The sequence below is a fragment of the Myodes glareolus genome, chromosome 10 (assembly GCF_982192425.1).
Source record: "Myodes glareolus chromosome 10, mMyoGla1.1, whole genome shotgun sequence".
Classification (NCBI taxonomy): domain Eukaryota; kingdom Metazoa; phylum Chordata; class Mammalia; order Rodentia; family Cricetidae; genus Myodes; species Myodes glareolus.
In genome coordinates this window covers 57,388,363-57,674,408 of record NC_142035.1, presented here as the reverse complement: position 1 = coordinate 57,674,408, position 286,046 = coordinate 57,388,363, and the positions used below count along the sequence as shown (strand labels likewise).

Here is a 286,046-nt window from a genome sequence, read left to right as displayed (position 1 = left end):
TCTGCATGCGTTTTGGTTGGGTCCCTGCAGCTGGGGTCACAGATGATCATGAGTCACCGTGTGAGTGCTGGGAAATCTAACCCGAGTTCTTTGCAAAAGCAACCCATGCTCTCAACCGCTGAGCTGTCTCTCCAGCTCCGTCTCAGGGTTTATACACCAGTGTCAACGTACACATTCTTGTAACCCTTGATGTCTTTAAACTTATTGCTCCTCAGATTAGCTTGGATCTGCCTTTGGCCGCTCTTGAAAGGCACCGTCTTCAGAGTGATGCTGGCTTTGTGGTGGGGTTTGAGGACTCCGATGCTGCAACAGAGAACAGAGAATGATGTCAGGAAACCCTTTCCTCCTGGCTTCTCGCACTCTGCTCTCCCACATCCTGAGGCCACCCAGGGGCAGCAGGATGCAATCGGAGGGAAGCCTGGGTGCTCCTGCACTTACAGAACCCTCTGCTGCTTCTTAAAGAGACCGCTTCCTTCCAAGGTCAGCACACAGTCCTCGACTGGCTCTGAGAGTGGGTTTGAAAAGACCACCTGGACGGTGAGTGGCTGATTCACGGAGGCTACTCCTAGCACCTAAACAGAGACCCGGGACCGGGAAAGAGGCAGTTAGTCATCACCCGCCAGTTCATCGAATGTTAATGTGCAGCGCTGTTTCATCTTGTAGGGTCTCAGAATACATCATCGCCAAATATGCCACTCTGGCCTCGGGATAATTTTGAGTTGAAGCAATAAGAAGAAACACGAAATGCTTTCTGATTTCTATCCTAAAGGCATACATTTACAAAGGTGTCTCCCTTTTCCTCCCTTTTACCAGGAAGGTCAAAGTTTATCACTGAGACATTGGTCTCTGTGCTGGTTGGGTTTTTGTCAATTTGATAAAAACTAGAATTTTCTGGGAAGAGGGAACATGAATTGAGGAGTTGCTTTTATCATATTGGCCTGTGGGCAAGTCTGTGGTGGCATTTTCTTGGTCGATGTGGGAGGGCTTAGCTCACCGTGAGAGGTACCATTCTTAGGCAGGTCCTCCTGTTGTATAAGAAAGCAAGATGAACAAGCCACGGGTGACAAGCCAGTAAGCAACACCCCTTCTTGGTTCCTGATTCTATGTGAGTTCCTTCCCTGAGTTCCCTCAATGACCAGTACACCCTTTCGTCCCCAGATTGGTGTTGGCCAGTGTCTGACTCCAGCAACAGAGAAGCACACGAGAGGAGTCCCTCATCAGCCCGGAGATAGCACTGAGGAATCTCTATGACACGATTGTCCCAAATGCCCTTCTTGCCCTGGGTTCCCATACATTTGCCTTCTCATAATCTGCTACCCCTAGAAACTCAAGGCCCCTCCCATCTCTTCTTGCTTCTCTCAAAATGTATTGCTCCTTTGCAAAGATGCTGGTTACGTCTGCTGGAGACTTTGAAGTGCTGTCAAGAGGGCCTCATAGCCTCTCTTGGTGGGGATCCAGGAGATGGTTAGACCCTGGGGATGGCCTTGCAAAAAAAACAACCCCGGATACTTTTCCGCTCAGAAAGGCCACAGGACGCCAGAGACCCTGTCATCTACTTTCCTCTTTCAACACTTCAGACAGCAGAAGCTCAGTGGATTTGCTCAAGAACACACAGCCAGAAAATATCAAATCAAACCTGATCTGGCCCTGAGGTGGACTCTTCCCTTCACTGAGCCACTGGCATCTGGACTGCTGTTGTGTTTGCCCCTGGAAGGTCAACACAGGAAGCAGCGCAAGAAAGGCTCCCTGAGTCTATGGCCTGAACTCAAGGATCCACACTGTAGTAGTTTAACTGTAATTGGCCCCAATAAGATCATAAGGAGAGGCATTGTTAGGAGGTGCGGCTTTGCTGGAGGAGGTGTGGCCTTGTTGGAGGAAGCGTGTCACTGTGGAGACGGGCTTTGTGGTCTCATATGTATTCAAATCATACCCAATGAGAGAGACCACTTTTTGTTGCCTGAGCAAGATGCAGAAATCTCTGCTACCTCTCCAGTACCGTGTCTGCCTGCTTGCTGCCGTGTCCTACCATGATGATGATGGACTATGATGGACTGAACCTCTAAACTGTAAGCCACTCAGTTAAATGTGGTCCTTTATAAGAGTTGCCATAGTCATGGTTTCCACAGCAGTAGAAACCTAACTAAGACACACACAAAAGGCCTCTAATAGTACCAGGAAATGAAGACACCCCCCCCCAATAAGCTGCTCCCTTCTGGGGGTACCAGAATGAGTAAAGAAGGGACATCCTCCCAAACAGGCCTGGCTGCCCCAAGACCATTTTAAGGGCCCCTTTTTGCCTACATTAATCATGATGCGTGGGAAAGTCAGGGTGATGATCTTGTTCACCAGGATTTTCTCAGGACTGCTTTTCTCTTCACCCAGGGCGCTGATGCGGATTAGCTTGTCCGTTGACAGATACTGGCTGTACTGAGAGTAGAGGATTTTGCAAGGGTAGGTCTTTTCTAGGGAGAGAAGACAAGAAGGAGGAAGTGAGGATGGCTGAGAAAGCCAGCGGGGCCACAGTTGGATCTGATGATTCTTCTATGGAGAAGAAGGAGTCAGGGTACAACCAGTTTTGCTGAAGCAGAAACTAACCTTTCAGATGGGAAAACTGTAGTTAAGAAAGGCAGTATAAACTGGGCGGTGGGGGTGCACACCTTTAATTCCAGCACTCGCGAGGCAGAAGCAAGTGGATCTCTGAGAGTTTGAGAACAGTCTGGTCTACAAAGGGAGTTCCAGGACTTCCAGAGCTACAAAGAGAAACCCTGTCTTGAAACCACCTCCCAACCAAAGCCAATATAGGTTGCCCAGAATCATTCCTAGGTCCAAAGTCTAGATGACTCCAAAGCTCAGGGTTTCACCAACAGGTGGGCTGCTTTCCTCAGGGGTCAGCAGGAGGAAGGAAGAAGGGAGAGAGAAGAAGGAAAAGAGGGGAGAGAAAGGGCTGCAGGAGAACTATGCATGTACCTTCTTCAGGGAACAGTGTAATAAATGCGACATCCTGCCAGAATGGGGCTAGGGGGCTGCCATCGTGCAACAGAGACTGGGCACTCAAATTGAGTTTGAGATCCTTGAACTGAGTTGACAGGTTGACAGCCAACAGGACAAAGTTTATGTCTTGGCCCATGTTGGGTGGGTCAAGCAGCTCAAACTTCAGAGAGACCTGGATGACATCGCTGGGTCGAAGGGAAGGTGTATCCAGGCTCCTAGAACTAGCTTGCCTTCGTGGCGCAGAGCTGAAGGAATTTGAGTCTCCTTGATGGGGTCCTGGAGCCCTTTCAGTCTTTAGCTTCTGTAGAGCCTTTAGGAACACCTGTCTCTCTTGAAGGGAACCTGGAAGGACAGATAGATACAGTATCAGCATGATCAGGCTGACCCAGGAGGTAAGCCTTAGCTGAACATTCTACCCTCAGCCCCTCCACCAACAAAACTACAAGATGCAAAATCAATGGAGTACAACCGCCTGTAGCTCCAGCTCTGAGGGATCGAATGCTTTCTTCTGGCCTTTAAGAGTACCCACCCACACATGCACATACATACATATAAATAAACATAAAACAAATCTTTACAAAATTAATTGCCTTGCGATATGCTAACAGTGAATTATCAGAACAGAAATTAAGAAAGCAACCTGAATTTATTTAGCCTTTTAAGAAATACTTAAGAATAAATTTAATCAAAGAAGTGAAAGATCTCTATTATAAATTATGAAATATTGATGAAAGAAATTGAAGATAGAAAAAAGTGGGAAGATATCTCATGCTATGGGCTAGAAGAACAGTATTGTTAAAAAGCCTATACTAAGAACCCTTCAGAGACTGTGGAGTTTGACAAGATTCACTCAGAAGTCATGGGAATGACCATCAACAACACTAGGACCATCCTAATGTCCTCTGATCGTGTGGCTCTTACATTTAATGACATGAAGAACATGCAAGAGGCCTTCAAAGGGACCAAGAATGGCACCATCTGCCTTATCCCTTAATGGCCATCTTTTTGTCTAATGGGAAGAAAGCAGTCCTTCGTGATGAAGAACCGTGAGTTCAAGCAGCCAGTGTTCCATGGAGACTTCAATAAGAAAACAGCGATGAAGCAGAAGGTGGCTGGAAGGCTCTCCTTCCTATATGTTGACTTTTATAGTGTGGCATGCCATTGAGTTTGGAGAGTAGATACTCAGGTGGCATCTTAAGTCTCCAGAGGTGAAGACCCCAAATGGAGCCTATGGGTACTCTAACATGCCCAGCAGGGCCCATGCCTTCCCCCATACTGGTAGTCAATGGACTGTACCCCAGCTATCTACCACTTTTACTTGAGTTATGTTTAGTCTCCTCCACGATGGATGGGGTCCTGGATGCCTAAAACCTGTTACCACCCTAACCTGGGCCCATGGTATCTCCAATCTGAGGCTCCAACATTCCCTTTGCTCCTGTAGTTGAGGCCAAGGTCACAGAAATAGCTGTTAGTGCCTATTACAACTCAGGCAACCCATAATGGCTACATGAACATGAACAGCCTCCACCACCACCCTACTACCCTGCAGAAGACAAGAATACCCAGTACACCCTGTCCAGCTCCCTGCCTCCTACTCCCATGATCTTTCCTGGGTTTTCCATGGGTCTGCACCTGGGACTCAGGGAGTCCAGGGAGAGCCATGTCCTCCCCCAGTTCTGATTATAAACAGTTACCTCTGATGTGCTTGCTCATGGAAGGGCAGGCTCCAGGCTCCTGGCCTCTGAGAGGCACCTCCCAGCTGCCCAAGCTAGCTCAGCCCATGGTCCTGAGTACTCCCCTTCCCCATCCCAGTCCCTTGGTCTGGTAGATTTGTACTGTACCTCGTGGGCTCATTAGACTAGTCACATGTCCAGGGCCCAGTCAGGCCATATCGCCATTCACCCCTGCTGTGTGTGGCCCTGGAAGGCCACTGTGGCCTCTCATACTTACCCAGATACCCTTGTTCTTCCTTGTTCCTTCCTTAGCCCAGCTTTGGGAGTTATACCCTGAGATACCAGGAATTGGTGGCATCAGAGGAAAAGCTGTTATGGCTGTGAGTCCTGCTAATTTCTGAAAATCATTTTCCCTCTCCACTCTCTTTTATAAGCACCTTCTCCTAAAGCGCAGCAGAATGTATATCTGCCCTACCAGGCCCTATGGTCAATGGTGTGTAACTATAACCTGTCACCTACCCCACCCCTGGATGCTTCATGCTCCTGGATGCATCAAGATTCACCATTGTTTGTTCCTGTATGTATAGAATTCCCTATTCATTTGAAAAAAAATCCAGTTAATGTAGTAATGTAAAATAAACCCTGTTTGTACTTGGATTTGTTTGCTGCAACCGTGAAATAGTAAAAATGAAGTAAATGGTCAACAATGTCCATATAACCCAGAACGATTTATGTAGTCAATGGAATTCCTATCAAAGCACTCCTTTAATCCCAGCACTCAGGAGGCAAAGGCAGGTAGATCTCTGTGAGTTCAAGGCCAGCCTGGTCTACAGAGCGAGTTCCAATACAGGTCCTAAAGATACAGAAAAATCCTGTCTTGACAAACAAAACGAGAGAGAGAGAGAAAGAGAGAGAGAGAGAGAGAGAGAGAGAGAGAGAGAGAGAGACCAAACAAACAAAAAAAAACCCAAAAGCAAAGTAAAAGGTATCACACTCCCTGGCTTCAGCAGTGAAGCCCCCGATTCTGGTCCTCAGGGATGGATAGCTTTGCTTGACTTCCCAGAAGTTAATCTGGCAGGTGTCTGTTCCAGGAGTTCACACCTGATAACATGGTCTCTCCTTTGGCCTTACTGGCTTGGACAAGAAGCCCCTGAGAGGGCTATGGCCTCGGCAACACCCTCTGGTCCTGCTGGTCCCATGTGTGAGTATGAGGGTGAACACGGGTCTTCGAAAGTGCGGAAGCTGGCTGGTGATCTGGCCTGACTCCTAAACACTCAACCGAACACAATTAACTAAACGATAAGTTAAATGAACGAAATCTGCCAATAGTTTACTAAGTTGATCGCCATCTTCGGTAGGAGGCTGAGCTCTGAGAAGCTGGGAGAACTCATACTCTGTTGTCAGATGTCTATACATGGCTGACTAGTAGATAAGAACACACTGGAGGGAGGTCTCTGGCCTGTGGGACATGAAGTGATGGTGGATAGAAGTAAGGCAACGGGAACGGCCTGACAGGATCCTTGTAACTGAATGACTAAGGAGGCAAACTTGGGTCTTGCCCTGCATCATGGCCTCTGACTCCCCGGGCTATGGCAGGGGATGGTACCCTGAACTCAGGCTCTCATGAAGGCTGCCCGACTGTACCTTCTTCATACTTGTAGCTCTCTGTGACGTCATCCCGCTCATCGCTCTGGATGCTCTTAGTACTGATAAAGTTCCCAACAGTGGCTGTGTCCCGGTGAAGCTTCTGCTCCTTCCCTCCATAGACAAGCCAAGACATGCAGTCAGCATTCACCATAGAAAATGCAAACGGCGTGTCATAGTTTAGGTCCACTTCTCCCTCTTTGATGGCTTTGACAGAAGCAGGGCCGCAGCAGTAGAGACCTGAAGAAAAATGGGGAGGAAGGTTCTGGTAGATAGTATGTGGTGGACAAGACAGGGGCTGGGGCAGGTCTGTGAGGGTGGGTCCTGACTCCTGTCTAGAGAGCCTCACCATTGCTGGTTTCCTGCGGTGTCGCATCTAGCACTTGCCAGCCTCCGTATCCAGGAGGCAGGTCTTTCCGTACCATCCAGCACTCATTCCACACGTGGAAATTCCTAAGGAAAAGCCGGGGGAGTCGGTGTTAAATACACCTATGACGGGACTATCCTGCCTGTTTCCTTTCTAGACTGACAAGGATAAGCAGGTGAACTGGTTACAGAAAGACAGACTCACAGGACTTAAGTGTCTTTGGGGGAGGAAGGACAGATCTTCCTCTTGTGAACCTTTATTTGTTTGCAGAGCATCTCTCTGCTGACTGTGTGAACAGTGAAGGCTTCCAGTTTACTAAAGTTACGATTCCTCTAGATCTCTCACAGGGTGCCTCGTGGATCCCTTCCTCTGTCTCTGTCTCTGTCTCTGTCTCTGTCTCTGTCTCTCACTCACTCTCTCTCTCTCCCTGTGTGTGTGTGTGTGTGTGTGTGTCCCACAGAGGCAGCCCTAGTCTTTGCCATGTCCACAAGTGATATGTCAGACTTCTGTGGTCAGACCCTTAGGCTATTAGAAGAAGGAGGACAAGGGGGACCTCCACTCCCATCTAACAGCATTGATGATATGAGGATTCTAACCCCTTCGTTGTTTTCTGTTCTGCTATCTCAGCTCTGGGAAGCAGGAGGATGTGGGGGCATAGGCTGAGCACAGTCCTGCCCTATTTCCTGCCTGTGCTTTTGGCTCAGATCTGTGGCTCAAGAAATAGGCTGAGAGGTTGTCTCTCACCAGACGGTATCCTTCTTCATATTCTCCAAAATCCTGCCTGTGTTATCATAATACTCATCGATGATCAGGTTCCCATCCGTGTCATGGCCGGAGTCAAAGTTGGTGATCACACGGGTGGGGATCCCCAGGCACCTCATCACTGCAGAAAGACAGAGAAAGCACCAGCGTGCTGGAGATCCTGGATCTAGAGAGAGCATCCATTTGGGATCTGCAGGACCAGACAGGGACTGTCTGGGACGCTGCGCTGAAGGCAGTTCCCTCTCTCTTCCCATGTCCTGAGTTCATGGGATGACTGTTGCAAAGGTTATGTTAGGCTGATCTGACAGGCTTTGCTGGAGCCGAGAGAGAGTCTAGCGAGTTGTCCTATCTGCTGTTTGTGCCTGCAGGGTGGGGCAGCCACACCTCTCTGTTGGCAAGTCTTGGAGACCTGACTCAGCCTCACTCCTGGCCTGGCCTCAAGTCTCCCACCTTCAGACAAAAGTTTCTTCCTGTCGTGAGGATTATTGCTGAGACCATCGGATTGTCAGGCAAAGGTTTGTGCGCTTGGAATTCCCTTTATTCTTGGCGCTATTATGTCAGAAAGCTCTCTAAGAAAAGGAGGACAACTTGTGACACAAGCTTGGAAAAGCGAGTGTGTCCCTGGTAAGAAGAATTCCTGGAAAGAGGTAGAATGTTGTCTTTATTCCCCAGGGGTGTCCGTTTCCTTGGCCAGCCTACTTCTTTTCTTGTTTTCTGCTGCAGCCCTCATTCTGTGCTCTTTCAAGTGAGGAACCCCTCACCCCAGCTCCCAGCTCATCACTAATTACTCCGAGGATAGCTGCCCCCTGGTGCCCAGCGGTGTTGACCTGCCTAGCTCAAGACTAATAATTGCTAGTATCCAGCAGTAAGGCTCTGGGCTGCCTGTTTCAGTGCCTCTGTTCTCAAGAGAGCTCTGGTTAGGATCTGCTATTATTATTATTTCCATTCTGATGACAGAGACGAAGAAGGATGAGTAACCTCGACCAGAAGTCACACAGCTCGCCAGACACAGGCTCTCACTCCAACTGTGGCTTCCCTGCCACACTTGAGCTCAGTTCCAAGCCTCCCCATTGGTAGCATGCTCAGCTCAAACAATCAAGTGTTCCGCACATCTCCCCATGCTGTTTTATATCTGCCGCGTTTCTATATTCTATGTCTAGTGGTGCCTATTCTCTGAAATTTAGTGGACTTCCAGTATTTTTCCTATTATAAATAATAGTGATGGATATATTTGCAGATCAATCCCTTCTTATTCCTTGGGACTGACTCTAAGAAGCCAAATGACTGAGTGAAAAAAACGAAATATTTTTAAAATCTGAATATGTAATTTAAAAATAGTTTTAGTTTACATTTTCTTTCTTTAGACAGGATCTCATCACATAGCCCAGGCTAGCTTTGAGTTTATGGATATGTGTCACCAACCCCAACCCTCTTTTTATTATTTTTTTTTAAAAAAACAAACTATCTTTTTTCATTTTACATACCAATACCAATTTCCACTTTCTCCCCAACCCCAATGTTCTTAATGTTTTGTGGTACTGAGGATTGAACTCAAGGTCTCGCTTTTGTTAGGTGAGTATTTTATTACGGAGCTACAGTCAGGCTTGTTTTAAATCTTGAGGCAGTGTCTTGTTAAGTTACTCAAGTTGACCTTGAACTCACTCTTTAGTTCAGGCAAGCCTTGAACCTGTGATCTCCCTGCTTCAGTCTCTGAAGTACCTGAGATTACAGGTCTGAGTCGGCAGTCCTGGCTAGGCTCCTTAGTAGTTTGATACACGCCTCTCTAGGTCAGGGAAGGGGTACACCTCTGGAGGTGACCTTGTTTGGGGAGGAGAGAAGCCCAAAAGGAAGTCTTGAATTCTCCCTTGAGTAGCATATCTGAACACAGCCAAAATAAACTAGGGCAGCAGTGGGCAGTCCCAATAAGTGTGTAGAAGGCGGGGGGTTACACAGGACACCTTCAGAGAAGAACATGAGATAGAAATGTGGCAAGAATGGAGCTCTGTGTGGGCACACTTATGCTAAAAGTGTGGTCAGGAAGGCGGATGCCACTCACAGCAGCAAGAGAGCATGCCAAGGCAGGGCAGCAGGCAGGGAGCAGAAAGCAGCCTACTCCCTTTTCTGCTCTGACCAGGGCCCCTCAATGTGTCAATGCTGGCGCCAGCTCCTGATAGCTGTGGCCTGATAGGCCTTTTCCCACCCTAACCCATGGTTCGTAATTGTTTATTTATGAGTCTGCCTTCCTAAGGGCAAAGAGTATGTTACTCATCTTTACTATTGCACAGCCATTAATAATACAGGGCAAGGCCTAACGTGCGGATACTTGCTGCATGGATGGATGGATGGGTGGATGGGTGGGTGGATGGATGGATGAATGGATGGATGGATGGATAGGTGGATGGATGGATGGGTGGATGGGTGGATGGATGGGTGGATGGGTGAATGGGTGGGTGGGTGGGTGGATGATGCCTGTGCTAATGATTTCTGACTTCAGCACACATTGTCATAATGGCTGTGTATACCCTGGCACCAAACTCGCCAGGCTCTAGAGCACAGTGGTGGACTTATACTGATCTACTCTCGCTTGACTTATCAGGACCTGTGAGAGGACTGAGAAGGGCTACGTTATCGCAGCGGGACAGAATGAAGCCAGAGAGGGACGCGAAAAGTTTCTCTTCCTCTCCTTGAGTTAAATACCAAATGTTTGTAAAGGCTTAGCACACATACTGTTGTCATCTAAGAAAGGCTCACACTACAGTCTGGATCTCTTATTGCCTACAGATTTTAGTTTAGACTCTTTAGGCTGGTCTTAGGCTTACAGGTTTCTGTCACCAAATCCAATCACGCCGGAGACAAACCCAGGGCTGTCCTCCTCCTGGACAAAGACTTCTTCCTCTTCTTCCTGTGGGTTAGGGATTGAACCTGGGGCTTTACCCATACTACACAAGTGTTCTACCACTAAGCTTCGGAGCTGCCTTCTTTTTTCTTTTCTTTTGGTTGGGGTAGGGAAGTTGTTTTTTGAAGCACAATCTCACTTTATAACCCAGGCTAGCCTTTCGCCTCTAGATATTCTCCTGCTTCAGCCTCCTAACTGCTGATTATAGCTGGGAGCCACTATGCTGGCAAGAAGGGTTGTGTACATGGAGCATGGCACGCAAGGCGACACACCTGAAGCTGGAGAGGTGAAATCAGGAAGAGGAGTCGGGTCAGGACTCGGGCTCATGGTTCTCTAATCCCTTCCTTGCTCTAACTGCGAGCTCCACCCTTGCTACTTCACCGGGCATTCCAGCCACCTGTGATCTCAGTGTACCTGCACCTTTGAAGTTTCTCTGACTGCTCTAGGTCACGTTAGCCTCCTACTTAAGCTGGCAACACAATTCCAATCACCTACACATTTTAGCACTAGATTAAGCGCTCTGTAATTTGACATCTCTATCTTATCTTGTTGGCCAGATTACAAATAACCTCAAAGTGAGGCTTCCATCAGATACTTCTCTTGTATTTCTTCATTCCTAGCACCGGGAAGAAAACAGACTCATTTTCTTCCTGTTAAATAAATTGCCTTCAGCTTGTGAACAAGTTGTCTACTGACTATCAGTTTTGGCACCTCTCAATCTGACATGACATTCGGGTGACTCCTTCAGTGACATATTTGTGGGGATTGAATCTCATGGAAGAGAGACCTTTGTGGGCATTTTGTGTGCATATGCACACATGTCTTCATACTCAGACCATGGCAATTGGGCAAAGACAGAGTTTCAGTTAGGAAGGGATTTCAGAGTTCCCAAAGTATATTACAGCACACTCCGTGCCTGATGCTGAGAGCTATGATCAACGCTTCTATGCAGTCAAAGTGATTACATTTAAATGTGATGACCTCTGCCACCTTTTCATTTCTGTCTGGATGCTTTCAGTTTTCAAATGATAAAAATATGACTCCCAGCTCCCCCTCTCATATAGTCAGCTGTCCTTTATAAACACCATGATGGCAACGCTTTGACCTTTCAGATAACAGTATCATAAGGTCATCATTCAATATTCTCTTCCACCGATGTATGTTTGTTTCCTCATTTATGCTAGATTTTTGGGTAACATTTTTGTTATTTTGTTGCTTTGCTTGGGTTTTTGTTTGTTTCATTGTTTGCTTTGTTGTCACCGAGTCTGTCCTCTGACTGGCTACCAACTCCTGGGCTCAAGTGATCCTTCTGAGCAATCGAGACTACAGTGTGCTTAACTCTTTAAGGTATCTGTTACACGTATAGGCATGTAATCCATTTTTTATGTTAATACTATAGCCTTCTAGCTTTATATTAGGATCACGTCCTACCTAAATGACATTTTTTTTATTTTCTTATTTACTTATTTGAGTGTGTGGCATACATCTGTATGTGTGTAGGTTTATGTGTTCATGTGTTAGCATATACACGTCTGTACATGTGTGGAGGCTAGAAAGGGTGACAAGTGTCCCCTTCTGTCACTCTCTGCCTATTCTGAGGCAGGGTATCTCCCTGAACCCTGGGATCATGTTTTCTCGGCAAGACTGGAAAGTAGCGAGCCGCAGTGACCCTTCTCTCTTAATCTTGCTCAATTCCAGGACACATCCGGGTTCTAATGTGGGCACTGGAAGGCACGCTCTAGTCCTCAGGGATGTACAGGAAGTATTTTTAACGATGGCACCATCTCTCCAGCTTCCCACATAATTTTTTTTTCAAACTTAAATTTTAAAAAAGTTTATGTGTACCATTGTTTACTTGCATGTATGTATGTATGTTCAGCATGTGTGTGCCTGGTCCCCAAGGGGGCTAGAAGGATACTCTGGATCCCCTGGAACTGGAGTTACAATTGATTATGGTTTGACATGTTGGGTTAAGAATGAAACCCTGCAAGAGCAGCAGGTGCTCTTAAACCTGAGCCAGCCCCCACTTTTATTTTTTGATAAGAAGACGGGCAATTTCAAACTAAATCATGGTCATTGAGATCCATCTGCTGTTCAAGAAATACAGGTGGACACTATTTATGGGAAAACAGAACACGAACTCAAGGGTATCACCTTCTAAGACTGAGAACAGAGAACGGAAGTTACATCACATCGATTATGTGTTCGGCACAAATAGTAGCCCATGTAAAAGGATGGTGTTGAGTAATTCCCATGGATCCAAGGCTACTCCATTTGGTTCCTTGAGGAAAATCTTAAATGGTGAAAGAGACACCTTCACAGTGAGCACCCTTGTGTCTGTCCCCTCTGTCCTCACAGACATCAGTCATCTGGACCAACAGAGAAAGGACAGGAACTCTGGCTCCTGCTGTGAGTGTAGAAAATGAGAAGTCTGCTTGCAAAGGAGCTGCCTCTTCTCACCCCACAGCCGTAGCTCGGGCAGAATGCCTGCCTAGCATGCACATAGCTATAGATTTGATGACCAGCACCAGAAAAGGAACAGCCCCTCAACAAACATGGTTAATATGACACTTTACTTCTTTACATCTAACTTCTGATGACAAAGCAAGGAACAGAGGCATGAGAAGACCAACAGGACAATGAAGCCCTCGGCTGGATACAAAGGTAGGACAGTGTCCTTCATTCAAAAGGCCACATATTCAAAAACAAATCTTCTCTAGATTAAATGAGACAGAAAAGACACTATAACGAGGCCTAACATAGCTCCATATTAGATTCCAGTTTGTGCAAAACAAGGACCGGAAAAATGTATTCCTACCCCTGCCACCTCATAGTAGCGAAGGGCAACCCGCCCTGGCCAGGTATCAACAATGATAAACAGCACCGGTGACATGGTCCCTGGTGGATGTGATGACGCGGTACTCTACCTTCACTGGTGACATGGTCCCTAGTGGATGCGTGGTACTCTACCCACTGGTGACATGGTCCCCTGGTGGATGTGATGATGTGGTACTCTACCTTCACTGATGACATGGTCCCTGGTGGATGTGATGATTTGGTACTCTACCCTTTCAGTCTTCCCGCCCCGAATATAATAATTTAACTCAATCATAAAAATAATCAGATCATCTCAACTGAGACACATCCTACAGGCAGCTTCCGGACCATAGGAGAGGGAGGAGGGACCCAAGCAGGGGGCCTCCAGCAGCCTCTCTGAGTTCAAGAGGTGAGACTGCAGTTCACGGAGGAGAGGGGGGCTAGAACTCATAGAGTAGCATAGGACAGAAGAAGGAAAGAGCTGAAGAGAGCTCTCTCAAGTTCTGCAGAGGTGTCAGTTCAGTATGGGAACAAAGTTCCAGAAGACCAGAAGAAGCGACAAAATAGAAGCCTCACGTTACACAGGGTGTTTAGGAGCATGCTCAGAAGGGTGGCAAAGCAGCATGAGCTAAAACTAAAGACCTAAAGACTGTTTGGGACCCATCAAAACAAAGCTAAAAAAAAACCTCCAAAAGCTCAAATTAATATGCAAAACCTTATTGGCGTACCACAGCAAAGACCTTTATTGAATAAAACAACGTTCAGTTGAACACCAAAGTTCAATGGCCAGGGTCAATTCAAAAACTACGAAGCAAACAGAAAGAAAGAGAAAACGTGAACACAATGAAGGGAAACAGAAGTAGAAGAAAAGGCCCACTGGTATTTCTAAAGGAAAATACAACACGTGACACAAAAACCACATTGAATAAAAGTTGTACATGGATGGGGGCTGGGAAGATAGGCTCAGTGGTTAAGAACACTTGCTGCTCTTGCATAGGATCTGGTTCAGTTCCCAGTACCCATATGGTGGTTCACAACCATCATAACTCCAGTTCCAAGGAAGCTGACACCCTTTAGACTTCTGCAGGCACTAGGCATGCACATGGTGCACAAGCACACATGCAGGCAACACACATATAAAATAAAATCTAAAATGTTTTAAGAAACAAATGCATATGGATAATAATACACCTTTTGTGAGAGCATTTCCCACTCCAGTGCTATATGTCAAACACATTGGTGTTTTGTGAGTAGGTACATGTCAAACACATTGGTGTTTTGTGGGTAGGTACATGTCAAACACATTGGTGTGTTGTGGGTAGGTACACGTCAAACACATTGGTGTTTTGTGGGTAGGTACATGTCAAACACATTGGTGTGTTGTGGGTAGGTACACGCCAAACACATTGGTTTTGAGGGTAGGTACTCGATGGAAGTGAGTTAATGGATAAAAGAAGAGAAGTAACAGGTGGTTTTTAGGTGGAAGCAGATCAATTTTGATAATACTGCAAAGTTAGGGTTGTGATCAATTGTAACCGTAAATATTTCAAGAAAGAGAGGAAGCGTAAAGTGGGGGAGAGTGATGGAGAGGATATGGAACTGATGATTGTGAAAAAGGTGGAGAGATCTTTAAACCAAACTCAGCCAAACCACTGGAGCCTAAGAAACAAAGCTTAGAACAGTATCCCAACCATGACAGCTAGTGCTGGTGTAAAGCTATGTGCTAGACTTCTTTCCAAATAGATGTCATATGTTAACCAAGAACCCTATGAAGGAACATTCCATAAATCTCCACGCTCATAAATCAATGGAAAATAACAGTATATAAACGTTCCAGCCAGGGCATTGTGCAAGTTTGGACTGAGATCCAAGGAAAGGTTGGGGAAAAACAAAGCATGAGACCCTTGGATGAGGCTCCTTCTTGGAGACTTAGAACTCAGCAGAAAGAATGAGAAGCAAGTTGTATTGAAATTAACGATGAGATACTTCATAGAGATCCGTGCACGATTAAGTTAGAACACATCTTTAAAAGCTTTAAATAGAAGACACTACTACAAATCTTCTCAAGGTGGAATCCAGTCAATGAGTGACATACAAGCGGGGTTGCTGTGGTTGGAGTGGGGAGGACCCAGCCCAAATGTCTCCCATCAGTTCCTGACTCAGCTTCTCAATGAGGCTACCAAGGCTTAAGGCTCCATTTTCTATAGGAAGGGATGAACTCTACAGACCAGTTCCACATCAGTGCCTTTCTGCCCGTGCCACTGCTGCCCCGTTTACCCCAAGTTCATATGGGTATGGGAAAAGGCAGGGCAGGCTTATTTCCAGGGTGCTTGGATTTTTCTCAAGGTATAGCTCAGAGACTACAGAGCACCTTTTGTCAAATGTACAGTTCACAAGTTAGTGCTATTTGGACAAGTTGTGCAAAACTCTAAGTGATTTAACTCTGGAATATTTCATTGTCACCGCAGAAAGAAAGCCTGCTTTAGCTAAGCACGGTGGCATCTATGTAATCCTAGAACTTGGGAGGCTGAGGGAGGAGGAGCTCAAGGAATGCCTGGGCTATAGAGTGAGTCTCAAAAAACAATAGCATCACAAAACAAAACATGTCTACCCACTAGCAGGCATAGTATGGATACACGTAACCACATGGCTTCTGGGGAACCCCACTGTCCCTTCTGGTCCCTTACTACAGTGCAAAGCATCCAGGCTACTTTCCAGACCTCACTCAAGGGCTGAGGGTTCCAATCTTTTCTAGAATAGAGGCCTAAAGAGTGAGAATCCAATGCCCTAGAGCTCTCTAGAGGCTGGCCCTGAGCTCAGAAGGGAGAGCCAGGAACTTCTCTTTAATTACCAAGTAACTACCTACAAATGGATGCCAAAGAAAACTCCCTGTACACTATATATATTTAGCTTTGAGGAAAACAAAGCCTCCTTTTGTAAACTTTCTACAGGCAATTAAAGTCATCACGTTTGACAGTCAAAAAGACAACCCTGGGCCAGAGGGCTGTAGATGGGAGAGTGCACTCTTCTTTGGTTGTGCTGTCAATCAAGCTAAGGCTTCAAACATGCTACACTAAGATTCTACCAAGGAGCTACATCACCAGCTTAAAAATGAATTTTTAGGCCTGGCATAGTGGGGCACATGTTTAATCTCAACACTTGAGAGGCAGAGACAGGCATATCTCCTTGAGTCTGAGGCCAGCCTGGTATCCATAGCAAGTTCCAAGACAGCCTGCGCCACATAAAGGCACCCTATCTCAATCAAAACAAAAGAAAGTTTTGTTTTCTCATTCACAAGTCGTGTGGTCACAAGCTGCCGTGATGTCTGCTTCACAGGCGGTGGGGAGAACTAGAAACATTGAAGGATGTCCAGTGTTGAGTGGGAAGCACAAAGGCTGCTGGGCAGAGAGCTGATGCTAGCCATGCTCCTGGGCAGGGAAGCCTACAGTGAGATCATGGCCTGCAGTGCCTACACACTGGAGGGTGAACCAAGCTTGGACATTCCACTTCATTTGGCAGATGGAAAAGATGAAAAAAAAAATCATAAGTCATTTAGGAGATCAACCGAGACACTCTGAGCTAATACTGAACACTCTCTAGCTAGTCATTGTTCGTGGTGGACTTACATGGTCCTTTCAGTAACCCTTGGCAGATAAAGAACTGTGTGTGTTTTGGGGCACATGGACAGAACTGGAAATAAACTAGTTCCAGAAAGACAAATACCGTATACTTTCTCTTCTAGGTGGAGCTTAGCACAGACACTCACATGCGGACGTGCATACAAGCACACACACATGTAAACCCACCAACACACAGCAGGAAAACAGAAGGGTGACTGTCTGGGAAGGGGAAGGGGCAGCAGGAAGGAAGGACAGGGGCGGTAAGGAGCGTCACTATAGTTAAGTACATGGTATACTCCGCACTTCAAATATGCACAAGTCAGAAACTAAGATGAACAGAATAAATATCACCGGTCAATGGAAAGAATAGATGCATGGATTAAACATGAAGCCTTTCTGGAACTCGCATGTAATAATTTGCATAATTTCTTAGAGAATGTCTTATTATCTAATTTCTAAAATAGCATCAATGGAGCATAAACTTAGGTGTCAGATACCACTAATTTCTGCACCACATATCTGGGTAAACTGAGACTTGCCGCAGGTTACTCAGAGAGTTGATAGCAGTGTTAGTACTTATATTCACAGTTCGATTATATATATACATACACATATATATATATATATATATTACATATGTGAATATATATTCAATAATATATTTCAATTTCTGTGTTCCCAGTTACTTCCAGTCAGTCACAAAACAAAATTTTTAAATGGAAACTGCAGAAATAAACCTTTCTTTTTGAAGGTTTGAAATCCTGTATTGTTTTGAGCATATGACGGGATCTCAGCTGTCCTGCCCACAACATGAACCATCCCTCCGTCCAGAGTGTCCATGCTCTACACTACCTGCCTGTCAGTCACTTCTGGGTTACCAGATCACCTGCTGTGCTACCGCAGTGCTAGGTCCAAGCAGCCCACATTTTATTTAATAATTGCCCAAAGTTCAAGAGGAAGAGTGCTGGAAATTTTATGATAGTATAATATTCTAACCATCCAGAGTTATTTTAGTTATCATTATCAATGTCTTCCTGTGCCTAATTAATAAACTAAACTTCACCATAGGTAAATATTTATAAAAACCACACAGTATATAAGGATGGCTTTGGTACTAGCAGAGTTTCGGGCACCTTTGGGGGTCTTGGGCTGTAATCCCTGTGGATAAGGGGACTGCAGAAACCCCAAGGAGTCTGCTTCCAGAGTCTGCATGCTTCCCTGTTACTCTCCTTTGCCAAGGTTTTAACACAGTGCCTGGCACAAAGGAAATGCCCGTTATCATTATAACAGCCATGGGATAATAATGGTATAATTGTTTAAGATGTGAGTGGTAGCTGTGTTGGCATAATTAGTTTGGCTCAACCTTTATCTTTCATTTTGGTGAGGAACAAAAGTGACTGGGTCTTTTCCATCTTTGTAGCCAAGAGACTAGGTGGAACATGGCACCTAGCACAGAAGGACTCCACTGTGTGTTGTTGAGGGAACAGTCTCTTCAGACTGCACATGTACTAATGTATGACAAGGTGGCCCTTTGGGGGAAAGCTAATTCGGCTATAGCTGGAGAGGGCCACATTTGGTCATTGCCTAACTCTTTGTTTCAAGGTCACTGAAGGGCCACGATTCTTACGAACATTTTAATTACCCTGCTGTCATTGCTTAACCTCCACCCGCTGTCTCCACCTCTTCCATCACCCACTCCAGACAGCCTCTCCCAAAGCCAGCTCTCTCCCTCTACACGCGAACTCAGTTTTTCCACACTGGAGGGCTCCCCCTTTATCTCACACAAGATCTGTTCTGCCCTTTCATCGTGTGTGTGTGTGTGTTGGGGGTGGCAGACTCATTCTATCTGTAGTCCAGGCTAGCCTAGAAATACAGCCTTATACAGCCCAGGCTGAACTTGAATACACAGTAATCCTCCTGCCTCATTCTAAGTGATGGGATTGGAGTTTTAAGTCACCCTGCCCAGTTTTCTGCCTTGTCTTGTGTCTGCCTTCTGGATGATTCAGATCCCCCACGTCACCCTAATTTCCTCATCTTTTAGCACCAAAGCTGTTGAATTAGTTATGTCGTATCACTGGGCCATCAAAGCATCCAACTGAAGATCAAGATGTGAAGCAGCAGAAGGAGGCAGGCACTAAGAAAGGGCTTCAGCAGCAGCCACACTAAAAGTACTGTCACACTCTGTCAGTGTTGACAGAGATCTCCTCATGCCCTTGGACTGAGGCCTGGTGCTGCATTCATCGGCCTCTCTGGCCATAGCGTGCATGCCTGTCCCAGGAAATGTCTACACAGAAAACCTAAACCTTCCATAAATACCAAGTTACTGGCAACTCTGGTCTCCCTGCATCCTACTGGAGTCCTGTGAGTAAAAGCCTGACTTGGCCTAGCTCCCTAGTTGGCAGGAATGATGACTAACTCAGGGACATGGGCATGCATAACAAGAGGCTGAGGGTGGGCAGAGCGAGGGTGGGGATCAAGAGCAAGAGAGCGGCCATGGGCAAGGCGGAGGCCTCTGCTCACCATCCTCACCTTCCTTTCTTTCTTCCTTTCTTCCTTCCTTCCTTCCTTCCTTCCTTCCTTCCTTCCTTCCTTCCTTCCTTTCTTTCTTTCTTTCTTTCTTTCTTTCTTTCTTTCTTTCTTGTCTTTTTGAGACAGTGCCTCTGATTAACAGCCCTAGCTCTAGCTATCCTGGAACTTGCTTTGTAGACCAGGATGGCCTTGAACTCACAGAGATCCATTTGCTTCTGTCTCTCAAGTGTTGGGATGAAAGGTGTGTGCCACCACCTCCCAGCCCAGATGTTACTTCTAAAATTTCCTTCCCATCTATTTCTACTTTGCCCTCTTGCCACATACAAGACAATGCCCTTCTATCTTCCTTCTTCACCTCATTCTTCTAGGTTTCTCTTCTGTCACTGGGATCTCTAGTTCCTATCTAAAAAATGACCTTCTATTTCTTTCCCATTCCCTAACTCCCTGTTCCAAGTCAGACCCCTAATTCCCTCTGAGCTTGTAGCAACACCAAAATCAAGGTCATTCACTTGGGTTGCCTTGTTGCTCCAGCCCTAAAGGTCAGGGGCTCATTTTTGTTTGTGTGCATATCTTCATTAAGCCAGAAATGACCCAATTTGTTTTTTGTGCTATTTAATCATTTAGTGTTTCTTCTCAAGTCTCTCTTGGACCTGGACGGTTGGTCATTCTCATTCTTGTGGAAACATGCTGTTAGGCTGCGTGAGCTCAGAGGGCAGGGTGATAAGTTTTGTTGTGTGTGATTTCTACTTCAGAACCAGTGTCTCACCAGACTGGTGAGGTCAGTGACGAGATCTTTCTGCAGGAAACAACTGTCTTCCAAATGCGCTTGATGGGAACTGTGAGACTAAGATAGAAATGGTCCCGAGAGCTCTGACATGGCCGCTCTAGCGGCCCCTAGGGTCTATGTCGTCTCTTACCTGTGCACATGACGGCGGCAAAGACCCAGCACTGCCCGTAGCGCACTGGTTGGCAGCCCATGGCATGCCACTGCTTGAGGATGGCCACGCTGCCCGTCCACTCTGCAGGGTTGACACCGTCCACGTAATTTTCACTCCAGTTACCGTTGAGCACCCCATTGTCATCATTGCTGTTTATCTGAAGAGAAGCCGTGTACGGAAGCATTAGAAACACGTGTCCCTCCCTGGGACGTGATGTGGGGGTGCTGACGGGAAGGACCGCCAGGCTGAGACTTATATCAATTCATCATTCCATTTCAATCTCTGTGAAGCACAGGAGCTTGTCTCTGAGCAGAGTAAGAACACATTGGAAATCCAGAAGCAATGAGATCATTCTCAAACTCAGTGACGTTCAGCTTTCCCCCCAAAACAAAACATGTAATTTGGATTAATAGAGGCAATGGCCCGCACCAGCTATTTCAGGGTTTAGTTGAGATAGCTCATTTCCCATAACCTGCTCTCAGTCTCATTCAAAATGGTTTTGTTCGCAGAGAGTTCCTGCTCCTGAACTCCTCATTTTCTCCTATTGCAGGGACACCTTACCATGGCGCACACAACTCTGCTGATGTAGACAGGGCTTCCCCGCAGAGCACAGTCTGTGGATGGGTCGATCTGGAAGTTCAGAGACTTCTCGAGCAGCTCCAAGCAAATGTCTATGACATTCTCTTCAAACTGCAGGGTGTAAGGGAAAGGAAGCAACACATACTTGGTGTGTGTGGACAAATAAAGAAATATACAGCCTATACCACTCAGCTTCCAGCACAGTGTGCATACAGAATACTATCCATTTGCAAGGTAGTTGTCAATCAAAACAGCCTCCCAGGAAGGGGCATGGTTTCAAAGCTGTGGTATCACAACCCACTTGGCACATATGTCCTGCAAGCCAAATATCTCACTATTCATTTGAAGTATTTGTTCAACTGAGTCATTTGTTGCAACTGAGTCCCATTCCCCCCTCCCCACCAATGAATTTGCCTCATTGGAAAGTCTATTTCTGCCTCCTTCTCTTTCATCTCCACAATCCTGAGGCCTCTAAGATATTCTTAATAAAGCCATGTTTCCTTTCCTTGCACAATTACATAATGACCCAACTTATCAGTGGCAGCATGAAACTCAAAGCTGTGGGACTCTGGACTGACCAATCACGTGTGAGTTCTGGAACACTTTCCCCCACCGTGGGTGTGTCCCCTCTGGTTGTCAAACTTGGTTATACAGTGGGCTTGAGGCCTGTCTTTCCTGCCTGAGTGTATGATCTGCTAATCCAGTTCTCTTTATAACACTTGACCCTGGCATGGAGCTTGGGACATAGAAGAGACTCCACATCTCTCTGTCAAATGAATATAATGAACCCACTTATCCTCCTCGAACAATTGTCAATAGGTAGAATTAGGCTTCCCTGGCCTACTTGATTTAAGGAAGTCACTTTCTAGTTTACAATGTTCAAAGGGCCCTATAGCTTAAAGAATCAAGGCCAAAGTCTCCTTGAGATGCCCTTCAAATCCCTCTCAGATCTGGCTCTATTGTATTGCTGTTTCTTCTGAGATTAAAACCTTAATCTTCCATCACGAAGGGAAGCTTGCTATGACACGGGATGTTAAATGGGAAGAGAAGCTTAGGAGGTAAACAACTCAAATGTTTCAGGAAGTCCCTGAAACTGAGCAGATTCATTTGTCCCTCCCTCCCCAAGTCTATATAAGCAATAAGGACCATATGGAGTGTCTACCATAGACACTCTTCTACCAGTTGAACTGTCTAGAAAAAGACAGATTAGTTAAACTGCCCGGAAGAGGTTCACACCAAAAAAGCTACCTGAAAAGACTCTAACCTGTCCAGCTACTTGCAGGCTGTGCAGCAAGCTCCAGCTTTCCAGGTTTTGTGAGCTGTCACCCATACTGGGGTGGACTTTTGGTGATACTGTGGTCTTTTAGTCATGTCTGCTTCTATAAGTAATTCATCACTCATAAGGAACCCAACAAAACTCTTTGGTCTCCTGAGTTAGACTCTGGTGGTATCTTTGGTTCTCCATCTGAGATGAGTAGACAGATACTTGTTCTCATCTCCCCGTCAACACTGTCATACAATGGGACCCTCCATGGAATTCCCTGTAGTCTCTGCAATGATGGAAGCTTCCTGGCCTGTCCACCTTTGTGCATGCCTGCCCTTGGCCTTCACTTGACTAACGCAGCTCAAGCACAGCACCTTATCTTCTAGGAAGCTTTGGGATTTCTTGCCAAACCAGGAGCCTTCCTCCGGGTTCCCAGAACTCTCTGCCCTGTCTCTCAGTCTCACAACCCAGCTGTATGATAAGCAACTGTTTATGTGTCCCTCGGGGACAGTGCTCCCTTTCTTTCCTTATCCCTAATGCTCACCTCTGCCCACTACTGAACAGAGAGTCATATGTGCTTACTGAAGGAGAGAACCAGAAAGAGAGGGAGTCAGAGCCTGCAGAACAGCAACACCTCACTTCTGCTTCTCAGTGATGACAACACCCATAAATACTCACACTGAGTGAGGAGTTGGGACCAGTTGAGATTGCTCTATTTTCTCTGGGCTGCAGCTACCTTGGCTGTGAGTGAGCCTAACAGGTCATGTGCATTTGGAGTTCTATTTGGATAAGACCTGGTGAGGAGCTTTTATGCAAGTGATCCAGGGCTCCCCGAGGACCCCCATATTGTCCTGGCTGTCGTCTCTTCTGAGTGGCTGATCTTCTTCCTCCCCCAGTGCTCCTAACACTGAGCTCATTCTAGAGAAGCTTCTCCCCCAACCCCACTCCTAATCTTGAACTTCCAGGAGCACCCTCTGGGGCTAAACTTTGACCAAGAGGTAGGTTTTCAGAAAAACAACAGTTTTCATGCATTGCAACGAGTTTAGATGTTTTACATACAAAGTCATTAGGCGATGTGAAGAAAACAAGGGGAAATCAAGCTGGTAGCAGTACTTACAGATAACCTTCCTGTTCTGGGTGTCCATTTTCTGAATTTTTTTTGCCAAGGTTTTGTAATTCTATTTATTTATTTATTTATTTATTTATTTATTTATTTATTTATTTATTTGGTTTGGCTGTTTTTCAGCCAGGATCTCCTATAGCCTAGTGTATGTAGCCAAGGATGACCCCACACTTTTGATACTTCTGCCTCTGCCTTTTGAGTTCTGAGATTATAGGGGCATCCCACAATGCCCTGTTTATGTGGCACTGGGAATCAAACTCAGAGCTTTGTACACGTCAAGTAAATATTCTACCAACTGAGATGTAATCTCAGTTTTATTTCCTGAAAGGTTTTTCTTTGTATTCCAGGCTGACTTCAAACTTCAAACCCTCTTTCCTCAGCTTCTCAATCATTGGTTCAACAGGCATGTGCCATCACACCCACCTTTGCAAAGCATTTTTCAAACAACTATATATTGCTTATAAAGAAAAAGCCTGTTGTCAAAACAAACAAGCAAATAAAAATGCATTGGCATGGAGTCAGGAAAGACACATCGTTGTTTCTAGGAGAAATGTTCAGGGGCTCATACATTCTGTGTATGTGTCAGCATGACAGATCTGATGTCAACGTTCAGCACCAGGGGTTGTCAGGATGAAGTGAGAGAGTAAGGTGAGACCTCACTGCAAACTCAGCTTAAAGTGCAAAATGTCAGGTGCAAATATTTCCACTGTGAGTGTGCACCCTCCCCCCCATCCTCAGTCAAATCTGTAGCTGGGCTGCCTTTAGCTGCCCTTTCTCTTAAATCCCATTCAAGTCAGATGTGACCAGCAGAGAACACTCCCTCCTCCTTCCCATGGCTGCTTCCCTAGCAACCCAAGATGATTCGCACACATGCTCTTTAGGTAGCATCAGCAGTTTTGGCTTCCCTTTCCATATGAGTTTGGGGTTCGTATGGTCTGGGACTCACCTGCCCATAGTTCCAGGGACATGGGCGGATCCAGCTCTTGCTCCCTTGGTAGATGAAGCCGTAATCGTTCATAACATACTCTTGTCTCTGGGGCTCACTTTCCAAGTAGACTGCATCCCCTGGGAGTCAAAGTGAGAGGAAACAAAACAGAAGTCACCCTGGCCATTCCTAGCCCCACAGTTCTGTGGAGTCTGAGGTCTGGAGAGAGTACCTAGATTCGTTCTGAAGCGCACCGAGTCTTGGGACACCACACTCTCAAAATCGCTCAATATGAACATGACATAAAAGAATATATATTTACCTATGGTGAGTATTTGTTATTATAAAGTTACCCAGGTACTTGGGCCCATGTTAAAGTTGAGGAAATGAGCTCAGAGTGGAAGCTGCTTTGCAAGCCAAGTTTAATTACAGTTCTAAAACTTGCATACAGAGTCGAGCAATTCCATAGTCGGAGCTTTCTGCTTCACCCAACTAGTCTAGCTGCAAAAGAGCAAATCGGAGTGTGAGGATGGCAGTGACCTTATCATCCTTGCTCTCGGGATCTCAGCTAGGCTTTTCAGTGGTGCATAAAGTTCCAGCTGTAAACTGCTCATCTGAGCGCTGTGTTCGTGGTGGAGATGACCAACGAGCCATTTGAGGGGGCTGGCTTACAGCTCAGGGTGTCTCCAGCAGAGAGTTTGGTACAGTGTTAACGTAAGGTGGCAGACTGTATGGATGTACGTGGATCTCTACATGGGACATGAAAGTTCAAACACACTGTAAAGTGATGAGTAAAGCATGAACTAACGTCTGTTAATAACAGATTGTATATGAGTAGAGGATTCTGAAGCTTTTCCTATAGTGACTGCTCATGCAGGGTCTCATCCGGTAGCTAAGTCTGTATGGAACTCACTATGTGGTCCAGGCTGGCCTCAGACTCACAGTGATCCTCTTGCTTCTGCCTCCCAAGTACTGGCACAGGTGTGTATTTCAGAGAGAAATGTAAATTGGAGACGGGTGTGTATAATCACGCTCAGATATAAGCCATAGAACCAACGACATGTAGCTATATACAAATGTGTGCATATTCAAGCATAAGGTACCTCTGTAACAGAACACAGAGAAGTAGTAAGGTTTCCACTGAGAAAATGGAACTTGGCGATTGGCAGCTCTTATGCCGTCTAGCACTTCCTTCCCTCCCTGCCCCTCCTTCTCTTCCCCCTCTACTACTCACTTTTTCACTTTTATCATTTGCTTCTTTCCTCAAATACTGAAAACTGTGCATTTATTACTTTTTTAATTAAAAATGTCCAGCCTAACTTAAAAGCAGATCACAAAGGTAGATGTTAATGACGGTTAAACTTATTGAAAGTTCTCTATTTAAGTCCAGACATAAGTTTAAATTTTTAAATAAGTAAATAAACACCAAGGTCTCTCCACCTTGGTTGTTGGCGGTCAGGTACTAAATTCAAGGGGTTCAGGGACTTGTGATGGCCAGGGATCAGGGGTTGGAAACCTTTGAGCCGGGACTCTGGTGGCACTGGCAGAAGTAAAGGAGCCTGAGTGGGTGCCCGCCTCACCTGGGCACCAGGGGTTGAAGAGCAGGATGAACTCCCCGAGCTGGTAGGCCCTGACAGGACCCTGGTAGGAGTCAATGCGAATTTTCAGGAGGTATCGACCCACGGCTGCCATGGGAGGAGCGCACAGGCTTACGTCCAGGGAGGAGGCTCTATTGGCCTCCAGGGAAGCAATCCAGGGGCTTGGGCCACCACTGCCTGAGAGGCTAAACACTGCCCGTGTCCCTTTGGTCAGGTCTGGCAAGGGTCCTAGGAGAGAAGAATAAGTAAGGCTCCTTATGGTGGTCTTCCATTCCTCTAAGATCCTGTTCAATGAGCATGCATGCACACACACATGCTCCACTTCATACACACACACATACATACATACACACACATGTACCACACACACGCTCCACATCACACACACACATGTACCACACAATACACACATGCCCCATTTCACATGCACATACACATTATACACACACGTACCACACAATATACACATGTTCTACTTCACACACACCTACTCACACATGCAGTACACACACATGCTCCCCTTCACCCTTCACATATATACACACACACACACACACACACACACACACACACATGCTCCATGTTAAACAAACACATATTCTTCTTCACATGTACATACATACATATATACACACATGTACCACACGCATACTCCACTTCACACATACGTACACACACATGTACCATGCACACAATGCTCCACTTCACATGTACACACACACACACACACACACGCTGCACTTTACACATAACACATATACACATGTTTATACCACACACATTACACCCTGTACATACACATGCACGCGCACACACACACACACACACACACACACACACACATCCTGTGGGCCAATTCCTCACCAGTTTCGGTCACAAAGGTGATAGTGTCCATGCCTGGTTGGAAGCCCCGGTTCTTAAAGTATAGGGTGATGCTGAAGGCCTGGCCACGGCGGACAACAAGGCGGTCAACACTGATCTCCTCTGTGCGGTGGCGCACGTTGTTCCGGGAGCTCTGGAGGTCTGTGAGGGCCACCTCTAGCCCTGTAAAGGGGCAGCCTGAGACAGACAAAAGCCAGGGTTGTAAAGCCTAGTCCAGATTTGTTCATCGCTTACCAGCTGTGTAAACTCAAGGACGTAGTTTGGCGATTGCACTTGAGTTTCCGTGTTGGTTGAATGGAGTCTGTAACACGATAAGTATGGTTTAAGAATTAGATGAGATACTACATACCCACATTCCTCTTTCCTTCCTCCCCTATTTCCTCCCCCCTCTATCACCTCCTTCCCTGCACTCTTCTGGAGATACATGGCTTTTCTGACTGGCTTCTTGTGAAGACCTCTCCAGGTTGGATGCTCCCTTTAGCCTAGCCTGCCTTCATATACATTCTGATCCTCACTTTATTTGGATTATTTTTGGTTTTGTTTTGTTTTTTCAGTCTTTTGAGACAGAGTTTCTCTGTGTAGCCCTGGCTGTCCTAAAACTCATTCTGTAGACCAGGGTGGCCTTGAACTCACAGAGATCCACCTGCTTCTGTCTCCCACGTGCTGGGATTAAAGGTGTACGCCACCAGTGCCCAGCTTGATCCCCACTTTCCAGGATTAAAGTTAACAGCCTCACTTGTCCTTGTGCCAACGTGCAGAGCTGAGGGCAAGCTCCTGGTTGCCTGCCCCTGGCACAGCCGCCCCACCTTTCAGCAATTTGCTGCCTCTCTGCCACCACCTATGCCGTGCATCCAGTGTCCTGGATACTTGGATACTCAAAGTTGGGAAGGACACCTCCAGCCTTCAGGATCTTCTGCTCAAACACAAGCTCACTGTTCTCTAGTATGCCTCTCCCAGAAGGGCTGTATCTGGCTTCTTGTTTGACCATGACCTTGCCATGGTCCCCAGCAACCTGGGGGTAGTTTACAACACTTAAGTTACAGCAGGCTCACCCTCCTCTTCTTCAACCTGTGTCAGTTCATATGTAACCAAGTCCTTTCAGCCATTCTTTTACAGTTTCACCCAGGTTCTCTCTCTCTCTTTCTCTCTCTCTCTCATTTTGTTTTTGTTTTTCGAGATATGGTTTCTCTATAGCTTTGGAGCTACAGAGAACTTGCTCTATAGAACATGCTGACCTCAGACTCACAGAGGACCACCTGTCTCTGCCTCCCAAGTGCTGGGATTAAAGGCGTGTGCCACCACAGCCTGGCTGATTGTTCCCTTCTAAGTGCCTATAATTTTCTACTCTCCTTGTCTCACCCTTCATGACTATAACAGGCTCTGATAATTCTCCTGCCTCTACCATCTCTCCCCTTAACACACCATCTACCTTCCCGCAACACGGTTTGATCACACCATCTCCTTTTGCTTTAAATGTTCTAAGACAGTCTATAGTCTATGATACTTGGTATGCAGAACAGTCATTTGCTGACATATGGCCCTCCAATGTTCTAAGACAGTCTACAGTCTATGGTACTTGGTATGCAGAACAGTTGTTTGCCGACACATGGCCCTCCCTATGCAGCGTTAACTTCTGAGAGCATTCTCATTTCCCACCAACCCCGGCGTCATTCTTTACTCCAGGCAGTCCATCTGCAGATTTGGTTTCTGCTAGAGTCTCAATTCAGAACACTCCTGTCATGGTTTTCCAACTTGACACAAACCTAGACATACCTGGGAAGAGGAAATCCTAATTGAGGAGTTGCCTCCATCACATTGGCCTGTGAACATGTCTGTGGGGGCATTTTCTTGACTGATGATTGAGGTGGAAGGGCCCAGTCCACCATGGATGGTACCATCTCTTGGCAGATGGTCCTAGGTGGTATAAAAAAGTAGGCTGAGCAAGCCAGGGGAAGTCAGGTGGCAAGTAGACTCCTCATGGCCTCTGCTTCAGTTCCAGGCTCCAGGGTCTTGCCTTGACTTTCCTCAGAGATGGACTATAATTCGCTAAGTCAAATAAAACCCTGTCCTCCCCTTAATTGCTTTTGGTCCATGATTTATCAGAGCAACAGAGAACAAATTAGATTATCTCGCATTACTTAGCCAAAGCCTACCTGTTGTGGGATATTTCTACACTGTGTGGAAACGTATTGTTGTGATTGGCGTAACAAAATCTGAATGGCTGATAGCTAGGCAGGAGGTATAGGTGGGACTTCTGGGCAGAGGGAATTCTGGGAAGAAGATGGCAGGGTCGCCAGCCAGATGTAGAAATGAGGTAATGTGCCATGTGACAAAAATGTAGATTAAAATAAATGGCTTAAGCTATAAGAGCTAGTGGGACAAGCCTAAACGAAGGCCAAGCTTTCATAGTTAACAATAAGTCTCCGTGTCGTTATCTGGGAGCTGGTGGTACAGGGAAAAACTTGCTACACTACACCTACCCGTCCCCCGAGACCGCCCTCCTTCATGAAACCAGCCCCAGCTGGCCACCCTTCTTCCCATCTCCTGCTGCCCTACAGCCTTGAACTGAATCACTCTTAATCCTAACTGCTCACACTGACCAGTTAATGCTTGTGTCCTTCCTGCTCACACGCTCATCTGTGTCAATGCATTCATTCCCCTGGGGTCCTACTCTCCACCTCAGCATAGGAACGCAGGCATCCTTTGTTATGTCTTGTTGTGTCTCTTTCTGTAGCTCAGGCTGCCTGCAGACTCTTGAGCCTCCTCACTCAGTCCCTGGAGTTCTGGGATGCAAGGCATGTACCACCACACCCAGCTCTTCGCTACTTTTTTGTCTACGTTCCAACACTCGATGTAAGTTGAGAAGGTCGGAAACCTACCTGCTTTATTTTGGCCGGGCTTTGATTAAAAAAATAAATTAACCAAATCATTTGGCACAGTCTAACACCCTTTCATGTTAAAAAAAAATTCAACAGACTAAGGAGTCCCTTATCATGATAAATGCTGTCTGTAAAACTCCACAGCTAATCCTATTTAATAGTGAAACACTGGATGCTTCCCTATTAAGATAAGGAGCAAAATAAAGATGTGTGTTCTTGCCCGCTCTTGTCTCGCTAAAGGCAGAGTGTACTGGAAGATCTAGCCAGGGCCATCGGGCAAGGCAAAGAGATCAAAGCCATTCAGACTGGAAATAAGTAAAGTCATCTTTAGTCACACATGACATAAGAATAATAACACTCTCAAATTAGAATTAACAACCACAAAAAGATATCAGGATGGATGCGATACCAATATGCAAATCCAACTGTACTTTCATACACCACAATGAATGTTCTGAGAAAAACGTAAAAGTAAATCCATTTATAGCAGCAAGAGACCAAAGTAATTAATAATGCATTCACAACAGAATTAAAAACTCTTACCACAAAATATCATTTAAAGAAATTCAGTTAAATAATGGAAACTGTCCCGTATTCATGGGTTAGAAGATGGTATCATTCCAATGACAATTAACAATAGAACCATTTTAATGGCTCCAGATTCAACACAATATTGACCAAAAGCCGAACTGCGCACGTCATTTGGTGCATCTACAATGCATCTCCTACCTAAATCTCAGGAAAAATGAAAAAGAGAAGAGATTGTAAGAGCCAGCGGACCAGGATGGCTTGTAAATGTGACAGAGAAGCTGCAGCCTTGAAACCTCAACATTCAGTTGCCTAAACCACAGTTGACAGGATAGTGTAGATGGGAGAAATTCCACAAAGGTCTATCCTGAGATGAACATGTACAGGCAATCAGTGGCTAGAGAGAAAGAGAGAGAGAGAGACAGAGAGAGACAGAGACAGAGACAGAGACACAGAGAGACAGACAGAGAGAGAGACAGAGAGACAGAGAAAATCAATTTTCCTTTTTTTCTTTTTGTTTTTTCAAGGCAGGGTTTCTCTGGGTATTTTTGGCTATCCTGGGACTTGCTTTGTAGACCAGGTTGGCCTTGAACTCACAGAGATCCTCCTGCCCCTTGCTCCCAAGTGCAGGGATTAAAGGCGTGAGTCATCACTGCCTGATGAATATCAATTTTCTTTAGAGATGAGTTTCCCAATTGCTCAACCAATGCCAAGTGGTCAACCCTAAATACATGTATATACAAGCAACACTAAATGGATTCAGAAGGTTTTATACATGCTTATGTGTAAGTACGTGACAATAGCAATTAAAGAAGAAGTCATAGATTTGAGAGGGATGAGGGGCATGGAAGGAATTGAAGAGGGATAAAATTCTCAAAAAATTTTAACCAAAATTTTTAAGCACAACTGCCATTTTGTAGAAATTGACAAGTGGATTTTTTAAAATTATTTATTTCTTTATTATGTATACAATATTCTGTCTGTATGTCTGCAGGCTAGAAGAGGGCACCAGACATCATTACAGATGGTTGTGAGCCACCATGTGGTTGCTGGGAATTGAACTCAGGACGTTTGGAAGAACAGGCAATGCTCTTAACCACGGAGCCATCTCTCCAGCCCCCTGACAAGTGAATATTAAATTAACAGGGAAGAAGAAAGGATCCGTAGTGATCAAAACAATCTTTTTATTTCTTTTTTGAGGGAAAGGATAACACAGTATCTTTGCTATGTAGCCCAGAACTCACGGCAGTCCTACTGCCTCAGCCTCCAGTGTGTTGAGATTACAGGCATGTTCCATGTTCAGCTCTAAAGCAATCTTAAAACAGAGGGCTTGCACTTCTATTATTTAAGTTTTACTATAAAGCTAGTAATTAAGGCAATTTTGGGGTGGCATTAGCACAGACACAGGTCAGTGGGCTAGACCTGAGAGTCTTAGAAAAGAGGTCCCACATTGTTTACAGAGCAGTGCTAAATTCATTTAGCAGGTTTTATACTTGTGTGTTTAACTGCAATAACATGTCACGAGGCTATGAATTTGAGAGGGATGTAACGACACTAGATGTAAGCTAAGGACAGAGAACTACCTACTTTGTCTTGGTTATGTTTCAATTAAAGAAGAAGGAGGAAGGAGGAGGAGAAGACAAGGAGGAGGAGGAGGAGAAGGGGGAGGAGGATGAGGAAGAGGAGAAGGAGGAGGTGGAGGAGGAGGAAGAGGAGGAAAAGGAGAAGGAGAGGAAGAAGAAGAAGAAGAAGAAGAAGAAGAAGAAGAAGAAGAAGAAGAAGAAGAAGAAGACGACGACGACGACGACGACGACGAAGAAGAAGAAGAAGAAGAAGAAGAAGAAGAAGAAGAAGAAGAAGAAGAAGAAGAAATGTGCCAAATAATTTGTCAAAATCTAATACCCTTGATCTTTGATCAAAATGTCAAGACAATCAAATATAGAAAAATTCTCTTCAAAAAAAATGGTGCTTGGATAAATGGATATATCCACATTTAAAAAATAAAGTATCTGGACTGGAGCAATGGCTCAACAGATAAGAGCACAGGCTGCTCTTGCAGAGGACTCAGGTTCAGTGCCCAGCACCTGCACTGCTGCTCACAACTGCGTGTAAGTCCAGGTCCAGGAGACCTGACACTCTCTTCTGGCTTCTGTGGGCACCAAGCATGCACATGGGACTGCTGTGGAATAATCCTCTTGTTCACCATAAAGATTTGTCACTCAAATTTGTTTAATAGAAAGCTGACTGGCCAGTGGCCAGGCAGGAAGTATAGAGGCAGCCAAACCAAGAATGATATTAGGGGGAGGGCAGAGTCAAGAGTCACCAGCCAGATGCAGAGGGAGCAGGAGATAAACATGCCATGCTAATAAAGGTACCACCACATGGCAAAGTGTAAATAAGGAATATGGGTTAACTTAAAACGTAAGAGTTAGTTAGTAATAAGTCTGAGCTATTGACCAAGCTTTTATAATCAATATAAACTTTGGTGTGGTAATTTGGGAAGCAGCTGCTGGGTATTTGGGAACAGACAGCCAGAACAAGAAACTTCCACTTAAATGGTGCACATATAAATATGCAGGCAAAGTACTGATACATATAAAATGAATACCAAAAAGTTAATAAAAAAGAAAGAAGTTGGTTGCCTACTTCACATGATATGCAAAAATTAACTAAAAATGGATCAAAGATTTGAACATGAGAGCTAAAACTATAAAATGCAGAAAAAAACAGGTACACATTCCTCATCTTGAAATAGTGGTCTCTTAGATATGACAGGAGAAGCAGAATCAGTGGGGAAACTCAAGTAAATTGGGCCTACTCAAAATGGCATTTCTGATTCAAGGACATAATGAAGAATGTAGAAATATAATCCAAAGAATGTGAGGATGTGTTTGTAAATCAAATATCTAATAAGGTATTTGTAACCAAATGGATGGAGGGATGGATTAACCCTACAACACAAAAACAAGGAGCCAAATGAAAAACTGGGTAACCAGAGATACTGAGATGGCTCAGTAGTAGGTAAAGCACTTGTTGCAGAAGTCTGAAAGCCTAAGTTTACTCCCTGGGACCCATGAGGTAGAAGGCAAGAACCAACCCCACAAGGCTGTCCTATGACTCTTACATGCTCATCATGGCAGGTCTCCCACAACATGGGTAACTGATTTGAACAGGTCTCTCTCTAAACAGGACGAGAAAAAGGCAATAAACACATGGAAGGATGCTCAGGTCATCAGGTAAATACACACGAACTGTTTCTTTACACCCATGAGGATGATATAAGAAAACAGACACTAGCAAGTGTTGGTAGGGTGTAGCACTATGGGGCACTCAGACCTTGTTGGTGAGTTTATAAAATGGTTCAGCACTTTGAAGAACACTAGAGGCTCTTAGAATGTTGAACACAGAATTACCATGGGATTCAACTCCTTATGGTACACCACCAAACAGTGAATGTGTATACTCACACCAAGCTTACATGTGGATGCTGATACAACATTATACAGAAATAGCTGAAAAGTCCAAATGGCACAAGTACCTACCAGCTGAAGAACAGGAAAGATGTAGCATGTCAAAATAATGGACTTGTATAAACTGAGCACATCACAACACGAATGGACCTTGAAAAATTCATTAGTAAAAGGAGTCAGATGCAAGAGGGCACATTTTATATGATGCCATTTCTATGAAATGTCTAGAATAGTCAAGTCCATAGAGATTGAAAGTAGATTTGGCATTGCCAGGGACTAGAGAAAGGTGGAATGGAGGCTGAATGCTTCTTCTCCTTCTCCTTCTCCTCCTCCTCTTCCTTGTCTTCTTCATATAGCTACATAGCCCTAGCTGTCTTGGAATTCACTCTGTAGACCAGGCTGGCTTCAAACTCACAGGGAAACTCCTGCCTCTGCTTCCCGAATGCTGGGATTAAGGGTGTGCACCACTGCACCTGGCTCTGACTGCTTGTTTTTGAGGTGATGATAGTGTTTTGGGACTAGATAGTAGTGACACTTTCAAAACTGTATGAACACACCTAACTGTATACTTCAAATGCATGGCCTTTATTATGTTCAATAAATTGCTAGAAACAAATGTGACTCAAATAAATTGTGTAAAGGTATAAACAATAAATATTAATCTTTCTCTTTTGTTTTAAGGAGTCAGACTACAGTCACACAGGATCACAATCATGCAGGTTCGCCTGAAACTCACCAGGCTAGCTTGGAACTCACGTGCCCCATCCTAACTCAGCCTCCCAAGTGGCTAGTATTACAGACACGTGCCACTACACCCATCCCCCTCTTTATCTTCTAAACTTCCTGAGGCTGTTTGTTTACTGTTAACACATCTTTTTCATTAGTGAGCTGTTTATTGTTGCTATTGTTTTTCAGGAAGCATAAGATTAACCAACAGCACACCCAGGTTCATGGACATGTTTGCTATTCGAAGAGTTCTCTATCTTATGCAAAATCACTTGCATTTATTTCAAGTTTTAGATTCTCTCAGCACTTTATCAAGATCATACTATTTGGGGGCTGGAGAGATGGCTTAGTGGTTAAGAGTATTGGCTGCTCTTCCAGGGGTCCTGAGTTCAATTCCCAGCAACCACATGGTGGCTCACAACCATCTGTAATGAGATCTGGCGCCCTCCTCTGGCATGGGGGCATACATGGAGGCAGAATATTGTATAATAAATAAATAAATCTTAAAAAAAAAGATCATACTATTTAACTTTTATCACAACCTTGGATAGATGAAATATCATGTCCTCTACACCAAGGGGGTGAAGAACAGACCTTCTGATAGATGGAGGATTTTGTCTCATGTTAAACTCAGATTTGTGACTCCAATCAGGAGTTCTTTCTCTACCCAACAGCTGCTATCCATTGCTGGCTTTCACTCATGTTCAGAAAGGACATTCCAGTCCTGACACGTGAGAAAGAACTTGACATTTTCCTAATAATAAAAAAAGGAGGGTGGTAGTGGCACTTGCCTTAGGCAGAGGGCAGGCGGATCTCTGTGAGTTCAAGACCAGCCTGGTCTACAGAGCGAGGTTCAGGACAGCCAAGGATACACAGAGAAACCCTGTCTCAAAAAACAAAAAGAAGCAGCACGTCCTTTAGGAGACCAGTTGACTGGGCAGAGAGCATTAACCGGCTCAGGTCTGTGTGTGACTAAGGCTGCTCAACAGGCGGGCCAACACCTGCCTGACAGGAAGCACTTCAGATATATCCTATCCTCTAGAGACACCATGGGTCATGTCAGCATCCTCCTATGACACATGGATGCTTCTGCAACTAAGCGCCATGCTTAGTTTTCCTTTTCATGACCATTTCCTTTTTTGAGATACTGTATTTCGCTTATCTATATTCAAATAGAATGTTCATTTTCAGTTAGAGTGTTTTTTCCTTGAAGTAAGGAGAGAATGAGGGAACTAGCAAGGAGGTGGTTGAAGAACTTAGAAAATAAGTGATTTCAATGTCTGTCCTGGAGAGACATTCCTTCATGAGTAGCCAGAAGCATGCGTAAGAATACTGACTGTAAGATTGCTTGTCTATCTGTAAAAAAAGAAAGTCTTAAGTGTCCATTAGAAGAGGATGAGATGAATAAATCATACACTGTAGAATACCATACAAGATGAAAACTATTGAAGTAGGTCTATACATACTACTGGCCTGGAGAGAGCTCCAAGACATGAAGTGAGTGAAAAAATATTAAGTTGATATTTCTAGATCGATAGTATCTGGATTTATAGCAACACATATTGATCCAATTGGTTATATTCAGCATATATATGAATACTAATGTCTAGACCAAAGACTGGAAACAATGGTTACTCAAGATGAGGTTGGGGTACTTAGAGTTTTATCTGCAATTATAACTTTATTTTACTCCAACTAGATCTTCATTTATTTCCTTTGTAATTAAAAATTATACACATTTTTACATAAAATTTAAAGAAATAGTAAAATACTTATTATATTACTTATAGTAAATAAAGGTGGCAATATCCTGTGTGTAGAGTCAGCTAAATCCCATCCCTTACAGGTGGCGGGTCATCTAATCGTTTCATCTCCAGAGAGGCTCTATATCTAGAGAAGAGAGGATGAAGTCTGCAGAAGATGACCATGATGACATCGGAAGTTAGAGGATGTGAAGATTCAGAGAACTTCAACACTGTAAAGAACCTCCGAGACTGTGGTTCACACCCTTCTGGTTTTCAAGCATGAGAGGCAGAAACTAGAGAAGTAAGTTGGCCAGTGTGAAAAAGTTGGCTGGTGACCGAGGAAAGGAACCCCAGTGCCCTAATCACTTGCTCTGCCCATCCCACACTATTGTGGAGGCAGTCATGGTAGCATGACACCTCCACCCTGCCTCCTGGTCCTCAGGGGACCAATGGCTCCTGAGGGTTCTTGGCTCCCTTCCTAGATCAGCTTTCTACTTGCTCCTTTCTCCCTCTGAGCCCCGCTCCTGCCGTCAGTGTCTCTGGGTCTTCATTGTCCCTGTTTTCTGACCATTCCCTGGATTTCCCTACCTTGGGCCATGGTGGATGCTTCTGGCTCCAGGGCTGCTCCCCCACAGACAGCTGGATGGGCTGGAGATTCAGGAAACAGATCCTGGAGAGCCTGCTTCCCCTTCCATCCCAAGGCTCGACACTGGAGGTGGGGCCAGCCGCTGCACTGCCACCTCTGACAGGGCAGATCGCAACTGGTTCTCTCACTTGCTCTCTGGTTTTTCTTGGCAGTGTTGCTCAGCTGGGAGGAGGTGTGGAGGCTGTGGAACCGTCAGGGCCTTTGTGCTATTGGGCCCTTGATAGCTCTTAGGCAATAGGGCTATGGTAAAGGAGCCAGAAGAAACTGGTGAGCAGATGGGGGCCTCCACAGGGATGAGGGAACTGTGCTTCTGCAGGAAGGACTGTCAGGGTCCTAGACTATCACTCACAACTAGGAGAGCCTCAGTGAGTTCTAGCTCTTGAGACCTCTCTTCCTGGAGTTTGAGTGCAAACAGTACCTATGCTGGATCATCCTTAATATGACTTTTATTTTTTCTGGCCATAGCACTGTTTTAAGTGAGACCTTCCAGGCCTATAGTGACTCTCAAATAAAATTAGCAGATGTGGGGCCGGAGAGAAGGTCCAGAGGTTAAGAACATGAGCTACTCTTCTAAAGGACCTGAGTTTGAGCCCCACCTACAGGGGGGAGCCACAACTGTCTTTAATGCCAGTTTCAGGGAATCCGATGCCCTCTTCTGGCCTCCTGCAGGTACCAGGCATGCACATGGTGCACTGACAAGCATGCAAGCACTCATACACATAAAAACAAAAAGGCAGCCAGGTGGTGGTGGTGCACGCCTTTAATGCCAGCACTCGGGAGGCAGAGGCAGGCAGATTTCTGTGAGTTCAAGGCCAGCCTGGTCTACAAGAGCTAGTTCCAGGGCAGGTTCCAAAGCTAAAGAGAAACCCTATCTCAAGAAACAAAAAAAGAAAGAAAGAAAGAAAGAAAGAAAGAAAGAAAGAAAGAAAGAAAGAAGGAAAGAAAGAAAGAAAGAAAAGAAAAAGGAAAAGGAAAAGAAAGAAAAGAAAAGAAAAGAAAAAGTCAAGATGATAATGTAGCTTCATGGTAGAACAATTGCCCAGCAATACTCAAGGTTCTCCAGAGAGAAAGAGAGACCAGGCTGGGGGAGGGAGGGAGAGGGAGGGAGAAGACTGGAGCCGGATCCCATGTGAAGACCGACTGGGAAACTCACCCACTCTCTTCCCCTGCTGTGAGTCACTTCTTCCTGTATCCCCGATTTCAAGGTCCTCTGGGGAACCCAGCAACTCGTATCTTCTCTCTTGGTTTCAGTACTCTGATAGCTTTCATAGTGCACAGACGCACAAATACAGTTCTCTGGGGCTGGGGGTTGCTTTGCTGCTGTGCTGGGGAATGAGCCCAGGGCCTCGGGCATGCAAAGCCAGCACCCTGCCACCAAGGCACACCCAGAGCCCCAACTCACTAACACATCTGCATTCACCTCCAATCCTCAACTCCATTAACCCATTGACCCTGCAGCTCTGACCTTTCCTACCAGTTCCATCAATCCTCCAGTCTACTGCCTTGTTCCTCACCCACTCTTTGCCTCCCTTCCACCTACTTTCCCTCCCCAAGCTCCCTGACACCCTCTCATCTACTCCCTCTGAAGGCCAGGGACCTTTTCCTGCTCTTATCTTGAGGGTCCTTCTGCAACTCTGAGTGGGCATGCTGGCCCTTCTCTCTTGTTTAATAAATTTCCCTCTCCCTCTCTCCTCCCTCTGACTCTCCCCTGCTCTCCCTCCCCTCTTTCTCCTCTCCCTCTCTCCTCCCTCTGATTCTCCCCTGCTCTCCCTCCCCTCTTTCTCCTCTCCCTCTCTCCTCCCTCTGACTCTCTCCTGCTCTCCCTCCCCTCTTTCTCCTCTCCCTCTGTCCACCCTCTGACTCTCTCCTGCTCTCCCTCCACTCTCCCTCTCTCCTCCCTCTGACTCTCTCCTGTTCTCCCTCTCTCCTCCCTCTGACTCTTCCCTGCTCTCCCTCCCCTCTTTCCCCTCTCCCTCTCCCTCTCTCCTCCCTCTGACTCTCTCCTGCTCTCCCTCCCCTCTTTCTCCTCTCCCTCTCTCCTCCCTCTGACTCTCTCCTGCTCTCTCTTCCCTCTCTCATCTCTCTTCACATCCACCCCATCCAGTCCGTCATTTTCTTCTCAGACCCACACACAGGCTCCCTTCACTCCCATGCTGACACTTTTCAGGGACATCCCGGGGGTTCACCTATTCTCACTCCACTCAGCCCTTCATGGACTTAGGTGATCCCCAGAACTGTGGCCTGCAGGCCCTTGACCAGCTTTTGACACTTTACCACACCCAGTGTGCCCAAATGATTCCTTCTCCCCTCCCTCCCAACTTATCCACCTTTCTCCCTGTGTGTCTGTTCTTGGTGAGTGAGGATACAGCACCCCGGAAATGAAGGTCAAATCGGGTGCATCTCTCCTCTTCTCCTTAACTCATCAGTCCAGTTCAACTCCTGACTAGCACTAAAGCTGGCCCTTCCTCTCTGTCCCTCAGCTCCACCTTCCCTGAAACACCAGCCTGTCTAGAAACAACTCCTAGCCAAATTCCCACCCTCCTTTCTCCAAATTCAGCACTACCAATTTTCAACATATTTTGAAATTATAATTACATTATCTCCTCTCTCTAACTCTTCCCATATATTTCTTTGTCCCAGCTTGCTCTATCCCAAATCCAAGGCCTTTATGTCTTACCATTGATCTTTCTGAAGAGCCAATTCATGCAAATAGTTTCTCCGCTCAGGATCCAACAGTGTATAAAGGCCGAACTTCTCAACATCACCCTAAAAGCCTTTGAGAATCATGTTTCTCTTCCCACCTAGAACCCAGGTACACCAAACCCCTTCAATTCAATGAATTCAATGATGGAGACCGCTCCTTTGCATCTGTGTATGGGTGTTCTCTCTCTCTCTCTCTCTCTCTCCCTCTCTCTCTCTCTCTCTCTCTCTCCCCCCCCCCCGAATGATCTCTTTTTCTGAAGTGTCCTCTGTCTGTCTATTTGTCTCCAGCTTAGAGCATCACCCTGCTAGGAAGCCTTCTGAACATTCTCTACCACACTGGGAGTTAGGCACTTATTCACCTTGTCATCTCTGTTAACCAAAACACTTCTCCATCTCATAATCATAACATGAGTGCCAGTGGTCAATCATGACAGTAGTCAGCAGAAACACTATTACCACCAATACAATCATTTTTTGGTGCTAGATATTATTTTAAATTCTTGTGTGCGTTATCCTTCTTAGTCTCACATCTCTATGAATCAGGAGGTTTTTATTAGATTTATTTATTTGTTGGTTGGTTGATTGATGATTGATTGATTGACTTGAGACAAGGCTCCACTATTTAGCCCTGGATGACCCTTTACTATACAGACCAGGCTGGCCTCAAACTCATAGAGATATTCCTACCTCTGCCTCCCAAGCTGGAACTAAAGACAGTACATGAGCCACTATGTCCAGTCCAAAGATATATCCATTTTATGTGCATGAATGTTTAGCCTATAGGCATATCTGTGTGTCACATGTATGAAGCATCTTTGCAGACCAATAAAGAGTTTCAGATCCCCTGAATCTGGAGTTACAGCCGGTTATGAGCCACCATGTGAGTGCTGGGAACTAAACCTGGGTCCTCTGGGATAGTACCAAGTGATCTTAACTATTACACCACCTCTCAGTCTCCTGTGAATTAGGTGTTCTTGCTGGTCTTATATAACAGATGTGGAAATCAAAACATTTGTTTTCCCAAAACTCCACACAAAGAACTACTAGGCTAGCCTTGGAATTCAGCAGAGCTCCAGAGCTTTGTAACTCTAAATGTTTAATGCCGCATCCAAAACTTGTATTATGTTTTCAGAACTCACCGATTGGTATTAGATAACCAATTGCCATGCTCTTCCCTGGGGAAGACTGTTTCTCCCACCTTCATCATTCCTGAGTCGCTCTTTGTGTAGGACTGAGACCTGTGAGCCTGTGCTCGGCCTCCTCACTCTGCCACGCTTCCCCTCCACTTTGGCTGCCTCTTGTTGTTGCCCTGCTCGGCTGACGTCTTAAAGTAAGTATGTCTGCACAGCTAAGCAGTCCCAGCTAAGCAGTCCCAGGCAGGGCGTGGTCCCATTGTCTCTCCTCCAGGCCTCTCCTGCAGGTTGTTAGAGCTGTGTGAAATCTCTTTCCTCACCGACTGGTGCCAGGAGTCCACCTTTTCTTTCTCCCAGCGTAAGACTCCTGGAGAAAGTCCAATTCCTTGGAACCATTGTTTCAAAAATCTGATAACCAAAGGGAGGGGCACAAGTGCCTTTTCGAATATCTTCATTTCTGATGGACAGTTACAGTCCCTGGAGCAGAGGACAGGGCATCTGCAGGCTACTGGCCATGGTTAGGAGGCACCCTAGGCTGGTGTATGGCTACTGGCCATGGTTAGGGGGCACTCTAGGCTGGTGTATGGCTACTGGCCATGGTTAGGAGGCACTCTAGGCTGGTGTATGGCTACTGGCCATGGTTAGGAGGCACTCTAGGCTGGTGTATGACTACCGGCCATGGCTAGGAGGCACCCTAGGCTGGTGTATGGCTACCGGCCATGGTTAGGAGGCACTCTAGGCTGGTGTATGGCTACTGGCCATGGCTAGGAGGCACCCCTAGGCTGGTGTATGGTTACTGGCCATGGTTAGGAGGCACCCTAGGCTGGTGTATGACTACTGGCCATGGTTAGGAGGCACTCTAGGCTGGTGTATGGCTACTGGCCATGGTTAGGAGGCACTCTAGGCTGGTGTATGGCTACTGGCCATGGTTAGGAGGCACTCTAGGCTAGTGTATGGCTACTGGCCATGGTTAGGAGGCACCCTAGGCTGGCGTATGACTACTGGCCATGGTTAGGAGGCACCCTAGGGTGGCGGACGGTAGTCAGTGGACAGGAGAAGGAGGTGGAAGTGGAGCAGCTCTTCTTCAAGACTCTTCCTTTCCTGCTGCAGAGAGCTGATCCTTTGCTTCTCAATAAATTTTGCTATGTGCCTTTCCAAAAAAGAAAAAAACAACAACTAAAGATAAAAAGAGGGAGGCTGGGGAGGTGGCAATTAAGGAGCACTTGCTGCTCTTCTAGAGTAGCCAGGTTTGGTTCCCAGCACCCACGTGGTGCCTCACGACCCTCTGTAACATCAGTTCCCAGAGAGCTGATGCTCTCTTCTGGCCTCTGCAGGTACTAGGCACGCACATAGTACACAGACGCAATACCCCCTTACACATACAATTTTTAAAAATAAAAGAAGGAAGGAAAGAAAGAAAGAAAGCTAGGAAGCAAGAAAATAAGATAGCAAGGAAGGAAGGAGGGAGGGAGAGAAGGAAGGAAGGAAGAAAGGAACGAAGGAAAGAACGAAGGAAGGAAGGAAGGAAGGAAGAAGGAAGGAAGGAAGGAAGGAAGGAAGGAAGGAAGGAAGGAAGGAAGGAAGGAAGGAAGGAAGAACCACAAGAACACAAAGGCGATTTGGAACCAGAAAACCAAAAGGGACACTTCACTTCTACCTGGACCTTGGTGTCTGAATAAGAGCTGGGCTCTGAGCCCAAGGAGGCGACTTACAGGTTTGGCCTTCTATTGGAATCCTGCAGACCATTAGTCACAGGGTGTGGGGGAAGTATGGGGAGGCAGGGAGGTAGCTGTGATCACAACAGGATGCCCCTTGTTCAGAGAAGCTGGGCAAGACTGATGAACCTCATCTTACTTTCCTATCTGGACCGAAGCAGGGCTGTGACCTCAGGAGAGGGACACTTGAGTAGATTACTCGCCTGTCATGGCCAAGGAATAGGCCAGCTCAAACAGGGTGATACTGGGAAAGCTCCAGACCTTTCTAAGACCCACAGAAATATAGCAGCTGATTCCAGCTCTGCCAGAAATTTCTGGTATGTCCCAAGAAAGTTCTAGTCTCCTTGTCTGTGGCTCCAGGTGTAACACCCTGGTCCCCAGTCTAGAGAGATGGTGCTGAGGGTCCTACAAACACCACAAAGGTCTGCCAGAACCAGAAGATCCAAGTGGAGCTTTCTACCCTCTCCCCAGCCTCCCCTAAGAAATGGAGGCACCAAGAAAGTAAAGGGATGAAGGTGCCTCACACTTAACAAAATGTGACTGAATCCCCTTTCCCATTTGACTTTCACCATGCTCTGTGACTGTCATTGTCACTTCACATCCAGGGCAACTAAGGTCTCTCTGTGGAATCAAGAGCAAGCGCTTCAGTTTATTTGACACATCGCTGCCAGGTATCATGGACCCCGAACCTCTTGATCCAAATGTCTCGAGTATGACACTCTATGCACCTTGTAGGGACAGGAAGAGCAGAGTGCCAACCCCTTGCTCCACTGTCTGGGCATTTCTTTTGCCATTTTTCTCCCACAGAGGTCCTGCCTGGCTTCCTTGGTTGGTCCACTGGGTGCCTGTGAAGTAAGGAGATAACTCTAGAGGCTCTAATCTCGGGGTACACCACACAGTGGGAAGAACCTCACTTGCTGGGATCTAGGGGACGGCCCACCGGAAATGAGCTTTGAGATGACCTAGCTCAGGGGACCAAGAAGACAAAACAAAACCAGAGGGCTTGCAAAAATGATAAACAAACAAACAAAAAGAGAAAAACAACAAAATCTTCAAAACACGCCATGGAGTGTGACTCTGAAAGCCACTTTCTAGGTGAGAAGAAGGAAGTCACCTGAGAGGCAGCCTGTGAAGACAGAAATGACTAACTAGGACACATGGCAGGGTGGACGGAAGGCTGACGATACCGGCGATGCAGTCAGGAGAGGAGCAACCACACCGAGAAGGACATTTGGAAGAGAAGCAACGTAAACATTTCTGAACAGGGCGGGTGACCCTGTCCAGAGGGTAGGAGCCGTCATGAACTCAGTCGTCATGAAATAGTGACAGAAATGCCCAGGGATGCTTCTGGGGACAGGCACAGCTGGCACAAGGGTGGAGCAGGGCATGCAGACTCCTACTCTTGCACCAAGCAGCTGGGTGTGGACGGGACGGGGGAGGCACAGGCCCGGGGGCCAGCCTGAGATAGAAAAATACCACAATGACTAAGGCAAGCAAATTAGCAAAAGAACTGGACGGGGAGGACGTCGGTGAGAGGAAGCCAAGGGAGGGCAGGGCCCGGATTCCTGGATGTTCAGAAATGAAAATATAATAATGCTACATATCTAATGCTACATATCTCCTACTTGGGAGATAAAGAGTGGGGGGGAGAGAGAGACAGAGAGAGAGAGAGAGAGACAGAGACAGAGACAGAGACAGAGACAGAGAAGGAGAGGGAGGGAGAAGATTAGAGAGAGCCAAAAAGGTCTATTGTAAAATGCTAGCAGAGCTCCTCCCCTGAGATGGGGAAGCTGCTTCTTTAGTTTCCTTTCTACTTTTCTGTTCTTTCTACATTGTCAAGGATGAGCATGGGTGACTTTAATAACTACAGTGGGAAATGCAAAATGCCGACTCCCTCTGTCCTAAAAATAAGAAAGATGTAAAGGAAGAGGCCCTGGGGTAGCAAGAAGATGGCCATGTTTGCAGAGGCCTTCTGGCTCAGAAGGGGTTCCCTGCCATGCTGGGAGCTCTCAGGACAGCAACAGGGAAATTCTGCCCAGCAGCTGCTGGTGATTGGCCCTGCGTTTGCTACCTTCTCAGGCTCTCCCCTCACCTCTGCCTCTAGGCTCACTTAAGGACATATAAGTGGAAAGACCTGACATTAGAAAGGATCTTGGCAGACTTAGTTTGTGGATGAAGCCCGTAACAGAAGAAAGAGAAGACGGAAGAGCAGAGAGGACCCCCCTCTCCAGCCACATAGTGGGCAGTCAGGTCAACAGGAACAGTAAGGGGCTTCTTGGTACAGGAGGGAGCTAATGCATCTTTTATTGTTTCTTCCCGCGATGCACCACGGTTCTACAGAGTTTCTTTTGCCCCCACTACAGGGGCTGAACAAAGACAACACCTTGAGAAGTAGAAAGCGGGCTACGCTGGGGATGGGAAAGGGGGCTGAGACTGGTACAGGGGGAGGGGGCATCAGGAAGGCCAGGCTCAGGAGGCTGGAGCTGCAGCAATGAAGATGTCCTTGTAACCTTTGATCTCCTTGACCTCGCTACTGCTGATGAGGACTTGTAGCTGGTGGGGCCCAGCTTTGATGGGGTAGAGCTCCAGCTGAATTTGGATGGTGTGTCCGGCCATCAGAGTCCCAAGGCTGAAAGTCAAAAGCAGCCTGTTGGAGCCTGGATGGGTTGCTTGGATGGGCAACGGGGCAGGGAAACCTGCTTAGTGCGTAGCACCCCCCAGTACCACCAACCTCCCAGCTTTCCTGAGGTTAGGGAAGTAGGGACCAGAAGGTGACATCTGGAAAGAGCCAGCGGTCCCATGGGGCACAGCTCCTCAGAGACCAGCGCCTGAGAAAGATTGGCAAGAGGTCAAAGGTCGCACTACTCACTCCTTTGTTATCTGCCCATTGATGAGGCCGCTTCCCTCCAGAACCATGGTGCAGTTATTCAGAGCCACCATTAGGGGGTTGGTGAGGGTGATGTAGATGTTCAGGGCTTTGCCCACCTCAGCTCTTTCAAATACCTGTGTGGGGAGAAGAGAGAGGTGCCCTAGGCCCCTGGCCTCGCTGCCACATGCCACTCAGTCAGCTCCCCCTGTGACCACCAGGGACTATTTAGATCTTAGGTGACCCTAGTGGTGGAGACAGCGATAAACAGGGCTATCTCAAATAAACACATGGCGGCCTGCTTTAGTTCAGGACACTCTAGTAAGTTGCCACCTATTAGGAATGGGCATAGAGCTTTGCTTCCCACCATCTATTCGAAGATGCTTGCTGGATTTAATTGGAGTACTGGTCCCAAAGAGTTAGCAGTGTTTACCACGGGTTAAGTAGGATCCCAAGCACAATTCCAGTCAGCTATGGTTGATTAGTAGTGCCTAACCCATGCAGAGGACAAGGGAGGAGTGTCGTGTGTGCCACCTGTGTGCCATCGGTGATCTCATTCCACCAAAAAAGAATGATGAAGCCAAGATGCCATGATGGATTCATGACAGTCAGGACCTAACAAGGGGTCTTAGCTCCTAGCCCAGGATCCTTCCCCATCCTGTTGTATCTCATCAGATATCAGCAGGACATACTCATTTTCCACCCATCTGTGCTCAGTGCTTCACTCTTTGTGTCATAGGGCAGCACAGCCCTATCCTGTAGTGGGAGACGGGGATTCTGTCCTTACCCCTGAAGCCTAGGACGCTTCCATCTGGGTAATGGGCATCAGTATTGAACCCAAATGAGCTCTGTCCATCCAGATCACAACTGGGAGAATGTTCTAGCTTGGCCAAAGAATTCAGAGGAGGAAGGGCACACCCTAACTTGGAGCTCAAACAAAAGAACCAAGTCTCCAAAGAGGGTGCCAAAGTCAAATGGGTGAAGATAACTCTGGAACCCAGCACAGTGGCACTAATCACCCACAGGTCTTACAGCCGTGGGGACCATCCACAGCCTCCTTGGCATGTGCTATGTTGTTTTGGGAATCTCTGCTCAGGTAACAAATAGGTTCCTGGCTCAGCACCAAGCTTGTGTCTACACTTGCGACTCTGTTTGCCCCACACAGAAGGCACCCAGGACCACCTGGCCTGACAACCTGAGGGTATGCCCAAGTGAAAACCACAATCGTGCCAGCTGACGTTTGTTCCAATATGGAATCATCCAATCATTGTTCTGCTGGCTAGCATCAGGCATGCTGTTAGCCAGGCTTCCGGGCACAGAGCTGGACTTGGGGTAGGCAGTGGAAAAGTCTTTGGGAGAGGAATGGAAAGGTGGGGAGGAAGGCTTTGGGGAAGAACAACTCAGGTGACAGGAAATGGGGAGGACACGTGCCCTCCTCTGTGGAGCTTCCTTAGTGCTTTTCTTCTGGAAGAGCCATCGAACCTCTCTAGAACTGGGCCTTGAAGTCTGAAATTCATTTCTTGTTCCTATTTCCCATGGCACCCACATCTTATCAGTGGTCACCTTTTGAATTTGACCGTGTGGTCTGTCTTAAATCTGTCTCCTGTACTCAACATCCCAAATCATTGCCTTTTTATCTCGACCTTTGTGAAGAGATCTCCTTACTTAATACAGCTTCACAGTAACATGCCTCATCCGTTCTCGACAGAGTACCTTCCTCAGCGTCCTCTGTAAAATGTGACTTCCGTGAGAAGCCTTCATGCCCCACCCTTCATTTATGGAGAGCACCAGCGCCCACCAGTTGGCTATGCTCAAGAATAAAGCCTCTGACACTGCAGTATGCTGTGCTATTATCATGTATGGCAGGATAAGGTACCCACCCCTCCAAGCCCATGAGGAGAACATCTTAGAGCCTTGGGTCTCCATCTCTGTCCAGACACCTCACCTCAATAGATAAGTGGGGAGGCTCCAGAGAGAAATCTTTCAGGACCAGAATGAACCGCCCTGTCTCTTCAACCTCAGCGATGCCAGACACGTGGATCAGCCTTTCATCTGTCAGCTTGCTCCTGTAATTGCTGTAGGGCAGCAGGAGTGGCCATTGTAGCTCTGAACGTAGGCAAAGACATCATCTTGAGTTCAAGGGATAGGTTATAAAGGAATACTGCACTCAGAGGTCATTGTTGTCTGACATGTTAGGATGGCACCCCAAGCACCACACTGGCATCCAACTGTCCAGCAACAGCATCTTCCCTGGCTGGGAAGACTCTGTGTGTCCTGGAAGAAGATCCTCTGTGATTTGACTAGAGCTGGCCAGCCTGGTTCACAGCCCCCAAACTTTCCTCTCTAAAGGTGCCTTCTCATGCCTGCTACAAACTCACCCTTCTCAAAATCCACACTCAAGTGCACCGCGTGTCTCCAGAAGGGCTCCCGAGTGCTGCCCCCATGCAGCAGGGCCTGTGCACAAAAGTGGACCATCAGTCCAATGGGGCCCCGACTCTGGGCTCTGTCGGGCACCCTCTGGACATGCAGCGTGAGCAGCAGGTCCTGGCCCCACATGGGTGCCCTAGCCAGACGGAGTTGCAGATGCACAGGCTTATCCTTAAAGGCCTCTGACCCTAGGAGATCCAGGAGGGATGAAGAGTCCCTTCTTGGTTCCAGCAATTTCCGGGAAGCCTTAATGAATACAGACCGCTCCTCAGAGGATCCTGGCAGAACAGACCCACACAGAACAAAATGTCAGTGGGGCGGAGCAGAGAGGACCAGTGACGCAGGGCAGAGAGGAGAGGACCGATGGCCTTCCTAGAAAGACAAGTGGCTGCACTCTCAGCTGCAAGTCATAAGCCCTGACCATGTGATACACAGTGAAGAGCCACAGAGGGAGGCATGCAGTATCATGGCTCAGATGGGGCTGGTGCTGCTCAGTGCATAGTCTCTTCGTCTCTCAGTGTTCAGTTCTCTTACGAAACCCAAGGATGATACTGATTTGCCCAGAGCTGCTGAAAAGTTAGGTCATGTAACTTCTGAGTGTAAGATTCAGTGTGGTTCTTTGCTGTCAGTACTGTCATCGTCAGGATTCTCACCAACATATCTCCATTATCACCACCACCACCATCATCATCACCTTCACTATCATCAAATCCAGAGGCTTCCCTGCCTGCATGCTCTCTCCTAAAATACATATTCAAGTCTTTTAGATGGAACTGCATCTCTTTCCCTTAGGAATCTAGGCTCAAAACTCAAACTTGCTCCAGACTGTGGACACCTTTTGAGCACTCACTATGCCCCCAGTGTGTTTTGCACACCAGCTCATTTAACCCTTTGAGGAGAGTTGCCTCATTTCACTGATAAGGAAACAGAGGCAAGGGAAGGTGGCCCAGGCTCACTCACCTACAGCACATCAGAGCCTTGCTTGTCTCTCAGGTGGCCAGAGTCCACCAAAGCTCTCGATAGGAATGCCTGCTTCCTTCCACAGGCCCAGAGCCCTCTCCCTCCTGAGGGTCCATCCATCTCTCCCCTTGTGCTACCCCCAACAGCGATGGACATAGAGGGACAGATGTGTGGCCCTGACAGAGTTAATAGATAAAACGCAGGACCACCATTAAATTCTAATTCAAGATAAGCAAACAATCTTTTTTGTAAATTACTTGCAACATTTGGAGCACACTTACACTAAAAACTATACCCAGTTAATTTGAATTTCAGATAAATAGTGAATTATTTTTATCAGAAGGATGTCACACACCGGGCTGCACAGTGGCTTAGTGAAAAAAGACATCTGCTGTCAAGCTTGACAACATGAATTCAATGTCCCTGTGAGGGAAGGGGAAAGCCAGCTCCTGCAAGTTGTCCTCGGACAGACAGACACACACACACAGACACACTATAGGACATGTTCCTACATACATACATGCATATACATACACACAGCAAATAAATGTAATAGAAAAAACTAAAGATGTCACATGTACCATTTGGGACTTATTTATAATAATGTATTTGTCTGTCTTAATTTATCTGGAATTCAAATTTAATTGAGCATTCTATGTTCTTATTTGCTAAATCTAGACCAATCTATTCCAGTATCAGGTGCCCAGGACCTAAGATTGTCCCCTGGGAGTTTGTCACAAGGGGGAGGTGGTGTTGTGTTAACCTGGGCCATCCAATGGTGACACCCACTCCCTCCCAAATCCATGGCCCAGGCACCTTCTGGGTACTTGTAGGAACTGGTGATGTCCAGGCGCTCATCTGACCCTACCATCTTGGTGCTGATCGCCTTCCCGATGTAATTGGTATTATGGGCCAGGATTTCCTGGACCTGGCCACCCTCAAAAAGCCAAATGACCTCATCAGCATTCACCTCCGCAAACACAAAAGGGGTATCATAGGGCAGGTGGACATCCCCTTCTTTGATGGCTTTCACAGAAGCTGGACCACAGCAGAACAACCCTGTGGACGAAGCAGGAATTACAGGATGAGGGGCTTTAGCAATGACAACCCTGCACACCCAGGCCTTCTCCAGTTTACCAAGCGCAGTGATGTGCACTAATTTGTCTGATCCTCACAGTCACACAGTCACCCCATTAGTGAAGCTGTTGTCAGTGCCACCTCCCTGACTTTACAGAAAGAACAGAGAAACTCATTGCTCCTTCAGGAGACCCCACTGTCAGTGGCGAAGTTATGCCCCAGAGCTGGCACTGTCTAGACTACAGTCCTGGAAAGGGGGGAAGTGGGAAACTGCTGCACCTCTCTGGCTCTGTGGGTGCTCATCCTCATTGGTCCCCCAGAAAGCCTGGCCCCCGCCACATGAGCCCCACACACCACTGCTGGTTTGCTGAGGCGTGGGGTCCAGAACCTGCCAGCCATTGTACCCTGGCGGAAGGTCTTTCCGGATCATCCAGCACTCGTTCCAGACATGGAAGTTCCTGCAGAAGGGAGGAAGTAGGCGGGGCTTGTCTTTCCTGACAGTTTTTCAGGCATCAGACATTAAGGGTTTTATAATTATATTTATAATTCTATTTTCCTCTAATTTGTATTAGAAAGTAATTATAATAAAGAAGCTATCAAGGAGCTGGCCAGAGTGGTACATACATTTAACCCCAGCGCTTCGGAGGCAAAGGAAGGCAGATCTCTGTGAGTTGGAAGCCAGCCTTGTATACATAGAGAATTCCAGGACAGCCAGGACTGCATAGAGAGACCTTGCCTGATTCAGTCTCAGCTATCATGATTTGTTCCATACCTGGGACAGTGCTGAGTTCTTGCAGACAAAAACCTCTTACCAGATTTTGTCTGGTTTCTGAGTTGGCAGCATCTCTGCAGTACGGTCATAGTAGGTGTCAATGGTCAAGTTCCCGTCTGTGTTGTGTGCAGAATGGAAATTGGAAACAACTCGAGTTGGAACGCCTAAGCACCTCATTACTAGAGAGAGGAGATGACTAAGGTCATTTCAAGCAGAATTATTACTTTCCATGCACCGTCTTTAACCTTCAGCAACTTTTTTCAGCAACTCTTTTATTCCCAAAGGACGGCACCCAGAGAAGCTTCTGTCCACCTGCCCAGCAGTGGTATCCATTCACAAAGTGGAAGAAGTCATTTGTGAGCCACTTAAAACAAGAAAACAATAATAGGCTTGTCGTTTCTGGCATTTTTTTTTTCTCCAGGTTAAAAGAAAAGAAACTAAACACTAAAACACTTGAGAATTCCAAAAGCGGGGGCAGGATGTGTGGCCAGTTTCCAAAGAGAAGGTGTGTGACCAGAGGTAAGTGGCTTAACCTCTCTGGGTTAGTCTCCTTGTAAGTAAGGAACTGGATGGTTTTCCATTCTAAAATTCTGATTCTGCCATTCTACCTAAAGACACAAGTTGAGAGAAAGAAGAAAATTAAAGGGCCGGGGATGTAGCTCAGTGGTGGAATGCTTGACCAGCACATACAAGATTCTGAGTTCATTCCTCAGCACGGCAACATATACTAATAACTAAAGAAACAAAGAAACAAGAGAAAGGCCATAGCTAGAGCATTCATTCCCTCGTAGACATCAGAGATTAAAAACTACTTACCATCTTTGATAAACCAGCAGCGCCCTCTTGTGGATCCTCAGGACAGTTTGTAACGCTAAGATTTCACAGGCACATTTACTCAAAATAGACATTATCCCATGCTTACACACACACACACACACACACACACACACAAACTGCCCACAGTCAGGTGTAATCAAGAGCCAGGCGCGTCTTGGGACTAGGTCCTCACCTCTGCTGGTGAGTTCAGAAGAGGTCTCTCCCACCTACTCTTCCTAGCAGGGTCCAGAGTCTACAGAGGCTTCTGGGAAGGTCACAATGTTTTTAAAAGTAAAAAGAATAGGAGTCCTTCTGTCTCGATACACTGAAAATCCTCCAGCAGGGTCACACGTTGGCAGTTAGCTGTCTACTACAGCATTGCACCTAAGCTTTCTACACATCTGCAGGGGACATGGAACTCAGGCCTGGGCTACAAGTGACCAAAAGCAGCTCAGAAGTCACAGCCTACACTCAACAGCCACCATACTCTGTGAAGATGGAAGGGCTTGGAGAAGGGGCCAAGCCATGGATCTAGTCCTTTTCCTGTTCATCCTAGGATCTGAAGGTCCAAGGTGATCTCCATCATGCCCACCTGGCTACCACTAGAGACTTTCCAGGTCAAGGCAGAACAGGGGCTACCGGAGGCCACAGTAGCCACAGCCCCACCTCATAAGGAAGCTGATGAGGTCATTTTGTGTACTCGGATTTAAATCTCTGCACCTGAGAGCCCTGAACATAACGGTAAGACTATGCTTCCCCCTCGATGAGTCAAAAACAGAAGCCTGTTCTCATCCTGTGCCCCAGCCCCTGCTCCAATGGAATCCACCTATTACTTCCACAGACACCTAGTGTGCTGTGTGACTAGACTGCCCAGCAGAAGGAGCACTGTGCATGAGGGAGACAGGGAACACCTCAGTGCCCTAGGTTCTTCAGCTTCCCAGATACTTGGGCCAAGAATTTGGCGATGCATTGTAAACAGTTGAGGATGCATGGCACTGAGTTAAGTACCCGTCCTCCTCAAGGGAGAGCAAGGTAACAAAGCTCCAATTGTAAACCCAGGCTCTTGGGGAGGTCTACGTGTGAAGTCAGGCTACCCCAGACTGTCGACTTCCAGCTTCTGCCTCTTGGTCCACTGCAGCTGGGGGTAAGAAGTGTTCTGCCTTTTGTGGGGACTTCAAGTTGCTCTATCCAAATGGTCACCTTTCTGTCTGTCTGTCTTTCTGTCTCTCGAGACAAGATCTCATCTGGTGCTGGTGAACCTAATTCCCAAGATAGCCAAGGAAATTCCCGACCTACCTGCCTCCACCTCTCAAATTAGAGGTGTGCCCCACCATGCCCAGTTCAGGTGCCCACTATTAACACTCTTCATCAAAGAAACTCTGGGATGACTGCAAAGATCACCTTCTGGAGACTTAAATAGTGTGCAGGTTAAGAACTCATGTGCACACGGCTCTAGTCACAGGCCACTGCAAGCTCTGAGCCCTTCAAGAGCCGCAGTGTACTCTGAGAGTGGGGATTATCATGGCCTGACGTGAAGGGGAAACCAGAGTTAGAGGATAAGACTCACTCACCCGTGCACATAACACAGGCAAAGACCCAGCACTGTCCATATTTCACAGGCTGCCCACCCTTGGCCGACCACTGTCGCAAGATGGCCACACTGCCATTCCATTCCAGAGGGCTGACGCCCTGGGAGTAGTCCTCTCCCCAGTTCCCCTGAAGCACACCACTGTCGTCATTGCTGTTGATCTGCAAAGAGCAGACAGGGAGGTTTCCACAGCATCCTGTAGATGCCCGGGCTGTCCTCGGGCAGGGAAAGTTGTTGCTCTTACCATGGCGCTCACCACCCTGCATACGTACACCACGTTGCCCCTCTGAGCGTGGTCTTTGGACGGGTTCTTCAAAAAGTAGAGGCTCTTGTTCAGGATCTCAAAGCAGATATCAATGATGTCCTCTTCGAACTTATAAGGCATTTGAAGGGAGAAATAAGACAAAAGCAAAAATGTGTGGAGTCCAGAAACTTGGGCATGACAAGCTTTTCAGGGGTGATGTGCTTGCGAGAGGAGGGCAGTGGGGTTCAGCCACAAGACAAGATCCTACAGTGATGGAAATCAAGTCGGAAATGCGTTGGGAATCAGAACTCTTTACAAAACTCAGCTATGTAGTTCTTGACAGAAAATGAAAACGATTTAAGAGAACGGGAGAGAAGGTTTTTGAAATCCCAAATTTAAAATGATAGGACACACAGAAAGAGGAGCATGGAGGCATTTCCCTGTGGTATTTTAATAGGTCCCAAGGACCTAGATCATCGATCTGTTGGACTTGTGGAAACAGGAAAAGACCATATGGATGGATATAGTGCCAGCATTTGAGAGGAGGGAGAAAGTCACAAAGAGTATTGGAGTCAGGGCTAATGTGGCTTTGGAAAAGCCAGGGTAGGCTCGTGAGATTTGCTAACAACATGTGTTTGTGACAAATGTCACCCCTTTGGCTATCAAGTGCACCATTTTTCCTCTGAGTTTCAAAACACATCACAAGTTGCAGGCGATGGGGGATGGGAGAATGTGATCTTCCTCAGCAAAACTCCCAACATCTCCCACCCCTTAGAATAACAGGGAGAGGAGGACTCATGGACCATGATTGGTGGCTGAGAGTGGAGATGCCATCCACAGCCAAAGTCCCCGGACCCCCACCCACTGCACACAGTAACGGAGCTACTCAGTAACTGAATATTTACTAGAGAGCTGCTGTTCTCTTTTTCAGTTGTGATCATGAGTTGCTGTTATTTTTTTTTTTCAGAGAGAATCATTATCCTCTGTGATGTTGTGATGTTCTCAGATTAAATGATACATCTGCTATCTGTAATTTCCTCCCCAAAAGTCCAGTGCTGAGATGGGGAACGGAGGCGCCTATAGCAAGACTGGTTACACCGTTCTGTAAAGGGCCAATAGCAAACATCTCACCCTTGCAGCCCAGAGGCCCTCTCTCAAATCACTTCTGCCATTAAGCATGAAAGCCTTAGACACCAGCTACATAAAGGAGCACATCTGAGTCCCAGTGAGGTGCTATTTGTAGACACTGATGTTTAAACTATCAAAAGTCTCAAAATAGTATTCCTTTAAAATTCTTCCCAACTGTTTCAAAGCATGGAAAGTATCTTTCATGGTGCCTTATACAAAACCAGTACTGTTGCAGCACAGAGGCACGGGGATTTCAAGTTTAAGGCCAGTCTGAGCTCCATAGGAAATTTAAAGACTATCCTGAGAAATCAAGTCAGTGAGAGCCTGCCCTAAAAAACAAAAACAAAAACAAAAAACCCACACCAAAGTGGACTTGGTAGAGGCATGATGACTCAGGGGGAAAGAAGGACTTCCCACAAAATGGGATGACGGGAGTTTAATTCCAGGGTCACTAGGTGGATGGAGGGAAACGACTCCCTGGCTTCTGTATGTGCCACGGCATGCATGCACCAATACATATGCACACACATGAATAAATAAAATTCATTAATTTAATTTGTAAAAATTATAGCACTAGGAGAGAGACTGGAAAGATGGCCCCACAGTTAGGAGTACTGCCTGCTCTACCAGGGAACCTGAGTTTGATTTCCAGCACCCACATGGTAACTCACAACCTCTGTAACTCTGGGAATGTATCACCCTCTTCCGGCTTCCTTGGGCGCTAGGCACACATGTGGTTTACAGACATACATACAGGCAAAGTGCTCATATACACATTTGTTTTCAAGTAAAGTGATAGGAGACATGGGCTGTTGCTTTCAAAGTATAGAAGAATGAAAAGTTTGTCATAAACTAGTCCCTAGTAGGGCTGGTAACTGAACATAGAACGATGTGAGATTCCCCTCGGTATATTGTGAATACGTATTATTACCATTAGTTAGTAAAGAAGCTTCTATGGGCCTCTAACAGCACAGAACAGAGCAAGGTGGGGAATCCCAAGCAGAGATAGAAAAAAGAAGGCAGAGTCAGAGAGACGCCATGTAGCCGCCAAAGGAGACAGACACAGACAGAGCCTTACTGGTAAGCCACAGTCACATGGTGATACACAGATTAATAGAAATGGGTTGATTTAAGATGTAAGAGTTAGTTAATAAGAATCCTGAGCTAATAGGCGGAGCAGGTACAGTATCTGTGCAATTATTTCGGGTCAGGGCAGCTGGGGGGAATGAGCAGCCTCTGTCAACAAAAGGAAGGTATTACAGTTGTGGGGAGACATTCGTCAGGCTCGACTCTTCTGTTTGCTTGTTTGGGGCTTTGTTTATTTGTTTGTTTTCCGAGACAGGGTTTCTCTGTAGCTTTGGAGCCTGCCCTGGAACTAGTTCTTGTAGACCAGGCTGGCCTCGAACTCACAGAGATCCACCTGCCTCTTCCTCCTGAGTGCTGGGATTAAAGCATGAGCCACCACCACCCAGTTTCTACTCTTTTCTTAATGCTTTCAAAAATGTTGAAAAGATAACCATATTTTCTTTGCTTGCCCCTCTCATTGGATAGGGCACCTCACATTGTGCCCTTCGTTGACCAACAGCCCCCAGTGCGCCCATCCCAGGCTCACACGTCCAGGAGGTGGGGTTACCTGACCATAGTTCCAAGGCCTGGAGGTAATGGAATTTTCTTGACCCTTGTAGACAAAGCCATAATCACTCATTACATACTCCTGCAACAGTGTTTCGCTTGGCAGGTAGACATCGTCATCTGAGCGGTAAAGGGTAATGGAGAGAAAAAGGAAAATCACAAAGAGCAAGCAGGAAATTAAAAAACAGCATAAAAGTAACAACGTCTTTCTGGAAACAGGAAGACAGTCAATGGATGACTAGAACAACAGAAATTAAGACTGGACCCTCTTAAAAGCCAGTCACGCGCTTCTCTGGAAGCCAGCAACAAAATCTATGCTATTAAAAATTATAGCTTATGAAAATTTGTGGCAGAATGTCCCAGCGGTCTGGTGCCAGAGAGATAGCAAGCAACCTCCACTAGTCATAAAAGCCCACTGGGTTATACCTGGTCTGGCTCCAGAGTTTTCACACAAACCCTAGGCCTTCCTTTGAGTTACAAACACTTTTTGTTGTTTTTTGTGAATCTTGACTGAGAGTTTCCCATGGATACAAAGCCTATGCAAAACTTGGTTCAGGGGAAACCGTGGTACCGCATGAATCAGGTATGTGCACCTGGCATTGTATTGTCGGAAGCTCCTATCAGGTAGTTTTGAGATATGGAAATCTAGCTGAAGTGTAAATATAGGAAAAATAAAGATGCTGGGAGGTAAAGGGAAGGCTGCAGTTCACCGAGACTGAGCTCCCTGTAGGCACAGAGCCTGAGTTCATTCTCAGTGTAACTCTGAGTCTCCATTTCTCGGACCCACGGGAACCCACACATTCTACGACAAAATATTTGTGACAAATATTACAAGATTATTTTAGACTTTTGGAAAATACAGGAAAAAAATCACTCACACCCACTACTCAGAAATACTGTCTTTTTGCTGTATGCATACGCATAATTAGTTAGAATCAAATTGAATTCCACTTGTTAAATTATCTCACTTATCATCACTAGGATATTTTCATCAGGTCGTTAAAAATTCCTTGTGGGGGTTGTAGAGACGGCTCGGTGGCTGGGAGCCTGGGTTCAATTTTCCAGCACCCAACTGGCAGCTCGCATCAGTAACTCCAATTCCAGGGGATCTGACGCCCTCATACAGACAAACATACAGGCAAACAAACAACCAAGCTACATAAAATAAAAATAACTAAATCATTTTTAAAAATTCTTTGTGGAACCAGGTGTGATGCCGCACACTTTCATCCCAGCACTCGGGAGGCAGAGGCAGGTAGATCTCTATGAGTTTGAAGTCAACCTGGTCCACATAGCAAGTTCTAGGCCAGTAGTGCTCCATAATCAGAACCGATCTCAAAACAACAAAACCAAAACAATACGCTTTATAAAAGTGAATTTTGCAACTGAGTATAGTAGTGAATGCCTATAATCCTAATACTCAGGAGGCTGAGATAGAGGATCATGAATTCAAGACCAGCCTGGACAACACAAGACCCCATCTCACAAAAGGAAAAAAATACATTTAAGACTGGTGAGGAGATTGGGTAGGTAAAGGCACTTACTGCTAAGCCTGGTAACCCAGGCTCTATCCCTGGGACCCACCAGCTGGAAGGAGAGAACCAACCCACAAGATGACCTTTCCATATGTAGGTGAACACACGCACACACACAAGCTGGGAGCGAGTCCTACCTGTACTCCATGGGTTGAAAAGCAAGATGAAATTCCCCAGTGGGTAAGTCACACCAGGACCCTGGTCCTGAGAAATCTCCATCTGCAGTGTGTAGTGGCCAATGACTGCACTGGCGGGGATGAAAATCGAGACTTGAAGAGAGTTACTGTCAGCAGTGAAGTCGGAAGCACTCCAGACATTCCCAGTCCGGGTCTGCGTGAGCAAGAAAGTGGCTCGGGTCCCTAGAAGCTCTGAGGGCTCGGGTCCTGGGTAAGAGAGAAAGAAGATCCCAGGGGAAGGCTCAGAACTCTATGTGATGAGGCTGGAGGCAGGTTGGCTCAGTGTTTAAGCGTGAATACTGCTCTTACAGAGGACTGAAATTTGGGTCCCAGAACTCAAGTAAGGCAGCTCAAAATTACATGTAACTTCAGTTCCAGGGATCTGATGACCACTTCCAGGCTCTCAGTATGTTCTCATGTGCGCGCTCGCATGCGCACACACCCCCCCCACACACACACATTTAAAAGTAATAAAAATAAAGTAAAATAAACGTGGTATATGACTCCCTGTAACCTGCCAGATGCCCTACCTTCTCCCAACATTTACTAAAGCCTTTTGGTTTAAGGCCTTTACTGACATTTAAGCTCTTTGGGCCTCTGATTTTTTTTTTCATTTCCAATCTGTAAAATGAGAGTTTGGTAGTACCAACTTAAAGTCTTCCATAAGAATTAAAAGGAGGCCATGTCTGTGTAGTTTTATGACCATGCCTGTGTACTTATAGGTTGACTGTTGTGGCTAAAAGATCACAGTTAATAGGGAACAATAGTACCGATGTGAGAGTCCTGGGGTCCCAGAGAAGAGGAGAGGGCACCTCAGAGATAGGTGGCAAAAGTCCTTTCCCCAGGAAAACTTTACCTCTCTTTTGAGGGAACCAGAGGAACCCGAAGGCAGAGCCAACTCACCTGTCTCCGCCACAAAGGTGAGGTGGTCCTTCTGGGGTTGGAAGGGTCGGTTGAAAGTCAACTTTAAGCTGAAATCCTGGCCCCGGCGTAGGATGAGCTTGGTCAAACCCATCTCCTGAGTGTGGTGGTCCTTGTTGTTCCTGGGGATCTGCCGTTCCACAGACCGGAGCTCCAAGGCTGCCACTTAGGGAGGGAGGACAGGTCACTGCCCAGCTAAGACTTGGCATCAGTTCTGTGCAACCTGACTGGCGTTAGCCTTTCTGTCTCTCTGCCTTCTAATGTCATGACAACCTCAAAGGGCAACTGAGCAGCTCCTAGCCAGGGATGGGGAAGACTATCAGTCCTAGAGGCATCGGAGCTGGAGGACTGGTGTCCCAGAGAGCAAAACAACCCAGGAATGGAAAAATCACTCATCTATCATCCTGCTGGTCTAGGGAAAAATACATTGGAATTGTGTATGGATGAAGTCAAGCTGTCTGGAGTCTGGCCTCCTGCTCTAAGACAAGTCCCTGATTCCAGGTAGGGGAGTAGGGCTTGGGATTACTCGGGCTTACTTCCTGATTCTCAGTTTTGTTTCAGGTCTAGGCGAAGAAATTGCGGGTATACCCCTAGTGCATGGTATTGTGGGTATACCCCTAGTGTGTGGTTGTGAGGTTCTCCTAGCAAAGTAGACAAGGATATAAAGCTTCTGGAGCAACTCGGCCCAGATCATCACCTTGGCGAGTCGCTTAGAAGACCTTGAACAAGTCATCTAATAGTCCCAGACATTAGTGTGTTCGTCGAAAAAGCAGGGAGACGATCATGTTCCTACTTCATAGGGTTTACATGGGTCTTCAGTAAGGAGACAGGTGTGAGAACCTCTGCACCACCCACACACAGAGACAGCACCTGTCGATTCTCAGTTACTCCGACTAGCAGCAATTATGCATCTCACTTTGAATTTGCTTTGCTGTTCCTGCTGACAATGCTCATATTGCATTTAGCAACAAAAATTCATTGGGTTTCTTCTCTAACAAGTCCAGCCTATTAGTAGGTTGTGAGCAGCTACCCTCTAAGCCAAACAACCGCCGTCCAAGGGCATCCAGTCGCTGACAAAAGGATTACCCCAGGCAGGCTTTGTGGACTGCTTACACACCTGGACCAGTGAGGAAGGTCATGACCCTTATCTGGGTCTCCAGCCGTCCCTTATCACCTGTTGGGCACCTCCACCTCACTACACTCAGCTTCCTGGAAGAGTCACAGGTCTAAGTGAAGGAAGACTGGCGGCAAGGCGCCATTTACGCAGCCAAGAGAGAGGCCCTGCTTGGTAAAGGTTTTCCCAGGTGTGGTCTGTTCAAGGAGGAACACCCGACCCCTGCAATGCCCCTCCTCTGTGCCCTGTAAGGAAGCCCAATAAACTCATTGGTTCCCCAGGGTACACTCTGTCAGGACCCTTCCTGTTTGCCTTTGGGACTTCAGTTTTAGGAGAAGAGGTGGATGTTGCTATGTCTTCCCCTGGGAAGACTTTCGCAGCATAGGTTACGGGGTCAATGTTTAGCTGGAAGCTCCCCTTCGGTCTTCCTCTCTCCCGTTTCAAACAACACCCCCTCTCAGAAAGCCCACCAAGAGGCGGCTCCTCCCCCCGGAGCTGCTCAAGACTGCCCAGGAGACTTAAGCTTTGGTCCACATACCTGCCAAGTGACTTCTCCTCTCATAACCCCCATTCCCCACCCCAGCCCAGCCCTGCTCCCACCCCACCCCAACCCCACACCCAGGTCACCCGAAAGTGCTTCACTTAAATTAGACCTGGTTCTTTACTTTTATTTAGGCTCAATTTGGCTTACTACGTCGTCAGAAGAGAAACCTTTGTGTCAGCGGAGAAACCTAGCATGGGGTTTCAAAGTACCTATCAGTCAACTGTAAGGAAGATGAAAAGGCTTAAGAGACCGTTGATCATCCAGATAAGATCCCAGGGACCTACATACTGGAGAGAGAAAACTGTCTCCCTGAAAGCTGTCCTCTGACCCTGACGTGTGTGCTTAATATTAAAGTGACACACACAAATATAATATGTAATATATTTTAAAAGATAGGTGACCAATAAGAAAAACAAGATAGGGGCTGGAGAGATGGCTTAGTGGTTAAGAGCACTGGCTGTTCTTCCAGAGGTCCTGAGTTCAGTTCCCAGCAACCACACGGTGGCTCACAACCATCTGTAATGAGACCTGGTGCTCTCTTCTGGCCTGCAGGCATACATGCAGGCAGAATACCAAGAATACTGTATACATAATAATAAATTAATTAAAAAAAGAAGAAGAAAAACAGGATAGACAATATCACAAAGCACGGACTACTAGAAAAGCAAGGACAACTTATGTGTAAATGAGTCATAGTGTGAATTATGGGTCATAGTGAAAAGTTTGAAAGCAGCTGGCCTAGATCCTGTTGGAAGCTGACTTTATCTCCTATTTTTGAGGGGCCTGAAATGTTCATACCAAGACCACTGAGTTAGCTGGAAAGGTGCTCCACCCTAACCGTGCCTTCCAGAGGCCTACCTTGAAAGCTCACGTATGTACCCTGAAGAGGAATGAAGGGCATGGGGAGCCTTCACATGTGCTGCACAGGAGAGAGCAGAGCAGAGGTAGACTTTCCTGGCTAATGTCCACTGCTGGAGCACAGCTGGCTCCCTTTCCCCAGGCCAGTTTGGGAAGCAAAGGAGAGGGGGCAGGCTGTTGCCCTGTTGCCGGCTCTCAAGTCCAAGACTGCGTGTGTGAAAAGATACTGTCTCCACCAGACACCTCGGCTTTCTTTTCATTCCACTTAATATAATGACGTGTTGGCTCGCCCAAGAGCTTTTCGTGTCAAGGAGACATGACTTAGAACAAAAGGAAAGGCTTCCAGTGAAGCCAGGAAGGGAAGCTGAGAGAATCGGGAAGAAGCTCAACAATGCAGGAAATCCAGTAGAATCAATTAGGAAAACACGTCAGCACCCACAAGGCCTGACTTGGATGTGTCCCAGTGGCAGTAATGGTGTTAGTAAGAGGAGAGGCGAGCCTCAGACACAAGACGCCTGGCGCTTACTTGATTAACACAATGACAGGGGCATAAAAGGATGAAATTATATCTGGATATATTACCAGCCTTTAAAAAGGGGTGGGAGGAGACATTAAAATAGTTGTCTGCCTAGGAGGAATCCTCAGAGAAACCAAAACCTGAGACATCCTTGCTCTCAGGCGGGGCTCCTTCCCTCCACTTGGGTCTTGAGAATCGCGGTCATGCATGGATTTTCTTTAGCCACTGAAGAGACCCCACCCCATGGTGGCTTGCCTTCACAACACCTTTGTTTTCTACAAAGAACTGAATAGCATCTAGAGTTAGCCCCACAAAAGCAGAGACCTTGGTCACCTCGAACCTGGATCCTTCATGTCCAGAACCAAGGATTTTAGAAAACCATGCTTGTTTTCAGAGAATTCCTACTATGATCCAGTCTATGATCCATGTACAAAATCTTTTATATTCTCACAAATACTCTGTATTGGTGTGTTAGTATTGTTCCTGACACGGAGGAGGGTTCTGGTCAGAACTGGGATTCAAGCCTAAGCAGGCTGGCTCCAGGGTCTGTCCCTTCATCTTCACCATCTCCTGCCTTTCACAGTAGGCAGGTGCTAACTGATGTTTACTGAACGGACAGGGTGTGTGTGTGTGTTCGAACTTCAAGAATGGGGCATCAGAAGGGCAGTCGAGGAGGTCATGGTAGTTCAAAACATAAAAGTGGCTATAAAATTAAGACTATATAAAATTAAGAGCTGGGCAATGGTGGCGCACGCCTTTAATTCCAGCACTAGGGAGGCAGAGGCAGGCGGATCTCTGTGAGTTTCGAGGCCAGCTTGGTCTGCAGAGTGAGTTCCAGGATAGCTAGGGCTATACAGAGAAACCCTGCATCAAAAAAAAAAAAAAGCAAAACAAAACAAAACAAAAAAATCTTACTCAGATCACAATTAAATGCAACCTAAAACAATAATGAGATCCATATTTGATCTACTAAAATATTGAAATAATTAGCAGTACTCTATTTGTTGAAGGCATGTGGAAATAGATTGCCTCATATACAGCAATGGGAATATAAAATCCATACCGACACAGACCTTCAGAGACAGGATCCTTGGAACAAGCTGGCTAGCCAGGCTAGCTGAGTCAGCAAGTCCTGGGGTCAGTGAGAGAGCATGCCTTAACTAGGGGGAGACTGATCAACAAAAACACCCAATGTCACAGGCTAGCCCTTGCCTGTACATTCACAGACGTGAGTGCAAATTTGTGTGTTATGTACACACCCATGCACATACTCACACACACACAATCAAAGAATAAGGAGAAATCATCCTCTAGATGCCAAAAGTAAAATAAAAGGTATTGGCAGTTATAGGAAAGGTTTCATTACTTCAAGTCTTTTGGATTATCAAGCCTTTGTTTTAAACAGACATTTCTTTTCTGTACTGGGGAAGTGTTACTTTGATTAAAGACGGGTTTTTGAACGGGAGTGGCTCATCAAAGCTGTACTTTGAGATTAATTTAGCTGTGACATTTAGCTCAGACCAGAGGGGGAGAAAGCCAAGGGTGGAGAAGGCAGTGACATTTCTGTTGCAATGATCTCAATCAAAGGCTAATGGGAACTTAATTAAATACAGGTGATGGGAAGTACCTGAGAGGGACCAGGCATGTGGACCAGAGACTGGCCTCTATGGGCATGTGGCAACTAATACATATGTGTTGCAATAATATGATTTTCAGGGCTTCCTCAGGCCGCTGCAGGTGTAGGTGAAGATCAGGGCCAGAAGAGGAATCCCTTGCCAAGACGGTGACACTTTATGTGAAGACACCGAAGGTAAGTTACGTGTGGAAGAGCCAGCGAGAGAATTGGCCTCTGCCATCAAATTCCAGCTGAAAGGCAGCCTTTCTTCTGCCTTTGCTGCATTTGTACTGGCTTTCTCTCTTTCCCCACTTCTTTTTCTTCTTCTTCTTCTTCTTCTTCTTATTATTATTATTATTATTATTATTATTAAAATATTATTATATTAATTATTTGAGGACTTTGATGCATACATTGCTCCTTTTCAATTCTTTAATCTTAAAAAAACATGAGAAAGATCACAATCTGCAAAATTTTATGAAATGATTCCTATGTGGTGAGATTGCCAGAATGTTCTGAAGATATTTCAAGTGTGAGAGAATAAAAATTTCGCATAACTCAAAAGCTCAAATCCAAACTCCTCCAAAGTGTGGGTCAAGTTGATTCCCATCTTACCCCCCAGGTGCTCCTCAAAGAACTCTGGCCCTCTCATACTGTGTCCTCCAGATGGACCATGCCCACGTCTAGACAGCCCCAACCCTACCCTAAGCTCTGTGAGTCTCCACCACACCAGTTTCCAAGTGAAATGCAGCGCCCACCTTCCTGAAATCCTTTGCTTTAGAACACAATAGTTGTGTCGTAGCTCTGTGGTTGATAGTTAGTAGGTGTTAGGCCTCCCGGGCATTATCTCCTTTTATCCCTAAACTATCCCGTGAGCTATTATCAACTCCACGTGACAGATAAGTAGACCGAAGATTAGTAAGGTTAAATGACTTCCTCGGTGCTACCTACTTATTGCCATTTAAATGTAGGTTGACTAAGGCACCTAGTTCTTCACCTGGAAGGAGGTCCGAGGGTGAACAATTCCTGTCCTTCCCTTCTGGACAGCCATCTACATTTTTTTGTGCTTTTGTTTTTGGAGTAAAGAAATGGACAAACCTAAGAGGAGTTGCTCTGCTAGAACTGGGGAGGCACTCTCCAGACCAGGCTTCTCTGTAGGACCCAAGGGGGGCAAACAGCAATGAAAAACCACAGCTCCGTTTCCACTCCTTCACGCAAAAGTACCGCAGGGTGCAGAAGCTGGGGCATCAGATGAGACTCAGCTGATAGAGCATCTGCCTTAGTGTGCACAAAGCCCTAGATTCAAATCCTGGCACCACTAGGGTATGGTGGTTTGTACCTGTAATCCTAGCACTTCAGAGGTGTAAGTAATGAGATCAGGAGTTCGAGCTCATCCTTAGACACACTGTAAGTTTGAGGTCAGCCTGAACTAAGACCCTGTCTCAAATGATCAATAAGACAAAAATAAACAGACAAACAAAAGTACAGAAGCCCTCAGGTAGCTTAGTAGGTTGGAACAGGACCAGCCCCAGAACCCACCTGCTTGCTTTGCATATCCTGCAATTCCTTAGACTCAGACCACCTATTTTTCAATTAATCCTTTACTGCCAACTATATTGCCTTCTTGAAATGTTTTTGCTTAATGGTGTCAATGTGACTAATTAATTGTTTACTCCCCAAGCCCAGTAGGTTCAATTGCTGCTATTGAGCAGAAAGCAGTTCCTGGGTTGGCTGCACAGCTTAAACCATTAAGTCTCTTGGCTCATGTATAAAAGTAGCTATAAATATTAAAGAGTCAGCTTGTCACAAGCATACAATGCTAACTAAAACCATAACGAGATTCATCTTCGGCCTATTGAAAATGTTTGAAATAACAATAACCTATTTTGTTCGGAGCATATGGACATGAGAGCCTCATAAAGAGAATGACTTAAAGTCAGCTGATGCCTATCAAAACATAAAGTAGCTATTGCCCTTGCGCCAACATTTATTCTTTTAGAAATTTTGCATATAAAATACTTCTGAGCATCTCTACAAAGTTCCACCAACAGGGGCAGCCACTGCAGCATGATTTGGAAGCATGAGTACTAAAAGATAAAGGGCCATCAGTAAGAGATGGTAACTGATTAACATGTTTATTACATAAACTGTGCCCACATGTCCTACTTGGACTTCCCAAGGCCATTCCAGCTTTGAATCTTAGAGGCCAGATGGTCCACAGCTTCAGGAAACAAAAGTGAGGACTGTCTGATGTGCGCTCCAAGATCCAAACGCAGGAGGAGAAACAGGAGGAAGGAGACAGATGACACAGTGAGCCATCCACTGCCGGCGTGGTCTCCCTGGTCTTCTCTGCATCCCTCCCGCCCAGGCTCCCTCCCTCCCCAGACTTAACACCTCCTAAAAGTTCAAGGGATTGCCAGTACTCACCGGGATGCATCTCCCTGAGGTCAGTCAAGGCCCTTCAAGGGGCCAGCATTAGGGTTCTGGTCCTGAAGCCTCTCTGAGTGTTAAAAGCTCAAAGCCTCTCTGAGTGTTAAGAGCCAGTCCTTCCATCATGGAGTCGGGTGTGGCTGCCACTTCCTCCTCCTCCCATCCCTTCCCTGAAATTTCCCGTTGTTCTAGGTGTCTTCAGCTTAAGGAAAGAAGCCCGGCTTTAAGCCTTTCAAACGCTTGCTGAGGGGTTTGTTTCTGGGGCCTTCTGTAAGCTGTGAAGTGCCAAGTGACATAGAAGGCAAGGCTCCTCCGGTCTCTTCTGTCACACAGGACTTGGGATCACATCCATTCTGCATCCTCTAGACGGGCATCACCCACTAGTGTCGGTGCTGAGACAGGAATGACTGGAAAGTTTAGTGGCTCAAGGAATGTAAGACAGATGGCCACAGCAAGGGATGGTGCAGCCCACAAGGACTCAGACTGAACTTTGCATACTGAAGAAAAACAAAGCATAGTAAGCAGCCAATTGTCCAGTAGATTAAAGTGGAACTCATGACATTTCCAGCGACAGGGAGCGATTGTCTCTGATAATTAACTAATAGAAGTAGAATATAAAAATGATGTCTTTTAGCTGTTTACATAGATATGCCCATTTTAAAAAGATGGAATAGAAGAAATAACCAACGATAGTTACAATCTTCTTTTTTTATATTTCACTGAGCAAAAAATTAAATCTACAGTCAGTACTTAAATGCTTTAGTTAAGAAACGTAGGTCAATGAGATGACTCGGGAGGTAAGAGTTGAGTTTAATCCCCAGGACCCACTGGTGAGAAGATAGAACTCACTCCTGTAGGTCATCCTGTGTCCTCCATGCGCACCAAATAAATAAATCTAAGAAAATTTAAAAACAAGTAAATAAAGGGCCACCAAGATAGCTTAGTAGGTAAAAGCCCCTGCCGGCAAACCTTGCAACCTGAGTTAGATCCCAAGACCCGCACAACATGAAGATAATCAGCTCTCACAAGGTGTCCTCTGACCTCCTCCTCCAATGGCACCCACAGACTTCGCTTCACATGACCACACATCCAATGAATGAGTGAGGAAAAGAAGAGGAAACAATAATTTAAAACCAAGTATGAAAATAGGTAAGAAGGCCATGGCAAGCGTTCTCTATGGGAGGGGGGGGGTGCGCGTATGTGTGTGTGTGCATGTGTAGGTGCGTGCATGCATTTCTGCGTGTGTGCGTGCTTGCATGCACATGCCTGACTGTTTAAAAAAAAGCAAACTCTCCATTAACCACTCCTGGGGAGTAATTTAAATTTATCAAAGAATAAGCATTGTGAGAAAACAAAGACTTCACACATTCACTCATTATTGTCCGAAGTGTATAAGAGGCTAATCTGTGTGACTCACGGAAAAGCTCCACCCCTATTGTAATCAGCCTTCTGGCACATTCCTTGCCTGTTTTAATGTGTAAAGTGTATTGAGAGAATAGCCACAATCAGACATGTTAAAATCATTCACCACCAGCCAGGCAGTGATGGCACACGCCTTTAATCCCAGCACGTGGGAGCCAGAGGCAGGCGGATCTCTGTGAGTTCAAGCCCAGCCTGGTCTACAGAGTGAGTGCCAGGAGAGGCTCCAAAACTACACACAGAAGTCCTGTCTCAAAAAACCAAAAACAAAAACAACGCTCCCTACCAAGTATTTTCTGAGCATCCATAGGCTTTATTTTGTCAAAACTGCTCTACTTTGGCTTAAAAAAATAACTAGTTACTGGTGCCAAAAATATCTTTTTCTTTTACTTTTTCCCTTAGAGGAGGGGTATGAATGGATTCTGAAATTCACTATGTAGCCCAGGCTAGCCTCAAACTTATACTTCCTGTGTCTCAACTTCTAAGTCTTGGGAATTGAGGGATATGCCACTTTAAGATCTCCCAACTGAGGCTGGAGAGGTGGCTCAGTGGTTAAAAGTACTGGCTGCTCTTACTGAAGGTCCTTAGTTCAATTCCCAGCAACCATACGGTGGCTCACAGTCATCTGTAATGAGATTTGGTGCTCTCTTCTGGTCTGCAGACATACATTCTGCCAAAACACTGTATACAGAATAAATTAAAAATAAACAAATCTTTTAAGAGAGAGAGAGAGAGAGAGAGAGAGAGAGAGAGAGAGAGAGATGCTCCCAACTTTAAGAATATTTTCAGCCAGGTGGTGGTGACACATGCTTTAATCCCAACACTTTTGAAGCCGAGGCAGGTGGGTCTCTGTGAGTTCGAAGCCAGCCTGACGTACAGAGTGAGTTCCAGGACTACAAAAAAATATATATTTTGAGGAAAATAGAATTTTTATATATAATTTTGTAATAAAATTCTAAATTCATAGTAAAAATATTGTTGGATGTGTACATGATTGTGTGTGCACACAGTGTGTGTGTGCACCTATGTGGAAGGTCACCTAATCAATGAGTGGATGGTTGCACTCATGGGTTATCTCAGAATGGCTCTCTTCAGTTTAAGTGAGTCTCTGCACCACCTCGGGACTCTGCCTAATGCCCACCAGCAGGAAGACCCTCACCAGGCACAGACCTCAACCCTGCTGGAAATGAAAGCTGAATAAACCTTTCTGTTTTGTAAATTTCTGCAGTTCAGTTACCGCAACAAAAAATGCACTGAGACAAAGAGGAAAAGAGGTTTCTCGGCGTCTAAATTAAAGAAAACACAGCACCATTATCTGGATTGGTTAGAGAATTTCCATTTGTTCTACCCTAGAGGTCCCATTATAAGACCGAATGTCTCAATTTCCACGGTTATAGGACCCGCAGATCCTACAACCCTGGACTCAGCCGGATGCAGATGGGAAAGATGCTGGAGTCCTGGGAGGAGCACCTGGAAGGAGCCCCTGACTGTAGCGTGGCACTGGAACAGGGGTGGAGAGAACCTTGGAGAAGAGACATGGAGTGGGAACAGCCTTCCAGGCCAGAGGTGCAGCGTGAGCAAGGTCAGGAAAGTGCTAACAGCCGGGGCTAGTTTGGAACCCAGCCTAGGAGAGGCCACAGCAAACAACACTCACTTCACTGCACACAGCCAGTGTTTCAGTAGGCAAAGAGAGACAGGTGTCTGAAGCTTGAGAGCCGCATTCTGCAAAGTCAGAGCTACCTTCCCTGCTCTGTTTAGACGGCAGAGCTCTATGCCTGCAGATGGCGAAAGAAATTCAGCTTTTGCCACCTTTAGACTGGGGAAGAGGCCGCCAGCCTGTACTAGCGTCTTCCATGCCTGTCCTCTCTGCCTGGCACTCTAGATAGTCAGTTACACAGGAAAACTACTTTTTAATTAAGTTGGGATCAACTAATTAAATTATGCCCAATAACCATGGCGGTACAGATCCTGTTTTCTGTTTTCAGTGCTAAAGGTTGAACCCTTATGCATGCTGGGTAAGTGTTCTACCACTGAGCCCCAGCCCCAGCCCCTGAAATCCTGTTCTTTAACCTCTCATGTCATAAGAGAGGTTACGTTTGCTTTATCCATTTTCCCCCTAAGACAACATGTGCCGGGGGATGGAGAGGGAGCTCAGTGGTTAAGAGATTTGCTCATCTTGCTAGGGTTGTTCCCAGCACCCCCATGGTGGCTCACAGTCCTCTGTAACTCCAATTCCAGGCTGACCTGATAATACTCTTCTGGCCTCTTTGGGTACTGACTGCATGCACACGGTTCGTTCATATGCATGCCTGGAAAAATAAATACACACAGAAGTAAATAACTCTTTTCTTAAAAATGCCCATTCGATTTTTTTTTTTTTTTAGCTTCCGGATGAAAGGGCCATCTACTACAGAATCGTCACCATGTTGGTAGTGTTCATCTCCGCTAGGTCAAGTAATCCACTAGGCTTTCAACAAAACAAGACATCATGCTCTGTCTTGCACAGATACACAGAAATCCTTCTCTAGCTCCACACCGGAGACCTGTGCTGCGTCTCTTCACTTGAAGGCCCCGCAGTCACTTCCAATCGAACTCGGTCGCTCTGCGCACTAATCCAAATGTATTTATCCCTTACCTCTGAAAATCTTACAGAAGTCCATTAGTTGAGTGGGAACCTACTTTTTGAGGGTGATGTTACCAGAGGAACAGAACAGAAGTTTGTGAGAAAGAGAACCTGGTTCAGCATCTTTCTCTGGCCTGTCTGAGCTAAAGGACTTAGCTGACCTTAAGCGTGTTAGTCTCACCAAGCTTTGTTTTACCATATAAAATGAAGCTGATACCAATGACTTGTTCATGGGGTTGCTTTCAACATCAAGTAATGTCAGAGCCCTGAAGTGTTATCTGGACACTAAGCCCTTCCATTGGGAATAAAGGACAGATTTGGTACTGGAGAAATGACTCGGCGGTTAAGAGCACATACTGAGCTTGGCAGAAGACCCAAGTTCAGTTCCCAGCATCCACATCAGATGGCTCACAACTGCCTGTACCTCGGTTCCAGATCTGATGCCTCTGGCCTCCCCAGCCCCTGAACTTATTGCACATACCCTATTCACATATGTAGTTAAAAAATAAAAATAAATAATAACAGCAAGATGTGTGATCTTCTGCATTGTGAGACTCATATTGTGTTAGATCACACATCAAGAGTTGCTGCTAGCTGCCCTCAAAGACATTCCTATCCAAGGAGAATTTGATGTAGTCCAGAGTGCAGCCTCCTCCTTATTTGTTATTGATTGTTCTCAGGAAATTGACAATATCATATTCAATGTAAACCTGTGCACTACCAGCCCTGCTCCCAACACTGCCCGGCTCCTGTGTCCAGCGTAACCCAGCCCGCAGGCTCTGCCGCCTTGCCTAACCCCAACCGCATCTCTCGCCACATCAATCTGGATTTTATCTCTCATTAGCTTGCTGATCTCTGTTAAGCTTCAAAGTCTGTCCCGAGCCATTCCCTTCCCTGATCATTCTTGTCTTCTTCCAGCTGGTCTAAGATGCCTGCTCCTTACAGATGCACCTCTGGCGCCCAGGTGCCCATATTTCCTTTCTTGGAGCAACACTGTCCTTCCTGCTGGGCTCTGAAGAGTCTCCATTCACACAGTTTGTCTTCCCCTCCGACCTCCAGGCTTCTAGATGTCCATTCAGCTGTTCTCACCCAAGCCAACTGAGCTCTCTACAAAACAAAGCCAGCTTTCTATGCATCTGAATTATAACACTACCCATTTTTCCCACGTAGAACTAGCTAGAATTCAGTTATTCCCCGAGGTTCCGTCTGGGAGTCCCAGAGAGGCCCGCAGTTGCTTACTTTTGTTTGCGGCTCCGTCTTGTTTTCACCACAGCTCAACCCTGCTCTCCAACGATGAGTTAGCTGGTTCCAGTAGGCTGGTTCCCAGCCAAGTCCACGGTCCCGGGAGCTTTACAGTTATATAGACAGGAGAGCAAGCAGGAGGAGCGTTCAAATGAAACCGGCCACACCCTCTACCTAAGATGAACTCCTGTCCCCCTGTAGTTGACTCTTGGGTTCTATTCCAGAAGATTCTTTCCTCATCCAGGCCCGTACCTATCCTGTCTTTGCCTCCCTGGTGTCAGTTTGGACCACCCTAGGTCTTTAAAGCGTGTTTTACTTACAAATACCCAAGAACAACAGCTGTGGTCCATCCGCATTGTCCTCTTTGCTATGGTCTTTTCTACTGGGAGGTTTTAAAGGCATACCCTCTTTGTAGTCAGGTTGGCCTCCAACTCATAAATCAATGAATCCTTTGAATGCTGAGATTGCAGATGTTCACCCTGCTAAGGGTGCTGCTTTGCCCTTTGAAAACGATGGAGGAAAAGTAGGGGAATTTTTCCCAGTTTCTCCATCTAAATCCTAAGATGGAACTCAGTTCCTTCTTTTGCCACCAACAACCGAATGAGCTTGCCTTGACAAGTATCTCCTACTCCCCATGCATTTCGTCCACTGGCTCCGCAAACAGTGCATACCTGTCATGCACCAGGCGCTGTTCCAGGCTCTTCAGATACAAGTAAGCGTGTACGGATACTTCCAGTTAGAGAGGTGTATTTGGGACCGTGGAATGGGAAACGTGGTTTACATGGTATGCCTAGAAATCTGTCTTTGCGACTGCCCTTGGAGAACATCTCAAAGAGAGAGACAACCACAGCCAGAACATTGAAGATGGCTGGTACGCTGAGCAGTGTGCAGCCTCAGAAGAGAGACGACTTACGAGCTGCAATGGGCTATGGAGTCAAGTGCAGCTTGGCGCTCGCACTACTGTGTCCTTATTTGAGACCCCTCTGCTCATATCCCCAGAACTAAATATCGTAAAGATTTTTTAATAGCAGTAGTGACGCCACTGTTCCCAGAGGTTAACCCCTGCTACGCTTGGGAGTTCCCGGAGCAACCCAGTTCCTAACGAGGCCCCAGAAAGCCTTTCATGTATACATTCAACCACTGTTTTTATCAACTCTTCCCAGGGGCTGGACTCTGAAGGAGTCGTCGTAAATACCAGGTGGGATCCCTCTGCTCAGGGAGCTGGCATTCTACCAAGGGAGATGGGTATCTCACAGTTAATTCCCTTCCCACTGAGTAAGTACAGAGTGACTTCAAACTATGTGTTTCAAGGCCCAGTGAACTCTGGGGGTGGAGGACGGAGATAAGATGCCTCTTGGAGCAAATGTTTTGGAAGATGATTGGGGATTCTGAGAATGGGAAGTTGATGCTCGTGTAACCAAGAGAACAGCTGCACAAACAAACCAGGGGACAAAGCCGTAGCCCTGTTAGCGCCTGGGAGAGGAAGGTAGCTGAAGTGACGTAATTTTAGTTTCATTTCAGATTTCATTTTAGTTTTTTTTTTCTAAGAGCAAAGGGAAACCCCTACGGATTTTTAAATACTTTAAAAGATGTATTTATATTATTTTATGTGTGTGTGTTGCCCACTAGGATGAATATACAGCACATACATGCCTGCCCATGGAGGCCAGATGAGGGTGTCTGATGCCCTGGAGCTGGAGTTATAGGTGTTTGTAAGCCATCATGGGGGTCTGGGAACTGAACCAGGGTCCCCTACAAGAGCAGCCGGTGCTCTTAATCTTCAAGCCAACGCTCCAGTCCCAGTCAGCATTTTAAGCAGGATCATAAAGTGAGGTTTGTTTTTAAAATATCTTCCTGGCACTAATGTGGAGGATGGATGGGAAGGCAGGCAATGCGGGGAAGAGATACCCTGGAGATTCCAAAGTAATCCAGGGAGACTTGGACCAGGGCGGCAGCTTTAGAGACATTCTCAGTGAGGGAGTCTAGAAGCATTTGTAAGTAAAATTGTCAAGTCATGGTGATTGGTTGGATGTCTGATTAGGGAGAAGTTTTGAGTCCTGAGGTACCTGGTCCCCTGCTTTGGTTTGTGGAGTTGGAGAGTCAGGTGTTGATTAAGGTCAGGATATGTGATTTAGTCTGAGACATTTAATGGATTGATGAGCCTGGTGCTTAGAGGGAGACTCGGTGAAAGAAACTGGTCATCTCTGGTGTCAGAGGACAGCACCAGGGCATGGGTATGGAGTGAGAAGACTGCCCGGGACAGAGCCTTAATGGAGCAAGTATGTAAGTTATTGATTAGACAATGGGGGCTGAGCAGAGCCACAGACACAGGAGGAAAAGCTGGGCAAGTTAGTCCAAGTCAGAGAAACTAAAGAGTTAGAAAGTCAGAAGAGCATTTCAGGAAGCAGTGATGCTTATTGGCATGAAGTGTTACAAAATAAACAAGTCATAGAATCCGAGATACATCCATGAGCTTGAGGCATGGAGACCGTTGGTACCCTAGTGAAAGAGATTTTGATGGTTTGATAGTGGGACGGAAACGCTAAAGAGAGAATTAAGGACTGCATAGGAAATTAAGACAATGAATTAAGATAAAATTGAGAACTGATTCTTTTTGCCAGACTTTGTTTTCATTCTTAAAAAAGAAATAATCATCAAAGGGGAATTTTTCAGGACATCAAAAGGCAGAGACCATTTGAAAAATAGAGATTTCATAGAGTTCAGAATGATCTGTGATAGCCATACTTTGCATTGTGAATGAGTGTATTTACTAAGTATATAACAAGCCAAGATAAAAGAATAAAACAGCAAGGAAAGAAAACCAGCAGAGGGTCAGATCACACATTTATGTCATCCGGGAGAAATCCACTGGAGAGAACCTTGAGACCAAGACAGTCAGCTGGAGAGTTGATCAACGAAGAGGGTCTTAAAAGGAACATCTTCTTGAGATTGAGTCAAGAGGAAAGAACAGATAATCACAGAAAGGTCGTATCGCCAAATCGGAGCCTACAAACCTAGCAGAAACCTGCTGGGGAAGCCCCGTGATGACAGCCAGCTGGAGTTCCCAATCAAGAGAATCCCAGGCAGAGTGTCCCCTCCAGTGAGACTTCCAAGCAAAAGGACAGATAGTAACAGAGATAACATCATCAAATCAGATCTTACAACATCCGCTAGAAACTGCCCAGGGATGTTGAAGCCGTCAGTTAGAGGTTGGAAGCCATGGATGAACACCTTCTGTGGGTGGATTTCCATCTTCTCTTTCCCACTGTAGGCATTTTTATATCACGGGACAAACAATAGTCCTCCTTCCGGGCAGTTTATCCTCTTGCTGGTCCCAAGGACATGATGGTTTTTACTCGTATCTGTTTTTTTTTCTTCTTCCCTCCCTATCACAGAGTTAGGGGTCCATCCCATCCCCCAGACAAGGGGCCTTGGAGACAGCATGCTTGGGTCTAAATGTTGTTGTCGGAAACCCCAGTTCTAGAGTCAGCTTCTTGGTGAGCTCAAACAACACATGGCAAAAACTAACAGACATTACAAAATGATTTTCTTATCATCCCTTTATTTTCTTCTAAAAACAAATATCCAGTGCTGGCTGTGTAGCTTAGTAAAAGAACAATTGCCTAGCAGATTTGAGGCCCTGGGTTCAATCCCCAGCACTACAAAATCAAAAGAAACCAAAGAACACAAAGATTTAGCCACCGCCTGCCTTTGTTTCAACCTTCTGTGAATGAAATACCTGGGTCTTCCTGCTCGCCTGTCCTTCCTTTCTCGCTTTTTTCCTTCCTTTCTTTCCTTATTTCTCATTCTCTCTTTTCTTCTTTCTTTCCGAATGTCCGTGTCAATATGGGTCTCTTTATAGAAGAAAAGACACTCAGGGTTTTTCACACGAGGTGATTCAGCCAAAGAAAAACTGAAGGTCAAATGGTCTGTAGCCATAGCGCTAGGCCTGAGCACCGTGTCCTTCCTATGGGCAGGTCTTTCAGCGTCTTAAATCTCTAACGTGTGAGAACAAGTCGGCACTATTCTGACAGAACTTTCTCGTTCAAATTCTGAAGTATTCCATTTGTTGGAACAAAAGAAATAGCCTCTGAGAAAATGTGGTGCGGTAGATAAATTTATTGTTGTTTCTTCTATGTTTTCTCCAAAGAAATAGGAAAAAAGAGTTCTTCGCTAGATGATGAAAATCAGGAGGGCTTCAGGCATGTAAAGAATTTAGTTAACCCAATCAACAACTCTTTCAAGTTTAGTTGAAGGAAGGATAGCACCTAAAGAATCCAAAGGAGGGGCTTTCCCTAGTGGCTCATGACGACCTGCTGATAGGAAAAAAATGAGCGAGGAATAATCCACGGACCTCAAACTCCAATGTCCAAAGGAGCAGCCAGGTAACACACACAATAGAGCAGGAGCCTGGGAGCCCAGGCTCAAGGTCAGGGGAGTCCTGGGAGGGGGTGACGCAACTGTTTTGTAATGTGGATTGTGGTGCTAGCCAACAATTATAGAATTATACACCATTCTAGTGAAATTTGCCTGTGAAGAAGGTAAGAAGCGGGGTATCCAGGCCTCCTGAAAGAAGTGCCTCTCGGGGAGGGGTGGAAAACAATTCCTCTGTGTGGTAAGAGGAAAAGTGGTGGGGAGTGCCGGCTGTAGGGCCCGTGGCAGGGCTTTGGGGATTTCTGACTTGATAACTTCTGGTTTAGCGTCAAAGCAGAAGAGCAGGCAGTCTTCTGGCTTCTAGGTCAGAAGTGGAGTGCGGATCCTTGAGGAGAGTGGCGGAAGTTTGATAGAATTACAGAAGAGAATGCACAGATAAATCAGTGCAAGAAAGGCATCAGGATCCTAAGTAGTCGTCTAGGCCCTTCTAAGCTCAGCAATTCTACTGATTGGGAGTAAGTTCAGGTGCATACGACAGAAAACAAAACAGGTGGCAGCGAATATCAAATATATGACCTTCACATACAAGAACTCTGGAAATAAGAGGGGCTGGCATTTGACTATACCAAAGTTCAAAATTTGTTCCTGTTCCAGAACGTTTTCCTATGACTTACATCTCCCAAGGTCTTGTCATGGCTCCAGGTGACCTTGTGACTCCAGGTGGCCTCCCAGATGCTATACCAACAAGAGCCAAATCAACAAAAAGTCAACTGCTGAGCCAATTTTCTTTCAGAAACCCCTCAGCCATCTTCTCCGTTTGTTAAACTTTGTCACATCACACCTACAGAGCAGGGCACCTGGGATACATTCGTAGCCTTTCACTCTTGCAACAATGTAGCCAGCTAGAGAGAAAGATCCTGGAGTTAAAGAAAGCACTAGAGGATGGAGCAGGCGCTGGTCGTCATTACCAGTGTGCTGCCCTGTGCAGTGGGTCTCATCTCAGTATCTGACCTTAGAGAAACCTGAAAGTTAACTCCATCAGGGGCTGAGGGACTCGTTGGCAAGAGCCTTAGAACTAGCGTGAGGGAGAGATTAAAAGCAAACAGATTTAAAAGGAAACCAATTCTAAACTGGATTTGGGAGAAAAGTGGAGGCAGCAGAAAGTGCCAGATAGAGCCAAATCAGGGCCGTCGATTACCTGGACATCTTGATGCAGCAGAAGGAAGTTTCCTGTAGAGAAAACTAAGTGGTGTTTTCTGCAGTGGAGACGACAGTCTGTGATAATCATCCCCACCCCTTCTTTTGAGTTTTGAGTGAGTTTATTGAGTATATAGCAAGAAAAAAATTAAAGAACAAATAGCAAATAGTAGATAGAAACAGCACATGGACAGTAAAAATATCATCAAATCAGGAGTTTACAACACTCAGCAGAGATTACTGGAGGGTCCTGGTTGAGAGATACAACAAAGGTGGCATCTTGGGATATCACACGGAAACCAAATGGAGAAATTGAAGAAATCATCTAGAGTTCCCAACTGAACTTCCTCTCCATTGGCGAGCTTCTCATGGCTGAACTTCTGGCTTCTCTTTCCCACTGCAGACTCTCCTATGTCATGGGTAAGCAGTAATAACCTCTGTTGGAAATGCTTTACAAGCAAGATGTTTTTGAGGACACCGTGTTTTCAACATTAGGCTGTGTTTTAGTTGGGTTTTTTTATTGCTGTGAAGAGACACCATGTCCTCAGCAACTCTTATAAGAAAAGCATTTAATGGAGTGGCTGGCTTACAGTTTCAGAGGTTTAGTCCATTATCATCATGGTGGATCATGGCAGCAGGCAGGCAGATGTGGTGCTAGAGAAGGTTCTGAGAGTAGAGGAGGAGCTTCATCTTGATCCAAAAGCAATAGGAAGTGAACTGAGACACTGGACATAGCTCGAACATATATGAAACCTCAAAGCCCACCTTCACAGTGAGTGATACCCTTCCTTCAACAAGGTGGCACCTACTCCAACAAGGCCACACCTCCTAATAGTGCCACTCCCTTTGGGGGCTGTTTTCTTTCAAACCACCACATATATATTGCAGGTAAGAAAATTTGAGCAACTTGACATTGTGATAAAGGGCAAGAGAACAGACTTCAGACAAAGCTGCTTTAAAAGGCGTCAGGTAATGGCCCTTGGACTCACGTGAACATCAGGGAGTGACAATCACTTACCTTCTTCTTGTTCTCTCCTTCCCACATCCTTCCTTGTCTACGTATCTGTGCCCGTAGGATTTGGAGAAGAGGATGTGGTGTGTCTGACCTTTCGCCTGCCCTCACGACAGCTGTGACCTGACAGTGCACTTTCCTCAGGAATATCCTATGCTCTTCTCTAGGACTCCAGCCTGCTAAATATTCACACATGTTCAGTCTTAGAAAGGAGAGGATATTGGTGGAGCATAAGAGCCCACTCCTGAACTCCCTGCTGTAGGGAGGTGGAGGCAGGAGGATTGAGAATTCAAGGTCAGGATGGACTATATAGGAAGATGATCCTGTTCCCACCTAAGAATCCCCCCCCAAAAAAGTAAAAGAAATTGACACACACACCTATGAACAAACCTTAACCACTAGCATGCAAGATTTGTTGATCAATACTCTCCTGGCCTCTTTAGAAAAACTATTCTCAAATATGTTTTACCTGGCTCCTCAAGGATTCTCAGGGAACTGAACTCATATGCCCATAGCTGTGACCAGCTTGAGGTCACATTTGTTATGCTAACACATAGCATAAAATTTATCTTTTTTTTTTTGGAGACAGGGTTTCTCTGTAGCTTTGGAGCCTGTCCTGATACTCACTCTCTAGATGGGGTTGGCCTCGAACTCACAGAGATCCTCCTGTCTCTGTCTCCCAAGCGCTGGGATTAAAGGTGTGTACCACCACCACCTGGCTAAAATTTATCTTAATAAACCACTAATCTGTTGCCTGTGAATTTATGGTTTTGACACTACAAACAAATGGAATCACATAATATATGCCTTAAAGCTCTAGTCCATCATGAAGGGAAGTCCCATCAGGCCCTCAAGGCGGGACCTAGAGGTAGAAACTGAAGCAGAGGCCATGAAGGACTGCTGCTTACCAGCTTGCTCCCCATGGCTTGCTCAGCATCCTTACTCATATATCCCAGGACCACTTGCCCAGGGGTGGCCCTGCCCACAGGACTGAACTTTCCCACATTAATCATTAATCAAGAAAATACCCTACACACTTGTCTTCCGGCCAACCTGATAGAGACATTTTCTCGAGTGAAGATCCCTCTTCCCACATGAACCTAGCTTGTGTCGAGTTGACAAGAAAAATAAATAAATAAGTCATACCCATTTTTCAAATTAAAAAAAGAAAACTATCCATGGATTGTGTGAGTTCTCTCCAGTCACACAGTAGGGCCCGGACTCTTGAATATATAGTCTTTTTGTCTTGAAGGGTCTTACCCATTCTTCCTGAGAGGTATTGGTTCTCTGATCTCCCTGTATGATATTACTAAAGTAATACCTTCCAGCTCCCTTTGAAGTACCTATAAGTGCAGCTCTCACCTCTTATGAGGGAAGCTTCTCTTTGTAGCAGAGACAAGAGAGATCCACAACTGTTTACAAATGCATAGGATGAGTGACCAGGGGGTCCCCAGGTCCACGTGGGACATCTATAACACATCTAAGGCCCAGGGAGCATCATGGAAATGGGGGGAGGGCTAAAAGACTGAGGACCAGCACTGAGCAATGATCGTGTCTTCTGGACAAAGGATTCTGTTCCCACGAACTTGCAACAATCTGGCTGCCTGCGTGAGATGTGCAAAGAACACACCAGCCCACCTGCCCACATGAGTGAAGGAAAATTCCACAAGGCCACAGCCCTGAAGAAGAGCCTCAGGCAGCCGGTGACTGCTGAGAGAGGGAGAACCAGGATTTTGTTTGTTTGTTGTTTGTTGTGCTGCGATCTCAGTCCTAAGTGGTTATCTCTACAGACGTGCAAATAAGATCGACACTGATGAGACTCAGTGAGTTGTATGTATGAGACAAAAATAAATCAGAAGAAAGAATTACAAAGTCAGAGGGGATGGTTAGCCAAGGGACAGAAGAAGAACTGAACAGGGGCGAGGAGGATAAAAATTATTCAAATATGGTTTATTCATGTATGAAATCCTCAAATTATAAAGAAAATAAAAATTAATAAAACGATGTCTAGGGAAAGAAACACGACTCCCTGGTCATCTTATTGGTTGCCACATATATCCTCTAACTGAAGAAATACAAACGTACACATGGTATTTCTGTGATTTTTGTCTGGGACCAAAGTTCCTTCTGATTCCCTTGGCAGACAAGTAAAATTTCCTTCCCTGACTCCCATCCCACGGCTCCAGGTCCTAAATCCTTGTCACAGGCCCTGAGACTCCACCAGCGTCGGATAATTTCCAGCCTATTGTCTAAAGATGGTTCGGCTCACCTGAGGAATGAACCCAAGCAACTCCCAGAACAACTTTTAAGCCAGAAGAAAAGCATTCAGATTAGGTGATGGGAAGTTTGTTCAGAGCCTGACAAAAAATCAGGTTGAGATCATTATGAGTCAGTTTTCAACATTGTTAATGATTATTCTGGCTGGGGTTTCTGTTGGTCGGAAGAGACTGTGCAAAAATCATTAAGGGAAGGTGTGGCTGTTTGCTGACCTAGGCTAACAAAAGCCCTATCCTAGGCAAGAGGCCAGGGCAGCACTTAAAGATGGCCCCTGCCACTGTTTCAACACTTACCCAGAGCTCCAAGTGAGCGATGGCTTTATCCCTGTCATTTGGAGTGCAGAAAAAGAACTTCACAACTTCTGCAAACAGCTTGGCCTGCTTTTGGTCCTCCCTCTTTCCCTCTGACCCTTCATGCCCCCATAAATAATTACAAATCAATGAGTTAAGTGGAACTTCCATAAAGGAAGAAAGTCAAGAGATTTTAAAAGATTGGCTTTTATTATTTTTAATTATCTGTAGATGTGTGTGGGTGTGTGAGTGTAAGTGAGGCAGGGAACCTTCCTGGAGCTAAGGTTATGACAGTTATGAGCCACATGTTAGGAACGGAACTCTGGAAGAGCAGCACGTGCTTAACCATTGAGCCATCTCTCCAGCCTGAAAGTCCAGATTTGCGTCAGAGGGAAGGGAATGAGAAATCTCATTTCTTTGTAAACAGAATCCTGAAAGGAAACCGGACAGCTGTGGTGGGTGGCATTTATGTGGTGCTAAGAACATCCTGGGACGGTTTCCCGCAATGCTTCAAGCCTGAGTGGTAACCAGGTGCTGGACCCTATTGGCACCATTAAACAAGCTTAAAGCTTCCAAACAGCGGTTTCTCTGCTCCGTCCCAGGCTGGAAATTTACTCAACTCCTCCAAAACTGATGCTGTTGTCTTGAGTTGTAAAACACTTCTCAGAGTTTCACTACTGAGACAGATGTCACTTCTTCTGTGTGGATGGTCACCTCAGCATCTGAAAGCCAGGGCCCGTTCTTCACTTCTGACCTTTAGCAAATGAAGCTATCAGTGTAGGAGAGAAGCCCACGGAGTCTGGATCCTGGTAAAACAATAGAAAATTTCTCATCTGGCATGCCAGGATGAGAATAACGCTCATGCTAACTCATTTCTCAATTCAAAACCTTCAATCTTCATCAGCCCAGTTTCGCTCTCTCTCTGTGTGTGTGTGTGTGTGTGTGTGTGTGTGTGTGTGTGTGTGTAGACGTGTGGAGAGAAGAGACTGGGATCTAGAATCTTTCTTGATTGCTCTCCATTTTATTCCTTGAGGCAGGGTCTCTCAGTTGAACCCTTGTCTGCCTTCTGAGCATTGAAACTGTGAACCATGTTCATATAGCACGTACGTAGGTCTGGAGATCTGAATTCTGGTTCGCATGCTTGGCAGCAAGCACATATATGTACAGAACCATCTACCCATCCAACCCTACTCCATTATTTTTTAAGTTAAGATACAGGCAAGGCACCCAGGGTTACACCAACCCCAAGAAACCCTACAAATTTCTCTCATAGTTCTATACTTAGGTGGCTGTTCTGAACAAAAGAACAATGGTTCTCTCCAATGGCCATGAGACAGACACTGTTATAACAGAAACCAGTGCCTTGATTATTTGATCTTAGTGTAGCATGACATTACGGCTGTATAGAGCAGAAGAAGCAATAAAGGGTTATGCAAGGTTAGTTCTCAAAGTCAACAGAAGTGGGTTTCAGGTTGCTGGATTGAAGGAGTCTGGGCTTTTCAAGGGCAGGGTCGATGCTGCCTGTGTGGCTAGTCTGACCAGCAGCACATTCCAGAGGTGATTTTCCTCAAGTGCCTGCTTGACTCCTTCAGCCTGTGAAGTGTAGCAGCCGCTGCCCTTATAAAAAGACCTAGTGTGTTTGGGCTGAATCCACAACTCAGAAGCTGTTGTGGAATACTAATTTAACGATGTAGAGGTATGTTACATTTGTTTATGTTACATTTAACGATGTAAAGATGTTGCTTTGTCTGTCTGAGGCACCTGATCTAATAAAAAACTGAATGCTCAATAGCCAGGTGGAGGAGGGACATGAAGGGCTGGCGGACAGAGAAGAAGGAGGAGGAATCTAGGGTGGAGAGAGAAGAGAGAAAGAGGGCGAAAGAGAGGGAGATGCCTGGAGCCAGTCAGGCAGCCAACAGCCAGACAGTTACGGAGGAAGCAGGACAAACAGGACAAACAGAATGAAGGACAGGTAAAAAGTCCTGAAGCAAAACATAGATGAAGAGAAACAAGTTAAATTAAGTTATAAAGGGCCGGAGAGATGCCTCAGAGGTTAAAAGCACTAACTGTTCTTCCAGAGGTCCTGCGTTCAATTCCCAGCAACCACATGGTGGCCCACAACCATCTGTAATGAGATCTGGTGCCCTCTTCTGGCCTGCAGCATACATTTAGACAGAACACTGTATACATAATTAATCTTTTTTAAATTAAGTTATAGGAGCTAGTGGTACAAGCATAAGATAAGGCTGAGCATTCATAATTGATAATAGGTCTCCGTGTCATGACTTGGAAGCTGGTTGATGGCCCAAAGAAAGCCTGCTCCACAGGGCTGTCTTGCTATTGGATGATGGCAGTATTCTCAATCCTGAATTTGAATCCTGTCTTTGTAGTTGACCTGTGTTCACAAACAAATGACCTTCTGTGTAAACTTTAGGCACCCACTCCTGCTGTTTTGTTTTTTTCAGACAGGGTTCCTCTGTACAGCTCTAGATGTCCTGGAACTCACTCTGTAGACCAGGCTGGCCTTGAGCTCAGAGATCGACTTACCTCTGCCTCCCAGAGCTGGGATTAAAAGCGTGTGCTACCACCACCTGGCACTTTCCTCCTTTTTAAAGAGGATATGACAACAGTACCACTTTAAAGTGTTGTGAGGGTTACAGGAAATGCCACACAAAAGCACTCGGACAACTTCTAGGTCCAGAGTCAATAAATACAAGTGATTACGATTATCTAAAAATCATGCGTTGGACTAGAGAAATGGCAGCTCAGAGATTCAGAGTGCTTCCTGCTCTTGCAGAGGACCCAAGTTCAGTGCCCAGCACCCGTATCCGGGGGTTCACAAGTGCCAGTGATACCCAGCTCCAGAGGATCTGATACCTTCTTCTAGTCTGTGGGAATCTGCACACATGCATGCACACAGAGACACGCATACACATAAATAAGAAATAAAACTTTTAATTCATTTATATTTTCTTCTCTCATATATTACATCCCAATTAAAGTTTCCCCTCTCTCCTCTCCTTCCAGCCTCCCCCACCCCTACCCCAACTCTCTTTGTCCCCAGATCCATTTCTCTGCTTCCCTTCAGAAAAGAGCAATCCTGCTGGGGACATCAACCTAACATGGCATAACAAAGCTACAATTAGACAAGGCTCATACCTCATGTCAAGGCTGGATGACTCAACTCCATAGATGAAGTGAATCTTTTTTAGACTCACACTGCCCTGGCTTTGCTCTCCCCTGCTTATTTTTGCAGAAGGTGCCCCTGCCGAGGCCTCCAGAGGCTGCTCCTTGGGCCTGTATTTCCCTACCATTGCCCCATTCTGTTGCCAGGTGGTTCACCTTCTGTCCTGAGGCAGTTCCTACCAGTGACCCTCTCAGCCAACACCTCGTTTATTTTGTGGCAGTGAAGAGGCCGTACGTTGCTGACCCTATATTTGAGATGAGGAATAAGAGCAGAGGTGTCTGCTGAGCAACCACAGGCCTCAGTTCTAGCTTCTAGAAATAGAGGAGCTCACAAAGGGCCCCTTCCCATGAAAGCTGACAGCGTATGCTCTGCTTTAGACTCCGGAATCCCCTGGTCATCTGGTAGACCTCTGATACCATGGAGAGAAAGTGTGCTATGATTTTTCTTATCGCACAATAGAGAACTTGAGCTAACAAAAATAATGTGTCTTTCAAAAAAAAATGAAGATTAACTTTACTGTCTCCTGTGTATTGACTTCAAAAGCTCCCATGTCCCATTAAGGGCTATCCCAGCTCTTGGAAATTATATATGTTGTGTTGATGTATTCAGAATATCCCAAGCTAAATTAATGAATATCCCAAGCTAAATTAATTTCGGCAAGGTCATTTTCTCTTATGCCGCCTCTCTTTTCTAACTTTCCGTCAACAGCCATCTCTGTCTCTCATGTGTGTGGGGGGTGGTGGTGGTGCTAAAAGAACAACCTCGGTGTCATTCGTGTCTCAACCACATTTTTGTTTTCTGAGGCAAGGTTTCTCACTGGCCTGGAACTTGCCAAGTAGGCCAAACTGTTTGGCCAGTGGATGCCAAAGGCCCGCCCCTCCCCAGTGCGGGAATGACAAGGGCACACTTCTATACCCAGCTTCTTAGATGTGACTTCTGGAGCCTGAACTCAGACCTCAATGCTGGCAAGGCAAGCACTTCATCCATTGGGCCATCTGCCCAGTGCCAGCATTACCATTTCCTAATCACACATGCTTGACCTGCTCTCAGAGCCTTCCAGCCTCCTTCCCAGCGGTGACGAGTCACCCTCTCCTGTTGATACACCGTGGTCAAGGAGCCTGGTTAAAACCCTGAACTCCATTATCAGACGTACTGAGTTGATGTGTTATTCCTCCCCTTGCAGCCACGTGGTCATGCTTAACCTCCACGCCAGTGCATTTCCTCAGAATAAGGAAAGTACCAGAGTTAAGATTACAAACCAAAAGAACCCTGGCCGGGATGATCAAGTGAGATGGTGTCCAGCATGGGGCTACCACGCACTTAGCAGTCTTGATGGTTTTCTTATTGCAAAGGCCTGGAATATATTCCTGCCTCTGTTCTTCATTGCCACAGTTCAGCTTTCAGCTGTTACTTTTAGCCTGGGTATGTACACTGCTACTCAACATTTTATTCTGTTTTTTGACTCTCCTCATCCTATCCTGCACTGTCCTTCCTAACACACCACGGAAGTCTCCAGATCAGAGTCCACAATGGTTCCCTCCTTACATCTACGGCTTCTAACCTGCATTTTCCATGCTCTTGAGAATTCACCTTGCCCAGCATCTGTCCGAGTGTGGTGTGGTGATGGAGGACACAGGCTCCAGGACTCTGTTTGCTAGCTATGTAACCTTTGTGTCTGTCACTGTATGCCCTTGGTTAGTTCACAAACTCTATCCAGGGTACTTCTTTACTTTCAAGACATTTTCCACTCATTGCTGTCTTCCTAATATGGGTTTTGAGCACGGAGAGAGCTCACACAATCTCACATGCATAGGAGTATTGTTCTCTGGCTCCTATCTGGTCTTGGATATCACATGTCTGGTTTGATCCAATGTCCTGTGTTGGTTTCTGCTGAAGCTTGGGCATCCCATTTTATTCTGTGAACGTTGTGACTGGATCCCTCTTTCTTCCACCAAAGCCTATGATCCCTCTCTGTGTCTTCCCTTAGCCTGATTCTAGGCCTCTTCTGGTCCACATACCTGATATCTCAGTACTTTTGTGATGTTCTCCTTTATTAAGAAACTTATGTTTCCTGCCACATACTGGCTGTGCAGAACTATGGTGCTAGTTCATATCTTTATGCCCTTAGCAGCTTCTATTAGACTCTATCTTGGGCAGGAAAGATGATTCAGTAGATAAAAGGGCTTGCTGCTCAAGCCTGATGATCCGAGTTCAATCCCCACAACTAATACTGGAAGGCAAGAACCAAAGTTGTTTTCTGACTTCCATATACTTGCGGCACATGTGTGTGCACGCACACACACACACACACATCAAATACACACATGCACACACGCAAACACACATATACATCAAATACACACAATAATGACTTTTTTTTGAACCTCTGATTTCTTCTAAAGAAATCATACCATACCAGCTGTTCCTGTTACTTCAAGGTATTGACCTTTGCTAGATTGTGAGCTTCGTGTGTTCTTGTGGGTAGAGACCATACTTCCCCCCACAGACCTAACACAATATTAAACAGTCACTGAGTACTGTATTGACTGAATCCACTTTGGGAACAAAGGACTTGAGAAAGGCTGCAGACTAACCCCACATTGTACTGAATACTGTATTCACACTCTTATACAATTCTCTCATCAGTTTGTAATTCGTGCTATTATTGTGTCCCATTGACAAAGTTAGGAACTGTGAATTAGAGAGATTAAGTAATTTCTCCAAGAATCAAGTAAGAATCCAACCTAGGTCTGTCTGACTCCAAGCCCCAGGATTATAAACTACTCCTTTCGCAGCTACCATTGTCTCAGCTCTCAGTGTGAGGTTTTCAGTTCTTTTCAGTTAGATCTTCAAGCTTCACAAACCAGCTTGGTTCAGGCTGTCAGTGACTACAGCTCATCCATGCTGCTCAAGTTTGTAAATTCCCTTCTCTTCTACCCAGAGTAGCTGTTTTTCATCCCTCACCCATGAATAGACACGGACGCGCAGTTCAACAGTCTGTGGGAGTGGGTTCTCAGCCTTTACCGAGTGAATACCAGGGATCATACAGCCTAGTTCAAGCTGGTGTTGAACTCTCTATCCTCCTGCTTTAGATTCCAGGAGCCTGAACAACAAACAAACAAACAAACAAACAAAAACATAACAACAGCAAAAAAAGAGAACCATTTCTCCAAGAAAGAGGAGACTCACAATCTAAATGATCAGGGCCTCCAGGAAGACTCAGTTGGATAAATGTGCTTGCCCCCAAGTCTGAGGACCCAGATTAGATCTCCAGGGCCCTCACAATTAAAACAAAGAACTGACTCCCACAAGTCGTCCCCTGAGTTCTACACGTGTGCTGTGTCCTGTGTACAAACTTGTATACAGACACACACACACACACATGCATGCACACACACACATGCACGCACACACCACACACATGCACGCACACACACACATGCACACACACACACATGCACACACACACACACACATGCACTCACACACCACACAAACATATATACAGACACATACATACACATGCACACTCTCTTAAAATGAAATGTGGGAAAATGAGAGATTACCACCTGAAAATAAAAAATATAGTGACCATATTCACTCTGTAGTAGAGCTTGACTTTTAAGTTCTGATCTGCCTCTACCTTCACTGCCTACACTGCCGGGCAGATGCATGCCACCACACCTGGGTCTTATGTGGTGCTGAAAATAGAATCCAGGTTTTGTACATGCTAGGCAAGCAATCTACCAACTGATCTACATGCCCAGCCCAAGAGTCTTTTTTGTTATTGTTTTGTTTTGAAATGAAGTCTTCACAGTTTCCCAGACTGATCTCAAGTTTATAATCCTTCTGCCTCAGCCTAGGGTTGTAGCATGTACAACCCTATATATCATGCCCAGATATAATCTCTGCCTTAAACATTACAATTTACTATTAATTCATGACTGATTTTAGATTAACTAAACCACATAACCATTCATGTGATTAAAATTTTAGCACAATTACCGAGTTTTGCTCTAGTAACAAAAATACTGTATTTGTAAATGTAAATTTTATAAACTGGGTTATAGACTCTACTTTTTTTTATTTGGTTTTTAGAGATAGGGTTTCTTTGTGTAGTCTTGGTTGTCCTGGAACTCTCTCTGTAGACCAAGCTGGCCTCACACTCATAGAGATCCACCTGCCTCTGTCTCCTGAGAGCTGGGATCAAAGGCGAGCACCACCATTGCCTAGATGGACTCTATTTTTTTAATTGGGTATTTGAGGGAGAGAAGAAAGGAGTTCCCTCATTTCATTTTTATTATAAACTACGTCTCTAATTTATTCATAAACAAGAAGGGTCATCTTGGCTAGCTTTCTGTGAGGTAGTAGATATAAATCTAAGATTGGGGCTCTGATGGAACCCTAAAAATGTGAATAAGCCAAGAATTGAGAGCGCAGGGGGTTGTATAATATATCAAAACCATTCCTATTACAGTTGATTTCATAGCTTTAATCTTCCGGTTAGGTAGCAAAAGACTTGGCACATAGAAATGAGGACAAGTCTTTCTTCTATTAAACTTACATTGAGTTATATACCAGGTCATGCCCGGTGAAGCACCACAGCATTCTGGGAAGCTCTTGCATGTGTTCATGGGCATCTTTAATTGCACGTTCCTGGTTTCAGATTAGTTTGTGGCCAATTTAACTCATTCCATCTCCAAAGGACATGGGGTAACCGTGGACCATTGTCAAGCAAAGGAGTCTGAGGATCAGCTGGAATCTGTAATCTGCTGAAAATTGGACCCACTCCATAAAGCTAGGAGTGGTAGGTGAGACGGCTCAGAGGGTAAAGGCATTTGCTGCCAAGCCTGATGACCCGTTCTGCCCTTGGAACCCATATGGTAGCAGAGAACCGATTGTTGCAAGTTGTTCTCTGGCTTCCACATCATTGCACTCCCATACACATAGGGGAGTGTACCCACAGGTATACACACACACACACACACACACACACACACAGACAAACAAATAAAGCTAGGAGTGATATCAGGAAGTCTAGACCTGATGCAGGCTAAGGAGGTTGACTTTAAAAGATCTGGGTTTGGGTCTTGGGGAGATGGTGCAGAGGGCAAAGTAGATGAAAACGCTACCTGGCCTGGGAGTGCACAGCTCTAGTCCCCGGGCCCTGACAGTAGGATGGGAGGCGAAGGCAGAAGACTCCCCAGAGGCTCATGGGCTTGCTAGCCTGACATACACAGCAGCAAACAGAAAAGAGACTGTCTCTAACTGGAAAGTGAGGCGATGATTTCCTTGGGTGGCTGCTTTGGGGTCACCTGTGCTCTGTAAGTGAGCCCCATGAACTCACTGATTTCCCCAGGGTGGACTCTTTGGGCTTGGACTTGGACTTACCATTGGAACCTTAGGAGCAGGATGAAAACATTGTTCACATCTCCCTCTGGGAAGCAGTTGTGAAACCGCTAAGGTTTATGCTTGTTTGTCTGTTTGAGACTGGGGTTTCAGTGTGTAACTGCCTTGTCTAGAACTGTCACAGTCCACCCGTCTCAGTCTCCCAACTGCCTGGATTACAGGCCTGTACCATCACACCCACCAAGCTTACTGTAGCCTTGGTGTCAAACTGGACATTACTGGATAATGCCTGTGATTAGGAACCCACCCTAGTAACTAGTTCTCATATCCATCAAATCTCCACAAATACACAAGGAGAACATATACAAGGAGAGATTGGTTACAATTGGGATTTCCTCACGGAATGAGCTTGAGAGTAAGCCCAAGTGCTGCAGGTGCTGGAGGTTGGGTTTGTGACCACAAGATGCACAGATAACAAATGAGAACTTCAGGGTCTGAAAAAGATCACTAAAGAAATACCTGGGCACTGTAGCAGATGCATGGGGACATGGCTGCTCCATCTCCCTAGAGCCACTCAGAAGGATTAAAGCTGCAGAAAGATGAAAGAAAGGCGAACCGACTGGACCAGATCATTCTCCAGTGACGGGGTTCTAAGTGATGGCCAGGAGATAAGAAGATAAAGAAGAGAGGAAAGCTAGGCAGCAGAAAGTCTTGGACAATCTGAAGACTTGCAAGCCTTAGTCAGAAGTACAGCATCTTATACCGTTTCCAGGGGAGAAATGGGACAGAGGCAGCAGGAAATCATACAGTGGGACAAAGTCAGCAGGAAGTTAATCAAGCAATAGTTTCTTTCTTCCTCCCTCCCTTTCTTTCTTTCTTTTGGTTTTTCGAGCCAGGGTTTCTGTAGCTTTGGAGCCTGGCCTGGAACCAGCTCTTGTACAGCAGGCTGGTCTCGAACTCACAGAGATCTGCCTGCCTCTGCCTCCCAAGTGCTGGGTTTCAAGGCGTGCGCCACCGACCAGCTAATCAAGCAATGTTGCACAAAGGGAGCAGGGTATGTCAAGAGCATTATAGACCTAGCACCCAGCAGCCTTGAGACGCATTGACAGATAACCTTAGTCTCTTCAGGTGAAAAAGCCAAGTTCGCAAGGACTTGAAACCCTGACTCCTTGGAGGCCCTGGCCACTAGCCCCAGACTGGCCTTTCCAAGACTGCTCTTAGCCAGGTGGTATTGGCACACACCTTTAATCCCAGCACTCTAGAGGCAAAGGCAGGCAGATCTCTGTGAGTTCGAGGCCAGCCTGGTCTACAAGAGCTAGTTTCAGGACAGGCTCCAAAGCTACACAGAAACCGTCTCGAAAAACCAAAAAACCAAACCCAAAACAAACAAAGAAAAAAACAAACCAAGTCTGCTCTTGGGCAAGGACCCGGCACTAGGTTCCTTTTGTCATTTTGTCAAGGCCTCTGAGAAAATTGGATTGTCCTGGCTCTCAATGGTGGACATTAGTTGGAAACCTCAGAGGGCAGACAAAATGTTGGTTTAGCTTATGAAGAACACATCCAAGAGCAGGTGTGGGCTTTGTTGTTTAGAGCCTCGCAGGTTTTCTTGCCATCCTCACACAGGACCCCTGCTCATCTTCTCTGGATCATTCCAGGTTTAGCACGTGAGCTGCCAAAGCCAGCACCAGAACAGCAGTTCTCAGTCTTCAGCCTGCTCGCATGTCTGTGTACATGTGTGCCTGGTGCCTTTGGAGGCCAGAAGAGGGCGTCAGGGCCCCTGATGGTTGTGAGCCTTCCCATATGGGTGCTGCGAATCAAACCTGGATCCTCAGGAGTTACGTGCTCTTAACTGCTGAGCCATCTCTCCAGTCTCAAACCTTGTTTTCTTATTCTAATATGATACACCGCATATGAGACCCATAGTAAAGGTTCTTTTCTTTCCTTAATAGTTTTTCTGGTTGGGAAGGAAAGATCATGAAAAGAGCAAAGACAGTCACGAAAATGGACTCTCAAAACGATCTCAAAGCTCGATAGCAGAATTTTAAAACAAAATTTTTTTTTAAAAAAAAGAAACAAAGAAACAGAAGTTATTATTCAATTTCCGTTCTCAGTGTGGCCCATCTCACCAGCTGCTGCAGACGGTCAATAATGAAGCTAGCCCAGCGCCCGTGCTTGACCAGAACATACAGAGCGCTGCAACGCAGTCATGGAGCAAATGCTCTGGCAAAATTACTAAGTGTGCTAATTACAAAGAGTTTAGGAGGTAAATAATTTAGCTAAGCATGCTGAAAAAAAATAGGGCTGAAGTTGGAAGGCATGCCAAATCTTATAATTACTTCCAGAAAACACAGGTTGGTTCCCTTGAGGGAACGAGCCCAAGCCCAATTACTCATAATGAGCTGCCTGGCAGTGTTCGGGAGACTAGGCCCTGCCGCACTGCTTTGGTCCTGGCACACACTGGCATCCTCTTGATCTCCCCGTACCTGTTTATACCCACAGTAATGAGATTATAGTGATTGATGACACACCAGCCGGACGAAGTGGGTTCATAGCCAGGGCTCTGGTACTATCTCCTACACAGTTGAGGACAGACACTAATTTCATAACATTCTCCTTTGACTTGCTCCTGAAAGCTGGACGTAGGCCATGGTAAACTTAGCACACCAATCATGCTGCTGTCAACCATCTAGCAGTTGGCCCACTGAGAGCCTTGCCAAATGCAGCCCTGTATTCCAAGACTCATGCCTGGCCATAACCAAAGACATTTCCAGAGAGGTCCATTAGAAAGTCTCATGTTAGTTTAGCATAAAGTTTACGTTAAATTACAACCGTGCTCAGTTTTATACTAACTACCCTTCACAGCCATTTTATGTGCAAAGTCAACAAAACACATTTGGAGAAAAGGGACTCCATGTCACAGAGTTCACTAAGAAGTTAAGCCTAAGTTGGACACTTATAGAATCTCAAGACACTACCATATCCAGGATCACACTAGTCTAACAGTTCTATAAAGACACTACCTCTAGTTATGAAGCTCATGTTACATACATGACAGATTAAGTCTCAAACTTTAAGAAATGTCATTAGTTTCTCCAAAACTCAATAGAAACAGACTTACCCGTCTTTTAAGGCATAACTGAGGGGAGTTTAATGACTGTAGATCATAAGGTACACTACAGTCCCATTATTTAATGGTCTTAGATTGTCACAAGTTGCTAATTGCTACTTGTGGTAGTTTGAATGACAAGACTAATGAATTTGAACACTTGGTCCCCAGACGGTGGGGTGGGGATGGGTGAGGTGGCAGCGGGGATTGCTTTGAGGCCTTAGGGCCTCTCCCTACTTGCAGGTTCTGCTTTGCTCTGTGCTGATGGTAAAGGATGTGCTTTCTCAGCATCCCTGCTTCCAGCCACCACACCGGGATGGACGCTTATCTCCAGAACCAAAAAACCCAAGTAAACCTTCCTTCTGCAAGCTGCCTTGCTCACGGTGTTTCTTCAGTGCAAAAAGAAGCAAAGTAACTAGTACACTGCATTGGGTAGGGCAGCTTGGCTCTGACAAGGAGCCAGCACAGCTCCTAGGCCTGAAGAGGTTAAGGAAAAGGAGCGATTCCTATAACCTGAAGCAATGCAGCATCAGGGCTCTGCCTTCCTGTGCAGGTGACCTGACAGCAGTTATGACCTTGACAGAAAGCACCAGGTCAATGTGCAGGCTGGCAGAGAAAGAGCCACAACCACTGGGCTCACTTCCTGCTCTCCCTCAACCAGAAACTAGAAGAGAGCTAGCTGATGCCGCCTATAATCCTAAACTGCTTGCAGGCTCAGAACAGTCACGGCTGGGACATTCATTACACCGGTACAAAACTGACTAAGGAATTAAATGTCGAGTTTATTAGCACTTACAAAATATTAGCAAAAAAAAAGTGATGAAAAGCACGATTTTTAAGCTGTACTTTTCATTGTTAAAGTCAGTCTTGTGTTCAAACTAAGTCTTTAAACTACAGTGCTCGTTTCAGATTTCACACAAAGCAACTGGTCAATACTGTATTCCTGATCTATATTCAATCTTGTATTCTTACCAAGGATCTGTGTGAAACTTTCTCCAAAATATAATCTAGGCCACAGACCCGGTTTGGGAAATTTTTTACTTAGGCTAAGGGTTGTCGTTGTTGTAAATAGCTAAGATTTGAAAATCGGTAGAAACCCAATAAACGGGACACATGATGCAGAGACCCCTAGGATGCATGGACACTCCTTTAACTGTTTCATTTCTGTACCATCTTATTGTTGGTATTTTCTACATTTTTTTTCTACATGGTTTTCATGTTCTACATTCAAGAGTGAGGTAAGAAAGAAAGGTGTGTGTTGGGGTGTGTGGCAATATTTACAACCATATTTATTCTTGGGTCCTGAACGTATCAGGAGTCAGTCTTTATTGGCCTGTACTTAAGGAAGAAAGGTCTAATGCCACTGTGTGGGGGTTGAAATAAGTGCCAAAGGAAAAGCAGTTCCCTCCCCCTCCCGTCAGCAGGATCTGCTGCTCTTCGGGGAGGAGGACACTGCTGTGGCTGTGCAGCATGACTGGCCAGGGCACAGATGTCGTGTCGAGCTGATACTCAGAGCTCGACCCTGTAGTCAAATCGATAACAGTCACTCCAGGAACGGAGGAGGAATGAATCCAGACCCCTCCAACCAGAAGCAGCTTCCCATGAAATACATGAGCGGTATGAGAGTATCGTGGGGTAATGGGGGGCTGGATATCTATGGATTCCCAGAGGAATCCAGAGGACTTTGGTCTAAGAAAGAGTATAGAGCTCAGTGGTTCTTCAGAAGCCCCAAGACCTCCGGCGATAAGAGCTCCTCCTTGCCAACCGCAGGCACTATGGGAATGCCGACCCTCGGGGGCTGCCCCTTCTACTGGGATTCGGACCCAAGTCATTGTCTCTACATGTAGGAAACGACAGTCACTTAGTACAGGTTCCACCACACTTCGGCCACCATACACAAATAAGTATCTTTGATTCTGATAGTATACTTCCGTTGTTGAATGGCGCCAACATGACAACGTGGAACCTTCTTGCATGGCAGCCTCAGTTAATGTTACAGTCTGACTCTCGGGGCAATTAGCCTCACTTCTGTATAATTCAAGTTGGAGAGCCCCGGAAGCTGGAGTTACTGGGGACAGTCTCCCTCCAAGAACCAGAACCTGAGTATCTGAAAGCCTTGTCATGGTGTGATAAAGGCGTCCATCCCACTGGCCTCCAGTCCCCAAAGTACTTATTTGGCTGCCTTTCCATTCAGAGTCACCGGATCTCCAGAGCAAGTGAAACGTGCTCACTCGGCAGTGTCGCCCCTCTTCTTCTCCAAAGCCTCCTGCACTGAAAATAATGCCAGGGCTCAAGAGGACAGAGGCGTGGCCATATCTCTTCAGGCTGGAGTGCTGGTTGTCACTAGTGACTGGTCTGGCAGAAAGAAAACCTGAAGGCAAAGCAGGATCTACCCAAAAAGATGCCTCCGGGGGTGGCAACACCGGAGTTTCCGATAGCGTGGCTCCCCTAGATGCTGCCAGGATGAAATAGTGGGCACACTTCAGATGCCACTCCTCAAACTCATCAAAGGGCTCGAGCGTCTCGACCCGCCGACGCTCGTCTGCGGGGAGAAGGCGGCGGTAGAACTCGTTCAGGTCCAGGGCGCTGCAGGCAGTCCAGCCAGCTTGAAGGAAGCGCCGTACCTGGGCCTCCACGTCGGGAAAGAGCTCCAGGCCGTGCAGGGGAGAGTGAAGTCGCCGAAAGTGCTGCAGCATGATTTGCCCAAAGGCATCTCGTGGCTTCATCTGTTCATAGATTACGAAAAGGGCGTCGGGGAAACGCTGGGCGGCCCAGGCGATGAGGGCCGCGGCATCGGCGGGCTCCAGGTAGGTGAGCACCGCCTCGGCCAGGAGCAGCGTGGGTGCGGTGGCATCCAGGCCCGCGCAGTCCAGGGCCTCGCCTAACTGCGGGAGCTCACGCAGGTCCGCGCCCAAGATGCGGTAGTCCGAGCTCTCGAAACACAGAGCGGAGGACGAGTCCCCGAGCTGGAAAGGGCCGGTCAGCGAGCATAGCTCAGGGATCTCCCGGATCCTCTCCACCTTGCGCCGACACACGTCCGGGAAGTCCACCTCCCAAATGGCAGCCCGGGCCAGGAGGCCCGCAGCCTTCAGGCGAAAGAACAGAGAGTCAGAGCCTGCACCCAAAGACAGGATCTGCGCTCGGGTCGGGGCCGGGAGCGCGCCAGTGCGCTGGAGGAAGGCGCGCACGCAGTGACGCACGGCGCGCGCGCGCACGTAATAGCCGCGATGGATTAGCGGCGTGCGCCGCACAGGTCCCGGAACCAGCAGCACTGCGAAGGCGTCGCGCACGTATCCGTGTGCGGCCAGCGATCGCTTGCTGAGGGCGCTGCTGTCGTTGGTGCTCTGGACGGTTCCCGCCCGGCGTTCGCGGCTTCGCGGGCCCATGACCTGAAGACGCTCCGCAGTACACACGAAACACTCACCGCGCTGGTGTCGTTCGCTTCCGGGTGCGGTGTGCGTCACTTCCGCGCAGAGCGCGCTTTGCCAAAAACCGCGAGAGACCTTTTGATTTTTTTTTTTTTTTCCGAATCCCGTTTTACCGCGAACGCTGCTTAGTTGACAGCTAGAGTGTGGGGAGCTCGTAACCACTTTTCTACAGACATTTCGGCGCGAAGGGAAAAGGTCCTGTAGGTCCTCGTATTTGAGAACATTTTTAATCGAATCGGGGGCTGACGACCCGACTTCCTGCAAAGGACCGGCACCGCGTATCTTCAGCAGGCAAGAATAGATTGTTCCTTGCGAGAAAGTCATAATTTCTTTCTGGGAGGTAGTGGCGCACACCTGTATTCCCAGCACTCCGAAGGCAGAGGCAGGCGGATCTCTGTGAGTTCGAGGTCAGCCTGGTCTACAGAGCAAGTTCTAGGACAGGCTGTGCAGAGAAACCCTATTACGAGCCCCCCCCCCCAAAAAAATAACAGTTTCTCCTTTACTGAATGTTCTCATTGCAAGGGAGAAGTCATTTAAATCTTAAATTAGGCCAGATGGAAAGTGAAGGAGACCTTTACAGATAATTACCGGTAATTTAGCCCCCTGCACACATACATGCTATTGGCTGTCATGTATTCACAGCTCTATGCTAGGCCTATAGTGAATAAAGTATTCACCCTCTCTTCAGCTATAAAATGACACTCTCCTCCACTTCCAGAATTCTGTGATTCTTATGTGGTGTTGATTGAGTATGTCTGCTGAAAATAGCTGTGAAAGAGATGTAATTATTCCTGGTGGAATGTTGAGTCCTCCATCTCCCTTTTTAAAGAGAACAACTCGGGGGCTGGAGAGATGACTCAGAGGTTAAGAGCACTGGATGTTTTTCCAGAGGTCCTGGGTTCAATTCCCAGCAACCACAGGGTGACTCAAAAACATCTATAGTGGGATCTGGTGCTCTCTTCTGGTGTGCCGACATATAAGCAGACAGAACACGAACATAATGAATAAATAAATCTTTAGAGAGAGAGAGAGAGATACTCAGGTTGGGATTTAAAATGAAATTCCTGCATTGGATGCCTAGGAGTTACCAGTAAGAACGCATTCCCAGAGGCGTGTAGAAACGTTATCATTTATTGATTTTGTGTCTGGCTGGATTAGCAAGGGAGATGAGGATGATCTTAAGGATGGTTGATTCAGAGCAGTGGTGCATAGTAGCTATGAGGAGGAGTTTTTGAGTCCAGCTGATGAAAAAATGTCAAGTTCTGGTGCTCAGGAGCTCTTTAGGGTCCTAGGGGAACAGTTTCTGTGGCAGAATGACTCAGGGAGTGCAAGATCTATTCCTGGAGACATCTAGTCCACCCAGAGGAGAGGAGACAGTGAATTCAAGCCTCCATCTAGAGCCAGGGTCGGGACCCAAATATGGTCCAGGTCAGTCCCAGCCCATTTAAGGAAAGTGTTGGTGCAGCATGATTGTGAAATAGTGTTTCCATATGAAAGCAAATACATAAGTGCTGCATGTGTGTGATAACCTGAAATTACCCAGTAAACACAAAGTTAAAGGCATGTACAAACAAGCAGGTAAGTGACGCCCTGATCTTTGACTAACTCGGAGTTTTAATACTTTTTTTTATGTTTTGTTCATAGCTTTACTAGTCATTTCCCCACTGCAGAAACACCTAAGATTAGCTCTGTGTGTGTGTGTGTGTGTGTGTGTGTGTGTGTGTGTGTGTGTGTGTGTGTGTAGTGGGGTGGGGGAGGGGCGGTCTGTGAAAGGAAAAGCAGTGGTGTTTCTTTGTTTCTGTGTTAACATCTGAAATTATTTGCATTCGTGAATACAGGTGAAATTCAACTCAAAACAACATATAAGCAAGTCTTACTGAAGTACGCGTAAGTAAAACCATCGAAGAAAGGCCAGGACCTCAGAAGTGCTGACTTGATTATGTTGTATCATCCAAGCCAGAGTCAGAGTGAATGAAATCTTTGCCTCCTCCCAAAAGGATGGAGGCAGAAGGACAGCAATATCCACGGAAGACAGATTTTTACGTGGAGTTGCCAAAAGTGGTAAGAATTAACAGCTGATTCTTGTTGCACAACAACTCTTATGTTGTTTTCCACAAAAGAAAAGTAAGTTTTGTGGGTAGAATTTGTAGAAAGGGTATAGCTAAATCAAGTAGTTTACCTGGTGCAAACTACAAACAGCCAGCGCATGGTGTGGGACTAGGAATCTAGTAGATCCCTGGTGTGTTTTTACTGATTACATTCTCTTGTTTTAGGAGCTTCATGCCCACTTGAATGGCTCCATTAGTTCCAGTACCATGAAGAAATTGATAGCCAAGAAGCCACATCTTAAAGTTCATGATCACATGACCATGATTGACAAGGGAAAGAAAAGAACTTTAGAAGAGTAAGTTTGGGGAGATTGTAGGATTTTTTTTTTTGTCTGTCAGTATTTTGAGATTGAAATAGATAAGAATCAGAAGAATCAGATTTTAATACTTAAATAAATAGATATCTGGCTGGGCAGTGATGGTGCATGCCTTTAATCCCAGCATTTAGGAGGCAGAGGCATGTGGACCTCTGAGTTCAAGGTCAGCCTGTTTGTCTACAGAGAAAATTACAGAACAGCCAGGGTTGCATAGAGAAACTCTCTCTTGAAAAACCCAAAATAAAAAAGTAAAAAGACATCTGGCATGGAAAATATAACCTAACATATAACATGTTTCCAACTGTCAGACTACTGATAGTATTTGTAATAATTTATGTTTGTGAAATTATACTATTGATACCAGGTGATGGTGGTGCATTACTTTAATCCCAGCACTTGGGAGGCAGAGGCAGGTGGATTTCTGTGAGTTCAAGGCCAGCCTGGTGTACAGAGCAAGTTCCAGGATAAGCTCCAAAGCTACAGAGAATCCCTGTCTTGAAAAACAAAATACAAACAAAAAATTATATTATATTGAGTTGCTTCTTAGATTTGAAAATAATGGAATGTGGATTTTTCCCTATTTGCTTTTGCTAGAGGATTAGAGAATGGAATTATTTCATACTTTAAAATATAAATAAATAACATCTTATTTTTTGCTATTAAGTTGATTTTCTAGATTATACTTTTGAAAATATTATCCTGTGGTTCTTTGTAAATCTAAATATATACTTACTATTAACCTAAAATTTACTAATTAATTCCACTTAGGGAGTTTTTCTTGAGTAACAAGTTTTCGTTGACTAAAGTGTATTAAAACATTTTGTTCATTTGTAGATGTTTCCAGATGTTCCAAGTTATCCACCAGCTTACTACTAGTGCTGAGGATATTCTGATGGTGAGACATGGAAGGAGTTTAGAATGTTGAATTTTGAAGCAATGAATGTCTCTCATTACATATGACCTTTTGCTTTCATTAGGACCCAATGAAAATGTTTTCTTTTTTCCTTCTCAGTTTCTTTTTCCATTGATTTTTAAATTTTTTGTAATGACAACTCTTTTAAAAATCGTTGTAAGACATTGACCTAAGCTAGCCTGAAGTCTGTTATTGTTAAAGAAATGAGGAAGAGGAAAAGGAAGACGTGGGAAAGAACCAAGATCCGCATCTTCTATTGGGTAGGGAATAATAATGACAGGAAAGCCTGATCCTGCTTCCAAGTATGGCATGTTGTAAGAAACATGGTAGCCGGAGAGATGGCTCAGTGATTAAGAGCACTGGCTGCTCTTCCAGAGGACCCAGGTTTGATTCCCAGCACCTATGCTGTGCCTCACAACCCTCTGTAACTTCACTGACATCTTTTTCTGGCCCCTGTGGCACTGCATACACATGGTGCACAGACATACAAGCAGGAAAAACACTTGTGCACATAAAATAAAAATAAACCTTCAAAAATAGAAATATTCGACCTTAGATGGGATTACACTATTCATTCCTCTCTCTTTGCTTTTGGTTTTTTTTCCCACATAGCCCAGGCTGGCCTCACACATTCTCTATAGTTGAGGCTGCCCTGACACTCCTAACTCCTAGTCTTCCTGTCTCCATTTTCAAGTGTTTTAATTAAATTACTGCCTGGCCCATTAGTTCTAGCCTTTTATTGGCCAACTCTCACATCTTGATTCAACCCATTTCTAATAATCTGTATGTCACCACGAGGTCATGGCTTACCGGAAAAGATTCAGCATGTCTGACTGGGCAGCTCCATGGCAGCTCTCTCTGATCCTGCTTTCTTCCTCCCAGAATTCATTTCTGTCTACCCCACCTACCTATGTTCTGCCCTATCAGGCCAAGCAGTTTATTAATTAACCAATGAAAGCAACACATAGATAGACGGACTTCCTACACCAGACAGTCAGCAGGTAAGCCCTGTGCTAGTGAGAGTCTGCCTCAGAAAACAGGGTGAATGACACCCGAGGAGGATATCTAGGGATGTCCTCTGGCCTCCACACAGATTTGCACATCTACCCAAACACACACTTGAACATGCAGCCACACACACATTCACACAAAGAACATCACCTTTGTCTCCAGTAGAGGCTGGGCTTGCAGCTCATTTGGAGCCCTGCTTGCTTAGTGCCTGTGCATACTTCCCAGCATCCTTCACCAAAAAAGCCAGAAGAGAGAAATGAAATGTAGCTCACCTAAAGTCACACACAGGAAGTGAGAGTAGTGTCTCTTCCAGAGCCCGTATACTTTCCTGTTACCAAAAAAAGCCAGAAGAGAGAAATGAAATATAGCTCACCTAAAGTCACACACAGGAAGTGAGAGTAGTGTCTCTTCCAGAGCCCGTATACTTTCCTGTTCAGGACTTAACTGATTGGACTGTGTTCTGTCTGGAACAAGAATGGGAATAGGTGAGAGAGCCAGCCCCCTAACACAGCTGCTGTTAACATCTGGTTTCTCTATTGGTCTCAGTGGAATAGGGTTAGTTGGCCCTTCCTGGTTGTAGTTCTCAGCCTGCAACGATGAGGCCTTACTTTGTTATAGCAGTGGCAGCAAGTTGGTGTTCTTGGGAGTAGTCCCCAGAGGGTCCAGTGCCAACAATGCTGGAAGCACCAGATTCGTACTCTGGTGAAGCAACAATGTATCTTGTGTTGTCTATGAGTGACATGATTTTGAAGGCTATAGGGTTGCCTCGAGCAGGGCAGTCCCTGTCTGATTTTCTAGCCTATATTGTGAACTTCAACTATCCATTCTATTATTAAAAATTCCTTTTCAGGCAGAGTGGTGGTGGCACCTACCTTTAACCTAGCACTTGGGAGGTAGAGGCAGAACAAGTTTCATGATATCCAGGGCTACACAGAGAAACCCTGTCTTAAAAAGCAAAAAATAAATAACAACAAAAAAATTCTTCTTGACTTTTGTGAGGGCAAAAAAGTGGGTGCAGACATTGTATTGCTATGAATTGACTAAGTGCCATCCTGTTAGGTGTCTGCAGAGCCAGCCAACACTTGTTCTTTTGTTAAGACGCTGTCCTTGCAGGTTCGTATGCACACGGTCAAAGAAGATTAAGATTAGTTTAACAACTGAAGGGCCAACTAGGGCAGATTTGTGGGATCTTCAATCTGGTCCGTTTCCCCATCTAAATTTGGTGTTTCTTAGAATTGCTGGCAGAAAGGAAGGATGTCCCTTCAGTAATTTTTGGATTGTTAGACTTGTACTGTATTAGATAGTTTGACTTTATTTATCACACACTTTCTTTGCCTAAGGGGAATTTTCCCAAGTACCTCAGAGAAAAAGTTGGCCCTGCTAGAATTTGATGAAAAATGCAAGACATTCCTCCATAACTTGCTAAGAACCCTAAGCCATGACCTTAGCTAACATGCAAGTAATGTCTAATTGTTACGTCAGTAGAGCCGTTTATTTCTTTGTCTGTGCATTTCCCAACACCATGCAAACACTGAGTGACTCCAATGACTTTGACTCATTTCTCTTTTGTCTGCCATTATAAACACTAGAAAGTCAAGGAGAAAGAAAGCCAGGCTTGCCAGTAGGCAGACAGAGGCAGGAGAATCAAATGAGTTCAAGGCTAACCTAGACTACCTGTCTCAAAAATTAAAAAAAAAAAAAAGAAAAGAAAAGAAAGGAAAAAGCATGCTAATATGCAGACTTAGTTTTCACATGGGAACAGAGTCATGTGAACTGTTGCTGAACTGACATGATCTGCCTTAGGGATGGACAAAGCAGGCGATCCCTACTACCTGGGAGAGAGATTCCCTACATCCTTTGCCAGTCAAAATTAATAAATGAAATGAAACAGTAGCACTTGGCCCTTGCACTGGGCACCTTCCTCCAGCACTGCCAACACTGTGTGCACTGCTTTTATTATCAGGTCACAAAGGACGTCATTAAGGAGTTTGCAGAAGATGGTGTCAAGTACCTGGAGCTGAGGAGCACGCCCAGAGGGGACGGTGTCACTGGTAGGGCTGAGCTCCTTCTCAGTGGATGTGCTGTCCTGTTGCCATGGGTTCTGATCACACAAGGTTCCTGTTTGCTTCCATCACTCAGCAACAACAAAAACTTTCACTGTGTACATTAGTGATGCTTAATGGCATTTAAAAAAATATACGTGGTGGTGTTGAGTTTCAGGTCCAGTGCCTCACGTTGCAGGCGAGTGACCTACTCCTGAGCCAGAGTGATGCTCGTGGTTCATAAGTTGTTCTTAAACGAAAAGTAGAAAACCCACTTGGTCACTCTTTGATAAAGAAGGGGAAATCGCATTTAGGGTTTTGTTTTTGTTTTCTACAAGAAAAGGACACAGCATGTGAGGAGACAGCTCAGTCGGAAAGTTCTTGTCCTGCAAGCTTGAGGGTCTGAGTTCAAGATCCAGAACCCGTATAAAAGGCTGGGCACAGTGCTCTTCTAACACAGCCCTAGGCAGGTGGAGACAGTTGTTGTAGGAGAAGCGGGCTAGCTTAACCCCCAAAATAATCACACAGAAATTGTATTAATTAAATTAGTGCCTGGCCCATTAGTTCTAGCCTTTTATTGGCCAACTCTCACATCTTGATTCAACCCATTTCTAATAATCTGTATGTCACCATGAGGTCGTGGCTTACCGGAAAAGATTCAGCATGTCTGACTGGGCAGCTCCATGGCAGCTCTGTCTGACCCTGCTTTCTTCCTCCCAGAATTCATTTCTGTCTACCCTGCCTACCTATGTTCTGCCCTATCAGGCCAAGCAGTTTATTAATTAACCAATGAAAGCAACACATAGATAGACGGACCTCCTACACCAGACAGTCAGCAGGTAAGCCCTGTGCTAGTGAGAGTCTGCCTCAGAAAACAGGGTGAATGACACCCGAGGAGGATATCTAGGGATGTCCTCTGGCCTCCACACAGATTTGCACATCTACCCAAACACACACTTGAACATGCAGCCACACACACATTCACACAAAGAACATCACCTTTGTCTCCAGTAGAGGCTGTTCTTGCTCCTGCACTTGGGAAATAATGTCACTAAGTGGTTATAGAATGCCATTTTATGGCACTCACTGAAGTGTCAGGTATTCATTGACTCCTTAGAGAATGGTTAGGAGCAAGTTGTAAAGTGTTCAACCTTCTGGGGACAGAGTTGAGCTGGATGTGGTTTAGTAATTTCATAGAAACTTCCATAAGAGCTGTCTGGCCAGGGATAGCCTCACACCTGTAACACTCTGAAGGCAGAAGTAAGAGAGAATGACTTTCTGCCTGCCCTTGCCTACATGGCCTGACTCTCAGGGACAGAGGGAGGTTGTTTTGTTTTGTAATCAGGAGACATTATATATTATCATTGAGTCCCTCTTGACCTGAAGAGACTTAGGTTATCTTACACCAAAACATGTGTAGCCAGTTAAGAACTATTTGAAACTGTTAAAGTAAATGTCAAAATGGGAAACAGAGATTCTTAATCTCAGTTTTAAATTGTAGAATCAGTTTCAAGTTATACAATGTAGTATGTGCATGCCCATGTGTGGGAATATACACACAAAACATGAATAGGTGGCTTTATCACAGTCTGTAACTCCCGCTCCAGGAGATCTGACCCCCTCTTCTGGCCTCTTTGGGTACCATACACATGTGTGTATATGTGCACACACAAGATAAAATATTTTTTAAAAAATTTCCCTAACGGCTGTGATTCACCCTTAGCCGGGCCCTAGCACAGCACAGCGATGCTGTCTGAAGGATGAAGTAGGTGGTGATGTCGTCACATATGCTGCTCTGCACTCTTTCCAGGAATGACAAAGAAGACTTACGTGGAATCCATACTTGAAGGCATAAAACAGTGCAAACAAGAAAACTTAGATATTGATGTTAGGTAAGAAGATGGTGCATTAATAATACCCTTTTAAAAAGCAGAATATGATGTTTTATTGTCTCATAAAGGTGATGGATTTTTTTTTAAAAAATCAGCTATTATCTATTTTTACCTACAATAGAAAAAATAGATTCAAGAACCCTGTTGCTAAGATGAGAATACAATTCTGAATTTAGTCATCTGGCAGTAAAATTCTAGTATTTTTGCTCAAGTCAAGTATGGCCTCTCATTGCTGCTGTGCTGAGGTGGACTTCCTGTAGCCACCCACACAGTCTCACATGATCTGGCTGTTTGCTCTCTCTCCTGTAGGCTCAGACTGTCCTCAGTGCCTTTCTCTCACTGGCTCTTCTGCCTCCCATCGTGTCCTTACACAGCCACCTTCTCATTATTCAGCTCTCAATTTGTCTGTTGTTCCCTTAGAGCAACCAGTCTGTCCAGCATGTTCCTGGCCCCCAAGTCCCTCCTCACCCACGTTCCTCTTTGGCTTTAGTGTGTATTGTCATAAAGTATACAAGCCCTTTGACTGGAGTGTAAGTTCAGGGAAGCCTGAGTCCTTGTCGTTGATTTACTACTACATCCAGTACTTTGAACAAAGCCAGCTTTTGTGATAGAGTCAAGTAGTCCAGACTGACCTGGAACTTGCTATATAGACAAGGTTGACCTTGAACTCCTGATCTCCTGCCTTTACCTCCCAAGTGCTGGGATTATGGGCGTGCGTCATGATGTCTGGCTTCATCACCTATTTATTCTCGCCAAAAAAATTAAATCTGATTTAATTAAGCTTCTAGACTAGATCCAATTAATCAGTTAATAGAAAATACAGGAGGACATGTTAACATAGGGGGATAGAATCAAGAGAATCCAAACTATGGGAAGCTTTGTAGGACAAACAACAAATAAATCACATAAGAAGAGGTAGGATAGAAATGGGAATGGGAGAGAAGTGAGTAGAAATGGATTAGAAGAGACTTAAGGGCATTGGGAGACGGCTCAGTTGGTAGAGCACTTGTCTAGCAGGTGTGAGGACATGAGTCCAAGTCCCTAGAACCCCATAAAAAGCCAGGTGTCCATGTAATCCTAGAGATGGTGAGACAGGAGGTGAAGACAGGCAGATCCCTGGAAGTTCACAGGCCAGCTAGCTTGGCCTTCATGGTTCCAGGCCAATGGGAGACTCTGTCTCAGACAAAAGGTAGGTGCTTGAGGACCCACACCGATTGCCCTCTGACCCCCAATATCCTGCCTGTATTGGCGTCCCTTACAAATGGTCACACTGCAACACCCAAAGGTATAAACAGAAAGGTGAGATTATTGGAAATTGGAACAGACTAGATACTGATACTACTTAGACATTCATGTCTCGTTCTGTGTATACAATGTCGTGTTTAGACTCGCTGCCTTTCAGAGTAAGCTATATTCCAAGTAGCCAGCCACTTTTTATGGCAATATTTAGAATTGTCTTTTTTATATGCATCATAGTTTTTTTCAAATGTTGACTTTTGGGTTTTGTTTTTTTTTTTCATTTTGTTTGAGACAAGGTCTAGACATGGTCTATTGTGGCCCAGGCTGGCCTCAAACTCCATCCATTCTCAGATATTTTGTGGTTAGAAGTTGCTCTTTACTCTTCTGGTGGCTTTGTACTAAGGACTGTCAATGAAGCGGCGAAGTTCATAAGGAAAAGACACGTGATTATAGGTGACCTTCTCTGGGCTTAGTTGATTTTAGATTGGTGGAATATTTTTGTTTTGGTTTGGTTTTTGGTTTTTTGTTTGTTTGTTTGTTTTGGTTTGGTTTGTTTTATTTTTTGAGACATGTCTCATGCATTCCAGACTGGCCTTAAACTGACTTTGTAGCCCAACATGACCTTCCTGCCTCCACCTTCCAGACACTTTGATCATAGCCACATATACACCCATGTCTGACTTTAACTGTGATCTTCTTGTCATAAGCCCTTTCTGCCAAGTTAGTATCAACTGTGTTTTTCTTATCTTACAGGTATTTGATGGCAATCGACAGAAGAGGTGGCCTAACGGTAGCCAAGGAGACTGTTGAACTTGCTAAAGAGTTCTTCCTGTCCACTGAGGATACAGTTCTTGGCCTTGACCTCAGTGGAGACCCGACTGTAAGTTATTATATTTTATCTCTCAATGCAGAATCAGTCAGTGGGGTGAGGCTTAGTTTGGAGCATCATGCACTAGGGGCCAGCATGTTGGAGCCCACAAGACTCTGCAGTTAATGTGCAGCTGACAGATTCATGCATAAGTGTACAACTTATGGGGCACCCATTTTGCAGAGCTGTGGGAACACTTGTCTTTTGGAAAAGTCACTGTCATATCTGTGGGAATCTGGTGAAGCCATGATTCTTCCCTTCAAAATGGGATTCATTCCCAGAACACCTCAGCAGTGTAACTTCTGCACGGACAATGGATTGACCTTGCTTCATTCCTCCACACCACAGGGCTTTAGAGCGGTAACATTCACTCTTTGTTCTGTCAAATTTACATAGAGTCAATGTCCCAGAATTACCTGCTCACAGACCACATAGTAATTTCTATAATATATACAGGCACTGAATAGGAAGGCAGCCTGCCCCACCTTTGCTAACAAACAAATCTGGGCGTCCCCAAAGCTGGTTATCACAAAAGAGGTTAGATTAGAAGAATGAGTGAATCCAGGATTTGGGGACGTTTAGTAACTAATGGTCTGGGGTGTCAGGTACTTCCCCTTGAATGCTGGCTCTTTCTTGGGTGGTGTCATCTGTTCCAGCGTACAGTTTTGTTAGGTTCTACCTGCCCTTCTTGTGATTTTGATATGCACATTATCAGTATCTTTGCCTTTGGAATTTTCCAACTATGTCTGTAAAAACTAGAAACCTCGTGGAGATCTCCCTTATTCTTCTCCTTCTTTTCTTATTCTTCCTCCCCTCCATCCCCTTTCTTCCCGTCACATGAAAAATAAAGCAGATGCAGATATAATGTGCTTGAGTTAATTTTTTTTACCCTCAGATCCTCGCCTGCCATAGGCATCCAATTTCTGAGCTCTGAGGCTGGTACTCAAGGCTCCCATACCAGCAGACACCTAATGAAGCCCTGTTCTGCCCTATCAGCAGAATGTATAGCATAGCATTTCTTAAGGATTCTTGAAAGAAACACTGTAAAATTACATTATAGATATATAATGTATCTATAAGTAAATATATAAATAAATTATAGATATTATTAGATATGACCACCCTGTCCATTCTTCTAAAGATAGTATACAACTTGTAACAGGTTTTGTTCCCAGAAGTTAATTCCATCATGTATGATGGATAGATAAGAGTGTTAAGAGTGTCACATGTGTGTGGTTGCACGTTAGTGTGCTTGTGTGTGTTGTTGTTGTTTTTAATCATGAAAGCTTCCTAAATCAAATGAGTTCCCCATAATACTAAATATCTGTGTGAAATAAGAATTTTGACCCATCATACCCAACTTGCTTATTGACCTGAGTTCACTGGTACTGGACTCAAGAATAACCTTTCTATGGTGCATTCCCTAAAGGGTCTAGCACATTAAAGGCTCTCTATAAGCAAGAGACTCAAATGAAACCAATCTGCCCTTATTTTATCCCTTATTGGGTTAGAACACCAGATGCCTCAGTTTGCTTGGTATTCTCATGCACCCTTCTTTTATCTTCAAGGTAGGACAAGCAAAAGACTTCTTGGAACCTCTTTTAGAAGCTAAAAGAACAGGTTTGAAGTTGGCATTACATCTTGCAGAGGTAAATAATATTGTCATAGAATGGAGAGGGCAGATTATAATTTAAAAATAAAGTTGTTTGTAAATAACTAATAGAAATAGGCTTATTTTGGGGAAAACATTTTTGTTTTGTTTTCTTTCTTTCTCTCTCTTTCTTACTTTCTCTTTCTTTTTCTCACTCTGTAGACTAGGCTGGATTTGAACTCATAGAGCTCAGCCTGCCTCTGCCTTCTGAGTGCTGGGATTAAAGGGTTATGCCTCTATATTCTGGCTAGTTTTTACTTCTTTATGTTTATACTTCATGAGATTATTATTAGGCGGTAGAAGATTGATAAAGCTGAGAAGGCTTGAGAAAGTTTAAGTAATTCTGATTTTTAAAAACATTGGCATTCACTACTCAGAAGGCAGAATAAAATATCTTAGTTCCTGGCAGAGGCAGAGGGCATTGATCCCCTCTTATCACTTTTCTGAAGATTCCAGATAAGAAAAAGGAAACACAAATGCTGCTGGATTTGCTTCCTGACAGAATCGGGCACGGAACGTTCCTCAACTCCTCCGAGGGAGGCTCCCTGGGTCATATGGATTTTGTGAGGCAGCACCGGATACCTCTGGGTAAGACAGAGTTTCATGTTGCCCAGACAACCCTCTTGCCCTGCTTCCTCCAGGCCCCAGATTGCAGATTTATGTGGGAAAGTACTGTACTAAAATGCAGATATTTGCAAATTAAGTGCATACGTGCTTTCTGGGTCTTATCGAAGTGCTGAAAGTTTTAGCTTTTATTTGAAGTTTCATGATGGCAGGGCTCTCTCTTACTTACTTACTTAGCTTACTCTGGCTGTGTTCATCTTTACTGACTGCTACAATCCCTAGTTCTAGGAACTCAGTCTTTTGTTGCTATTGCTTTGTTTGTTTAAGAAATAAAGGTCATAGGCTGGCTGGACGGTGGTGGATCGCATGCCTTTAGTCCCCAGTGTTCTGGAGGCAGAGGCAGGTGGATCTCTGTAAGTTTGAAGCCAGCCTGATCTACAGAGCAAGTTCCAGGACAGGTTCCAAAGCTACACAGAAAAACCTTGTCTTAGAAAAAAAATAAATAAGCAAGCAAACAAACATAAAAGAAATAAAGGTCATTTCGAATTTTGAAGGTTATTATAATAAAATTAACACATGGGTCCAATGAGATGGTTCACAAGTAGAGATGTGTACTACCAACCATAATGACTTACCTGAGTTCTGTCTGGGTGACTCACAGGGTCCTCCTCTGATTTTCTCTCTCTTTCTCTCTTTCTCTCTCTCTCTCTCTCTCTCTCTCTCCCTCCCTCCCTCCCTCCCTCCCTCCTTCTCTAAACTGATGTTAAAAATAAAATTAATGTTATGCAAATGTGTAACATTTACTTAAAAATTAAGTATTACAGGGCTGGAGAGATAGCTCAGAAGTTAAGAGCACTGGCTATTCTTCCAGAGGTCCTGAGTTTAATTCCCAGTAACCACATGCTGGCTCTCAACCATCTGTAATGAGATCTGGTGCTCTCTTATTGTGTGCAGGCAGAACACTGTATACATAACAAACAAACATTCAAACAAATCTTAAAAAGAAGAAAGAATTACAGCCAGGCTTGGTTGCACAAGCCTATATTCCTACTTTGTGGGAGGCCGAGGCAGTAGGATTACTAGTTTGAGACTAGCCTAGATTACTCAGGAAAACCTGTCTCAAAAATTAGGGAACTGGGATTAGAGAGATTGCTCAGCAGTTAAGAGCAATGGGTGTTCTTCCAAAGGACCTGGGTTCGATACCTAGAAACCATATGGGTGCTCACAACTGTGCCTCACTTCAGTTCCAGTGGATCTGACACTGTCTTCTGGTCTCCCTCCTCAGGCACTAGGCATACTGTAGTTCTTTTTGTTTGTTTGTTTGTTTACTCTTTGGGGGCCCACTACCCAACTCCCAAATAAATAAATGGAGACTTACTCTTACTTAGGAATGCCTGACTTCAGCTTGGCTTGTTTCTAACCATCTTTTCTAACTTAAATTATCCTGATTCTCTAACTACATTTTGCCTCTGGGCTTTTAACCTTACTTTATTCTATATATCTTTCTTTCCTCTTACTCTGTGGCTGGGTTGTGGCTAGGTGACTGGCCCCTAGCATCCTCCTCTCCTCCTTTCCTCACTTGCTGTGGGAGCTCCTTCCGCTCCTTCAACCAATAGCTGCTGAGATACCAGCCCATTGGGGCGTGGTCTCTCTCTCTTTAAAAAAGCAGCGGCTGTCCTCCACTCTCTCTGGCTTCCGGCTCCACTTCCGGCTCCTAGACTCCTTTCCTGTTTGTGCAGAGGGGCTGTTGTCTGGGACGGTAATCTGTAAGTTTTTCCCCTTTGAATAAATAACCATTCTATTAATCATAATTCCAAACTGGTGTGGGATTGTTTGTGACTTATGCCTTCACTCACTCCTCCACACCTTCTTCCCTAGATTTATTTATTTATCCTATTTATTCTCTCTGCCTGTCATCCCCACCTATTTCTCTCTTCTGCCTAGCTATTGGCCATTGAGCCCTTTATTAGACCAATCAGGTGTTTTAGGCAGGCAAAGTAACACAGCTTTTCAGAGTTAAACAAATGCAACATAAAAGAATGTAAAACATCTTATATCATTAAACAAGTATTTCACAGCATAAATGAATGTAAAACATCTTCAACTAATATTTCACAAGTGTACTAGCAGCACATAGACATGCACAGGTAAAACATCCATACACATAAAATAAAAATTTTAAAGCATATTAGAAATCAGGGAAACTGTAAACCTATTTTTATATCCTGATTGACCATTGCACACACGATTGTGAATATGCTGTGACTATTTTATATCCTGACTTACCATTGCACACGCTATTGTGAATATGCTTAGTGACCATTTTTATATCCTGATTGACCGTTGCACACATGATTGTGAATATGCTGTGAGTGACAACTTTGCTGTCATTGTTACACCATTTTCTGAGAGTAGAGCAGTAAAGAAAGAATTTCCTGTGCTGGAGAGATGGCTCAGAGGTTGAGAGCACTGACTACTCTTCCAGAGGACTGGAGTTCAATTCCTAGCAACCACATGGTGGCTCACAACCATCTGTAATGAGATCTGGTGCCCTCTTCTGGCCTGCAAGTATACATGCAAACAGAACACTGTATATGTAATAAATAAAATAAATCTTAAAAAAAAAGAAAGAATTTCCTATATAAACTCATCAGAAGACAGTAAAATCATCCCCAAAAATCAGTTATAGGCCAGGTGTGATGGCACATTCCTTTAATCCCAGCACTGCAGAGGCAGAGGATGGTAGATCTCTGTGAATTCAAGGCCAGCCTGATATACATAGTAAGTTCCAGGCCAAACATAGTGAGACCCTGTGTTCAAATAGCAGCAGCGGATGTGACGCTTTATGAGGGAGTGTGACAGGCTGTGGTCTTTCTCCTGTCACTGTGAAGAGAGCAGTAACTCCTTGCTCGGTACAGCTGCTGTCACAGCAATAACAGGTATCTCTGAACTGCAATCTGTGCGTTTGGATGTAGTGGTGGAAGACAGTGCAGAGGCTTGCCCATGAGACATACTCACTCTCTGCTAAGCTACACCCCAAATGGGAACTACAGTTTCCTATTACACGTAATGAGGAATTACGTGTATTTTGTGGAATAATGAAACTGCTTAAATCAGCAGAGTTTGCAAAGTTTTTTTGAGAGTCTTCCTGATGCTCGCTGAATGAGTTCACTTACTTGCTTTTAATAGAAGGATTTTCCCCTTTCGTCTAGAACTTTGTTTGACCTCAAACATCAAAAGCCAGACAGTTCCATCTTATGACCAGCATCACTTTGGATTCTGGTACAGCATTGCTCATCCTTCTGTGATCTGTGTAAGAAATATTCTATTCTCACTCCTATTCAGTTGCTACATTAAGTCATATGTTTATTATCTTGCTGATTACCTTGAGTTCCTGAAGGAAATGCCCAGTAATGGAGCTTGAGGGGGATGGGGAAGCTGAAAAGGGCTCAGATGATAATGGGTTTGGTTCTCAGAAGCAGTAAAGCAGTATCTGGTGAAGCCTTAATAAAAAAAAAAAAAAAAAAAAAAAAAAGGAGCCTTGTCTACAAAGTGAGTTTCAGGATAGGATAGCCAAGATTGTTACACAGAGAATCCTGTCTCAAAGAGAGAGAGAGAGAGAGAGAGAGAGAGAGAGAGAGAGAGAGAGAGGAAAGAAAAAAAGAAAGAAAAGAAAAAGTGCAGGTGCCCAGCACCCATCTAATAGGCCCTGCTTTATTTGATCTGGAATGAGTCCTGGGCTTAGATATGCTTTAAAAGTTCTTTCTTTGTTTGTAATATGCAGCCAGGGTTAAAGTACTCTGGTCTTTTTAAAAGTATAAACAAGTTTGTTACAGATGAACATTTATAAGTTCCTTTTTAGACTATTGAAAGAAGCATAGGAAAATAGATTCTGAACAAAAAAAGGTTAGTTTTTACAAAGCACTTCTTTATGTTGAACTGTTCTTGTTTATTGGCAGACCGATGACAAGGGTGTTTTTTCGACAAATCTTTCTCAAGAATATCAACTGGCAGCAGAAACATTTAATTTGACCCCATCTCAAGTGTGGGATCTGTCTTATGAATCCATCAGCTACATCTTCGCTTCTGACAACACCAGATCTGAACTGAGAAATCAGTGGAATCACCTGAAGCCCAAAGTGTTCCACTTTTAAGATGGGATGGGGTGAACTACTTCCAACTATATGTGGTAGCCAAGATCTGCCACATCCACTCAGTGAACTGTCCACTACTTCCCTTGAAGCCAGGACCAAGTCTATGTGGGGTCTTGACACCCAGTAAGTGTCAGTAATATCTTAGACTAGAAGCCCTGAGACCTTGCATGCTTCACCTCCATGCTGGATGCTGGAGGACTGGAGGTCATTAACTAAATCCCTCATCCACTGGTAACTTTCTTTTTCAATTAGCATTCTCTTCCTGTTACTGATCATAAAACTTCTGAGATGAAGCTGCTTGTCTTCAGGAAGACCTCTGTGTTTTGTTAGCTGTAATCAGACCCTAGCCACTTCTTCTAACCCTTTCAGGTATTGTTTCTCAGGACAGTTGATGCCAGGCCACATTGCACACCACAGCCATTCGTGTGGGCGCCTTGTTGTCAGGTGACCATGTAGTAAAAAAGCTAGAATCTGGCTTTGCCCTTCTCATAATATCTTTAGAAATATATAAAGGGAATTTAATTACTTCAGTTTAGGAAAAGGAAAGAATTGCTGGCTCAAAGTGAGAAAGACATAAGACTGGAGCTTCACTTTTAAAATCAGCTTCTATTTAGCTTTCATTGTGGAAGCTGCCAGGACTTCCACAGTGCCAGGACTCACTGGAAAGATCTTTCTAGTAATAGTAGCATTGTGGCTTCTAGGGTTCTTAGATCTCCTATAACCTCATGCCCACAGGCATAGGCTAACATAAACACATATATACCATGACCACTTTAGCCAAAGACAAGGGACAACTAAGATTGGCTCTACATGTAAGAAAAAACTTTAACAGATAACAGATGTCCTGGTTAGTTTTTTGTTTGTTTGTTTGTTTGTTAACTTGACACAAGCTAGAGTCATTTGAGAAGAAGAACCCTAAACTGAGAAAATGCTCCCACCAGATTGGCCTAATCAGTGCTTAATCAGTTGGTTGGCTCATCCCACAGAGGCAGGTGGTTCTGGGTGGAATAAGAAAGGAAACTGAGCAAGCGACAAGGAGCAGGCCAGTAGGCAGCACTCTTCCGTTGCTTCAGGATGGACTACAAATTATAAGAAGAAACAAACCCTTTTCTTCCTCACATTGGTTTTGGTCATAGTGTTTTATCACAGCATTAAAAACCATGAAACAGTGCTTGACTTGCTGTCCTTCTTAGAATGCATGTTTTCCCTGATCTCAGAGAAGCCTGATGGCACCCTTAATCCAGTTACTAAGGTTGAGACTTCTGTGTGTCTTTCTTTTGGGTACACAATAGGAGGTACTTAAACTTTCAAGTTCATAGATATGTTTTATAACCTTACATTTCTAAGTATATCCATTTACACAGTTTTTTTTTTTTTTGAGACAGGGTTTCCCTGTGTAACAGTCCTAGCTGTCCTGGAACTAGCTCTTGTAGACCAGGTTGGCCTCAGACTCACCTGCCTCTGCCTCCCAAGTGTTGGGATTAAAGGCATGTGCCACCGCCGCCCTGTTTATACAGATTTTTTAAAAATCCATAAAATGTCACCCTTTTCCCACCAATATATTTTTACTGATTATTTGGGAGTTTCACATACTGTACCTTGATCCCATTAATCTCCCTGTCTTCCTAGGTCCACTCCACCACCTTCAGACCTCCCCCAAAGAAAAGGAAAAAAAAAATACCAAGTTCAATTTGTGTTGCCATGTATTACTCACTGGAGCATGATCAAACTCCAGTGGCCAGCCTCTTAAAGAAAACCGAGCCCTTTCTTACCCAACCTCTGCCAGAAGCCGTCAACTGTGAAGAGCTACACTTCAGAATCCCTATCACAAATTTTATAAAGAGTTTTCTTCAGGGGCTTCCTGTCTAGACTGGTTCTTTTTTGGAATGTGGGGAAAAGAGGTCTCTCATCTCAGCTGTGAGTCTACAGTCATCAATTCCACTGCAAAAGCAGCTTCCTTCCCCTTTAGCCAGGGGCAGCACAGATCATGGGCATCTACAAGGATGCTGGTAGTAACAGACCGCAGAGCACCGTGGCCCCTGGCAGCCAGACGGACTTGGGACATCAACATGGCCTTGGGCAGCACAGACCACGACATTCTCTTTACTGTGCTGGGGAACTGAATACAGGACCTTGCCCGTGCTAGGCAAGCACTTTACCACTGAGCTGTATCTTCACCATCCATGTGGGTATTTTATACCCTTTAAAAATGTTACAGAAGCCTTTAATCCCAGAACTCAGGAGGCAGAGGCAGGCGGATCTCTGTGAGTTCAAGGCCAGCCTGGTCTAGAAGAGCTAGTTCCAGGGCAGACTCCAAAGAACAGCAAAACCCTGTCTCGAAAAACAAACAACAACAACAACAAAAAAAAAGTGTTACAGAATAAAAACTGACACAAAATTAGTGTGTATAATATATTCAATGAGAAAATATGAGAAAGTAGTTAACAGTGTTAAGGCAACATGGTGGGAGCAGGTCATGTCATTTCTACCAATATGCGTTTCTGTGCATGCCTTTTCCACAAAGGCTGATGACGCAAGGGTTAGAGGCCTAAACCTCTTGCTCCCCTTAGTGCTTTCTTAGGCTTACTTTTGCTTCTGTCCACCCTCAGCAATGGCAGACTGGGCAGTATTTGTGAGGTAGTTTGAGATGACCTAGATCTTCCTTTAGTGAAGAGAGTTCACCTGTTCGTTTTATACAGTCTCCTCATTTGGAAGTTGAAGGGTAATTTAAAACCTGACTCATTTTCCTTGCCTAGGTATCTTGATGTGATTGTAATTTATTCCTTTGCCTTCAATGTAAAAATTCAGGCAGGTCACTAATAATAACAACAAGAAGGGGGAAAAACAGAATTTTTTTTCCTACCATGATGGAGTAAGTCACAAAACAAAACAATCCCACGCAAATTCAGAATTAAGATTAATAAAAAGAGTTATTTATTTAAAAGGAAAAACTTACAGATCACCGTCCTAGACAACAGCCTCCTGCAGAACCAGGAAAAGCGTCTGATAGCCAGAAGCGGAATCCGAAGCAAGCAAGAGCGAGAGGGCTGCCTCCGCTTATTTTTAAAGCGAAAGACACCACACCCCAGTGGGCTGGTATCTCAAAGGCCATTGGCTGGTGGAGCAAAAGTAGCTCCTGCAGCACCACCATCCACAATTTAATCAAAAGAATTTATGATTAAGCTAATAATTCTATATAATTTGCATATATAAATGTACACTGAAACACCTGAAGAAACACAGAGCACTTTATAGACATAACTTTTATTAACATGATATCCCTGAGAGCAGATGTGCTGTAAACATTATTCTGCTTTACAGGAAGAGAAACAAAAGGAGTTTAATAGACATACATTTGGAACCATCTGTTTGCTAATACCTTTATGCCTTTTCCATGGTATTATACATAGATTTATACTAAAAATAATAATCCTATTTTCCTTGACATTGCAGCTCACTTACAAATCCTGAGGTCCTAAGGCCTTTTTTTTTTTTTTTTTTAGACAGGGGTTTCTTGTACCCTCCTGCTTGCTTTGGTAGCATAATTAAGATACCATTTTTCCTTAGTTGTATTTTTTTTTCTTTCTTTTTGGTTTTGCGAGACAGGGTTCTGTAGCTTTGTGCCTATCCTGGAACTAGCTCTTGTAGACCAGGCTGGCCTCTGCCTCCTGAGTGCTGGGATAAAAGGCGTGTGCCACCACCACCCAGCTCCTTAATTGTTAATGTTAGTTCTTTGTTTAGAATCCCTTAATACCAGAACCCTAATTAATTACTCATCCTAAGAAATTTTGGAACAGCCTTTTCTCCTCACTACTACCTCAGATCTTAATCTACTCGTGGGTATCTAATAAAAGTGAAAATGTGAAAGTTAGTGATTCCAGGTCTTGGCCATCTTTTCTTCAATAGATGGTAATTTCTGATATTTATCTCTCAAAAGAGCTAGTCTCTTAAAACTCGTTTTTCCCTGAGTAAAGCTGCCATCCCGATGTCAGTAGGCTTAGCACAGTACATCTCAGGGTCTCCCTCCACCACTCCTTCTCCGCTGAGTTGATTCTCTGCCTATGGTACAGCTATATCATACATTCATTAGGTTTTTCCTGCTTCTTTAGTGAACTTTATACCTTTTGTCCTGTGCTTCAATGTTTTTTCACTTTTTACCTACCTAGCACCAATTTTACAACTAGTTTTAAAAGTCTATCTCACTATAACTTACCTAGTTACTCTTCTTCCTTTGAATGCTTACTGTTTCCTGAAAAAATACTTTCCAGATTTTCCTCAGAGCAAGCAAGCTATATTAAAACTTATGTCTAGTATAGTAACACTACTTAGCTTCCTAAATTTCTTTAAAACAGTTGCAGCCTGTCGTGATGATGCATATCTTTAATCCTAGGACTTTGAAGGCTGAGGCAGACAGATCTTTGTGAGTTCAAGACCAGTGTAATCGCCACAGTGAGTTCCAGGTCAGCCAATGCTACCTAGTAAGACCTCTCTTTAAGAAATAATAAATGTTACCAATATATGTTTAGGTTTTCTGTCTATGTATTATCTGTTTTCCAGTATAAAGACAAGGGTAAGGACTGTTTACTTGTATTGTACAGGGCTCATCATAAGTCTATGAGTATGTAGGAATTAATTCAATATCACCTAATTTTGAAAACCCATAATTACTTTTGTGTTCAAGTAGATACTTTCATTTGTATAGCTGAGTGTGTGTAGATTGGTAGCTCCACCATCTTCCCTGTCATTTAGGGTAAAGTATATTTTACCTGTACATGGGGATATGGCAGTGGTTCTGCTCCTTGCAAAATTAGTACTGAGCACCCATAGGCTGCTCTCTCTCTCTCTCTCTCTTTCTCTCTCTCTCTCTCTCTCTCTCTCTCTCTCTCTCTCTCTCTATATATATATATATATATATATATATATAAAATATGTATGTGGAGTGTAGGAAAAATAGATGACTCCTATTAGTAGCTTTAACTGCTTTTTGTGTGACTCACTCTATCTAGTTTGCTCTTTTGGCTTTTAGTCCACAAGGGACAGATAAAATTTAGATGAAGGTGAGGAGGAAAGGAGAGAAAAGGGAAAAATCAAAGAAGATGCTGTATATATAGCATTATTATACCCTTTGTAGAATCTAGAAGAAACTAAGAAATTCAGTGTTTATAGAAGGCTTACATTTTTCCCTAACTTACTGTCTCTCTGTCTCTGTGTGTTACTCAGGATTGAACCCAGGTCCCTGTGCATGCTAAGTGCTCTACTACTACTGAGCTACACCCCCAGCCCAGATTCTTGGGAAAAAAAGAAAAAGACGTTCCTTAAAGATAAATGAAGAGTATACACAGGTTTAAGTGAGCAAGATGGTCCAATTAATGAGTGGTCTCACAGCTCCTTTGAAAAACTGCTGAGATGGGTTTCCAATTGAAGTGCACTAATGACAGGACGAGTGAAAGACATACATGAGACCTACAGGATCTACCACCATATCCTCTCGAGGGAAGACATTATTACCATCATCATTTCAGACCAAATCTACTTTTCATCTTAAAACCACTGACATTTGACTAGGCTAGATTTGGGAAACATAAGGAACAAAGAGGGCAAAAATCCTGAGGAGTGCTTCCTAAGCCAACTGGGCACAAAACAGGAGAGGACTTCAAACAGTACGTTTGCTGAGGCCCTTCCTTGGGGGCTTACTTAGACATGGACTGTGACAGCCCCTTTTCTCGTGTATGGATCTCTCGGTGTTTATTAAGGGCAGAGGTCTTACTGAAGCACTTGCCACAATCATGGCACCCGTAAGGTTTCTCTCCTGTGTGGGTCCTGCGATGTGCACGTAAGTCAGAACTCTTACTAAAGCTCTTACTGCAGTCAGGACACACGTGGGGCCTCTCTCCTGTGTGTATCCTCCTATGTGCACTGAAATGAGAACTGTTATTGAAGCTTTTCCCACACTCTTCACACTGGTATGGCTTTTCTCCTGTGTGGGTTCTCTGGTGAATTATAAGGCTTGAGCTCTGATTGAAGCATTTTCCACATTCCCTGCACTGGTACGGCTTTTCTCCTGTGTGGATTCTCCGGTGGGTGATGAAATTGGAACTGTCACGGAAACCTTTCCCACAGTCCACACATTGATAAGGTTTCTCTCCAGTGTGGATTCTCCGATGTCTGATGAGGCGTGCACTTCGACTGAAGCTTTTCCCACAGTCAGCACATTTATATGGATTCTCTACCTGATGGGATACCTGATACATGAGATGGGAGTTTGGGTCAAATCTTTTGCCGTACCTGAGATATTTGTAGGATCTGTCTCCCAAGCCTGGTCTCCGATAAGTCAGGACTGTACTGATACTCTTCTCTGGGAATGCCAGTTTTCTTTTTTTCTCCCTCTGAGTCTTTTCCTCCTGGCTTTCTGATGAACACTCATTCTTAAAAGCTTTACCTTGATTCACGTGACAGGGAATTTTCCTTTCAGACCTTGCAAGTAATGTCCTATGCAGCTGTACTTCCTCAGAAATATCTCGTTTAAGATTCTGTTCGTTATCAAATCCAGCCTCAAAACCTAATATAAGAACACAATTTGAAAAGTTATTCATTTCCTTAATGTACCACAACAAAGCAAACCTGGGAGAAACTAGTATTACATTAGATGATTACAAATAAGTGGTCAGTAAGTTCCACATTTTGAATTTATGAAAGGTGTGGGGTGGGAGCACAGGGCTTAGCAGGTAATGGTACTGGCTGCTCAACCTGATGAACTGAGTTCAATTCCTGGAACCCACATAGGGGAACGAGAACCAACTCCATGAATTGTCCTCTGATCTCCAAACTTGTACCATGGTGTATGTGCCCCTAAGTAAATAAAGAAAAGTAAACACATGGAGATATTAGAGATGGTTCTGAAGTCAAGGGCATGCACTGCTTTTATAGAGGACCTGAGTTTAGTTCCCAGCACCAGTACCAGGTGGGCTCACAATCACCTGTAACTCCAGCTCTAAGGGAAGCTGATGCCTCTGATCTCCTTGGAAACTGTACTCAGTCAGATGTGCATAGCCAACACATGGACAGACATAATTTTTTAAAGTATTTTAAAATATTTTTAAATTGGGTATGATAGTTTACACCTTTAATACTAATACTTGGGGAGGATGAGACAGACAGATCTCTATGAGTTTAAAGCCAGCCTGGCCTACAAAGCAAATTCCAGGCCAGCCAGGGCTGCATAGTGAGACCCTGTCTCAAATAATAATAATAAAATAGTAAGGCTTCTGCCCAAAAGTTACTATATTAGGATTATTAAAATTCCAGTGTTTTTCTTCCCTATGTAGGACCTATCACATACCTTGCATCTACATAGTCTACACTGGAGCTGGTTGGTCTTTCTGAATACCCAGTACCTACAGAGAAACTCAAAACAGCAAGAAGTCACTGGGTTTTAAAGAGGGCAATTTCTGTGTTTACAGACAGACACTTTCCACACTGTCATTCGGTCACCTCTCGGTCATATTTTGCCAGAGATTAAAGGGTTTAGAAGGAAATGCCCAGGAACATTTCCTGGGAAATTTCTATAACCAGAAATAGTTTTGATGAGTCCCCTCCCCCTCACATTCCAATCTTTGTTAGAAAAAAACAAAGCAAAAATACGAGGAAGAAAATACATGTAGCAGTGTTTAAAGAATAAAGGCTCTCAACAGAGAAAAGCTTCACTAGAAATTCTCTCCAAAACCTAAATGTTGCAAAAACATTGTAATTGAGCCCAACTGGAAAACTTTTTAACATCTTAAAAAGAAAATTCTGGCCTTTAAGTCTAGGCTATGAGAATTTGCACTAAGTCACATTTTCGCATTAACTCTGGATCCTGAATTCCCTGGAATACTGAGTGTAAGTCTATATGTATTCCCTAGAAGCTTATACTTGAAAGTTGGTCCAAAAAGTAAGAGATTTGCTGGATTGACTGCGATCTTAGAGTCTTTAAAATGTGTATTGTGCATCTCCAAGAGGGTTATTTAGTATTTTCCAAACTCAGAAATCAACTTTCTTTGTAAAATATTAATGTTCAATGCAACATCAGAATGCTGATTTAAAAGTCTTATGAAGTGAAAACTATTATTTATTGAATATCTACTATGTGCCTAGCACTGTGGTGGGTGCTTTATATAGTACCTCAGTTACATCAACTTTCGTTTCATTTTCAATATGAATGATTAACCCAGAGCTTGGGGCATGTCCAAGCAAGCACTCTATCATTAAACTACACGCCCAGCCCAAGGTCTTTATGCATAGCAAATTTACGGGGCTAAGTAACTTGCACTAAATCACTTGGCTAATATTGGAGATTGTCATACATACGACTAAATATGTATGAGTCCAAAATTAGAACTCTTGTTCCTACAAGGAGGGAAACCATATTGGAATAATTTTTTTTTCTTATACAGCAGCTAAGATTTTAGTTAGTTCCCACAGAAACCTGCAGATAAAAATTTCTCTGAAGGGGTTGGAGACAGACACATCTCAGTGGTGCTCTTACAGAGAACCTGGGTTTGGTGCCTCCACTGGACAGATCACAACTGCCTGTAACTCCAGTTCCAATAGACACAACACACTCCTCTGGCCTTGAAGGACACTGCACACATGCTACCCGTGCATCCACTCAGGTCCACATATATACACCTAAGATAAAATGTATCTGAGCCAGGCGGTGGCGCACGCCTTTAATCCCAGCACTTGAGAGGCAGAGACAGGTGGAGCTCTGTGAGTTCGAGGCCAGCCTGGTCTAAAAGAGCTAGTACCAGGACAGGCTCAAAGCCACAGCAAAGCCCTGTCTCAAAAAAACCAAAATAAATAAATGTATCTTAAGAAAAGGCTTGTCAGGTTTCTACATAGCCCACCCAGACATGCTAAAACTAGAAGAAAAACATAAGTATAATTTGTAAAAATAAATCTCATTCTGCAGAATATGTGACATGCTACTTGGGAAATGTCCCCATTCCGATTAGCTGCTCTGCAAATTGGAAACCTAGCAGCAAATCTACAAAATTTGGAAGCAAGTGATGTTGTCGTGTGCTGAAGGAAGACACATTAATAATTTGTAGCTTTTCACTGAGCTGTTTTAATAGATAAGAAACATGGGGAAGAAAGATAAGAACTCAGGAAAGCTGGGTATAGAGCTCAGCTCTCCATTCCATGGTTTTTCTCCTAAATTCTATAGCCTCCCTTTTGCTATTTACACCATCAGAACTGAAAGAATCTTAGCCAGGCGTGGGGGCACACATCTGGAATACCACCACTTAGGAAGTAGAGACAGGAGGATCAGGAGTTTAAGAGCATCCTTGGCTCTGCAGTGAGCTCAAGGTCAATCTCAGCTACATGAACCATCTCAAAAAGTAAAAGTAAAGAACCTTACCACTAGGGCTCTGGAATAATACTGGGGCACGGGTTGTAACAGCACCTGGGGGTATTTCAGTATCATCGTCATCATCACCTGAATCTTCCTCCTCTGTGTCCTCGGCTTGCTTCTCAGCTTCAGCCTCACTGGTTCCCTGGAGGTAGCAAGAAGCTGTTTCTTTTTCCTGGTCATCACTAGGTGGGGCAGTAACTCGGGCACTCACCAAAGCATCCATTTCTTCAAAGAAGGGGCAGGTTTCTGGTGCTTGGCCATTCTTGACTTTCTGATAGCTGGTTTTTAGGCTTTTAAACTTGGTCCGACATTGCTCTGGGGTTCTAAGGAAGCCATATTCCCATAATCTTTCAGCAACCGCGTCATATAACTGGCTGTTGCGGTGACAGTTCTGGAGGGCTTTGTAGAACTGAGTCTCACTAAGAATTGCAAGGTAAGTCTTGGTTTCTTCATAGCCCCAGTGCACACCTGCACCAGAAGAGAGTTTTCAGCATCACTTAACCCAGAACTTAGAGCCTTAGCTCTTCAGTCTCACTGCCTGCTTAAAGGAAAACCACTTAAGCTGGAGACATTACCTCAGAGTGTACTAAGCATGCATGAGGCCTGGGGTTTATAAGCAAAGGAGAGAGAGAGGGAGGCCGCCTAAGCTCAGGTTCCTAGATTTAAAAGGTTCATGTTTCCCAAACCTACCCATGCATTGTTTCTATATTCAGGCTCTAAAGCTCTGGGTTAAGGGATGCTGAAATCTCTCCTCTGGTGCAGCTGTGCACTGGGGCTTTGCAGAAACCAAGCCTTTTCCAGATGACTAAGGCAACATTCATTATGCACTGTGATGGTTAATCTTCATCAACTGGGCATGTCTGTGGGGTGTTTCCAGAAAGGGTTAGCTAAGGAAAGACCTATCTTGAATATGGGTGATACCATCCTGTGGGCTGGGGTCCCATGCTGAATTAAAAGGTAGAAAAGCAAACTGAGGACGAGCGTGCATCACTCTTTTGTTTCCTGACTACAGATAGAGCAGCACTAATTACTTCCTGCTCCACTGCCACATTGGGAGCAGCTCCCACCACCACGTCCTTCCCAGCATGATGGACATACTCAAACTATGCCAAAACAGATTCCTCCTTACTTAAGCTGCCATTGTCTGGTATCTTGTCAGTAACAAGAACAACTAGTATAGACTAAAGTATGTGTACAGAGTGCATTTCTTTTTTTCTTTTTAAAGATTTATTTATTTATTATGTATACAACATTCTGCCTCCATGTATGTCTGCAGGCCAGAAGAGGGCACCAGATCTCATTACAGATGGCTGTGAGCCACCATGTAGTTGCTGGGAATTGAACTTAGGACCTCCGGAAGAGCAGCCAGTGCTCTTAACCTCTGAGCCACCTCTCCAGCCCCCCAGAGTGCATTTCTTTTCTCATTTACTAATCTTTCTGAAATTGTAATCCCAAATAGAAAAATCACTCATCAGGAAAAAAAGACCCACAATTGCTGTCAGTCACAATGCATCATCCCTAACTTTTTTCCCCATAACCATTTTCTTCCTACAGGATGATTTAATATTTGATAGTCAAAGTGTAAAGTCCAATGCAAAGCTTCATGGCTTCAGAATCAAAGTAGTCTTGTTAGTTTTGGCATTTTTTTAAATTAACAAGTTTTTCAAATAAAATTTTAAATAATAATAATAAAAAGAATGAATTAAAACTCCAAGGAGCTGCCTCTTTTAGAATCATACTGCTATCAAATTCCTATCTTGGTCTATCTTCATCTGTTACTATCTCCATTAAGCAACCCCAGCAAGGGCAAATCCCTGAGGGGTCTTACAGTCTGTACTTTATCTTTGGGTGGAGTACTGCAGAGGGCAGAGCGAGGCAAGAAGCAGGAGCACATGCTACGCTGCAGCTCTCAGTGCTCTCAGGCAAGAACAGTCTCCTGTCTGAGGTACCCATGGAGACAGGGAAGGTTCCACACAGTCCTCTCCCATCTGAACACTTCCTTCCATTATTTTCTACTTACTGGGAGTAAAGTAGAAAAGATCCAAAGTATGGGAGGAAAAGTGGAGAGGCATGAAAAGATGAGAAGAACAAAGATTATGAAAAGCTTTTGCTTCAGTCATGTTTTATCCACATTTTTTTTTTAAAAAAAATCACTGTTTAAAAAGTAATAAAAATGGCGCTGGAGAGATGGCTCAGTGGTTAAGAGCACTGGCTGTTCTTCCACAGGTCCTGAGTTCAATTCCCAGCAACCACATGATGGCTCACAACCATCTGTGATAAGATCTGGTGCCCTCTTCTGGCCTACAGGCAGAACACTGTAAACATAATAAATAAACCTTTTTTTTTAAAGTAATAAAAACAACAAAGTATCATTTTTTTTTCAGTGAACCTGCTTTATAAACAGGAAAAGTATTTTAATAAAAAAAAATTAACCCCTTTAAAGACAGCTGGATTGTTTGGGTATATTTCTTTGGAAAATCTAAGTCTGAAGTTTGAGATATAGCTCAATGGTATAGTGTTTGCCTAGTATGTGTTTAAGGCCCCAGGTTCAATTTCAGGCACTTAAAAAAAATCTATTCTTTACTATTATCTCATTATTTGCTCACAGAAGAGAAGTACCTCTGCTCCCTATTAAAGTGGCCAAGCGGGCAGGTAACAATGGATAGCTCCACATCCGGTTTCACTGTTCCTTAAACCTAATCCCAAAAGCCCTAGAATAGCTTCTTACCACTCTGGCTTCGGAAGAGAACAGATGCAGGTGGGTTGTCACGGTCCTGGGGGACTGCCTCCAGGTCATCACTGTCAGACCCTGCAGCCACAGCCTCTTCTCCATCCTCAGGCTTCCAAGCCCTCTGTGCCGGCTCCTCAGTCTCAGTCTCCGTGCCTGCCTGGCCAGCATGGGAAGCGGCCTCTTCCAGGCCATTAATGGGCAGTGCAATGACCTGGGCACTCATCAGGGCTTCCATCTCTTCAAAGAAAGGGCAGGTATCAGGTGGATGGCCACTCATGACCTTCCTGTATCTCTTCTGAAGACCTTTGAACTTGGTCCGGCACTGTTCCAGGGTTCGGAGAAAGCCATACTCACGCAGCTTCTCAGCTACAGCCCCATATACTTGGCTGTTCCTATGACAGTTTCGGAGAGCTTCATAAAATTCAGTCTGACTGAGAATTGCAAGGAGTGTTCTAGTCTCTCTGTAGCCCCAGTGCACACCCACCACCTTCTCCTCATCAAAACCCCAGTGATCCTGTTCCACCCAGCTACTTCTCTCTCTCTGGGATAGGAATGGATCAGTATAAACTTGTTTGTCTCCTGTGCTGTGGCCTTTTGGGACATCTTTCTCCTTGGAGCTGAGCTCTGGGATCCATGGCTCTCCTTGATTCAACCTGGAGACCACATCGGGTTTAGGAACTGATCCTGTTTGCAGGGAAGAAACCAAAGTGTCATAGTTTGGACTGATCATAACAACAACAATAAAACTTTCAAATCAGCACCGCCTTTTTCATCGAAGGAATTCTATCTTTGTTTGAAATGGGGTCTCGTATAACCCATGAACTTCTGCTCTTTCTGCCACTGCCTAAGTGCTGGGTTACAAGTGTGCACACCATGCTGAGTTTTATGGAGCACTGGGGTCAAATGAGGTCTTGTGCTCACTGCACTCTAGCAACTGAGTCACATTCGCGGCCTCTAAAAATTATAAAGGAGATGCTTTCAAAAAGTTCAGTGAGTTGAAGAAACCTCAGAGGATGAAAAATAATTTGATTTCTGTTCTAGAGCAGAACAAGAAGAGAAGAAAATATTCTATTGTGTGTTTAGAGCAGGTATTTCCATTCCAAGTTGCTCCCTGGCCTCTACACTGCTTGTGTACAAGTGGTAGCATATCTCTGTTAGTCACTCCTGGCTCCTATTTTGTTCACATGAGTCCTGAGAATTAAATTCAGTGATTTCAAGAGGCTGGGGGTGAGGGTGGACCTGTCTTCAACTTGATTCTGCTTCACACTCAGTCACCAAATTCTAAGTGCTTCCCTCAGTACATCCTGCCCTCCATCCAAGTACAGACCCTTAACCACCACCACCCCCTCCTGCCCCCAGCAGACGCCACAGCGGGCACTGTCCTGCTGAACCTTAACTTTGTGTCTAGAAGTTCATCCATTCTTGTTATCTTCAGAGTGTGGTACTTTTACTCACCTGTGCCTCTCTTCCTCCTGTCCACACTCACCCAGCCTTTGGGAAGCCCCTTGCCAATGCCCCCGGGAGGTGTTCCCTACAGCCCCACTTCAAGGCTACACTGCTAATCCTTTACAGAACAACTAAGCAAGTCCTTAACACTGTTTTCCGACAGTTAAGTGCATATTCATAATTCACTGTTATGTTCTTATAGTGCCAGCTCTTTGATAACAGGCACTTTAACAAAACTTTCATTGTGTGTGCATGATATATGTGGGGTGCGCATGCTATAGTTGCTGGAGGCTAAGGACTTATGGACTTGATTCTACCCAGGTCACCAGACCTGTGCAGCAAGGACCATTATCAGCTGAGTCAGCTCACTGGCCAACAGGTACCTTTTCTTACTGCACTGTATGTACCCTGCAGCACATGGTAGGTGCTTAAATTAAAACCTGATTATTCTGTAGGTCCATATGTTGAGGCTGAGGTATCTGCGATGGGTGGCTAAAGACCATTATCACACTAACCAAGAATGCCATTACTGTCATCTTGGATGACAAGATCAGAATTCAAAACAACTTCAACAAGTTTTAACTAATAAACACAAAATGTAGTTCAAAAGACCACAAAAAAGAAAAGCAAGTTTTAAAAAAATCAAGTAGAAGTAACTGGGTACAAAGGCACTAGAGTCCAAGAACCCCTGGTTACAGGGTGAAGAAAGACCATTATATGGTCATATGTGGGCTGTCCTGGAAGAAGACATTGCAAATTCTGAAGTAACATCCTTACTGTTTTTACATAACAGACCTCCAAGGAATAATGCAGATGTAATTTCATTCTCCACAATTAAGGTATTTAGAGAACTCCCACGTAGAGAATAAGAACTTAGGTCTAAAGAATGGAGACAATTAGAGGAAAAGAGAAACAACTCTAAGAAAAGTATCTTGAGTATAGGAAAGTATACCTAGAAAATAAGCATCTATCACCAAGGCATAAGATTATTCTAACTATAATAGAAACTAGGCAGCTGTTCTCTGGAAGACATCTAAGAATACTCACTGCTAGAGGGTTGAACTACCTGAATTCAGAAGGCCCCACAACCACAGTCGACAGTTTCCACTATTTCAGAACCCCTTTCCCACTCCTGCTTCACAGGTAGAATGGCTCTGTTTTCCCACAAGTCACTCCTCACCGCTCCTTTGGCAAGCTCTGAGAGTCTCCAGGTTCATCTGCTTCTGTGGTCCCGGGGCTGGGCCTTTTGCCTGCTCTCTCTTGGATACACCCCTGGGCTGGGGTTCCACTGACTCCTGAAGAACACCTAAGAACTCCTGTGATGATTTCAGGGGTGTCCTCTTCTCCGAGGAGACCTGAAAACAACCCCCATTCCAGGGGAGATTATTTAGTATCCCCAAAGAGACCATGCTTCTGAGGCAAGAACAGAACGTTAGGGGTGGGGAGATTAGGACAAAGAAGTGTTTATCCATTATCATCAGTTTACAGTGGCTTGAACTCCAGAAAGGTCAAAATAGAAACCCAATTACCAGCTGGGGGAAACAAAAAAAAAAAAAGAAAAGAAAAAGAAAAAAAGAAAGGAAGGAAGGAAGAAAGAAAGAAAGAAATCTTTACATTTCTTCTCTATTAAGAAATTAAACTGAGCGGTAGTGGTGCACGCCTTTAATCCCAGCACTTGAGAGGCAGAGACAGGTGGCTCTCTACGAGTTCGAGGCCAGCCTGGGCTACAAGAGCTAGTTCCAGGATAGGCTCCAAACCTACAGAGAAACCCTGTCTCGAAAAACAAAAAAACAAACAAACAAAAAAAAAACAAAAAAGAAAAAAAGAAAGAGAGAGAAAGGAAGAGAAAAGGAAAGAAACGAGAAAGGAAAAGAAATTAAGAAATTGAAGTGAGCTGGACTTTGGTGGCATACACCTTTATTCCCAGCACTCAGGAGGCAGAAGCAGGCAGATCTCTGTGAGTTCAAAGCCAGCCTGGTCTACAGAAAGAGTTCCAGGCCAGCCAAGGCTGTTCCACCTGTTACACAGAGAAATCCTGTCTAAAAATACAAAAAAAAAAAAAACAACAAAAATTGAAGTGAGAGAGACGCGCACTATAAGAGTGGACAGAGGTATACCCAGCTGGCATCTCCAGACAAGCCCTTCTGAAGAAGTAACCCTTCCAGACGAGAGTAGAAAATCACCAAACCTCTCTCCACCTGGCTGATCTTTTAACTGCCCCTCCCAGCCACACACTTCTGAATTCCCCCTCCTCACCGAATGCCCAGGTCGCCCAGGCTCTCTCTCTAAGCCTTCCACCAGCGTCACGGCCTCCTCTCCGTTCTCCGGACATTGCTTTTGTACCCAGTTCTGGATCTCCCCAGGCAGCACCGTCAGGAACTGCTCCAGCACCAACAGTTCCACAATCTGCTCCTTGGTGCGCACCTCTGGCTTCAGCCACCGACAGCAAAGTTCCCAAAGTTGGCAGAAGGCCTCGCGGGGCCCAGCCACCTCCTGGTAATGGAATCTCCTGAAGCGCTGTCGTAAGCATTCAGAGTTAGTGCCGTTTCCTCGCAGAGTGGGTTTGGCCATCCTTCGCCGCAGAGAGCAGTTTCCTCTTCGCATCTGGGTTCCAGACTTAGTTCACGATCTCCCTATGTCCCTGCAGAAACAGCTGCAGCCGAGTCTCTCTGTAAAAAGGAGTGTCTTCCTATCAGAGGAATATCTCCACAAGTTTAAAGTCTTGCCAGAGTCGGCCTGACTTTCCGTACGCTCCAAGTGGTCTTCGGAGGTAGTGCCATTTCAGGACAGCAAATCAAGAGCCAGGCGAAAATGATCTTTCAAAAGCTGCAGTTCTGGGTGCCGACTAGGGCATTCCTCGGAAGTGGCAAAGAACGGGAAAACCCGTCTACTTTACTCTCAGCCTCACCTAAATCGGCTCGCATTTGGCGCACTTGACTTAGATCAAAGCTGTAGAGTCAACTCGAACCGCACGGGACCCCAGGCGGACGGCAGCAGCAGGGAGACTTTTAGGCTGACAACAAAAGCCTCTGTCCAGCGGGGGGCGGCTAATCTTCCCCGAACCTCCGCGGTCCTCCCGGAAGCCCCAGGCGTCCGCCCCGCCCCCTCGAATGCCAAACTACGAATCTCCAGCCCGAACCAAAGTGAAGTGCGGAATGTTGGGTCTCTCGTTTGCTCCTCCCTGCCGAAATAAGAACTCAGCAAGAGTACGGGAGCGACAGATGGGCAAGCTCCCGCAGTGGGGAAGCTGACTTGGACTTCTACACTCAAGTGGCCTTGGGGAAGGGTCACAGGAGTTGGTGAAGCGAGGCGGTCCAAGAGGAGGCAGTAGTGGGTCTCCCGAGAACGAAGCCGGGGCTGGCCAGTGCTGCGAGCCCGTGGGCTGCGAGCGCTGCTCCACAGCGGCGGCTGTCAGGTTCTGGCCTCTTTGTCTTCTCCCCTCCGGCTGGGTCACTCTGAGAGTCGTGCAGTCAGTCGGTCAAAATGCCACAGACCCTGCCGAGGCGTCCCGAGCACTCCCTCCAGCCCAGCCCTGGCCGCCTCTCTCAGCCTGCCTGTCAGCTTACTAGCGTCCCTCTCCCTGGGCCGGCCTCAACCATTCCGGTCCGGCTAAGACCAGTCGTGCCCGCCAGCAGCCTCAGTAGGGCTCTCAAGCCGGAAGTCCGAGCGAGCCACTCCGGGCTCCCCAGACGCATGCGCGAAGGCACCTCCGGCGCCTCCACCGCGCTCCGTGGCGGGAGCGAGCGGGTGGGCGCCCCCGAGCCGCGCGCACTTCCGGGACACGGTGCGCATCCCGGTGACTGCTCGCGGGCGCGCGGTGGTCTGCGGGGTGTCTGGGCGAGCGAGGGGCTCGGCTGGGTGTGAGTGGGCGCCCGCAGGGGCGCTGAGAGAGAAGGCGGTAAATCCCGGGACTCCGAGGCCTCCCCAGAAATGATTCACGAACTGCTCTTGGCTCTGAGTGGGTACCCAGGGTCCATTTTTACCTGGAACAAGCGGAGTGGCCTGCAGGTACGGAGACCGGGAGAGGCTGGGACGCTGCAGCACAGCGGGTGCCGCAGAGGGGCGGGACCCCGGGGACGCCGGCTGACCGTGCCCACGAGTCGTGAAAAACCGGAGCCATCCCGACATAGCTCCGCCTTTGGCGGGGAAGCCGGCCCTGCGATCCCTGACTCCTGGCTAGGGCACCGCTACGAGTGGCTACAACTGTCCTTTACTGCATGTAAACTTACTGTTAAACCGAACCCCTGAATGTGTATCTGGAATTAGATGATGGTTTATTATTAAAAAGGGAGTAGGGTGCCCCCGTATATTCAAGCTTGCATTGTTTCAGACTGAGTTTTGAGAATAGTGGAAACACACACACAGAGCTCAAGGCACTGTAAACACGCAGTACGTTGTGTTGGGTGAAAAAATGAATATGTGAGGGTATGTCGTTTCCCGCCTTCGGAAATTTTCGTACCAGGTGGAGAACTTGAAAGAGCTTTTCCTATATTCAGAAAAGAGGAATAAGAGGAATGTGTTGATTAGTTCGCTCTGTCTCTTTTCTCTTTTCCTTCTCTTCCTTTCCTTCCTTCTTCCTTCCATCCAACTTGACACAAGCTAGAGTTATCTGAGAAGAGAGAAACTGCTTTGAGAAAATGCCCGTCGTGTTGGCCTGTGGGCAAGCCTGCGTTGCATTTTCTTTCTTTCTTTCTCCTTTCTTCCTTTCTTCCTTTCTTCCTTTCTTCCTTTCTTTTCTCTTCTCTTCTCCTTTCTTTCTTTCTTTCTTTCTTTCTTTTTTCTTTTTTATTAAAAATTTCCACTTCCTCCCCACCTCCCTTTTCCCTCCTCCTTCCCTCCCCCCCTCCCTTTCCAGTCCTTTATCCATAACTGCTGTGGACGCCCAATGCACTGGGGCTGTGGGAGTCCCTCAGCAGGTGGTCTGGGGCGGTTAAGAAAGCCCGCTGTGCTTGCCAGGTGGAGCGAGCCAGTAAACAGCATTTCTCCATGCTCTCTGCTTCAGTTTCTGCTTCGATTTCCCTTCCTGGAGGACTGTTAGCTGAACGAAACTCTTTTGTCACAGCAGTAGAACCTAACTAGGACCGGGAGACTGAGTATAGCGCAGTGTGCATTGTCTCATGGCATCGCACAGCCTTCTAGTGCGGAACCGTAACTCCCAGGGTCACATTCATTAGTTTAGAGTAGTCTTGAACAGAGGTCTGTTTGGCTCCACTCTCGGAACTGTTAGCATATTCTGCTTCCATTAATGATGCCTGGTGCTCTCAATAACCGAGTAACTTAAGTATTGCTTGTCCTGGCTTGTGAATGCATAAATCTGAAGCTTGGATAGCTTTAGCTGACTAGTTGTGTCAGTTCTAGGAATTAAGATGTATATAGTGTTCTGTCTGCACACCAGAAGAGGGCACCAGATCTCATTACTGATGGTTGTGAGCCACCATGTGGTTGCTGGGAATTGAACTCAGGACCTCTGGAAGAGCAACCAGTGTGCTCTTAACCTCTGAGCCATCTCTTCAGCTTTGTTTTTGTTTCGTTTTGTTTTTTGGGATAGAGTTTGTCTGTAGCTTTGGCGTCTGTCCTGGAACTAGCTCTTGTAGACCAGGCTGGCCTTGAACTCCCAGAGAGAGATCCACCTGCCTCTGCCTCCTATGCTGTGGTTAAAGGCGTGCACCACCACCACCCAGCATGGAATTCTTTTTTTAACTAGTATATGTGTGTATGATATGCAAGGGTGGGCATACATGTCACAAAGTGTATGTAGAGGTCAACTTTGTGGAGTCAGTTCTTTCTACCTTTATGTGGGTTCCAGGGATTGATTTAGGTCTTCAGTCTTCAGATTTGTGTAGCAAATACCTGGTCCTCTGAGCCGTCTCATTGGCCCTAAACCTAGACTTTTTCTAAAACTCTGCCAACAAGAAGTATTCAGAGATAATCATTTGGTAACTGTGTAGAAATGTCTTGTTAGTAATAAAAAACAAATATCTGTATTGAGCACTTTCTATGTAATTAACACACGTGCTTTATATGATCTAATTATCACTTTACATATGAAAACTAAGAAATTGAGAGGTACCATAGCTTGCCTAAGCTTTCAAGCAAGACATAATTTGAGAATACAAGCCAAGGGAGTCTCTGTCTACCCCCCCCCCATGTGTATGTAGGTTAGGGGACAACTTGGAAGAATATCCTACTATGTGAATCCTGGAATTCAAACTCAGGTTGTCAGGTGGCAAGCATCATTACACATTGACCCATCTTTCCAGCCCTTAGCATGTGAATTCTTTACTATATGTTACCTATTTGAAGAATAAGCAGTTACATCTGGATAAGGAACTCTACCTTGTAGTGTTTTAACTATATTGTTACCAGAGTTACCAATCCAGTGATAGGGAGTGTTATAGCTAAGTAACCATGATAACTTAAGGAAAGGAAATGGAAGAAAGAATGTGAAGCATTTTTTAAGCCAGCCCTACAGAACCTGGCTGGCGACTGGCTGGCATCGGCTTTTCTTTATGACTGTCCCTCTTCTTGCAGGTTTCCCAGGACTTCCCATTTCTTCACCCCAGTGAAACTAGTGTCCTGAATCGACTCTGCCGGCTTGGCACAGACTACATTCGATTCACGGAGTTCATTGAACAGTACACAGGCCATGTGCAGCAACAGGTGGGATGCTGTGCTCTGGATGTGTGCTTCTACAGGGCAAGGGTGTGAATTCACTCAAACTAGGAATTAGGAATTTCTGGAATACACATGAGTTTATCAGTCATTGGAAATGCTCAAGGGAAAGCAAGATTTCTCATTGCTTTATTCCTGGGTAAGAACAACGAAAATTCTGTCCTATTGATGTGTCCTACACAGATTTTATCTTACATGACATGAGAATTCCCACTTCTCCAGTTCTAAAGGAAGTCCTAATAGTGCTTTTTTTTTTTTAATAACAGCCACACCAAAACCCTTTCTTTTCATTTTGTGATAGATGAAGACTCGTTTCAGTTTCCTGTAATACCATAAGATCAGAACAGAATGGACTGCTTGTAAACCCATCTGCTCATGTCCATGCTAGGAACATTTATCTTTAGGAACTTTAGGATCCTTCAACTAGTGTCTTCTGGCTGGCTACACTGTGCTTTCTAACTCCTGACCCCAAGCTTCTTTAGCACATCTCATGCTGAATTCTGTACTCTTGCCTACCACTCTCAAACCTCGTTACCCAGATCTCTGCCTAGCAAGAGGGGCTGAGCATCCTTCATAGACTCCAGCTAACTTTAACCATTGAGTCCTCATATAAAAGTATAGGAGAAGTTTTATATGAAACTGACCAAATTCCCTAGACCCCTCCCTCCAAATCACTTGCAGACAAGCCCAGCCACACAGTTTGAAGGGTTCCTGGAAGACAGGTCATGTTGTGTATAACGCTTTAGTGAGAGTCTTACAACCCCCAGATTGTCTTTCAGAATCTTTAAGATTTACTTTTAGTCAGCAGTGGTGGAAATGCCTCAAATATTAGCCCTTGGAAGGCAGAGGCAGGTGGATCTCTGTGAGTTAGATTCCCACCGGGTCCAGAGTGAATTCCAGGACAGCCGGAGGTACACACAGAAACCCTGTCTCAAAAAACAGGACAAAAAAAACAAAACAAAACAAAACAAAAAAACCATTCTGTGTGTATGAGTTCTGCTTGCTGCACATATGTGTATCATGTGCATGCCTTAAGCCTGCCCATGCCAGGAGGTATTGGTACCCCAGGAATACGACTTAAACGTAGTTATGAGCTACCATGGGAGGAATCACCTTAAGTCAGAAAGTCAGTAACTCAGAATAGCTTCAGGAAGTCCCTGAAGCTGGATTCACTAGGCCCCTTCCTCTGAAGCAGCCAGAAAGAAGCAGGAATCAGCTGAGCTGCCTAGAAGAGGTTCGGATCAATCAAGCAACCTAGACAGGACAGTCTAACCTGTTAAGCTGCCTATAGGCTGCAGAGTGTGCTCAAGGTTCTCAGCTTTTTGTCACCCATGGTAGTGTAGGGTTTGGTGATACAGCTATCTTTGACATTTCTGCTCCTATGAGTAATCTCTCACTCATATTTCTGTCAATAACCACATGAAACCGATTGGTTAACTAAGTCAGACTTCGGTAGTATCTGTACTTTGTTCTGTCTGTCATAGGTTCCCCATCCGGGGTGAGAGTGTGTGTGTGTGTGTGTGTGTGTGTGTGTGTGTGTGTGTGTGTGTTGCATCTCCTCAGGAAAAGTTGTCATATAACAGATTCTGGGAACCAAACCCTATGGTAAAATCCTTTTCAATACCATGGAGCCAGTCATGTTGGCATTTCTTTACTGCACCCCTTCGCATATATCCATTTCCTCTTGCTAAAACACTGCTTTGATACAGGATTTAAGTAAATACAAGTACTACTAATTAAAGAGTGTCTTCCTCAGGTTCAGGGTCTGAGCTGAAAAGTTGACTTCTCTTTGTTTATTGGCAGGATCACCATCCATCCCAGCAGGGCCAAGGCGGGCTCCATGGAATCTACCTGAGGGCCTTCTGCACAGGGCTGGATTCAGTTTTGCAGCCTTATCGCCAAGCCCTGCTTGACCTGGAACAAGAGGTGAGAAGGAGGTAATATAGAAAACTGTATCTTTGGGGGATTGTAGATAAGAGCACATTCCTGCTCTGAAGTGGCCTTTGATGAGGTCAGGTAGTTAAGAGTGAACAATTTCCTGTGTGACTGAAGGGTACCATATTCAAAGTGGCTCCAGAGTGGATTTTTGAGAGCCCTAGTTTTGGATTATTATCTAAAAAGTAAATCTATAATCTATTAGTTCTTCAGAGCTCAAAATGAACACTGAGCTCATTGTCATATTGTCTTCTGATTTATATAGAGCAAATTAATTCAAGTTATTTTGTGTGGAATTCTGATGACTGTGCTTTTATTACAGTTCCTGGCTGACCCACATCTCTCCATATCACATGTCAATTACTCTTTAGATCAGGTATGCATCGGAATGCTAAAATGCTTTGGAGTCTGTTGCTCTCCCAATTTGTGGAACTATATTAAATGTTTTTTTCCCTGAAGGTATCAGAGCCAAAGAGTGTATTTTGCATGTTTTATTGCTAGATGAGAACTGCTTTAAGAGTGTGGTGTATGTGGCATCTACTTGTCATCTCTGTGCTCAGGAGGAAAGGGCTAACCTGGTGTATAAGTTTTCTTCAGTGAGCTCTGGGCCGGCTAAAAGAAAAACCCAAACAACAAAGAGTTCCACATTTAATTACTTCTTAATGTAATGCGAATATTCTCCCATTAGCATGGATATTGGCAGTGGCACCAGACTCAAAAGTAGAAAGTTTTTTCTGTCCTCCATCTTCCTCTCTGCAGCCAAGCATGATGTCAGATTGCCTTAGGGTACTGGATCTTGATGCTGTCGTATTATCTCGTGTTATCTCGGAAACAGAAGTGTTTCTTCAGTTGATTTTTTTTTTTTTTTAATCTTGTATTTGACTCAAACCCTTAAATTTCTCTACTTTGCAGTTCCAGCTCCTTTTCCCTTCTGTGATGGTTGTAGTGGAACAAATTAAAAGCCAAAAGGTGAGAACTTTTCTGCTGTGATAAGCTCCAAAGGAAAACTAATGATGCTATTTTACAGTCTTTCTTTAGAAGACACTTGTTATTGATATTTTCTTATTTATTCAGTCAGCATTATCCCTCTGCTTATCATATGAAATGTCAGAAATACAAGAACTTAAGACATTATTCTTTCTTTAAACACCTTGTGATTAATAAAGCAGAATATCCAGGTGGTGGTGGCGCATGCCTTTAATCCCAGCGCTTGGGAGGCCAGCCTGGTGTACATAGTGAGTTCCAGGGCTACACAGAGAAACCTTGTCTCAAAAAGCTAATGATAGAAAAGCAGAGTATGTGGATCTGCATAAAAATGTTGCCGAGGTTAGAGAAAAAAACTCTGGATTTTGTGGAGGTGAGAGCTGGCTGCACTAATGGTTTGGAACCACTGGCTTTGGATTAGAACAGGAAATTTATCTAACAAAAGAAAGAAGGTGGTTTCCTGAGTGTAAACAGAGATGACACTTTCGTTTCCTGGCCACCCAGACTTGAATAATCACACAGAAACTATATTAATTACAACACTGTTTGGCCAGTGGCTCACGTGTATTTCTAGCTAGCTCTTACATCTTAGATTAACCCATTTCTATTATTTTATATTTTACCACTAGGCTCGTGGTTTACCAGTAAGGTTCTGACGTCTTTCTCCTTTGGCACCTACGTGGTGTCTCCTTGACTCTGCCTATTCTCTTTATATCTCTGTTCAGATTTCCCACCTGGTTTTATTCTGCTGAGCCATTGGCCAAAACAGCTTTATTTATCAATCAATAAAAGCAACACATATACAGAAGGACATCCCACATTATCTCCCCTTTTCTGTCTAATTAAAAAGGAAGGCTTTAACTTTAACATAGTAAAATTATATATACAGAACAGTTATTAAGCAAGGATTATAGTTAGGATATTTATTCTATTTACATTTGGTAAATTAAGGAAAATATCGTCTATCATCTTTGTGAGTCTAAACTTTTATATCTAATTTATCTTTTACCATAGCTAACAAAAACTATAATTATAGCTATCTAGTCTTCAATTCCATCAAAGACCCCAGAAGGATATAATATTACCTAAGCAAGCAGAATGTATATTGTTAACAACTTCTAAAACTCTAGAATTGACAAAGACATCTCACTGCCTGGACAGTCACCCAAAGTTTTTCTGTAACATTGGGGCATTCATCTTCAATAGTATCTGGCAGACTTTTCATGAAGCAGGAAATTCGAAAGACTGTTTGCTTATATTGGCAGTTTGTCAGTCACTTTTTTCTTTATCCTGCAGAATGTCTGGCAGTTTCCTATGTAAAGCAGGCATCCTGAAGGACCATCACATCTTTTGGAAAGTTTAGCAGTTTTCTGTGGGTCCTGCATGTCCCGTTCATACAGCATGCCATCAAGTAGTCCAGGCAAGAGCAGTTTCTTGTCCAAATGACTAGCCTTGTCACACTGAAGGAAAATTCTATAATGAGTTTCTTTAATGCCTATCAATTGGTGCTGCTGGAAGCAGACATGTCTCACTGTCAAGAAAAGTCTTTTAAATGCCATATTCTGTAGGTCTTTGAAGTGTTGAAGATTATCTAACTGAAGTATATCTCTGTATATCTAGAAAACCTAACTAACGTAATTAAAAGCTTGATTATTATAGATGACTATCTATATTAATCTATATTTAAGTATACATTACATTTTTAACTGAGCTGCACAAGCAATACCTTAAACAAGAGCAGAAATACATATATACAATGTAACAAAATCAACTTTAGATTTGTATCAGTAGACCAAGATCCATACCAATGCAAAGTATTCATCTCTCTGAGAGTTAAGAACTACTGGGCAAAACCCAGCTTGTTGTATTTGTTCAGGAAATTGTCACAAGTTTCATCACACATTGAAAAGTTAAAGACTCCCCCATGTCAGAAGATTGTCTTTTCTGGGCGGAATTAGCATCTATGAAGAAAAAATGCTTTAGAGATTTTACACTGTAAGAATTATTTTCTTCTGTTTACCCATTATTGGACTAAGTAGACAAATGAATTAAGCATGCTCAGCTCAGTTGTTCATGGTTTTTGGCCATTGTATCTGTGCCTTAGGTTATTATTTGGTGAGTATAGCTGGCCAGTGGCTTACCCTGTAGTTGCCACACTTTTTCAGTGAGTGCAGAAATTTAAAGCTCTGCTACGTTGATTCTCCGCTGCCAAAGTCAGTAGGAAGTATTTCAGAGCTGACCGTCCTTGTTAAAGCCCATTATTTTTGCTTTGTACCATACACTGTGTTAAGGGTTTTACATATGTGATTACATATGCTCAGGGTCACAGACAGCAAGGTAAATAGCAAAGTCTGTGTGACTCAAAGACCATGCTCTTAACCGATACATTAAATTCACAAAATAGGAGGGAACCTTCTACATGAATGGAGTTAATAATGAGGGTACAGAAGTCCATGGCTAGCTGTACATTTCAGTTTCCTTTCAGCTTCCGTTGACTACAGGAAGAATGGGCGACAAATAGGACTTAGATAAGTGAACTTTCCTTTCTGGCCAGGCAATGATGGAAGAACTAGCTCCACAGTTAAAAACTAAGGTGGTCGAGAACATGGGCTAAGGGGGAGGGTAGGGACGAATTGCAAATAGGCTCACCTAAGGGATTGGGGTTTTTGTTGTTTATTGAGACAGGGTTTCTCTGTGTAGTCCTAGCCATCCTGGAACTCAACTCTGTAGACCATACTGGTCTTGAACTCAAATCCACCTGCCTCTGCCTCCTGAATGCTAGGATTAAAGGCATGTGCCACCACTGCCCAGTTTGGGGAATGTTTTAAAGTGAAATATTATAAAACAGTTATAATGATGATTGTGTAATACTGTAAAATTACTAAAAATGATTACATAATACACTTAAACTACACATAAATTTAGGGCATACAAACCAGATGGTGGTTGCGCACACCTTTAATCCCAGCACACAGGAGGCAGAGACAGGTGGATCTCTGAGTTCAAGGCCAGCCTGGTCTGTAGAGTGAGTTCCAGGACAGGCCCCAAAGCTACAGAGAAACCCTGTCTCAAAAAACAAAAACAAAAAAACAAAAAAGGGGGAGGGGAAGAAAAAATGAAAACACTTCCATCCGATTACTTGTAGGTACTCTATAGAGCATTTTCTTGGTTATTGATTGATGTGGGAGGCCCCAGCTCACTGCAGGCAGTTCAAACCTTGGCAAGTGGTCCTGGATGATAAAGCAGGCCAACCAAGCCATGGGGGTAGGCAGTAAGCAACATTCCTCCATGGTCTTTGCTTCAATTCCTGCCTTGAGTTCCTGCCCATACTTGTCTTCATGATGGCATGTAAACTATAAGCTGAAATAAACCCTTTCCCCAACAAATTGATTTTAATCATGGTGGGGTTTTTTTGTTTTGTTTTGTTTCTTTCGAGACCGGGTTTCTCTGTAGCTTTGGAGCCTGTACTGGAATTAGGTCTTGTAGTCCAGGCTGGCCTCAAACCCACAGAGAGCCACCTGCCTCTGCCTCCTGAGTGCTGGGATTAAAGGCGTGTGCCACCACTGCCCTGCTTAATCATGGTGTTTTATCACAGGTTTAGAAACCTAACTAAGAGCTTGAAAAGACAGCACAGAGGTTAAGAGCCCTGGCTGCTCTTCCAGAGGTCCTGAGTTCAATTCCCAGCAACCACGTGGTGGCTCACAGCCATCTGTAATGAGATCTGATGCCCTCTTCTGGCCTGCAGCATACATGCAGGCAGAACATTGTATACATAAATAAATAAATCTTTACAAAAATAACAAAACAAGAAACCTAACTAAGACAACAGGTAACACTGATGATGCTGAGGAAAGGGGAGTCTGTCTTTGTGTAACTACTATATAGAAATCTTGTGAGAGACCATATCAGCCTTCTCTACTGGACTGTGCTTTCTTGGTTGGTCTAGAGTGAGTTTATGTAACCTAGAGTGACAAGGCTCTCTTTTCCACAGATTCATGGCTGTCAAATCCTGGAAACAGTTTACAAGCATAGCTGTGGGGGTTTGCCTCCAGTTAGAAGTGCATTGGAAAAGTAAGTCATGGCTTCCCTAAGTATTGGGGTAGAGGGGGGAGTCAGTGATTTGACTTGTCATGTTTTATTTTCAGGTTATATCTGCTTTTCCTGTGGGAAATCTTTAACTAGGATAGAAAAGCCCCAGGGTTGGGGAGATGGCTCAGTAAATAAGTCAACCCCTTGCTGTGCAAGTGTGAAGACATCAGTGGATCCCTAGCATCCACTAAAGAGCACATACACACACGTACCCCATATATACACACATTTATATATACACATATCCCATATATACACACATACATACACACACACCCTGTATATACACACATGTGCATACACACATGCCATACACACACACCCCATATACACACACATGTATATGCACACATACCTCATATGTACACACAGAAAAGCCCTAGGATTCACTAGACATAGTGGTATATGCCTATAATCACAGTACTTAGAAGGTAGAAGCAGGAAGATTAGGAGCTCAAGATCATTCTCAGGTATGTGGAAAGTTTAAAGAGGCCTGGGTTGAAAGCTAAGAAGGTAAAAGAGAGGAAGGGAAGGAAGGGGAGAGGAAAGAAGGGGGAGGGGCAGATAAAGTGGTGGTGTGGGAAAGAAGAGTAGCCAGTATTTTTCACATCAAAATCCTTCAATTTTTATACTTTATATCCTATACTGTTGCACACTTAGAAATTTTATTATAACAAAAGTATTAATTTAGTCTCTGCATTTATATACATGTTTGTACAGGTACATGTGCCCTAAGAGAATATTGGAGAATATCTAGTGTCTGGCTGTCACTGTCCAATTTATTCCCTTAAAACAGGTTTTCTCACTGAGCCTGACTGACCAATGAACTCACAGAATCTGCCTGTCTCTGTTCCCCAATGTTGGGGTATAGTCATGCACAGGTTATACATAGGTGTAGAGAATTAAAACTCTCAAGTCCTGTGCTTGCCTAGTAAGTGCTCTTACCCACTGAACTATCTCCCCAGCCCAGTAGGAAAATTATGTAAAAGAAGAAAATTATTCACAAGCATACTTGCTGCTGTATTGTCTACCAGGGAATTAGAAAAATTTTCAGGAGTATAAGGAAACCTAGGGCTGTTAGATAGATCTTCTGATAAAGGTGTTGACTGCCAAGCCTGACAACCTACGTTCTGTCACTGGATCATATGATAGAGACATGGAACCACTGCAAATTGTGCTCTGACCTCCTCATAGGTACAAGGTAAAGGCATGCCAGCACACATGTACACACACACATACGAATACATAAATGTAATTAAAAATTTTTAAGTTAAATATTCACTTAAAAGACTATGGTTATTAAAATTGTAAATAACAAAATAATATATAAAATAATTTATAATGATGAAAAATGATGTCAAATTGTATTTGTCATATGTATAAAAATATAAAAAGAGGGGTTTGGGATATGTAATTTAGTAGTAGAATGCCTGTCTATTATGGGCCCTGGGTTCCATTGTCATCCTTTCAAGAAAAACATAGAGTCTGATCAAAGACTGCTCATATATTATTTCATTTTCCTCATGGTTAAAAAAGCAAGTATAGCTTTTTTATGGTAGTTTGAAAGAAAATGACCCTCAAAGGGAGTGGTGTAATATGAAAGAGCCGGGTCCCACCTGGTCCCCCAGCCGTTTAGTCCCAGAGAAAAATTACACAGAGGTCTCCATAAGATTATAAACTGATTGACCCATTAGCTCAGGCTTCTTGCTAGCTCTTATAAGTTCTATTAACCCATTATTCTTATCTTTGTTAGCCACATGGCTCAGTACCTTTCTCAGCCAGGCAGGTTACATCTTGCTTCTTCGGTGATCTTGGCAGGAATGCGAGGAATGGGCTTCCTCTTTCCCAGAATTCTCCTGTTCTCATTGCTCTGCTTCTACTTCCTGTCTGGTTGACCCACCTATACTTCCTGCCTGGCCAATCAGCATTTATTTAAAATATGATTGACAATACAGACAATTCTCCTGCACCAGAGTGGCACTATTAGGAGGTATGGCCTTGTTGGAGGAAGTGTGTCACTGTGGAGGTGGGTTTTGAGGTCTTATATATGCTCAAGCCATGCCCAGTGTCTCAGTTCACTTCCTTTTGCCTGCAAAATGAGAGACTCTCAAATACTTCTTCAGCACCATGTTTTCCTGCATGCTGCAATAATTCACCATGATAATAATGAACTGTACCTCTTAACTGTAAGCCACCCAATTAAATGTTTTGCTTTATAAGAGTCACCATGGCTGGACAATGGTGGAACATGCCTTTAATCCCAGCACTCAGGAGGCAGAGGCAGGCGGATCTCTGAATTCAAGGACAGACTGGTCTACAGAGTGAGTTCCAGGACAGGCTTCAAAATTATGCAGAGAAACCCCCGTCTCGAAAAAAACACAAACAAACCATGAGTTGCCATGGTCATGGTGTCTCTTTATAGCAATAGACAAGCATTCTTTACAAAATTGTGGTAGATGGATTCTGAGGCCTTTCACACCCCTTCCCTTTCTTCTTTATGTAGGCACCAGCTTGACTTCTACATCTTCAGTGGGTTGTATAGGTGTTGTCTTCAGCAATGGAAACTTGCTATCAATTTGTAGTGAGCAACCTATAGTCTTGGTAACAACCTGGGACCCTTTTGGCCAATGACTCAATTAGATGTAACCCAGTTCTAGTACTAAAAGCTTTATTTGGTGACAAGAGATGTTTCTCTCCCCCAATATATAACAATTTCACTTAGATCTCCTTTATATGTACACACACACACACACACATATACTAATATATTCTACCTAATACAGTAGAAGCTTCTTAATATATAGATGGGGGGGTGTTCTTCATATATTCATATATTTTGGATGTTAGCTCTCTATCAGATGTATAGTTGGTAAAAATCTTTTCCCGTTCTGTAGGTTACTACTTTGTCCAAATAATGCTATCCTTTGCCATGTGGAAACTGTTAAGTTTCCTATTGATCTTAGTGCCTGTGCTAACAGTGCTCTGTTCAGAAAGTCTTTCTGTGCTAATGAGTTCAAGGTTATTTCTCACTTTACTGTCATGTTCAGTGTATCTGGATTTCTTTTGAGGTCTGTGATCCACTTGGACTTGAATTTTGTACAGGGTGACTTATGGGTATTTGGATCCTATTACATGAAGCCATCCAGTTTGACCAGCAGTATTTGTTGAAGATGCTGTCTTATTTTTTTTCAGTGTGTATTTTTTACTTTTTTTTTTAAGTCAAAAATCAGGTGTCCAATGGTACAGGGATTTATGTCTGGGTCTTTAAGTGATACCAGTGATCATTATGTCTGTCACTGTGCCAATACAAAATTGTTTTTATTACTATATCTCTGTAGTACAACTTAAAGTTGGGATGGTGATAGCTCTTTTATTATTCAGGACTGTTTTAGCTATCCTGTGATTTTGTTTATTTGCTTGTTTTTGCAAATGAAATTGAATATTATTCTTTCAAGGTCTGTGAAGAACTGGACTGGAATTTTGATAGGAATTGCACTGAATCTGATTGCTTTTGGTAGGAAAGCCAGTTTTACTATATTACTATTACTTCAATGAGCATGGGATATCTTACCATCTTCTGATATCTTCAATTTCTTCAGTGTCTTAAAGTTTTTATTGTATAAATCTTTCACTTGCTTGATTAGAGTTACCAAAGATATTTTATATTATTTAAGGCTATTGTGAAGGGTGTTGCTTCCCTGGTTTCATTCTCAGTCCATTTGTCATTTGTATATAGGAGGGTTACTGATTGTTGTGAGTTAATTTTGTATTCAGCTACTTTACTACACGTGTTTATCAATTCTAGGAGTTTCCCTGTAAAATTTTTACGGCTATTTATGCGTGCTGTCACACTATCTGAAAGTACGGACACTTCGACCTTTCCTCTTCCAGCTGATCTCCAGTTGTCTTACTGCTCTCGTGCGGCTCTGCTTCCTCCTCCTGTGGATCGTTAGCTGCATTGGCCCACGAGGGTGGAGGAAACAAGCAGGGAACAGGGTTCAAGATGGTTGTAGCTATGAATGAAAACAGCCCTCTGTGAGATAGACTCTAATGAATCAGCTCAACTTTATTTCAAAGTATAAGGAATATAAAGGATTGAGAAGCCTAGGCACAAACCCTAATTAAGTGCCCTAATTAATTGCATTAAGTGGCACTCTGCTATAGCGAGGCTTTTCGTATGTGGCAGTAGGGTCCTATCAAAATGACTTGAGCCCTTGTCTAATTACCATGTGGGTCATCAGTGGGAGCGTTTGCAGGGGGCTCTGTGGGGGGGGGTTGCTCCATATTGCTGAGTTTAGAGAAAGCTGCCAGGCTGTGGTAGACTGCGGCCTCTGAACAGCAGGGCCTTCCAGCACTCTAGCTAAGATTTCGGGTACAGTAATGAATAGGTATGCAAAGTGGACAACCTTGTCTTTTTCTGATTTTAGGGGAATTGCTTTGAATTTCTCTCCATTTAAATTGATGTTTGCTGTGGGCTTGCTGTAAACTGCCTGTATTATGTTAAGTATGTCCCTTATATTCCTTTTCTCTCCAGGAGTTTTATCATGAAGGGATGTTGGATTTTGTCAAAGGCCTTTTCTGCATCTAATGAGATGATCATGTGGTTTTTGTCTTTCAGTTTGTTTATATAGTAGCTACATTTATCAATTTATGTATGTTAAACCATCCCTGCATCTCTGGGATGAAGCCTACTTGATCATGGTGGATAATCTTTAATGTGATCTTGGATTCTTTTTTCAAGTATTTTATTGAGAATTTTAAAATCTATATTTATAAGGGAAATTGGTCTGTAATTCTCTTTCTTTGTTGGGTCTTTATGTGTTTTGGATATCAGTTAAACATGGCCTGCTTAACTGAATAGAAGGAAATTTTGGCAATGTTCCTTCTATTTCTGTTTTATAGAATAATTTGAATATTGTTGACATGAACTCTTTGAAAGTCTGGTAGAATTCTTTGCTAAAATCATCTGTCTCTAGGCTGTTTTTTGTTTGGAAGAATTTTAATAATTGTTTCTATTTCATTAGTGATTATTGGTCTGTTTAAATTGCTTATCTGATCTTGATTTAACTTTAGTAAATGTTTTGTGTTGAGAAAATTATCCATTTCTTTTAGATTTCCTAATTTAGTGGATTACAGGTTTTTAAAATATGGCTTTATGGTTATCTGGATTTCCCCAGTGTCTGTTGTTATGTCCCCCTTTTCATTTCTAATTTTATTAATTTGGATATTATCTTTCTGCCTTTTAGTTAATTTGGATAAGAGTTTGTAAATCTTAAGATTATTTTTTCAAATAACCAACTCTTTGTTTCATTGACTCTTTATATTGTTTTTGTTTGTTTCTGTTTCATTGATTTCATCCTAGGTATGATTATTTCTTGCTGTCTACTTTTAAATGTGGTTTCTTTTTTTGTTTGTTGTTTGTTTTTGTTTTAGAGCAGTGGTTCTCAACCTGACAGTTGGGAGTTCAAATAACCCTTTTACAGGAGTCTCATGTCAGATATCCTGCATATCAGATATTTGCACTACAGTTCATAACAGTAGCAAAATTAATTATGAAGTAGCAACAAAAATAATGGTTTGGAGTCACCACAGCATGAGGAACTGTATTAAAGGGTCTCAGAATTAGGAAGGGTGAGAACCGCTGCTCTAGAGCTTTCAGCTGTGCTATTATGTTACTAGTATGTGATCTCTCCAGTTTTTTAATGTAGGTTCTAAAAACTGTGAACTTGCCTCTTAGAACCACCTTGTGTCCCATAAGTTTGGATGTGTTGTGTATTCATTTTTATTTCAATTCTACAAGATCTCTAATTTCTTTCTTGACCCATTTTTCATTCACTAGTGAGTTGTTCAGACTCTACAAGTTAATAAGCTTTCTGTTGTTTATGTTGTTGTTGATATCCAGTTTTAATCTGTAGTGGTCAGATAGGATTCAGGGTTTTCTTACAATTATTGGCAAGAGTGGGGTATTAAAGTTTTCCTCTGTTGGTGTGTGAGTCAATATGTGACTTAAGCCGTAGTATTCTTTTATGAACTTGGGTATCCTTGTGTTTGGTTCATAGATGTTAAGAATCGCAGTGTCTTCTTGGTAGAGTTATTGTTTGAAGAGTACTTAGTGTCCTTCCCTGTCTTCTGATTAGTTTTGGTTTGAAGTCTATTTTGTCAGATATTAAAATGGCCACACCAGCTTGCTTCTTAGGTCTACTTGCTTGGAATAGCTTTTCCCATCCTTTTACCCTTAGATGTCTGTCTTTGATGTTAAGGTGTGTTTCTTGGGTTCAGTAGAAGGATTGATCCTGTTTGCATATCTGTTCTGGTAATCTGTCTTTTTGTTGAGGAATTGAGACCACTGATGTTGAGAGATTATCAATGAATAGAATTTGTTTATTTATGGCAGTGGGCGTGGGTAGGTGTTTCCCCTCTTTCAATTTGTTGTTTGTAATTATTTATTCCTTGTGTCTTCTTGGGTGTTGTTAACCTCTAGGTTGGAGTTTTTCCTCCTCGCTCTGTCTATAAGACAGGATTTGTAGGTAGATACTGTTTAAATTGGTAAGTTTTTTCCCTCTATCTATGGTGATTGAATGTTTTGCTTGGCATAGTAGTCTGGGCTAGCATCTGTGTTTTCTTTGGATATATACAAGTCTTCCCAGGCCCTTCTGCCTTTTAGAGTCTCCTTTGAGAAGTCAGGCGTAATTCTAACAGGTCTGCCTTTATAAGTTACTTGTTCTGTTTCTCTTGTAGCTTTTAATATTTCTTTGTTCTGTGTGTTTAGTGTTTTGATTATTGTGTGCAGAGTAAACTTTTTTAGTCTGTTTGGTGTTCTGTATACTTTTTGTTGTTGTCTTGTTGTTGTTGTTGCTTGTATTTTTTCTTGTTGTTTTGAGACAGGGTTTCTCTGTATAAACCTGGCTGTCCTGGAACACACTCTGTAGACCAGACTGGCCGTGAACTCAACAGAGATTCACCTGCTTCTACCTCGTGGGTGCTGGGATTAATGGCATGAGCCTGCTGTCTGTATATTTCTTATACCTTGATGGGCACCTCCTTCTTTACGTTAGGGAAATTTTCTTCTATAATTTTGTTGAAAATAGATTTTCTGTGCCTTTCCCTTCCTCTGTTCCTATTATTCTTAGATTTGACTTCTTCATGGTTTCCCAGATTGCTGGATGTTTTATGCTAGAAGTTTTTAAATTTAACATTTTCTTTGACCAAGATATTTATTTCTTTTTCTTTTTTTATATTTATTTATTCATTTATTATGTATACAATATTCTTTCTGCATGTATGCAGGCCAGAAGAGGGCACCAGACCTCATTACAGATGATTGTGAGTCACCATGTGGTTGCCGGGAATTGAACTCAGGACCTTTGGAAGAGCAGGCAATGCTCTTAACCACTGAGCCATCTCTCCAGCCCCCAAGATATTTATTTCTTATCTTATGTCTTCAATGCCTGAGATTCTGTCTTCCATCTCTTGTATTCGGTTGCTGAGACTTGCCTCTAAGGTTCCTGTTTGAGTTCATAAATTTTTCATTTCTAGATTTTCTTCAATTTTTTTTATTCTATCCACTTTCTTGTCTTGCATGGTTTTATTTGTTTCCTTCCACTGTTTGTCTGTGTTTTCATAGGTATCATATTCATAAAGGCTGTTTTCAGATCTTTGTCTTGTGTTCCACGTATGCTGCGGTACTCAGGGCCTGCTGTGGTGGGCTCTTCTGGAGATAGATACACTGTCTTGACTGTAACTGTGTTTTCTTTTATGCTGGCTGCCTGTCAAACCTCTCAGTGTCCATTCTCCAACTATCTTCCTGCATTTTATTTTGATTTCTGCATTTTATTGAGTTATTACATTATTCTGTCAACTTGGTACTCACATATTGAATCTTTTTCCTTATAATGTTCGAAGAAGAATATAAATTCAAGGCTGTTTTAAGCAAAATGTGACTGCATTACATCCACTTCTATAAGACTCATCACTTTTGAAACTTCGACAAAGAACAAAATTTTTGTCCTAAAAGAACATTTCCTGAGCTTAATCAAGTATGTAGTACAGGTTGGACTTAATCAATCTGTCTGTTGGCAATTAAATTAGCGAAGTTATTTTTACCTTGTTTTCCCCGTGACTCACCACACTCTCAAGCTTTTGTCTGTCCTCTCAGAATTTCAAGCATGATCTCTGGCAGTGCTTGGTATTCTTTTAAGTGGACTGGTAATGGTAAGCTCTCGCTTCCTTCTCTCCTCAGAATCCTGGCTGTCTGCCATGGAGTCATGTATAAACAGCTCTCAGCCTGGATGCTCCACGGACTCCTTTTGGACCAGCATGATGAGTTCTTCATAAAACAGGGTCCATCTTCCGGTAATGTGAGTGCCCAGGCGGAAGAGGATGAAGAGGATCTGGGTATCGGAGGACTGACGGGAAAACAGTTGCGAGAACTGCAGGACCTGGTGAGGGCACAGCAGGAAGCCCAGGGCAGGCACTATTTAGAGACACCTGCTGACTGCCTGCCATGAATGGATCACTTAGAAACACTGGGCTTTCTCCTAGTTAGAGACTACAAAATATAGAAAGTGATTTCGAAATCCTTATTTTTTCTTTCTACATTACGTGCATTTACAAATATAGTGATAAGTTTATCTCTGCAAATATGAACTACCCTGTAGCTTTTCATGTGGCGTGGAGTTATAGACTCCTCAGAGTCTTGTATGTCCATATTCATTTGTTCATCTGTTGGCTCATTTCCCTTGTTAGATTCATTGAATGTCTGTTATGTGCAGGGCACTCTTACAGGTACCCAACTACAGAGACAAATGTCGTTCTTATCCTTAAGAAGTGTATAATTTGATGGGAAATAGAGAAAAGTAGGCAGTTACATCATAGTTACCACATGCTCTGCCAAAGAGTGTAGCTATTCAAAGATCCTGAAGTAAGGTTTTAAAACTAGAGAGGACTTTTCAGTATTTCTAAATTGCAGTTTGGTAAGACAGGTCACAGCATGTCCAGGGATTGTGTATAATGGTAAAGGCTATTAAGAACAAGGCTCATTGGAAGAACCATTTGAATCTCAGCTGAAATGGTCAGGTAAAGCTAAATAAAGTATTTGGTGTGTATGGTAGAGGATTAAGGGAGATGGCAGTAGATGAAGGTGCTGAGTGAATCAGTAGCAAAATCCTGAGAGTCCTTGTGTACAAAGAGTTTAGACTGAATGTGAAAAGTGCTAAGTGTGAGCAATTGGATAATTTCAGGACAAGAGTGACAGCCTTTATGATATGTCATTTTAGGTGATATGTGGGAACCATTTCTTAAAAACTAAGATCAGAAGCTTAGCATGGTGGTGCATATCAGTTCCTTATAGGACAGGCTAAAGCAGAGGGAGCACCATTATTTTAAGGCCTGCCTGGCTGACAGAATAAGTGAGACCCTGTCTCTCCCTGCTCCAAATAACAATAAAAAGATGGATGTGGTATTGCATATCAGTAATCTTGGCATCCAAGAATCAGGGGCAGAAGAATTACCCCAAGTTTGAAGCCACCCCAGCCTACATAGGGATTTCTAAATCAGTCTGAGTTACAGAGTGAGACCCTGTTTCTAAAACAAAAACAAAAATCAAGAACAGAGGCAAATAGACTAGTTAATAGAGGCTTGGGGATTCTTGGGTAAAAAAATAATCATTCCAAGCATGGACACAGTGAATTTGGAGGCAGACAGAGAAGCCTGAGAGGTGTTTAGAAAATGGAATCCATAGCCCTTTAGAGATTGGCCGTGAGTCAATTATTATTAATTATTTTTATAATTATAATTAATTATTAATTAGCCTTTAGCAGTTAGGTGCTAAGTGGATAGTGATGACAGGCAATGTGTATTGCTGGTGTTTGTGGGCTCAAACCTGAGGCCAAGCAAGTGCTCTGCCTTTGAGCTATATTCCCAGCTCAAGGACTAATATGAGATGTATTGAGCTTAAGGAGCCTGTGGGACATGTCCAGTGGGCTCAGCCTGGAAGACTAGTATAGCTTGCTCTGAAGCTAAGCATGGAGTAATCAGCAGCAGTTTAGAAGTGTTTACTCTGCAGCCCACAGGAAGCTGCAAGAGGTTCTCTGTACAGTGTCTAGTAGAAGGTCCACAGCATTTATAGTTTCAGGCCTGTTAAAACAACCTGCTAAGCTGCCCAGTGAAGCCACATAAGATGCTTCTCTGAAAAATGTAGATCAAGAGAGAAGAGTCTGAGATAGGTCTTGACAGCGAACACACACACATGAGACCTGGAGAATTACAACCAAGTTATGGAACTGTGCAAATGAGGAAGCTTAGCATCTGCCCACCTGACACAGTAGTAAAGCTTTATATTTAAAAACAGTGCTAAGCTGAGGATTGACTCCATAGGTCAAAGTGCTTCTGCAAGTGTGAGGACCTGAGTTCAAATTCCCAAAATCCATGTTAGAGCCAGATGCTCTAGTGTGAACACCTGTAATCTCAGTGCTCCTGCAGTGAGATGGAAGGCAGAAACGAGAATCCCTGGAAGTCTGAAGGCTAGCTAGCTTGGCATCACAGCAGAACAAGGAGATCTTGGTCTCAAGAAAGGAGGTGAGGACCGACACCTGCAGTTGTCCTCTGGCCTCCACACATACGCTCTGGCCCATGTCACACTGACACGCATTGTGTACACAAAAGTAAATTAAAAACAAAATACAAAAACCCAAATTCAGTGCTTTCCATCATGCCACTGTTCTCCATGAAAATGGAGAACATTTCCAGAGCTGTGATTTAAGAATTGTACAACTTAGGCTGGAGAGATGGCTCAGTGGTTAAGAGCATTGCCTGCTCTTCCAAAGGTCCTGAGTTCAATTCCCTGGCAACCACATGGTGGCTCACAACCATCTGTAATGAGGTCTGGTGCCCTCTTCTGGCCTGCAGACATACACACAGACAGAATATTGTATACATAATAAATAAATAAATATTTTTTTAAAAAAAAGAATTGTACAACTTCAGATTTAAACCCTGCTTGCCAGTAACATAGATCATGGGTTGGAGGAGCTAAGATCTATCGTCATACTTCATGTGACAGGTTGTTTCCTTGACTAGCGCCTAATTGAGGAAGAGAACATGCTGGCCCCGTCTCTGAAGCAGTTTTCCCTGCGGATGGAGATTTTACCATCCTACATTCCAGTGAGGGTTGCTGAAAAAATCCTCTTTGTTGGAGAATCTGTTCAGATGTTTGAGAATCAAAATGTGAACCTGACGAGGAAAGGTAAGAATCCCCTATGGGGCTGGAGAGGTAGCTCAGTGGTTCAGAGCACTGGTTGCTCTTTCAGGAGACCCAGGTTCAATTCCCAGCACCCACATGGCAGCTCACAACTGTCTGTAACTGTGGGATCCAACACCCTCACACAGACATGCATACAGATAAAACACTAATTTTAAAAAATGGGAAAAAAAAGGAACACCTTAAGAAAAGAATCCCCTTGTTCTGCTGGCCACATCCTCAGAGGCTCCTCATCTGCAGCACTGACCCAGAGCATGCTGGGCTAGAGTGACTGCCATGGCAGCTGTGGCCCGCCACCCTGTCTAATGACTCCTGTGTGACAGGAGCACCTTTGTACCCCACAGGCTCTATCTTGAAGAACCAGGAGGACACTTTTGCTGCAGAACTGCATCGGCTCAAGCAGCAGCCACTCTTCAGCCTTGTGGATTTTGAGCAGGTGGTGGATCGAATTCGTAGCACTGTGGCTGAGGTTTGTCTTCTAATATTGTTCCAGAAGAAATGAGTTTAGAGAGAAGTAAAGGACAAGAAGTTGAAAAAAGAGAAAGCTCTCTGTGGGGCTGCAGAAATGGCTCAGTGGTTAAGAGCACTGGATTCAACTCAGGTTTGATTCCCAGGACCCACATAGTAGCTCACAACCATCTGTAATTCCAGTTCCAGGGGATCCATGCTCTCTTCTGACCCCCACAGGCACTAGGCAGACATGTTGTATACAGATACACATGTAGGCAAACACCCTTACATAGAAAATAAATAAAAACTCCCTTTGTTTTTAAAATAGAAGTAGAACTCACCCTTCTGCAGGTTTGTTTCAATTACTAATTTAATTGACTAACAGGGAAGCTTTACTTATAATTTCTAGCATTCATGAGTTTGGATGATGAAAAGTGTGTGTGTGTGTGTGTGTGTGTGTGTTGTGTTTTAATATCAGCCATGTATTTCACTTGTATTCAGGAATTTTAGGAGAAAAGCCAAGCAGACACAGTGGTCCAGCACTTGAGACAAGTAGGAAGGGATGAATGAGTAGGGCTTCTAGGTGCTAGTACTTCCTGAACTGAGGGCACTTATATTGGTGTGTTGATTATGAACTTCAAGATGAAAGCTTATGATGTATGTACTTAACTGTAAATATGTTAGTATTTTCACAATAAGGTTTTTTAATTTGTGTGTATGTAAGAGTTTTTGTTTTAGTTACATCTTCAGATTGTTGTTTATTTGGAGAAATAGCAGTGCTAATTTATTGATGGTAATCTTACAGATTCTCAACTTGGGTGTAGTTGGACTTTTCTTTGGGCTGCCAACCAGCTTCCAAATAAAGACATGGAAACTTATTATTAATTATGAATGCTTGGCCTTAGCTTAGGCTTGTCCCATTAGCTCTTTTAGCTTCATTTAACCTGTTTCTAGTTATCTATGTTTTGCCTCAGGGCTTTTTACTTTTCTTTCATTCTGTATATCCTACTTTCCTGCTTCTTCCATGTCTGGCTGACTGGCCCCTGGGGTCTCCCTGGTATCTTTTTTTTTTTCCTCAGCCTACATTCCTCCTACTACTTATTCTCCCTGTCCGGAAGTCCTGCCTATGCCTCATTATTAGGCATTCAACTTTTTATTATACTAGCCAAGTGCCGTAGACAGGCAAGGTAAAAACAGCAACACATCTTTATGTAATTGAACAAATGCAAACATCTTTACATAGTTAAACAAATATTCTGCAACATGAAAGGTGTTAATAGTTTGTTTTGTTTTGATTTTTTGTTTGTTTGGTTGGTTGGTTGGTTGGTTTTTTTGAGGCATGGTTTGTCTCTGTAGCCCTAGCTATCCTTGAATTCACTCTGTAGACCAGGCTGGCTTCAAACTCACAAAGAGCCACCTATCTCTACCTCCCAAGTGCTGGAATAAAGGCATGTGCCAACACCGCCTGACATTCTATAACTTTTTTTTAAAGATTTATTTATGTATTTTGTATTCAGAGTTCTGTCTGCATGTGTGCCTACATGCCAAAAGAAGGCACCAGATCTCATTATAGATGATTGTGAGACACCATGTGGGTGCTGGGAATTGAACTCAGAACCTCTGGAAGAGCAGCCAGTGCTCTTAACCTCTGAGCCATCTCTCCAGCCCAATATTTTTAAAATATATTAAAGATGACATCATCTGAACATAATGTTTTATAATAATTCCTCCAGTGTCTCAACCTTTTCCCCCTACACTGTTGCTTCTTTTCATCTAAAATCTTTAATGATGCATTAGTCAGCATGGCTTTGTTTGTATAAATTGTGTCAAACGATAGAGGTGATAATGGATGTCTCTGATTTCTTGACTCCTAGAGATTATGCAAATGGTTACTGCATTGCTATGACATTTACTGTAGGCTTTTAGAGCAGAAGTTTGTTAAAGAATTCTCTTCCTACTCGACAGTTTTTATCTTGAGGGATGCTCAGTTTTATCAGCTGCAGACTGTTATCTGTCCTGTTCCTTTGTTGTTGTTAGGAAGTTAATATTAGGAATTGTTACTGAAAGTTTGAACCTCTCTAAAAAGTGATCTAAGCTTGGCTTTCTTCAGGAAGAAAAACTTTACCAGTTGAGTAGGTTTGAAACTAAATTTACCATAAAATTTCTTCTTTCAACTTTGGGGGCCCATATGAAGGGACCAACAGGCAGGACAGGAACTCTGAAACATGGCTGGGCTGGGTGGTTGGCAAAGCCATGTCTGAGTGAGCCCTGGAGACCTCATGCTGCTGTTGAGCATAGCTGTTGTGGTCACCACATCCCTCATAATCTATAGGTTGTATGAAGGCTCTCAGGGCGTTTCTAGCCCCTCACTCTAAGTTCTGGTACTTACAGTGACAGTGATGGAGTTTTTTCCAAGCAGTGCTGCTGAAGCAGATTAATGATTTAAGCACCACACTTAGAAAGAATTGTTAGTAAAGTTAGGTTAAAGTGTTTTTGTTAGTGGCTTTGCAATGGAAAAATCTTGGGGAACAATTTAAAATTTAGAAAAGCACATAGTTGAGCGAGGGACTCGTTGAGGTCAAGAAACAAGAACAATGACAGCCTGGCTATTGCTGACAAACCTTTCTTGCTAGGATGGGTTGGTGATCAAAAATGTTGATTAATTCCTTGTACCCATTTCTGCCCAGAGCTGCTTGATGTAAAAACTGTTAATGAGTGGGTCTCCATCCTGAGGATTTAAAGTAAATATGACTGATTATTTTTCATATATTAAAGTTTAGATTTGTAGCCAGGCAGTGGTAATGTATGTCTTTAATCCCAGCACTTGGGAGGCAGAGTAAGGCAGATTTCTGTGAGTTCAAGGCAAGCCTGGTCTACAAGAGCTAGTTCCAGGACAGGCTCCCTGTCTCGAAAAACTTAAAAAAAAAAAAAAAAGTTTAAATTTGTAATTCTTTAAAGATTTCTTGATTGATTCTTTTTTTAAATGCAGCCTCCCAGCAAAAGAACTAGCTGAGAAAAATACTTTGCTTGCTTACATGTTAATCTGTAACAAGTTGATTCAGTATGAATGTATGTGGGTTCCTTTTTTTTAAAATATTTATTTATTTATCATGTATACAATATTCTGTCTGTGTGTATGTCTGCAGGCCAGAAGAGGGCACCAGACCTCATTACAGATGGTTGTGAGCCACCATGTGGTTGCTGGGAATTGAACTCAGGACCTCTGGAAGAGCAGGCAATGCTCTTAACCACTGAGCCATCTCTCCAGCCCTGTATGTGGGTTCTTGAAAAAATTTGTAATGCCTAAAATGTTCACTCATGTAAGAGATATGGAAAACACTGTTTTTCACTTGTATTTATTGTAATCATTCACTTGAAAATAGAATGTAACCACATTGTAATTTTTATATTGCTTGAAAGATTTTGCTGGGGAAGAGAAGCTGTAAGGGAGAAAATAAAGACATGAGAGAAGGAAAACACCAGGAAAGATGTAGAAGGAAGACATCTAGAGAGAGAGAGAAGAGAAATACCAGGGTAGAAGAACAGAACAGAAAAAGAGTAGAGTAGAGGGCTGGAGAGATGGCTCTGTGGCTAATCTCTGTGGTTAAGAGCATTGCCTGCTCTTCCAAAGGTCCTGAGTTCAGTTCCCAGCAACCACATGGTGGCTCACAACCATCTGTAATGAGGTCTGGTGCCCTCTTCTGGCCTGCAGGCATACACACAGACAGAATATTGTATACATAATAAATAAATATTTTTTTTAAAAAAAGAGTAGAGTAGAACAAGCAACAAAAAGAATAATAAAATAAAAACTCATCCTTGGCCGTCAGAAAAGTCCTCATGTGTCTGTCTGTCCAGTAGTTCTGCTCTGCATCTTTTCAGTTTCTCAGACCTGCTGAAGGCTTGCCATTCATTAGCACCCCAGGTGAGATCCGGATGTGTTTGAGATATGTGTGTGTGTTTCCCTTTTTCCCTGGCCCCAGAGAATTAGATTTTACTCCCTCAGATAGGAAAGTCCTGACTCCGTGGACTTCAATCCCTGGGCTTCTGAAGGCTGGTGCTCACAGCAGCAGTGTGTAACGATTTTGATATTCTACAGCACTTAACTATTTCAGGTAGATTTAATTTTTAAAATACTTACTTGTCTGAATTATGTTTTGTTTATTCAAATTTTGTCTTTTAAAAATTATTTTGTGTGTTTGTGGTATATGTATTTATGTTGCCTGTATGTGCACACATACATGCACCCCACAGATCAGCCTCTGATGTCTTCTGTTTTCACTCTCCACCTTACTTTTTAGGACTGCGTCTCCCACAAAACCAAGGGTTCTTCTCCATTAGGCCCTACTGAGTGGCTGTTTCCCAGCACCGGCTGTAGGCATGAGCACTGTACCCAGTGAGCTCGGGTCCTGGTGCTTGCTTAGCTCGCTTTCTTCACTGAGCCATCTCACTAGCCCCCATTTTCCTCATTATTGTTTCATCTTTTTAGGCTTTTATTAAGATTAATAAACTAATTAGAGCAAGCTTTTGTTTCTCATTTTCCCTTAATTTATAAATTCTTTAGGTCATTTTTACTTGTCTTTCTTTTTTCTTATTTAAATATTAAGATATACTAATTTAAACACTAAAAACAAATTATGTATATATGGAAAATTATGTAGTATTCGGGGCTTTATTTATTTTTATTTTATGCGCAATTGTGTTTTCTCACGGGTACCAGAATTACAGACAGTTGTGAGCTGCCAGGTGGGTGCTGGGAATTAAACCTGGGTCAGTGCTTTTTAACTACTAAGCCGCTATCTCTCCAGCCTTTCATGTAGTATTTCAATGCATGTATGAGTTGTGTGGTTTTTTTCTTACATATCTGGGTGTTATGCCTGCATGTATATCTGTGCATCACATGCCCACCCACCTGGTGTCCTCGGAGGCCAGACAAGGGTGCTAGATTCCCAGGAATTGGGGTTATGGATTGTTGTGAGCCACCTTGTGGGTGCTGGGAGTCAAACCCATGTCCACTGGAAGACCAGTAGTACTCTTTAACTGCTAAGCTGTCTCTCCAATCTTTTTTTTTTTTTAAAAAAAAAAAAAGGATTTTGCTGCATAAACAAGGTTGGCCTGGAATTTGGTGAACATCCTCCTGCTACAGCCTCCCAGTGCTGGAATGACAAGCAGGGGCCACTAAGCCCAGGTCTCTTTTTACTTTTCATAAATCGTGATCAAGAAGGGCAGGTGGTGGTATTGCATTTAATCCCAGCACCCTGGAGGCAGAGGCAGGTGGGTCTCTGAGTTCAAGGCCAGCCTGGTCTACAGAGCAAGTTTCAGTATAGCCAGGACTTTACACAGAGAAACCCTTTCTCAAAACAAAACAAACAAACAAAAAAAGTTGATACAAAATTCACACAAACAATATTGTAGATATTTTAAAATGATTCAATCCAGTGGTTTTTAGTTGCACAGTTGTATATGCAGCTGTAACCATTAATTTCAGCACAGTTTTATCTTACATAGGTTTTTTGTTTTGTTTCTCTATGTTTAACTATCTGTTCATTCTTAGGGTTAGCTGAACTTGGGTTCACTATAATGAACTTAAGCGTTTTTGTTTGTTTTTGTTGTTCTAATTTCATCACAGCACCTCTGGAAGCTAATGGTCGAGGAGTCAGACTTACTGGGTCAGCTGAAGGTAATAACTTACATTCTTTTGACTCTTGAGGTGATTGTGGAAAGCACTCTTGCCTAGACTTCCATGTAGACTCACTTGTTTACTCAGGTGAGGAAGTTGTATGTGATGCTGCAGCTTCTGGACTCCATAAAGAGTCACTTTCATTTCCCTCTGTTGTGCTATGAATGCCATCAAACACAGAGTCCTCCCGCAAGGCTGCCCTGTATGCATCTTTCTAAATGCCAAGCCTGTGTCCTTCAGATTGAGAGCATCTGTCTGATTCTCTCGGGTAGTAAGGGCCTCTGGGCTCTGATTTACTCACTTGTACATTGAAATTCTTTCCTCAGATCATTAAAGACTTTTACCTTCTGGGACGAGGAGAACTGTTCCAGGCCTTCATTGACACAGCTCAACACATGTTAAAAACACCACCCACTGCAGTGACAGAGCATGGTAATTGTCCCGTGGCCCTGAGAATAACAGCTGGCTCAAGTTGCAGGGTGTTTCTTGGCTGATGTTGTGCTCTGTATGTTTGCCTGCACAGGCCAGAAGAGCGGGAACTTGAGTCACAAGCATTTGTGAGCTGCATGTGGGCATGTGGAAGAGAACCTGGGTCCTCTGCAAAAGCAGCCAGTGCTCTTAACTACCATGCTCTAGCCACCTCAACCTATTTTATCTTATAAGTAATGGAAGCCTAACCTAGGAAAGTCTAGTTATAGCTAAAGCTCCCTGTGTTTGCATTGTAACTGGGTCTCAGAACAAGTAAAAGAATGGTCTTCAGTACTGTTAAGACTTTGCTCCTTACCTTTGTTGAACACCCCCACCGCCATCTGTAACAGCGCAGCCTGATCTGTAGCAGCAAATTAAAGTCTAGTAAAGTGCTTTATTTTAATTGGCCCTCCCCAGGTCACAAGGCGATCATTGTAACAATGAAGAAGTGAGGCCTTAGTTCAGCAAAGCCCTTGGCCAGTTAATGGCTGCCTCCTTCCAGACACAAGAAGAGAATGTAGGAAGAATCCAAGCCAAGAAAAAGGATATGGGAGGAAAAATAGAGACTAGTATTTTATAGTTTAATGAGACAACAGATATCTACTGTAACTTTTGTTACAGATATCAGAAAAGCCAGTTCAGACTCATTTAAGTAAATAAAAAGGATAGAAATTATTGGTCTTCTTGGCCAGTAGAACAGGCTCTAGCCCATTGGTTCTCGACCTTCTTAACCTTGTGACTCGTTAATACAGTTGTTCATGTTGTGGTGACATCCAACCATAAAATTATTTTCATTGTTACTTCATAACTAATTTTGCTACTGTTACGAATCATAATGTCAGTATCTGATATGCAGGAATCAGATTTGGAACTCCCATGAAAGGGTCATTCAACCCCCAACGGCTGCTCTTGCCAAATTTATATGTTACTAAAACTGATCTCAAAAGAGCTACATTCTTTTAGAGTCTGAAGAGAGCCTCTGGGTTGGCCTGGATCAGGTCAAGTCTATAAAATGTCAGCTGTCAAGATCCATTTGATTTGATTTGAATGTTGCCAACTCCGCTGACACTGCAGGGACTGTACTAAGCAGGGGTGATTCTCAGGATTGTTACAAGAACAAGGAGACATTAATGCTGGTCAGACAGAAGCCACAGATGTCCTGGCCCTAGCCCGAGCCCTACTGTTGCTTTCTGTGTCTTTGTTGCAGATGTAAACGTGGCCTTTCAACAGTCAGCACACAAGGTGCTGCTAGATGACGACAACCTTCTCCCTCTGTTACACTTGACGATTGAGTATCATGGAAAGGACCATAAAGGTTTGTTATTCTCCGATTGCCTCCTTTCTGCATCTTCTCGTTTTCATCATCCTCCCTCCACAGAAACTAGTTCTGGACCTTAGGGATCACCTAGTCTAGTTCTCTAATTTTGTACAAGAACAAACGTAATTCCAGAAAGGTTCAGGTCCTCTGTCCATAGGTTGTAGCATGAATAATAAAAACCCAGAGACAGATATTGGGGTTCAACCTGAAGATCAGAAAAACAGAGCAACCAGCCGCTGGCTCTTACCTCTACCTGAGACCAAAATGGTGATCCTGCCTCCAGGAATCTCAGAATGAGAATGAGCTGAGACCTGTCTCCTCCAGTCTTACATTCGTCTCTAGTGCTGGAGTTAAAGGCATGCACCACTAGCACCAGGCCTCTGTGGCAAAACTAGTGTGGCTACTGGGATTAAAGGTGTTTGCCACCACTGCCTGGTCTGTATGGCTGACCAGCATGGCTCTTTTACTCTCTGATCTTCAGGCAAGCTTTATTTATTAAAATACAAATGAAATATCACTTACAATAGGTTTTTGAGATTGCACCTATATTTTTGTCTAAAACACACCTCAGAAAAGCCCTCACAGCAGTTTCCTCCCCTCAGGCTTTGTTGCCTCTATGTGCTGCTATTTAACACCACTGAGGCCTCATTTTATGTGTGCAGTTCATCTTGGTCTCTCTGGTTCTAATTAACCAAAGTATTTTTCATGATCTTATTAACTGTAGCAGATGCCACCCAGCCAAGAGAAGGGCCTTCTCGGGAAACATCCCCACGGGAAGCCCCTGCTTCCGGCTGGGCAGCTCTAGGTCTCTCCTATAAAGTACAGTGGCCACTACATATTCTCTTCACCCCAGCCGTCTTGGAAAAGTAAGTATTTCTGAGTTTTTCCCAAGTAAGTATTCCCCACTTTATATCCAAGGGAAGAAGTAAGTGAACAGGAGTAAGATTGGTAGAAGTGAGCCAGTCGTCCAGCTGGTTTCTACACTAGTAAGCCAGAGGTTGCAAACTTGCCTGAATTCAGGAGCTAGACAGGTTCTAGTTTTTTGTTGTTATGAAAAAGACAAGATAAAAAGCAACTTGGGAGGAAAGGACTTATTTGGTATATATGTCTAGATAACAGTTCTTCATTGAGGGATGTCAGCCTAAGGAATTCATGGAGGAACAGAGGCAGAAACCACAGAGGAGTGCCTCTTACTGGCTTGCTTTTCAGTTTGTTTAATTTACTTTGTTATACATCCCAGACCCACCTGTTCAGGTGTGGTATCACAGTGCACTGGGCCCTTCCACATCAATCATCAATCAAGAACACGCCCCACAGATTTGCCCACAGGCCAGTCTGATTAAAGCAGTCCTTAACTGAAGGTCCCTGTTCTAGGTGACTCCAGCTTGTGTCACATTAATAAGTGAGCTGACAGCCATGGAACAGCAGTAAGGACTTGAGTGAATGGGAAGGCACATCCACTTAGAGTCACCAGGCTAGGGTGGAGAAAGAGCAGTGAGGAAAGGTGAGGGCCTGAGCTTGATCCCCAGAATGCATGTGAAGCGTGAGTGTCCATGCCTGTAATCCCAGCATTTCTACTGTGAAACAGGAGGTGAAGACGGGAATATCAGTAAGCACACAAGCCAGCCAGGTTAGCCTACAAAGAGGCAAATAGTAAAAATACCCTGTCTAAGACAAGGTGGAGGGGGATGTCCAGTTTGGCATTCACATGATTGCCATGGCATATGCCCACGTGCATGCTTTTTTCCATGTTGGCCAAAACTGGAGATGATGATTTGTGAGGCACTCAATATGGGGGCTAGGAACTGAATCCAGGTCTCTGCGAGAGCAGCCAGTGCTCTTAACCACTGAGCCATCTTCTTTGATTGAGACAGGGTGTATGTAGCACCAGCTGTGCTGGAACTCACTATGTAGACCAGGCTGGCCTCAAACTCACTAAGATCTGCTTACCTCTGCTTCCCAAGCACTGAGATTAAAGGTATATACCAACATGCCTGACCCAGACTTCTCTTTTCAATTGACAAATAATAAATAATTGTAGGCTTATTATTTGTATGCTAGTTTGTCGTCTCTCAAATATGAAGTCTCAGGTAACACACTGAGTTCTGGCACTTGCCTATTCCAACAATCCTTACAAGTTTCCCCCCGGATTTTTATGATTTGTTGTTGATAATGTTAATTTCCTCGTGACCCTTATGTTAGTTAGGGTTCTGTTGCTGTGACATAAGAGCAAAGACTTCTATGTCAGCTTGTAGCTTACAGATCAGGAAGGAAAGAGCAGGACCCTGGAGGCAAGAATTGAAGCAGAGGTAATAGAGGAGTACTGCTTACTATCTTGCTGCTCATGGTTCATTCAGCTTGCTTTTTTATGCAACTCAGGACCTCACAGGGATGGTACCACCCACTGTGGGCTGGGTCCTACCATGTCAGTCATTAATCAAGAAAATGTCCCTCCCACAGACTTACCTACACATCACTCTAAAGGAGACATTTTCTTGTAGGTGAATTTTTCTGTCCCTCCTGTCAGCTTCCAAATCATGACACAGAGACTTATTAATTATAAAAGCTCGACTAATAGCTTAGATTTGTTTCTAACTAGCTCTTAAAACTTAAATTAACCCATTTCTAAATTTACTTTCTGCCTCATGGCTTTATTATCTTTACCCTGTCCATGCTTCCTCCATGTCTGGCTGTTGACTCCTCACAACACTACCCTTCTTTCCAGTGTCTTCTCTGTCCTGAAAATTTTGCCTAGCTATTGACTTTGCAGCTTTTTATTAAACCAATTGGAGTGACAGATCTTCACCATGTACAAAAAGATTATTCTACAACATTTTCTCAGTTGAGGCTCCCTCTTCACAGATGACCTTAGTTTTATGTCAATTTAACTAAAAATGAACAATCCTCTTACCTCCATGAGGAGACAATCGAGCTAGGGAGATGGAATGAGGGGGCTGGACCATGATGTGATGCTTTGATTGCAAACTTGTTCCTTGGGATGAGCAATGGGATATCCCCAGAAAGGAGATGAAAAAAGCACACTGCACCCTGAGAAAGGATGAGGAACCCCATTCTCTATGGCTGGCTACAAGAACGAGGAAGACATCTCTTTTCAGCCTTCCCCCGTCTGTCTAGCTTGTTCTCCACAACATGCCTACTGTTTTACAATAGTAAGAAACTGGTCAGTCTGGGTATAAGCAGGAAATGGTGAGTCTGTTGGAGGATTCTGCAACAGGTTCAGAGCTCACAGCCCAGCTAGACAAGGTGTACAGGCCTTATCCAGAGACTCAAAGACTTAACTGCTCACAGATGCCCACAGTTCTAGTTTGATGCAGGGGGTGTTAACATTTAATATTGCTATACAATTTAATGTTTTTAATATAAAATAAAAATATTTTAATATTTAAACTTTAAGGTATTGGTTTTTAATATTTAATAAAATATTTTAATGTTGTTTTAATATGTGTGTACATGGGTATGTGTGATGTCAATGACTGCAGGATCAAAAGAGGACACTGGCTCTCTTACTGAGGCTTGGTTATTGTGTTGTATAGCTGAAATTCATTTCATCTTCTCACCACTCTTCTAGCCTGCCTGTCTTTGTGTGAAGGGATATTAGATTAAGGTTCATATCTCAGTGATGCTTCTGTCATAGGTACAATGTTGTTTTCAAGTACTTACTGAGTGTGCGCCGTGTCCAGGCTGAACTACAGCACTGCTGGGCCCTTCAGATGCAGCGCAAGCACCTCAAATCTAACCAGACAGATGCAGTCAAGTGGCGCCTAAGAAATCACATGGCCTTCTTAGTAGATAATCTTCAGTACTATCTCCAGGTATGTTCTGAGCGGTTTATGGAAGAGGTGGGAAGGGAAGGGAACCTAGAAAACACTGAGATGGGGCAATTCTGTGTCTGGTAAAATGCTGCAGTTGGAGAAAATTTAGGAGTTACATCACTAGGTATGTTTCTTGGCATTTTAAAGGGAAGTGGATATCCACAGATAAAGGGATTTAGGCTTCAGGATACTTGTTTGCCAGACATTTTGGAACTCTCAAGCATGTCCAGTCTTTTGATATTGTAACATGACATTATTTGCAGAGTTCACACCCAAAAAACATACACAGTTACCACGCCCCTTCCCTTCCAAAAGAATCTCATTTTAGAATTTTGTGCTGCCCCTTGACTACATGTTCAACAAGCCTATTGTTGCTAACCATTTCAGTCAGTGGAAGGGATGAGACGTGAGTGGATTAGGCCAGAGTAGGGGAGAGTGGTCTGCAAAGACATTTGAAGCTATTAAAAATTACACACCATGGAGCTGGAAAGACGGCTTAGCAGTTAAGGATGCTAACCACATGTGCAGAGGACCCAGGTTTGGTTCTTAACACCCACATGGTAGCTGACAACATCAGTAGCTCTAATCCAATAGCTAGTCCCAGAGGATCTGACACCCTCTTCTGACCTCTGTGGGCACCAGGTATACATGTGATATACATACACATATGCGAGCAAAACATGTAATTTTTTTATATATATAACTGCACAACCATGACTGGAACTATAGCTCAATTGGTAGAATACTTACATAGCATACAGGAAGAGTATGATGGCACCAGTCTATAATCCCCAACACTTGAGAGGTAGAAGCAAGAGGATCAGAAGTTCAAGGTCATCCTTAGCTATAGAGTGAGTTTGAGGCTAGCCTGGCCTACATTGAAAGACTCCCGTGGGCGTCTTCCCTCAGGAGAGACCCCCATGCCCAAAGATCAGTCGAAAACACGCAGCCGGATGCAAACTGCAAGAGGTTTATTGGATACACAGGTACCTGGGGGCGACAAGTCTTTCGGAGGACTTGCGCGCCTGCAGGTTGGGGGTGAGGGGTTCTTATAGGAGAGCAAAAAGCGAGGTTTACAGAAGCAAGATGCAGGGTGGTAAATTTTTAACCTAAATAACAATGAGGGGACTACTCTGCGGTTTACTGTTCCTCCTAACCTGCCCCCTCCTTTCCTGGCTGGCGACCAGATGTCTGATTGCACAGCCCCTGACTCGTGAGAACCCCGCTTTATACGTGACTCAGGCCTCGCAATCCTCTCTTTGTTTCTATGACCAGTTCATAAATCCCTGTCTTGCAGCCAGATAAGGCTGTCCTTGCCCTAACCTCAGGTATCTTTGCTCAGCATTCCGGAGGCACTGAATTAAGCTTGTTATTTGCTCAGCATTCCGGAGGTCCTGACTAGGCTTGTTATCTGTTCATCCTTTGCAAGAACGGTATGACTGTGGTTAAAGCGAGTTGGGGTCCTTCAACATAAGACCCTGTCTCAAAAACAGAAATTATACAATCAATCAGACCCGTTGACATACAACTATAACATCCACACTGGGAAGTGTCAGGAAGGAGAATCATAAAGTCTGGGCCGTAGCAAGACCCTGTGTCAAAACAAACAGATGACAGGGTATGAGGCTCAGTGCTAGAGTTTCCCTTGCATACACAAGGCCCCAGCAACACACACACTTTACAAGGCTCAACAATTGAAGTATGTCTTTGGTCAGCCTAAAGTGGCTAGAAGGAAGACGAGGGCTGGTGAGATGATTGAGTGGTGAAGGCTAGAGCCAACAAGCCTGATTACCTGGGACCTACATGGTAGAAGGAGACTGGAACAGACCCTGGAAAATTGTCCTTTGCCCTTCACATGTGCCCTGCAGCATAGACAATTCTCTCTCTCTCTCTCTCTCTCTCTCTCTCTCTCACACACACACACACACACACACACACACACACACACACACTCATACTAAAAGGTGAGAAGAACCATAAAATAGAGCACTCAGGATGTGCCAGGTGCTAAAACAAATCATCTGTCTGCTAGGTAGATGTGCTGGAATCTCAGTTCTCACAGCTTCTTCATCAGATCAATTCTACGCGGGACTTTGAGAGCATCCGATTGGCACATGATCACTTCCTAAGCAATCTGTTGGCACAATCCTTTATTTTGCTGAAACCAGTAAGTAAGAGTACTTCTAATATATTCCTTCAGACTCTTGGAATTGACAAACTATGAAATTTATTAAGTCCTTGTTCAATTCCATTTTTACAAAATAAAGAGGAAGCATTAAAAGGGAACGGAAATGTTGTACCATAGGGTGTGGTGAACAGGTGTAGATAAAGAACTAGGTATTTAACCCCCAGAAGAAATGAGTTACAGAAATCTTCCTGACTCTACAGCACCAGGATCAACCAATAATTTGAAAGTTTTCTTCATAGGTACATAGTGTCTTGTCATTCTGAGTGTGTCCCCCATCCGCAAGTACACACATTTAGCACTTTTGTGGAAGCTCTCCTCAACTCTGAATACATACCGGAGTTATCTGTGACCTTGACGATCTAAGACCAAAGGACATCTAAGTCAAACATGTAGATTGGGATCCAGGCATAAGTAATTTTTAAGCATACAGCTTTAATCCTAAAATGAAAAGTGAGAAACTGAAATAATCCCCATATAGTGTTTATACTTGAATGTTTGCGGTGAACAAGTTGTACTGCTCAGGGCGCCAACCATAAATGGTATAGGCTTCTTTTTGCTCTGGTATTTGGGGCTGTTACTTGCCAAATAAGGGGAAAATGACTAAAGTAGTCAGTATCTCAGAGGGTTCTGTGAGCTAAAAAACACAGCAATGACAGGCACTGTTCCTACATGGCAGGGGTGTATCCCTGAGGAAAAAAGCAGAACGTCAGAACAGGTCATCATAATGAAGTCTTTATTGAGTGCTTACTGTATGCAAGGCACTGGGGATACAAAGAGGTATAAGTCATGGCTCTGCCCTTAAGGAGCTCACAATCTAGTTGGAAAAACAAGATGTACATACAAAAGTCAGCAACAGCACACGTGACCTGGACAATTGCCAGTAAACAACACAGATACTACAACAGAGAAAGGCGGAGTTCACTAAAGGCTACAGTGGGGAAGGAGCATTTCACAGAATGGGGCTTGACTGGTACTAAAGAGAAAAGAAATCCCAGGAACAGTGCTCATAGCTCAAAGGCAAGAGCACACGCAGTGTGTCTGATAAAGGATGGTGAGCGAATGGCAAGTAGAGTGGAGGCTTTGTGCAGGGGGACAAAGAATGCAGCTGTCCCAGGAAGGGATATTCATCTGCATGTTGTTTGGGAGGGTTAGACAGCCTTGAGGGTGGGAAGTGTCTGTGTGGAGTTCAGACAGGGGAGGTCAGCTGTTAGACTATTCCCAAACCTTGCATTTTCAGAAGTTTCTTCCTTCATTTCCTAACACCAACTATATTTTTGGGTAGGTGTTTCACTGCCTGAATGAAATCCTAGATCTCTGTCACAGTTTTTGTTCACTGGTCAGTCAGAACCTGGGTCCACTGGATGAACGGGGGGCTGCCCAGCTGAGCATTCTTGTGAAGGTGAGTCTGCCTGGCCACTGGATACATGCTCCTACCCCCACCCCGCTGAGCAAACAGCCTTTGCTCTGAGCCAATAACGTGTATCCCAGAACAAAGAAATGACAAGATAAAAAGATAAAAGCGTTGCTATCAGTGGATTTTGAAGATGATTAATGTACTGCCTCACAGTGTTCAGAAATAGTTCAGCCCACCAAGTATGCATTGGCTTTGTGCTCATTTTCTCACATCCCACTTCCTTCCCTGAACCAGCCTCCCATCTCACTTGTAATTATAATCTGAGAATATATTTATCTCCTTGTAACAAAGCAAGCTCAGTGCAATCCCGCTTTGTGATAGAATATATTAATCTGAAATGAGCTTTAAATTCTTACTAATGAGAAAGCACTTTCATGGAAGCCATGCATTTCACGGACATGGTATTAAGAAGTCAGAGTCGTTTTAGGAGCCGATAGAAATGGGAATGTGGTCCTGAGGGGACCCCAGGCGCCTAGCACTCTGCATGGGTAGTGACAGCTTGGGTCTCTCAACAGGGCTTTAGTCGCCAGTCTTCACTCCTCTTCAAGATTCTTTCCAGTGTTCGGAATCACCAGATCAATTCAGATTTGGCTCAGCTACTGCTCCGGCTAGATTATAACAAGTATTATACCCAGGCTGGTGGAACTCTGGGCAGGTAAGAATAATCCTTGGAGAACTCATTAGATTTGGGGAAGGAATTTCATGAGTTGTAAAAGTCCAAAACTTTAGCCTTCATCTACAAACACTCTCATTTTATAAGCAAGGCTCAGAGATACAGGAAGTGAGGGGAGGGGAGTTATTTCATAATTTATCTGGAGATTATGTAAAAATCATCAGCATGGTGAACTACTACAGCTGAGGGTGGTTCTAGGTTAGACTATGTATGTTCTAAGCGGCAGTGTGGCTTGCACAATCTGCTCTGACACGTTCTAGCAGTGCAGCTGTAGCACCATGCTTCACTGGCCACTGCCTCTTCTAAACTTCTTTAGATCTAATAATGAGGTCCAGTGGTAGCTGGATCCTCAGCGGTGTCATTCTTTCTAGTTTTAGCAGAAGCCAAACATCTTTTGGAGTATCAAGGTAACATCAGCTGTATCTCAGATGACCATGCTTCTTGGGAAAGCATAGCATTTAATGAAACTTTTTTTCCTTTTTATAGTTTTGGGATGTGAAAACTGGTTCTTAAAATGAAGTAACCATCGGTCCTACCACGCTCTGATGTTTGTAGTAAGCCTCCCCAGGCATCACAAGATGCCTGCAGACTGGTAAAAGGATGCTACCTTTTCTTCTAGAAGCAGTCCAGAGGTCTAAGTCCTCCCTACCAGTCCTGTAGGGGAACTGGAGCCAGCTATCTCTCAACCACTCAAAGGCTTTATTCCTTTACACTAAGACATCTGTTGGGTGGGTTCATTTGTGCAACAGCGGTGTATTGGGCATTTACGATGTCCCTATGGACTCTTCAAGATACCACAGAGAACAATGAGAACCAATAAAATTGTTTAGGATTGGTTCACATGTAAAAAAGGAATCATTCTTATGAAAAGGTCAGCATCGAGATGTTACCACCAAATTAGAAAAGACTTAAGACAGGCTGTGAACTTTCCCTCCTCTGTACCATATAATTTATAACTATACAGATTGTCCTTAAGATATAAGAGCCCCCCTCCTTTAAGGATATTCAAAACCTGACCAGTGGGTTCTCTAATTCTTTCAGACTGGTAAAAGGGGTAGTTCTAGCTAAAGATGACAGCAGTCAAATTGTTCAGATGTTAGACAGTGAAAATTGCAAACTTTTCCCTATGCTCGAATAGTGAAGTCACTAATGTTCCTATCAGCATAAACAAAGAGTACAGTCTTCGGGCCTGTCTGTAGTCCCTGAATGTTCTCTTCGGCTACACATTTTTTACCACCCACTGTGAAAGTCTGTACTTGTCAGCTACAGAGGATCCCTTCCATTGTTACCTCTAAAAGCAAAGCATGGCAGACAATGGCCTACTGCTTGTTTTTATAAATAAAGTATTATTCAAACAATCACACATACGCATTTACTTAATGTCTATGATTGATTTCATCTCACAGCAAAAGACAAGAAATTGTGACAGATGAAATGAATGTAAAGCCTAAAGTATTTACTGTTTGGCTCTTTATAGAGAACATAAAGACTAATAAGTAGCCTTGATTTAGAGAGTGACAGGTTGTTTGTTAATGGGGACAACGTTGAGTGCCAGGAAGGAATGGCTTCCAGCAGTTTTGACAGTTAACGCTTACTTTACAGAAAATTGTCCCATCAAGTTCATAGTCACTGTCCATTCATACCAATTGGTCATCTTCCCTGTCAGCTCTGAGTACCACAGATCAGCTGTTAATAAGCTCAGGTCTTGATACCCAGAGCTGTCCTCAACCCCATTCAACTTTGGCACTACTGTTTATCTAGGCCCTTGTGTGCTCTAAGCATAACATTTTAGATAGCCTGGGATACCCTTGGGACTGACAGTGGTGCCAAAGGATAAATTTCATTCCTTCATGTTTATCTTCCTTTGTCTGCTGTACTGCTAAAGTGATGATTAAGCCTGCTGGTACTAAGAGAAGATCCTATAGTACCATGTTCTGAGATTAAGCTCAAAGAAACAGATGAAGAAATCTCAAGTTACTACAACCAAAGAGAGTCAACATTTATTTTATCATAAAAGTTCAGCAAATAAAACTATGTACAAGATTCATGCAAAGAATACAATTACACACAAGACACACTTAAAACCTGATTAAAACACAATCTCCACAATAGCAGGGATAAAACCAGTAAGACCAAGTATCTTTAGTGAGAAACATAATCATGTTTATATTTTGGATGCTGTTTGAATCCAATTCTCTCCCCGACAATGAGGCACTGGATCACCCACTCTTGTGACACCACAGGCAGCTGCAAGGCTTCAGCACACTTGAGCACCGAGGCTGGGCACGAGGGGTCTGTCACCACCACATCAAACACCCCTAAAGCAATGTCTGCAACAAGTAGGGGGAAGTGAATGAGGAAAGAACACTCAGTTTAGCTCTTATTAAAAGAACAGGTGCCTTCTAGCCAGTATTCCTACTCTGCCAACCAAAGCCCTCTTACACATACTGCATATTCATAGCTTAAAATAAAAGTTGTCATCACCACTTGCTAACCTTGTAGACCTAATAAACAGAAATGCCACTGGAGACTATACAAGCAGGAACAGCTTTGTCCTTCTCTTACACTAACACATCTTTTTTGAAGATGGGACTTCTCTTAAAAACAAGGACTGAGACTTGGACCACACAGGCTAACAATGTGAGTCTATGGACATCCCTGGAATGACAGTGAACACACACTTTCCAGGTACCTTTGTTATGGGCACTTGAATGGTGCTGCTTCACGGAGGCTGCCCCTCCAGTCATGAGGATCTCAGACCAGAGCTCCAGGAAATTCTGTTGTTGATCTGACACCAAGAGTACCTTCAGATTCTGGAAAGGGTTTTCACGGGGTTGCCTATGAAGGAGTTGAAGATGCAGTGTTTGGGAACTGGAAAGAACCTTAGTATAACTAACGATTAGATCATCTGCAAAGGCACTCCTGCACATCTGAATGCTTTCCTAACTAGGTCATGTAGTGGAATAAGTCCTGCCTCTCTTCTGATGAGGTATGCACTCTGGGATCCTAGACTTATGCTCCTGAGTTCCCTCCCGTTTAAGTTTAATGATTGAAACTTAATCCTAATCTCAGTGCTTCCACTAGTAGGGGATACTGGTCCTAATCTTCCCACATCTTCAGAAGGTTCCCAGCCAATGTAGAATGAGACGCTAGCAATAAAGTACTTGACTACCAAAATCATTTCAAATGTCTACAGGCACTCCAGTTTCCAGTAACACTGTTTTCCCGACTAGACTACTGGATCCTTACAAGCTAGTCTTCCTATCGTCTCAGCTCAAGAAGGGATCCCAAACACTCACCAATCCAGAATTCTCTGCTCCTCAAGGCTATACCCAGCAGGCAGCAGATAATTACGGTAGTTTTGGAGCTGGTTGGCATGGCAACTATCATGGACCCAGACATGAGACACACAAGGAATTCCACTGGCAAGGCACAGGAAGTACTTCCGGGTTCGACAATGCTGGTCCGCAATTAGGAGACACTGGTAGGCTGTGTTACACTGGAAGAAAAGGAGCCCAGCTGATGGGTCTGGTGGTGTCTAGGGAAACCTTTCCTGATTAGCTGCACCTGATATACCCTCTCGAGAGCCAATAAGAAGAATTCTAGTTGGTATCAAAAATACCATCTAATCTGTGTTCATACCTAAGGCTGTGTTGTTCACTGAGAAGCCCAAACTGCTTTCTGAAACATTTACCCTATCACACCTATGGCTTTTGGAAGACCTAAATCTCAAGGTCAACCATACCAGGTACCCACCCAACCTTCCAAGCTAGAGAATCGGCAAAACCAATAGCTCTGTTGTTCTCTCAACACCACTACCACCTAACCCCAGGTTCTAGCTTCTCTTCCTATACAATGAAAATGCTGGGCTGAGGTGGCAGAATGGCACAGCACTCTGAAATTCAAACCCCTCTTGGTCTTTTCTCAATTCAGAAAGTGGATAGCAAGAAAAAAAAAAGCCTCACCTGGGCTTCATTGAAGTCTTCGAGGATATACCCAGCTCCTGCTCGAAGCTGGCATTCTGTATACTGCTTGTTGAAAGGAGGAATTTCTAAAAATTCTATATATACATATAAAAAATAACCAAATTATTATTTTTAATAATGATTGGTTTCCTAGGTACTACTTTAATGCCTACTTGTAACTGCTGCTTCCTTTTCTATTCTGCAGTTATCTGTAAGGGCTTAGACACATTAATTTGAGGGACTGAACAACTTCCACATCTCCCATTAATCAGTCAACTTTCTGAGCTATACAGCACCAAGCAACACACGCTTATGTGGAACTGCTGTGTGAAGTCTGGTTTCAAGGGCTAGGTTGTTATAACCATCTTTAACATAATGCCAGGCGGCTGCAGGGACTCCTAACACTGAGATCGGGCTAGGTCACTGAGTGCATACTTTTTCCTCCACGGTACCTATCTGAATTCTGTGTGACACATACTGCATCTGCTCTCATGGCCCAACTGCCCATCACCAAAACATCTCTACTCATATTTTTCATATGTGGCTTCCAAACCATAGAAATCTTAAATGTAGCTCCCTGGTCTCTTCCCATGCTCTGTGCGTATGTTTCTGAGGCTAGACCTGGTGAGTAGTTAGGAATAATTAGAGTCATAACACATCTTCAATTGTACCATTTTATAACAATCATATTTCTTCATTTTGATTCCTTTCTTGCAAGACTCGACATTAGTCGAAACTCTTTACCTTTTTGTTTGTTTGTTTGTTTATTTTTTCTTTTTTCGAGGCAGGGTTTCTCTGTGTAGCTTGGCTGTCCTGGAACTCGCTCCTCTATAAACCAGGCTAGCTTCGAACTCAGAAATCCGCCTGCCTCTGCCTCCCTGATTACTGGGATTAAAGGCATGCACCACCACCGTCACCGGCCTAACTCTAACTTATAAACAACTTCCATCTAGTTCTTAGCTTGGACAGACATCTGGAGATTTCCATCACTCGCTATATTTGATCTACACATTGTCTCCTACACCACACATTTGTCAGACCTCTGAGATACATGTTACCCCACTGGACTACAGACTCCACATAGACAGAGTGAGAGATGCCACATAAATGACATAATTTATTTTAAGGTTAATGAGAAGTCCAAGAATTGAAAGGGCCTAGAAGCTAATTTTTTCCAAACTATCCTAGGGCACTAGGGACAACCACAATCCCTTCTATTCAAAATAAAATTCATCCTCCACATGGGTTTTCTTAAGTAGGTGCTAGAACATACATGGAAAAGGTGGCAAGTCATCAGAAACATGGTTATATGTATGGTTCTTGGAAGGTAAAGCCAGCACTGTGTTCTAATCCCATCTGCCATTATTGTTGGAAAAAAAGCAATTTAACCTTGATAGATTTTTATCATTCATTTTATATATGAAGAACGAGACTCCCTAGGCCAGGACGAGACTCAGCAGGCAAAGGTACCACCCAAGCCTGCACACTTGAGTTTGACTCCCTGGGACCCATTAAGGTAGGAGGAAAGAACTGATTCTTCCAAGTTGCCCTGTGATTTCCACACGTGTACATATACAAATATACCCATGTATAAATCTATATAAGTATATATCTGTGTGTACCTCTATCTATGTAGTACATAAATTAACAAAACAAAAAAATCTGTCTCCCAGATGCTTACCAAGACTTATCTTGAGAACCACTCACTGAGAATTTTGTGAAAGTCTACAGACCAGAAGTAGGGCACAAGTTAAAGTTGACCAGAATCAAGGTAAACACTGGCCCACTCCCCTGCCTTAACAAAAAGAACACTGCCTCACAAAGGAAATGGAAAGACAGTGCATGGATCAGAGCCCCTGGGAACTTACCCTCCTCTTCTTCGCTGCTTCCTGTAGGCCCATCTAGTAGTTTAGAGCGGCTGGTCAGCTTGTCACTAGTTGTGGCCATGGTGAGGAGAAAGGCATAGCCCAGAAACAAGGTCTTGTTGAGGGGCAGGGGCCCTCTTGGCTCTTCCAGGACAGAAGGTTCAGCTGTGTTGTCTCCACTCTCACAGGGGCTCACAAATTCTCCTGCCCCCACTGTACCTAGGAAGGACAAAGTACAGTTACTGAAATGATACACACAGACCACTGCCTGGACAAAGGCCCAGCACTGAGGATGACTTGATAAGCCATGTCCTAATGAGCTTGTCTATGCTATGACCAAAAGACCATTAATAAAGCCAATCATTCTAAGTGGCCAACAACCCAGGACCAAATTTACAATGAAGACAAAACAACATTTAAACCTAAAATGACCATTACAGTAGGCAGTTGGCTGTTTTCATGTATGGAAATCAACTGGTAATATTTCTGTAACATCAAATACTTCTAAGGCCACCTGAAAACACAAGAAAAAGTACAGTATTTGGAAGCCTTCAACCCACTTTCACTGCCCATGTCTCTGATTTCCCCAGAATATATGATGTTTTGAAGCAACCTTTAAAGGACAAACAAAACAAACTTTTCATTACTGCCAAGAACTGTCCCATTCCATCTTGGACTCTCACCAGAACAGTGCAGCAAGTACTGAGTGATAAAGTGTCTTTACATGGAGGTGAATCCACATCAAACACCCTTCGCCAACACCTAGGAAGGGAAGTAAGCCACCATTCTAGAACACCCGTGCTAAGACGTGCCCCAGGAAGTCCTCCAGAAGGAAACAGATACCTACTGAAGAAGCCGAGTCAGGTTCACTAGGAGGCTAAGATGACAGCGGGTCATGCATGCCTCCCTGAAATAAAACCAGCATCAAAAACAGTCTCAGAGACAGGGATGCTATGTCTATGACAATGGACTTTAGGGTCAAACCTGCCTAGGTTTGAGATCTGGCTTATTCTGTCACATTGAGAAAGTTACCTAACTTTTCTTAAAATTCCCAAATATATGGAAAATGAATTCTAAGGGATTATATGGGAATGTGAATGAAACACTTGGGCCCCATGCCTCACCCAGTAAATATTTAATAAAGGTTAGCTTTTACTGTCTTTAAATACCTGAAATACACAGCAGTGGTATTGGGTGGGTAAGCAGAAAACACAACTCAAAGGGGTAAAAAATCTGGTGCTAGGGCAAGGGAACATGGAAATCAATGTGCCAGCCTGAGAAAGCCCTACCCACCAATGGCAGGACTTTACCTCTGCCTATAGAAGTCACAACAGCCAGGTCTAGGTCATGGCAGACAATGAACAAATGGCTGAATTTTCTTCATACTGAAAGGGAGTGACTTAGAAAGGGTGGGCAGAGGAGAGTGGAGGTTCAGACTGAAGTACAACCTTTCAATAGGAAACTTGAGAGTCAGCCTAAACACAAGATAGTGGAAGATCTAAGGATGAGGAATTTCACCCATTTTGAGTCTGCTTAAACTACCATACTTGTATTCCCCCAAAGAGCCCACACAGGAATGTTTGTGATCAAGTTTTGTCCTCCTGTCTACACTGCTGGGCTCTGAACAGAAGGTAAAGAATGTAGCTTTTATCAGTATCACCTGTAGGCTTGTGGATGCCAGTCTGACCATCATAGAACATCCATGTACTGTGCTCCCATCTTACCAGGTTTCACGGTGGCAGACTTGCGACCTCGCTTAGCAGGGGACCGTTCCTCTTCAGAAGTGATGAGTTTCCTTTTGCCTGACGGAGCTCCCGTGGAAGCACGGGGACTCTCTGTGGTTTTACGGGTGGGCGTTGTGCTGCTGCTGCTGGAGGCAGTGGGGGTGGCTGGAGAGCTGATGTTACTGCGCCGTTTCCGCTTTCCTTCCACCAAATTATCTGATAAATAAGCCAAAGGTTGATAAGAACCTATGGTCTCAACTCAAATCTGACATAGATAGCACTGTGCTCTTTGCCACCTCCCACAATCAGGAAGCCTCTTTTTAAAGTAATACGGTTTATATTCCAATCACTGCCGTAAGTAAGATGTGTCTGCTCCCCTGTAGAACTAGGAAGGCCAGAAAAGCTCTAGAGACTTCTCATATGGTACTTGGAAGGAAACAAGTGTAGCAATAGTTCCAGAAAACGACAACCATCATCATCCAATAAACCACAAGATACGCCAGGCAAGCGTTCCTGACTACTCTAGAAACTGTCCTCCCTTCTCTAAGTCAAGTGTGGCCCCGCTGGCAGCTGTTCAGGAAGGTCTTACCTAAGCTGATATCTGCTGCCTTCGTGAGGGGTGTGACGGCTTCATATGGGCCCAGTCCATATTGCTCTCTTAGCCTGTTTCCTTGCTCCAAGGACAGGATGACGGCCATTCGCTTATACCACTTCCTTTGGCCCTCTTTTTCAATGCTGTAGTACAGCTCCCCAGACTCCTTCCTGTGTCCTTTGACCACTCCTGGGGGTGACATAAAAGATACCATATTGTAGACTGCCTAGCACCCTCTTAAAAGGGCTCTACAAAAGTAGGGGATGCAGAGAGCCAACAACAGTAGACTAAACCAGGCTTTTACGGAGACTTAGTTGTTCATCCCAAATGTTTTACAACACTGGTAGCTACTACACAGGATTAGACAAGGTTTTCTGAGAGAAAGCAGCCTTTAGTTACATACTAAAGCTTCCCAATGCTGGACTTAGGGCTGTTGGTGGCTCAAATGGAACTCCTGAAGTGAACGGCATGGTTTCTTAACAATCTTGTAGCAAAGCTTCCCATTGTGGTTTCTTTGAAGAATGAATTATAGTCATAAATTACAGGTGAAAAATGACAGTTCTGAGGGACCATATGTACAGGCTTGTCTACTGTGCAACAGAGCCAGGACAGAGAGCAAAGAAAGGGAAAATAAACCACGCCCCTGTCTGACCTCCCTGCTCCTGCACTGATTCACAACTGTACATGGCTGTTAGGAGCAGGGTGCAGGGCATACAAGGAAACGGAGTTAGAACTCAACTAACCTGAGCATGGGACTAGGTGTTATGTGATAACTGGGCAAGAGCTATTTCCAATTCTATTGAAGAACAAATAAAACACTCCTTCCTCTCTATCAACTAATAAACATCATATTATCTCTCACACAACATAAAAATGGCGCATTACTCTTGATACTCTTCATTCATGAACAGAAAGATGCACTTTACTCTCCATTAGTTGTCTTGCATTAAGGGCTAAGGAATCTAGCTTCCTACCTGGGAAAAGCAGGGAGGAGGAGCAGGTCCTAGTTCTACTGTGCCACAGAATCACTTCCTATACGCGTCTCCTAGGTTAAATCTATCACCAAACTAAATCAGGAAGAGCACCTAAAACTGGCAAAAGCCCAAGGCCAAAAAGACTAAGGAAGAGCTCCTGCAGCTGGGAGCGGTGCGGTGCAACACTGGGGATAGACAGACAGCCTCGTGAGTGGGGTGCTGAATCCCCATTCCTAACGTACATTTACTACTGAGACAAAACTACCTTGAAAGGGCCACATGTGAGCCTCTACGATGGCTTTATACTCAAAGCCAGACGCAGACTATACATATGGACATAACTATGAGCTACCAGTCGGTGCACTACTCCTAACTGCCACACAACTTGGTGTTACCTAGTGTTAAAGGGAAAGTGGTTCTACAAACACTGAAACAAGGGGGCCTGGAGATTTGAACAGAAAAGCATGGTTTTTCATTCTGTCCCAACTCATGGTCAACACAATAACCAGAAAGGATCTTTCTAAATAACAGTCAACACAATAGGAATGCTTAAAATAAGCCAAGGAAGGACTATATTCTCAGAATTAAAAGCACACACAAACCCCTAACCATTACCAACACTGGCTACTAAAAAAGAAAGGCAGTGACATAGACCACCTTCTGCTAACAGGCACACAGGATGCTGAGCTACATCTTCCTGCTGAACCTTCTTAGTGGAGCGGCACAGTCTCCAGCCGAATTCTTACCAATGCAGGCAGTGAATTGAAATGCTGGAAGTGAAAGGAAACAGAATACTGAAGGGAGAAAACACTAATGTTGGCGTGGCGAGACCTGGGAAGCACCACCTTATCATGTCACTAGTGATGGGATATGACGTCACATACCTCCCTCTGCCCCACAGATGACAGGAGGGGCATTTCACCTCTATGACATTCCTTACAGTAAAATAAAAACAAAATCGCAACTCCAGTCTAATGAGAAAACATAAGATCTGATTTGAGAGACACTCTATAAAATAGATTTATAGATTTATAAAAATTTATTCCTCAAAACTGTCAAGGTCATGGAAAAACAAAAGGCAGAAATTGCCACAAACCAGGAGACCAAACGAAACATGATGACTAAATGTAATGTGGTATCCTCGACTGGGTCCTGAAACAGAAAAGGGACGTTATAGAAAAGATGATAAAATCTAAATAAAGTCTGGAGTTTAGTTAACGGTAAGGAATCAAGATTGACTTCTTGGTTCTGACAAACAGACTAATTTTGAATACTTTGGAAAGGGAACACTGGGTGAGGAGGACACAGGAATCCTCCTCCTTCCTAATACCATTCTGTACTTGGGAAATTTTTCTTTCATTCTATAACTATTCCAAAATGTTTACTGAAAACCAAGCTATGAACAAAAAAGTCAATGGCAAAGGTAACCAGTGTAACAGGGTGGAATCTCTGACTTGAGAGATCCAGAAAACAGTAAGGCAGGGAGGGGGGATGTCTGGGTAATTGCTGACAGGACGGACAATAGGCACAACATCAATAGGGACTCTGCTTGCTTCATTACCTGCACTGAAATACTCATCTTCTGAGAGGGCTGTCACTTCAGTGTCCAGGGGTATGGGGTCACACAGGAGAATGTCTTTGCCCAACACATCACATTCATACCCATCATCAAAGAGCAGCTTGTACTTCCCAGCTCCAACATCTCGTGTGATTTTCCCAGAGTAAAAGTAGCCATTGGATGACCACTTAGCCACAACACGGAGCCCCACAAAGCTGTTTCCTGGAGATGAGGCATCCAAGCCATCAGAAGAAGCAGTAGCAGCCTGAAAAGGAATCTCTGGAGAATCACTCCGCCGAAAAGCACCAGAACCTGCATCCATTCGTTTGGCAGAGTCTGGTACACGGGGCATAATTCGGGTGAAGGACTTGTCATCTGGTGACATGTTAGGTGAAATGTCTTCTATGCCCAAAGGACCAGACGCAACTGTTTCTCTAAAGACAGATAAGAGAAGTAAGTGAGACCAAGAAAGGACCTGTCTACCAAACCCACTTTTTACCTACAGGTCTCTTCAACCCATTCTTATTAATCCTATCACAGGCATGAGCCCAATCTCAGGGACCTCACTCAGTCAGTGTGAGCCCTTCCTCTCCCTCTGGAACCCCACGTACTCTCTATTCTCCTCTTCTCTCTACTCCCCCTTATTTTCAGCACTACCCAGGTACCTGGTTCCAGTGGTCCGAGAAGGTGGGCGGCCCCTTCGACCACGCCCACGAGGCGTGACTGGAGCCTTCCCTCCCTGTCTGATGCCAAGGCCTGCATCACCATCTTCCTCACACACTGGTGCCCCTGTCTGACTGATCCCTTTTCTAGGACTAGAGAATGAACACAGGTTAGTTTGACAGCAGCTGCTAAGGAATGCATCCTTTACCATCTCCCCAGGACCTTCCAACTGTATATGCCAGGCGACATGTGCGACTCCTCCAGGGCAAAAGGAAGCTGGCTCACACCCATCAACACCAATCAGCAAACCTCAGCCAGGGAGCAAGGGGGACGGGATAAAAGGATCCCTTCCTGTATAAAAGTCTGTTCCCTCCTGACAGTTTCCTGCTGCTGCTATTTAAGATGCCACACCCATTTCTGCCCTGCCTGAAATGCTTCTCTTCTACTGCAGGCTCTGGATACCCATAGAGCAGACCAAAACCAAAGAGATACAGCACAGTGGGGGCCCATTCCAAACATCCTATATTCCCAACCAACATAGGGATAAGTTGCAGAATATAGGAATGGCAGGAACATGTATTCAGCATTCCCAACATCCCCTAAGGGGCTTCTTTGCTCATACGGCTCCTCTCCCAGCAGCCCCAAACAGGGAGGAAGAGGCATGGATTTATCCCATTACTTCTTCTGCTGTGATAGTCAAAGGGGTCTCTCTGCAGACCCTGTATGCACCTCAGTTTTCCTGGCCCTCCTCGGGAACTGGGTAAGGCAAAATCGGCAGCTTCTGTCCCGCTGTTCTTCCCTTTGAGCGGCCCAGCTCCTCGCCCTGAGCTGCCACTGCTGTGCATGGCTGAGAGACTTGTCCCGCTTGATGTGTGGTGTGAGCTGGAGGCCTTGGAGGAAAAGGAGCTGATGTCCCCCAAGTCCCCAGAGGACCCTCCCGTCTGGGAAGGGGACACTTCTGTCTCACACTCCTGACACTCCACAATTGGTTCTTCCGTCTCCTGCAGGGAAGAAACAGACGGGGAAGCTAGAAGAAGCCACACTAACACAAAGCTAAGTGATGGCAGAGAGATCCTAGAGACTGCAGGAAGCCTCACTTCAGCCAGGTGTCTGTTTTGAGTCATGGCTACATAAAAATTTTCAAAGCATAGCCAGGTATGGCACACACCTTTTATCCTAGTACTCGGAAGGAGAGGCAGGTGGGCGGTGAGACTTGAGACCACCTGGTCTATAGATCAAATTTCAGGCCAGCCAGGCCTACACAGTGAGACCCTGTCTCAAAATTTATTAAGTAAATAAATTTTTTAAAAAAACTTGTCCAAGGGCTGGAGAGATGGCTCAGAGGTTAAGAGCATTGCCTACTCTTCCAAAGGTCCTGAGTTCAATTCCCAGCAACCACATAGTGGCTCACAACCATCTGTAATGGGATCTGGTGCCCTCTTCTGGCCTGCGGGCATTCACACAGAAAGAATATTGTATACATAATAAATAAATAAATAAATTTAAAAAAAAAACTTGTCCAAAGCTACTGAACTAAACATTTAACATCCATTATATGTAGCAAAAAAAATTAAGAGGAAAGAAAATTTTATATGGCTTGTGAAGGTAAGCAGTCTTTTCACTGAGCAAGCTCACAAGTGCTGACTACTATAGCAAGGCCATTTCCCTGTCAGAGAGAAGAGAGCTAAGGAGGACGGTGAAAAGGAGTAGTCAGGCACTGTTCTGGGGGCATCATTAACAACAGTTCTTTATAATACCTTTAATAAGTGACCAAGGAGCCAAGCTGTGCTGGCACACACCTTTAATCCCCACAATTGAGAGACAGAGACAAGAGGATCTCTGAGTTCAGTGCTAACCTGGTCTAAAGAGTGAGTTCCAGGACATCAAAGGCTACACAGATAGATCTTGTTTCAAAAAAAAAAAAGGGGGGGGGGGGACCAGGAAACAGAAAATTATTTGCAAAAACAGACTAAAATTAGTATTAAGACAGAAAACATTATTGGAGCTGTGGATGCAGCTCAGTGGTAAAGTCCCAAATTTCCCAACTGACTACTCTTGGTAGCCAGAGCATGGTAAACAGTCTCTGGCAGCCTTGCCCTTCCCCCACATCCCCTCTGCCTTGTTAAAAACAGATTACATTGTGAAAGCTAGCCACCAAGGTCGATTCCTTTTTGGCCACTTCTTTCTCCTGAGGCTGAGGACCAAGGTCCAGTTATCAAAAGCCTCCTTTGGTTGTCCTAATTAACATGCCTAATCTAAATTAAACACCTCATCCTAACATGGTGTTTCTCCTTTTTTTCTTTACCTTTATAAACCGCCATGTGCCTATGGGCCTCGTCTTTCTCCTCTCTATTCAGAAGCAGTCCTTTGTCCTGCAGGGCAGGTATCCCTTTCCCCATTCCCCTGCTCCTTTCCTTCTCCTTCTATCTCTTTTTGTCTCTTATTCCCTGACTTTGTCCCTCTGGGCAAATCTTCTTTGTGCTGAGAACTTGGTCTTGGGGTACCTGAGCTGATACTGGTCCCTTCACAAACAGTTCTGTGCTCTATCCAACATGGGTAGAGGGGGCACCCATTTTAATGGAAGTACATGCCGAGTGTGGTGATGCACACCTTAAATTCCAGCACCAAGAAGCAGAGGCATATGGATCTCTCTGTAAGTTCAAAGTCAGCCTGGTATACATGCTAAGTTCCAAAACAGCAAAAGCTACGTAATGAGAACCTGTTTCCAAAAAATTAGTAACAAAGAATTTTCAATACGTACAAACCACAAGAACGTGAAACTGGCTTCAATTTATATGCACACTCGGGTGCTAGAGCTCATTTCGGTGGCAGCTAGTGAGACCCAGAGCATGGTAAGAAAGGGGATCTGGGACTAAGGCACAACATCCTGACAGGTACAACATAGGGAAATGGGCATACATGATTCAGAAGTTTACACAGGTAAACATTCCAACTGTGCTAACTGTGCTAACTGACACGGCATGGAGAAGGAAGGGCTCCTCTCAGCCAAGTTCAGTCTCTCCACAACAACTACCACACACAGTTATGTAAGGTAAGCAAATAGTACACTTCTATTTCTCCCTCCTGGAAAATTTCTCCTTTAAGAATCCATGGTTGGGAGAGGGCAAGGAGAGATAGCAAGATGGCTCCTCAGATGCCTGACGACCCAGAACCACATGACGCAAGGAGAAAGCTGATAAAGCTGCCCTCTGATTCACACATGGGCAACTTTACACCCACACCCACAAATAGACACACTACTACATACATGTTAAAATGAAAAGAATCCCCAAGGTGTAGTTCAGCTGGTAGAGTGCTCCCCTCACGCACACGTGGCCCTACATTTGTCATTAACACAAACTAAGATGGAGACTGAAACATCCAAAGTTCAAGACCAGCTACATAGGAAGTTAAGAGGTTTGAGCTACACAAGCAAAACCTTTTCTAAAGAAAGAAACAAACCAGGTGGGCAGTGGTGGTGCACACCTTTAATCCCAGCACTCAGGCAGAGGGGGGGCAGATCTCCTCCTGAGTCCCAAGGCCAGCCTGGTCTATGGAGGAAGTTTCAGGATAGCAAGTCAGGGATCTGTAGACAGAAGAACCCTGCCTCAAAACAAACAAACAAACAAACAAACAAAAACAGAAAAGAGAGGAAGGGAGGGAGGGAAAATAGAGTCTTCAGGAGGTGGTAGCTCATGCCTTTAATACCAACACTGGGGAGGAAGAAGCAGGCGGATCTCTGTGAGTGTGAAGCCAGCCTGGTCTACATAGTGAGTTTCAGGCCAGTCAGGGTTACGTAAAAAGACCCTGTCTCAAAAGCAAAAATAAATAAAATTAAGAAAGAAAGAATTGAAGGAAAACAATGTCAGTGTCTAGCTGTAGCACGATTAGTAAAAAAAAAAAAAACCCAGAGAGCGAAATTGGGGTTCAATCCGAAGATCAGAAAAGCAAAACAGCCAGCCACTGGTTCTTATCTCTACCTCAGTCTGAAATGGTGATCCTACCTCCAGGAATTTCAGAATGAGACTGAGCTGAGACCTGACTCCTCCCGTTTTATATTCCTCTCTAGTGCTGGCATGCACCACTACTGCCCAGTTTCTATGTCAAACTAGTGTGGCTACGGGATTGAAGGTGTGCGTCACCACTGCCTGTCTGTAAGGCTGACCAGCAGGACTGTTCAACTCTCTGATCTTCAGGAGGCTTCATTTATTAAAATATACATGAGACATCACTGCACCCGGCAGCACAGGAAAGGAGTGACAGGCTGAGAAAGGGAAGAGGGAAAGGAAGGGAAGAAGGGAGAGAAGGGAAGAAGGGTGGGCAAGGGGGACCGGAGGAGGAGGAAACAGGTAGACCCAGGTGTTACCTCGGTGACTTTCCTTTCCACTTCTGTCCCGTCCACATAGTAAACATCTGTGATAACACGGGTGACAAGCGTGCGGACTTCACGGATCGTCCTCATGTGACGATGTAAGACATGGCCATGTGGAGGCTGGGGCATTTCAAATTCTTCTTCTCCCTACAACAAAAGAGAGAGCACAGTAAGAAGAGAACCAACAGAGCGGAAGGCAGTCATAGCTCTCAAGCTAAACTGTCAGATGATGCTGTTCAGGACTCATGAACCGGACATGATACTTATTCCATTTATTTCCAGGTAAGACTGAGGCTGGAGAAGTCTGGCAGTCTGGCTTGATCCATAATGATAAAGCTCAGTCATAGTATCTAACACATTATTTTTAGATAATCATTTTAATTTTCTTGTTTCTTTGTATAGTTCAGACTTATCTTCAACTATGTACCCCAAGCTGCTTTCTCCAACTCCTGATCCTCCTGCCTCAGCCTCTGCTAAGTGTGCACCACCACACCCAGCTAATCCTTCTAATTCTCATGACAACAGTGCTTTACCTAAAAAGCAGGTGCTCTTTAATCCTTAGAGAAGACCGGAATCACCTATTAACCTATCAGTGAAAACCAGTTCATTAACAGAAAAATCGCAGTGGTTTCTCCAGAGGTTAAGTACGAAACACTTTCTTGTTTTGTTTTTTTTTTGAGACAGGGTTTCTCTGTGTAGTAGTCCTGGCTGTCTTAGAACTAAGATCCACCTACCTCGGCCTCTCAAGTGCTGGGATTAACAGCATGTGCCACCATTGCCCAGCTAAATCCTGGTCTACAGAGAGAGTTCCAGGACAGAGAAACCCTGTGTCAAAAAAAGAAAAAGGAAGAGAAAGAGAGAGAGAGAGAGAGAGAGAGAGAGAGAGAGAGAGAGAGAGAAAGAGAGAGAGAGAGAGAGAAAGAGAGAGAGAAAGAAAGAAAGAAAGAAAGAAAGAAAGAAAGAAAGAAAAAAGAAAACCAGAAACTCTTAATGTGTTCCCAGGAATAGATTGGGGTTTTACTTTGTTTAGACATGCGGTTTCCCTATGCGAACAGGCTGGGCTCACACCCAGAGATCCACTTGCCTTTGCCTCCTCACCAATATGTTCTGCCTGGTTTTAAATCAACTTAACACGAGCTAGAGTCATCTGACAGGAAAAAATCCTTGGTTAATAAAATGCCTCCATAGAGCCAGGCAGTGGTGGCACACATCTTTAATCCCAGCACTAATGAGGCAGAAGCAAGCGGATCTCTGTGAGTTCAAGACCAGCCTGCTAGTAGCCCCAAGACCGCCAGGGCTGTTACACAAAGAAATGCTATCTTGGGGGGGGGGGGGGATTCCATAAATAAGATCTGGCTCAGAGACATTTTCTTAGTGATTGATATGGGAAGGCTCAGCCCACTGTGGGTGATGACACCCCAGGCTGGTAGTCTGATTCTTGTAAGAAAGGTTAAGCTAGCCGTCATGAGCAAGTCAGTGGTGAGCTGCCCAGCATGGATGCTGAGACCTGAACTCAATCAGGTCCTCTGTAAGAGCAATAAGCAGCTCTCAACCCGCTGAGCCATCTCTCCAGCCCCTAACACTTTTCTTAGCAGGAGAAACTATTTCTTAAATGCATTCTTTCATTCTGTATTACACGATAGTAACAGCTATCAAAGGTGGTTGCTGAAATAACACCCAGAACCACCACTAGGTAGGAGCTAGAGAGATGGCTCGGCGGTGAAGAGTACATACTACTCTTGAAGAGAACCGGAGTTCAGTTCTCAACACCCACACTGGGAGACTCAGAAATGTCTTAAGTCTAGTCCTCATGGATACAACACCCTTTCTGGGACTCCCATCACTTGCACTAATGTGTACATTCACTCACACACACAGACACGCATACATGCACATAAACAAACCCTTAAGATTGTTACTGGAAGCACTGGACTGAGGCCCACAGAGCACGTGGAGTCTGCGGTGGCCCCGGAGCGCCCAGCTGTGTGCGCACCTGGCTGTGGAGGGACTCGGTATCGTCCACAGGAGCGCTGCTCTGTTTCTCACCACCGCCCCGCTCAGTCTGCACAGTGGCATCTTGTTTCCCAGAGTTCTGGTCCACGGTACTGGTGCCCTGCTCACATACACTCTTCACAGTCTGGGTTGCTGCTGAAACAGTTTCTGGGGCACACAGGGAATGGTCCATGGTCTGGATTCCTACGTTACTCTGGGCGGGCCTTTCCAACAAGACCTTACACGGTGTTTCCTGGTGAGCACTCGGCCCTCCTAGCAGGTCTGTTTCCATAACTTCTCCTTGAGGGCTGCATGACCCCTGGGTGGCTCCCTGCTGGGAAACAGGCGCTGTGAAGTCCTCAGAAGCAGCAGCATCCTTGACGGGCCCAGTGGGCCTCACAGGCTGCTCACTCTGCCTGAGCTTTGAGGCACCATCCAGTTTTTCTTTGTCCTCTTCTTGAACACTTGGAAAATGGAGCATTTCATTTGCCCTGAAAATGAAACAAGGACATTATGTATCATGGTCTGAATGCAGCTCATTCCTGAGTCAGTATGGTGGCACACATCTACAATCCCAGCACCCAGGAGGCTGAGGATCACAGGTCAACTAGGGAGGTCTACAATGCAATACTCTCTCAAACACAAAACGATAAAAATGAAGTAATTCCCATACATGAGATGTTAAAAGAATAAAAGCTAAATTCAACTGTGTACAGTATTTTAGAGGTGGATCTCTGGGAGGAAATTAAGATCTGACAAGGTCAGCCTGGAGAGATGGCTTGGGGGCTAAGAGCACTGGCTGCTCTTTCAGAGGTCCTGAGTTCAATTCCCAGCAACCACATGATAGTTCACAATCATCTGTAATGAGATCTGGTGCCCTCTTCTGATGTGTCTCCATACATGCAGGCAGAACACTGTATACATAATAAATAAATAAAAATCTTAAAAAAAAATCTCACAAGGTCACCAAGGTAGGGCACTAATGAATGAACAGTGGTGGCTTCATAAAAAAGGCACATCTGCGGGTGTGGTGGCACATGCTTTTAATCCCAGCAGTCGGGGCAAAAGCAGGTGGATCTCTAGGGTTTCAAGGCCACCCTGATTGACTAGAGAATCACAAGCCAGTCAGGGCTACATAGTAAGACCCTGTCTCAAAAGAAAAACACCCACGGCCTCTCTCTTACTCCGCTGTCCTGTATTATCCTGGAAGTCCAGCACTGAGAAAGTCATCACCAGATGCACAGATGCAGTTCCGCAACTTTTTTTTTTTTTTTTTTTTTTTTTGAGACAGGGTTTCTCTGTGTAGCCCTGCCTGTCTTGAAATTCACTCTGTAGCCCAGGCTGGCCACCTTCCTCTGCCTTCCAAGTGTTGAGATTAAAGGTGCGTGCCACCACCACCTGGCGCTTAATCTTTAAGCACAACTGTGGGTCAAAATGAACCTCCTTTCCTCATGGTTTCTCCCAGCTGTGGTATCATCAACAACAGAAAACGAGCCAAGTGAACTCTAAAACTGCACACAAGAAAATGAGGCTGGTAACAAGATACAAAATTCTTACAAAGCCCAAGGACGGACATTTAATCGCTCCACTCAGGATTGAGAGGCAGGCAGATCACTGTGAGTTGCAGCCCAGCCTGGTCTACATCACGAGTTCCAAGACAGCCAGGGATATATAATGAGACTGTGTCTCAAGAAAGAGAGAGAGAGAGAGAGAAAGAGAGAGAGAGAGAGAGAGATCAATTCGTCCTCAAGTCTCATCTGGATTTATGAACGTTTCTAACATTCTTTACTAACTCCTACAACGATCCAAAATGTCTGCCCTCTGCTGAACAGTAATTTAGAAGAAATACAATCTTCAAAGAAAGGTTGCAGGTAACAGTCTGGTCTTCCCAGGTCAAAGGTCATCTGGTGGTCACAGCACATGTTCAGTACTTCAGTGCTGGGCTCCCTATCGCTACCTATATTATCTATACCTGACCACTTCAGCATAACTGTAAGGGAGTGCTGAAGATATGGGCCCTCCCTTCATTATTAGTCTTTCCATTTGGGAGCCTGTGTGTCTTTTTTCTTTTCTTTTTTAAGGATATATCTACTACTTAGTATACAGTATTCTGCATGTATGCCTACAGGTCAGAAGAGGGCACCAGATCTCATTACAGATGGCACCATGTGGTTGCTGAGAACTGAACTCAGGACCTCTGGAAGAGCAGTCAGTGCTCTTAACCTCTCTGAGCCACCACTCCAGCCCCAGAACAAGTGTGCCTTAATTAGGCTTCTATTATGGTGACAAAGATCATGATTAAAGCAACTTGGGGAGGAGAAAGCTTATGAGACCTACAAGCTACCATCCATCTTCAAGGGCAGCCAGGGCAGGAACGCAGAGCAGAAACCTGGGACGAGGAACCAAAGCCGATACCAAAGAAGAAACGCTGCTTACTGGCTTGCTTCCCATACCTGGGTAAACCCCAAGACCTCATGTTCAGGAGAGGCACCGCCCACAGTGAGTGAGCCTTCCGCATAAATCACTAACCAAGAAGATGCTGCCACAGACATGCCCACAGGCTCTCTAACGGAGATAATTCCTCAGGTGAGAGTCCCTCTTCACAGATATGTCTAGATTTATGTAAAATTGACAAAATAACCAGCACACTGTGACTGACTTATCCTTTACACATTACCTGCATGTTGTCTGTAAGCCAAATACCACAGTATCAACAGTTCTCTAGAATAAGAAACCATGCTAAAGCTGATGGTAGCGCACATCTTTAATCCCAGAACTCAGAAGGCAGGGGGATCTCTGAGTTTGAGGCCTGCCTGGTCTACAGAGTGAGTTCCAGGATAGCCAGGGCTACACAGAGAAACCTTTCCAAAAAAAAGAAAGACCCAGGCTAGCCCTAAGCAGGCTGCACATAACCTGTCGTATCTGGATATCTGAATGTTAACCCTCAAGCTCCACAGGGTACAGGCTATCTTAGCTTGGCCTCTGCGGCTGTGACAAAACACTGGCCAAAAGCAACTTTGGGGAAGGAAGGGATTTATCTGGCTTACAGATTCAGTCCGTCTCAAGGGAAGTCAGGCCAGGACCTGGAGGCAGGAACTGATGTGTGGGGGGGAATGCTTGCTTCTTACTGGCTTGGCTTCCTCTGGGGTGCTCAGTCGCTTTCTTATACCACCCAGGCCCACCTGCCTAGAGATGTCAGCACTCACAGTGAGCAGGACCATTTAAGCACAATTAAGAAAAGGCCTCGCAGAAGTGGCCACAGGCCAGTTTAATCAGGAAAGTTCTTCAGCTGAGGCTTCCCCTTCCCAGGTGACACGGGTTTGTGTCAGGCTGATAATCTGAAGCTATGACAAAGGCTAACTTTGAACAAAAGAATGGATATTCTATAAATCAATAAACTACAAAAATCAGAAAGCTACTGCCATATTAATAAACATAAATGGAGGCATTTTTAGGCTTCATCATATGCAAATAGCCAGAACAAAGGAGAAATAAACCACCACGTGTGGCGGCTCATACCTTTAATTCCTGCCCTCCGGCTGGAAGCAGGAGAATTGTTGCGACTTTAAGGCCTGCCTGGGCTACATGGCTGAGTTTTAGGTTGACTTGAAACTTTCTAAAGTCTAACTATTTTCTTTAAAAAAAAAAAAAAAATCCACTCTGACCCAACAATGCCCCAGTTCTTGAAGGTTACATCACAGGTATCAGAGACTTGGAAACCAGGTTGTATTGTTACCACGTGTTCAGCCAGAGAAAAACAAAGCTTGGTCATAAGGAGCTTGCTAGGGCTGCCCCTGCCCAGGTCATGAGTAAAGAAGAACACGTTTCACAGGTTTCTGTCACTCGGCACTGTGTACTACCAGGCGATGGACCTAACAGCCTTCTACCTAAGAGGAGCATCTTGGTTAATAGAGCCTGCGCCTATTTATCAGGAGCGCTGACTGGGGGAGGACACAGGGTCCACTGAGGAAGAGGACAGAAAACACCACAAGAAAACACATGAAGAGCAGTTACATCTTCGTGAGATTTATGAATGATCATAAAATGTCAAAGTGCTGAGCACGGCAGATTAACAATCACAGCAGTGGCAGAAAACAAAGCAATGAAACAACTGACCTTCACATTCATGGTTAACCTTTAGAGGTCGAACAAACTGCTTCCCATCCTTAAACAAGCTTGTACATTTTACCTCACATGATGACAGAAGGAATCACAGACCCCAGCCTCCCGGGAGATGGCTTAGAGAGGAACGGCCTTTGGGAAACTATCCCATCATGAAGGTAGGACAGCCCTGAAGCTGTGAGTACGCATGTGTAAACACAACCTCAGGACCTCCCTTGCAGGAAACAGCCTTCTCCATGCAACAGGCCTACCAGCTTTTACCTAAGATTATGGAGATGGCCCTAACCCCACAAACATTAAGAAATTTCTGTGGTTCATAAGCTCCCCAGACTGCAACAGTGTTAGAAACTGAGACACCCCAGAAACTATGTATTCAGGGCAGAGCCTCTGAACAGGATTTGACTTCTAAAGCAAAGTTCTATTTTGTTTGGAATTTTTTTTCCTGCCTCTTGAGTGCTGGGATTAAATGTGTGCACCACTACGCCCAGCCAGAACTGCTGATTTTGTTTTCTGTTTTTCAAGACAGGGTTTCTCTGAAACAATTCAGCTGTCCTGGAACTCACTCTATAGAGCTCTATCAAACTCACAGAGATCCGCCTGCCTCTGCCTCCCAAGTGCTGGAATTAAAGGCATGCGCCACCACTGCCCGGCTAAAACTGTTGATTCTTTGAAGACCAAAAGTGATGGGCCAGGCATGGTGGGGCATACCTTCAGTCCCACAGGGACAGATGAATCTATGTAAGCTTGAGACCAGCATGGTCTACAGAATCTACACAGCGAGTTCCAGACCAACCAGGGCTACACAGCGAGACACTGTCTCCAAAAAAATTAAAAAAAAAAAAGTCAAGCGGTTGTGGGGTAGCACACTCCTTTAATCCCATCCGTCAGGATGCAGAGGCAGGCGAATCTCTGCAAGGAGTCGGGGGATAAGTCATTAGAGTATTAGCAGTATCGGATATTTGGTATTTCTCACTCTCCTATGAGCACTGGACAAATGAGTAATGCTAAATTTATAGTCATAAACACTTCATTTTGGCTGACAAGCCTGTGTCATTAATCCCTGCACTCAGGGAAGGGAACTGATGGAAATATGAAGATCCCTGAGCTCAATGGTCAGCAAACCTAGCCAATCTGTGAGCTCCAGGTTCAGTGAGAGACACGGTCTGGGAAGAATAGCGAGGGGACTGGAGAGATGACACACGGGTTAAGGGTGAGATGCCGCTCCTGGAGAGGATCCAAGTTTAGCACCCTCCTCCTCAGTCAGCTCACAGCCACCCGGAGCTCCAGCTCCAGCGGCACTCAGCACCTTGGAACTCCATGAGCACTGCACCCTCGGACACATGCATACAATTAAAAATAAAAGAAAGAGGCCAGGCTTGGTGGTACACACCTTTATTCATCACTGAGGAGACAGAGGCAGAAGATCTCTATGAGTTCAATGACAGCCTGGTCTACATAGCGAGTTCCAGGCCAGTGAAGGCTACATATGAATAATTATTAAAATAATTGTTTAAAAATAAAAGAAAAAATAGGAAAGTGACTAAGACATGCATGCATGCACACACATGCATGTGCGCGCACACTCAAACACACACACGCAAATCAATATTTATCTTTAAAAAAATAAAAAGTTTGGTGTGAGGTGCAGTGTCATGCACCTGCGATCCCCACCTACTCAGGAAGCTGAAGCAAGAGCAATGCTTAAACCTAGAAGCCTGAGACCAGCCTGGGCCAAACAACATAAAACAATACAATCTAGTTATAAATAAACAAATAAAAATACAACAATATAACCTAGCCATAAATAAATAAATAGCCAACTTCACAAAACAGTGGCAATCAATATCATGAAATGGAATTAATTACATCAATCAATGCAGCTGAAACTAAGTCAGACGTGGTAGCACATTCCTTTAATCCCATCCGTCAGGATGCAGAGGCAGGCGGATCTCTGCAAGCTCAAACACAGCCAGGACTATGCAAAGAAACCTTGTCTCAGAAAAGGAGAAAGAAAATGTTTACCTGGTGGGTGCAGAGGGAGGATCCTCACTCAGGGCCTCACTCTCTTGCCCAGTTTCACAGATGCAGCTAAACACAGGCATGGTCTTCTGGGGACTAAAATTACAAATTAAATCAATACAGTTTGCTAGTTTCACATGGAAAGTAGCTCTGGAGGTCACCCTCTTTAGACACAGAGCTCCTCTACATCCCAACCTCCAACCCATTAATACCCCCCAAAAGCCAACTCTTGATATGCTCAAGTTAACACAGTAAGAAACTTTTAAGTGTAGGGACTAAAGAGATGTCTCTGCAGTTTGCTCCTCTAGAGGACCCCAGTGGAAGCTCACACTCTCTCTAACTCCAGTTCCAGGGGCTCTGACGCCCTCTGCTGGCCTCCAGGGAGGCCAGGTGCACATGTGGTGCACAGACAAAACATCAATACACATAAAAAAACTTCAGCAAGGCCACTGGAGGAAAAGTAGAAAGAGACTTATTAAATAATAAAAAGATGTAAAGATAAAAATCCAAATGTAGAAATCAATAGGACAATCTGGTTGCTTTAGGAAAAAAATTTGGAAAAGGAACAAAAAAGAGGAACAGATGCTGTGATTTCAAAAACAAACAAAACTAAATGTATTGGGTGCGATTCATAGACTGGGGATTCTCATTCTAACTAGAAAATATTACAAAGCAGGGAAGTGGAAACACCAAATACTTTATGGCACTAAGGAATCACTATCTGGTTTCAAAAGTATGATTAATTGTAAAATAAGAATCCTAATCTTTTAGAGTTAGCATCGGAATATTTATATAAAATGATATGAAGTTGGAATCATCTTCAAAATAACCCACTGGTAGAAGGCGGTACTCCAAGATTTTATAATCAACGAAGACTGGCCACTTAAGTATTGTTGTCCATATTACACGACTCTGCCCTGGTCTACCCTCTAGTCTTCCCACAGCAAAACAATTAAAAACTCAGTACTCTGAATGAGGATGAAACAATCATTTACAAAACAAATCTTATTTTAACAACTTCTTTTTTAACATTTAATTTAATTTTACCATTTTGTTTACATGGGTGTTTTGCTTGAATGTATGTCTGTGAACCATGTGCATGCCTGGTGGTCAGAGAGGCTAAAAGAGGCATCTGACCTCTAGGACTAGAGTTATAGACATTTGTAAGCTGCCATGAGGGCTGGGAATCGAACCCAAGTTCTCTCAAAGAGTATACAATGCTCTTGACCACCGAGCTAAGTCTCCATTGCCTATAATAGCTTTTTAAAGAAAAGAGTTATTTATTATGTATACAATGTTCTGTCTGCATGTATGCCTGAAGGCCAGAAGAGGGCACCACATCTCATTACACATAGTTGTGAGCCACCACGTTGTAGCTGGGAATTGAATTCAGGACCTCTGGAAGAGCAGTCAGTGTTCTTAACCTCTGAGACATCTCTCCAGCCCCCTTAAAGGACTTCTTATGATGAACCTAAAGGTGAAAAATTTTAACACGCAGATTTCTTCAGCACAGATATTTGCATAGAAAAAGTGCTTCACAGCAACACCAACAACTTCCGTCTTTTCCATGACCCACCCACCTTTGCCATCATCCTCCCTCCCCACATCCCCCCAAAATTTCAGAAACTCACAAAGGGTCAAATTTAGTCAGCAGGCACTTTACTTTTTTAAAAAACTTTAAAAGTCCCTTCAATTTTTTAAAGATTTGGCAATACTCAGCTTGAATTCTTTTTTCATTTATCATAGTACAGGATTAACTAAAAGCCCTCACACTCAGAAAAGCACTGCAACTGGTTCTAGCCCAGCAAGCTCACTCAAAAATGACAACCACTGGCAAGGCAGAACCCACTTAAATGGGGCACACATCCAGCTGTCGTCCCTCTCAGCCCTCAGCATCCCGGCACCCAGGCGGGACTCACAGAGCCTGCCTGAGCTGATGAGATCTTCACCTGTTACATCACCAACTGCTTGCTAGGGCTTTCATGCTGGGATGACTCACGCCAGAAGCAAATCAAACAATCCTATTCTCACAGCCACCAGATGGCAAAGCTTCACACCAATACCTATGTATCCCAGCATACTCCACTGACAGCATTGCAGCAACCATGACAAAGCAAAAACAGCTCAACATAGTAGTTAATTTGGCAAGGAAAGGCAAAATGTCCTGAGGCTGTAGTTGAGTACAGAGCACAGAACAATGTGTCTAGAGCCATCTCCTTTAGTCCTCTGTCTTCTCACTTCTGCTATCCACAGAAAAAGAAAAAGGGCACTCATGTGAACGGTGGGAAAACTACCAGACAGTTTTAACATTAAGGATAGTAAAAGTTTTGTTAGACTTAAAATGATTAATAAAACCTACAATTCAATGCATTGCTGACTCCTTCATGCTGGGTTCTGAGTGTTTTCATGTGTTGCTAAATCATCTTCCTCTCTTTAAGCAGGACCTTTGTATTTAAACTCCTCTAAATAACAACGAGCCCTGGTTACCTGGCAACAGGCTCAGCAACAGCAGTAGATCCATTTTTTCTCTCAGCAGTAGCAGGCTCTGGACAAAAACAAAAGCAAGGAGAGAAAGGAAAGAGAAGCAGAATTCAGTTAGTGCCGAATCTAAAGCCTCTCTCACTACATCAGCAACAAAGAGAAACAGAAACAAAGGAAGCCTGCGATCAGCAGAGAGGACCTGCTTTCTCATCTCCACCATTTCATTTTCCTTCAGACTTCCTGCAGAAAACTTGTCTGCTTAGCCAGAACTGCAATCTATAATGTCTCAAGTGCAAACTAAACCACCTGAATCACAACTTACCTCCCCATAAAAGAAATTTAAAAATCACATGAGAAAATAGAAAAGAAAACCTAAGAACATTTTTTTAAAAAAGTTAGATTTTTTTTGAGACAAAATCTCTCCTATGTAGACCAGGCTGACCTCAAAGTCACCGAGATCCACCTGCCTCTGCTTCCCAAGAGCTGGGATTAAAGGTGTGTGCCACCAAGATGTGCTAAAACTTTACTTAAAAAAGAAACAAAGAAAAAAAAACCTGAGTAAACTACACGACAAGCCAAGTGTAGCAGCACCCTTGTAATGTCAACAGTGAGGAGGCTCAAGCAGAAAGATCTCAAGTTTAAGACCAGCCTGAACTACACAGTAATTCTAGGCCACCCTGGGCTACACAGTAATTCTAGGCCACCCTGGGCTACACAGTAATTCTAGGCCACCCTGGGCTACACAGTAATTCTAGGCCACCCTGGGCTACACAGTAATTCCAGGCCAGCCTGAACTATACAGTAATTCTAGGATGGTATGGGCTACACAGTAAAACTCTATCTCTAAATAAATCAATAAATAACAAAATGTATAGGAAAATATTTAAATTAATGTATAAATTTGTTTTAGAAACACATGTAAAAGGTACCTAAGACCTTGCCAAAAGGCTTTAAGAACGCTGGTTGCTCTTGCAGAATTGGGTTCAGTTCCCAGCACCCACATGGGAGCTCACAACCACCTATAACTCCAGCCTCAGGGGCTCGCTCTGATGTCCTCTTCTGACCGTCAGAGGCTCCAGGCAAAAACATAGCACAGTGCACGTGCATACAAAATATTCGTGTACATAAAATAAGTTAAAAAATGTTTTTCAGGACAGGACAAAAGAGCCAGCAGAGGACACAGTATTCTCTTAAGGGGCCGCTGTCAAAGGGTTAAACTCAGAGGAGCACGGTATTCTCTTAGGGGTCATCATTGTCAAAGGACTAAAATGTGCTCGCTTCATTTGCAACTTATTCCAGTCCCAGAAAAAAAATAACTTTTAAATTTTTTTCAAACATTCACAAACACTTGTTCAACAGTCTGTCAAGTTCAATAGTCACAGAGCCTTCTCCAGAAAAAGAAAGGCGGTTAGAGCTGGGCTCCTGAGCCTGGGCAGCCGAGGGGTAAAATGCTTTGTCATTCTGAATCACAGTTTCCTCAGCTGTAACAGAAAAAGCAAGACCAACTTGACAAGCTACTGAGAGGATGAAATGTCACTGACTGTGACCAGGGCCTGGCACCACCTTGCTGGTAGGCACCAAAGAAAAGGGAAGTGCTACTCACCGACCAGCTGACCAACCTTACTTTTAGCTCCTTCTAGGTCCTCCCAGTTACAATTTCAGGGCTAACATGTTCCCACCCATCCTCTCCTCCTCCCTCCCCCGCCTTCTCAGCTCAATCTTCCTGTTCCAGTATCCCAAATGCCACCATCAGCATCTCTTTTGATAAGCTCTTATTTAATCTCAGAGACAACAATGAGAGTGAAATCATGGAATACTTTAATTCCCATTGACAGTCTAAGTTCAAATCCATAAGCCCTGTGTTCTGTCTGGTCTGGAGATAGTCTGGTCTATGAGTAAGTTTATTAAAGATACAACAAACAAAATAAAAACAGTGAATAGCAGCAGACAGAAAAACATCATCCAATGGGTGCTGAAAGCATCCAGCAGAAATTAACCGGACAGTTCTGCTGAGGCAGCGCCCACTGAGCGCGCTCTGGGCAGAGCACAGCATCCTCTCCATAAGGAGCTTGCCTCTTCTCTTCCCCACTGGGGCACTTTTATACCCTGGGGTGGGCAATGGCACACTCGCCTTCCAGCTCTTCCTAGGCTACAGTGTTTGTAACACCCTTAGCTGCTTGCTGTTTTCCTCCCCCCACCCCCCAGTTACAGACTTAGGGTGCCCTCCTGCCCCAGGACTGAGGTTTGAAGACACATGACAAGCATGCTTGGATCTGCACTGGGGGAGGAGTGGCTCCACTTCCAGAACCAGCTTCCCGGTGAGCTCAAACAGCATGTGACAATTTACTAGTACAGTGCATCTTCTTCTTCATCTTTAACCCATCCCTCACTTTTTTCTGTTGTTGCTGTTGTTTTTCAAGACAGGGTTTCTCTGTGTAGCCCTTGGCTGTCCCATTTCTTACTCTGTAGATCAAGCTGGCCTCGAACTCAGAGCTCTCCCTGCCTCTGCCGGAGTGCTGGGATTAAAGGCTTGTGCCGCTACTACCCAGCTTCCTATCCCTCACTTTTAAAAAGCAATTTAACTACATTTTTAGGTCGTCATGTCACAGCATGCGTGTGGCAGTCAGAGGGCAACTCTGGAGTCACTTCTCTCCACATGGGTCCCAGAGATGGAACTCAGGTTGTCAGGGTTGGCGACAGGTGCCTTTATCTGCAGCCATCTCACCGGACCTCCCTGTTTTACAGCCTCCATACCAGTCTATAACTTCCCCAGCCCCTCCAGCCTAAAAATAACAAATCTTTCATCAGCCCTTGGTTTTCTCTGGTTTTGTCATAATTTCTTCTCCTTTCCCATACACTTTCCAACAGTGGAGTGTCTGCTGTTTCCACTTGGCCCCATTCCCCCTCAGCTACCTCCAGGATAGTTCCCACTCCACCCACTACATGGATACAAATTTGCACAATCCCATTGATCTGTTTTGCTTTTCTCTGAGGATAATTTGTTAACTATTAGCAGCCCACAGACCAAACGTTGGTCAGCACTACACTCTAGGAAGCAGGCAATGGTCGGACCCTGCTGGGTGGGCATGTTTACTCATCTGTGCTGTGCACGTGACTTGTTTCTGCACGGCTGGAGCTCTAGTCTACGCTCATTATTCTCATCCTTGTGCTGCTTCAAGGCCGCCAGGTGTCTTCACTCTTTCTCTGGCCCAATGTCTGCATGACTCCCACTCCCAGGCACCAACCCACAGCCCTCAAACCAACATTTTCTGACATATCCCGCTGGACCTCAGCTCCTACCATCCAACACTGTTATTTTCTTGTAACTTTTCTCCTCACAGGCTTCCATAGCTTAATCCTATTGTCAAAGCTCCACTCCCTGTTTCTTTACAAACTCTTTTATAAGAATTCTATTGGGGGTGGGGAGTAAAGAGTCTCAGCAGTTAAGAGCACTTGTTCTTTCAGAGGACCCAAATTTGACTCCCAGCACCCACACAGCAGCTCACAGCCATCTCTAATACACACCCCAGGGGATCCAACGCCATCTTTTTCCTCTAACATCACTGAACAACTTGCATGTCATTTGGAAAAGTGTCAAAAAGTGTATGATGTAAATCCACGATCCTACACTTCTTACCTTCAACTTTTATTTAAATCACGTACATATATGGAGATGTGATATGTAGAGCTGTGGGCGCAGGTGGAGCAGAAGCCAGAGGTGTCAGATCCTAGGGATCTGTCTGGAATTATAGGTGTTTCAGAGACCCTGAGGTGTCAGATCCCTAGGGACCTGGAATTACAGGTGTTTCAGAGACCCTGAGGTGTCAGATCCTAGGGATCTGGAATTACAGGTGTTTCAGAGACCCTGAGGTGTCAGATCCCTAGTGATCTGGAATTACAGGTGTTTCTGAGACCCTGAGGTGGGTGCTGGGAGCTGAACTTGGGCCCTCTGGAAAATCAATACATGCTCTTAACGACTGAGCCCTTTCTGAAGCCCTACACTCTTCCTGAATGTGAAAAACAATTACTCAATATGAGAAGGTACAAGCAACAACCACTATAAAGTAATAGAATACCTCATCTTCAGCAACATGACAGGGACTCACCAAAAGCAAAAATTCAAAAATGAAATCTGAGGACACGCCTTTACAAAGACATTTACAAAGACAGAAGTATCCATCATTAGAAACAGAAGGTAATTATTACTTCCTAGATAACTCAGAAAAACTAATTACCCAATAACACCACACAATAAAACTTACTTTCCAGGCTAAACTGCAAGGATTCTTCGCTGGCCTCTGTCTCGGGACTAACCAGTTTCATTTTCAGGTACAGCTTTCCGTCCATTTCTGGGGCAGACTCAGAATCTCCTTTTTCACTCCCAAGTAGAGGATCATTGATCTCCATCGTGCTTTCAGACATGACATCACTGGTTGCTATGGTGCTTTCTGGATAGTTGCAAATCCCTGAAAGAAGGGGGGCAGGGAGGAAGAAAAAAAGAACATTAAAATACAAACATGAGAAACAGCCATTCGAAATGATCAATTTGCCTGTTTGGTTCCACCACTCTGCAGGATTAGAGGGTCCCTAGGATAGATCCTGTTACATTATCAACAACTACCAACTAGTATTGACACCTGGTCTTAAGAGGAGCAACAGGATTCAGTTCCACTTCTGCATCTGGACAAAGGATGCTGCATGAGCCCTCAGCCAACCCACATCTGCCAGCATCAGGCATAGGTAGCAGGAGACTCCAGGCGGCATGACTGTTACCTCCCAGCACTGACTGAAGAAAACAAATAGGTTAATGTAGAAATCTGCCTGCTGCTCCAAGGATAGAGGATCTAAGTTTTCTTGCCCTGTCAAGCAGCAGACTGAGCAGCCAGTGCCCTGGGCACTTCTCCACACTCTGTCTCTTTCTTGCAAAACAGTTCCATATCCCAGCTAGCTCTGCAGCTCTGCTAGCGATATGACAAAGCTTTGCTCTTCCCAACTTCCCTCGGCCCTGTCTCTGTCCTCTCTTCTCCAGGCAGTAAAATCACACCCTGCTCCTCCAAACCAGACACTGGCCTTCGCATTCAGGCCAACTCCTCAGATCTAAAAGTATCACTTGCATAAAGAACGGTATCTTAGAAAAGGCCTTTAAGTGGCTTTTATTTTAATGCCTTAAATATCTTTTTTTACAAATCACTCACCAATAGGAGTACTATGTCTGTTGCGATCCAATTTTAGGTGCCCAATATGAGGTGGGGTTGTGCCAGTCAAGGGTGGGATAATATCACCTTCTTTAGGCAAAGTGAAATGAAATGGGGTTTCTGAAATAAACGAACAAAAATGAAAATATAATAATGGAGAAGAAAAAAAAGCCACACTAAAGTATATACATAACACAAAAATGAGAAACTACCCCCCAAAAATTTCAGTTGTTCTTTTCCCAAATTTTTATTCCTATCACCTTCAGCAGCCAAACAAACAAATTCCCTACTGCAAGAAAACAGCAGGTTCCACAGACTCCAACAGCCCTGACAAGACACCAGAGGACAGACAAAGAAAAAGAAGCTGGCCTGAGCAACACTGGGTCATCATCTACTTCCAAAACACTGTATCTAGACAACTAAGCAACACAGATCTGGATACTTTTGAATCTAGATGGTATAATTTAGTAAATGCAACCCAGGAGATCCTTTCTTAGTTCTGCATTCTACAAGACTTCCAAAGCAAAGTCTGATGTTACAGTCTGTAACACGAATTCTAATTGGTCTTAATAAAACCCAGAGTCAGATAATTGGGGGTGAAAGTTGAGAGATCAGAGAAGCAAAGGAGCCAGTCACGAGGTAGTCACTCACCTCTACCAATGCACAGACCAAAGGGGTGATCCTGTCTCTACTGATTCTCAGATTGCATCTGCCTCCACCAAACCTCAGACTGCAGCCTCCTGCCTTCTCCCGTCTTATATTCCTCTCTCTGCCCAGCCACATCACTACTGTCTCCACCTCGCTAGGGCTAGAATCATAGGTGTTTGGCTTCCAAGTACTGGGATTAAAGGTGTGAGCCACCACTGCCTGGCACTGTTTCTCTTTGAGACTGGATCAATCTAGTGTAGCCCAGTGTGGCCTTGAACTCACATAGATCCATCTGCCTCTGTCTCTTCAGTGCTGGGATTAAAGGTGTGTGCCACCACTGCCTGGCCTCTATGGCTAACTAATGGCTTAGCTCTGCTCTCTGATCTTCAGGCAAGCTTTATTAGTTAGATTACAAACAAAATATCACTACAACAGCCTACTCTGAAAGGTAACAAGAATCTCATGGAACAAAAAAGTCTTCAGATTAGCCACTGGTTATAACAATCAAATCTGAGACTTTCCTTCAACTGTTCTGAACAGCACTCATTCTAGATGCTAAAAATAGAGACAATATCCAAAACTCAATTCCTGCATCAGGGTAAATCCCGAAAGAAGCATCCCTGTGTATATTTAGTTGGTTGCTACTAAATTATTACAAACATTAAAAACTTCTTAAGACATAAAAGTACTTTTCGGCCAGGTGTGGCAGCACACACCTTCACTCCCAGCACTCAAAAGCAGGGGCAGGCAGGCACGAACATTCACTTAACAGAAAGTGCCTTACTGTGGAAACTATCTCTTGGTGTAAGAATCCTTTGCACAATTCTAGGTACAACTTACTAAAGATAATTCAAGACCATCTCATTTCATCATATAACTGAGACTTGAAATGTTTTCAGGCCCTAGGGCAGCACTGCCGCCACCTTCTTCCGGATAGCACAGCCTTCCAATCATTTTCTCTACCTAGATTAGCCCTCTTTCCCCAACTCCAGTTCTTCCTACAGTGTAACCAGAGATAAGCTGGGTACCACGGCTCTAAACAAACTGGCTTCTGGTCAAAATCCTGTGAGGCTATCAATACAAGGAAAATGTCTAACTCTCCGGGCTAGAGAGAGGCAGTTCAAGCAATTAAGAGCACCTTGCAGAGGAACCAACATGGTAGCTAGCGCACAACCATCCACAGCTCCAGCTGCAGGGATCTGATGCCCTCTGCGACTGCTGTATCAAGCATGCACGTGTTGTACATACATACACAGAGGCCAAACACTCAGACACATGAAATCAGTCGAAAAGTATTTTTAAACCCTCTGTAGTCAGCACGCAGTTAACTGGGAGCAGCTACGTCTCCAGTCTTAATTATTCACGTTCAGTCCTCCAAACACTTTTGCATTTCTCTCTACTTATCCAGCCATCTGAAGACTGTCGCTAATAGTTAGATTACCACCAAATTCTAGAAAATAATTTGTCTATTTCATCCTTTTAGCTGGAATTTTCCACATTTCAGTTCTTTCCTATTGAGCCCATTATTTAAACTATCAAATCTTTTCTTCTGTACCAGGTTGTCATAGGCTCCCCTACTGCCTGCCAGCACACCAACAAATGAAGATGCAATAAAGGCAAAGGAAACCACACCAACTGTCAAGTCACCTGTGTGGAGAGTTTAGTCTCATTTCTGAGAAATTCAAAGGATTCATCACCTCAAAGCAATACTTAAACCTCTGTATAGTGGGGGAAGGGCTGAGATAGGGTCTCACCGGGTAGTCTAAACAACTAAACAACTGTTTCTATGCTATTGTTTGTTTTGTTTGCAATAAGGGGATCAAACCTAGGGCCTGAGAAATTCAAGGCAAGCTCCCTACCAATGAGCTACACCTCCAGCTCACCCACAAGCTAAATGTCAAACATACGACGGCTTTTCTGTCTCTTCTGCATCAGAAGCTAGCATCCTTCATGCTCTAATTTCTTTTCTTTTTAAACAAATTTATTTTTATTTTATGGTGCATTGGTGTTTTGCCTGCATGTTTGGCTGATCTTGGAATTACAGACAGTTGTGAGCTGCCATATGGGTGCTGGGAACTGAACCCAGGTCCTCTGGAAGGACAGTCAATGCTCTTAACCGCTGAGCCATCTCTCCAGCCCCCATGCTCTAATTTCTAAATAAAACCTATCCTTTCCTTTTTTAAATATTTATTTTTAACTCTCGTCCCCAGATACAGGTGTAGACTCCAGCTGTTCTGAGGATGGTGGTGCCATTGTTTCCTTAGAGGTGGGTACTGGGCAGTCTTAATCCCAGAGGCTTTTTCATTCGTGGTCTACGGCATAAACTAAATCAGGTCTATCCATACCTAAAATTCCTAAGGGTTTTTTTTTTAAGTATTTATTCTTATTTGTGTACGGGTGTTGTGCCTCGTATATGTCTGTGCACCATGTGTGGGTCTGGTATCCACAGAGGCCAGAAAAGGGTATCAGATTCCATGAAGCTAGAGTTATTGGGATTTGTAGATACGGGAAACCAAATTCTGGTCCTCTAGAAAAGCAGTAAGCATCCTCAACCACTCTCTCCATCTCCAGCTCCAACTTTTAAGTTCTTAACCTTTCATAAAATTGCTATGGGATAATGCTCTTGTACACTGTAAAGATTTGTCACTCATATTAGTTTAATAAAACGCTGATTGGCAGTAAACAGGCAGGGTGACCAGACGAGGAAAATTCTAAGAAGAGGAAAGGCAGAGATGCAGTTACCAGCCAGAGGCAGAGGAAGTAAGATGAGAATGCCTCACTGAGAAAAGGTACCAAGCCACATGGCTAAACATAGACGAGAATTATGGGTTAATTTAAGTTATAAGAGCTAGTTAATAATAAGCCTGAGTGAATAAGTCAAACAGTTTATAATTAATATAAGCCTCTGTGTGTTTCTTTGGGACTGAACAGATGCGGGACTGGGTGAGACAGAAATTTCCGTCTACATACAATTTTCCAAATATTATTTTCATTATTTTTTCCTATTCAATAAATTGGTGCACAGATGTGGAACAAGTATATAAATGCAGGCAAAACACCCATACACATAAAACTTTTTTGAACACAGCTAAATTGTTTTTCTTTTGTTTTCCTTCCCTACCCTCCACTGCTAGACACTGATTTCAAGGTCTACCACCAAGCTACATCCCCAACCCTCAAGGAGAACACTTAAGAAGAAAAGGGAGGCACCCAATTTCAGGGTTCTCTCTACATGGAACAGTTACTGTACTTCTCAACTAAATGGAGGAGGGAGAAAGGGAGGGGAAAAGAAAAAGGAGGAGAAGGGAGGAGAAAGGAAGGAAAAAGGATAGATGTGGGGAGGGAAAGAGGAAGTCAAAGGAGGGAGGAGGAGGAAAGAGGAAAGGGAGGGGGAGGAGTTAAGAGAAAGGGGAATGAGGGAAGGGGAATGAGGGAAGTGGAAGGGAGCAGGACAAGTTAGGAGAGGAAGGAAAAGGGGCAGAAGGGTGAAGGGAGAGGCAAGAAGGAGGGAAACAAATAATTTTCCAACATCTTCAATAATCCAGACTAATATTGGTAAAATATATTTTAATAAGGCAGTGTCTATGACAAAAAATAATTCATCGTTCAGTATCTTAGAATATTCTAAAAGGTACTCTTGCCGGGCTAGAGAGATGGCTCAGAGGTTAAGAGCACTGGCTGCTCTTCCAGAGGTCCTGAGTTCAATTCCCAGCAACCACATGGTGGCTCACAACCATCTATAGTAGGATCTGATGCTTTCTTCTGTCATAAAGGCATACATGTAGGTAGAGTAGAGTACTCATATTCATAAATCTAAGGGAAAAAAAGGTATTTCTGACAGGCAATGTGGCACACAGCTGCAACCCCAGTACCTGGGACATGGAAACAGGAAATAAAACATTAGAAGGTGTGGCACTATAAACCTTGTCAAAAGCCCATGACTAGGAGGGAGAGCACAGGCCACAGCTGGAACACACTGTCATGTCAGACGTCAAGCTGTCAATCTGCCTTCTACATACTTATGCTTATACCTATAGGTGTACCTTGCTCTCAACTGTGGTCAGAAAAGCTGCTATTTGCAGTGGGCAATGATTACTGCAGAGACTCCTGTCTAGTCCAGTTTCAGGTAGACCTAACCACAAGTGCTTAGCTGGAATGATCTTCATTAACCTCCCCATCTAAGGCTTTGAGAAGGACAGGGGAAAGAAGGTAAGAGCTGGTGGATGAGGAGAGGGCTGGGAGATGCTGACTTCTGGACATGAGGTGGCTGTTACACACATCAACTCTTGGCACCTACGGTTACCTGTACTGGGCCTGCGCAAGATCAAGCCAGTCAAAACTCCTGCACGAGGGGAAAGAGGCTGCTAGCAGCTGATGGCTGCTGAGGGAGGGCTTGCCTTTGCAGATACAGTCGCTGGCCCCAGTGGATGGCCTCACAACCACGCACATACAGGTAATACTGACTGGACTGGGGGCGGGGCGGGGGGATGCGCTAATAATATACCAGTAAAAGAAAGACATTAAGTTGGGAGGGTAATGGGGTCAGAGGCACCAGGAGGAGTTTGAAGGTAATGGTGATGGATATAATCAAAACACATTGTACAAATCTATAAAATTTCCAAATAATAAATTGTTAAATATCAGGAAAAAAGAAAATGTGAAGCCGGTCTGGACTATAAAAATAGTCTTGAATTTAAAAAGACAAAAGACAGATAGACAGATAGAGATAAAGAGAAAGACAAATAGAGACAGGATAAGATTTTTTTAAAAAAAGGATTCATTGTACCTGTGGAATCATAAAAATATGTTAGGGGTGGAAGTATAGCTCACTGGTGGCACCTGTGTAGCTCATATGAGGTTAACCATGGGGTGCAGGAGAGCCTCAAGGGCAGGACCTAAGTAGAAAAAAATAATTCCTAACTACACACATTAACTACTCCTGAATTATGGTGTTAAATCTCAAATGTTCTCTGGTCATAAAAATAATTACAACTATGAAAGAAAACTACAATCACTAATCTCACAATTTCCCGAGTAGTGTTCTCTCATGCTAACGCTCATTCCTGACAGAGTGCGAGCTCTCCTACCTTCCTTCCCAGAGGGACGCCTGGCCGGAGAGCTCAAAAGAAATGTCATCACTCACCACTAGAACTTTCACAGAAACTCTGTGAGGCACAGGCAGGGGCCTTCGCAAGCTGCTGGGACGCTTCCTCTGAACCCAGCTGCTTGGCTTCGGCCACTTTGGCATCTATGGTCACTGAGCTGTCTTTCTCTTGAAGCTGGGGCTGGGGCATCTGCTGGTCGGGTCTGGGACGCTGTGGAGAGTCTTCCTCGACAGCGTCCTTTGCTGTGGTCTCTGCTTTCACATCTCCATCACACTCGGCATCCTTTTCCTCCAGAGCGGTAACTCTATTCTCAGCACACGGTTCCACCTCTGGAGCCACATCCTCCCAGGACTGGGAATCTGAGCATTTCTCCACTCCCCCCAAAGGTTCACTGGGAACATCAGCTCTTGGTGAGGGCTCCTTCACGTCAACGATAACAACACTGGAGTCCTCGGACGTGGCTTCCTCCCAGGTTTCTGGCTCTTTATGCTCTAACTCCTGGTCGAGCACTGCTGGCAGCTTCTGGGGGGAGTCAACACTAATCATACTGGTTTCAACTTCCATAGCTTCTGGGCATTCTTCTTTGGGGGGTTCCTTCTGAAGACACAATGCCTGGGACTGAGTTTCAGTCAGAGACAGGTGCAGTGGGATACTCTCCATCATTTCCGCCTTGGGCTCCTCTCCGTGACTTCCACAGGGCGTCTCAGGGACTTCTTCTACCTCAGATCCCGAAAACCCCTCCTCTGGATGCTGTTCTTTAATTTCCACAGCTTCCTCCTGATCTAAGACACTAGAAAGGGCCTCGGACCGAGTAGCAGGAGACGGAACAGCCTGGCTCCCGGAATCACAAGTGAGATCAATACAAACATCTTCAGCGGCAGTCTCTTCTCTGCCTTTCCTACTAGCAGCTAAAACATCAGCATCACCTCTGTTCTCTGTGTCACCCACGTCTGTTTGGCCATCATTCTGACTCAGTTCTAGCTGGCCATCTTGTGCTGGATTCATCAGGATATTATCACCTTCGGCAGGAAGTTTAGCATTGGTAACTGGAGACAGTGGCTCAGTGTCGTCAATCTGTGTGTTCTCTCCGTCTCCCTGGATCCTGGGAGAACCCAAGCTCTCCACCCTTGAGGACTGGCTATACTCACTTGCAGAAAGAATCAGTTTGCAAGAGTCCCCTGTCAGGGAGAGCCCAAGGTCGGCAGTGAAATTCTTTGGTTCACTCTCTGAAGTCTTCGAACACTCAACAGTCAAAGATGAGCTGTGCAGATTGCCGTCTTTCTTCTCATCACCTGACCGCTCTTCCAGACTTGGTGAGGGAATGAAAATGTCCTAAGGAAGGATCAAAACGTCAAGCCATCAGCGGTCCATATCGTGTTTCCTTTATATCTAACCTTTAGATTCACCTACATTTCTAAATCAATTATTCAGAAAGTAAAGACCTCTAGCTAGGGCTGTAATTCCAGAACTTCAAACCCTACAACCTGTCTTTCAACTACATGAGTCATTCTGTTCAGTGTCTTATAAAAATCTCTGGCAAAAATAAGCATAATCTAAAACAAAAGCCGAAAAGTACTAGTTTATTAAGCACAAGAATATTCAAACTTAACTTCACCACCAAGCTGCCAAAGTCATGTCATTCACATAGAATGGACCCCGATATGTTTACAGAAACATCTCCAATCTCATGAAGTAGGACCTGATACTCATTCTGCTTCACAGGGCCACTATGGACAGTCATAAGGCAGGTGTTAAAATGCAAAGACATAAGAGCATTGTAATTAGACACAGAGAAATGTAACTAAGACTACAATGAAATGCCACTAGATGCCACAAAAATGGCTAAGTTCTAAAACCTCACAAACCAAGTACCAACGACTGCGTGGAACAACTGTAAATCCTCATGCATGCTGGGAAGAAAGCAAACAGCACAGACACGGTAACGCAGCCCTCCTAAAGTTAAACATACACTTACATACGACTCCAAATTCCTCGTGTGGGCTGTGATGTCTGACTAGCTCAGCTGGCAGAGTGCTTGTCTAACATACACAAAGGCGGCCCATGACTTTAATGCCAGCCCTCCCCAGGTAGAGACAGGAGAATCTCTGTGAGTTTTGAGGTCTACATAGGAAGTTCCAGAACAGCCAGGACTACATAGAGAAGCCCTACCTCATAAAAAAAAAAAAAAAAAAAAAAAAACACCACTACCAAAAAAAGTAAAACCTAGATAAAGCCTAGGCACCATGGAACATGTAGTAATCCCAGAGGTTGGGAGGCAGAGGTGAACACACTGCTGTAAATTCTAGGCCAGCTTATCTACACAGTGAGTCCCAGGCCATCCAGGGCTACAAAGGGGCCCCTATCTTAATATGCACAGGCACACAGTAGTCTGAGGCATGCACCTTTAATCTCAGCTCAGGGAAGGAAAAGACAACTGGATCTCTATGAGTTCAAGGCCAGACTACTCTACATAGTGAGATCCAGGCCAGCCAGACCATATAGTAAGAACTTGTCTCAAAAAACAAAAATATAGTGTGTGTGTGTGTGTGTGTGTGTGTGTGTGTGTGTGTGTGTGCGCGTGTGTGTACACGTATGCACAGAGCACTCTCCTAACATAAACACTATCTGGAGGCCAGAGGACGACTTTTGAGAATCAAGTCTCTCTTTCCACTGCTGTTCCTTTGTTCTGCAGATCAACTCAGGCTCTCAGGCTTTTGGAGCAAATACCCACCAACCCCCAAGCATCCTGCTGCCCCAATGCTGTTTTTCTTTTTTCTTTCTTGAAGGGGTGGGGGTAGGGTGAGGGGAAAACAGGAACTCCTTATAGCCGGGCTGACCTTGAATGCCTGCTCTTCCTGCCTTTACCACCCCCGTGCTGTAATTATGGGTATGTGTCTTCATGCTTGCTTTAAATTAACCTATTTCTTTCCTTCTTTCTTTCTCTTTCCTTCTTCCTTCCTCCCTTCCTCCTTCCTTTCATTTTTCCAGACAGAGTTTCTCTGTGTAACAGCCCTAGCTGTCCTGGAACTCACTCTATAGACCAGACTGGCCTCAAAAACCCACCTGCCTCTGCCTCCCTAGTGCTGTAACTAAAGGCGTGTGCCACCACCACCTGGTCTCTTTATTTTTTAATTTGTTACTAGTGTTGCTATTGTTGGTTGTGCTGTGGTGAGTGTCTGAACACATAGTATGTGCATATGAGCACAGGTACCACATCACAACTCGCAGGAGTCAACGCTGTCTTTCTACCTTTAAGAATGACATAGGAATTTTATACATAATAAAAAAACAGAGGTAACATTTAAATTAGAATGGAAGATTCAACATCTATTTTAATTATTTCTGAAACCCAGCTAAGCAATGGTAAAAGCATGTTTTTCCCTAACATGCACAATTCTCAAGGAAAAGAGAACTATACACACACACACACACACACACACACACACACACACACACATATACTCTGAAAGAATGGCAATCCACTTGGTAGACAAGTGAAAGGTAATTACAAGGCCAAATAAGAGAAAGGCAAAAGCTTATCAGAGTAATACCAGCACACCATGCCATGCCCCCACCCTGAAAAGAACTTACTTGGACTTGGCAGTAGCACCAGATAATCCTAAGAGTGATGTAAGGGAGCTGCTACAACAGGAGGACCAGGAGGACGGCTGCCTGGAAGTCTGTGTAAGAAGCAGTTCAACTCCCATATCCTCTTCCCTGCCCCCCTCTACCCTGAGAAAATGAAGACAATGCCCCGGACTGGAGGACAGGAAGCCCAGGCATGAGAGCCCTATCCTGAAGACAGAGGGATTACAGGACTCTGCAGACTAAGTGGAGCCTCTCCCTGGGTCGCATCACCTTCACCCCAAACCTTCCTTCTCTAAAGACCTGCTATACACCGACAACAGACCCTGTACCCAGCGGGCAGTGGGTTAGATTTTTCTGGGGAATGGGATCACCCCACGATGATCAGGATCCCTACGCTGGGATACTCCTGATAGAGTATCCAGCAGATTAATTACATGCAGCGAGGGCCAGAAGTCCCAACTATCACCTCAGGACTACTAATCCAGAGTTCTGGCTTTTCACTCTTAAATAGCAGCAAATAAGGAAAATCTCTTATTTAAAAGATAACAAGGATCAGAGATGGAGAGATGGCTCAGCAGTTAAGAGCACTGCCTAAAACCAGGCAGTGGTGGCGCACGCCTTTAATCCCAGCACTTGGGAGGCAGAAGCAGGTGGATCTCTGTGAGTTCGAGGCCAGCCTGATCTACAGAGCGAGCTCCAAGACAGACTCCAAAGCTACAGAGAAACCCTGTCTCAAAAGGAGAGAGAGAGAGAGAGAGAGAGAGAGAGAGAGAGAGAGAGAGAGAGAGAGCGCACTGGCTGCTCCTCCAGAGGACCTGAGTTTAATAATTCCCACCTCACAACTGTCTGTAACTGCAGTTGCAGGGGATTTGACACCTTCATATAGACATACATACAGTCAAAACAACAATGCATATACAATAAAAATAAATAAATAAATCATTAAAAAAAAAAAAGACAGCAACAGTCAGTAAGATGCTCAGTAGGCACAGTGGTCTGATAGGAATGGCAGCCCCGTACTCTCCATTTAAATGCTTAGTTGCCAAGGAGTGGCACTACTTGAAAAGAGTAGAAGAATTAGGAGGTGTGGCCTTGGAGGAAGTGTGTCACTGGGGGTAGAAGCTGAGGCTTTAATCAGGTTTTAAAAGCCCAGGACTAGAGAGGTGGCTCAGAGGTTGAGAACACTGGCTGTTCTTCCGGCTGCTCTGGTTCAGTTCTCAGCACCCACACGGCAGCTCACAACTGTCTGTAACTACAAGATCTGACACCCTCACACAGACATACATGCAGACAAAACATCAGTGCACATAAGATAAAAAATTATTAAAAAAAAAAAAAAAAAGCCCACGCCAAGCCCAGAATCTCTCTTCTCTCTCTCTCCTACCTCTCTTTTTTTCGCTCTCTGCAGAACAGGATCTGCAGATCAGGATGCTGCTCTCAGTTACTGCTCCAGTGTCTGCCTGCATGTTCCCCAGCATGGTGATAAAGGACAAGCCCCCGATTAAACACACTCTCTTATAATAGTAGCCATGTTCACAGCATCTCTTCACAGCAATAGAACAGTAACTAAGAAGGTAAAGGCACTTGCTTCTCAAGTATGTTGACTGAGTTTGGTTCCTGTCCCACAAGAAAGAACCAATACATTCAAGTTGTCCTCTGACCTCCACATATGTACTAGGCCATACACATGAGCATGCATGTACAAACACACACATGAGCAAACACATACACACAAATACATCAAATGAATTGAATGTAAAAAACATTAAAACAAGTTGGGGATGCCAGGTAGTAATGGCACATGCCTTTAATCTCAGTACTAGGGAGGCAGAGGCAGGCGGTTCTCTGTAAATTCGAGGCCAGCCTGGTCTACAAGAGCTAGTTCCAAGACAGTCTCCAAAGCTACAGAGAAACCCTGTCTCAAAAAAATCAGGAAAAAAAAAAAAAAAAACAAGTTAGGGACATAGTTCAGCTGGAAGAGTTTGTGTCTAACATGCACATAATACACAAAGTCTTGGGTTCCAACCATATTATTACTAAAGATACTCAACAAGCTGAGTGTTAGTGGCGGATGCTTTTAATCCCAGCAGTCAGGAGGCAGAGACAGGTTAGAGTTTGAGGCCAGCCTGGACTACATAGTGAGTTCCAGAACAGCCAGAGTTATATAGTGAGAACCTGTCTCAAAACAAACAAGCAATGAAAAGAACCACTCCACAAAACCATGTAACTGAGCACTGCCCGAAATCCCACCACTCAGGTGGTAGAGGTAGGAAGATCCGAGCTCCATGTCGTCCTCAGTTACACAGTGAGTAGTTTGCCACGTGACCCCACCTCAAAAAACATGTGATGCTGCGTGACCCCGCCTCAAAAGCATGTGATGCCGCGTGACCCCGCCTCAAAAACATGTGATGCCATGTGACTCCACCTCAAAAACATGTGATGCCATGTGACTCCACCTCAAAAACATGTGGTGCCACGTGACTCCGCCTCAAAAACATGAAAAAAGGAAACAGAATTGGTCTTTGGTATAACCTATTAGTAAGCACATATATTTCATTCAGGCCTACAGTCTGGCTCCCCAACACTAAACAAGCATGGAATGGTGACATCTTTCGAAGGCTAGGAGACCAAGAGTAGGCGAGTACAAGGTTAGCCTGGGTTACAAAGCTGACTCTGATGCTCAGGGGCAGAGCACTCATTTGCACAGCATGCTCGAGGCCATGGCTCGGTCCTAGCACGTAAATAAACACATTATTAGAGCCTACTTAGAACAGTGACTCTTCTGGAGAAGAAAAACTTTCAAAACAATTATTATCATTAAAGAGAAATACACACATAAAACAAGACAAAAATTATTCAGAGGGAAAAAAAGACTGCAAGAATTAAAAACAAAAGCATAGAAATTAGTAACTTCGAAGACTAAAATAGATGACGCCCAGCAACTACACCCACAGTTTACATAAAAGAAATAAAACATATCCTCACACAAGTGTGTACATCAACCTTCATGGCAGCATGATTCACAGAGATAAAAAGAGAAAAACCCCAATGTTTGTCAACTGAACGAAAAAGTAAATGTCTTATACACACAACAGGATCAGTCTCAATGAGACCGACTGAAGTTCTGCTCCATGCAGTGACATCACGCTATCACAGTTAGCTTCAGCTGTCAACCTGATACAACCCAGGGACGTCTAGGGTGGGGATTACAGGCACTGGGACAAGAGAGAATCCTGCAGGATTACAATTCAAAAAAAAAAGGTCACAGGGTCCAAAGCAAAATCAGTTTGCCTTACACTACTCAATAAAAGCACCAGAAACACAAAATCAGGAGTGCAATGCCTTAAAATTGTCAAGTATCACCAATCATTTATAACTCCGTAAGAGAGTAGATAAAAGGCTCTAAGAAAATGTCCCCAACCAGCATGAGGAACTAGACCAGCAGTTCTCAACCTGTGGGTCACGGCCCCTTTGGGGGGGGGGGTCACACAACCCTTTCACATGGCCCCATATCCGATACCCTATATATCATATATTTACATTACAATTTATAACAATAACAAAATTACAATTTTGTTTTGTTTTGTTCTCCAAGACAAGATTTCTTTGTATAGCCTTGGCTGTCCTGAAACTAACTCTGTAGATCTGGCTGGCCTCAAATCAGAGATCTGTCTGCCTCTGCCTCCTGAGTACTGGATTAAAGGCATGTACCACCACCCCAAACACAAAATTACAATTACTAATTAGCAACAAAAATAATTTTTTTAAATATTTATTTATTTATTATGTATACAATATTTTGTCTGTGTGTCTGTCTGCAGGCCAGAAGAGGGCATCAGATATCAGTTCAGATGGTTGTGAGCCACCATGTGGTTGCTGGGAATTGAACTCAGGACCTTTGGAAGAGCAGTAATGCTCTTAACCACTGAGCCATCTCTCCAGCCCCAACAAAAATAATTTTATAGTTGGGGGTCAGCACAACATGATGTTGTACTACAGTGTCACAGCACTAGGATGGCTGAGAACCACTGAACTTGACCAAAGAAGCCAGCAAGCAAAGGTGGGAAGCAGATAAACTGTAAAAATGATGCCCAAAGTCACCCTCTGACCTCCACACACACATGCAATAACATGCATGCCACGTATACATGCACACACAATCACATACTTTTTGTTTTTCAAAACATAGTTTTTCTGTGTAGTTCTGGCTGTCCTGGAACTCACTCTGTAGACCAGGCTGGTCTCAAACTCACAGAGATCTGCCTACTCTGCTTCCTGAGTGCTGGGATTAAAGGTGTGTGCCACCACTGGATGGCTCAGTCATTAAAGGACAGATTAATAACCAAAAAATAGAATACTTTCTTTAAAGACTGGTCTAGATATGTTGGTCAGTGACAAAGCACTTGCCTGGAGTCTGAGTGTGGTGTTCTGAATAGGAAGGAATGGGCCCCACAGACTCTGTGTTTGAATGCTTGGACCATAGGGAGTTACAATATTAGAAGGTGTGTGGCCTTGATGGAGTAGGTGTGGCCTCGTTAGCAGAAGTATGTCACTGTGGAGGCAGGCTTCTCCCATATCATGCCCAGTGTCAGTCTCTCTCTGCCTGCAGATTAAGACATAGAACTCTCAGCTCCCTGGGCACCATGTCTGCCTGCACACCTCCATGTCCCACCACAATAATGGACAAATCCTCTGAACTGTAAGCCAGCCCATTAAGTATTTTACATAGTCATGGTGTCTCTTCACAGCCATAGCAACCCCAAGAACTATGCACCCTTAGGTTCAAATCCCTGAATCACAAAGTAAGGAGGAGGGAAGCTCTGAGTTTGAGGCCAGTCTGGTCTACAAAGCAAGTTCCAGGAAGTCAGGGCTATCACACAGAGAAACCCTGCCTCGAAGAAAAAAAAAAAAGTAAGGAGGGAAGCACAAGTGTGAGGAGACTGAACCTCTGCCTACAACACTCACATGAGAGAACTCCGGCTGTGACGGGATGGGCAGCGAGCCCGGAGTGCAGACAGGTGTGCTCTGAGACACGGGGGTTGATACGCGGGGTGACGCAGCAGGCTGACATGGGAGGAGCGGCTTTTCTATCTCCAACGCTTCATCATCCTGAAGCTTCTGCAAAGTCTCTGCTCCTTCTCCAGGCATCACTGACACATCCATGGGCTCATCTGATTCCACACAGGAAAAATGATTAAGAAATTATCACTCATCAATACAACAGCAATTATGCTACAGAAACTTCCATTCCTAAAGCACAGTGTCCTAGTTTTCAAAAACTGACATGCTAGTGGGTTGTGTCCCACCAATCCTGTCCCGTGCATATGCATGTGCACACATATGGAGCGCAGGAGACAACTTTCAGGAGCTGGGTCTCTCCTCCCACTATGGGCTTCAGGGACAACACTCAGACTGCCAGGCTTTCCAGTCAAGCATTTTTAACCATCTCACGAGGACACATCTATTTTTAAATATAGACTAAATGGTGTTTCATCTGAGGACACCCACCCCACTGCAGCACGGATTCTAATTGGTCTTAATAAATAAAACCTGGAATCAGAAGTGCTGGAAGAGCAGGGAGGTAGAGCAGTTCTTAGTAGAACTAGAGAGTTCTTACTTCTACCAATGCTCAGACCAAAGGGGCGATCCTGTCTCCACCAACCTTCAGACTGCTGCTGTCTCTACAAAACCCCAGACTGCATTTGAGCTCCTGTCTCCACCTCCCTAGTGTTGGGATTAAAGGCGTGTGATTCCAAGTGCTGGGATCACCTTTGTGTGAGCTGTTTCTTTTTTAGACAGATTCACTCTCATGTAGCACACGGTGGCTTTGAACTCACAGAGATCCATCTGCCTCTGTCTCCTGAATGTTGGGATTAAAGGTGTGTGCCACCACTGCCTGGTCTCTCTGGCTAACTGGTGGTTTAGCTCTGCAGGCTGATCTTCAGGCAAGCTTTGTTAGATTACAAACAAAGCATCACTACACCCGGCCCATACGAAATGGAAATCACATCATCTCCTCTAAACCCTCCCTGCTTGGAAGCTCATTCTCACACCTGTAGGAATAGTCAGATTAATTTTTTCATGTGTTTGTATATGTGGTGTGCATGTGTATGAATTTCTACACGTATGTAGATACAAGCACATGTGCACAAGTTGCGGGGGGGGGGGGTCTGTGGAGGATCAAGGTTGATATCAAAATCTTACTTGACTTTGCCTAGTACTGCTAACCAGCTTAGCTCCATGGATCCCATCTCTACCTTCTGAAACTAGATTAACCAGTAGGCCACCATGCTCTCCCAGCATTTACATGGGTTCTAAGGATCCCACCAACTCAAGCAAGCACTTTGACTGCTGAGCCACCTCCCCAACACTTAATGCCACCTAATTTAACTATTACACCGGCCCCAGGCCGGAAAGGCAATGAATTTGTTCATCACCAAGTCAGTTATCTAGTGTATGAAGTTATAGTTGCAGTATGTACTGCTAAGCGCAGAGATTGACACCAGAACAGATTCAGAATTACCCACACCAATCAACACTGATTTTAGCTCAGAACCAAGACACTGATCCCAACACAAACTGCTCAAGGGAAACACACAGAGAGGACACAAAACACCGTTCCTGGGGCTGAGAAGATGATTCAAAGGTTAAGGGCACAAGTTACTGCTCTTCCATAGGACCGAGGTTTGAGTCCCAGCACTCACATGGCAGCTCACAGTCATCTGCAACTCCAATTCCAGGGGACCCAATACACTATCCTGGCCTTAGAGGATGCCAGGCACACAAGTGGTTCACAAACATACATGCAGGCAAAACACCCATATGCATATAGAATCTAAAGAACATAGTGTCTGCATAATATTCTACCTACCTTAAGGCTACCAAGCCCATCATCAGAACCAGCCTGTTTAGTTCGTCAGGCTTTTGACCCTGAACCGACAACTGATCCCAGCCACACCGGTCATAAACCACTTTCTCATCTAGTTTGTCCTGGTCTACAATCATGTCACCTCCTGCCTACAACCCAAATTCAGTGCCACCCTGGCGGCCTGCTCATCCTTACATGCCAGTCTGATGAGATTTTAGGGTCCAGTGCTACAGACTTTGATTTAGATGACAAAACAAACAAATCTAAAGAGCATTAGAAACTTCACAAACATGTATGCACATATTAAGCAAATGTGTTCAATACAGCTGACGCAATTTTACACAGAAAAGAAAAAAGAAAACTAAATCAGATATATAAAGATGCCAACTGCATAAAAATACTCTTTTGTATATATAGAAAACCTTTGAAAAACACATCCAAATACTAACTATGATTAAATCTGGACTGTGGGCCCTCAGATGATTCTTTCATTTTCTTCACTTTAATATACTTTTCCAAATTTTCTACAGTGAGCACTGATTAAACAAGGAGAAGATTTTTATACAATCCTTTTTCATATGTTCACATTACAGATAGAAGAAATTAAGACGCTAACCTAATAATAATCTAAGTAGGGTTTTGTAGAAAGAAAGATAATCACCACCAATCACACAAACAGTCAGAATGCTGTTGCTCTGCCCGGGTTTCACCAATGACACAAACAGTCAGAATGCTGTTGCTCTGCCCGGGTTTCACCAATGACACAAACAGTCAGAATGCTGTTGGTCTGCCCGGGTTTCTACAACCAAGAAAACAGACAAGCAGAGAAGGAAGGAACAGAGGCTAAGCCACCCGTGGAGTACTTCTCAACACTCACAGGGTCAGCATCACAGACAGCAGGCTGTCACAGGAGTATGTCAGGTAAAAACAAAAGTTTCAGAGGCAAGTGCCTGAGCTCAGACCCTAACTGCATTACTAGTTATGAAGTCTGTGACTCCATGTTCTCACGGGCAACATGGGGATAAAACCAACTGCTACTTAGAATTTTTATGCAGATTCTTGGGGGGGGGGGGGGCAGAAATATCTGGAGTAAATGATAGTATCTGGCATAAGCTAAGTGTTTAATTAATAATGTGAACCTCTGCAGCCTTATCTGTTTGTGAATAAAAAGAGCGCCAAGTACGGTGTTACAAAGGAAAGTCTAGTACTCAGGAGGGGAAGGAGAGGATCTCTACCCGAAGGGCAGACTGGGCCACATAGCAAGACCTCTATCTCAAGTGCAAAATAAAACAGAGGAAAAAACAGAATTAACAGACATTTAGCCAATAAGTGGGCTGGGGATCTAGGCTGATGACAGAGTGCTTGCTTACCATGCTCGAAGCCCAAGATCAGATACCCAGCGCCACCCAAATCACAGCATGAAGGCACGCATCTACAATTCCAACACTCAGGAGGTAAAAGCAGGGGATTCAAAGTGCAAGGGCATGCTCAGCTACAGAGGGAATTTGAGGAGAGCCTGGGATACATGAGACCATCTCTGGGGGTGGGGAATACTAAGTACTCAAAAGGGAAAGCAAGTTAAAACTGTTATCACCTCCTTCAAGCCACCCTTTGATTATTTTAATCAAAGCAAAATTAAAAAGCCCAAGAAACAACTGTCGGTTTTTCTTTCACTAGAAACAGGTTAGCAGGTTACTGGAAGGTACTAGATAATTAATTAATAACCAATCCAGTACTTCCCCACACTTACTTTTTGGGTTCAATTTTAAAAACATAAAAATTCTTACCAGAGCATTTGTCAAAATCAAAATAGTGGAAAAAATCTTAGAAGGATCTATGTTTAAAAGTCAAAGAACTATAAGTGTGGTTTATCCTAGGCCATGTCCCGGGAAACTAGGGACAGAGTCTCAGGAACAGTGTGGCAAAGGACAAAGAAGCGCGCACCAGGGAGGCAGAACACTGCCCCTCTCCTGGGCTAAGATGAACACACACGTCACAACAGCTCACCTTTTCTCCCTCCTTGCTCTGTGGGACTGCTAGGAACGATAAAAGGGGTAGGTCGGAAAGCATCAGGGGAAGGAGCAACAAGATCTGAGGAATTCCTTTATATAAAGAGAGAATCACAGGTTATTTGACTGCGGCCAAGCATTTGACATTTGCTTCGACTTTTTAATAAAAATATCAAACTCACATATTTAACAGCACATATACTTAATAGAACAGCATTTCTCCTGAACAGCAACCTAAGACTCAGACAGTTCTCAAACACTAAGTTCTTTCAAGATTAAGGGCAAAATGGACAACTAGACACAAGGACATCATGATTAAGAAACAGGACAACCAAAAGCTGAAAACTAATTCACAGAACTGAGACATAAAAATTTCTACTTCATTTTTACACAATATGAAGAGTGTGCACATTTTTATTTAAAACCAAAAGCAAGCACAAAAAACAAAAAGCAAACGTCTTTGCCCTAGCTACTGCTGACTGTTAACAACCTACTCTCTCTTCTCTACTGCTAAGTGACAGAAATGCTAGAAATCGGAGGCACGAATGATTGGCCCTGATGCATTACATTTCTGAATGACAAGGCATTTCACCGCCTAGGGAAGCCTTCAGCGTCCACCATAAAGCCTCCAACTGGAGCACGCATGTACATACTTTAAGAGTTCACTAAGTTCTTGCCCCAAAACTCCTAAGGCCTGGATACTAGCTTTTAGCTTTGAAAGGAATTCTGGTCTGTGAGGTACCATGGCTCTCCAGGTTGTTTCAGTTTACTTACGTGGAAAGACTGTCCTGAACAAGGGGCCTCTGACCAGACAGCTGCAGGAGCTGCAGGGTGGTGGCGGGCGTGGAAACCGGAGAACACCCACCTTCCTCCCTTGAAGGAGTAGAACAACCATCAGAAGCTAGTGGGGGAGAAAAGTTAGAGTTGTGTTTACTTCTCAGACTGACATCACTGGTAGGAAACTACTAAGTGCTACAAATACAGTGATACCCAGTGTGCTACACCTCAGGGGACAGAAGTCCTTCTGGTGGCAGCCCAGCCCAATGGAACATCACCAAATGCACACGGGAGTCAATAGAAACCCCACCCCACACCCCGTTTCAGGTTTCTTTAATAAAGAATTGGTTAAAAGAGCTCCTGATCTTTTCTACTATAATCTAAGCTTAGAGACGGTAATGGTTAGAAACACACTTCTGCGCATGTTTGTGAAGTATGAATCAGACATTCTATCATTGTCAGGAGAAAAATAATCCTAAAAACTGGTACCAAGAATTGGGGCCTAGCCTGTCATGAACCTGGCTTGTGGATTCCAGGTCTTTGGAGGTGATTTACATGAGAAATGTGTAAGAGTTTGCAGATGTAGAGCCCTGGGAACTGTGCTTAGCAGGCCATTCTAGGTGAGAGTCTAAGAAGACCAAAACGCAGAAAAAAAGTGAAGATAGGAGAAGCCTGGCTCTCACTCAAAGTTAGGGAAACAAGGACTCTACTGGGAATGGAGTCACCAGTGATATATTCTAGAACTATGAACCACTTGTGATATATTCCAGAACTCAACGATGAACACTTGTGATATATTCTAGAATTCAATGATGAGCCACTTGTGATATATTCTAGAATTCAATGATGAGCCACTTGTGATCTATTCTAGAACTCAACAATGAACCACTTGTGATATATTCCAGAGCTCAACTATAAGCCAGCAATGATATATTCTGGCAAAGATCTGGCTGCACTGTACCCATGTCCTAAGAACTTGAGGCTGAATTCATAAGTAATGGAATAGCTGGATGTCGTGACACATGCCTTTACTCTCAGCACTTGAGAGGCAGAGGCAGGTGGATCTCTGTAAATTCAAGACCTGCCTGGTCTACAGAGTGAGTTCCAGGGCAGCCAGAGCTACAATGTTAAGAACCTGACTCTAGGGAAGTAAAAAAATGTAATGAATGGACTAATTTGCCTGACAGAAGAAGCTGCACTGCACGTCAGGAAAGCTCTCTGCTCGTGGTCCCCATTCAGTAAGAACACAAAGACATGAAAAATGTGCAAGGATTTAAGGTTGTAGACAGAGTACAGGGAAAATATCTGTAACATTTAAATCTGTAACATTAAAGAGAAACCTCTTCGTGCTTTTCAATGGGGACAACAGCAGGCAAAACCCCACCCACTCATTTGAAAGGAAAAGTCTAAACTGACAATGCCATCACATGGGTTCCCCGCAGAAAATAGCTACCTAGGGACATGTTTTTCCAAGGGCACCCTCAAAGACAGTGGTTGCTGCAACTGTGATCTGAGAGGGACAGGCTAAATCTGAAGCCGGCAGAACTGGGAATATCATCCACATGGTACTGTTTTTGTAGGCATGAAAGATGGAAAAGCAAGAGGGTCACTGAATCTAGCACCAAAGTTTCAGAAAGCTGCTGAGTCCAGGCAATGTGTGGAGGGTTAAGATTCCCTGCAACAAGGCTCTCCAAGACCATGCATGAAGCTGGGAAGGAGAAACCTAAGTTGCAATAGAGAACCCAGGAATGTTTGAGAAGCCAAAACATAGGACATCTGCCAAGAAAAGCTACAGCGGAGCTAACCAAAGGGAGAGGTCACCTACACTGAAGGCATCAGAGCAGAGGGAGGGAGCAGCCAAGACTGTTAGAGCCCAGACAACATCACAAACCCAATCACATGGAGCTGTGGGTTTGGTGTCTGCCCTGCGGGCTCTTAGTCGTGCATTGCCCCCATCCCTCTTTTTGGACTGGGAACATTGGCTTTCCTTTATTTAGTTATTTATTTAGTTATTTATTTATTTATTTATTTTTGCTTTCTAGGGGCTGTGGTTAGGAGATACAGTCTCAGATGCATTAGACTTTCAAACAATATTGGGGTTAAGGACTATGGGGACTTTTGAAAAACTAAACACAGTTGCAATATGAGATGAAAATGAGATTTTTAGAGGCTAGGGCAAAATGTTATGATCTAAAAAGATGTGTTGGTGTCAAGCTGAAAAAAGGGTGGAGCTGTCATGCTTAATTTTGTCAACTTGGCTGCATTTAGAATCACCATGGAAACACACCTCTGAGTGTGTCTATGAGGGTATTTCCAGAAAGGCTTAGCTGAGGAGGAAGCACCCTCTCTGAACGTATATATGTATGCAGTCAATCCCATGGGAATCCAGCTCTGCTTCCTGAGCATGGACACTGTGACCAGTTTCTCTCTGCCCTATAGCCATAAGCCCCCTGACATGGGGGCTAAAACTCGAAACTTGTGAGACCAAAAAAATAAAATAAACTCGTTTTTAAGAAGCTACTCATCTATCTATTAATTTCTGTGTATGTTTGCATGCCTCTAGGAACCCATAAAGGCCAGAAGAAAGCAACAGATCCCTGGAACTGGGCTTACAACAGATGGGGAGGGGCTATGTGGGTGCTGGGAACTGACCCTTTGCAAGAACAGTCTTAACCACTGAGCCATCTCTCCAGCCCCAAACCTTCCTTCTTTCAGCTCTTTTTGTCAGATTTTTTGGTCACAGAATGATAAAAATAACTACTATAGAGAGGAAAAGCCAGAATCCTTATACCTCTGCTTGGCTGCTCTTCTTTCTCGTGATGCTTCTACAATAAAACAGCAAGCGAGCCTTTTATTCCAAGGTCTACCTAAGGTGAAGGAAAGCTCATGCCATGATGCAGATGGGAGAAGTCAAAACAATGCGCATGACACCTGATGGTATGAATGCAGCAATTTTCATGATTAGAACCTAAGCCTCCTCAAAGGAGACAGAAACTACTAAGTACTATTTCTAAAGTCTATGAGCAGCCATAGTGACTGACGATACTAAGTTTGCTACTGGCCCTTTCACTTAGATGGAGACTATCAGCTTAGACTGAATATCAACTGCACGATCGATCCTGCACTGTAAAGAAATGCTTTAAATACACCCTGATAGCTCCAGTGGGTGCCTGCTGATGTCTTACACACCAAGCACAACACAAAATACAAGGGACACAGCCTTCTTCCCTCCTCGCTTCTCACTGAAGCATTCTTACTTCCTGAGACTATGGAATGGGGCTGAAGACTACAGGAGTGAGAAGCAAATTCCTTTCTACACTCTAAACTTTGGGGCCCTTCTTCTAGATCTTAATTTGTCTTTTGCGGCAAATAACAAATAGATAAGTAAACTGCTACCCAAATGTGTAAGAAAAACATAGTAAATGTGACAGAAGAAATGGCAACTCTATCCATAAAACCAAGTTAACTAGATTCACTACTATTTTTAATACCTGTTTCTAAAAGGGTGAAATTTACATAAAAAATTGACTAGTTAATGTTCTCTGAAAGTCCTCCTCACTAGCTAGGAATATATTTTTCTTCCATATTATACCTATGAAAAAGTACTTCTTAAACAGTAGTCTAAGAACTAAAATGAAAACTTAGGACGGAGAGGAAGATCAGCCAGCCAGCCAGCCTACCTGCTTTACTCTGATCAAACAAGTCTTCCTGAGTTGACGAGACCTCGGGCTCCAAGGAGGTCTGGACCTGCAGCTCCCCTTCTAGCAGCTCGTGGGCAGGCACCCGCTCCTTTGTTTCTACAGCTGCAACAGGAGCTTGAGGACTGGAAGGCAGATCTTCCGACCTACGAGACCCACACCGCCAAGGATGAGGACTGCTAGTTCAAAGTTCCCTCTTCCAAAAGAAAAGTTTCAATCTAACAATTTTAAAGTTTCTAAGAGCTCTGACCTCCATGCCCTAATGAAAGTGAAGAAGAGTCCTCGGGCATTCGAAGCCTTTCTCCAGCGCCCCCTTTCACCAGCCATACCTCTTTTCAGCTTTGTCTGCTCCAACACTTGTGACAAGTGATTGAGAATTGCTACAAATGTCTTTATCCAGAACTGATCTGGCTTTTCTCTTCACTGGCGCCACAAATATATTATCTATTGCCTGTTGACGGTTTCCAGGATTCCTTACTCACTGCCCAACCAGGGAAGACTCACATTTTTGGCCCTTTCCCAGAGACTTTTACTTCTTATACTATTACCAAGAAAAAATGGGAAAGCAAGACTAACAGGAAAGCCAGGCCTGTGGGTCATACCTGTAATCCTAGTGTTTCAAAGGCAGAAATGGAAGGATTGTGAGTTCAAGGCCAACCTGAGCTACAAAGTAAGTCTGAAGACTACAGAGTAAGGCCTGTTTTAATAATAATAATAATAATTTAACTAAAATAAAAGCTTTCTAAAGAAAAGTCTTATTTGAGCATAGTGGGACATACACCTACAATCCTAGCACCAAAAAAATTGAGACAGGGGAATTCTTTCAAACTCAAAGCCAGACTGGGCTATATAGAAAAACACTGTTTCAATAGAAAACAAAAAAACCTAAGAAGTTATGACAATCACCTTTGCTGAGGCCCCCACACCCAATTTTCTATAGAAGAAAACAAGAAACAGACACTGCATGGTCCTCTCCCTTCAGGCTGACAGCGTTCCAGTTCACCGCTGCCACCAGCCAGTCTAGTATAGTTCTGAGTACAACAATCACCACAAACTGAACAGAGTGTATATCCCATTCCTACCGAGCTAAGAGGCAGGAACACTTGGATCTAGCTATGCCATAAATTAACAGAATGCCATAAATTAACAGAAAGATAATACTTAACAACCCAAACAAGAATACTAACAGGTTTCCAATATAATACTTATCTATGTTTTTTATCTTTTTTTTCTGCTTTGGTTTGCTTTTTTTTTTTTCCTTTTGGTTTTTGAGTTTTTCAGACAGTACAGCCCCAGCTGTCTTAGAACTAGCTCTGTAAACCAGGTTGGCCTCAAACTCAAAGAGATCTGCCTGCCTCTGCCTCCCAAGTGCTGGAATTAAAGGCACGTCTGTCTGACTCATTTAAGTCTCTATTAGCCCCAGAGATGCAAAAAAGATCTCCTACAAATAGATAGTGACTATGACTACCCAGACAGAGCGTCAACCAAAGATTAAGGATTATAGTTACAGAAGAAATAATATACCTTTGTAATAGGCCTGAATTAGAATGCAACCCATATTTATAAATAATCAGTATTTTTATTGGACAAAAACAAGATGACAAATATACAAACTATGAGTGAGAATCAGCAATTTCTAATACTGTTTCTATACCCAAAGTAAAATTCCTATAGCCCCACAGTAAAATCGCAAAGAGATCTTTAGAGAGTACGGCTTACCTTGCAGGTGGTAGATTTTGTTCATCTACCACATGGATACCTTTATCAGGCTGTTCTGTAACAGGGAGGTCTTTGCTGAGTTCTACCATGGAGGTACCGTCAGTGGACTGTTCTTCACACTGAACTGCTTAATGGATAGGAAGAAAAAAAGATACAAAGCAGATATTTAACTTTTCAAAATATTTGAGGCAGCTCCAAATGATTCTCAAAAATCTTAATAGAAATGAGTCTAACTTTAAAATACCAATAGTTAGATAAAGAGGGACAATACCCCAATTAGACATCATCCACTGCCAAATAAAACCCCAATGTCAGAAATGGTTCCAGAGACCTCCCAAACATCACAGTCTACTGCCAATACTATCGTTGTGCCATAGAATCTGAGGATAAGACCCTGTCACTGAAGACACCACACACTTGAGTCACAGAACGTGGAAAATTCGAGCTAGTTCTCAACTAGAAGCTGCATGCCTACTGGCTGGTACTTGTGGTGCTAGAAGGTGCTAGAAGGTGCTATGCAGGCTACTAAAGGAAGAAAGCAATCCTCAGTATCACCAAGCCATGACCCTGTCACAACAAAAACTGGCCTAGGAAGTTATGCCTAATGCCTAGTGGTATAAATGTTATGGAAGTAACCAACTAATTTTTTTAAATTGTATTCAAGGCCCATTTCATGAGACAGAACCCATATTTGACACTGTCAATGAAACCAAAAACCTGAAGCTAGACAGGTAGGTCATGGGCCATTGGGGAAAAATCTATTTCTGTCACTCTGCTATATGACCACAGCAATAAAATGACTCCTAATGACATCAATGCATCACTCTGTCTTCAAGGAAGCCTCGTCTACTAGCGCATGGCCATTAGCAGAGTAATCCACAATTGGAATTCTCAGTCCTAAACGGGATGTCTATATCACATTTCTCCCTTCAAGGCTCAGGAATCCATATAGAAGAGCGGGTAAAAAGTTGTAAGAGCCAGAGATGGAAACCATGTTTTACAAACACAACACGAAAAACATATAGGAGCTCACAGGGGCTGCAAGAACATACATACACAAGATCTGTACAAACTCAAACCAGACAAAATCTTAGCATGGAAGGAGAAGTTCCATCCCTAGGGAGTTATAGGAGAGCGAAAGTCAGCTTTCTTAATAGCATGACCCTTAGTACATAAACCAATCTCCAGGGCAGGCCAAGAAGAGTTAAAGTGGACTGCACAGGTTTTTGGTTTTGTTCAAAAAGAGGGAAGAAAGGAGAGAGCATGAAGTTGGGTGGGTAGGGTAGGATCTGGGAGGAGCTGGGTAAATATTCTCAAAGAATAAAAATGTAACTTAAATATGTAAATGTACATACATATACAAAGATACAGATACTGACACACACACACACACACACACACACACACACACCTGGAAAAATGGTTCAGAGGTTAAGAGTGCTTGCTGCTCTTTCAGGGGATCAGAGTTCAATCCCCAGCACCCATGTTGAGTAGCTTACAACCACCTGTATGTCCAGCTCCAGGAGATCTGACACCCTCTTGTGGGCCTCACAGACACCATACACATATACATACATTTAATTTTTAAAATATATGGGTATTATCCCAAAAAAGAAAGTAACTAATGGCCTACTTAGTGAAAATGTCAGTCTGCCAGCCATCACTTGACAAGAATTACTACTTACAGCTGTGTGGTGGTGGCACATGCCTTTAATCCCAGCACTCAGGAGGCAGAGGCAGGTGGATCTCTGTGAGTTCGAGGCCAGCCTGGTCTACAAGAGCTAGTTCCAGGACAGGCTCCAAACCTACAGAGAAACCCTGTCTCAAAAAAAAAAAAAAAAAAAAAAAAAAAAAAAAAAAAAAAAAAAAAAAAGAATTACTACTTACTTTGCAAACTTATGCTATATGAATTTGGGTAGCTTATTGAGAAGCTAGGCATGGTGGCACATGCCTTTGATCCCAGTACCCAGGAGGCAGGGACAGGTAGTTCTCTTGAGTGTGAGGCCAGTCTGGTCTAAAATGTGAGTTCCAGAACAGGCAGGGCTATAAAGAAAAACCTTGTCTTGAAAAAGACAAAAACAAAACAAACAACAACAAAAAAAACACCATGTTGTGGGTGGTGATACTGGAGACATAACTCGGCAATTAAAAGTACTTGTTGCTCTCACAGAATACCCAAGTCTCATTCCCAGAACCCACACAGTGGCTCACAACCATCTCTACTACAGTTCCAGGGAATCTGGTGCCCTCTTCTGACCTCTGTGGGCACCAAGCAAACATGCTATACACAACATACCCGAAAGTCAAACACTCACACACATAAAATAAAAAAAAAAAAACTAAAATTACTTCTATTTTTCCTAAACTCAAAGAGGAAGCTGGTGAATCTCTGAGTTCAGGACTATCCTTCAGTCAGAGTCACATGGTGAGACTCACACAAACCAAAAAAGAAAAAACACCTTGAAGAAAAAAAAACAAAGAAACTTGTTCTAGAGGGAGAATCAACGCCACATGTGAGAAAACACATTTCATACCAGTATTTGCATCCACATCAGACGGCTCGGTAGAACCAGAGTTGGTGGTAACCAACTGTATATGTTCTTGGTTGACATCATAGGGCACTGTATGTTCTTCAACATCCTGGCTCTGGGACAGCTCCAGAACCCCAAAGCCCAACTGTGATGAAGCAGAATCTAGGAATAAAACTCCAAGAAGTTAGAAACCACCCCACAATATTAGCAAGACAGCAAGCTGCTGTCTTCTAGAGAGGATCGTGTTTAAAACATTTTTTGCATTTATCATTTATATGTGTCTGTGCGCGACACACACACACACACACCCCACAGCTGAAGTGTGGAGGAGGTCAGAAGGCAACATGCAGGAGCCAATTCTCTCCTTCCACAATGTGGGTTCCAGAGACAGAACTCAGGCCATCATACATGGCTGGCAAGCACCCTTACCTACTGAGCCATCGTGCCAGCTCTAAGGAAGACCTTAAATGTCTCACACCAAAGACTTGTCACACATAATTTTCACAAAACAATACAAATTAAGGGGCTGGGCATGAGCTCAATCCCAAGTGCCACAAGAAAAGAAGGGGGGAAAAGTCAGGAATCAAATTATTAGACTGGGTTCGGTAGCACACACTTATAGTAGCAGCACTGGGGAAGCATAAGCAGAGGAAATCAGAAGTTCAGGGCCATCCCTTAGCCAAACAATGGACTATGTAAGACTGTGCTGTAAAAATAATAATTAAGTTTAAAATAAGGGGAAGGGACCAGCTAAACGGCCCAGCAGGCAGACTCGTGCTCAAGCCTGGCATGACAACCTGAGTTTGATTCCCTGGGATCTATGTGGTGGAAGGAGAGAACCTACAAGTTGGTCTGACCTCCACATGTGGTGCCATAGAATATGCATTGCATGCCCCCACACACACATCATTAAATAATAAATAAAATGTAATTTTTAAAAGGGGTATATAATAAAGCAGGGTACCATAAAGCCTTATAAGCATTTAAAATGATAGACTATGTCAATAATCTATAAACACACCAAAACCATACCCAAAGGTACTTGAAAAATAAATGCAAAATGAGAAAGAAACAAAATGCAGAAAGGGAGCCCGTCAATGAGCAATAATTCATTTGTTTCTTTGTTTTGAGACAGCATGCTATGAAGTTACACCTGGCCTTGAACTTCTAATCTTTCTGTCTCAGGGTCCCTGAGGCTAGAATTCTAAGTGAGCATCACTATGCCATCTTACTGCTATGTTTGGGGTCTTTATTGTTTCCAAGTAGCATGAATTAAAGGCTAGTCACTGCATGTGGTGCCATTATGAAGCGGTAGAACCTTTTTTTTGGTGGGGGGGAGGGTCTTAATTTTGAAGCAGGATCTCACTCTGTGTAGCCCAGGCTTGCTTCAAAGGCAAGGCAATTCTCAATTCCTAACTGCTAAGATCACAAGCGAACACCACACCAGGTACCTTGAAGAGGAGGCTTAGTGGGAGGAAATTAGGTTATTAGGGCTTGGGCAGCCCGGCTCCCCTTCTCTCCCCCTGGTCTCCCAAACACTGTGAGGTAAAACAGTTTCGCTCCATGTCCACCCAACTATGATATTCTGTCCTGCCACAGAAGTAATGAGTGACATTTCCAAAACGGTTTATTTTCTGGGGTATTCTATCATGGCTTTGGAAGGCTGCTTAACAGAGAAAATTCAGTCATCAAATTAAGTGAGACATCTTAAATTACTAGGTAAATTCCTTAGTGATTCTTAGCTTAATCATGAGAAATCTATTACACCGTAAAGAGAAATTTAGCTACCTGTGTGTTCACAGTAAAGGGGCATGAGAAGAATCTACTATTCTGAAAGGGCACAGGCTACCTTCAGCACCAAGGGAGCACGCAGCAGCATCAGGAGCGTTTGCTCCCACCTCTTCCTTCTCCTCTTCCAACTCTTCCTCCTTCTCCTCTGGAAGAGAAGCAGCTTCTACCGTCATTCCCAGAACACTGCATGGAAAGAATGCAATCAATCATGTGATGTGCCCAGACGGAGAGGCTCTGCTCACAGCGCACTAGATTTTGCTATGACTACCCTCACATCCCAATTATCTTCTATCCAGATTAGAAAGGTAAACAAACTCTGGTTTCAGTGCCTGTAGAAAGTACCTAAAAGGTTATGATTCAAAATACTATGCCAAGTTAAGTAACACAACTAAGCAGAATCAAAGCATAAATATATTTAATTTTTTTCTTATGATCAGAGATTGAAAAATCTTTCATTGAAAAGAATTAACAATACTCTAAATTAAAATTCACAAGTACTTTGGTAAGAAGTCTCAAACCACACCAAAGAATCTCAATAAAATTAAGGTTAAGAAGTCTATGAACCTCAGAAGAAATTAGGGCTGGAGAAGGGTGCAGCTTGACATTCTGGGCATGGTGGGCACAGCTTCAGCCAGCACTCAGAAGCAGAGGCAGAGGCAGGCCGATCTCTGTGAATTCAAAGCCAGCACGATCTACATAGCATGTTCCAGTAAAGCTAGGACAACATAGAGACCCTGCCCACCCCCTAAAAAAAGTTTGAAATAAAAAAAAAAATTACCGGGCGGTGGTGGCGCACACATTTAATCCCAGCATTCAGGAGGCAGAGAAAGGCGGATTTCTATGAGTTCGAGGCTAGCCTGGTCTACAGAGTGAGTTCCAAGACAGGCTCCAAAGCTACAGAGAAATCCTGTCATGAAAAACAAAAAAAAAAAAAAAAAAAAAAAAATTGAAATGATTAAATATAACATGTGAATTTGCATTGAATCTTAAATGCAAAAAATAAGTAAAGTATAAAAGACTTCTTTGACACAACCGGAAAAAAATACGAATCTAAATTATATTATTAGTATGGAATTATTTGTGTGTATGTTTTTATTTTATATATACATAAAATATACAAGTGTTTTCCTTACATGTACATGTGTACATTCATACATGTAGCACCATGTGTATGAATGATACCTGCAGGCATTGGAAGAAGGCTGTCATATCCCCTGGAACTGGAGTTATGCATGTTTGTGAGCTATGTGGGTGCTGGAACCGAATCTGGGTCCTTTGCAAGACTAACAAGTGCTCTTACCTGCTGAGCCACCTCTGCAGCCCTTGGAATTATTATTTTTGTAGGTGTGGAACAGTATTGTGATCACCTATGATGCTATCCTTACATTTTGGGGACAGTGCTGAAATACTCAAAGGGCAACTATGAGCGTGCCAGTCCCTTACAAAGTATACACATCCACAGGATGGACAAAAATGTACGCGTTTATCTCTTTTAAAATGAGAACCTGGGCTAGGGAGGCGGCTCCAGGATTAACAGCAGACACTGCTCTTACTGAGGACCTACGTTCAGTTCCCAACACCCATCTCAGGCAGCTTACAGCTGGCTGCCACTCCAGCCCCAGGAGACCCAATGCTCTCTGCTAACCTACACTAGCCCCAAATCCACTGCACAAACCCACCCAGATACATGTACTTAATTAAAAATAAAAATAAATTTTCAATAAAGAAAATGGAAAACTCTGGGCCAGTAAGATGGCTGTTGGGGTAACAGTGCTTGCCACCAAGTCTGAATACTTGGGTTCATTCACTGAAAGCACATAGTGGAAGTAGCAATCTGAATTAAACCCATGGGCTTCACATGGTGAAAATCAACTTCTACAAGCTGCACTGACCTCCAAATACATGTCACAGCACACACATGTGCACACACACACAAATAAAACAGAACGTTTTTGAAAAACTTAGAGAGAGAGAGAGAGAGAGAGAGAGACCATCAAAAACCACACCCCTGGCCGTCTGCCCGTCAACAGTTCCTCCTTACGTCCACCACTGACATCGAAGTGGAGGTGCACTCAATTAGCCCTCGGACCTCTGCTCCACTGAATTCACAATCTTACTCAGACGCAGTTTGAAATTTATTTTAAGAAAGTCTCAATTTGCATAGCCCAGGCTAGCCTCAGTTGTGGTTCCCAGGCTAACTCTGAACTCACCACGATCCTACTGCCTCAGCCTGCAGAGTGCTGGAGTCGTGGGTGTGCACCATCCCTGGCTCCCAGGTCTGAATACCGCACCATCTATAGGACTCTACAGTGTAGCTTTCCAGCCAACACAAGAACTGCCTGGTCACCATCTCCACTCCTAATGGGTAGCTCAGTTTCAAGCCATCTCCAGCTGAATTGTTTTTTTAAAAATATTTATTTACTTATTATGTATACAATATTCTGTCTGTGTATATGCCTGCAGGTCAGAAGAGGGCACCAGACCCCATTACAGATGGTTGTGAGCCACCATGTGGTTGCTGGGAATTGAACTCAGGACCTTTGGAAGAGCAGGCAATGCTCTTAACCTCTGAGCCATCTTTCCAGCCCCCTAAATTGTTTCTCCTCCATCTTCTCCACGGCTACTTCCTCCTTCCTGCCAGTGCTCTACATGGGCTCCATCTTCAAATCCTACTTTCCGATCTCAGAATCTCGCCAGGCTCCTCATCTACTTCTACCCTCAACTTTTCTGGGGTTTGTTTTTCAGGAAAGGATTCTCTGTGTAGCCCTGGTTGTCCTGGAACTCGGCCTGTAGACCAGGCTGGCCTCAAACTCGGAGATCTGCCTGCCTCTGCTTCCCAAGTGCCGGTATCAAAGGTGTGTGCCACCACCGCCCAGCTTAGGGCTTTTAAAAATAAACCGGGCATGTTATCCTATTGAAAAATACTGAACAAATGTCATAAAAATTTTAAACTTGCTCTGTGAAAAGTCTTATGGAGAGATGGCAAGACAAGGTACTCAGCGAAAATATTTACAGACCAAACCACGTAACTACAAAGGACCACACCAGAATTTACAAAGCACCCTCAAGACACACTAGGGCTAGGAAACAGCTCAGCAGTAGAGAATGTGATTTGCACGCAGAGGCCACAAATTCAATTCCTGGGACAGGAAAGAAAGCAAAAAAAAAAAAAAGCAAGCAAGTGAAAAATAAAATAATTCAATTTAAAAATGGGCAAGAGACATAAACAGATATTTCCCTGAAGAGGAGGGCAGATGACAAGCACATAAGAGGTTCAACCTCATTTGCCATTAAGAAAATGAAAATTCAAACCACAATGAGATATTTCTATATACTTATCAAATGACTCAAACACAGTGACGAGGGCTGGCTCAGTTGGGAAAGCGCTTGGCTAGAGAGCATGGGGCTGTGGATTCCATCCTTAGAACCATACAAACAGCCAAGTGAAGCCTATGTAACTGGAACAGGGGTAGGAGCATCAAAAGTTCAAGGTTGCCGGGCGGTAACACACGCCTTTAATCCCAGCACTCAGGTGGCAAAGGCAGGCGGATCTCTGTGAGTTCGAGGCCAGCCTGGTCTATAAGAGCTAGTTCCAGGACAGGCTCCAAAGCTACAGAGAAACCCTGGGGGGGGGGGGGGGGGAGGGACAAACAACAGCAAAAAAAAAAAAAAAAAAGTTCAAGGTCATCCTCAGTCAGACAGTGAGCTTGAGGGCTAGCCTGGGATACATATGACACTTTCAAAAATATATTTTTTTAATTTGTATATGTTTGATGTATAAATAGTGAAGGAGCTGGCTGGTAGTATAAACTGGTCACAGAACACAGCTTAGCTTGACTGAGGACTCAAGTTCAACCCTGAGCATTCCGAAAGACAAAACAGTGACACACTAGCAGCTGGTGAGAAGAGAAGGTAGAACACGCCCACATTGCTGGGTAAGGGAGACACTCCAGAACAGTCCGGCAGTTTCTTTAAAAAACTATACACGCAAATACCACACAGCCAAGCAATTAAGACTTGGGCATTATTGAAGAAAAGAAACTTTATATTCCCATAAACAATTGACACGAGGTGCCAGGCAGCAGTCCTACCTTAATGCCAGTTCTCAGGAGGCAAAAACAGGCAGATCTGAGAGTTCAAGGCCTCCCCAGCCTACATAGCAAGTTCCAGGCCAGTCAGAGCTACATAATAAACTCAAAATATAAAAAAGTTTTAAAAATTTAAAAAGAAAAAATTGTAGGAGCCTTTGCCTGCTAGGCACTGCAGGTCTCTGTGTAAATATACATATCCATTTGTACACACACACTGAGCCTGACAGCCTGTGCTCAATCCCCAGGACCCACTTCACGGAAGAAGAAAATCAAGCTGTACTCTGACCAGCACATGTACACCCAGACACACATGCACAAAGACATAAACAAAAAATTTTAATTTGCACAAATATTTGTAACAGTTTTATTCACAATAGTTAAAAACTTTAAAAAAAATATGCTTCAACCTAATAATAATGGCATATCTGACATTCTCTGAAAGCCTACTCAGATTGGAAGGAAGTAATAACGGATACATGGTAGGTAACACTTTGATGCATCTCCCAGGAGCTATGCTGATAGAAAAAAGTCAATCCCATACACTTGCATATTTATATAATATTTTGAAATCAATTTTACAAATAGAACATAGGTAAATTATTGCTAAAAGTTCAGGTACAGCAAAAGGAGGTATGACCACAGAAAGAGCAGCAGGCATATGCACCCCACTGTGCAGTCCCTTGGCTGTAGTGACAGGCACACAGACCCACACACATGATCTCTGGAAACACAACACAGTAGGAAACCCAAGTGAGTGCTGTGGGCCTTCACCAGTAGCCTGGCTGCAATACTACAGTTGTGTACTGGGAAAAGCATACTCAGGCTCTCCCTATATTCTCTGCTTGTTGTTAATTTTGTTTGTTGAGACTATTTTGTTTCTTTGACTACGTATCCTAAATTATTCTTGAACTCACTATGTAGTCCAAATTGGCCTCAAACTCCAAAGTTGGCTGAGATCCCCCTGCCTCAGCCTCCCAAGTACTAAGATTACAGGCATGTACTACCATAATGAGTTCTGTATTATTTCTTACAATAGCATGTGGATGTACAATTATCTCAATTTAAGTATGCTTCATGGGGGCTTTAGATATAGCTCAGTGGTAGACAGCTTGCCTAGAACACACAAAGTTCTAAATAAAATATGAAAATAAATATGTAAGACTGGAGAGATGGCTCCACACTTAAAAGCATTGGCTGCTCTTCCAGAGGACTGGGGTCAGTTCCTAGCACCCATGCGACAGCTAACAACCATCTGCAATCCAATTCCAGGAAATCCAAAACTCTTTCCTGGCCTCCTTACACTCACTACATGCATGTGGTACACAGACATACATACACATATATAAAACATATATTACATGTAAAATAAAAATAAAACCTCCAAAAAAATTTAAATAAATACATAAAAGTTAGTCTTTTTTGTTTTGGTTTGGTTCTTTGTTATTGCTGTTTTTTAAGACAGAATTTCACTCTATAGCCCTGACTGTCCTGGAACTAGCTCTGTAGACCCGGATGGGCTCAAGCTCACAGAGATCCGCCTGCCTCTGCCTCCTAAGTGCTGCAATTAAAGGCCTGAGCCACCACCACCTGCCACAAGAACGAATCTCTAAGATGATAATACTTGGGGCAGTAAGATGATTCAGTGGGTAAAGGCACTTGCCACCAAGCCTGTTGACCTGAGTTTGATTCCTAAATCCACATGGGAGAAAATAATTGATTCCCCCCGAAAGCTGTCCTCTGGCCGCCACAGTACATGTGTGCATCTGCTCCACTCACGCACAAAATATAGAAAAATAATTTTTAAATATTTAGTGGAAAAATTAAAATATATATTTTCTTTCCATATTATATTGTAGGACAGCCCCTATTTAGAAACATCAGTTTATATCATCAGAACACTAGGAGAAAAAAAAGGAAAGAACACTAGGGAAAATAAGAACAGCTTTTTTTGGAATTATTTCTTTTAAAGATTTATTTCTTTATATCACATAATGAGCGCTCTATCTGCATACACGACTTCATGCCAGAAGAGGGCATCAGATCCCACTACAGATGGTTGTGAGCCACCATGTGGGTGCTGGGAATTGAACTCAGGACCTTTGGAAGAGCAGCCAGTGCTCTTACCCAGTGAGCCATCTCTCCAGTCCCCGGGAATTTTAAAATAAGCAGATTATTTTTGTTTCAAAGTATCTGCTTATCAAAAATTCTATGTGGATGTGTACTTGTTTGTGATGTGTGTGTGTGTGTGTGTGTGTGTGTGTGTATTAAAGAACTTTCATTCTTTTTGAGTCACCTCAAATTCTTCCCACCACTGTGGCCTCTGCACATGAAATTTACTCTCTGGAAAGAACTTCCTCTTACCTACAGCCTCTCCTCAGCCCCTTAACTGTGACTAACACATTTGTATTTATTATTTAGACTTCATTCCTCAAAGAGGTATTCCTTTACTTCTGCCTGGATTATTTGTATTTTGTTCTCTTTGTAACAACCACAATTATAATTTAGAACTGAGAAAAAGTCTAGGTCTCCCCCATCAAGTTTCAAGCCCCATGAAAACACAGCCCCTTTAAAGTACATGCCACAGCGACTGCACATTTAATGAACATGACCATAAAATCTGTATTTACATAAAGAACAAGAGCAACGCAACGATTCAACAAGGAAAAGCAACACAGACCACCCCGACACTACTGCTGTGTTTATAATGGGATAGGCCCACTTCTACTCCCCACCATGCATCCCAGGTTACAAGCCACAGAAGCACACCTGAGCCAGGCATGTATTCCTCAAAGACATTATAAACCAAAGCAAAGGAAAGTAACAAATGAATTGAGCAATAGGTATGGAGCCTCACCCCTGTAATCTCAGCAACTGAGAAGCTGAGACAGGAGGATCACTATGATTAGAAGTCAGATTAAACTAAATGGTGAGTTCCAGAACAGTTTTGGCTACAGAATGAGACTCTTGTCGTAGGTAAGAGAAGCAGCTGGACACAGGAACAAGCACTGTGACAAAGAACACCCAGTTGAGGTGCCCCACTGTAACAGTGAGCTCCAAGGATTCGGGCAAACTGCAGCCATTAAGGACTAGCAATCCCAAAACCCAGAAATGCAAGTTTTATGAGAAATTACCTCCTTCTTTTTCATTAACTTTTTATTTTGGTAGGAGGAGGGATGGGGGAAGGGTCCCACAACACAGCCCTGGCTGATCTAGCCCTCTCCAGGTAGACCAGGCTCTTTAATAGACATAGATTTACCTGTTCCTGCCCTGTAGCACTGGAGTTTAAGTTGTACAAGACCACACCAGGATCCCATTCTTAAATCAAACCCCTTCAAATATAATTTACCATTATGAGTCTAATAAAACTAGTCAAGATGAGCCCACTAGCTGGCAGACTGTCTCCAAGCACCCATTTCCACTGGAGGGGAAACGTAAGTGCAAATACCATAGAAAACACACCAGAAAAAGCTCCTCATTTTCAGAGACAGCAACAGCTGGAACCATGACAAGCTAACATGCCTGTCTCTCAGCTTTCTCCTCAGCCTAGCCCTCGAGTCGCCTAAAGTTGCCTGTGTTCTTTGACCTTAGAAGAACTGGGACAGAGCCTGAGAAACACTGGATAGTAAGAAAGAGAAGAAATGGAGCCAAAAGGAACGGCGCTCCCCTTAACACAGTAAAGCAAGTCGTTTAACTCTCTGCCCATCAGTTTTCCCAGGAATGGAGACACTGTCTTCATTGCACAGTTGCTTAAGGAGACAATTAACTGAGATTATGTCAGAAACCGGTATCAGACCTAACGCAGAGGACACCATCATGATATACGTAAGACAACAGAAACTGAATACTCTTTAGGATATACATTACAATTTGAATATTGTACTTACACAAAGTATTATTTCACAAAAGAGATCCCAGATCTCAGTTCTAAGACAATACTACCTATGTGATCCCCAAATCGCAATCCCTAATTCACAGAAACAAGATGAATCTCTTTATCTTTGGAAAGAGTCTGCAGGTACAGATAAGAGCTGACTGGATAATAAAGTGTAGTCAATGCCTTCACACAGTAGTATACCTGCTTGTCCTGTTTGGCTGAGGCAACTGTTCTATGACCTGACTGATGGAATCACATGTGCCCAAGTGAGAAGAATCCACAGGGTCTGGAAAAAAGAAACAAGAAAGTAATTGGATAGTGTAGCATGATTAATAAAAACCCAGAGACAAAAACTGGAGTTCAACCTGAAAGTCAGAAAAGCAAAACAGTCAGCCACTGGCTCTGACCTCTACCTCAGTCTGAAACGGCGATCCTGCCTCCAGGAATCTCAGAATGAGACTTTGTGAGAGCTGTTCCCTCCCATTTTATATTCCTCTCTAGGGCTGGGATTAAAGGCATGCACTACCGCCTGGTTTCTACGGCAAACTAGTATGGCTACTGGGATTAAAGGTATGTGTCACCACTGCTTGGTCTGTAAGGCGGATCAGTGCGGTTGCTTAACTCTCTGAACTTCAGAAAAGCTTTATTTATTAAAATACAAATGAAATATCACTACAGGATATCACTACAAAAGACATCTGCCACCAAACTTTAAATCAGGAATTTAGGCAACACCAATCTAATCTGGCACATTAAGACATTATGAGTTGCTGAAGGCTTACTGTACACTAGGTAACACACGAGGCTCCCTGACACACATCATGCCAATTGTATGTTTAAATCATTCTGCTCCAACCTTAAACACTGCAGAAGAGATTCGAGCTTCGAACTCCTCACCTGAAGCTGTGTTTTCTTTCAGATGTTCATTGAACGAGCTATTACTGTCTCCTTGCTCTTCGGCAGCTGGCTCTTCTGGATTCGACACAATATCCTAGAAAATACACACATGTAAGATCCTCACAGAACACGAAGTAGTGCAAAAGGGACAAAATGTGTGTATGTGAACATGATGGTTTTATTTTTTCCCATCAACTTTACCCAAAAGATAGTGATCTCCGAAACGCGAAGGATTTTGGGTTAGTTTGGATTAGGAGGCGGAAAAATAAGAACTCAACTCCGGTCAATCATTTCAAATACAGCATCACTCACCAACACGGGGTTCTCTTTGTGTATTTGCAGATTGGGGAGGTGTCGAGACAGCATACTAAAGTGAGAGTCCGCATTGTCTTCCAGAACCTGGCTCTCAGGCTGAGAATCTTCAATTATCAGGCAAGGAGTATCTTGCTGAGAGAAATCTGAATCCAACTGACTTCCAGTAGGGTCCATCTGCTCCCCTGGAGTGGAATAACAAAAGATCAGTACCGGAGAGTAACCCTACAAGCCTTCCTCACACAATCTAAAGACTAAATAATAGGGCGGAAGTGGAGAGCTAGGAAGGGGCCGGTATAGGGCTCCTCTAAGTAGCACGCATTTGCAATCTCTCCAAGTATTTCCCCAGGTACCTCCTCACCCCACGTTTCTCCGTTATTTACGACGAGTCTCTGAATCCATTCGTCCCTCCCTCCCTCCTTTCTCTTCACCTTCCCGCAGACACCCTTCCCTCCTTCCTCACCTCTTCTCCCCGCCCCTTTCCATCCCCCCCACAACGCTCCCCGCGTCTTGCCTCCTCTGAGCCCCGGGAAGACCTCTTCGCAACCTCGACTAGGCGGGAAGCCCGCAGCCCAGACGCGGCCTCAGGATCACCGCGGCGACCGCCTCCCCACCCCCTCCCCGGGCCCTCCAACCCCGTCCCCGTCACCGCCGCCATGCTTGCCACCCCGCCCCCTCCGGGCAGCCAGCCCTTCAAGCCTGCCACCTGGACTTCCGAGGCCAGTTCGCCCCGCTTTGCTCGCAGCATTACCTGGCATCCCGGCGGGAGGTCCCTCGCGCTGGATCTAGAGGTCTCTGCACGCTTCCCAGGCCCCTCCAGGTCTGTCCCCAGGTCGCCACTGTCGCCACCACCGCCACCAGCCACGAGCTCCCCCTTTTCCCGGCACGTCACTCAGTATCGGACCTCCCATTCGCTGCTACGGCCCGCCACTCAAGAAAGCCTGTAGATGATAGGTAATTGGGACGGAATGCCCGCCCCCCGCGTAAGAAAAGGAACACGGCGGCGCGTTTCCATGGCAGCATGGACGTCGCAGGCCCTCCCCCTAATACAGCCAGAATGACAGTACCCTTGAAGAACCAAAGGGACATTGAGAGAGCTTGAAACAGATAACCCTGCCTGCAGGACGGGGTACTCACGACTCACATTTGAGAGTATTAACTCCTTTGCTGACTTCCATGGAAAAGGACAGCCTCCAGGCTTTTCAAAGGAAGGGCAAAGAGAAGGAGGATTGAAGATAGCTAGTACTCTAGAGATGGTGAAATGGAAGAGACAAGACTCCATGGGGTTTGCCAGTGTCGATCAGGATCCCCTCTGTAGACCTCTGCCTGAATTCAAAGGGCCTCAATTTTCTCGCTCTATGTCTCTGCCAGTTTTGGTTTTGTTGTTATTTTACATTGTCTGAAGGGCCCAATAACTCTCCTTGTTCCCGTTCCCTTTCAAGCTTCCTATTTGTGTCTCCCTGCCCTTTCTTTTACCAGATTGCAGCAGCCTCCGACACTTGCACCTCTCATTGAAAGAACTGAGCATTCTGATTCTCAAACTAGTGGCAAAGAGAACAGCTGTCGCCCTTACTAACTCAATGACCTAAAAGATCCAGGCCCAGGGATTTAATTATCCTAATTATGGTGTCAGGGTCTTATAAAGGGTGTGGCAGCTGTGACAACTATTAATGAACTGAGCCCAAGAGACATACGTGGTTTCGTTGTCATTTTAATTTAAACTGCCGTTTGGATCTGGGCTAGAATTCTAACCAAGCAGCTGTCAGTAGGGGAAGCATCAAGCACAAAGCCAAGTATATACATAGTAGGCATTAAACAGGAGGTGGTTTCTCTACTCCAGACTCAGAATTATTTAGGCACAGCCCATACATGAGTCTCAACTTCTATAAATGCCCAGTTCAGCTCTCGAAATAAGCTACGCTTAGAGACGCTCTTCCTACCAGCCAATCTTCTCTCTGTTGTTATAAATAACAGTGTTCATATTTTCATAACCCAAAAACAAAGCATGTTGTCTTCATATACACACTTGTGGGAACAAAAGGATTGGCTTAAATGAAATTGTTCTGAAAAAATCTAGGACCTGTTGTTGTTCTAGCTAGAATTCCCGTCCTAGAATGTTTTACAAGAGCAAAAATGACCCAAATCGCAGACACATCTCATTTCTTAATCCTAAAACCATTAAAACCATTCATAACTGACTACTGTGTTTCTCTGCTTCTAATGCCACTGGATGCTAGAGACCAAATCAATGTAATCATATATATATATATATATATATATATATATATATATATATATATATATATACACACATATCCACTGGGTTGGAGAAATGGCTCAGTGATCAAGAACACTCACTGCTCTTTCGAAGATCCTAAGTTCAATTCCCAGCACTCACATGGCAGTTTACAACCGTCTGATGCAGATATACATGCAGACAAAGTACCAATATACATAAAATACATGAATAAATAAAAATTTAAAAATGATTTAAAAAATCCACATCAAGCCAACATCAACTATAGCAGAGCACTAAGAAAATCCATCTGCTCAGCTTGAGTGGGAAGAAACCAACTAGGTCTAGGAAGAGGGAAACTGATGTTGGCTCCCACAGAACCCTCCCCAGTGGCTCACAACTCTAGGTCCAGGGAAGCCCACGCCCTCTTCTGGCCTCCATGGATACAGTGTACATACATGCAAGCAAAGGTCCTCATAAATAAAAATAAGTCTAAAGATATTCAACTCATAGAACTAAGAAGAGCACATTAAAATTCAATGTTTAATTAATTAAGATTAAGTAAATAAATCCGAGCTATTCCTACTACTAAATAAATTAGGAGGTTTTAAAAAAAAATAAAAACACTGGGAAGAAAAACTGTGAATTCCTTGTTAAGCAGTGTGGCAATTAAATTAATCACTAAGTTATCCCAGAAGGTCAGAACAGGCAGGCAGGATGGTTACCCACTGGGGCTATAACTCATTATACCTAGGTGTTGATAGCCCCCTGTGAAGAAGCATCAGCACCTCAATTTGCAGGTACTTAGGCCACCTCACACACAGAAAGCTGATCTCTCTCCAAAACCTTCCTTGAGAAGAAAGTTTCACAAGACTATGTTAACTTGCTTTAAAGTTTAAGATGCCTCATTGCCAGGAAACATTTCTTCTAATTAACTCACCTAAATTCTGTCTTCTAAAGTTAAAGCCATTTCCTCTCAGGTTGCCTTTAACTAATACCTTGAGAAACCTACAGACTGGTGGTAGTGGTATACATGCCTTTAATCCCAGCACTCAGAAGGCAAGAGGCAGGTAGATTCTCCGTAAGTTCAAGGCCAGCCTGGTCTACCGAGTAGAGTTCCAAGACAGGCTCCAAAGTTATATAGAGAAACCCTGTCTCAAGAAACAAAAAACGAACAAACAAACAAAAATGAAAGAAAGGAATCTACAGAGCCTCTCATCAGGTTGGGATCATCCCACTGAGTTCAACTCCTTAATAAATTTCAGTCAACCAAGCAGCAAAAATAAAAGTGGCCTGACTCAGTTTGTCAAGTCTTTTTCTCATTTCTCCTAACAGACTTCTCCAAACAAAGAACTCCTACAGTTTGACCCTCAGTCTTTAAATGTGCTTCATGCTTGCCAATGGAAAAGATAGACCTCAGAGGCAGAGAACGCCATTGAGGATCTGACAAGCTCTTAATTTAACAACAGGGACACAATCGGACACTCCCTTTATGCTACGAGAGTAAAGTATTCCAAGCTGACTGATTCTAACCCTAAGGCGGTCTTTCTGTTGTGTTTGAGCCTATAAAATCATGGCCAGTCACCTACGAATGTTATAATTAATAGCATGGATTATTATATTTTTGCCATGTAGCAGGTGCTGGGATGCTTAACATAATCTTACTTAGTAGCAACATACTCTTTGAGAGTACCAGATGAACAGACCAAGGCTTAAAGAGATGGAGAAAAAAAGATGGTACAAGGTCTCTAAATTAATAAGAGCTACCATTTGAAGCCATTCAGTACAGTTACAGAGGTTAATAGTGATAAGCTTCTGAACAGTTAACACAGTCTTTGTTTTGTTCCAGAACGTAATTTAGGTATCCCTAATACTTTGGAAACTCATAATTAACTAATGTGAAGAAAGCAGAAGAAAGCAAGACATTTTTAACACCGCATCCTCAAGGAAAAGTTAAGAAAAAAAAAGGTGACGGACGATAAGAGCAAGATATGAAAGCAAAACAATCTGAGGTCATTTATGATCTTGGCTAATCTATCTCTAGGACAATTTCTTACCAATACCTGAGACCCCTGCAACAGAACAATCCTAGCCAGCAAGCCTTATCCCTACTAAATTCCTCTGTCGATCTTTTTTTTAAAATAATTTATTTATTTTTACTTCATGTACATAGGTGTTTTGCCTGCAGATATATCTGTATGAGGGCATCCGAATCCCTGGAACTGGAGTTACAGACAGGTGAGAGCTACCATGTGAGTGCTGGGAATTGAACCTGGGTCTTCTGGAAAAGCAGCCAGTACTCTTAACTGCTGAGTCATCTCTCCAGCACGATCTCTGTCAATCTTTTTAATTAAAAAAGTACTGGTCAAGTGTAGTGGCATACACCTTTAATCCTAGCACTTGGAAAGCAGTGCCAAGAGGGTCTCTCTGAGTTTGGGGCCAGTCTGGTCTGCAGAGAGAGTTCCAGGCCAGTCAGGGATATGGAGAATCCTTGTCTTAAAAAATAAACAAACAAAAAGTTAATTTTCAAAATTACAAAATGACTAGAAATAATATAGCAAAAATGCTAATGTGTTGATCAAGGCAGAGTGTTCATGGCTACATGTAACATTTTTCTTTATTATCTATTTTAAGTTGTTTTTGTTTTTAGATAAGTTGTCAGTAGTTGAAGCCACCGTATCCACTGTCTGATCATTTTTGTTTGTTTCTTTGTTTGTTTGTTTGTTCTCAAGACAGGGTTTCTCTGTAGCTTTGGAGCCTGTCCTGGAATTAGCTCTTGTACACCAGGCTGGCTTCAAACTCACAGAGATCCGCCTGCCTCTGCCTCTCATGTGCTGGGATTAAAGGTGTGCGCCACCACTTCGCGGCCTAATTAGTTTTTGAATCATGGGAAATGAAGCCAAGTATGGTGGCTCATACTTTTTATCTCAGATTTAGAGGACAACAGCAGGAGGAGTTCTGAGTTCCAGGCGAACCTGGGAGGCTACAGAGTGAGACCTTGCACGCATACCAGGCGAGCCTAGGAGGCTACAGAGTGAGACCTTGCACACATGCCCAAAAAGAGAAACATGAAAATTTATGATTTTAACCATTTTGGTTTGGTTTGGGATTTTGTTCATTCATTGGTTGGATTTCTTCTTTCTTTCAAGATAGAGTAACACATTTTCGTCTAGGCTGGCCTGAGACTGTCAGTGTAAACCAGGCTACCCTCAAAATTGTGGCAATCTTAGGAGTTCTGGGATTAAAGGCATGGACATTTTAACCTTATTTAAGCACATAGCTTGTTAGCACCAGCACACTCACACTGAACGGTACAAGCATCGCCTTCATCTGTGTATTTTCCATTTTTATAACTGTCCCCACGGAATGCTCACTCCTCCTCTCCTGAAATCCCAGGCAATCAGTATTCCCCTCTCTGTCACTAAGAATTTTCGTAGCTTATAAGTCTGGTTAGACATCTGTCCTTTGTTTCTGGTCTGGTTTCTTTCATTTAACACACTATCATCAAGGTCATTCATGTGGCAATTTATCAGAATTTCTTTCTCTCTCTCTTGTTTTTGTTTGTTTGCTTGTTCGTTTTGTTTTGAGACATGATTTCTCTGTGTAGCCCTGGCTGTCCTGGAACTCTCTCTGTGGACCACGCTGGCCTCTGAACTCTCAGATCCACCTGCCTCTGCCTCCCAAGTGTTGAGACTAAAGGCATGTGCCTTGAATACCCATCTTAAAGACATGTTTATTAAAGAATTTCAAACAATTTTAAAAGTCAAGACAGGGACTGGAGAGACGGCTGAGCGGTTAAGAGCATTGCCTGCTCTTCCAAAGGTCCTGAGTTCAGTTCCCAGCAACCACATGGTGGCTCACAGCCGTCTGTAATGAGGTCTGGTGCCCTCTCCTGGCCTTCATGCATACACACAGACAGAATATTGTATACAAAATAAATAAATAAATATTAAAAATGTCAAAACAAAGAATTTTAGTAAAGCCATTCTAACAAATATTTTTTGAGGAGTTACTGTGTTCTAAATCCATCTTACATTGCTTCCTTGATCTCACCCAGACTTATTGCTATACATACAGTCATACCATTTATATGCTAACAACTTCCAACTTATTATCTTTATCCCATACCTTTTTCCCATGTTCCAAACTGAAACATGTAACTCCTTACTCAATATCTTCATTTGGGTGTCCAGTTGACATTCAAAGTCACCATGTTTAAATTAAGTTCATCTTTTCTTCTAATGGGCTCCACCAGCACATGCTAACTTCATCCATCCAGATGTTTTCTTTTAGTGGTAGAAGACGACTATCATCTTTGTTATTGCTGTCGCTGGGGGTTTTGTTTTGTCTTTTGTTTTGTTTTGTTTGTTTGTTTGTTTGTTTTTGGTTTTGTTTTTGAGAGAAGGCCTTGATATAGAGCCTGGCCAGTTTGAAATTTAATGTGTAGCCTTGGCTGGCCCTAACCTTGGTGATCGATAGGCCTCAGTCTCCCAAGTTTTAGAATTATAGCTGTCTGTCTTCATATCCAGCTCAAAGTGTGAGTGTGTGTGTGTGTGTGTGTGCGGGCACATCTTTGAGACAGGGTCTCATATAATGGAGGCTATCCTCAAAGTCATTCTCTTGTTGATGCTCACCTTGAACACTTGACCCTCCTATCTCTACCTCCTAAGTGTTAGGATTACTCTGAATCAGAATAATTTTTTAAAAGATTTTTTAAAAAATATTTATTTTATTTTATTTTATTATATATTTATTTATTATGTATACAATATTCTGTCTGTCTGTATGCCTGCAGGCCAGAAGAAGGCACCAGATCTCATTGCAGATGGTTGTGAGCCACCATGTGGTTGCTGGGAATTGAACTCAGGACCTTTGGAAGAGCAGGCAATGCTCTTAACCTCTGAGCCATCTCTCCAGCCCCTATTTATTTTATTTTATATGTATGACTGTTTGCCTGCATATATGTATCTATACTATGCGCATGTCTGGTGCCTTCGGAGGCCAAGACATCAAATTCTTCAGAACTAGAGTTTATAGGTAGTTGTGAGCCACCGTGTTAGTCCTGGGAACAAAACCTGGGTCCTCTGTAAGAGGAACAAATGCTCTAAACCCCTGAGCAATCTCTCCAATCCCTAAAGATATATTTTTATTATTTTTACTTACATGTATGGTGTGTGTATGAAGGCCACATCTGTTCATACTTGTGGAAGCCAGAAGAGGGCATCATATCCCCTGGAGCTGAAGTTACAGGCAGTTGTGAGCCTGAAATAGGTGCTGGGTACCAAACTCCAGTCCTCTGGAAGGACGTCAAGCTCTCTTAACTACTGAGCCATCTTTCGAACCCCCTGAGTCACTATTTCTCATAGGAAAAAAAAATTTTTTTAAGACAGGGTTTCTCTGTGTAGCTTCAGAGCCTGCCAGAACTCGCTCTGTAGACCAGGCTGGCCTCAAACTCAGAGATCCACCTGCCTTTGCCTCTCTAGTGCGGGGATTAAAGGTGTGCGCCACCGTTGCTCTGCTTTATCATCCAATTTCTACAACTATTAGTAAAAGCCCAATATGTATTCTGCAGTCCTGAGAATCAAACCCAGGTCTTTGCCAAAGCCTTCTGCCATTGAGATATACCTTCAGCCCTAAATACCCATTCTTATTTCATCTATATCCTGACTTACTACTCCCCAGCTAAGCAAATTCCATACATCACATAACTCCATTTGTAAACATTGTATGTATACAGAGGAATACTTTAATGTAAAATCATTATTAACATACACAATGACAATTAAATTTCTTAATCTTACCAAGTACTTAATGTTCAACTTTTTAAAAATAGAGTTGGAGTTTATTAGCAGACATTTGGGAGCTGGAGAAATAACTCAGTGGTTAAGGGCACTTGTGGCACTTACAGACAACTCAGACAGATAGGAGCTGTTAACCAGCTATTCTAGTAAATCATTGAGCTCTGGGTTTAGTGAGAGACCGTGTCTCAGAAAATAAGGCTGAGAGTGTAAGAGAAAGACACCCAGCGCTAACCTGTGACCTCTATACATCAAGTATGGGCAAGTCCCGTGCAACATGCTATATACACACACAATTACTAAATAATTGACTTAATTAATTAAAAAAGCAGGACTAATGAAAAGACATTAGGAAAAAATAAGGCATGTTGGAACACATTGATGTAGGTCTCTTCCCATTCTCTTTCTTGCTCCCTCTCCCACACCTCTCAAAAAGTCATTTTATGCCTGGTGGTACTGGCACATGCCTTCATTCCCAGCGCTTGTGAGGCAGAGGCAGGCAAATCTCTGAGTTCAAGGCCTGCTTGGCTACACAAAGAAACCTGGTTTGGAAAAAAAAAAAAACAAGCAAACAAAAAGTCATTTTAGGACTGGAGAGATGGCTCAGCAGTTAAGAGCATTGCCTGCTCTTCCAAAGGTTCTGTTCAATTCCCAGCAATCACATAGTGGCTCACAACCATCTGTAATGAGGTCTGGTGCCTTTTTCTGGCCTGCAGACATACAGGCAGACAGAATATTGTATACATAATAAATAAATACTTTTTAAAAAGTCATTTTATTATTTGATATGTATGAGTGTTTTGCTAGCATGGTTTTATGTGTGCCACATTCACACCTGAAAACTGCTAAGGTCAAAAGAGGGTGTTGGATGCCCTGGACCTGGAATTGCAGACAATTGTAGAGGTCAGCTCTGCAAGAGCAATGAGCGCTCTTAACCACTGAGCCAACTCCTCAGCCCGAAGCATGGGCTTCTCAAGAGAAAGCTGCTGATGTTCGATTTTCTCCACCTCACAGTTTGTTCCCTAACACCGAATGAAGTGCAAGCTGCTTGGGTGATACTTGTTTTATCTTTTTAACCTTTAAGTATACTTTTTTGTTTCTTTTTCTCCCTGTAGGGATAAAGATCAGACTTAGGGCTTTGCAAGCTCGCTACCACTGAGTTACACTCTATCTAGCCCAGTGTTTTCTTTGCTTCGTTATTCTTCTTTTAAGTTTTTATGGCATTTACTGAATGTGTGTGTGTGTGTGTGTGAGTGTGTGTGTGTGCGTGTGTGTGTGAACCCACACAGGCAATGGCACATGTGCAGAGGTCAGAGCGCAACTACAAGATGTCTTTCCTTTCAGTCTGTGGCACCAGCTAGCAAACAAAAGTCATCGGGCTTGGACCCAGGTTCCTTTGCCCAACGATCCATTTCTCCTGTTCTCCTTTCTTTTTAAAAATTTCCTATAGTAAGCTGTCCAGTAGTGGCAGATGCCTTTAATCCCAGTATTTGGGAGGTAGAGGCAGGCAGATCTCTGTGAGTTCAAGGCCAGCCTGATCTATACAAAAAAAAAAATCCTATACTGTGTTTATTTCTTGAGAAAATCATGTTATTTATTTTGTAAAATTTGCCACATAATTGCCACAATATAAAATTTTCTGATTATATCTTTTTTGTTTGTTTGAGATAGGGTCTCAATGGATGTATCCCTGGTTGGCCTGGAACTTGCTACATAGGAAAAGCTGGCCTTGAATTCACAGAGATCCTCTTGCCCCTGCCCCTGCCTCTACCAAGCCTGGTACTCATTTAACTTTTTTTTTTTTTTTTTGGCATACCGATCCCTTTGACATATTTTATAGCAGACTCATGATCGCTGTTATCTGATGCCCCTTCCCAGAATGCAAGCGCCACAAAAGCAGGGGTCTTCGTGCGTTTCATTTGTTCTTCACTGTGGAATGAATGAATGGGTTCCAGACGTTGTGCTAGGCATATTTTCTCCTAAAAACACCTCCATGTAGAATACTGTTGTTATAATTTTAAGAATTAATTAGTTTTTATGTGTACAGGGGGGGGGTTTCTGCTTGTATGTCTGTGCACCATGTGTGTGCCTGCTGCCCACATAGGCCAGAAGAAGTCATTGGATCCCCGGGACTAGAGTTATAGATAGCTGTGAGTTTCAGACAGATCTCTGTAAGTTTAAGGCGAACGTGGTCTATACAGTGAATTTGAGGCCAGTCAGAGTTACATAGTGACAACCTTTAAAAAAAAAAAATTTAGGGCTGGAGAGATGGCTTAGGGGTTGAGAGCACAGGCTGCTCTTCCAGAGGTCCTGAGTTCAATTCCCAGCAACCACATGGTGGCTCACAACCATCTGTAATGAGATTTGGTGCCCTCTTCTGGCCTGCAGGCATACATGCAGACAAACACTATACATAATAAAATAAATTTCAAAAAATTTTTTAGTTAATGTGTATGTGTGTGTGTAACTGTGTGAATGTGTGCCATATTTGTGTGTGTGTGTGCTCTCAGAGGTCAGAAGAGAGCACTGGCGATCCTGAAGCTAGAGTTACAGGCAGTTATGAGTTATCCAATGTTTCCTAGGAACGGAACTTGAGTCTTCTGCAAGAGCATCAAGTGCTCGTAATAGTTGAGTCATCTTTCTAGTCTCTGTTATTGTAATTTTAATGCCTTTTTATTAATTGATTGATTGATTGATTGATTTTATTTTGGTTTTCCAAGACAGGGTTTCTCTGTAGCTTTGGAGACTATCCTGGAACTAGCTCTTGTAGACCAGGCTGGCCTCAAACTCACAGAGATCCGCCTGCCTCTGCCTCTTGAGTGTTGGGATTAAAAACATGTGCCACCACTGCCTGGCTTAAATGACTAATTTAAAAATTTTAAAATGCTATTAGCATGTATGTATGTGGGCACATATATGCCATATATGTGGGCACATATATGTCATGCATGCTTGTAGATGTCAGAAATTGGTTCTCTCCTTCAACCATGAGTTCCGGGTATCCAGCTCAGGTTGCCAGGCTCACGGCCAGCGCTTTAACCACTGAGCCGTCTCACTGGGCCTTCTTATTATAACTCTACAGATGAGGAAGCTGGCGCACAGAGAAAGTCAGCAGCTGGCCCAAGGTCACGCAGTTCACAAGCAGGGAAATCACTTTCACAGGAGCCATGTTTAAATTACATCTCTGGAGTCCTTTGTGGAAGGAGACAAAACCTTACACCACAAATAAAGGGAGACATTGGGTGAGAATTAAGAAGAAAGCAATCTAGGAAAAAGGGACAGGCTGAGCGGAGGTGGTGGGGTGACTGAGGCAAGTGGCAAAGCTGGATGAAAGGGAGCTGCAGGACGGCCACAGAGGGTGACACCGCTGCCAGCTCCCTGTGGACATGTCGGGACTACCATCTCCCTGTGGACATGTCGGGACTACCATCTTCCTGATTCACACCTGTAAGGACCCCCATCCTTCATTTAAATCTGCATGGCATTATTAATTTACCGCTCTACTTTGGAAAAAAAAAAGGCAGGGGGTCACCACTAAAATAGATTATGAAAAGTTCGTACATGTTTGAATAAAGACGTAAGTCTAAATTTCAAGTTTTCCTTAGAGTTTGTAGCATTTCATTAAGAGTTTCAAGTGTCAGAGTTCATAGCATCTTATTCTGCAGGCAGATAACTACTTAATAGTGGTAAGGCTACTAATTGCTTTGGGGAAGGATCGTCAAATAATAACTGATGAGAAAAAGTACTTGTGACTTTGTGATAGCCAAGCATTCCCTGAAAGAATAGAAACACTCTAGTTTCCGGGGAGGGTGGGATATGTGCAGAATTTGACTCACGTAGTCAGGGCCTCCAGACTAAGCTACACCAGACACACCATTTCCAACATCACAAATATAACCCACAAAGAGTGCCCTGTGTTCGGGCGGTGGCAGTACACACCTTTAATCTCAGCACTCAGGAGGCAGAGGCAGGCAGATCTCTGTGGGTTTGAGGCCAGCCTGGTCTAAAGAACAAGTTCCAGGACAAGCTCCAAAGCTACAGAGAAACCCTGTATCAAAAAAACAAAAGAAAAAAGAGTGCCCTGTTTAAGAAACAGCTTTCCTCAGACTGAAGGCATTTTGGCTCAAGCCTGCAATTTTATTTTATTTATTTACTTTTGGTTTTTTGAGACAGAGGTTCTCTGTGTAGCCCTGGTTGCCCTGGAACTCGTTCTGTAGACCAGGCTGGCCTCAAACTCACTGAGCTCTGCCTGCCTCTACTGGGATTAAAGGCTAGCCTGCAATTTTAACTTTAGAAAGAAGGAGGGGCTGAGGGCTCATGAATTCAAGTCTAGCCAGGGCTACATGCCAAAACCCTCTCAAAAACAAGACAAAACAAAACAAAACAAAAACCCCACAAACAAACCGAAGTTGGTGTGGGGTGGGGAGATGTTGTAGAGGGTGAATTGTTTACCATGCAAGCATGAGGACCTGAATTTAGACACCCACAACTCACACAAACCCAGACAGGGTAGAATATGCCTTTAATTCCACAACACCTACGGAAGGAAGCAACAGGACAGTCCCCAGGAACTCACAGGCTAGCTAGCCTGGCATGTGCAACAGTAGCAACAACCTCTGCTTCAAACAAAATGGAAGGTAAGAACACACACACACAGACACACACACACACACACACACACACACACACACACTTATCCTACCTGGTCAGAATGCTATCGTGTTAGTGTTTGTGCTTAGAAGAGCTTATACACTATTGGTGGGAATGTAAATTACCTAGCAACTATGAAAATCAGTATGTAGATTCCCCCAGCTAAGACTCTATGATCTATACCACTCCAGTAGGGAAAGAGGAAAGGGACATGTCTTCATCTTTTTTTCTTCACAGTGCTCTGGAAGAGAAAGAAACTTAACTGTTCTACTCATACACTTACGTGAGCAAGTCAAAATTAGGAAAATTATTCAGTAAATATTTATTGTGAGTCTACTCTGGTGGCCAGATATAGGAATACATGCAAAGCTTCTCTTTAATCCCAGCACTCAGGGGGCAGCGGCAGGTGGATCTCTGTGAGTTTGAGGCCAGCCTGGTCAACAGAACAAGTTCCGGGACAGCCAGGGCTACACCGAGAGACCCTGTCTTGGAAAAGCAAAAAACAAACAAACAAAAAATAACAACAAAAAAAGCAACGTTCCTTCTCTCCTCAGTCTGTCAGAGATTTAACTCGTGCCTTCTCAGGGTTTGACTCCAGGTCTTTACGGACGAGCCATCGGCTCATGCTAGAAGGTGACCCTGTAACTGCTGGAATGCATTACGATCGTGGTATTTTTCCCCAAAGCCAAGGATAAACCTCTGACTCAGCAATCCTGTAATCCGACACCCTTCTCTCTGTATAAAGAATGCTTTCCAGGCAGAACCAAACCCAGCACAGGGTGGGAATCTGAGCTCCCTTTGAATATTTTGGTAGATAAGACCATGCCACCTAGCAGAACAGGCTGAAGTTCTGCCCCATGAACTCAATTAAGACAACGCGCCACAGACTTGCCTACAGGGCAATCTTAATTTTCTTAATTGAAATTCTTCCCAAACCACTCTAGCTTATGTCAAATTGACATAAAACTCAGGCCAGAACTCTTGTCTACCTTGTTTGTTTTTAATTCATTTATCTTCCTAGTGTGTATGTATGTATGTCTACACAGTATGTGCAAATCTGGAACCCACAAAAGCTAGAAAAGGTCCCCAGTCCCCTGAAGTTACAGATAATTGTGAGCCACTATGGAGAGGCTTAGAATTGAGCTCTGGTTCTGTGGAAGATTCTTCAGTCTCCTGACCCCTCGGGCTTCTCTACAGCACCCCTCAGTTTCCTGACCCTTGGGCCATCTCTACAGCAACCCCCCTCCCCAGTCCCCAAACACCCTTTTTTAAATTGTTTTGGTTTTTAAGACAGTGTCTCTCACTGAGACATGGGGCTCGCTAATTAAGTTAAACTGGTTGGCCAGCAAATCCCAAGGATCCTTCAGTCTCTGCCTCCTTAAGTGCTGGGATTACCAGCACACACCACCATGTTGGGCTTTTTATGTGGGTTGTAGAGAGGAAACTGATTCTCACGCTTACACGGCAAACACTTCCTGGACTGAGCCATCTCCCTAGTCCTCCAGTCTTTGCTTTGTGTCCAGGCCAGCGCAAGCCTAAGGAAGAGTCTGTGTTAGTGTCTTCTTCCTCTTGCACTAGAGGACTTCTCTTTCGGCACCCTTAGAGAGGCTTTCTGCGAGGCAATGGCCCCTCCATACACATAACTCCAAGGCATTAGTTGTACCTTACATCTGCCATGGGGAGCCCTATAGGATCATCTGCGACGGGCAGAGGGGTCCTCAGTTACATAACACTAAAGGGGGCTCCACAGTCACCCAGAACAACTCTAAGTACCTTCCACTTATGAATACCACAGGTTTCCAACAATCCTTTGGGTGGATCTTTAATTTGTTCTTTGCTTTTTTTTTTTTTGTTTTGAGACAGAGTGTAAATATGTAGTCTTGCCTGGCCTGGAACTCACCATGTAGTCCAAGCTGGCTTTGAATTCAGAGGTCCACCTGCTAGGACTAAAGGTCTGCACCACCACACACCAATAGATGGGCCTTTGAGTAACATTCTTTTTCTATATGGCTTCTGCCAAAGCAGAAGTTTAAACTTAGACACAAAATAGGTAAAGATCTACTGTTTTAAAATGTACTTTGCCTTTATTTATTCGCTTTGTGAGACAAGGTCTATTATGCAGCACAGAGTAGGTCTTCCACTTGCTGTGTAACTGGGATGACTTGAACTCCTGATCCCTCTACTTCCAACTCCCAAGTGCTGGGAAGCCAATGTATGCCAGCATTTCCTGCTCTTCTTCACTCAGCTGCCGAGGTCTTTTCCATGTATGTTTTCTCCCACCTTTAATCCCAACACTCAGGAGGCAGAGCTGGATCTCTGTGAGTTCGAGGCCAGTCTGGTTTACAAAGCAAGTTCCAGGATAACCAGAACTGTTACACAGGGAAATTCTGTCTCGAAAAAAGCCAATCAATTAATCAGTTCTGGGGCTTAGGGGTTGGAGAGATGACTCAGTGGTTAAGAATGATTGTTGCTCTTGCAGGGGATCAGAGTTTGTTCTCAGCATCCACACTGGGCCACTCACAACCACCTGTGATACCAGAATTTTTTTAGTGTTTTTATGGGGGGGCCTCCAAGGGTACCCAAACCCATATGTTCAGAAACACACACACACTAAAAAAAAAATCTTCCCAGGCATGTTTGGGTACACCTTTAATCCCAGCACTCAGGTAAATCTCCAAGTTTGAGGCCAGCCTAGTCTACATAGTGGGTTCATTTAAGACAGGGCTGTATAGGGAAATCATTTCAAAAAAAAAAATCTGGAGCACACATGCAAACACTCTGTCTTTGTGCTACTGTCAGATGTATAATTTAACACCTAGGAATATATTTTTGTTGGCAGAGCTTTGCTTGTTTGAGGCAGGGCCTCACCCTGTAGCCCAGTCTGGCCTTGACTATAACAATCCTCCTGCTTTGTTCTTCTGTGCGTTGGAATCAGCAAACATGAGCCACCACTACACCCAGCTTGTAAAATACTTTCTGGGGGCTGGAGAGAAGGCTCAGTGGTTAAAAGCACTGACTGCTCTGCCAGAGAACCCGTGTTCAATTCCCAGCACCCATATGGAGTTCACAACTGTCTGGAAGTCCAGTTCCAGGGGATCTGGCACCCTCACACACACACACATGCAGGCAAAACACCAATGCACATAAATCAAACAAACGAAACATTTTCTGGTACTATAATGATGGTAATGGAAACATCACCCAGAAGAGAATGATGAGGAGAGACCTGGAGCTAATCTTTCTATGACATTGTCTGCCTTTGCCAAAGGGACCCAATGAGAGTACCTACCCATCCAGAACACACCTGATTTTAGCATCATCACAGTGTGCATTTGCAGCCATAATTACTAAGACTTGATTCAAGCAGGGTCCGAAACCAGAGTCCTACATTTCCGCCCCTGCCATCTAATCTACGTGTGGTTCCTCCTGCACCATTTGCGTCTATTGTCTAACCTCTGTTAGACTTGATGGAAGCAGACTCTGTACTCACTGCTGCTGTCCCTTATACAGAGACCCTGTGCTACTTAAAAGCCTCGGCGCTCTCCTGTTGCTATGGAAACGGTCCCCTTCCTCTCCCCACAATCCATTCTGGCTCCATGTGCTCCTCTTTATGACTGTAGTAGAAAAAGGACTGAGCATTTTTCCATGCTGGTTTCCGGATTCAGGTCTGCAAGTGGCGTGTGTGTGAAAAGGCACCCTACGTACCACCTGATAGCCTGCCAGTATTGCTTTCCTGTCTCTGCTACGAAAAGGATTTCCACAGCCGTGTCTCATGTATTCACAGAATACAGGGACTAGCTGGTGAGCTGTCATACGTTTCCTGACAGGGCCAGGGTTTAACAACCAGAGCATGGCTCACTCGCAGCCTTGTGGTATCAGACATTATCACTTTTTTCTATCTTTGTGGGGAGGGAGATTTCATGGGTGTGCACGCATGTTAGGTTGAGAAGACAACGTGGAGGGTTGTTCCTCAGACACCCTCTACTTCTTTGTTTAAGACAGCAGGGTCTCTCATTGGTCTGGAACTTCACCAAGTAGGCTAGGCTAACTGGCCAGCAAGCTCCCACTTGCTCTCCACTCCCTCCTTCCACCTCTGCACCACTGTGCCTGGCTCTTTAGGGTTCTAAGAATCAGAACTCGGGTCCTCAAGCTTGCAAGGGGAATACTTTACCACTGCACCATCTGCCCAGCCCCTCTTTTCTTTTGCCATCTCCAAAGTGCAAAGCAAATGGAAGAAAAAGCATGTATTGCTGGGGCTAGGGACAGGCCTTCTGTCTGATACATGTGACACAAACAACAGAATGAATCAGGATGCTGTAGTGGTGGAGACGCTTTGAGGAATGGGGCGGGGAGGGAGAGGGAAAGATGGAGAGAGGGAGAGGAAAAGAAAGAATATTCATTTAGTTCTGTACAGGAATTGCATGGCCTCCTAAGATTGGCCACTGTGTTGGGAAGTTCTTTCCTGGGTTTTACTCAAATCCTCCTTGCTGCAGTCTGAGTTCATTGCTTTCAACAGAGATGGAGACTAGCCAACCACTATCCTTGGAATAACAACTCACTAGGGACTCAGGGCAGGAAGGTCATCCTGTCCCTTCAAATACCGCACAGCCTGCCTGACCACGCCCAGAGCTTGGGGCAAGGACCGGGAAACCCAGGCTGATCACCTAGACCCTGGAAGGCAGCGAAGGAGGTCGGAGGCAGAAAAAAGAAATCCAGACAACGATAATACCCAGATAGAGACCACTATAGAAGCTCCGAGACAGCGAGGGGCAAGATGGCTCCCCACAGTTCGGCGAGGCTGCGTAACTGCCCACACAGTGCTCAGCGCAGACACAGCCTAACTAGATGCTGTTCTGAGGCGGAGGCCGTGGACTCCGCCCTCTGCTGGATCCTGCAGAGCCCCTACCCCAGCTCAAATCGGAGGGGAAAACTTGATCAGGAAAACTGCAGGTGGATGACTGCATCCCATCATGAAGCGCAGAGCCACAGCGACTGCATCCCGGCCCCGCCCTTGCGGCGCATTGGCTCCGCCCCCAGACAGACAGCAACCAATGAGTTGCTCCTGCCGCCGGCCTTTAAGAACCGCGCGCACTCTCCCCGCAGTGGACGCAGCCAGCCTAGCACTCCGCGGGAGTTTCCATGGCGACCGAGGCCGGGACCGCGCGGCCTGGCAGCGTTGCCATGGAGACAACTCGGGAGCTGGGGCTCCGGAGCTCCAGCACATCGCCGGCTCAGAACCCGGCGGAGCCTCTGTGTGAGGCCGGTGCCGCGGTGACTGCGGCGCGCTGGGATCTGCGAAAATACTCCTTGCTCATCGTGATCGGCGATATCAGTACCGAGAGTCAGCTGAGGGCCGTACGGGCCCACCTTGAACAAGGTGAGTCGCTGTCCTGGCTGTCCCGCAGCACTCCATCCGTGCCTTTCCGCCATCTGATCTGCATTCACCACCTAGTGCACACTTCTAAAGCCTCCATTTCTATGTGCACTTCCCGAGACCTGTGCCCCTGTCACTTGCATGTCTGTCAATATCTTGCTTGGCCATCCTTCCCACATACCCCATGCTGTTCCGCAGTCTCCCAGAGCAGGAGGAGCTCCGGGCAGACCCTGGAGTCCCTCGGGTCACACCCCTTTCCCGCAGTGTCTCTATCAGATGTCGGAAAGTCCTCACCAGACCCTGAAAAGTCCATGTCCCTACCTTACAGTCTCTTCTTTAGCGGAGCTTTCTGAACGCAGGGGACACATCACAAACCTGTGAATGCTGGCAGCCAAGTTGAGAGAGTGACCTTCGTGGCTCCTCAGCTCACCTCCCTCAGCTGTGCCTGTGGCGCAGTGCTGCGGAGCCACCTGCGGGTGGAAGTAAGCCTCTTCGAAGGGGTGAGGGTAAGGCAGGGCGGGATAGAAAGAGAATCTAGAATCTAATTTAGCCAGAGGAAACATTATGAAAACCAGCAGTATATAGGAATAGATCCTTGAGTGCCACATCTACCATAACTAGACAGCCTTGCAAAACAAACAAAACAAAAATTGCAGGCTCATTTATTACCAAAATCCAGTCTCAACTCTGCTCTTTGCCCTCTGGCTCCCACAAAGGGGAAAAAGCAATTGAGAGGGTCACACTAGCTATCCCCCTTGAGGTGTTACCTTCCCCTGCCTTCCCTCTCCCAGGAGCTCAACCGTGCTCGCTGCACCCCTGCCAGGTGACTTCGCCTAGAACTCTCTCTTTTCCTTCTTTCACAGGGATTCTTTCCTGGAACATTGACTTATCGTCCTTTGACCTGAACCAACAGTTGAGACTCTTCATTACCCGGCACCTAGCTCACTTCTCCTCAGAGGTCAAAGGTTAGGACTAGGGTCATTTGTCTCAGTCCTTTGGGTATGGGCTGGAAGAGGAGAGGACCAGTATCCAGGGCAGAACTGGCCTTGTGGGAGGTTTGGGCAGGGGAGGAGGGAGGGATATTTTATGGCTCGACAGCGATCCACACATACCCAGTTCGCTCTTCAAACACATGATATAACGTCAGAGCATAATTGGTCCTGAAAGAGCGTACTTCGTACTCAGCAGTTGATGAGCACTGCTAGGAAAGTGATCAGATCCCTTGCAGGCAGAGACCCAGGCTTTGCTCCTGCATTCCCTTTCCCCATCCCTCAGCCTCCCTGCTCCCCCTAATAAACATCCCAGAATGCCTCACTCACCTTCCCAGACCCTTGTTTCTCACAGCCCACCCTCCAGGATTCATTTCTGTTTCCTCTGCTTAGCCAGCAGATCTTCAGAGCAGAGCCAGAAGAGGCTGAGCAGTTTGGCACCTCAGATCAAGGCTGGGACAAAGGTCTCCTGGGTTTCCTAAGCCTTGGTTCTGAGATCAGTTCTGCTGGGTGGGAGCAATAGTCCAGAAGTGTGAGATAAGATTTTAGGAATTAGCATCCTATGATAGATGTCTACCGAGTGCACAAAGTCCTACATCCCCTGATAAAGGTGTTGGACATCTGGTCATATTATTGTGAATGTAGACACACCAATCCATACAACTTTCTTTTTTTAAAAAAACAGGGTTTCATTATATAGTCCAAGATGACCTTGAGCTTGATATATAGTCTAGGATAGTATGAAACTTGTTACCCTCCTGTTTCTACCTCCCAAGTGCTAGGACTGTAGGCCTCTACCACTACACCTCCTTCCAGGTAGTTTTATAGAATGTGAATTCCAGTTAGCTCAAAATCATTGCCATCAAATCACAAAATTCATGTGTCAACAATTCTCAACAGTCTAGTACAGTAGATAGGCACCTCTTTCTGCTCCTCCAGTCTGGCAGATCTTGGGTCATTTCCTCGTTGTTATTTTCTCGTGAGCTGCTGAGAAGTGGGAGAAAACTAGAAAGCATGAAGCCAGATCTTCCTGATGGAACTGGCTTCCAGTTGAACTAGTCCCGTACTCTTCTGAGATTCCCTTCTGTTGAAAATTCCCTATGTCATGGCACCCTCCATATTCCCAATGAACAAAGGCAATATTAGCACTTAACACTTCTAGAGGCAAGACTGCATAAAGATTATGCAAGACTGCAGTGGATTAAACTAGTTACCAATGTTTGGGGTTGTTTCCTATGAAGAATTCACACCAAATTCTCTAGCCTTGTCCTTTTGGCCACAGAGACTTTGAGTAATGTAAGAAATGAATGGAACTTAAGGCAAAATCCTTAGCTGTTCTACAGATTAAGATGCAGGGAATGCTTGGGAAGCGGTGTGCAGGGAGATGCATTCTCAGGCACGTCTCGGAAACAAGCATTGGTACAGAAACGCCTACCAAACTCTACAGAGTTTTGCTATGATGTTCTCAAGGGGCTTGGGGCCATCCGCCCAAGAGTAGGGCTTACTTTTAGCATACAGATTTTGTTTTCGATGTAGACATTTTCATGGTGGCCTCTGTCCCTGGAAAACAGTGGAGAATTTCCCGGAAAAGAGAAAGAAAGGGAAGGAGGGAGGGAGGGAGGGAGAGAAAGAGAGAGAGAGAAAGAAGGAAAGAAAGAAAGAAAGAAAGAAAGAAAGAAAGAAAGAAAGAAAGAAAGAAAGAAAGAGCAGCCCACAGACCTTAAGGCTGCCACAGCCCCACCCCTGCTGGCTTCTATTTCAGCTGTCCCAGCACACTGTCTGCCCGAAGCAGCTGCAGACACTGCCTCTTCCTTCAGCCTTTGATTGACTGGGCTAAGGTAATCAGGAACTGGGGTGAGCTCAAGGAGATACACTAAATGTCACTGACTTGACCGTTTCGACCGACACACCATAGGGGAGACCACCATTTATTCACAGTCTAGGCCAAAATAATGAAAGAACAAAATATATCTTCCGTGACAGGAAGAGTACAATTATTACTGGTGCCCACCCTCTCTACCCACCCCCACACACATACAGAAAGAAAAAGGGACCCTCAGATAGCCAGTGGCCCAGCTCCGTCTAGTGGTCAAGTTTGGTAAAACGCTTTAAAGGGTGGTTTTCATACCATGGGGTCTTCAGCAGAGACTGGGAAGTCTTCCTTGATAGCTCCTTCCCCTAAAAATCCCTGAAGCTTTAAGGGTTTTTTTTTTTTTGTTGTTGTTGTTGTTTGCTTTTTGTCTTTCAAAACAGGATTTCTCTGTGTATTTTTGGAGCCAGTCCTGGAACTCGCTCTGTAGAACAGGCTGGTCTTGAACTCACAGAGATCCGCCTGCCTCTGCCTCCCAAGTTCTGGGATTAAAGGCATGTGCTACCACTGCCCAGCTGCTTCTAAGCTTTTAAAACACTTAGAAAAACTTAGGATAATCGAAAACTTAGCTTAAGCCCTGGGGTGCCTTGGTGGTAGAGTGCCCACCTAACATGCAGCTTGGTGGTAGTGTGGCCATCTAACATTCAGAAGGCCCTGAACCCCCAAGGGATGGGGATAAGGAATGGTGGGCCGACACATTGACACATCACTACTGAGTTTCAATAAAACTCTGATGATACATCTATGGTTGAACTCCTATTAGAAAGAGAAGATTGATAATCTAAGACTTGAAGTAGCACAGGTTAGCCTGGTGTAGTGGTGCAGTCCTATAATGGGAAGTAGAGGCGGAGGACCATTCTTGGCTACATAGCAAGCCCATGACCAGTCTGGGTTACCAGAGACCTCGGAGAGCTGGGAAGAGATGAAGGGGTGGAGAGGGGAAGGCTGAGGAACCCCTTTGAGTCCTTCCGTCTGACTGTTTCCATCCGTGAGCTCAGAGGATCCTAAATTAGAGGTTTACGTTGTTATCTGAGATGGGAAGGGAGACAGATGAATAGGCATGGAGCCTCATTCTGTAAGCATCTCCAGTTGGGGTTTGACTGAAATTTACCCCATTTTACCGAGTTTACTCCGATACTAGTCTGGTTTGGGATTCTGGTTTAGGGTATTCATTCTGAAATCGTCCCCAAAGAGAGAAATATCCAGTCATGTTTGTCTGGATATTTGTCTGCATCACAAGGTTAGGATTGTAGGAAGGAAGAGGGACTTTTTCGGGTGAAGTCAGTCCTCAAAGCATGGATAAAAGATGGCACTGGTATACTCATTTGCTAGTCCAGAAAGCAAACTCTGGGACTGTTTAACTGACTCGTTTAGTGGGGTGGTTCAGAAAGTGGCATCAGGTGTGAAATCAGGGTCTGTTCACACCTCCCTCTCCCCACTTCACTATAGGAGAGAGGCATTAAGGGTTCAGGGTTAACTGAATGCTTAGAGTTGGGGAGAGAAGAAAAACCAACTGTGACTTGGAACCATGTCCAAGGTGTGGTGTGGCGGGGGTGCGGGGTATGTGGCTTAGAACAAAGGTGGACTCTGCTTCCAGTTGGGAAATGTAAATTTGTTCTTAAGCCCAATGTCTACTCAAGTGCCCCCCACAACACTGAGAGAGCCCTAAAAGCAGAGAGGAGACAGGAAGTTGGAGGCAGGATGAAAGAACAGCAGTGAAGTTGCAGAAGGGGGTGGGCACTACTCCATGATGCTCAGGACTGAGCCTGGCATACACAGCGTGTGTCTGTACAGATGGCCTCTCCTATCCAATGGAGATATGGCCATGTTGCTGCTTTGCATCCCGGATCTGAGCAAGGGCTCTTCTCCCTCTGTTCCCCTTGGTCCCCAGAGTCCTGGTGACTCAGCTACTCCTCTCCTCTGACTGAAGCTAAAGGTGGGTGAGGGGTGCTGAGAGCAGAGACTATTTTGGCTTCTCTGACCTTCAAAAGCAGTCCTTGGCAGCCTGGAGCATGGGTGGGGCTGGGGCTGAGGCTGGCCAGTGAGTGGGCGGAAGGAGCTGACCACACCCGGGGAGGGTTATTGAGGGCAGGGATGCAAGCCTAGGAACATCACAGGCAAATGGGTGCTTGCGCTAGTTCTCAAGAGTGTTCCTGTGAATCCTGGAGTACTTAGCAGAGGCTGAGACTAAGGAAGGGCACAAGGTCAACATAAGAAGGTTCAAGATCAAGTAAGATAGACACAGCAAAGTGACACAGAGGGAGGAACAGAGACAAGGAGGACGGGGACTCAAACACCCTACAGATCATTTATAACCCAAAAAGGAGTTTATTATATTAGACTGGACTGTATAGCAAGAAAATTTTGCCCGAGCCTGGGCTCTGGGCAGTGATCCTTGGTCCTTCACCAAAAGGCAGAAGCCCCTCTTACCCTTCAGAGACTTCTTCCCAACAGCACTACTCAGAAGCCGCTGTTTGTGTGGGCACTCATAGCCATGCTGCATTAGCACGGACCTGCATGCAGCTCCCAGGGTCCCTGTGCCCCACTCCAGTGGACTGGGGACTGTGTCTTCTCCAGACTTTCACACTGCCCTCCAATCGAAAACGAAATGCATTTTTGCATCTCCCCAGTCTTCTGTTGATGTGGCAGAGCAGGGTCCAGCTTACCACATCACTCACCACCCCCATACTGCTCCCCTCCACTTACGGGGGGGCCCCCAGCTTCTCTGTCTCCTGCTCTTGCACTGACTGAAGGTCACTCTCTGGGTCCGTGTCTGAGGGGAGAGGTAGCAGATGGTTTCTGAGAGGAAGGGGGAGGACCCATGCGGCTCTTGACTCCTATAGCTGGCTCTGTGCCCCAGTGCATGAGGTCCTTTGGTTGATGCTGAGAGAATATTTCTTAACTAAACAGGATTTGGGGAGAAGGTACTCAGAGCCGCAGGGGAGATTCATCTGGCTCCTTGAACTGTTAGATCCCTCCCCTTCCCCCATAGCCAAACAGAAGCACCAGGACACTGACACTGGGAAGGCCAAGAAACAGTTAAGTCTCCAGTGCCTCGTCAGAGACCAGCCCCTCTTCCCCGCCCTGTCACCGCCCTCCCCGGCAAGCAGCCCCCCCTCACTCCCACCCCAAGTGCCGCAGACTCTTCCCTGAAGCCGCCCCGGCTAAGGCCGGAGCCGATGCCTCCATGAGGGGCTCCCTCCCACACCCCAGGGTAAGAGCCGATCAGGAGGGCACTGCATGGCGGAGGGATGGGGGTGCTGTGATAGGGAGCCGGGATGCGGAGCAGCTGACACCTTGTAAATCTGATGCATCTGGACCTAGGCTAGCCTGGTGGGAAGGCTGCCTGCGATGGAGAGAGGAGGTGAACGTTTCCGACTGGGGTTCAGCCTGGATCCAGGGCCAGTGGAACCAACCGAGGCTGTGACAGTCCACCTCTGTACTAGGTGGGGGTGGGGACCATCAGCTGGGAGGCAGCAGCAGAGGGTGTTGCCCCAGGCTTTGCCCGACAGCCAGGGCACAGGAGGAATTTGGAGGCTACATCTAGAAGAATCTGAGAGGAAGGGGGCTGTTATGGAATGTAGCTACTGAGAGGGTCCTTGTGTTATCAGCTGCTTCTATTCTGGGGTGAGTGGGGCTGCCGAGTTTTTGCCAAGTAAGGGAAGGTGGGTAACACTCTGAAAGAGAAAGGAGGAATGGGTCCCTAGGACGTGGCATGTACCTCCTCACAGGCTAACTGGTTTGTTTTTGGCTCCCCTCAACCCCGTTCCCTGTGGCCAGTTTGAGCCTGGGGCTTTAAGCTCCCCTTTGTGGCCTCTCTGAGGCCACTCAGGAGCTTGAGAGCACCGGCTCTTCGGCAGCTGCCCTGCATTCCGGGTCCTGTCAACCCCACGGGTTCCCTGTCTCGGCCCCACCCTCACCTCATCCGTGCTTTTCTTCCCAAGATGGGGGCTCTTCAACAGAGAAGCCAGTCTCTTCTCCCTCTCTGTATGCACCCCCCCACTCCCACCCCCACCCCCCCACAGCATGCAGAGGCAGCCAAGAAAATGACTTGTCATGCTGGGGTGGGGGGTGGGGGCGGAGCTGGAGGCTGAGCTCAGCGCGCACACTCACACACACTCACACACTGCGGCAAACTGCAGCTGCCTGAGCACCCCCCCCCCTTCTGCCTCACTGCAGAGACACCTGCCCTCCTGCCCACTCAGCTTCACACCCGAAGCCCACCCCCGACCCTAGCACTGATCACGGGAAGCGCCCCAGCATCTTAAGATAGTCCTCTACAAAGATAAAGGGAAAATAAGGCAGTGCCCTTCATCGGAAGGGCTGGGGATCAGAAAAGAGAAACAGGGCTGTCCCTTAGGCCTGAAGGGGGATTTGGGACTTAATGGACTTGCTTCCCCAGGGGCTAGGGCAGGGGTCTTGTGTCAGGAAGTGGGATCAGAGGCCTTGAGAGGATACACTGGGGACCATGAAGCTGTTGGAGAGGAGACGTAGCTGGAGGGGAAGTCTCTTTCAGTTCCACCTAGATTGAAAGTGTGACCTTGTTTGTGCTGGGGGAGTCATGGCTTTCCTCAATCTGAACTACTTAAGACTGGCAAAAGACGCTGACATCCCTAGCTGCTTAAGTCCTGCTCCTGCCTGCCTCAGGTGGTGGCGCTCAACCTGGAATTGACATCCAGGTATTCCTCAGTTCCCAAGTTCATAGAAGAGGACACTTGAGCTCCTCCTGGGCCCACTGTACCTGGTATAGGATTTGAATCTCCAGCCTCGTCTTCCCCACAGTTGTATTTGCAGCTCTCTGCTGCCTAGGTCTGCCTGATCCAAGCACCAGGCTCTGATCCCAGCCACCCTTGTCCCAGCCTCAGTCACAGAAAGGGGCTCAGACTATGAACCTCCCCTCCCCAGTATCCTCCAAGGTTAACCCTGTGACTGGGATGGGAAGGGAAGAGGGCCAGTAGGCCGGCCAGCAGGGCTGGAAGGTTACATCCTCCTTTAATCCCTCTTAACCCACCACTTCCTTCACTTGACTGCTTGGTGTTCTGTGTGAGTCTGGAGAAACAGTACTGGGGAGAGGATCTGGAGATGGCTTCGCTCTCCTATCCTGAGCAATACATTGACTCTCTCCTTGTTTCTTTATTGTTATTGGTGGTAGTATTTTTTGTTTGGTTTGGTATTTTGGAACAGAATTCTCTGTGCAGCTCTGGATGGCTTGGAATTTAGCTGGCCTTGAATTCACAGAAATCCACCTGCCTTTGCCTTCCAATTAAAGGTGTACACCACCATGCCCATCTTGCTGTTGTTTTTATTTTGGGGGCGTATTGTGTGTGTGTGTGCATGCATGCGTAGGTAGATCAAAGGACAGCTTGCAGGAGCTGGTTCTCTCCCCACCTCTAGTCCTGGGGCTCAAACTCAGGCGGCACACTTGGCAGAAGGCATCTCTGGCCAGTGTCTTGGTTTTGAACCGACCCCACCACTTACTCCCACTATCCACAGGTGAGAGGAGAAGCTTCCACAGGGATAAGCTGGGCGGTGAGCTGGGAGTCTCTGAAGCATGGCAGTGAGCTAGGAGAGGGAGCTAGGAAACATTTGGGAATGGCATGTAGGGGTCTGTCGGAAGGTTTGGCCGAGCAGGGAAAACAGCATTACGAATTAGAATTTTCTGTCCACGCCTTGAATGATAAAAACTCCAAGAACCAACTCGGCACATGTCTCCCGCATCTTCTGGAATAGCAATTCTGTCCTCGGGAAGGATGGGGAATACTGTCCCCTTATTACTGGCCAAGGGCAATGGCGGAGAACGAAAGCTCAGGAGCCCTCCCTCCCGCTGAACTCCACCCCCTCCCCCATTCCCCAGGCGGCACCAGGAACTTAGTGCTCCAGAGGGACAAAGGCTTCTTGTCAACAGGGCTGTCTGGGGCTGAAGTTCTAAGCAAAGGGGCAGAGCCTGGGCAGCAGAGGGTGTGGCAGATGGACCAAGGGAGAAGTCAGCTAGTGTGGGGGAGAGGGGGGAATCCTGGAAAGAAGAGCTGGAGGAGGTAGTTCCTAGACCTTACTTAGTGGTAGCCGAGATGGCAGGGTCTAAGGCTAACCAGGACTCAGTTTCCCCTATTCCCCACTTTCTGATCGTGTGTTTTCCCCTCTGCTGCCCCTCACAGTACTTCTCATTTTAAGTTAATGTCTACTAATTTCAGTACACATGTCTACCTCCCTCCCTCAGGCCAGAGGACACTCTGCCACCAGAGTGAGAGCCTAGAGACCATCGTCCTTGTCAACCCCAGTGCAGACAGCATCAGCTCAGAGGTGAGGCCACTCTGATGCCCTGCCCCAACCTACCCTCATCTTTCTGCTGTCCCAGACGATGCAATGTGCCTTCCCCTGGGTCCCGCATATCTGTGACCACTCTGCCCTCCTTCCATTTCAGGTTCACCATCTTCTTAGTAACCCATCAGCTCACAAGCTGCTCATTTTGAGCGGACAAACTTTAGAGCCGGAGGGAGACCTTATCCTGCAGAGTGGTACCTACTCCTACCAAAACTTTGCCCGGGTCCTTCACAGTCCTGAGGTAAGCTCCCTGCTGAGTGTCTGGGAAGAAGGGGACAAGGGGGCAGTATTTGACTTGTGGCAAGAAAGGCAGGGAAGGGGAAGTCTTGCATTGTTTGACCATCAGGAACCCTGACAGGAAGTAGGCATTTATCCAGCAACAGGCAAAGATTAGGGGGCTGAATCCGAGTGAGTTTAAGACAACCCCAAAGACCTGATCGGCTTCTGTCTCCCATTCCTCTAGATTGCCCAATTGCTCAGCAATAGAGACCCTGGGATCCAGGCCTTCCTCACTGTTTCCTGTTTAGGGGAGGGTGACTGGAGCCACCTAGGACTGTCCAGTTCCCAAGAGACCTTGCGCCTCCAGCTAAATCCTGAGCCTGTGTTACCCACCATGGATGGTGTGGCTGAGTTCTCCGAGTATGTCTCTGAGACTGTGGATGTGCCATCCCCCTTTGACCTGCTTGAACCCCCCACCTCAGGAGGCTTCCTCAAGCTCTCGAAGCCTTGCTGCTACATCTTCCCCGGTGGCCGTGGGGACTCTGCCCTCTTTGCTGTCAATGGTTTTAACATCCTGGTGGACGGTGGCTCTGATCGCAAGTCCTGCTTCTGGAAGCTGGTGCGGCACCTGGACCGCATTGACTCCGTGCTGCTCACACACATCGGGGCTGACAACCTGCCAGGCATCAATGGACTCCTTCAGCGTAAAGTGGCGGAGCTGGAGGAGGAGCGGTCCCAGGGCTCCAGCAGCTACAGTGACTGGGTGAAGAACCTCATCTCCCCCGAGCTTGGAGTCGTGTTCTTCAATGTGCCCGATAAGCTCCGGCTGCCGGATGCCTCCCGGAAGGCCAAGCGCAGCATCGAGGAGGCCTGTCTCACTCTTCAGCACCTAAACCGCCTAGGCATCCAAGCTGAGCCTCTGTATCGTGTGGTCAGCAACACCATTGAGCCACTGACCCTCTTCCACAAAATGGGTGTGGGTCGGCTGGACATGTATGTCCTCAACCCTGTCAAGGACAGTAAGGAGATGCAGTTCCTCATGCAGAAGTGGGCGGGCAATAGTAAAGCCAAGACGGGCATTGTGCTGGCCAATGGGAAGGAGGCAGAGATCTCTGTCCCCTACCTGACCTCCATCACTGCTCTGGTGGTCTGGCTCCCAGCCAACCCTACTGAGAAGATTGTGCGTGTGCTCTTTCCGGGAAATGCTCCTCAGAACAAAATCTTGGAAGGCTTGGAAAAGCTTCGGCACCTGGACTTCCTGCGCTACCCTGTGGCGACACAGAAGGACCTGGCTGCTGGGGCTGTGCCTGCCAACCTGAAACCCAGCAAAATCAAACACCGGGCTGATAGCAAGGAGAGCCTCAAAGCCGCTCCCAAGACAGCGGTGAGCAAGCTGGCCAAGCGCGAGGAAGTGTTAGAAGAGGGGGCCAAGGAGGCCCGCTCAGAGCTGGCCAAGGAGTCAGCCAAGACAGAAAAGAAAGCAAAAGAAGTATCCGAGAAGCCCCCAGAGAAGCCCTCCAAGCCCGAGAGGGTGAGGACCGAGTCGAGTGAAGTGCTCAAGGCTGAGAAGCGAAAGCTGATCAAGGACAAAGTGGGGAAGAAGCACCTGAAAGAAAAGATATCAAAGCTGGAGGAGAAAAAGGACAAGGAAAAAAAGGAGATCAAGAAGGAAAGGAAGGAACTCAAGAAGGAGGAAGGAAGGAAGGAAGAGAAAAAGGATGCCAAGAAGGACGAGAAGAGGAAAGACACCAAACTGGAAGTAAAGAAATTCTCCAAACCAGACCTGAAGCCTTTCACACCAGAGGTCCGCAAGACCCTCTATAAAGCCAAGGCCCCTGGAAGAATCAAGACGGACAAAGGCCGAGCTGCCCGTGGGGAGAAAGAGTTGTCTTCTGAGCCCCGGACACCCCCAGCCCAGAAGGGGCCTGCACCACTCCCAACTGTCAGTGGGCACAGAGAGCTGACCTTGTCCTCACCAGAGGACCTCACACAGGACTTTGAGGAGCTGAAGCGCGAGGAGAGAGGTTTGCTCGCTGAACAAAGGGACACGGGACTAGGGGAGAAACCACTCCCTGTAGATGCTACAGAGCAGGGACATCCAAGCACAGCCATCCAGGGAAGACATCCCTCTGTCCCAGGGCTGGACCAAGAAGATCATGTGATAAGGGAGAAGGAGATCGTCCCAGACTTTCTTGAGGACAAAGGGAGCAAGAACAGAGGCCCAGACTCAGGGCTTGAGACAGAGAAAGAGAAAGAAACCTGGGTGGAAAAGAAGCAGAGGGAAGCCGAGAAGATCCCAGAGAGCACTGAGGCCAGGGAGGAGAGTGAACCTGAGGGAAAGGAGGATGTGATAGAAAAGGCCGAGCTAGAAGAAATGGAGGAGGTTCACCCCTCAGACGAGGATGAGGAAGAGACAAAAGCGGAGAGCTTTTATCAAAAACACATGCAGGAAGCCTTAAAGGTAATCCCAAAGAGCAGAGAGGTTCCTGGGGGCCGGGAACTGGGATTCCAGGGCAAGGTACCTGAGAAGGAGGCCTCATCCTTCCTCAGCAGCTTGGCCACGCCTGCAGGAGCCACTGAGCATGTCTCTTATATTCAGGACGAGACAATTCCTGGCTACTCAGAGACAGAGCAGACAATCTCAGACGAGGAGATCCACGATGAACCAGAGGAACGCCCAGCCCCTCCCAGATTTCCTACAAGTACCTACGACCTCTCTGGGCCTGAAGGTCCTGGTCCCTTTGAAGCCAGCCAGCCCGCAGATAGCGCCGTCCCTACCACCTCAAGCAAAACTTATGGGGCACCTGAACCTGAACTCACTTACCCTCCCAACATGGTGGCTGCCCCTTTGGCTGAGGAGGAACATGTATCTTCGGCTACATCAATCACCGAATGTGACAAACTCTCTTCCTTTGCCACATCGGTGGCTGAAGACCAATCTGTGGCTTCGCTCACAGCTCCCCAGACAGAGGAGACAGGCAAGAGCTCTTTGTTGCTTGACACGGTCACAAGTATCCCCTCCTCCCGCACGGAAGCCACCCAGGGTTTGGACTATGTGCCATCAGCTGGTACCATCTCACCCACCTCTTCGCTGGAAGAAGATAAGGGCTTTAAGTCCCCGCCCTGTGAGGATTTCTCTGTGACAGGAGAGTTGGAGAAGAAAGGAGAGGCTGCAGGGAGAGGCTTGACTGGGGAGAAAGCTGTGGAAAAGGAAGCAGAAAGAAATATAACAGCATCTGAGAGACTGCCCAGTCAGTATACCGCTATGTTTGGTGCCCCTGGACATGCCCTACATCCAGTGGAAGCAGCGCTTGGAGAAGTAGAGGAACGGTGCCTCAGCCCAGATGATAGCACAGTGAAGATGGCATCTCCTCCACCATCTGGCCCACCCAGTGCCACCCACACACCCTTTCACCAGTCCCCAGTGGAGGAAAAGTCTGAACCTCAAGACTTTCAAGAAGACTCCTGGGGAGACACAAAGCATGCTCCAAGTGTGGGCAAGGAAGATGCTGAAGAGAAGACAGCCAAGCCAGGGCCTGAAGAGGGCATACTAGAAGAGGAGGAGAAAGCACCTCTTCCCAGGAGCCCCCAAACCCAGGGTGCTCCTGTCAGCATTGCTGGGGGTCAGACTGGCTGCACCATTCAGCTGTTGCCAGAACAAGACAAAGCAATTGTGTTTGAGCCTGAAGATGCAGGTTCAGCGCTAGGAGCAGAAACCCTTCCTCGAGAGGTGAGGGTATCGCTTGAAGAACATCGTGAACCTCAGGGAGATGAGGTTCTTCGACTTACTGATCAAAGCCTATCCCCTGAAGATGCAGAGTCTCTGTCTGTCCTCAGTGTGGTCTCCCCAGACACTGCCAAACAAGAGACCACCCCCAGGTCTCCCTGTAGCCTGAAAGAGCAGCCCCTACACAAAGACCTTTGGCCAATGGTGTCTCCAGAGGACACCCAGTCACTGTCTTTCTCAGAAGAGAGCCCTAGCAAGGAGACTTCTCTGGACATCTCATCCAAGCAGCTCTCTCCAGAGAGCCTCGGCACCCTCCAGTTTGGAGAACTAAGCCTAGGAAAGGAAGAAAGGGGGCCTCTGATGAAGGCTGAAGAGCCCTCTTGCCACCTCGCTCCTGTGTCTATTCCAGAGACCCACATGGCCACAGTGTCACCTCCCACAGGTGAGACTGCTGCTGAGGCAAGTGTCAGAGACGAGAGCCCTGGTGGAAAATCACCCGGCAGTTCTTTCTCTCCCTCTGCACTGTCAGACGACAGGAAACACTCACCTGCGGAGGTCACGGGCCCTGGCGCACATGTTATAACATCTGACAGTTCCCTCACACAGAGTCCTGAGTCTTTGTCAAGCCCTGCCATGGACTGGGAAGGTAAGGCTCCAGGGTTGAAAGACAGAACTGCTGAGCAGAAGGAAGAGGACCTCAGGCTCACGGATGAAACCCTACAGCAGAAGGACAAAGCTGTGCAGGAGAAGGTGGCCGCCGTTGAGCAGGACTCAGTCATGCATCAGACAGAGGAGGCGCTAGATGAGAGGAACAAGCCCGGAGGACAGATGGATAAGACTTCAGAGCAGAAGGGCAGAGACTGGGACCAAAAGGATTCAGCCGTAGGACTGGCCAAGGCTCCAGAACCCAAAGACAAAGACTTAGAACAGGAGGACCAGGCCCCAGCAGAGAAGGACAAGGCCTCAGGACAAAAGGGCTCAGCCCTGCAACAGACCCAGGCCACTGAACCAAAAGACAGAGAACAAGAGCACAGAGAATTAGAACACAAAGACAAGGTCTTAGAGCTGAAAGACAAGACCCCAGAAGAGAAAGACAGAACCTCAGGACAGAAAGATGGGGCTCCAGAGGGCAGCGTCCCTGAACCGACACAGACAGACAGAACCCCTGAACAGAAGAGCAAAGATAATAAAGAACAGAAGGAAGTGGCCTCAGAAGAGAAAGACCTGGCCTTAGAACTAAAAGGCTGGGCCCCAGGAGAGAAGGGTGGTACCCTGGACCAAGACATCGGGGCTGCTGAAGAGAAAGACAGGATTCTAAAAGAGGAAGACAAAGCTCAGGGGCAAAGGGGCTCTTTCCTGGAAGATAAAACCACAACACCGGAAGAGACGATTCTTGACCAAAAGTCTCCAGAAAAAGCCAAGGCTGTGGACCAGAAAGATGAAGCTGTTGTGGAGAAAGTCAGGGCGCTGGAGCTGGAAGCGAGCCCAGTGCAGGAGGGCAAAGCCCGAGAGCAGGCCGAGAAATACTGGAAGGAGCAGGATGTGGTCCAGGGATGGCTAGAAACATCTCCAGCCAGAGAAGAGCTGGTGGGAGAACCGAAAGAGCCTGTTCCAGCCTGGGAGGGCAAGTCTCCCGAACAGGAAGTTAGGCACTGGAGGGACAGAGACATGGCCCTGCAGCAGGATGCATACTGGACAGAGCTGAGCTCTGAGAGGAAGGTCTGGTTCCCTCATGAGCTGGATGGCCAAGGAGCCCGTTCACGCTACTGTGAGGAACGCGAAAGTACTTTTCTTGATGAGGGAGCAGACGAACAAGAGGTGACCCCTCTGCAGCACACTCCCCGGAGTCCCTGGGCCTCAGATTTCAAGGATTTCCAGGAGCCCCTGCCACAGAAGGGGCTGGAGGTGGAGCGCTGGCTTGCAGAGTCTCCGGTTGGCCTGCCACCAGAGGAAGAGGACAAGCTGACTCGTTCTCCCTTTGAGATCATTTCTCCTCCAGCCTCCCCACCTGAGATGACTGGACAGAGGGCTCCTCCAGCCCCAGGACAAGAAAGTCCTGTCCCAGACACTAAGCCAGCACCACCCACGAGGAATGAACCTACCACCCCTTCATGGCTAGCTGAGATCCCACCATGGGTACCTAAGGATAGACCCCTGCCCCCTGCACCCCTCTCTCCAGCTCCAGCTCCCCCGACACCTGCCCCAGAACCACATACCCCTGCGCCCCTCTCCTGGGGCATGGCTGAGTACGACAGTGTGGTAGCCGCAGTGCAAGAGGGGGCAGCTGAGTTGGAAGGTGGACCGTACTCCCCCCTGGGGAAGGACTATCGAAAAGCTGAAGGGGAAAGGGAAGGAAAGGGTGGGGCAGGAGCTCCTGACTGCAGCCCCTGTAGTTCAAAGGTCCCAGAGGCTGGCCAGAGCCACACCATCAGGGATGCTGAACAGACTGAGCCAGAGCAGAGAGAGCCCACACCCTATCCTGACGAGAAGAGCTTTCAGTATGCAGACATCTACGAGCAGATGATGCTCACCGGGCTGGGCCCTGCTTGCCCTACTCGGGAGCCTCCGCTGGGGGCATCTGGAGATTGGCCCCCAAGCCTCTCAAGCAAGGAGGAGGCTGCTGGCCGTGACACATCTGCAGAGAAGGAGACGTCTTCTCCTGTCTCGCCCCAAAGTCTTCAACCTGACAGTTCAACTTTCAGCTATGCAGCTCTGGCAGGACCCACTGTACCTCCCAGGCAAGAACTGGAGCCGGGGCCTAACGTGGAGGCCAGTCTCACGCCGCCGGCAGTGCCGCCCCGGGCTCCTATCTCCCTGAGCAAAGACCCAAGCGCCCCTCTTAATGGAAGCACAGTGAGCTGTAGCCCAAACAGGAGGACCCCATCCCCGAAAGAATCGTGCCGAGGCCACTGGGACAGCATTAGTGACTCAGACTTGGAGAAAGGGGCTCGGGAACAGTCAGAGAAAGAGGCGCAGTCCCCAAGTCCCCGTCACCCCATGCCTGTGGGCCACCCCTCAATGTGGCCCGAAACGGAGGCACATACAAGCCTTTCCTCAGACTCACATCTAGGACCTGCCCGACCAAGTCTGGACTTCCCTGCTTCAGCCTTCGGCTTCTCCTCCTTGCAGCCTGCTCCCCCTCAGCTGCCCTCTCCAGCTGAACCCCGTTCTGCACCCTGTGGCTCCCTTGCCTTCTCTGGGGATCGAGCACTGGCCCTGGTTCCAGGAACTCCAACCAGAACCCGACATGATGAGTACCTGGAAGTAACCAAGGCGCCCAGCCTGGATTCCTCACTACCCCAACTCCCGTCACCCAGCTCTCCTGAGGCCCCTCTCCTCTCCAATCTGCCGCGACCAGCCTCTCCAGCCCTGTCTGAAGGGTCCTCTTCTGAGGCTACCACACCTGTAATTTCAAGTGTGGCTGAACGTTTCCCTCCTGGCTTAGAGACTGCTGGACAGGGTGATGGAGAACTGGGCCCAGGAATGAAGCCAGCTGCCCACAGCCTCTGGGGCCTTACTCCCCTGAGCCCAGCCCCCTTACCCTCACTGGACTTGGCTCCAGCTCCAGCTCCAGCTCCAAGCCTGTCTGGAGACATGGATGATGGTACGCTGCCCTGCCGCCTGGAGTGCTCAGGGGAACTCACCAAGAAGCCAAGCCCCTTCCAGAGCCTCTCTGGAATTCATGCAGCCAATGGCCTAGCAGAAACCAGCCCCAATCCCCCAGGGCTTGCCACAGCCAAGGTAGAAAAAGAAGATGCTGCTGAGGCCTGCCCTGCTTGGGAATGGGGGTCCTGGCCTGAGGGAGCTGAGAGGCGCTCCCGGCCGGACACACTTCTCTCATCTGAGCATCCTGGGAAGAACCCTGGTGGCTCACACTGTAGTCTTTCTCCTGAAGTTGAGGCTGGACCTCAGGGATGTGCTACAGAGCCCCGCCCCCACTGCGGGGAGCTTTCTCCTTCATTCCTGAACCCACCTCTGCCCCCATCCACAGATGACAGTGACCTTTCAACTGAAGAAGCTCGGCTGGTAGGAAAAGGAGGGAGGCGCCGGGCAGGGAGGCCAGGGGCCACAGGGGGCCCATGCCCTATGGCTGATGAGACACCCCCCACATCAGCCAGTGACTCAGGCTCCTCACAGTCAGATTCTGATGTCCCACCAGAAACTGAGGAGTGTCCGTCCATCACAGCTGAGGCAGCCCTCGACTCAGATGAAGATGGGGACTTCCTGCCTGTGGACAAGGCCGGGGGAATTAGTGGAACTCACCACCCCAGGCCTGGCCATGACCCACCCCCGGTTCCCCAGCCAGACCCCCGCCCCTCCCCTCCCCGACCAGATGTCTGCATGGCTGACCCTGAGGGGCTCAGCTCAGAGTCTGGGAGAGTTGAGAGACTACGAGAAAAGGAGAAGGTGCAGGGGCGACTGGGGCGCAGGGCCCCCAGCCGGGCCAAGCCAGCATCTCCTGCGCGGCGTCTGGATATTCGGGGAAAACGGTCACCTACTCCTGGTAAAGGGCCTGCAGATCGAACATCTAGGGTCCTACCCCGGCCACGCAGCACTCCAAGCCAGGTCACCCCAGCAGAAGAAAAGGATGGACACAGTCCCATGTCCAAAGGCTTAGTCAATGGACTCAAGGCAGGACCCAGTGAGTATGTCAGACAAGTGGGAACGGAAATACTGTGGGTTGGAGTAGGTACGGGCTAGCGAAAGGCTCCAGCTCTTCAAGCCAGCATGGAGGCAACCAAATAATCCTTTCCTTCATTTTTCAAGACAAGGTTTCTCTGTGTAGTCCTTGCTGTCCTGGAGCTCACTTTGTAGATCAGGCTGGCCTCAGACAGAGATCCACCTGCCTCTGCCTCCCTAGTGGTATGCACCACTACTGCCCCCCCACACCTTTTTTTACAATGCATTCTGCTTGTCTCCACAGCAGCCTTGGGCTCCAAGGGTGGTTCCGGCCCCCCTGTGTATGTGGATCTTGCCTACATCCCAAATCACTGCAGTGGCAAGACTGCTGATCTGGACTTCTTCCGCCGAGTGCGTGCATCCTACTATGTGGTCAGTGGGAATGACCCTGCCAACGGCGAGCCAAGCCGGGCTGTGCTGGATGCCCTGTTGGAAGGCAAGGCCCAGTGGGGAGAGAACCTTCAGGTGAGTAGCAAGGGACACACAGGGGAGGATTCTGGTCGAAGCTCTGCCAAAGGCAACAGCAGGACAGCCCCTGTTCACAAGAGGGCACAGTCCTTCCCGCCGGCAGCACGTTCATTTATGACTGCCAGGTGTTCCTTCCCCTTCATCTGTCTTTCCTTCACGTGCTCACCTCAGACATGTTTTCTTCCGCTTAGGTGACTCTGATCCCCACTCACGACACAGAGGTGACTCGGGAGTGGTACCAGCAGACGCATGAGCAACAGCAGCAACTGAACGTCCTGGTCCTGGCTAGCAGCAGCACCGTGGTGATGCAGGACGAGTCCTTTCCAGCCTGCAAGATCGAATTCTGAATAGACCCGCCCTCCCTTCCCCAAGGCTCCACTCCTACAGCGCACATAGAGAATGGCTACTGCTGAGTCCTTTGGGGTTGAGGGAAATGGAGCTGGGCAGCAGGGCGAGGCCATGTGTGAGGACTTGGGCTAAGTGGGAGGTAGTGGCCTTCCCCTCATCTGTTCCTGGGGTCTCAAAACCAAAGGTAATGGGGGGATACGAAGCTACACAAGGTCACCTGACGCCTGGAACCCTCTCCTAGCACTGCCAAATGTTGGTCTTAGATGAGGAGGAAGGGTTTCAGAGAGCACAGTCCTCCCCCATGGAGGGAGATGGACGTCCCCCCACCACCTCGTTATTTATTTGGCATGCCAGAAAGGATTGCCAGTAACTTCTATGACGTAGGGAAGGCCACTGTTGGTAAGGTACCCAGAGCTGTGCTCTCTCCTCCATCTCCCATGCCCTAGCCACCAGGGTATGGCTTCTAGCAGGGACCCGGGGGCAGATGGCTGCTACACTGTCTTATTGCTTCCCTCAGTATCTGAATGTCTCAATCCAAAACTTGAAGCTCTTTAGACCAAGAACTAGGGAGAGGATAAAGGATCTCATCTCCCAGCCCCAGCTTCATACTACTTACCATCTAGGGCTGTGCCCAGACCAGGCCACCTGGGCAGCACAAAGGGCAAGGAGAGCCCCAACCCCAATCCTCCAGGCTCCCTGATCATGTAGTCTTCACTTACCCCGTCCCAACAGTCCTGATCCCTTCTCATCCCCTGCTTGGCTTCTCTGCATGTGGTCATCTGCTATGGCCTGGTGTGTAATGGGTTAAAAATAAGCCATTGCCTGACACTCCTGACACCCCTACCTCTGACATTTTAGCCATGTGTGACTCCCCCAACATTCCAAATCCTCTACCATCCTGCAGCTGAAATGGGAACATTGGCTGCCTCTCTAAACCCAAACTCTTGGACAGAGGTTCTGGGAGGTAGAGGCTGGTCTAGAGAATCTGGGGGAAACGGGAGGGGAGGGGAAAAGAAGAGAGGAAGCAGAGCTATAGCTAATCTCCTCCAGAGTGAAGTAGACAGGCTGAGCATTCTACTACAGGAAAGGACCTCACCACAGGCAAGCCAGGGGGCAGTCCTGCTGAACCCTGCTGGATTGAGAGACCCAGATGCGGGTGGTCCCTGAGGCTTGCTTTCTGTCAAGCCAATGGGAAATCAGGAGCCCATCCCATGTTCTTCCCAGCTCCCTTCCCCCCCCCCCCCCCCCGCTGCTGTGCTCTGCTCCTCCCCACACTTCCCGCTACAGTACCCAGCTGCTGTAACAGAGCCACCTTCAAGTCTAACAATAAATCAAGTTCATTGCAGACGGTGTAGTGCTGCTTAGGCTTCTCCAGACTCCATACATGACTCAGTTGTCCTGGTTTCCATCTCTCTGCTCCAGTCAGCATCATTTATCTCGGAAGACTCTTGATTATTCAAATCCATGTCAGGACCCAGGGGAGCCAGAAACAGCATGGGTGAGAGGAGGAAGAGATGTGGGAACCAGCATCATGTCTGCGAAGATGCAGGGGGCGATGGATATGCCTGTGATCTTAACACTCAGGGCAGAGGCAGGAGAATCAGGAGTTTGAGAGCAGCCTGAGCTACATAGCGAGTTCTGGGCTAGTCAGAGCAACATAGTGAGTCAGCCCTTGTCTCAAAAAACAAACAAATAAAAAACCCCAAGGGGCTGGAGAGGTGGCTCAGTGGTTAAGAACATTGGCTGCTCTTCCAGAGGACTGAAGCAAATCCCCAGCACCCACATGGCAGCTTACAATTCTCTATAACACCAGTTCCAGGGCTCCAACACCCTTTTCTGACCTCTGTGGGCGCCAGGCATGCATGCAAGCAAAACACCCCCACACACAAAACAAAAATAAAAATTAAGAAAACAAACAAACACACCAAACAATCTGAAAATGGCTTAAAAATGTGGGCATATACATTTGGCTTAGGGGATGGGATCTGCATTCTATGGAGTCAAAATCACTCACTGTATTTCCCCCAGAAAACTCTGAGCCTTTTAACGTCCACCCCGCTCCCTCTATAGTCTTGGGTATGTCATAAGTGGTCAGGTTATAAATGTAGATATGGAAAAGGGACACTCTAGTCCTCCCAGTGTCCTGAGCTTTCCCAATGTAAAGATGTCAATGGAGCAGAGACCAGGCATCACCTCTTCATGTCAGCTCCCCTCCAAGGCACTAGACGGGACATTAGGCTGTGTTTCTCGGGAGCTGGTGAGAAGGCAGGTGGCCTTTGCTGTTTCACAGAGCTCAAATCTTGTTCCAATCACACTTCTCAGCATTCTGCTCATTAAAAACATTTGGGAAGATAGACTGACCCTACAGGGACTCAAATGCCAGACTTCTCTATTTTTAAAGCCAATCCCTGCTCAATTACAATAGTTTTTGATTGATTCAGTCACAGACACAACTGGCTTACCTATTGATTATCGAGTTCACAAAGGCGACACCACCCGTGTTCTCATTATCTCGTATTTATTGAGCACTCGTTATGTCCCGGCCCCTGACACGAATGACTGTATTATCCACGCCCACTCCCACCCCTAGATCTTTGGGAAAAGCTTCATAATCATATATGGTCCTAAAGACACATGATATAAGGACAAACCTCTTGGGGACCCTGGAGTGTTTGATCTTTGGCCAGTCCCTGGCAAACTACAGAAATATATATGTTTATATATATATATATTAAATCTTTGCTCATGTCTGTACAACATTGATCTCTGCTAATTGCTTAAAATAGAACTTGATTCTCTCTACTATAGCATCTTCTAAACCCAACAGCCTCACAACAAAAGGAGGCCTAGCTTCATAGATTGATCCAAATCTCCCAGAGCAGGTAGTCACCCTGAAGTTGCATGGCAATCTAATATCTACTTTTCTCTAGAGTCACTGTCCAGAGGAGCAGGACTAGGGCAGAGGGAGCACTTGGCAGTTGTACAGAAACACCCATAAGCCCAGTTTAAACCATGAGTGGCCATGACAGATGTTTGCGAGAAGGCAACTCTATCCTGCAGACATTTCGGGCGGCTGCCCTGGGCCTGCCTGTGACAGTGAAGACAAAAGCTTCTTTGAATGCACATATGGTCTGAGGGTACTTTAAGAAGTTGGGAATATTTCCTTCAACAAGTAGAAAGCCTTCTGCCTTCCACTGCATATTTGCTGTCCCCTCAACAGTATCAACAGTTAAGTGGCATTTCCTTGAACAATCTACGATTTCCTACCCCATAGCTAGTGAAGAGCTAATAGCTGCTCTGAACATAAATTAGCTCCCCCTCAGGCATATGTTTTATGCCAGAAGGCCTACTTCCTCAGACATCCCTGATGTGAGCCCAGGCCTTGCTCTGGCTAGTGTGTCAGCCAACAGAAAGGCTCCTGGCTCAGATGGCTGGTGGAGGACACCAGTGGGAAAGCGACTAATTACACGTTGCTGATGGAAGGGATGAGTGCTGGTCACGGGCCAGAGACTGACTTTCAGTGTTTGCATCACTAGATGGACCCTGGCCTTGGGGGAGATCCTCCCTGGAGTCCTGATCAGTCTCCTCAGAGACCACCTGAGCCTGCAGACTAGCCTCCTCAGTGAACTCTTGGGATGGTGTGCCAGCCTCAGGAATGTCTTGAGACAATTCGATGATGGCAGGGACCTCCTGAGCCAGTATGCCAACCTCCACAGAGAATTCCTGGCATGGCGGGCCGATCTCTTCATGGATCTCTTGGGTTGGCCTGCCAATTTCCATAACTGTTTCCTGGACCATGCTACCAACGCTTACAGGGACTCCATGGGCCATCCTGCCCAGCTCCACAGGGACCTCCTGGCACAGCTGGTTATTCTCCTCAGGGTTGTCTTGATAAAGCTGGCCGACTTCTTCATGAGCCTTCTGAGACAGCTGGTTGGCCTTCTGGCATGTTTGACATGTGCTGGTGGTAGTGTCATAGTTCTTCAGGAACAGCTGGCTGATGTCAGGGACCTCCTCAAGGATGCTAGAGCATGTCTGGGTGGTATCTGGGACCTCCTGGCATACCTGGCTGACCTCAGCAACATCCTGGCCTTCTAGAGGGCTGGTTTCCACAGGTGACTCCTGAGGAGAGTGATCGGGCTCCACAAGCTCTTGCTGTCTTTCTACAGGGAACTCTTGTGTTCCATCTCCAGGAGGCTCCCGGAGCAGCCCAAGGCCTTGGTTTTCTTCAGTCATATGTGTATTTACAGAGGACTGATCACTGAAGCCAAAATGTGAGTTTCCATCCGCTGCGGTAGGAGAGGAAGGGCCAGCACTGGACACGGTGCTGGAAGGACCACTGCTGTCTATAAAGCAAAGTTAAGAGGTCAAGTCAAACGAGCTGGAAGACGAGGCTCTGCCGACGCATGCACATAAATACTAGAACACATCTGCTTTGCTGCTCAAGTTTTGGAGAAAGAGGGTCTGAATTCTTCCGAAATGTGCAGACATGAGCTAGCTCTGCGCAGGAACTGCCACACTAGCTTAATGGAGACGAGAGGAATAATGCTAAGGCTCATCTATGAGTCAGGAGAATAAGGCCTACTTCACCTGTCTCCTCACAAACACTCTGATGCCAACTCCAAATGTCTATGGTTCCCCCTTCATACTTTGGATGCATGTGAACATTTTGTCTCAATGGTTCCCAATATCTGTTACACATCAGAAGTGTGGTGAATACATACATACTGATTATCAGGTTCCACCTCCTTAGTTTCTAGTTCTATAGGGTTAGTGTAAAGATATGGGTAGGAAGAAGGGGAGAAAATGAGGACAATATTATCCTGTTGAAATACTCCCAGTTGAGTGAACTATGTGTGTGGCTCAGCAGTAGTGCCAAGCACCTATTATGCACAAAGCCCTGGGTTCAATGTGCAACACCGCATAATTCAGCAATGGTGGTGCCTACCTATAATCTCAGTACCTGGTAGGTAGGAGGGTCAGAAGTTCAAGGTCATCCTCAGCTATACATATCAAAGGGCAGCCTGGGCTACCTGAGAACAGGTATTAAAAAAAAAGGAAAACATTCCTTGGTCTTTTGGTTAAGATCAAAAAAAGAACCATTCTTTAAAGCAACCAATGTATTTCTGGAACCAGAGCTATCCCAAGAAATAAGTAAGCAAGAGAATGTAGAAAAACTTTATAAAGCAGGAACGAGACACCATAGCTCACACCTGCAATTGTAGCAAGTGGGAGCACTGAAAGTTCAAGGTCAGCCTGGTCTACCTGGAAAGTTCTGGTAAAGCTAGAAAACAATAAAGAAAACCTATAAATGAGGATGCCAGGAAAGAACGGCAGCAGAAGAAAGCAGCGAGTGCCTGTTGCTCCGGGTTCTGCCCTCACACATCCCCTGATGTCTTTGCTGTCTTTACCCCGTCACTGTTTGTTCTTGGGGACAATATGAACAGTGGGCTCGAGGGAGACACCAGGGGGAGACAGGCCCCAGTGAGAACAGACCCTTCCCTTATCACCCGGCCTGCAGGCGTGACGGAGCCCACACCAGCCCTTCATGGACAGAGTGAGTGGAGCTCTCCATGTCGGCACTGCGGCCAACAGTTACAGAACTGCTGCCTTCTGGTCTGGCATCTTGTGTGAGGAAAAAACTCTGATTTGTTGTTGCTGTTGTTGTTGCTGTTGTTGGCCTAAAGATGGAAGACTAGGGAGACTACAACAGAGTTCTCAAATGACAATTCTTCTTTTTTTTCTTTTGGGTAGGGCCGTCAGACATCATTAAGGCTCTTGTAGAAATCATGGATTATCTTCCAAGGAAAAGATAATCCATGATTTCTACAAGGAAGAAAACATGGATTATCTTCCACTGTTCACGCTGATCTTTCCGTATGATTCATGGCATTCACAAACGATCCGTGGACCCAATGTTAAGACCCTCTAGGTCTTGTTACCTAGCTTCTCTGGGATCGTCTACTATAGGCTGCTTATCCTTTGATTTATGTCTAATATCCACTTATGAGTGAGTACATATCATGTTTGTCTTTCTGGGTCTGGGTTACCTCACTCAGGATGTTTTTTTCTAGTTCTATTCATTTGCATGCAAATTTCATGATGTCATTGTTTTTGTTTTTGTTTTTTTTGTTTTTTTTTTTTTTGTTTTTTTTACCACTGAGTAGTTCTCCCTTGTGTAAATGTACCATATTTTTCTTATCCATTCTTCAGTTGAGGGACACCTAGGTTGTTTTCAGGTTCTGGCTATTATAAACAATGCTGCTATGAACACAGTAGAGCAAATATTTTTGTGGTGTGAGTGTGCATTCTTTGGGTATATACCCAAGAGTAGTATTGCTGGGTCTTGAGGTAAATTGATTCCCAGTTTTCTGAGAAACCACCACACTGGGTACATTCTCTTTGGAGGGATACCTTGTCCAGCCTAGATATAGGGGGAGGGCCTTGGTCTTGCCTTGAAGCGAAGAGAAGACTCTGCTGACTCCCCATGGGAAGCCTTACCCTTTCTGAGGAGTAGATGAGAAGTGGGGGTAGGGTGGGGCGGCAGGAGAGACGGAGTGGGGATGGGGATAGCTATGTAAAATGAGAAAAGATTGTATTAAAAAATTCTTAATTAAAAAAAGGAAAAAAATAAAACCCAAAAATAAATTTAAAAAAAAAAGACCTTCTAGGTCAGGTGTGGTGGTACACACCTTTAATCCTAGTGCTAGGGTGGCAGAGGCAGGCTGAGATCTGAGTTTGAGGCCAGCCTGGTCTACAGAATTCCAGGACAGTCAGAACTGTTACACAGAGAAACCCTGTCTTGAAAAACCAAAAAACGAACAAAGACCGTCTTGGTCTTCAGACATACAATGCTGTAAGATTTCATCTTTTACACAAAGAAAACATCAAAGTTCATTTCCTCAATCCTCTTGGGAACCCCAAATGAAGTGGATGCACATGTATTGATAAAGACAAGAAAGGTCCTGCCAGACACAGAGATGCATGCCTGTAACTCTACCACTTGGGAGCTGAGGCAGGAGACTGCTGCAAGACCAAGGCCAGCTTGGTCAACATGCTGAGTTCCAGGCCAGACAGAGTTATATAGTAAGATCCTGTCTTTAAAAATAATAATAAAAAATAACAGGCTGGAAAGATAGCTCAGTGGTTATTCTTCCAGAAGACCTGGGTTCAATTCCTAGCACCCATGTGTTTGCTCACAACTGTTTGTAACTCCATTTCCTAGGGATTCGAAGCCCTCTGCTGACCTTCCCAGACATACATGTAAGCAAAATACTCATACACATTTTTTTTTTAAATCTAGAAAAGCTAGGAAGTGTTGGCACATGCCTTTAATCCCAGCACTCTGGAGACAGAGGCAGGCAGACCTCTGAGTTTGAGGCCAGCTTGGTCTACAGAGTGTCTCAAAACAAAATCTAGAAAAATGAGAACTAGTAAAAATAATGAGAACCTTAAAGTCTTCAATTCATCTACAGGAGGGTGTGGCCTCTAGCAAAAAAAGTTTCTCTTTTGTAAGTGTCATATTTATCAATGGAATTTCAACTATATACTAAATCACATAGTATCAACAATGACTGAGTCTAGAAACAGCAAGACACCTAAATACATTGTACCAAAGAGAATCTGTAAAGTTGACAAGGCTGACCCTGAACAGGCTCAGCCACTGAATTTAAGATATGGTACCTCCTCCTACTCCATCTTGGCTATAAAGAAACAAGAGAAGACATGCTTAAAATGGGGGAGTGGGGGAGGGTGGACAGGAGGAAGGACATGGTTTGGGCCCAATAAGGTGTTTTTTTTTTAATATTTATTTATTATGTATACAATATTCTGTCTGTGTTTATGCCTGCAGGCCAGAAGAGGGCACCAGACCCCATTACAGATGGTTGTGAGCCACCATGTGGTTGCTGGGAATTGAACTCAGGACCTTTGGAAGAGCAGGCAATGCTCTTAACCTCTGAGCCATCTCTCCAGCCCCCCAATAAGGTTTTAAAGACACCTCAGTGATGATGTTTACCAGTGAAGGTCTGCTACTAGATGGAGACAAGAAGAAAAAGAAGAGAAGCAAGCCGAGCTTTCCTCAGTTACAGAGGAAGCCTTAACGTCCAGCCTGTGGTCTGACCACTAGTGGACCGAGAAGAGGCTCAGGGAGGGTGAAGGGAGTTTAAATCTGAGGATATACTCTTGGCATCAGGGCACAAGGAGCCAGAAGGTCAGTTCTGTAACTGTTGGCCGCAGTGCCGACAAGCAGAGCTCCACTCACTCTGTTCATGAAGGGCTGGTGTGGGCTCCGTCACTCCAAAGTCACAGTCACAGCAAAGACAGAGCAGAAGGCCCTCCCATCAGGGGAGGTGAGAGCAGAACCCAGGGGGGTCACTGGAGCAGCAGGCTCTTGTTGGCTTCTTCTGCTTGTTTTCTGGTTTTGTGCTTTGGGACAGTCTTGCTCCACGTGGCCCTTTGCTGGCCTCAAACCTACAGTGACCTTCAGTCTCTGCCTCCATGTACTGGACTTAGAGCATGCGCCAAGCCTGCGTGAGACTTGCGTTTCTGGCTCTTAGCTTTTCTATGTATTCTATATATTTAAGTTGTCTCCTAGTCAACAGCAGTAAGGGATGTTGTAGGGAGACCAGAGAAGTCAGGCGAAGAGTCTCCACCCTTTTGTGTAAAAGGTCCTTCGGATCACTGTTCAGTGGGGCTGGAGGACAGAGGTGAACAGACTTTTTCCTTTAGCTTGGAAATAGCAGAGGCAACTGCTTCCCAGAATGGTCATTCCTATATTTGTATTGTTTTGTTTTTCGAGAGAGCATTTCACTGTGTAGCTTTGGCTATCCTGGAACTCACTCCGAAGACCAGGCTAACCTTGAACTCACAGAGATCCGCCTGCCTCTGCCTCTCAAGTGCTGGGATTAAAGGCAATGGCCACTATTGCCTAGCTTCTTCCTTTTTTTCTTGCTATGCAGCCCAGGCTGGTCTTGAGCTTAATATATAGCTCAAGCTGGCCTAAAACTCATAATCCTCCTCTGCCTCCTCAGGGAACCACATTAACAAGTCCCAGCCATTCATGGCCTTTTTTTAAGATCTAGTTTTAGTATTTTTTAGTATTTTTAACTGTGTGTGTGCGTGTTTGTGCGCACGTGAATGTACAGGTGTCTGCAGAAGCCAAAGGTGTCAGGTTCCCTCGGGGCTGAAGTTACAGGCAACTGTGAGTCACCCGATGTGAGTGCTGGGTCCTTTGGAAACATCACATGCTCCTGACTGCTACAACCACGGAGACACCTCTTCAGCCCCATTCCTAGGCTTCCCACCCTCACCTTCCTAACTCTAATGGGATAGGTCTCTTATCCACCCATCCCTCCATCCCTCTGGGCTTTTGATTAGGCAACTAGAACGTTTACTTACACCATGGTGGTTTTTCAGAACGATGCCGGAGTTGCGGCGGTGGCGAATGGAGAGTACGGGGTGGGGAAAACGGGCTGTCTGAGGCCGGGTTGTGCATAGAGTCAAAGAGGGCTGTATAGGTGGAGGGGAGAGACGCATGAAGAGAAAGCACAGGGTAAAGCATCCGGGCATCAAGGGCTCTCACCTGAGTTGGGTTGCTTCACCTCCCTCCGGCTGAGAAGAGACATACCCTAGAAACCTTGACCCAAATCCTTGTCATTTTTAAACTTTGCATTATGATTCTTTCAAATGTACAACTATTCATTTGTTTGTATACAAAATAATGGGCTTAATTGTGACATTTTTCATGTGCACTACTAAATTTTGCTCATATTTATCTGCCACCCCCCATTACTTCTATCCTGTTCCTCAACCTCAACCTCCTACTTTCCAACAAAAAAAAAAATCACCCTTCTGCATTCATGTCACAAACACATACACAGTTTTCTATTCTACATGAAAGAAAATATGGTATCAAATATATTTTCTACAAAGCAGATGATAGCTCCGAGGGTTCAGGTGCCTGCTGCCAGGCCTGCTGACCTGAGGTGGATCCCCAGGACCCACATGGTGGAAGGAAAGGATTGACTCCTAACCAGACTCTCTGAATGTGGCTGACAATAAGGGCGGATTGAGAAGCCAATGGTAATGATACTGAATTTTGATTCTACTGCATGGACTGGCTTTTTGGGAGCCTAGTCTGTTTGGATGCTCACCTTCCTAGAATGGAGGTGGGGGGCTTGGACTTCCCACAAGGCAGGGCACCCTGACTGCTCTTAGGACTGGAGAGCAAGAGGGAGGGGGAGTGGGAAGGAAATGGGAGAATGGGAGGAGGTGGAAATTTTAAATAAATAGATAAATAAATAAATAGATTCCTGCAAGCTGTCCTCCGCCTCCGACACGTGCACCATTGTGCCTCATGCCCCAGATAGATAACTATAACTGGATTCTCTCCAAAATGCTCTGTCTTCTGCCAGGTGTGGGGGCACATGTCTTTATGGGAGACAGAGACAGGAGGATCTCTGTGAATTCCAGGACAGGTAGGACCACAGAGAGTGCCTATCTCAAAACAAACAAACAAACGTTTTCTGTGGCTCTGTCTTCCGGCAGTCTGAATATTATTGCCTCAGTGTGGGTCACTTTTCACATAACCTGTCAGAACTGGCTGAACTATTTGGAAATAAAAATACAAGTCTTTTTATTAAATTTGAAAGGTTCTGTCTATTACTTCCCTAAGTATGTTTTATTCCCTTCTTTGTCTTTTCCTTTGAGACTAAAATCTGCTTTCTGTGTCTCTCTGGAGTCAGAAACCAGGGTCCCACAAGGAGAGCATGGCTGTCATCTTTAACATTACCGCCAGGGGCTGAAGAGATGGCCTGGCAACTAAGAGCTCTGGCTGCTCTCCCAGATGACCCAGGGTCTATTCTTAGCACCGACATCAGGTGGCTCACAGCTGCAGTGCCAACTTCTATAACACCCCAACTCACGTATAATTAAAACAACAACAAGAAACAAACTACAACCAAACTACGGGTGGAGGTTCAGCAAAAACAATGAAAAAGCTGTAACCCTTTTCATCCATTTCAGGTTATCATTTCATTTTTTTTTAATTTTTAAAAAAAATTTTCCATAATATTTATTGAGCTCTACATTTTTCTCTACTCCCCTCCCACCTTTAGCCCCCACCCCCCAAGGTCCCCATGCACCCAATTTACTCAGGAGATCTTGTTTTTTTCTACTTTCTACTTCCCATGTAGATTGTATCTATGTAAGTCTCTCTTAGTGTCCGCATTGTTGTCTAAATTCTCTGGGATTGTGGTTTGTAGGCTGGCTTTCTTTGCTTTATGTTTAAAAATCACCTATGAGGGGCTGGAGAGATGGCTCAGTGGTTAAGAGCACTGCCTGCTCTTCCAGAGGTCCTGAGTTCAGTTCCCAGCAACCACATGGTGGCTCACAGCCATCTATAATGAGATCTGGCGCCCTCTTCTGGCCTGCAGGCACACATGGAAGGAATGTTGTATACATAATAAATAAATACATCTTAAAAAAAAAAAGAAAGTGCAAAGCAAGCCTGGGCTACATAAACCACTGGCTCAAAAAAAAAAAACCCACCTATGAGTGAATACATGTGATAATTGTTTTTCTGTGTCTGGGTTACCTCACTCAAAACAATGTTTTCTAATTCCATCCATTTTCCTGCAAAATTCAAGCTGTTGTTATTTTTTTCTGCTGTGTAGTACTCCATTGTGTAAATGTACCACTTTTTTTTTTTATCCATTCTTTGATCAAGGGGCATTTAGGTTGTTTCCAGGTTCTGGCTATGAGAAACAAAGTTGCTATGAACATGGTTGAGCACATGTCCTTGTGGCACGATTGAGCATCCTTTGGATATATACCCAAAAGTGGTATTACTGGGCCTTGAGGAAGGTTGTTTCCTAATTTTCTGAGAAATTGCCATACTGAAATCCAATCATTTAATTTTTTAATAATTAGTTCTGTGTGTGCTGCTAGGGACCCACATGTTAATGTGTGCTTTACCATTTAGCCACAGCCCAGTCTCCAGTTTACCTCCTACTTAATGTCATCCTTCCCTGCTGCCCAGGAGCCTTTGACTATTTTCTGGAGGACTGAAAAAAATTATTCCAACAGTTTTTGCTGTGCACACATGTGTCTGAGGAACCAACCCCCTGGATCTATCTAACTTTAATTTTTGCACTTAGAAAACCGAAAGAAAGAAAGAGAGAGAGAGAGAGAGAGAGAGAGAGAGAGAGAGAGAGAAAGAAAGAAAAAATAAGCTGGGAGTGGTGGCTCACACCTTTAATCCCAGCACTTGGGAGGCAGAGACAGGCAGATCTCTGAGTTTGAGGCAGCCTGATCTACAAAGCGAGTTCCAGAACAGTCAGGACTGTTACACAGAGAAACCCTGTCTTGAAAAACAAAATAAATAAATTATTTTATTTTATTTTATATTTTGGTGCTTAAGTACTTCATCCATATGGAGTTTATCCTGGCAGATGTGAAATCTAGAATTGATTCTAATTTTCTGTCACTTTGACCTATTTTATTTATTAAAAGATATTATCTTTTACTCAGTATTTCAAATGTCAATTTCATTAATTTATAGATTTTCAATTTTGTTTCTTTTTTTAAAAGGTTTAATTATTTATTACACAATGTTCTGCCTGCATGTATTCCTCCAGGCCATAAGAGGGCACCAGATCTCATTATAGATGGTTGTGACCCACCATGGTGTTGCTGGGAACTGAACTCAGGACCTTTGGAAGGGCAGCCAGTGCTCTTAACTTCTGAGCCATCTCTCCCCTCAATCTTGTTTCTTTAGCTTACTAATTCATGTACCAACACTATATTCTTTTTGTTTGTTCATCTGTGAAAAGTGTTTCACTCATTCTGGAGTCTTGTGTGGCCCTGAACTGTGTAGTCCAAGCTGGCTCTGAACTTGTAGGAATCCTCCTGTTTCAATTGCCCAAGAACTAAGATTACAAGAGTGCTTCACTGTGCTGGCTAGTTTTATGTCAACTTGACATAGGCTAGAGTCATCTGATACATGAAAACCCCAGTTGAGAAAATGCCTCCATAAGACTGAGTTGCAGGCAAGCCTGTAGGGCATTTTCTTAATTAGTGATGGGGGAGTGTTCAGTCCATTGTAGGTGGAGCCACCCCTGGTCTGGTTGTACTGGGTTCTATAAAAAAAGGAGGTCTAACAGATCATGAGGAGCGAACCAGTAAGCAGCACCTCTCCACGGCCTGTGCATTGGCTCCTGCCTCCAGTTTGATTTTGAGTTCCTGCCCTGACTTCAAGCCAAAATAGACCTTTTTCCCCCAGTTCACTTGGCTATGGTGTTCCATCACAGCAATAGCGACCCTAACTAAGGTAATCGCCATGCTCGGTGTTATATAGTCCTAGAGATCAGACCTAGGACTTCATGCCTGCCAGGAAAGCACTGTACCAAGCACATCTCTAGTCCCTGGCTTTGTTGTTCTTTTCTTTTACAACTTAGTTTCTTCCTAATTTTTCAATAAAAACTATAGAATTGATTTGTGTTTTTATTGGATCATATTAAACTTATAAATCACCTTGGGAAGAAGTGATATTCTTTTTTTTCCTCAGGATTTTGTATGTGTGTGCATGTGTGTGTGTGTGCGTGTGTGTGTGAGCACAGTAAGTATGAATGTATATTTGTGTATATGCACTCGGGTGGAGGTCAGAGGCCGATATCAAATTAAATTTTTAAATTTTATTATATGTGTACTGGCATTTTGCCTACACGTATTCTGTGCACCGGGCACATGCCTAGTGCCCGAAGAGACT

At 44.9% G+C, this 286,046-nt stretch overlaps 9 protein-coding genes, 1 long non-coding RNA gene and 1 other non-coding gene across 50 annotated transcripts in view; 4 read left to right on the top strand and 7 right to left on the bottom strand.

Annotated features, from left to right (window-relative positions):
• The window catches only part of Tgm5 (transglutaminase 5), a 36,806-nt gene extending 90 nt beyond the window's left edge, over positions 1 to 36,716 (bottom strand). Inside the window, exons 1-14 of one of the 3 annotated variants that reach the window (XM_085696361.2) lie at positions 36,545 to 36,715; positions 28,382 to 28,522; positions 26,591 to 26,785; positions 25,709 to 25,954; positions 24,150 to 24,268; positions 20,799 to 20,927; positions 20,217 to 20,394; positions 7,420 to 7,558; positions 6,658 to 6,761; positions 6,309 to 6,548; positions 2,968 to 3,333; positions 2,302 to 2,462; positions 439 to 572; positions 1 to 303 (exon numbers count right to left, since the gene is read on the bottom strand). The exon at positions 1 to 303 is cut by the window's left edge and continues 90 nt beyond it. In XM_085696361.2, coding sequence (XP_085552487.2) covers positions 150 to 303; positions 439 to 572; positions 2,302 to 2,462; positions 2,968 to 3,333; positions 6,309 to 6,548; positions 6,658 to 6,761; positions 7,420 to 7,558; positions 20,217 to 20,394; positions 20,799 to 20,927; positions 24,150 to 24,268; positions 25,709 to 25,954; positions 26,591 to 26,621 — 2,001 coding nt within the window. In that variant the 5' untranslated portion in view covers positions 26,622 to 26,785; positions 28,382 to 28,522; positions 36,545 to 36,715 and the 3' untranslated portion in view covers positions 1 to 149. Of the gene's footprint in view, positions 304 to 438; positions 573 to 2,301; positions 2,463 to 2,967; positions 3,334 to 6,308; positions 6,549 to 6,657; positions 6,762 to 7,419; positions 7,559 to 20,216; positions 20,395 to 20,798; positions 20,928 to 24,149; positions 24,269 to 25,708; positions 25,955 to 26,590; positions 26,786 to 28,381; positions 28,523 to 36,544 lie in introns of all 3 variants that reach the window. The other 2 variants (XM_085696360.2, XM_085696362.2) reach the window with 2 other exon arrangements.
• On the top strand, positions 7,658 to 11,016 carry LOC125416683 (uncharacterized). Its single transcript, XR_015004027.1, has 2 exons — positions 7,658 to 7,952; positions 10,504 to 11,016. It is a non-coding gene; the product is annotated as an uncharacterized LOC125416683 (long non-coding RNA).
• A 7,723-nt stretch (positions 36,717 to 44,439) lies between the features above and the next one.
• Positions 44,440 to 70,759, bottom strand: Tgm7 (transglutaminase 7). The gene is made up of 13 exons (XM_087911267.1): positions 70,655 to 70,759; positions 58,278 to 58,460; positions 57,336 to 57,581; positions 55,665 to 55,783; positions 52,904 to 53,032; positions 52,643 to 52,820; positions 50,296 to 50,434; positions 49,838 to 49,941; positions 49,223 to 49,465; positions 47,398 to 47,724; positions 46,965 to 47,125; positions 45,023 to 45,156; positions 44,440 to 44,782 (listed from the first exon to the last, which is right to left on the bottom strand). Coding segments are annotated over exons 1-13 (2,124 nt in total). The 5' UTR covers positions 70,656 to 70,759; the 3' UTR covers positions 44,440 to 44,622.
• A 19,162-nt stretch (positions 70,760 to 89,921) lies between these two features.
• On the bottom strand, positions 89,922 to 90,028 carry LOC125416930 (U6 spliceosomal RNA). The gene has a single exon (XR_007237009.2). It is a non-coding gene; the product is annotated as a U6 spliceosomal RNA (small nuclear RNA).
• Positions 90,029 to 92,737: 2,709 nt separating this feature from the next.
• On the bottom strand, positions 92,738 to 94,897 carry Lcmt2 (leucine carboxyl methyltransferase 2). The gene has a single exon (XM_048459709.3). The coding sequence runs from the start codon at positions 94,833 to 94,835 to the stop codon at positions 92,775 to 92,777; it is 2,061 nt and encodes a 686-aa protein (XP_048315666.3). The 5' UTR covers positions 94,836 to 94,897; the 3' UTR covers positions 92,738 to 92,774.
• Positions 94,891 to 114,034, top strand: Mapda (N6-Methyl-AMP deaminase). 4 transcript variants are annotated; one of them, XM_085696359.2, is made up of 11 exons: positions 94,891 to 95,168; positions 96,716 to 96,938; positions 97,151 to 97,281; positions 98,137 to 98,197; positions 101,190 to 101,277; positions 103,079 to 103,160; positions 105,153 to 105,279; positions 106,836 to 106,916; positions 107,368 to 107,506; positions 110,695 to 110,795; positions 111,442 to 112,807. In XM_085696359.2, the coding sequence occupies exons 2-11, from the start codon at positions 96,849 to 96,851 to the stop codon at positions 111,634 to 111,636; spliced, it is 1,095 nt and encodes a 364-aa protein (XP_085552485.2). In that variant the 5' UTR covers positions 94,891 to 95,168; positions 96,716 to 96,848; the 3' UTR covers positions 111,637 to 112,807. The 4 variants fall into 4 exon arrangements, with proteins under 4 accessions (XP_085552485.2, XP_048315670.3, XP_048315669.3 ...); XM_048459713.3 differs by having other exon boundaries at positions 94,891 to 95,273; XM_048459712.3 differs by having other exon boundaries at positions 94,891 to 95,284.
• Positions 114,035 to 114,881: 847 nt separating this feature from the next.
• Zscan29 (zinc finger and SCAN domain containing 29) lies at positions 114,882 to 128,843 on the bottom strand. 2 transcript variants are annotated; one of them, XM_048459707.3, is made up of 5 exons: positions 127,464 to 128,843; positions 126,388 to 126,562; positions 123,759 to 124,445; positions 121,115 to 121,498; positions 114,882 to 118,195 (listed from the first exon to the last, which is right to left on the bottom strand). In XM_048459707.3, exons 1-5 carry the CDS (start codon positions 127,809 to 127,811, stop codon positions 117,327 to 117,329), a joined length of 2,463 nt encoding a protein of 820 aa, XP_048315664.3. In that variant the 5' UTR covers positions 127,812 to 128,843; the 3' UTR covers positions 114,882 to 117,326. The 2 variants fall into 2 exon arrangements, with proteins under 2 accessions (XP_048315664.3, XP_048315663.3); XM_048459706.3 differs by having other exon boundaries at positions 121,037 to 121,498; positions 127,464 to 128,840.
• A 138-nt stretch (positions 128,844 to 128,981) lies between these two features.
• Positions 128,982 to 167,531, top strand: Tubgcp4 (tubulin gamma complex component 4). Of its 3 annotated transcripts, none has more exons than XM_087911264.1 (18): positions 128,982 to 129,215; positions 131,739 to 131,867; positions 133,683 to 133,805; positions 134,137 to 134,190; positions 134,727 to 134,783; positions 138,790 to 138,869; positions 147,127 to 147,328; positions 149,964 to 150,129; positions 150,489 to 150,613; positions 156,224 to 156,274; positions 156,601 to 156,706; positions 157,950 to 158,057; positions 158,788 to 158,926; positions 161,716 to 161,893; positions 163,926 to 164,060; positions 165,364 to 165,480; positions 166,011 to 166,150; positions 166,655 to 167,531. In XM_087911264.1, exons 1-18 carry the CDS (start codon positions 129,138 to 129,140, stop codon positions 166,665 to 166,667), a joined length of 2,001 nt encoding a protein of 666 aa, XP_087767390.1. In that variant the 5' UTR covers positions 128,982 to 129,137; the 3' UTR covers positions 166,668 to 167,531. The 3 variants fall into 3 exon arrangements, with proteins under 3 accessions (XP_087767390.1, XP_087767389.1, XP_087767391.1); XM_087911263.1 differs by having other exon boundaries at positions 158,785 to 158,926; XM_087911265.1 differs by lacking the exon at positions 166,655 to 167,531 and having other exon boundaries at positions 158,785 to 158,926; positions 166,011 to 166,640.
• A 611-nt stretch (positions 167,532 to 168,142) lies between these two features.
• Positions 168,143 to 236,496, bottom strand: Tp53bp1 (tumor protein p53 binding protein 1). Of its 4 annotated transcripts, none has more exons than XM_048459699.3 (28): positions 236,350 to 236,496; positions 235,599 to 235,783; positions 235,287 to 235,380; positions 234,591 to 234,675; positions 226,483 to 226,607; positions 224,637 to 224,795; positions 222,103 to 222,229; positions 220,366 to 220,529; positions 216,683 to 216,809; positions 215,907 to 216,001; positions 211,997 to 212,202; positions 203,482 to 204,775; positions 197,691 to 197,810; positions 196,758 to 196,961; positions 192,502 to 192,559; positions 190,018 to 190,110; positions 183,875 to 184,364; positions 181,876 to 182,028; positions 178,239 to 178,510; positions 177,512 to 177,661; positions 176,850 to 177,280; positions 174,312 to 174,503; positions 173,723 to 173,938; positions 172,002 to 172,217; positions 170,134 to 170,228; positions 169,468 to 169,667; positions 168,861 to 169,006; positions 168,143 to 168,498 (listed from the first exon to the last, which is right to left on the bottom strand). In XM_048459699.3, exons 1-28 carry the CDS (start codon positions 236,354 to 236,356, stop codon positions 168,311 to 168,313), a joined length of 5,892 nt encoding a protein of 1,963 aa, XP_048315656.3. In that variant the 5' UTR covers positions 236,357 to 236,496; the 3' UTR covers positions 168,143 to 168,310. The 4 variants fall into 4 exon arrangements, with proteins under 4 accessions (XP_048315656.3, XP_048315657.3, XP_048315659.3 ...); XM_048459700.3 differs by having other exon boundaries at positions 222,103 to 222,226; XM_048459702.3 differs by lacking the exon at positions 177,512 to 177,661.
• A 16,925-nt stretch (positions 236,497 to 253,421) lies between these two features.
• Positions 253,422 to 273,623, top strand: Map1a (microtubule associated protein 1A). Of its 2 annotated transcripts, none has more exons than XM_048459645.3 (7): positions 253,422 to 253,659; positions 254,520 to 254,621; positions 262,733 to 262,815; positions 262,937 to 263,077; positions 263,300 to 271,424; positions 271,710 to 271,927; positions 272,122 to 273,623. In XM_048459645.3, the coding sequence occupies exons 1-7, from the start codon at positions 253,422 to 253,424 to the stop codon at positions 272,275 to 272,277; spliced, it is 9,063 nt and encodes a 3,020-aa protein (XP_048315602.3). In that variant the 3' UTR covers positions 272,278 to 273,623. The 2 variants fall into 2 exon arrangements, with proteins under 2 accessions (XP_048315602.3, XP_048315601.3); XM_048459644.3 differs by having other exon boundaries at positions 271,707 to 271,927.
• A 1,156-nt stretch (positions 273,624 to 274,779) lies between these two features.
• Positions 274,780 to 286,046, bottom strand: part of Ppip5k1 (diphosphoinositol pentakisphosphate kinase 1) — a 47,598-nt gene continuing 36,331 nt past the window's right edge. For 23 of the 28 annotated variants that reach the window (XM_085696342.2, XM_085696337.2, XM_085696335.2 and 20 more), the window contains 2 exons: positions 281,678 to 281,788; positions 274,780 to 276,624 (listed from right to left, as the gene is read on the bottom strand). In XM_085696342.2, coding sequence (XP_085552468.2) covers positions 275,738 to 276,624; positions 281,678 to 281,788 — 998 coding nt within the window. In that variant the 3' untranslated portion in view covers positions 274,780 to 275,737. Of the gene's footprint in view, positions 276,625 to 277,241; positions 277,312 to 280,082; positions 280,974 to 281,677; positions 281,789 to 286,046 lie in introns of those variants that run through there. The other 5 variants (XM_085696347.2, XM_085696352.2, XM_085696353.2 and 2 more) reach the window with 3 other exon arrangements.

What these genes read in the sequence shown, in the direction of transcription:
- Tgm7 (XM_087911267.1), bottom strand. An exon ending in TTTCAACCCATGGAGTACAG is followed by an intron (nt 55,784 to 57,335) that starts GTAGGACTCGCT and finishes TTTACCGCTCAG; the next exon opens with ATGACGATGTCTACCTGCCA. An exon ending in GCCTCAGCAAACCAGCAGTG is followed by an intron (nt 49,466 to 49,837) that starts GTGTGTGGGGCT and finishes CTTCGTCCACAG; the next exon opens with GGTTGTTCTGCTGTGGTCCA.
- Lcmt2 (XM_048459709.3), bottom strand. Translation starts at nt 94,835, where the DNA reads ATGGGCCCGCGAAGCCGCGAACGCCGGGCGGGAACCGTCCAGAGCACC.
- Mapda (XM_085696359.2), top strand. Translation starts at nt 96,849, where the DNA reads ATGAAATCTTTGCCTCCTCCCAAAAGGATGGAGGCAGAAGGACAGCAA. An exon ending in AACTTAGATATTGATGTTAG is followed by an intron (nt 103,161 to 105,152) that starts GTAAGAAGATGG and finishes CTTATCTTACAG; the next exon opens with GTATTTGATGGCAATCGACA. An exon ending in ACCTCAGTGGAGACCCGACT is followed by an intron (nt 105,280 to 106,835) that starts GTAAGTTATTAT and finishes TTTATCTTCAAG; the next exon opens with GTAGGACAAGCAAAAGACTT.
- Zscan29 (XM_048459706.3), bottom strand. Translation starts at nt 127,811, where the DNA reads ATGCGAAGAGGAAACTGCTCTCTGCGGCGAAGGATGGCCAAACCCACT. An exon ending in CTGGGCGACCTGGGCATTCG is followed by an intron (nt 126,563 to 127,463) that starts GTGAGGAGGGGG and finishes GGTTGTTTTCAG; the next exon opens with GTCTCCTCGGAGAAGAGGAC. An exon ending in ATTATTCCAGAGCCCTAGTG is followed by an intron (nt 118,196 to 121,036) that starts GTAAGGTTCTTT and finishes TTCTTATATTAG; the next exon opens with GTTTTGAGGCTGGATTTGAT.
- Tubgcp4 (XM_087911263.1), top strand. Translation starts at nt 129,138, where the DNA reads ATGATTCACGAACTGCTCTTGGCTCTGAGTGGGTACCCAGGGTCCATT. An exon ending in TGCTTGACCTGGAACAAGAG is followed by an intron (nt 133,806 to 134,136) that starts GTGAGAAGGAGG and finishes CTTTTATTACAG; the next exon opens with TTCCTGGCTGACCCACATCT. An exon ending in TGCGAGAACTGCAGGACCTG is followed by an intron (nt 147,329 to 149,963) that starts GTGAGGGCACAG and finishes TTCCTTGACTAG; the next exon opens with CGCCTAATTGAGGAAGAGAA.
- Tp53bp1 (XM_048459699.3), bottom strand. An exon ending in TGATGTGGATGCAAATACTG is followed by an intron (nt 222,230 to 224,636) that starts GTATGAAATGTG and finishes CTATCCATTAAG; the next exon opens with CAGTTCAGTGTGAAGAACAG. An exon ending in CAGACATAGTACTCCTATTG is followed by an intron (nt 196,962 to 197,690) that starts GTGAGTGATTTG and finishes CCCTTCTTTCAG; the next exon opens with GGATTTGCAACTATCCAGAA.
- Map1a (XM_048459644.3), top strand. Translation starts at nt 253,422, where the DNA reads ATGGCGACCGAGGCCGGGACCGCGCGGCCTGGCAGCGTTGCCATGGAG. An exon ending in CAGACAGCATCAGCTCAGAG is followed by an intron (nt 262,816 to 262,936) that starts GTGAGGCCACTC and finishes CTTCCATTTCAG; the next exon opens with GTTCACCATCTTCTTAGTAA. An exon ending in AGTGGGGAGAGAACCTTCAG is followed by an intron (nt 271,928 to 272,121) that starts GTGAGTAGCAAG and finishes TCTTCCGCTTAG; the next exon opens with GTGACTCTGATCCCCACTCA.